The sequence below is a fragment of the Telopea speciosissima genome, chromosome 9 (assembly GCF_018873765.1).
Source record: "Telopea speciosissima isolate NSW1024214 ecotype Mountain lineage chromosome 9, Tspe_v1, whole genome shotgun sequence".
NCBI lineage: Eukaryota > Viridiplantae > Streptophyta > Magnoliopsida > Proteales > Proteaceae > Telopea > Telopea speciosissima.
This window is the reverse complement of record NC_057924.1, coordinates 469,841-709,094: the sequence shown is the minus strand read 5'-3', so window position 1 is coordinate 709,094 and position 239,254 is coordinate 469,841. Positions and strand designations below refer to the sequence as shown.

General features: G+C 39.6%; 13 protein-coding genes, 4 long non-coding RNA genes and 1 other non-coding gene across 25 annotated transcripts; 7 read left to right on the top strand and 11 right to left on the bottom strand.

Moving 5' to 3' along the window:
- Positions 1–14,042: 14,042 nt before the first annotated feature.
- Positions 14,043–29,968, top strand: LOC122639858 (KH domain-containing protein At5g56140-like). Its single transcript, XM_043832864.1, has 7 exons — positions 14,043–14,314; positions 15,367–15,452; positions 26,792–26,943; positions 27,860–27,979; positions 28,098–28,214; positions 29,185–29,328; positions 29,454–29,968. Exons 1-7 carry the CDS (start codon positions 14,199–14,201, stop codon positions 29,601–29,603), a joined length of 885 nt encoding a protein of 294 aa, XP_043688799.1. The 5' UTR covers positions 14,043–14,198; the 3' UTR covers positions 29,604–29,968.
- On the bottom strand, positions 28,284–40,189 carry LOC122639861. The gene is made up of 3 exons (XR_006329585.1): positions 40,178–40,189; positions 35,264–35,271; positions 28,284–28,509 (listed from the first exon to the last, which is right to left on the bottom strand). It is a non-coding gene; the product is annotated as an uncharacterized LOC122639861 (long non-coding RNA).
- LOC122639857 (myb family transcription factor PHL7-like) lies at positions 34,477–50,199 on the top strand. 2 transcript variants are annotated; one of them, XM_043832862.1, is made up of 7 exons: positions 34,478–34,544; positions 36,595–36,828; positions 37,632–37,708; positions 37,812–37,854; positions 38,017–38,074; positions 40,921–40,990; positions 49,373–50,199. In XM_043832862.1, the coding sequence occupies exons 2-7, from the start codon at positions 36,606–36,608 to the stop codon at positions 49,892–49,894; spliced, it is 993 nt and encodes a 330-aa protein (XP_043688797.1). In that variant the 5' UTR covers positions 34,478–34,544; positions 36,595–36,605; the 3' UTR covers positions 49,895–50,199. The 2 variants fall into 2 exon arrangements, with proteins under 2 accessions (XP_043688798.1, XP_043688797.1); XM_043832863.1 differs by lacking the exons at positions 37,632–37,708; positions 37,812–37,854 and having other exon boundaries at positions 34,477–34,544.
- Positions 50,200–52,801: 2,602 nt separating this feature from the next.
- On the top strand, positions 52,802–62,865 carry LOC122639856 (myb family transcription factor PHL7-like). 2 transcript variants are annotated; one of them, XM_043832859.1, is made up of 7 exons: positions 52,802–52,952; positions 54,370–54,577; positions 58,477–58,553; positions 58,660–58,702; positions 58,930–58,981; positions 59,351–59,417; positions 61,957–62,865. In XM_043832859.1, the coding sequence occupies exons 2-7, from the start codon at positions 54,388–54,390 to the stop codon at positions 62,533–62,535; spliced, it is 1,008 nt and encodes a 335-aa protein (XP_043688794.1). In that variant the 5' UTR covers positions 52,802–52,952; positions 54,370–54,387; the 3' UTR covers positions 62,536–62,865. The 2 variants fall into 2 exon arrangements, with proteins under 2 accessions (XP_043688794.1, XP_043688795.1); XM_043832860.1 differs by having other exon boundaries at positions 52,838–52,952; positions 54,377–54,577.
- Positions 62,866–64,579: 1,714 nt separating this feature from the next.
- On the bottom strand, positions 64,580–73,219 carry LOC122639859 (probable calcium-binding protein CML21). The gene is made up of 5 exons (XM_043832865.1): positions 73,195–73,219; positions 69,127–69,377; positions 66,481–66,683; positions 65,669–65,843; positions 64,580–65,010 (listed from the first exon to the last, which is right to left on the bottom strand). The coding sequence occupies exons 2-5, from the start codon at positions 69,326–69,328 to the stop codon at positions 64,898–64,900; spliced, it is 693 nt and encodes a 230-aa protein (XP_043688800.1). The 5' UTR covers positions 69,329–69,377; positions 73,195–73,219; the 3' UTR covers positions 64,580–64,897.
- Positions 73,220–74,702: 1,483 nt separating this feature from the next.
- LOC122639860 lies at positions 74,703–75,833 on the bottom strand. The gene is made up of 2 exons (XR_006329584.1): positions 75,454–75,833; positions 74,703–74,985 (listed from the first exon to the last, which is right to left on the bottom strand). It is a non-coding gene; the product is annotated as an uncharacterized LOC122639860 (long non-coding RNA).
- Positions 75,834–81,292: 5,459 nt separating this feature from the next.
- Positions 81,293–83,628, bottom strand: LOC122639855 (pentatricopeptide repeat-containing protein At2g41080). Of its 2 annotated transcripts, none has more exons than XM_043832858.1 (2): positions 81,440–83,628; positions 81,293–81,386 (listed from the first exon to the last, which is right to left on the bottom strand). In XM_043832858.1, the coding sequence occupies exon 1, from the start codon at positions 83,507–83,509 to the stop codon at positions 81,488–81,490; it is 2,022 nt and encodes a 673-aa protein (XP_043688793.1). In that variant the 5' UTR covers positions 83,510–83,628; the 3' UTR covers positions 81,293–81,386; positions 81,440–81,487. The 2 variants fall into 2 exon arrangements, with proteins under 2 accessions (XP_043688793.1, XP_043688792.1); XM_043832857.1 differs by having other exon boundaries at positions 81,293–81,391; positions 81,445–83,628.
- A 12,216-nt stretch (positions 83,629–95,844) lies between these two features.
- Positions 95,845–109,375, top strand: LOC122640583 (ubiquitin-conjugating enzyme E2 28-like). Its single transcript, XM_043833802.1, has 5 exons — positions 95,845–95,966; positions 97,103–97,212; positions 104,927–105,054; positions 108,325–108,429; positions 109,006–109,375. The coding sequence occupies exons 2-5, from the start codon at positions 97,143–97,145 to the stop codon at positions 109,147–109,149; spliced, it is 447 nt and encodes a 148-aa protein (XP_043689737.1). The 5' UTR covers positions 95,845–95,966; positions 97,103–97,142; the 3' UTR covers positions 109,150–109,375.
- Positions 109,376–112,299: 2,924 nt separating this feature from the next.
- Positions 112,300–113,163, bottom strand: LOC122640189 (transcription factor bHLH148-like; the record flags this gene model as incomplete). The annotated part of the gene is made up of 1 exon (XM_043833343.1): positions 112,300–113,163. A coding segment is annotated over one exon (864 nt), but the record flags the coding sequence as incomplete, so codon positions are not given.
- Positions 113,164–114,514: 1,351 nt separating this feature from the next.
- LOC122639833 (uncharacterized protein At3g52155, chloroplastic) lies at positions 114,515–120,076 on the bottom strand. 2 transcript variants are annotated; one of them, XM_043832830.1, is made up of 5 exons: positions 119,759–120,076; positions 118,945–119,044; positions 118,619–118,798; positions 116,092–116,209; positions 114,515–114,591 (listed from the first exon to the last, which is right to left on the bottom strand). In XM_043832830.1, the coding sequence occupies exons 1-5, from the start codon at positions 119,991–119,993 to the stop codon at positions 114,526–114,528; spliced, it is 699 nt and encodes a 232-aa protein (XP_043688765.1). In that variant the 5' UTR covers positions 119,994–120,076; the 3' UTR covers positions 114,515–114,525. The 2 variants fall into 2 exon arrangements, with proteins under 2 accessions (XP_043688765.1, XP_043688766.1); XM_043832831.1 differs by lacking the exon at positions 114,515–114,591 and having other exon boundaries at positions 116,086–116,220.
- Positions 120,077–126,771: 6,695 nt separating this feature from the next.
- LOC122639832 (phosphatidylinositol/phosphatidylcholine transfer protein SFH13) lies at positions 126,772–142,585 on the top strand. 2 transcript variants are annotated; one of them, XM_043832829.1, is made up of 14 exons: positions 126,772–126,984; positions 127,244–127,547; positions 127,864–127,963; positions 128,451–128,549; positions 132,119–132,196; positions 132,276–132,377; positions 132,465–132,514; positions 132,593–132,692; positions 132,822–132,917; positions 132,994–133,113; positions 135,321–135,483; positions 136,179–136,564; positions 136,652–136,726; positions 142,253–142,585. In XM_043832829.1, exons 1-14 carry the CDS (start codon positions 126,978–126,980, stop codon positions 142,271–142,273), a joined length of 1,701 nt encoding a protein of 566 aa, XP_043688764.1. In that variant the 5' UTR covers positions 126,772–126,977; the 3' UTR covers positions 142,274–142,585. The 2 variants fall into 2 exon arrangements, with proteins under 2 accessions (XP_043688764.1, XP_043688763.1); XM_043832828.1 differs by having other exon boundaries at positions 126,773–126,984; positions 128,283–128,549.
- Positions 142,586–145,858: 3,273 nt separating this feature from the next.
- Positions 145,859–177,372, bottom strand: LOC122640744 (actin-related protein 8). Its single transcript, XM_043833986.1, has 12 exons — positions 177,029–177,372; positions 176,398–176,483; positions 156,624–156,694; positions 156,423–156,490; positions 155,701–155,762; positions 154,410–154,507; positions 152,195–152,276; positions 151,503–151,645; positions 149,991–150,139; positions 148,881–149,014; positions 148,567–148,685; positions 145,859–146,296 (listed from the first exon to the last, which is right to left on the bottom strand). The coding sequence occupies exons 1-12, from the start codon at positions 177,340–177,342 to the stop codon at positions 146,210–146,212; spliced, it is 1,413 nt and encodes a 470-aa protein (XP_043689921.1). The 5' UTR covers positions 177,343–177,372; the 3' UTR covers positions 145,859–146,209.
- Positions 177,373–185,699: 8,327 nt separating this feature from the next.
- Positions 185,700–204,286, top strand: LOC122640492. The gene is made up of 3 exons (XR_006329667.1): positions 185,700–185,777; positions 187,129–187,133; positions 204,276–204,286. It is a non-coding gene; the product is annotated as an uncharacterized LOC122640492 (long non-coding RNA).
- LOC122640491 (uncharacterized WD repeat-containing protein C2A9.03) lies at positions 187,546–200,145 on the top strand. Of its 2 annotated transcripts, none has more exons than XM_043833708.1 (10): positions 187,546–187,724; positions 188,677–188,839; positions 188,974–189,141; positions 189,258–189,344; positions 189,796–189,930; positions 190,074–190,184; positions 197,814–197,905; positions 197,986–198,091; positions 199,438–199,524; positions 199,665–200,145. In XM_043833708.1, the coding sequence occupies exons 2-10, from the start codon at positions 188,699–188,701 to the stop codon at positions 200,076–200,078; spliced, it is 1,341 nt and encodes a 446-aa protein (XP_043689643.1). In that variant the 5' UTR covers positions 187,546–187,724; positions 188,677–188,698; the 3' UTR covers positions 200,079–200,145. The 2 variants fall into 2 exon arrangements, with proteins under 2 accessions (XP_043689643.1, XP_043689642.1); XM_043833707.1 differs by having other exon boundaries at positions 187,546–187,772.
- Positions 190,606–197,856, bottom strand: LOC122640493. Its single transcript, XR_006329668.1, has 3 exons — positions 197,727–197,856; positions 195,281–195,290; positions 190,606–190,616 (listed from the first exon to the last, which is right to left on the bottom strand). It is a non-coding gene; the product is annotated as an uncharacterized LOC122640493 (long non-coding RNA).
- On the bottom strand, positions 202,428–202,499 carry TRNAW-CCA. The gene has a single exon. It is a non-coding gene; the product is annotated as a tRNA-Trp (tRNA).
- Positions 204,287–214,177: 9,891 nt separating the features above from the next.
- LOC122640078 (ubiquitin-conjugating enzyme E2 5A-like) lies at positions 214,178–223,614 on the bottom strand. 2 transcript variants are annotated; one of them, XM_043833199.1, is made up of 4 exons: positions 220,434–220,570; positions 220,275–220,277; positions 219,273–219,496; positions 214,178–214,635 (listed from the first exon to the last, which is right to left on the bottom strand). In XM_043833199.1, exons 3-4 carry the CDS (start codon positions 219,486–219,488, stop codon positions 214,405–214,407), a joined length of 447 nt encoding a protein of 148 aa, XP_043689134.1. In that variant the 5' UTR covers positions 219,489–219,496; positions 220,275–220,277; positions 220,434–220,570; the 3' UTR covers positions 214,178–214,404. The 2 variants fall into 2 exon arrangements, with proteins under 2 accessions (XP_043689134.1, XP_043689135.1); XM_043833200.1 differs by lacking the exons at positions 220,275–220,277; positions 220,434–220,570 and adding an exon at positions 223,602–223,614.
- Positions 223,612–235,198, bottom strand: LOC122640188 (high mobility group B protein 10-like). Its single transcript, XM_043833342.1, has 7 exons — positions 234,969–235,198; positions 233,239–233,317; positions 230,672–230,834; positions 230,306–230,407; positions 227,698–228,059; positions 227,103–227,184; positions 223,612–223,730 (listed from the first exon to the last, which is right to left on the bottom strand). The coding sequence occupies exons 1-7, from the start codon at positions 235,196–235,198 to the stop codon at positions 223,684–223,686; spliced, it is 1,065 nt and encodes a 354-aa protein (XP_043689277.1). The 3' UTR covers positions 223,612–223,683.
- Positions 235,199–239,254: the final 4,056 nt, after the last annotated feature.

Here is a 239,254-nt window from a genome sequence, read left to right as displayed (position 1 = left end):
TGGTCTTTGCAGGCTCATCCGTGGGCGAATCAAGCATCGGAGATTTCCACACGCAACAGATTTGGCACCGTCTGTGGGAACGACATCAACAGGTCATCGTCGTTTCCACCAATTTCAAGAGCAACAATAATGGTGCACACGAGATCAGGACAGCATGGCTCGACTTCCCGTGTTGACGAGCCCCAGCCCGTTGGGCAGATGAGGCAATCACCGCCCCCTGAAGCCTCGCGGCAGGGGGCGAACAGAAGACCCCCTTGGGCAGGGGGTGCGCAGGCCATCACGGACACCACGATCAATCCCATTCCCCCACCAGAGGGTGGGAATGGGGGATGTGTGCTAGCCACAGCCGAGGTTGACCGGGTACAGGCCGAACCAAACTTGGACGGGCTGGGCCTACCAGCATCGCCACCCTTATCGGAGAGTTTGGACCCCGAAGCCCCGGTAAATAATCAGCAAGTTATGGACTTGCAGCTGCAGATGCTCCACATCAACAAGATGCTGCGTACCTTCATGAACCAGATGGCCCAGGGCGGGCTGATGGGCCAACCACTGGTCGCGCCCCCTCTAGCCCCGGTCCGCATAGAGAGAAATTTGCAGCAAAATGGTGGCCGGCGTAGGGCCGAGCCTAGCTGAGCCGCGTCCTCACACCCGTCTCGTTAGAAGACTCCTCCTTTGCGCCTTAGCAGAGGCGCTCGACGGGATGAGCAAGAGCATCACTGAAGCCCGGGAACAGGGCAGGAAATCGAACCAGCAGGCTCGGTACCGAGGAGGTCGGTATTTTTTGGAGAATAGGGGAACGACCCGAATGGGAGACGTGTTATGAGACAAGGAGAAGGATCTCATCATAACCCCCGGCGTCAAAGCTCGCCTCCCCAAGAAGAACAACAGGGGAGCCCCCGTGGGTCCAACTTCCAGGTGGAAAGAAGAACAAGGAGGGATGGTGCTGACCGAGCTTACCAGAACGGTCAACCATAATGGGACGACCTAGCCTACCGACCTCGGGCTGAGGAGCCAAATGGTCGACCTAGGCCAAGCGAGAAAAATAATTTGTATCGGGTGGATGAGCCGAGCGACCGAGCACCTGAAATCGAGCTGGAGAGGTAGCTACGAGACTTGGCAGAGCAAGTGGAGGGATTGAAAAAATAGGCGACCCCGGACACCTATTCGCTGGTCGGGCGTCACCCTTATCCTCCTGAGATCATGACCACGCCGCTACTGACAGGGTTCAAAACTCCCCCCTTCGACCATTATGACGGGACGACCGACCCGACGGATCACATCAACTATTTTAATGCGATGATGATCATGTACGGGGGAACCGAGATTGTTTTTTATCGAGCTTTCCCTGCGTCCCTCAAGGGCGCGGCGACCTCATGGTTCTCCTGGTTGCCGTCGAACTCCATAATAAGCTTCGCTCAACTCTGTCGAGCCTTCGTCACGTGCTTCCAGAGTAGTATGAAACACAAGAAGACAACGATCAACCTCCTCAGCGTGAAGCAAAGGTCCGACAAGTCGATCCGAGCATTCGTCTCCCACTTCAACAAGGAATCCTTAGACATCAAGGATTTGGATGAGGCCACGGCCCATACGGCTATGAGCAACGGGCTCGCCGACATGGACCTCATCAAGGACTTGGCCAGGAAGCCGACCTATGCAAGCGGGGTCATCTCGGAATCCCAACAAATATTGTCAATTCCACAAGGACACCGGTCATGACATCGAGGATTGTTATCAGCTAAAAAGAGAAATTGAAGGGCTGATAAAAGCGGGCCACTTGAAGCGATATGTCAAGGGAGGCCGTGAAGAGCGCAGGGGTCGGCGACCTGAAGAGCGCGATCAAAGAAGAACAGAGCCAACGCCCGAAAATAGGCGAATCGAGCGAGATGAAGATAAAGCCAGAGCTTAGAAGAGAGAGGACGGGTCCGGGCCAAGCATCGACAAGGGAGCTCCCATATACACCATCCTCGGAGGGCCCAGACAAGAGACTACTTGAAAGGCCAAGGCAAACGCGCTGTTTGTCAGAGTCGTCGAGATGCCCCCCAAGAAGCTCAACCCAACGGCTACGATTTCCTTCACCGAAGCCGACCTTGAAGGTATAAGTTTGCCTCACGACGATGCTTTAGTGCTGCAGGTAGAAAATGCGAAGAGACCCGTCCATCGAGTATTGGTCGATACCGGCGCATCTGTAGACCTTATGTCGCTAGACGCGTATCGACAATTTGGCTTCTACGATGAAGCGCTCAAGCCGGAGGGCACCTCACTTCATAGGTTCTCGGGAGCTGCCGCGACCATTAAGGGTTCAATCGACCTGCTGGTCACGATCGGACAAGCTCCATTCCAGGCAACGATCCAGGTCAAATTCATGGTAGTACGGTCGGTAGTAGCTTTCAACGCCATACTAGGCTGCCCTTCATTGACCGCTCTCCAAGCCATCATCTCCTCAACACACTTGAAGATGAAGTTCTCCACCGAGAACAGTATCGGCGAAGTCCGAGGTGACCAGAAGAAGGCACGGGAGTGCTATGCTACTTTTGTCAAGCAAAACAAAGGCAATATCCAAGGAATGGCAATGTGCGTCGAACACCTCCCCGAGGATCAGCGGGATGAGCTCATCGAGAGGAGAGGATGACCCGTGGAAGACCTGACCCCATTCCCCCTCAGCGATGAGGACCCAGCAAAGGTGGTCCAGCTCGGATCATTGCTAAATGAGGATCAAAGGAACCAGCTAGGAATTTTCTTAAGGGTGAACGCCGATGTCTTTGCCTGGTCGACTGCCGACATGTCGGGCATACCCAGGCATATAGCTGAACACCGACTCCACATAGATCCAAGCCGAAAACCAATCCGACAGAAGAGAAGGAACTACGCCCTTGATCGACAAACCGCGATCAAAGAAGAGGTGGAGAAGCTCCGCTGATCCGGGTTCATCCGAGAAAAAAAATTCCCGACCTGGCTGGCTAACGTGGTCATGGTCCCCAAGCCAAACGGGAAGTGCAGAATGTGTGTCGACTATACCGACCTCAATAAGGCTTGTCCAAAAGATGAGTACCCGCTACCTCGGATCAACCTCTTGATCGACGCCATGGCCGATCACGAGATGCTAAGTTTCATGGATGCATATTCCGGCTACAACCAAATCATGATGCATGAGGAGGACGAGCCATACACGGCATTCCGAACTGACCAAGAAAATTTTTGCTACAAGGTCATGCCATTCGGATTAAAAAAGGCCGAAGCGACATACTAGCGGCTCGTGAACTATATATTCTGCGAGCAGATCGGAAGAAACATGAAAGTCTACGTAGACGACATGTTGGTGAAGAGCTTGAAGGCCGAACACCACTTGGCCGACCTGGAAGAAGACTTTGGCGTATTGAGAAAGAACCAAATGAAGCTGAACCCCGCCAAGTATGCATTTGGCATGACCTCGGGAAAGTTCCTCGGCTTCATGGTCTCTGTCAGAGGCATCGAAGCCAATTCGGCAAAAATCAGGGCCATCCAAGAGATGAGCCCTCCAAGGACAATCCGAGAAGTACAAAGGCTGAACAGGCGAGTGGCGGCATTGGCACGATTCATGTCAAGGTCGGGCGACAAGTGTCTGCCATTCTTTAAGGCCCTTAAGAACATCCGAAACCCGAAAGACTTTATATGGTCGGACGAATGCCAGCAAGCTTTTGAAGAGCTGAAGAAATACTTGGAGAACCCGCCTCTTCTAAGCTGACCCGAGCCAAAAGAGGAGCATCAAGTTTACTTAGCCGCTACCCCGGTAGCGGTCAGCGCGGTGTTGGTTAGGGAAGAAAGTCAAACTCAAAAACCCATATACTACATCAGCCACGTTCTTGTCGATGCCGAGACAAGATACTCCGGGTTCGAGAAAGTAGCATTCGCCCTTGTTACAGTCGCAAGGAAGCTAAGGCCGTACTTCCAAGCTCATCCGATCGCAGTACTGACCGACCAGCCACTCAAGAAGATATTACATAAACCCGATGTTTTGGGACGGGTGATCACCTAGGCGATTGAGCTGAGTGAGTACGATATAAGCTATCATCCAAGGATGGCGATAAAAGGACAAGCCCTTGTCGATTTCATTACCAAAGGCACAAGGCCCGACCTCGAAGTCAGGGAAGAAAAAATAGCAGAAGAGGCTGGGGCTACGGTGGACCCGACCTGGACCATGAATGTCGATGGCTCAAACAACTCCAGAGGAAACGGGGCCGGCCTGATCCTGGTGAGCCCCGAGGAATTTTTGATCCAATATGCCCTTAGGTTCAAGTTCCCCGCCTCGAACAATGAGGCCGAGTACGAAGCCCTCCTAGCCGGACTTCGAGTCAGCAAGGCAATGTGCGTAAAGCGGTTGAAGGTGCGAGGAGACTCCCAACTCGTGGTCAACCAGGTCAATGGAGACTATAAGGCAAAAGATGAAAGGATGATAGCTTACCTGAGTCGAGCACGAGATCTAATTTCCGAACTCAAGCACTTTGACATGACTTGAATACCGAGAAAAGAGAATGCCGCGGCTGACTCCTTATCAAAGTTGGCCGAAGCCGACCTCCAATATCTGAGCCGATCAGTGTACATAGAGATCTTAGAGAAGCCATCCTTACAAGAAGAAAGCGTAAAGCACATTGAAGAGGACGAGCCGACCTGGTTGGACCCCATTGTCAACTACTTGGAGAATGACCTATTCCCGGAGAACCCGAGATGAAGCAAGAAAGGTCAAGATCCGAGTTGCCAAGTACACCATGATCGACGGAGTGCTCTACAAAAGAGCAATCTCGGCCCCTCTTCTCCGATGCCTTGGACCGAAGGGAGCCGAGTACGCCTTGGGCGAGGTGTATGAGGGAATATGCGGGAGTCACATGGGTGGCCGAGCTCTCGCATACAAGATACTTCGGCAAGGATTCTATTGGCCAAAAATGCAAGAAGAAGCCATAAGGTATGTGAAGACATGCGAGAAGTGCCAGCTGTTTGCACCAATCCTGAGCCGACCAGCAACAAAGCTGACCTCAATGCTAAGCCCAATCCCTTTCGCTATGTGGGGAATGGATATTCTCAAAGATTTCACCCCGGCATCGGGAAACAGGAAGTACGTGGTAGTGGCGATCGATTACTTCACTAAATGGGTCGAGGCCGAGCCCCTTGTAACCATCACCGAGAAGAACATGGAAAAATTCTTCTGAGATAAGGTCATCTACCGGTTTGGACTACCGAAAGTGCTCATCACAGATAATGGCACGTAATTCAATAACCCGGCCTTCCGAGAGTTCTGCGAACACTTCTACATTGACTTTCGGCCCGTCTCAGTAGCTCATCCACAAGCAAATGGACAAGTAGAAGTGTCCAACCTAACATTACTCGTCGGCATTAAGAGAAGGTTAGATGAGGCCAAGGGAAGATGGGTAGAAGAGCTCCCAAGTGTCCTATGGGCATATAGGACGACGGTAAGAATACCAACCGGGGAGAGCCCTTTTCGCCTCGCTTATGGGACCGAAGCCCTTGCCCCAGTCAAAATTATGGCATCATCGTACCGAGTGCTCAACTTCGATGAGAAGACCTATGAAGATGGGTTGAGAGCCAACCTTGACTTCCTCGACGAAGTTTGAGAAAATGCACTACTTCAGAACACGGTATACCAACAGAGGACGGCAAAGTACCATGACTCAAGAGTAAAAGAGCGAAACTTCCTTCAAGGGGACCTTGTCCTTAGAAAGCTTAGCGCATCCTAGCCAAGGCAGCAAGAAAAGTTAGCACCAAATTGGGAAGGCCCGTACATAGTCTCCAAGCAAATTCGCCCTGGGATATATCGCTTGCAGACTCTGAGGGCCAAGAAGGTACCGAGACCTTGGAACTCAGAAAATTTGAAGAAATTTTTTCAGTAACTTACGTAAGTATTCTGCTCGGCAAGGTTTTTAACGAGCATGCTTGTATTCGGCTTCAACCCCGACGTTTGATTTCATTAAATAAAGTCCTTCTCCACCACTTAATGTATTTGTAAGCTCCTAAATCAAAGTCGTAAGACCGGTCCTCAAAGACCTGGCCGACCTCAAAGACCGGCCCTCATAGGTCGACAACTAAGTCGTAAGACTTGTCCTCATAGACCTGGCCAACCTCGAAGATCGACCCTCATAGGTCGGCAACCAAGTCGTAAGACCGGTCCTCATAGACCTGGTGGACCTCAAAGATCGGCCCTCATAGGTCAACAACCAAGTCGTAAGACCGATCCTCATAGACCTAGCTGACTTCGAAGACCGACCCTCATAGGTCGGCAACCAAGTCATAAAATTGGACCTCATAGACCTGGCCGACCTCAAAGACCGGCCCTCATAGGTTGACAACTAAGTCGTAAGACCGGTCCTCATAGACCTAGCTGACGACCTCAGGGACCGACCCTCATAGGTCGGCAATCAAGTCACAAGACCAGCCCACAAAGGCTGGCCGACGTCTAAACTAACAAGAGCAAACTCTCCCCTTGGCTGAGCTGAACAAAGTTTGAAGCTAAGCTAAGGCATTACGCTCGGCCAAGAAGGCTGCTCAGCCACGCATCCACTTATATGATAGCCGATCTGATCTGACCGATGGGAACGGTGAATTAACTACCCAAGGCAAAAATCACCCTGACCTCGGGCATGGCATGGCCGAACCGAGGACCACGTGAAGCATGGGTAAAAAATAGACAAGTCCCTAAGCTCGGCTAGCGGAACGGGTCGTCAGTTCAACCACAACCTCAAATGGAACAACATACACAAGGAAAAAAAGGCTAAGAATGCCGAGCTAAAACACTTGGACAAATTCTAGCAAAAATATATTTTTTATTCAGTACAGGCCGACGACTCGGCATGGTTACAATGAGGGCAGTTCGGCCAAAAAAAAATACATCTCAATCTCCTCGGCGGTAGACTTGGAGGCAACCTCGGCAACATCCACGACGGTAGGCTCGGTAAGGGGGTCTTGGGGCTTAGTGTAAAGGGCGGAGGTTCCTCGATGGGCAGAGCCTGGGTGACCTCGGCTCCCTCCTCATCTCCCAACTCTCCGGTAAAAGTAGTCGCGTCGTTGTCAAAACATGAGAGATTGAGATCGGGATAGACCGCCTTGATCTCGGCCAAGAGATCAACCCGGCCTGCCTTAAAACCTTCGGCGTAGGGAGGCTTCCTGATCTCATGGCACACATCAGCGTACTCCTTCGATTGGAGGTAGTTGCTGATCGCCTCGTCCCGAGCCAGGGCCAGGTCCTCCTCGGCCTTCTCCTTTGCCTCGGGGAGCTGAGCCTGCAGAGCCCGGACCTTCTCCTTCTGCCTGATCACCTTGGCCTTAGAGCTCTCCACTTCGGCCTCGACGGTAGTAAGCTTCTCTTGGGTCTCCCGACGCCTCTGAACGGCATCCTGATAGGCTTTCTTATTCTGGATGCCCAAGGAGTGGTTCTCGGTCAAGAGCCGCTCAAAACGAAGCATGGTCTCCACTGCCTTGACAAAGCCCTGCAAAAAAAAACATTAGAACAAAAGTCAGGACAGGTTACATAGGTTGGACCCAATCACAAGAGCCGACCAGGAAACTTACCATGTTGAAATCCTAAAACAGGGTGGAGAGGAGCTCGGGGTCAGACAACGCCTCAGGGTGAAGCCGGCCTGCGTCCAGCCATTCCTTGGCATGTGCGGTCGACGTCAATGTCGAGTCCCATGGGAAGAGGCGCCAGGTCGGCCTCACAGGAACGTTGCTGGCCGAGGCCCTCCCCAAGACATATCGGGAGATGTTGGGGGGTGAAGCCACGGGCGGAAGGCCACCACTAGTCAGATTGACCGAGAGCTTCTGACGCTTGGTATCTTTTGGCGGGCTCCTCTTACCTTTTCGGCCCTTCCCTTTCCTCGGAGACCCCGCTGGGCCCGTACTCTTCTCGGCCTCAAGGCCGACCACAGCGTTTGGCGGGCTCGGCATCACGGCCTTGCCCTTGGGGGCCTTAGAGGACTCTCCTCGGGACTTCTTCTCAGCGTTTTTCTTCTTTCGGTCCGCAAGGGTCTCGGCCCTTAGCCGAGCGGTATCCATAGGGGGAATATGGCCGACCACTACAAGAGAAACCAAATGTCAAAAACAAAATTGAAAAAGAAAAGAAGACTAAGTAAAGGGGTCAGCTCGGGCGACAGAAACGGGCACGGCTCGGGCTCCTACCAGGGGTCATATGCCACCTTTGAAGAAACCCCTCGTCCTGAAGTTGAAGGACATCGAAGGGTGGATGCAGGGGGATCAAGTCAAGCGAGGTCAGGTCGTTCTCGGTCAGGGGCAATACCCTATTAACATAATTCTAGTTGATCTCCTTCCACTCGGTTCGGAGAGGGCTGTCTGGAATGGAAGCAAAGAAGAAACGGGGCTTCCAATACTTATTGAAGCTCGGCGTACCGACCAAAAACTTATGGCCACCCAGAGCCGTACTCTTCCCAGATCGGCGACTGAAATAGTACCACCCTTTCTCAGGAGACTTCTTCAAGAAAAAAAGCCGAGAGAAGAGCGCCACGCTCGTACCTCGGCCCATCTCGCAGAACAGGGCAAAGAAGCCATACACAGCCAGCCAAGAGTTCGGCACCAGCTGACCTGGGGACAGGTGGAAGTGGTCCAAGATCTGGTCCACCAGGCAGAGGACGGGGAGCCAAAACACGTACTTAAAAGGCAGCTCGTACAAAGCCACCTCGTCGGGCCTAATGAAGTAGGCCATCTCCTCGGGGTTGGGAGCTCGGAGCTGGATGTTCTCGGGGATGGCATAAGTCTTCCTAAAATAGTCAAGATCGGCATCCGTGATCATGCTCGGGATGGTGCCGACACTCCCTTCTTCGAGCTCAGGGGCGTCAGCAGACGAGCTGACCAAATTGACCCCCACTTCGGAAGAATCTCCCTCACTTGACTCCTCATCGAATGAGGATGACCCAGAGTTCTCGGCTCGGTCCACGGTAATTGGTTGGACCGCGTGGCCGAACTCTAGGAGCAACAGAGGCTAGGCCACCTCGGCCTGATGAGGCTCTACTACATCGGGCTCATCCGAAGTCGAGCCCAACAAGTCTATGGTGGGAGAACGAGCGGGGAGCTCTCAGCTCGGACTCGCTCCCTCTGCCGCCCCGACGAGCAGCTCGCCCATAGGACTACTACCAACTGACATACGGGGTAGAGAAGACCTACTGGTTGAAGAAGAGCTGAGGATGAGCTGAACGCGAACGAAGCAAAGGCCGAGCTGATCACGAACCAGAAAGCACCGAGCGCTACAGAGCTGAGAAATCCAAGCTTGTTGAGAAGTCAATAACTTGGAGCAGTGAAGAATGAATGGTTAGGAGTTGCCTATTTATAACTCTTGGGTTGAATTGATCCAACGGTCGAGGAGAGCCCAGTATAATTCAACCGTCCAGATCAAAGGACGTTTCGAATTCTCGAGCCTGCCATAATGACTCTACTGACGTGGCACTGACGCCCAACCATCAGACCGTGCAACGTCAAATCCATGGCAAAAAATAAGCTCGGCTCAATCGTAAAAATCTTTCGGACAAGTAGACCTGGAAACTTCACTCATCAGTGCCGAGCCGACCCCTGATGAGTGGGGGCCTATGATGAGGCATAAAACACCCCACCAATCAGAGGCTACCGTGTGGCAGACCCGAGGTCAGTCCAAGAACCGAACTGAGCTGAGCAGGAAACCAGGTCGACCCGGTCTCCGATAGGTCACCTGACAGAGCCGAGCTCACACAAGTTAGCCAGGGGCTGAGGCCGAGCTCTGAGCCGAGCTCACACAAATCAGCCATAAACTCTTGGCCGAGCTGACTGCTGAGACTAGCCTCTCGGGCCGACCTCTCAGGCCGAGCTGACTGTCAAGGCCGACCTGCCAGGCCGACCTCCTAAGCCGACCTCCGAGGCCGAGCCCTCCTCCACAGAAGCTACCATAGCACCCCACCGGGGATCGCGGGGCCACGTCAGCTCATCCTGAGAATCACAGGATAAGGATCGAGCCACGATCCCAGCGCAACACGAAATCACACTCTACATGGACTCTTACCTTAATAAGAGCCTGACCCCGAAAATAGCTCTCCACTCCGCTCTACACGAGGGAGCCTTCCAAAAGAAGGACTCCTACCATACTAGGACTCTCCCAACCGCCTCATCTCATCCTCACTCTATAAATACCCAGGTATGGAGCACCATTCCTCATCTTGCTTTTCACTATGCAGTTACGCTGTTGCACTGGTGATCTAACTTTAGCATCGGAGAGTCCTAGGCCGGAGCCACACCGGCTCTCTTGTGCTCATCACTTGGTCTTTGCAGGCTCATCCGTGGGCGAACCAAGCATCAGAGATTTCCACATGCACCACCAATCATCGAGAGTAACACCCATTTTGGTAAAACAAAAAGTCCCTCACTTTAATGATGGATTATAAGCCAAAGACAAAGTTACGTCGAGCCATGGTGAAGGAGGAATTCTTTCACTGATGGCCATTATTGGCCTTGGATGGGTGTCAGGGAATAGTGGAGGTCATTTTGGACCTCCAACAAATTAAGGAGCAGGAGTAATAATATCTGTAGTTGGGGTGGGTGTTTCTTTCACCTTTAGTGATGGAAAAACTTTACCCTGAGTCATATAGCAAAAAATTAAAAAAATCTCACTACAAATAAGAAGACGAGCTTAATCCAAAATCGACATGCACAAGGCATGGACCGACGTAAGAAAACAAAGGGACTGATTCTCCTTTTATTCTCCTTCTCCTCCACATGTAATGAGTCTGGATCAACTTTCCATATGTGTAGTGTAATGACTATTCACAACACATGTCCCTTTTCTTCCACAAATGCCCTCTAAACACTCTAAATAATAGCATGGATGGGCATTATGAAAGCAAGAGGACATGAGTCATCACGAAACTAATTTGGGCTCCATAATATCACCCTCAACAAATCTTACTCTCCCCCACTCTCAATATCTAAGAACGTAAGGAAAACCAAAACATTATAACTAAAGAGGGGGTGTTTTTCTCTCAAGCCAAGACCTGCCAACATGGAAAAAACTTAGGCACGGTATTTGTGAACATTGTTGTCGGGATTTTGTTGTAACATGTAACACCAAAATAGAGAATATAAGAATTATCTCTGTTGTTGTAGCAAAGTCCACTAATTGTAGGAGATAGTGCACACCAACATTAGTAGACCGATTTTGTAACGATGCTGCAGTGGAAGAATATTGGGTTGAATCGTACTAGAAGGTCAACCTCTCCTTAAGGTTGTAGATGCCCCCTAATATTGATGCAACCAGATCACTTGTCAATCAATCTCCAAGATGAAACAACCCCAACTTTTGAGGCAAACTAGTAATGTTGCACTCATTACTAGGCCACCCAGGGACTCTAAAGGTTGTGCTCAACTCTCAACAAATCATATATAAATTCCTTGACCCACATCACACTGATCGACCCTGCCCAACTTGATGCTCACATGTGTGAAAAGAACTCCCGAATCAACAATCTTGGACAAAAGAGATGATACATGCATCTCTTCAAGGAATATATATGAGCAATGTTCTCTGCGAGGGAGCGCAGGCTGGGCCCAGACATATGGGGTGAGACGGGTGTGTAATTTCAGTCATTCAGGGGGCGGGGCGGTCATTTCAGCCGCCCCCATTTGACTTGCCGCATCCTGCGCTCACAATGCAGAGAATATTTTCCCATATATATTTATGTTACAACAAGTTATAACTTTACTTTTTTGCCCCTTATTTTATTCTTCAAAATTATTTTAGTCATGGGTAAAAAAGGGGTTTTCAAAAATAAGTTGTAAGTGACTTATCACTGTGTTGTTTTCAAAAGTTGCCATTGTCCATGTGAAATGACAAGATTACCTCTGCATTAATTAATTTATGGGAATAAGACAAGGGGCAAAAAAGTGAAGTCAAAGGTTCTAAGTAGGTGATCTAGGAAGCTCTAACCTCACTTTTTCGCCCATTGTTTTATTCACAAAAATTATTTAATACATGAGTAATATTTTCATTTCACATAGACAATGATAACTTTTGAAAATGACATAATGATAAGTCGCTTTGCTTAAATTGAAATCCTTTTTTTACCCATGGTTAAAATAACTTTGGAGAATAAGCCAGAGGGCAAAGAGTAAGGCCACAATATTGGTTACAACAACATTCTCTCTATATATAAATAAGTTCACAACCTCCTCTATGAATAATGTGGGACTAAGTTGTAGTTCTAACTTTTGTTTTCTTGAAAGCTTGAAAACAAGATTTGAATCGGCCAAGTATGATCCCAATTCCTACTATTCCAAATTGGGCCATCTTTATTGGAGCTATAGGGGTCAAGTTGATTCTTAACCAATTCTAATTGATTTGTACTAAATTGGAATCGAATCATAATAGCCACCCATTGTCTATTCCACTTACTTGAACCTTAGATTCACTTCAAAATAAGGGGACCTAACTATTGGAGGAGAGGAAGGTGGTTGTGGCGACTCTCTCGATCCAATGGGCCTGGTCACAAATAAAAAATGGCTTCTCAAAATTCGGAATTGATCTTAGAATTTATTTGAAAGCTTACCATTTATAGGGTTTCTTGGCATGAATCTACTTTGTCAAATTAACTAAATCGAGAACAGTCATGGTCGATTTCAATACAGATTAGCCAATTCATTGGTATTTTTTAGATTATACAAGAGAGATTATAAGATTCCGGATGACCAGAGAGATGGTAGAGTGGGGCTCCTATATATCCCAACAATTGAAAATATCGAGTAGAACAAAACATAGGAAGTTGCAGTCGGTATACCCTACACGGCTACACGCGTACATCCCAAGCTTTGTCTCACTTGTATTTTCATTGTGACTGTACTAGAGAAGATTTGTGGCCGTACTCTGTAGAAGTATTAAGCGTTTTCTTCCCCATCACTACGCCCACTGGAGTATAACGCTAAACTATTTGCCTAGTGGCAGTATATGGGTTGATCCATGTGATAGATGATCAGACAAACATCCCATAGGTACAATTTTAGCTTAAAATGGCCAGAATAGGTAGTTAAAATTACAAAAGATACCATTTTGTATTTTTTCTCCATTTGGTGGTATTTTTGTAGTTTTACTAAAACTTTGAAGGGAAAAGACTGGGTATGCTAGTGGTATACCGTAAGCTAGCACCCTATGTGTTTATCTCTCTCTTCCTCCCTATGAGGGATATGGAAGTCATTTCAAGGGGGGGGAGAGGAAGAGGGAAGCGATAGATATATAAAGTGCTAGCCTACGGTATACCGTTAGCATACCCATCCCTCTCTCAACTTTGAAATATAGTTTGACCAACTTTCCTTGTTTACTTTGGACTAAAATTTAGCCATTGAGATGTATGTAGGGTTCATATCACATGGACTAACAGATGTACTGTCAAATGGTAAATAGTGAAGCATCATTATACATTATATTTCACTAAGCATAGTGACACCTAGAAGGAGCCAAGTGTTAATTACGATGTTGCGCTAGTGCGTCCCAATGGGAACCCGTGTGAAGGCATCAACAATGTGGGATTTCTGCCTTTCATAAGGCCAAAATGATCATTTTGCACATCTTGTGTTTGGGAGTAGGGCTACACTCTCAAGAGTCCGGATCCTCTACTTCCACTTGCCCCTACTTTCGTGTGCACCCTACACAGCGGGACGCATAAAGACCGCCGTACCCCTACCTAAGCGCCTTGCCCTAGTGGGAGTAAGGTGGTCTTTGTGCACCTCATTGTGTGTAGGGCGCACACGGAACTAAGGGCAGGCGAAAGTAGAGGATGTCGATTCCACTCCCAGACAGTCAACAACAATAATCTAGCCGTATCCCAACTAACTGGGGTCAACTACACGATCATTTCCCTCTAATTAGTTCTAATCGAACGTCATTTTTGAAACAAGACCTAAACGATGGACGTCTTGCCTCACTTCTCCTAATTTTCTTCCACTGCTCTCTTATAGTTTTGTTTTTTATTCTGCGTCTCGAACTAAAACGCTGAGCTCTATCATTACCTTCCTTTCCTTTTGAGGTGTAAACCAAGTCCTTTATGTCAATGTATCCATGCATTTATAAGTAGGAGCTCACGCTCCCATATCTCCACCCACCGACTCCAAGAGAGCGAGGTTCTCGCCCGGATCCCTTGCCATTTCGCCGGGATCTGGCCGAGATCTGACGCTAATCTCGTCAGTTTGGAAAAATGTCATCTGGTGGCAGGTATATGGCTTACTCACCTTCACCTTCAACCGCCCCTCACTCTCCTCACATCTCTGGCATTCGCTCGGCTACCAACGCTCTCGTTGAGCAACAAGAGAAGTAAGCTCTCAATTCCCAAAATCACCTCATTCCCCACCCCAATATCTTCGATTCAATTGAACTGGATAAAATGAACGAATCGCAACGCGAAAAAAGAAGAACTCACCTTTTTTTCGCTTTAAATCAAAGAATCAAGTGAAATTTCACGTTCCAAGGTCGTCAGATGTTCCGTTTCTGATAAGAATTTTTGTTATAGTCTGTTGATGGCGAGTTGTTCTTTGTGTTCTCTCTCTCTTAAGGCCAGTGAAAGGTGGGAATTTGGCTTGATCCGTTTGTGCTTCAGATGGCAGCAAAAGATCCTGTTAGATCCTTCAACTTAAGCTGATAGCTATGAAATCAGGGTCCTGGTTGCATTCGCCTCACTCATTTCTGAGTATATCACTTTCATATTGGTTGTGTATGTTTAGTGTCAGAGACTTATTCACTGTTTTAGGGTCCATTGTGTAGAACATATTTTCAACTAGATTCCAGCTTATTGTAAATTCCTGAAGATGATGGTAAGATCCGTGTGAAAGTTTTTGGGGAAGTGACCCATGATTGGACTCTCGGTCCTAAGATCTTATTTTCATTCGTTTGCCAATGAAATAATGAAATGTTTTCTTGTTGCTCCTCTCTTTTCTTACCTACCCATGCTTTGGTTTTGGATGGTTCCTGCATGGGTGATGAATTTTTATTTTGTACAATATACTATTCTGTTGAAGGGGCAAGCTTATGTACCTGAACTTTCCAGGGACCCTTTTATCCTTGGCAATTGTGTGTAATGTTTGAGATGAAGGGACTCTGAAGCAGTCCGTTTTTTCTTAGAATTATGATCTAGTTCTAACTAACTTAGTTCTAAGCATATTTATTGTTCTAAAAAATGCTTGTTTATGAAAAATCATTCCATTTTGGAAATACTCAGGCCTGTAGCATGTTATCCAACTTACTTTGATACGCTTTAAATGGAAGCCATTTCATTAATTTTATTATAAGTGCTTTCCAATGGCATTAGCTTTAGTTTTTGTCAACCTTAAGGTTTGGTGACCTAAGCCAATGTTACTGTTTGTTGGTAGGTATCTCTCTGAGTTACTGGCAGAGCGTCACAAGATCAGTCCCTTTATGCCAGTGCTCCCTTACTGCTACCGGTTGTTGAATCAGGGTGAGTTTTTGCATTCACTCAAATTCACTACAGATATAATATAAGGCCGCATTTTCTGCACTTCTATTTGTAGAAAATTTACATTATTGAAATTTGTTATTTTTGCTAATTAGAGATACGTAGGAATATTTATGTTTGAGATTCTTTCCTCATTTTGTACTTCATTACTGGCGTCAAGCAAATTTATTATTGGGTATCTTAGGACTAGTATCGAGAAGTTATGCATTGACGTGCATTTTAATGCTAAATCCTGGGAGAGCGATGTTTAGAACTCTTCGAAGGTTGGGATTGACTTTGGAGTGCTTGTACAGGAAAGGTTCCATTAGTGCTTAACTAAATTTATTTTGATGTATAGCGGGACTTAAGCCGTAATCTGTATGGAGGGCATGTTTGTAAATTACAATTAAAATTATTTATAGATGATTTTTTTTTCGTTACTCTTTAGTTTACATGCTGTAAGTAACAAATAAGTTAGTTATTTAATCGTGTTTCATGTCTGTGAGAATTTAGGATGAGAGAGGATTGGTCTATTAGGATCTCGTTTGGATAAGAGAGAGAGACAGCGATAGCAAGAGCATGTGGTGAGGTTTTTGGTTACAATTATATAAGGAAGGACATGATTGGTTGATGCCTTGAAAAATTTGATAAGTAGAGATATGGAAAGGAAGTTTTTAAAGTAGGGGGCAGTAACCCAAAAAGCCAAAACCATGAACCTTGTTCCATAATACAATGGAGCATGATTGTTCAGAGAATTTGTTCATGGGATGCACGACTAAGTCTCTGATATGTGATTCATATTATAAAATGCCGTCCATTGAGAATGATTTTAGTTAACTTCAGTGCTATGGAATGCTTGCTTTTGAACAGGATCAAGATGAGATGTTTCATTCATTAGGGTTGCCTGAAGAAAATTATTTATACTTCAAATGGCAGCGTAACTTCATATTGTACTATTGTTGCTTATAGCATCTTAGAAAACAGTTAACACATGCACTGTACCTTGGAGAAGTTACGCTTCCTGGTGCACGGTTGTTGTCTTGAATATTTATGTGCTTTAGGTGTCTGTTATGGAGTGAATTCCTTTCCAGTCAAGGGAAAACTGTCATGGCTGACTCTGTATCCCTGAATGTGAAATCCTTTGTGGGAAAACTTCGTATGTGCTTTATTTGATCTTATCTCATTCCCTAGAGCCTAAGGGGCTGAAAAGATCTATAGGTGTCTCTCCTAATAGAGACAACTTAAGAGAAATGGTGATCAAGAAGGATGATGAGCTTTATGGTCTACCACATAAGCATGGATAATGTTTTCCTAGTCCTTGTAGACTATTCAGGGCAGGTGATCATAGAATTTATAGAATATTGGGCTGGAATCGCACTAAGAATGTATCAAGGATGATGCACATGCAATAGATCATGTCTTTTGGGGATTTATTATTTTTATCAATGAAAGAGGGAGGAGTTGTAATTTTTATAGAAATAAGACAGGCTAGTTGTTTTCAGTCCTTCATCAGTCAAAGTGCACTTTTTTTGTTAAGCTGATTGAATCAATCCTAGTTAGAAAAAGAGTATGTCAAATTTTTAGTGGTAGTTTTTCTTTTATGGGAAAAGACTCCCATACCGTCAGTGTGGGGATGTTTCCCACTCCCTCTAACATCCCTGACATACATTGATGCAGATCATAGTGAGGAAAAAAATGGTTTGTGATTCTGGTACAAAACCTGGTGATCTGTTTTTAAGATTGCCTAGAAGATTTGATTTGAAGACCATCTAGAAGAATACATGAAAATTGCGTGAATATCTTTTAGAGGGTTACAAGAAGATTCTGTAATATTCTGCTGGATATTCCAGCAGCCTTTTTGGCAACCATGGGCTCTTATTTAGGCTTTCTTTGGTATAATTTTTATTTAAAAATTTCATTGATTTCTTGATTTAAGTAAAAAAATAGGTATTTGGTCAAGAAATTAAAATTGTTTGGTTGCATCAATTGAAAAAATTTAACAAATAAGAAAATTCTTTGGTATTTTAATTTTTTGAGAAGAGATTCCAACTGTGTTCATTGTGAGGATTCTCTTGAAATTTCTGGTCTATTCTTTCCTCACTTTGTTCTAGGGTTATGAAAATTGGAATCAGGGATTCAATCGGCCAGATTGATCATGACCGATTTTGATCTGAATTGGCCTATGCGACCTATCCGATTCCTATTATTGTAACAGTGGTTTGGTCTAATGGTTGCTCGCATTCTTTAATTTATAATCAAAGCTTCCACTACCTTCGTCATGCGTGGACATAGCCCGTCCCAAAATAATAAATTCTCAAAAGCTTTGAATTCCCTTTCTGTCACTCTCTGGAACCATCAAGAGCGCTTGAAACAGATAACCAAAGCCTCTATCCACCCCATGAAGCACAGAATCAAAATAGTTGATCTCTATGGCGTTTATTCATTGAGAAAATTAATCGCTCTCTTTTCTTTCATTATCTCATCATCAATTTCATCTTTAAAAAGCCAAGATGTCGCTGATTCCAAGCATCTTCGATGGCCGACGAATGATCATCTTTGACCCATTCTCTCTAGACATATGGGATCCATTCTTCGACTTCCCTTCCTCCACTTCAATCACCACATCTTGCCCGCAATTCGCAAGTGATACAGCGGCGTTTGTCAACACCTGAATCAATTGTTTTTTTTTTGGGTAAGAAACACCTGAATCAATTGGAAAGAGACCCTTGAAGCCCATATCTTCAAGGCTGACCTTCCTGGTCTCAAGAAGGTAGAAGTAAAGGGTGAAGTTGAGGAAGCTAGGGTGTTGCAGATCAGTGGAGAGAGGAGCAAAGAGAAGGAAGAGTAGATTGACAAGTGGCACCGGGTGGAGTGCAGCAGTGGCAAGTTTCTACGGCGGTTTAGGTTTCCAGAGAATGCCAAAGTTTCTGCCAATGACTCCACTTGCAGCGGCACATGGTTCTCATCCTCCGAACATCTCTCTCGCTCTCGGTAAAGAGGAAATGGCTTGGTTTGCTTTCATTCTTATTACAAATATCAAATGACATTTGTACCCTTGAGTTTAATCGTTATAAACACGTGTCATCAAACAATTCAGCGCGAAATAGGTAGAAAGGATTTTGGCAACATAGGTGAAATAGCTCCTCAGTTATTTTACTATTTCTTTTGAAATTGATTTCAATTTCTCAGAAATAAGGTGCAAAAATCGTACCAAACAGTTTCCGAAATTGAATCATCCTCTGAAATTATTATCGAAATCATAACAAAGGGGGCCTTAGTAGTTTCTTTAATTGTAAATCCTAGCTACTAGGTAGCTTAGCAATTAAGAACTTAAGTTACTAGTTAATTTCTATTTTGGTGACTCTTTCGTAGCTATAGAGAGTTATTATTATTGTAAGGGAGCCTCCCACCATAATAGAAGTTTCCCAGTTTGGTTTTCATTGAGATTTTAAATAAAAAGAAAGGGGATGTACTCTAGCGAACAATTTTTTATGAAAGAAAAATGATGGCTTTATTCTGTTTTTCTTTGTGAGTGTCATATATAGTTGGAAAACTGGGTTTTGACTGGGGCGAGTCGCCCAAGTCTAGTCAAAATTTTGGAAAGCCTGGTCAAGAGTCGTGTAGACTAGGTCAAGGTAAAAAATGGCGAGACTGGGTCATAAATCGTCCGAGTCAAATATGACTCGATATTTTTACCCGATTCATGACAAACTTGACGAATATAGTCGTTTTTTAAAAAACCATAAAACTGATTCACTTAGAAACTGAGTTGAGTAAAATAGTAAATCCATATTATAAAACAATAAGAAATCCTCAACTACTCGACTCCCTTCTCCTGTTCAATGATATGAACTCAAAATGCACTGATCTGTGATTCGTTGATTTTTTTTTCTCCTGGTTTTCCCATATATTTCTGATTTTGTACTAATGTATACATATTTATTGCGTTAAAATTTTTAAAAACATGACTCGTTTTGACTGGTTTTGACAAGGCTGAGTCACCAGGTTTTTCTGAAAGGCGAGTTGAGTCAGAAACCTGGTTTTCCAACTATAATGTGAGATGCAAAATGTGCTGTAAGATATTGGTGTCATGCTGATCGAGGCTTAGGTGGGATGCCCAAAGGGATGGGCATCCCTTTTTATTTTTTGAGAGAGAGCCGACAGTTGCAAAACTCGATGATGAGTTTTTTCAAGCCGGGGAGAATTAATGCAGATCGTACTGAAGAGAAAGAAGGTTTGCGATCCTGCTACAAAACCGGCAGATCTGGTTTTAAGATATCCTAGAAGAATTTGATTTAAAGATCTTCTAGAAAATTACAAGAAGATTGTGTGAAAATCTTCTAGAAGATTACAAGAAGATTCCGTGGAGAATATTTTTCTGGATATTCCAGCAGCCTTTTGGCAACCATGGGCTCTGATTTAGTAGTTTCTTTTATTGCAAATTCTAGCTACTAGGTAGCTTAGTAATCAAGTACTTCAGTTACTATTTTTACAGTTACTAGTTAGTACCAAGGATTCAAGTATCGGTTTCGGGTATCGTATTGGAAGGGTGACTTAAGAGACGTATCGTATTGTATGGAGAGACGCAAGATACGCTAGATACACATGGAAATGGTCAAAAAATGCAAAGAAACGTAAAGGATACATGTAAAATACAGTTTTAAATCATAAAACACTATAAATAAGCAGTATGTAAAATATATCATGAATAAAACGGAGAACAAATTTTGATGACACCATATCAGGTTGCATCGACCGAGGCAGTGCAATACATTTTTTTAATTAATAAGTATCATATTGGTACCTTCACGGTATAATACGTATCGGTAAGCATCGAAGGATACTTAAAACCTTGCTAGTTACTTTCTATTTTGGTGACTCTTCCTTAGCTATGCAGAGTTACTATTATTGTTAGGGACCCTCCTACCATTATAGAGGTTTCCTATTTTGTTTTTCGTTGAGATTATAAATAAACAGAGAGCGTTTGTACTTTGTACTCTAGTGAACGATTTTAGATAAAAGAAAGGGAAAATTACATCCCCTCCCCTGTCCTTTGCCCTAATTAAACTTTCCTCTCCTTGACTTTCCCTATTTACACCCAGACCCCCTCTGGCTGACGGTGTTAGCCTGGTGTTAGTTTTAGTTTGGAAAAGACTATTTTACCCTTGTACTAAAACATCAGAAATAAAATTACATTGCCACTCTTTTCTTCATCTTCAACCTAAAACACCCATAACTATTTTTCCTCTTCCACCGCTTCTGTTCTGAGTGTTTACAGTGTTGTTCAAACGGCAGAGCTGTAAGCACAGTGAAATCAATCTTAAAGTAACAAATCATGTAACTGTACCACCAAATAGGAATTCTGGGAATCAAATTGACCCTATCTCCCACTACTTCCTCCAACTCATTCTCGGCGACGAAGTGTAACCACCGAGTGACCTGCAAAACTCAAGAAAAAAAAAAAAAAGCCTTAACATAATCGATCGTTGTTTAATCAATTTTTCCATCTTCTTCCTTAATCGATTTTTCTGTGAGTGTTTGTTTACTGCTGATCTGAACCACCATCTATTGGGAGGATCTGACGATTTGTTGCTGGTTTATGACCTTGATTGGAATTAGGTGGATGTCTCGGGGCCTTGTAACAATCTCTTTTACATCATAACAGTGTAAATGCTACACCAATCTCTCACCTTTCTCACCTCTCCCTCTTCTTTGAGCAACGGATATCATCGAGCTTCGGTTAGTTACAACCGCTTGTGCGACAATAAACAAGCAGTTCAAGAAATTCCTCCATCATTCACCGTCCTCTGTTGCCCAAGATTCACAGACTTGAAAAAAAACTTGCGCCCCGCCTCCGTAAGCCAGAAATCGCTGAAGAAAGGTGCCATGTTTGGGAAAACGCAGAACTTGCAAAAGAAAATTCAAGAAAGAAGAAAGAAAAAACGATCATTCAATTATAAATTGAGTCGACAAACCATAACCAGATCTGATTGGCTCTCTCCACAAATCGACTTCGATCTGACACTCTGCAGCACCAACTACAAGAGAGGAGATGAAAATCTTCGAAGCTATATCTGCTAGATCGACTACTAATCTAAGAAAAACACTAATCCAACGAAAATCAATGTTGACAGAGGAGAAAGTGAACACAACAAACCACAACGAATAAGAAGAGATCAGAGAGACATTACAGAGAGAACAAATAAGAAGAGATCAGAGGAGAAAGAAGGGGATCGATTGGTATTAGATCACTGAAGGTTGCTGCTGGAAGGACTGATAAAGATCCACTCATTCGGATTTCTGCGATCTGGTTCTTGAAGAGATTTTTCTGCTACCTTAAGAAGACCGATCTCCCTAATTTGTGATCTGTTGGAGTTCAAAGATTGAGGTTACATGCTGTACCTAAAGAAGGGGATCAATTGAAGTTTCAAGGGAATCTGATATCTGGTTCACTTATAATGGAAATCTCTATAACTGTAATCTAAAATAAAAAAAAGTCATCTACTTTTTATTGGCTGGTCAGAATCAATTGAAACTTTCAAGGTTTGTTCTTCTATTCCAGATCTTTGTTTGTAAGCTTGGGTCTGTTTGAGTGTTCTAACTGGAATGCTTGATTTTTCTTGATCTGGAGCTCTCAGCAAACCTAATCGATAGATCTGGTTATAATACTGATTTGCTTACGGTTATTAAATATCTGAATCTGAGTTGAGTATAACTGTGGGGATTAAAAAGTGTGGGGATCGCGAGATGTAGCAGCCTTCGATTTACAGCTCAGGTCACCTGAATTGGAGTTGCAGGCGATCGGAAAGGGCTGCTACTCTTCGGTTCCTTCGATTCCAAGTGCTTTGCTTCTGCCTGTCAAAGTTGAGAGAATGGGTTTGCAACCCTTTTTGTTACTTCTGTTTCTCCTTTTATCAATCATCTCAGCACAAAAATAGGGATCGTTAAGGTCGTTGAATCTCAGAGTGGGGATCTTCCCAAAGCGGTCCATCATTCAAAGAAATAAATCGTGAAACAAAGACTAGGGGCCAGCGAAATTAAGTAATTGAATCTGTAGAAGTAGTAGAGGTGGAGGTGGTGGTCAGAGGTTGCAGTGGTGGAACAGAAAGAAATGAAGAAGAAAAAGAAGGGTAAAAGGGTCATGTTACATTGACCCAGGGTTAGTTTGGGGATTAAAAAAAATACTACTTTGCCACGTCACGACATAGCAGATGGGCACTAACGGCTTGGGTGTAATTGTAATTGATTATAAACTGTAAGGGAAGGGGCGTAAATAGGGAAAATCGAGGGGAGGAAAGCTTAATTAGGCCAAAGTACAGGGGAAGGGGATGTAATTTCCGTAAAAGAAAAGATGATGGTTTTATACTGTTTTTCCTTCTGAGATGCAGGTGCAAGGTGAGAGGCTTTGCATGGTCGGTTTGATGCTGATCGAGGCTTAGGTGGAATGCCCAAGTCAAATCCTTTTTATTTTTGCTTTCATATGTAACAAACAAGAAAAGAAAAAAAGAATTATGTTATTGATTTTATTCGTCTTTATATCACCGATCTTGTTGTAATTGATCTCCCACTAGTTCTTTCCCAAGTTTGAGATCAATTATGCATTACACACTCTCCTCTCTGACCATGTGGGCCCCCTATTGATGAGACCATTTTTTGAGCCCTGACTGGTGTGGCATGGGAGATTCCCCCACACTAGTGGCATAAAAAACCCTCTTCCTTTTTTTATTTCTGGAACAAAAGAGATACCCTCATTTGTCTGAGTGCTGCTGTTCTTCTTATTTTCTAATAAAAAGAGGCGTATCCAGTGCACGAGGCTCCCGCCACTGCGGGGTCTGGGGAGAGTCATAATGTACGCAGCCTCACCCCCCGCTTCTAATCAGAGATTATATTAAGATGGGGCAGAAGCCCCCAATCAGAAGGCAATATGAAGGCCTTTCTACACTTCCAGGTGAAAATAATAACTATTCAAAGGAGTTGTTTCAACTACTAAAATCTGTTATAGTCATACCCTCAAATTATTTACACTGAAGCCCAAAAAAGGGTAAACCCCTTTGCCTTCATTGCCATTGTATATGCAGGAAGGTTGCAGCTTTTAAAAGTTCTCTGTTTTGTTTCAACCATGAAGGCCAAAAGGACAGAAGGAAGTAAGTTTTCCTACCTTTCACATCAAGTGTCTGTATGCTTTAATTAGAACTGAACTCCTGTATCCACAGGTTTCCAAAAATAAATCTTATCTCTCCAAGAACAGTTTACCAGACACTACTTGCTGCTAGTCATTGAGTCTCGGAATTTCTGGCTTGCTAATACTCTTTGAGTTTCCTAGGTTATCTCTTAAATTGCTGGGTGGTTCTGGATCTTTTTCATTAAATTTTGGTGATCTCCATTGATTCTCTGAATTTCTGGCTTGCTATTACTCTTTGGGTTTCCCAGGTTAATTCTTAAATTTCTAAATGGTTCTGGATATTTTTCATTAAATTTTGGTGATCTGCACTCCTTATTTTTAGCTCAACTCAAGTTTTCCCTAGTTCTAAGTTCTGGTTTTCTTTCTGTTACCATATATTTCTATATATATTTTTTTATCTGTCAATGTTATTGAAATTTACTTCTGGACTGCAATTATCACTTCTACTATAGATTTTGAATCCTGTGCAATTTAATCTGTCAGATTTGTTGCTGTTGCATAATAATCACTCAAATTTTAATCATCTACTTGCATCTGATCACTCTTTTTTACTTCTTGATTGAGTTCTTGTTTCAAGCACCAGATCTATTATATTGATCCTCAATCACACTTATTTTAAGTGAAATCAATCCCTTCTTAACTGGTACCTTTTAAATGCCCTTCCAAAGCTTGCTTTCAAGTTTCATTAATTTCTGAGATCTTTTGACTGGATTTTGAGTTTTCTCCCTGTCAACCTTACATCTCATTACATTTCTTCGAAGTCTCTGTATGTGTTTCCCTCCAAAACATATTGTTTTGTATAGTTTTCCCACCCTTCTTCTCCTCTAATAATCGGATTGGCCCATTGAATTGTCTAAACTGGAGCTGGCAAAAGTGTTGCAGTTAAACAGGTTAACTAGTGTGAACGTTTTCTAGTTTTCCGTCGGTTCTTTTTAAATAATTAAATTTATGGCACTTTAGAAACTCTGCATCTGTATAGGTTATTCTGTTCAGCCCTGTAATCCCATGGGTGTAAAGGTTGTTAAACCTGCTGTGCAAAATTGTTATCTTACACTTTCTGAAATTCAAAAATCTGTCTCTTAATGTTTCGTTAAATGAAATTCTATTGTGGTAAAATGCTCGCAGGAGGTTTATGTATGCTAGCATTGGAAAACTTTGGAATGGTAGTAAGACCAGGTGATCGGCTATGTGGACTTCCCTTTTTTTGGGTTAAATTACAAGGGAAGATTGAAAAGGAGTAGAATTAACCAAGAACATCCAAGATGAGGTACCATGGTGTATGCTCTACGCCGATGATATCGTTTTGGTGGATGAGACAAAAGCAGGGATTAAAGCTAAGTTAGAGTTGTGGAGATCGACTTTGGAAACAATAGGCTTTAAGATTAGTAGATCAAAGACGGAATATATGATGTGCAACTTTAGTCACACTATGTTGGATGATGACTTGATGAAAATTGAGAGAGAGATACCGCCAAGTGACTATTTCAGATATCTGGGGTCTATCATACACAAAGAAGGTGACATAGATGATGATGTTTCACAAAGAATTATAGTGGGATGGATGAAGTGGAGAGGTGTGACCGGAGTACTGTGTGAGCGACCCATTTCTGTAAAGTTGAAAGGAAAGTTCTACAAGATTGTTGTCCGACCAGCTATGGTGTACGAGGCGGAATGTTGGGCAGTTAAGAAGTGCCATATAGCGAAGCTATGTGTTGCAGAGATGAGGATGTTAAGATGGATTTGTGGCAAAATTAGGAAGGATAAATAAAGTGAGGAACGAATGTATTAGAGCTGATGTGGGAGTTGTCCTGATCAGCGACAAGCTCCGAGAATGTCGTCCGAGGTGGTTTGGACATGTACAACGGAGGCTTGGGGACCCCCCCCGGTAAGGAGTGATCTGATTCCGATTGAAGAAGCTAAAAGAGCTAGGGGCAGGCCTAAAATGACCATAGGTGAGGTTGTGAAGAATGACATGCATAGTCTGGGTCTTGTGCCAAGTATAACCATAGATAGAGTTTATTAGAATGCAAGAATCCATGTTGTCAATACCGTGTAGCTGAGATTTTCCTGATTTCCTGGGCTATCCTCTTTCCTCTTACTTTCTTCTTTCATTTTTCATCTCTCACTTTTCTTCTCCATTGCTCTTTACTTTGTTTTGAAAGGATCCATGTAGCCGACCCCATTTAGTTGGGATAAAGCTGAGTTGTTGTACTGAAGAGGAGTAGAATGTTATGTTCAGTGGAAAGCATGCTGATACTATATCTGATTGAGTGCTTTATGTGGGGAATACTGGCAGCTTGGTTTCTCTGTATACCCACAGGTGGTATCTTAAAGAGAATATGGATTTTATCAAATGGTCAAGTTTATCTGAGAAATTGTCGAACATTATCCTATCTGTTTCTTATCTGAATCAGCTAAATGTCGCTGTAGAACATCCCAAGAAAATGAAACATTTTCGAGTGGTTTTGAGCCATTGCACTTGTAAATCAGCTAATTAGCTTCTAAATTGATTTGCTTGTGTTTTTTTATTTCTAAATGCTATGTCTAGAGAAATAGCTGTTCTTTCTGTTTCACTAAGAATTTGTGGCATCATCAAAGACTTGATTAGAAGCAGCATGGATCTGCATTACTGGGCTTTGCCTGCTCTTGTAATTCATTCTGTTTCTTTAGCCGTTGTCTTAGAAGCAGTAGCTTCATTTACTAATAAAATTTGTAATATCTTGGAAATTCCTATTCCTGCAATAATGAAAATTTCATATGATCAGGTGGAAGTATGAGGTTGATGTTATGTTCAGTTTTATTTTCATTTCACGCCCTTCTTTTCTTCTGACGTTATGTATGCTTGTTATTTTTCTTTTTGTGAATACTTAAATAATGTAATATATTTTGGGTACATGGACTTTCTCTAGTCGCAAGTGGCTAAGAAGTATATATATTTAGGGCAGGTAATTTCTTGTTGAAATTATGTAGAACTAAACTAAAAATTTCCCCCTTCTAGGTTACACTCCTATGATTATTTTATTACGTGGGGAGTGCTGATTTCTAATTAATCCATCTAATCGACCACTGTTGTCTGTCCGTTTTGTGGTGACTGCTGACTAATTTATTAACAAATGCTAACTGGTACATCTTATTCTTGAAATTTGACATTTTGGAGCAGAAATATTGCGTGTAACCACTCTGTTGGGGAATGCATCACTTTTAGATCAAAATGGGCTTGAACATGCTAGCCCACTGACATCATCTGGAGGAATATTTTCAAATGGAGGAGGAGCTGATATGAATGGATGGGCCTCAGCAATTAAATCAGAAGTACGGATGCTAACCATTAACATAACTTACTTTTCCATCTAATTTTACTGCTCTTCAGAAGCATTTCTGACATAATTTGTACATCTAGTACTAACCTGAATTACTTCTATTAAAATGCCTGTATTTTGAAATTCTACTGTGCACCATGAAAGGTAGTCTAATACTAACATCTTGCCAATTAATGTTAAAAAGATTTGGTTTAGTAATCTAACTCCATTTATAATTAGAAAGATATAGTTTAGTTATCTACCTCCATTTATAATGAGAAATGGTCATTTCTTCTCTCCATCTGTTTTGGGGAAAAATAGGTTATCTGCTATCTTCATGCAACATTTCTTCTGCCCGTCACTGTCTTCTTGGATGGAAGCTCCAGATTCACAATTCTTGAGTAAGGACTATCTCTATTACTCCTGTATTTGGTGGTGCTGGAACATTAGAGCACCCTCCCCCCACCTAAAAAAAAAATAGAGATAAAAAGGGGGCAGTTTATTAACTTTTGGGTTTTGTAATCACCGAGTCCTTTCCTATGGATCTGGGCTTTAGGTCTCAATCATTATTAATCTGCTATGTCCTTGAACAACTGGTTGGAATTTATACTTAGATACAGAACCTCTTAAAAACGATGAATTGAGTTGTAGAAATTACAGAACTGGTGTGTAGATTTAGAACCTCTAGATTTTTTTTGGATTTTTCTCTCCATGACAGAATCCTGTTTCGACTTTTGAATGTGTTATTCTATCTGCCAGATGCATACTCTATGTGCACTTTATCATATATTAAGCTACATTTCCCAATTTTTTTATTTTTTATTTAAACCTTAAGGATGTTATTTTATTTCTCATGCTGCCAACTAATTCTTCAGTCTCCTTTTTCAACATGTTATGTTTAACAGCATGTGGAATCTCATATGCAGCAGAGGTTAGGCTTCTTACAGTCCTCATCAGCACAGAGTTGGCTTGGATCACAGGGTAGCTCTTCAGGTCTTATTGTCAAGAAAACGATCCGAGTGGACATTCCTGTAGACAAATACCCTACTGTATGTGAGAAATATCTTGCTTTAGTATTATAATTCCTCTTTTTATCTGGATTTTGTGGTGTTTGACATTGAACCTTTGTGCCCTTCTCTTTTCTTTTTCCCCTACTTTCTTTTGCAGTACAACTTTGTTGGCCGCCTCCTTGGTCCTAGAGGAAACTCTCTTAAACGTGTGGAGGCAAGTACTGATTGTCGTGTCCTGATCAGAGGGTGTGGCAGCATCAAGGATCCAACCCGGGTAATAATAATACCACTTTATCATCTGTTGCTGATTGTACATGAACATGAACAGGCGGTTGGGCACACACACATTTTGTAGGGTGTGAAATGAATGCCAATGGCAATTGTTTGCAGTTTTGAGATAACTAGTTACTCAGAAATTATCGGTAATGCATATGGGAAAGTCTAGATAGATTAGAACCTTGAAGCATTTAGCAAATTTTCTTTAAAGGGTCTGCCCATGCTTTAGGCTGGCATGATGAGACCTGATAATTTGTTTCCAAGGTACATAAATCTACAAGCAAATGCCCATCCTGTCCTGCAGCTTCCTATATCATAGGATTTGTGACTCCCGGAGTCACCAGACCAATGGGACCAGCAATTGGCATTACATATGCAACATGTAATAAGCATGAACTTGTGGCTAAGTTTTGAGTGCTTCCCATTTTATTCTGCTGGAGTGAGCAGCCTCTCTCTCTGAATACAGTGTTTGCTGTATTCCATGTTCAACTCAACCAAGCCTTATCCCAACTTAATGGGCTTGGTTGGCTATTTCAACTTCAACTATATTTGGAGCCACAGTTGTTGTTAATCCTAAGCCATTCATGTCTTTTCTCACCACTTATCCCAAAAAGTACTTTTAAGACTGTTCCTTATCTTTTATATCCTCCTATCTCAGTCATACCATTCGGTGTGCATTTAGAGATGTACATTGCCCATGTCTATGGCACCTCAAATAAATTTCTTTCAACTCATCTTGAGTTGACCCTACTCCTAAATTGTTTCAAATGTGTTCATTTCTTATTTTGTCTTTTCTGGTTTTCGGATTGGTTAATCTCCATTTCGGCTACACTATCTCTGTTTACATGTATTCCATGCTTCATATACAAATAATATGTTGCTGCATGCCTGGCCCTGGTTAAAAAATTGTTTTGTATATTTCAATATCACCCTAATTTGTAAGCAATGTCTGTTACTTCCGTTGATAGGAAGAAATGATGAGAGGAAAACCAGGATATGAGCATTTGTGTGAACCTCTCCATATACTTGTGGAGGCGGAGTTGCCTGTGGAAATTATTGATGCCCGCCTAATGCAAGCTTGTGAGATACTTGAAGATTTGCTCAAGCCTGTGGTAATTTCCCTTCCTTTCTCCTGTTATTTTCTACTTAATTCATATTTAGGAATGATTTCATTTGTAGTTCCATGCATCACTGCATGTCCTTCTGACGATTTTACTCTTCCCTCTCTGATATCCAGGATGAATCTCAGGATTTCTTTAAAAAACAGCAGCTCCGAGAACTAGCGATTCTTAATGGTACACTCCGTGAGGAAGGATCACATTTGTCTGGTTCAGTTTCCCCCTTTCACAACAGCCTTGGAATGAAGAGGGCCAAGACAAGGGGATAACTTGAAACTATCTCCTTTAGGCTGGTACAGCTTATTCATACACAATAGGTGTCAATGTGTTGGCATCCACCCTCAATCTTATCCAGGGCACTGGTACCGATGCTTGTCGGTTTTAACTTGTTTCCATATGATGTGTGTTTTATCTCCTATCTGGGTTGGGGTTTTGATGATGGTACTGAGTAGGTAGGGGGCATTTTTGGTTGAGATTTAGCTCTATATGTTGATTTTTGTAGGTTTGGTTAGAATCTCGCTGGGTGTTTACTCCATATTGTTGCTATTTATTACAAGCTTGCAGTGATGACAGTTTTGCTTCAGTGGTGGGGTTTGGTTATAAAGAAAGAAAAACGTTTGGTTTGTATACAAAATGCGAGACAAAATAGCATCCTATGATGCTGGTTAGTTGGGTAGCTTGGTTCTGTATTTACAAAAATTGTAGATTGTTTAAGTTGGCGATGGCCTTTTTTTTTTTTTTGGGGGGGGGGTTGTTTACATGGATCATATAGTTTATGAAAATTTTGCTTTCTTGGATATTTCTTAGGGCCGAAAATTCTGCATTTGTTTTTAGGTGATGAAGCCTGTACCCAATTGTTTGCTGATTAACAGTTTATTCTCTTGTATGGCATGGTAGTCTTATGGCAAGTGTTGGAATGTTGGATCCTCTTAACTATGATCAAAGTGGTTTTGGGTGTTTTACCCCAAAAGAGCCTCATTCCGGGAGTTTGATTTGCTTCTTATCCAAGGTTATAGGTCACTGCCAATACTGATACGATATGGATTGGGCTGTACTGGGACTGGATCGGCTGTAAATTTAAAAATGATGCACTATGTCCACCTTTTACCCAATACTCCCGATCTGTGTAGGTATTGGATACTGGCGATATCGGCCAGTATGAGACTGATACCTTTGTCCAAGATCTTAATCACATTGGTCCATTATAAAGTGATCCTTCAAGTTTATATTGGTAGGGCATTAAGTAAGCATAATTTCGATACATTGGGAAGGGAAATCAGAACTATCGAATTCTTTGAATTTAATAAGAAAATAAAAATTTTCATTTGAAAATGTGCGATTACCTGAATTAATATGAGCTCAAGGTAGTTACACAGTGCATAACAGAAGTTTTCAAATTTTTTTTTTAAAATTTATTTCACTTCCCTTCCCTTTACTTGCTGCAACCAGAGGGAGCCTGAATCTGTTTAAATCGATGGAATTACTAATAGTTATGGATTGAATGCCCCATGAGCCCCTTACTTGCTGCAACCAGAGGGAGCCTGAATCTGTTTAAATTGATGAAATTATTAACAGATATGGATTGAATGCCCCATGAGCTTATACAATGTGCATGGTGGTGTTAATTTTTCTGCTAAAAAATGGATTTTGAGAGTTATGAGAACGTGCTCACTAAAGTGTTTGCAAAAAATGATCAAAAGTTGTTTTTGACCATAACAGATAAATGGGTCTTGACCCTATGATGGTTTTTCTATTCTTCTTATTTATTCTAAATAGAAATATGGTCCATAAATGATATCAAACACCTGCAAAACGTAAATCTCAGTTCTTAAAAAATAATTTAATATTATATTTGTTTATGGCTCATACATCAAATATTAATATTTAACTAATGAAGCATGAGTTGGTCTCATAAATTTATGTGTATATTATCATTTTTGGGAAAATTGCTTAGATCTACAAGATAAGAAAATTAATTATAAAACAAGTAGGTTAACTTTGTTTAATACATTATACCAAACAAAGTTTTTTTTACTATTCCCATTTTAACTACCTATGATAAATACGGGGATGTGCCTCATAAAAGGGTGAAGACCTGTAGGCTAAGCTGATGTCAAGAGTATTTTATTAGCTCCATTTTTTGCCCGCTCTATTTCCCCAAGTTTCTCTAATAGAAGGGTGATGGATTCCACCCAGGCAGTGTGTTCAGATAGGGGTAGGGTGATCATTTTTGCCCCCTCTGTTAGAGGAAATTGGAGAAATAGACCTACCTAGGAAATGGAGCAGATAAAAGTCCCATGTCAAGTCTCGTGAAATGTCCCAAGGGCTCCATGCTGGGCACTGGGCTGTCGCATCCTAAAAAGTTGAACTTTCTACAATAAGCTCTTTTTTTCCTGATGAGATGAAAATGCATTACGACAAAAGGAAGCTACAACAGTCTGAATAGGAACCACAATAAGTATTTACAACCTTAGATAAGGGAGTTCTATTAGCTAAAGTATGAGTTGGCTTGACCAACTCCCTATTTACTTTATGAATTACAATACTTCCAAAAAACAGAGAAAAGAGAAACAACATAAAAAAGGAGATGACAGAGTCCCTAAGGCCAGCAATGTGATTGGTCCCGTTGTATCCAAGTTGAGTCAGGTGCTTGATGCCTTTTTCTTTTGCTGATCTGATACTTTGTGCAATTGCTTATCCTTCTGCCTCATCTGCACTTTCTATAATCCCATAATCATATGCAAGTAAAATGATATCATCAGTGACATAAAGAATAGATGCCCATCCTCCATCCTTAGAATCCAGCAAGAAGTTTCCATCAGTCAACAGAATGTGACTTTCGGGTTGAACATTCAAGTTATATAATGGGATAAATAAAGGAAGGTTGGATAAATCATGGTCATGATGAAGAAGAGGAGTATGATCTAGAGGTCTGGGGTTACAATAGGAAAATTGAAGGATTGTAGAAGCCCAAGTTTTGATGTTAGCAAGTGTCCTACACTAAGCTCATTTTCTTAAAATCTCTCTCTATCCATAAATCTCTTCAGCCACCACTATGATCTTTATTATTATTCCTCCCTACCAAATGAAAAGTCTGAATTGTCCATTCCACTGTTTTAAGAGTCCCATATCGGATTCTTTTCTTATGATCAAGAATAAAAGTATCTCAACAACCATTGTTCCTACACCCTCTTTTGAGGGGTACAATCAGAAACCATTATTTGCATGTCAACATTTTATAGATTGTTGATTTAGTTTAGTTTGAAGCTATTTTCCCTTGAGCATCACCTCCGCAACTCCCCCCCCCCCCATAAGAAAAAACACATTCTCATAGTTTCACTTGACTCAATTTGTTTTAGTAAGTTAGCATCCTCTCTCCTCATCAATCTCCTCCTCACATGAAATGGCCTCTCTATTTCCTATTTATGAAACCATTTTGTCTCCCCCATCGGTGCCCTCACCTATGTTATTCAAGCTGCCCATTGGCACAAGTAGAACCTCAGAATGACCAACATGATTGGGTTCTCGACACCAGAGATATGGATTCTCTATAACGGTTTGTCATGGGCCTAGCCCAACCGGTGCTCCTAAAAGATGTATCTACTTTAGGGGGGAGGAACCATCCCACTATATTTATGCCCAGGACCTTCCCCATAGACAGGTCATGTGGGATTATTTGGGAAGGGAGTTTGAGGCTTTAACAATCTCCTCACTTAATCCGTAGCATCATCTCAGGGGATCCAAATCCCTACGTGGGCCCTGCAACACAATATCTCCACACTCACATACCCATATCCTTGGATTTGGCTTTGATACCATGTGTCACAGGCTTGGCCCCACCACCCCAAAAGAGGCATGTATTAGGAGGAGAAACCATTCCACTATATATGCCTAAGACTTTCCCCATAAATGGGCATGGAATTATTGGGGAAGCCATGACAGGTTGCTCACTGGTTTGATGATAATGACTATACAACCTCAATTTGGTATGTTGATTCAGATTTTTTGGATTTTTCTCATACTTTGTCCATGTTTAAGTCTGTATATAGTTTATCTACCGAATAAAAAACAGTCTATATATTTTAAAGTTATGCCTAGTGCCATGATGTATGTTGCTATTGTATTAGCTCACTATGCGTTCTTAAAGCAGTACATTGGTCATATACTCATACATGTGTACATGATTTATTTTTTCCGCAATCCATATTTTTTGTTTGGGAAAGAGAATGTTACTTGGGCGTGTGTGAAATGATCATCGAGCCCCTAGGAAATTCTGTTGGGAGTGCGGTGATCATTTCGCATGCCACGGTGTCTGTGTCAGGTAGCGTTCTTTCTCCCTTTTCATTTTCATAAAAATATAAAGAACCACCAGCATGATGGAATCTACGAAGAATATTCTATTGATTTTCTTATACCAAATGATCTACTTTTTTTTATTTAGGAAATAATCTCTTTGAGCAAGTAGCATAACCTATGCCTGACACACGTTTTTTTTTTAAATTAATTGTTTTGACACGAAAGAAAAAATGAACAAAATATTTTTTGTGAGGGTATCGTTATCCCCTCCAATTCCTCACTATTAGAGGAATTAGAGAGGTGCCCGCAAATTGGAGGTGATAATAATTCGTGTGCGCTACCCTGCTCAGAGGATCCTCTCTTTTAATTTTTTGGGAGCCATTCTCTACAAAGGAGCACAGGGGTAAGTGCATGTGGCAGCCAATGAGAACAAACACATTGACACATTGGAGGGTGGAAATTCCGCCATTCGTAGGCGCGGGGCGGTCATTTCCGCCCCCAATGTGTGAGGGCGTGGCCCCTGCGAACTTTTCTCCATATAATAATCTAACCACCCCAAATAAAAACTAAAAGAAAAAATGTCGCCAGCCCTGATCCCCCAATCAGATGCCATGAGTCATGGCAAAGTAAGATGATTGGAGAACAAAAATCAAAGACTTTATAGAGTTTCGTAGTCGAAGACCAAAAAACGCTTTGATTGGCGGAATGTTAGAAATCTGAGACGCGCTCAATGATATTATTAACTTTCGTCAACAACACATAAATACGTTTCTCTCATTTACTTTTCACAGTGAAATAGTTCGCAGCAGCAGCAGCAGAAGAAGAAGACTCAGAAATTCACGTCATTTGTTCGCGAGGAAGGAAGCTACGAGAGTTCGCCTGTATTATCATCAGTCTTTATTTTTAATCAAAGGGTAAAGCTTTCTCGTTGTTCTTATTTGCTCCCTCTTTTTTCTTTCCTGTTTAATTAGTTTTCTGTTCATTAATTTTGACATAAAAAGTGTTATATTGCGTTCTAGCTATGGATAGCGACTTTAACTTTAATCAGTTAGTTAAGATTTTGAATCTCTTGAAATTGATTTTTGTTTTCTGGAAAAAAGAGAAGGAAACATCAATTACATCTATTTATCAGTTTAGGATATGACATGTGCCTTTGTTTTTAATTTTTGGAAATATGCTGGGAAATCAAATTTGGGAGCTGTGTGTTTCGGTGCTCTATAAATGTGGAATGTGGAAATCTTAGGATTCTTTCCATGCACTTGTATCTACCATGCAATTTATAACATCCTCCCAGAACCCTAGATTATTAAAACTATAGCAAACTGACAGTGCTGGACTTTTGTTGGCAACAACTAATGTAACCTAGATCTAGCTGAAACTGGATTTGAGGTTTCCTTGCATCTTTACCATGGTTCAAGTAAGTGGGATCGGCAACAAGATCAGCCTTAGCAGACCAGAAACGAATCGGTCAGGAATCGCCCTAAACCCTAGAAACCCTTCCTGGATCGGCAGGAATCGAGATCGGGCTCGGCCAGTTTGACTGATTCGATTCCGATATTTTAAACCCCTGATCCTTACTTTCCTATATCAAAGAAGCTTATTTTTCTTCTTAATCAAACTGTCTCGGTAGAACATGTATTTCTATTACTATGAAATTAATAAATGAAGTAGTTAATGGTCAATTGGCTTTCCTTCATGCCTTTTGGGTTAGGTGTGTTTTTGCTATTGCATTTGGTCTCTTTTGCTCTGTGTGCTTTATTGCCCCCACTCAACGCCATGATCAACGTACCTTAAACGTCGCGAATTGTGCCCTTATCGTCTCATCCGATTGCATTTAAAAAGAAGAGATTATTTGATCGTGGATATATCCATTTGGGGAGTCCTCGTCGTTGTCCATAGAGGGATGATTCTACTACAGAAAAAACTGAGACCCCATAGGTTGTATATCGAAATAGTTCCTCTAAACTTAGGTTTCTTTTGCATTTGGTAAACCCTATTACTTTTTATGGATAACCTATGGATAGTGTTAATAATCAACTAAATAGACAGTTTTGGATAAGCGATAGGATGTGCCCAGCTGTCACTAACAACTTACAGATGTTTTTTTTTGGGCATTGAAATAAATGGAATATCTTAATTAGAAAAAGATTAGGTTTCTGTTGAAACAAGCCAGTTAGGTGCTAATGAGCTTATTGAAGACTACTGAAATTTCTCAAAGTATGCAAGGTAAATGATAGAACTACAATTTGGATTCTACTCATTATATTCCAATACATTTGCATGGTCTGGCAGGAATGATGTACAGAACTCTGTTTTAAATGCCAAAAGTTCTGAACTCGATGGATTTATACGAAAATAAACAGGTTTGAAAATAAAGCTCTTAGAATCAGAAAACTCAGGATACTTGCTAGAAAGTTTGAATTATCTTGAATCAACATGTTCAACAAATTATAATTTAGTAAAGTTAGGCAGGCATAACTTTGAAGAGAAATGTGGGCCCTAATCCAAGGAATCCTTAGAAACAAGAGATACCATCAATGGATTGTGTGTGACTGGAAACAGTCCTGGTTGTGAGGCTTCTAAGACAGCCTTTAGTGATGCAGAACAGCCCGAAAGAGAAGGAAGGACTTTAACCTCATAGGATCTCTAACACCCAAGTTTGGACAAGCTTCTCTTTGGGTTGTTTTAGATAAATTTATTTGCAGAATGTCAGGGTTAAGTATGGTTCTTAGGAGAATGCTATGATTTTTCTAGAGCTTAGAGTCTAGATTACCTTTTTCATTGACATAAGAGGATGCTATGCTTTTTCTTTCTTAATGAGCACACGATCTCTTGCTGTTTCTCTTTTTCGCTGAAGTTTAGTTTTTAATGTTCGCTGTCTCTCTCTCTCATGCATGCAGATTCTAAAATCTTCATTATACTTTTTCTTGCTGAACTAGATGAATTTCTGTCTCCTGTTCATAGGTAAATGACAAATGTATCAGCCAAAGACTCTACCTAGTTCAAATTTAGTTTGCAGCAACTCATTAGTTCAAGGCCAGCACCAAGACGGCAGTGCCACTTCAATGGCTCCTAGAAGTGGAGGCAACAATCTCAGCGGCAATAACTCTAGTCTGGCCTCCAGGCAACGGTTACGTTGGACACATGAGCTGCATGAACGTTTTGTGGATGCTGTGGCGCAACTTGGTGGCCCAGATAGTGAGTTCTATGAATTTTTGTTCAGAGTTTATTACGTACTTGATGATTGTAGAACATGCATTCCATATTACATGATATTTGTGGGATGAAACTATGAATTTGAGCAAAGTATAGTTCAACTGCCGAACAACAGAAAGTTTGTAATAGATGCTAGAACCCCAGTTGTAGATAGAGACTATTTCTAGATAATTTTCCAGGAGTCCCTTTGTATTTCGAATTCTGTTGCCGAATTTTATCACTTTATTCCGTTGTGTCGCAAAAAGTTTTTGATATTTTGATCTTGCATAACAAGGGGAAAGAGGGGGGAAGGGGGTGAAAGGTTTTGGGTCATTTCTGGTGTTGCACTATTCCGACAGAAAACAAGAATTTTCTACTACTCAGTTCGGTGCTGAAGAAATTGTCCATTTACACCTGATTCAATCAGTACTTGGGTGTTCATAAAGGAGATAACTTGGTCTTTCTAGAATCCCCCCCCCCCCCAAAAAAAAAATAAAATAAAATAAAAATAAAAATAAAAATAATTCCAGAAAACTCTGTTGGATGACTGGGCTTGCCGCATACACTTTGTTCAGTCCATATTAGGGTGTTAGGTTGAGTGGTGTTGCATTGTTATTTGAGAACTCAGAATTGGGATTTGCAGAAACCCTTGATGACATGTTTGTGAAACTTGACCAAGAACAGTGAAAACTTGATTCAGTACAAGAAAGTGCAAATATTCAGTTGAGCAGTCCTCTGAGTTTCTATTCTTGAAAACCTATATATTAGGTCGGCATGACATTTGTGTTTCTTGTCCACTGTTACAGGGGCTACTCCTAAAGGTGTGCTCAGAGTCATGGGTGTACAAGGTTTGACTATTTACCATGTTAAAAGCCACTTGCAGGCAAGTATTTATGGTAACAAGAACCTTCCTTACATCCTTTTCTTCCCTGTACTCTTTTTTCTTTTCTGGCGTTTTTGTTAATCGGTTACTGTGGTGCATTCAGAAATATCGGCTTGCAAACTATGTCCCAGAGTCTTCATCTGATGGTGTGTACATCTGTCTTGCATTGCAGAGACTTATGGCAATATTCTTTTTTTACTTGTTTGGAGAAGTGACATTAGTTTTTCTATCATTTGCAGTAGTAGTTTGAAAACAAGGTACAATAGATAATTTCGGGATATAAATTTTATGACATTGTGCAAATGCAGGTAAGAAAGTTGACAAGAAAGAATCAGGGGACTTGTCTACTGGCTTGGACGGTTCTTCGTGAGTAATAAAATCCTTTTTGTTTTGTACGATCTGAATTTTTGCTGGCAAATAAATCATGATGGATTTATACATCCACATTGTAGCTATGAAAATGGCCAGGGTGTGAATTATCCCTTACCCCCAGCCTATACTTGCAAACCCCTTTGGCATACCTCACCTGATTAACAATATGTTCAGGTTCTGGTTTGGCATTTTTCTCACTTGAATCAAGGGACTGAAGCTAACAACCTAACTAATGATCAACTATCCCCCATCTTGAATTTTGGTTTTGTATACTTTAACCTGATCATGATCGGGTCTGGCATTTGTGCAACTGATAAAGGGCCAATTGACCCGGACCATTCCTATCCATGAAAAAGGCATGTATGTAACTGGTGGCTCCATTTAGGATATCTATACAACAACTAGAGTGGATGGTATTAATCATCCAATCTCTTGCATCTTCTTTTGGATGGTCATAAAACTTAAGCTGTTGCCGAAAAAAGAAAGGGAAAAAACTAGGTAGATTGTTTATGGACAAAGTTTTCCTCTACCACCTGGTGAACATTCAGCTACCATCCTAGGGTTCACAAGCCCCTATTAGGTTTTAGTATGTTCCCCAAAATGCCTTCCCCGATACCCCCCACACGCATCTGAGCCATAGTTGTCAAGGTGGCAAGGCGGCCCAAGGTGGTGGAGGGGTGCCTAAGCGCTTAGGCGACAAGGCGCCCGCCCAACCTCTTTTCTAACATTATTGATGCTGGAGAATCTTGGACCGACCCGGCCCAACTGGTGCACTACCTTGGACCGACCCAAACTCAATTGAACCGAGTCCAATTTGAATTTTTGGATATAGTAGGATTTTAGGAATTTATCTTATTTGGGGAAATAATGTGTTTTAGTTTATTTTATTCTCTCTTTATTTTAGAAGTTAGTTACGTAGGATATTTGGTTTCCAATTGTTTTTGTTTCCCTCTTTGGATAAGTTTTAGTTAGAGGGTGAGTTTTATTTTATTTTAGGAGTCTTATCTTTTCTTTATATATGATGTAATCCCCCATCATTGAGATTAGGAAAGAATGAATTGAAGTTTGTGTGCGTGTGCACTCTCCTCCTCCTCCCCCCCCCCTTTCTTCTTCTCCACGGTTTCTTCTTTTTCCCCTGCAACTCTGATTTCTGATACCAGATAATGGGGGGCCGGAAAGGAGAAAAAAGAATCTTGGAAGAAATCAGAGTTGCAAGGGAAAAAGAAGAAACCGTGGAGAAGAAGAAGAAGAAAGGGGGGGGGGGGAGGAGGAGAGTGCACACCGACACAAACTCAAACTTCAATTCATTCTTTCTTAATCTCAATGATGGGGGATTACATCATATATAAAGAAAAAATAAAAGACTCCTAAAAAAAAATTAAACTCACCCTTTAACTAAAACTTATCCAAAGAGCGAAACTAAAACAATTGGAAACCAAATATCCTACGTAACTAACTTCTAAAATAAAGAGAATAAAATAAACTAAAACACATTATTTCCCCAAATAAGATAAATTCCTAAAATCCTACTAGATCAAAAATTCAAATTGGACCCGGTTCAAATGAGTTTGGGTTGGTCCAAGGTAGTGCACCGTTGGGCTGGGTCGGTCCAAGATTCTCTTGCATCAATTATTTAGTATGTAACAATATATACTTTATATCATAAAAAATCAATATTAAGCCACATCAAGTCATCAACATTAAGCCACACAAAGTCATCAAGAATCAACATTAAGCGACATCAAGTTATGAAAAATCAACATTAAGTCCCATCAAGTCATTAAAAATCAACATAAGCCACATGAAGTCATCAAACATCAACATTAAGTCGCACCAAGTCATTAAAAATCAACATTATGTCACATCAAAATCAATATAGAACTAGAAGACAGCAAAACTGAAGAAGCAAGCTATTGGAAGTTTGAAACAATCAAAACATACAGTTGGTTTATACTGTTCCTGGAATTGGTCATTGTCATGGTATACCTAGTCTTACATTTGGTTTATACTATTCTTAGGAAATCTTACCTTATCTATAAGTAATTAAACAACGCTTGATTTAGAGAAATGATTTTTATTTTCTCTAAAAAGTTTGACTGGTTAAATGATTTTATTTTACATGAGACTTTTTGTATTAGGTAGAGTACAAAACCAGCTTTCCAACAAATCTAAGATTGCTTAAATCTAATTTATATTGAACGGGTTATGTTTCGGTCATATCTTATTTGGTGTGTGTGAATGCTAGCAAAACCTCTTTGAATCAAAATATTTTTTTAGATATCAAAACAAATGAATATTTTACCGTTCTTTTTGTTTTTTATCAATGTTTTACCATATTAAGATTTATGGAATTTTTAGATTTGAAAAAAATCCCAAAGCATTAGAAAGTTGAAAATTTCACCTACCGCTGAAAATCCAGTTATTGTTCTTGAACTGGGGGGTTGACTTTTTATCCTTTTGGAATTTGATTTTTTAACTATTTTTATTGGATTCAAATAGGGTATATTTGCTTTTTTATGAATAATATCTTAAGTAAATGAAAATCATTTACTTAAATGATATTTGGCATAAATAAGGGCCACGACGTTCAATACCACTAAGTCGACAACCGCCTCATAAATAAGGGTCAAGGTGTTCAATACCACTAAGGCGACAACTGCCTAAACCCCAAAATATCCGCCTGGACGCTAAGGCGTCGCCTTGACAACTATGATCTGAACCCACCTTGGTGACTGGACTCCCATTCACCGTGGCTGAAGGAAAACTCAGTCCATTGTTTATTGTGAAACATATATTTGTGGGCTACTTGATCTTATAATGTGGAATCTTTGTGTCTGTAGTGGTATACAAATAACAGAAGCACTCAAGCTACAGATGGAAGTGCAAAAGCGGCTGCATGAGCAATTAGAGGCAAGTCTTTCAACTTATAATTTGTAGAAGCACCTTTTCAAAATAGATATATTGTTATGATTTGTATTCTGTAATTCTTACTTGGTGAACCCGTACAAATTCCTGAAGTTTGAGGGCAGAAATATGCTTAAGTGGAGTATAACATAGTCAGCCAAAAAGGCTAAAATGCTCTTAGGTTACAAATTTGTAACTTGACACAAAAATTCTTCCTTAAGCTGGATTCTAAGTATCAGACAAAGTGACTGAAAATTTTGTTATGCACTTTGACTAGTGTGATATTTTATTTTATATAAGTATTCATACAGAAAAGCATAGATCAGTATACAGCTGCCTGAAAAGCAACATATTCAAAACAATTGAGGTAGTATACATTTAATAGTTAGTTGTTGTTATGGGCTGTCAGTTTGTCGCTTCCAAACACCCCCCCTTTTTGGGTACCAATTTGTCACTTCTTGGAGGACCATGTTTTTGTCCAAGTTCCATGATTTCTTTAAAAGTGGAAATTAGTCACTTATTTTTTAAACTGACTTGGTAAGGACTAAGGAGTAAGAGGAGAGGTAAATGTGTGCTGCTTGCTAAGATTTTTTTAAAAAAAATATAGTGATTCCCCGTCTATTTGAGATTTTTACAAAAGCTTCATAATTCCCAATACATAAGCTTGTGTATGGCAAATGATGGGACCATGAGGCTAAATTGGTTGGCCTGAAAATGCAATAAAATGAAAGAGAGAATAATATTTAGAATTTCTTTTAGTTTTGGTTTCTCTGGAAATAATTCGGGTTTTTCTCTTTTTTATTGGAGACAACTGTAGACTCTCATTATTTCTTTGGGGTGGGGGGGGTGGGGGTGGGCTGCATATACAAGTATGTAGCCACTATACAAAATATAATTAAGAGCAGAAGAAAAGAGGGGGGGGGGTTGCCAACCCAAACCAAACAAGCTGAAATAATTAAACAAGACCTCAGCCACTACCAGCTCACATGATTGACTTGTGATGTATAATTTCTGCAGCCTTGTTAAAATGCTTGAGAGTAAGGAGCTTCTTGAAGGATCAAAATCCATGCAGACACAGCCACTAAGTGTGGCCTTGTCTTCTATGTACATGCCATATGCTGATCTCTGATATGTAATCACATACAAAGTTAAAAATAGGGAAAATTACGCTGCCACCCCCTGAGGTTTGTACTAAATACAGAGCGACCCCCTATGTTTCTAAATTATACAGCTGTACCCCCTGAGTTCCCACTCCGTTAGTTAGGTGTTACGGTGTTGGTTAAGTTTGCCCTCAAATGACTAATATACCCATTTCAGGGTGTGAGCTTACCATTTTGCCCATAGGGAATCCCTAACTTCACACCGCCCTACTCGAATCAGAAAGAGGGTTTAGGGTTTGAAGGAAGAGAATCGTTGCAGGTTGCGGGGACCGTTTCACTGCCAATATCCTATAATCTGTGTCAGATTGATGACTCCGGTGGAAGCGACAACATATTTGAACCCTCAGACAGCAGTAATGTAAACTCTGGTTCTCCGTCAAAACCAAATGTCAATGCACCAGAGAAGTAGATAACTCTATTTGCTCTTCAACTTGCACTTCTTGAGAAATTGGCCACTGCTTTAGGAGCTATGGGATTCATCTGGGCAACCGTTGTTCTTCTTGGTGGTTACGCCATTAAACCATCCAGAACTGATTTCTGGTTCATCACCGTCATACTCTTAATTCAACCTCTACAATAAATCAGAGGCGGAAAACCCAAACATGATGGGAGTTGGATCTTCCTCCACAGCACTCTGATGGGGCCCAGATTTTGGGAGAATGTCACTATACTTCAGTCCTATGAAACCCAAGTAACAATCTGGTGAAACAGTACTCGATGCATCAGATTAACACACCTGAAGTTGCTTCTGGCGGTACAGGTGAAACTAGACCTGGAACTGGTTTACTTGCTCGCAACAGAGGAGGGCTTGGGGAAAGAAACTCCAGGGTTCCAATGGCGTATGAAAGCCCTACCTTCGATCAAGATATTGGACCAGACATAGTTCTGCTGAAGGAGTTCCGACAAACCCTCTGTTAATCACTCTTCTGTTAGAACAGAACCTGAAAGATTCCTTTGTTTAAACTCTGGGCGAGTATTCTTTTTGTTCTTTGATGGCATATTTGAAATAAAGATGAAATGTCAGAGTCAAAAGGATGGTTCTTCGGATTCTGTTGAGAATTTAGTTCTGGGAGTATGATGCCGGAATCATTGTACTTTAAACCCCGTTCTCTTATGATTTTGAGCACCGTAAATGGAAAAAAAAAAAAGAAAGAACCAATTCAGTGTTCTTTATGATTAAATGAGGAATGAGATGATTTAGTTCAAAGTGTTAGGATCAGTAAGTTCCAAAAACCCGAGGTGCAGGCATCTTCCCAAGCAAAAAAAAAGGGTTTCAGACCAAGAGTACTGAACCGGTGGAAGCGACAACATATTTGAACCCTCAGACAGCAGTAATGTAGACCCTGGTTCTCCGTCAAAACCAAATGTCAATGCACCAGAGAAGTAGATAACTCTATTCGCTCTTCAACTTGCACTTCTTGAGAAATTGGCCACTGCTTTAGGAGCTATGGGATTCATCTGGGCAACCGTTGTTCTTCTTGGTGGTTACGCCATTAAACTATCCAGAACTGATTTCTGGTTCATCACCGTCATACTCTTAATTCAACCTCTACAATAAATCAGAGGCGGAAAACCCAAACATGATGGGAGTTGGATCTTCCTCCACAGCACTCTGATGGGGCCCAGATTTTGGGAGAATGTCACTATACTTCAGTCCTATGAAACCCAAGTAACAATCTGGTGAAACAGTACTCGATGCATCAGATTAACACACCTGAAGTTGCTTCTGGCGGTACAGGTGAAACTAGACCTGGAACTGGTTTACTTGCTCGCAACAGAGGAGGGCTTGGGAAAGAAACTCCAGGGTTCCAATGGCGTATGAAAGCCCTACCTTCGATCAAGATATTGGACCAGACATAGTTCTGCTGAAGGAGTTCCGACAAACCCTCTGTTAATCACTCTTCTGTTAGAACAGAACCTGAAAGATTCCTTTGTTTAAACTCTGGGCGAGTATTCTTTTTGTTCTTTGATGGCATATTTGAAATAAAGATGAAATGTCAGAGTCAAAAGGATGGTTCTTGATTCTGTTGAGAATTTAGTTCTGGGAGTATGATGCCGGAATCATTGTACTTTAAACCCCGTTCTCTTATGATTTTGAGCACCGTAAATGGAAAAAAAAGAAAGAAAGAACCAATTCAGTGTTCTTTATGATTAAATGAGGAATGAGATGATTTAGTTCAAAGTGTTAGGATCAGTAAGTTCCAAAAACCCGAGGTGCAGGCATCTTCCCAAGCAAAAAAAAAGGGTTTCAGACCAAGAGTACTGAACCGGTGGAAGCGACAACATATTTGAACCCTCAGACAGCAGTAATGTAGACCCTGGTTCTCCGTCAAAACCAAATGTCAATGCACCAGAGAAGTAGATAACTCTATTCGCTCTTCAACTTGCACTTCTTGAGAAATTGGCCACTGCTTTAGGAGCTATGGGATTCATCTGGGCAACCGTTGTTCTTCTTGGTGGTTACGCCATTAAACTATCCAGAACTGATTTCTGGTTCATCACCGTCATACTCTTAATTCAACCTCTACAATAAATCAGAGGCGGAAAACCCAAACATGATGGGAGTTGGATCTTCCTCCACAGCACTCTGATGGGGCCCAGATTTTGGGAGAATGTCACTATACTTCAGTCCTATGAAACCCAAGTAACAATCTGGTGAAACAGTATTCGATGCATCAGATTAACACACCTGAAGTTGCTTCTGGCGGTACAGGTGAAACTAGACCTGGAACTGGTTTACTTGCTCGCAACAGAGGAGGGCTTGGGGAAAGAAACTCCAGGGTTCCAATGGCGTATGAAAGCCCTACCTTCGATCAAGATATTGGACCAGACATAGTTCTGCTGAAGGAGTTCCGACAAACCCTCTGTTAATCACTCTTCTGTTAGAACAGAACCTGAAAGATTCCTTTGTTTAAACTCTGGGCGAGTATTCTTTTTGTTCTTTGATGGCATAGTTGAAATAAAGATGAAATGTCAGAGTCAAAAGGATGGTTCTTCGGATTCTGTTGAGAATTTAGTTCTGGGAGTATGATGCCGGAATCATTGTACTTTAAACCCCGTTCTCTTATGATTTTGAGCACCGTAAATGGAAAAAAAAAAAAGAAAGAACCAATTCAGTGTTCTTTATGATTAAATGAGGAATGAGATGATTTAGTTCAAAGTGTTAGGATCAGTAAGTTCCAAAAACCCGAGGTGCAGGCATCTTCCCAAGCAAAAAAAAAGGGTTTCAGACCAAGAGTACTGAACAGAACTATCAAAACCGGATATGATTCATAGTTGGTTCTCACAGCCACTTCAGCTCCAACAGAGAAAGTTCTCCCCAAACTCCTGGGCTGATCGGAGTTGAATTGATGAGAGTTCCAAGACCATCTTCTCCAACGGAGAAAGTTCTCCGCCAAATGGTTAATGGGTCACCATCTCTTGAGGGTTCAAATATGTTGTCGCTCCACCGGAGTCATCAATCTGACACAGACTATAGGATATTGGCAGTGACATGATCCCTGCAACAAACCTCTTTCTGATTCGAGTAACAGGGGAAGGGTGGGGTGTGAAGTTAGGGATGCCCTATGGGCAAAATGGTAAGCTCACACCCTGAAAGGGGTATATTAGTCATTTGATGGCAAACTTAACTAACACCGTAACATCTAACTAACGGAGTGGGAACTCAGGGGGTGCGGCTGTATAATTTAGAAAAACAGGGGGTCGCTCTGTATTTAGTGCAAACCTCAGGGGGTGGCAGTGTAATTTTCCCTTAAAAATATGATCTGACTGAATTCTACCCTTTTAGCACTGTTCTCCATCTTATTGAATCTTCCACCAACAAAACAACATAAATATTTAGTGGCTTCTAGGTTGGCGTATTGTTTAATTCAGTCCAAGAGATTTATTTTACTTTCCATACACAGTTCTCCCAACAATAGAATCATTGTGAGCGCACAATCATCTAGTCCATCATAACCCCTTTCTATCTAGAGGTCATCATGCGTAACTTCTGATCCCCAGTCCATTTATTCTCCCAATCTCAGATCTGAGAATGATTACCTCTCAGCAGTCATTGGCACACACTCCTCATGGAACATAATTTTATTCTTCCAAATGCCTACCTCATGAGTCCCAGGCACCTTATTAGAATCCCCAGCCCCATTAAAAGTTACTGTTGAAGTATATCAAGCATATAGGGCTGAGGGGAATCTCGATTAGGATATTCCAATGTCCTAATCGAGATTACCCTATATGGCTCCTTTCTTATTGTGGTTATAACTAGGATTAGTTCAGTTTCTGTTTTCCTATTGTGTCTATGTTTGTGGATCCTTATATGATTAGGAGTCCTTTGTATTGTAATCTGAGATATAAATAAAGGTAGGGAGCGAGGGACTTTAAGTTCGATCATTAGGCTCTAAACAGTCCCTGTCCCTCTTCTTCGTCCCTCTTCTTCATCTCTCCTCTTCTCCACCCTCTCGGCTCTGGTTATCTAGTGTTCTGATCTGGTACAGTTCTATACTTGCATATATCTTTACAAGGAAATGTGGCCTTGTTACTGTTTCTTCACAACCTCTTTTTTTTTTTTGGGGAAGGGGCCTTTTTCATATGAATGCACCCCAAACCACCTATCCTTCTCTTATTCTTCGCTTACACATGAAGTTCGATTTAACAGGTTCAAAACTTTAAAAATACCCCTTTTTTCTCCACTCTCCACACCATCCTGGAGAAACTTCCAGATTACTTTGTCCGTTACTGAAGCTGAGGTAAGAAAGATGGACATAGATAGACTGGTATACTACTAAAATTTTTGTAATCTTCAACCAATTCACTCTCAAACCAGGCACCACCTTGAACATTCTTAGAAGTTAGGATTGCTCTAAAATTCAACACCCGTTCCAATGGGATGCTATTGGCTGTGCATTTGTGCCACTAATGATATTTACTTCCTACAAAAAAATACTTCTTCCAAGTTCCAAACTGCTAAGCTCCTTTCATTTCTTTTCATTTAGGATTTCCATATAATGTATGGTTTTCTCCAATAGGGACATCACCTTACCGCCTGAGCCAGAAGGCCTCACTTCTACCCGTCCAATATCAACATTATCCACCCAATTATCATTTTCCTCAAGCAATTCACCCTCAACCTGATACCTTGAATATCTTTAGAATGGCTCAAAAATTCAATTCCTGCGCCAAATCTCCCCATTCAACCCCCCCCCCAAAAAGAAAAAGAAAAAGAAAAAGAAAAAGAAATGAAGATATCATCACCTATCAAAAAACCCAAAAGTTTTTGGCATTGAAGTACCATCTGTATGTTGACGATATGAAGTGATAGGAGGTCATAAGTAGTACTGTTTCCCATTTCTCCCTTTTCTCCCCATGTTTTTTAAAATGTTGTCGAATAGTTGGAACGCTAAATTTGAGAGAATTATTTGGAAAATCAGCAAAGCCTGATACCTTATGCACTTCCTACCATGCCTGTTATGTACCCCAAACACAGGGAAAATAAGGTCTTTGCAGTTTACTTCAAATCCTCTGAATGTGTTTTATCAACTTAAATCTTTCTAATGATAATGAGGTATAAAATAGTGAGGAGGCATTTGGTGGTTCCTTACTACCATACTAAGTATATTTTTAAAAACTGGAGTCGATCAATCTGCTGAACCTGGCTAGACCAAAACCACCCACCAAAAATTGTTCCTGTGACCTGGTCAGACACTCAGACCCCCTTTTTGGGCCAAGACCAATGGTTAAACGGGGAAGAACCACAACTGGACATCTAAATTGATTGATGGCTGGTTCAGTTTTTAAAACCATGGGTTCTTGTTAGTCTGAATTGCATGAATGAATAATTTGGTCTCTTTAGAATGGACTATTTACAAAATGGTAGAAACCCAAGGGAAAATTAGAGAAAGGACCCATTATTTTGGGCCTGTACTTTTGAAATGTTAACGTGTAATACCCCCAATTAATTCGTTCCTGACTTTTTTGCACACTTTTTTTTTGGGAGGGGGGGGGGTGGGGAACTAAAATTGATCCTTTTATAGACTGGAAAATCGTTTTCAACCGAATTTTTCTCATTCCAATTTATTCTTGAATCCAAATTTATTATGTGTGAGATATGTATCTGTCCCAAGATTGAAGGAAATATGCCCAGAACAAGGCCCAAGATAGTATTCTGTCCCAAGATTGGTTAGCCATTGTGTTCACAGATTAGATATTCATTGAGGATGCCAAGGAATAATTCTCTAGGAGATGAGAAAACCTTCCTGGTTCTTTGTTATCTGTAGTAAATCATCCACATATACAATTGAGTCTCCTATTGCTGACCTCTGGCATTGAAAGAGCTGTGGGGTACACTTGGTTGGGTGTTAGGATGTATCAGTTAGGTTGATTATAAAATTGGCCTGTAAAATAGCTGACTCTTCCTTCTTTTGCCTTTACTGTTGGATGTTTGACAAATTTAGGGTCAATCCCATGTCTTCCAAAGAGTGATAGTTTTGTAAATGTTCTCTTACTATCTAAAGGTATATTTTTGTCAATGTTCGCGTACATTCTAAATGATATATATATATATATGTTCCCCCTCCCCAAATTTTCTATTACAATCTAAATGAACTCTCCATAGGTTTCATTAAAGAACTCTATTATTTACAGTAAGTTCGAATGATAAGTGCTTTTTGGACCTTAAGGACCATCTGAGTCCACATAAATGCAAGTGGTGCTTGTGTGGGAAGGTGGACTTACCATTCTATGACATACTATCTCTTATGTTGAAAATCAATGGACTGCATTGCCATTATCATCTGAGCCAACAGCCTGTCTCGACTGGTGATAGAAAAAGTGGTGAATTTTATGGGTACTGCTGGCTGGAGTTGATTGTTGTGGTCATCTCTGTTAAATAAACCATTTCCAATGTGGTGAAGCAAGGTAACACAGCTTGAAGAAAGAATGATCCTCCCCTTTTGGTTTATATAAACAATAAAAGAGAGAGAGAGGTTTTTTGAACCAGAGGGATTATATTGGGGGTGGGGGGGAATATGAAGCCATGTTCGTCCTCCGTAACATTCATCCTTGGGTAGGAGGTATATGGTAGATTGGCTACCCTTTTGAAAAATTCAAAGATATGGCAATATATTTCTTTATGTTTAGGTGGTGTTCAAGTGTCATATGGCATGTACATGTCTAATTAGGACTTGGGTTGGCAGTGTTAACTCTTGATCTTTCTTGAATCAATTCATGACAGGTCCAGAGGCAGCTACAGTTACGAATAGAAGCCCAAGGCAAGTACCTGAAGAAGATAATGGAAGAACAAGAACGGCTAGGTGGTTTTCTTGGGGAAGCGCCTGGTTCTGTGCTTCCTACCCTACCCTCTGGCCACAGCTGTCCACAATCCGACAACAAGACTGACCCATCAACTCCTGCTTCAACTTCCGAGTCTCCCCTCCAAGACAAGGCTTCCAAGGAATGTGCACCAGCAAAGAGTCTCTCCTATGATGAGTCTTTCTCATCCCACCATGAACCATTGACACCGGATTCTGGCTGCCATGTCAGTTCACCAGCTATGAGCCCGAAAGGCAAGAGGTCAGCTAAACAACACCCCTTGAGCATGGGTTCTGCAGGTGCAAAACCAGAGATTATACTCACACACCAGATACTAGAATCAAGCTTGAGTTCTGGTTTCCGGCAACCATGTTCAGTTTCATCGATTGGAGATCATTTAGATCCCTCGTCTGGGAAACTCTTTGGTGATGAAGATCGGACTTGAAATGTTCAGGGAAGTGATGTATGATCAGTGTTCCACCGTTTTATACAATACAGGGCTCCTCTTCACCTTCCTGCTTTTGAAAAATTAGAAAAGATGTAATTTTAGAAGATATCATTCATTAGGGGTAAAAAAACTGGGTGTATCTTTTCCATGTTTTTAGTTATTAGGATGGAGGATACTTTTTGGGCTTCCAGACTTTCCTTCTTTCCTTGCCTCCCTGTGTTGTAATTTGTTGTAAGGCAAGATTGTCTCACATGAACAGAATTCCAAAGACAATGAAAATATAGATGCCATCTGTGGATTTGTTCAACGTCTCATGACAGACCATAGCCAATAAATGTCAGTGGGAGTAGCATTGCACATGCAATCAAATATATAAACTTGTAGTCCCAGCTTCTTGATACCTGCACTAACCTATTTAACTCCAATCCTCTGAAACTATTGAAGCTTGAGATGTAACATAGCATCTAAATGAAAATACTGTGTCAACAATTATATTTTAGAATTCGATGACTTGGTGGCAGTAGCATGTGTGTTTTACCTGATCATAACCATGACTTAACAACTGCATGCATGATCAAGATGGTTAAGTTTAATGGAGAATGGTAGATATGGTTTCGGATGCCTTGAATAGCATATTTAGGTGTATTTTCAATCAAAATGGATTCATTCTATCACATAGGATATCCAAAATGATTTTCAATTGCCTAGTTACTATTGACAACCCTCTTTACCAGGAAATGCTTTAAAAAGAAAAGGGGGGGAAAAAAAAAAACAAAGACACCTCCTTATCATGAAAGGAAGAAGACATGTCGAGTGTTCAGTATGTCAGGGCAGGCTCTAAGGGTGTCAATCGGGCCGGTTCTGGCGCTTCTGGTTCCTGGTTCCGGGCATTGACGCCTTGTACATGACACACGCACACACACACTCTCTGTTGTCTCAAGCTGGTTGGTCCACCTTAATTAAGTTTATGTTAAATTTCTGTTCTCTCAAAATGTTTGTAAAACTCTTGATTCTATTAACTCAGCCTTTTGGAAAGGGTGTGATCAAGGGGAACATAAATGTTCCATCCTCTCCTGATCGACTCAGTCAAACTCTTTGGGTGGATTAGGTTTTCGTGGTACTTATTACCATAATAAAGCTGTGTTACTTAAATTGGTTTGGAGGCTTCTTACAAATCCGCCCACTTTGCGGGGCTTCTATTTTGAAGGAGTTCACATGCCGCAACAAAGCTTTCTTCACCTATTTGGAATTGGGTTGAGGATGGAGGGAGTATCTCTATTTGGAATGATCCTTGAGTACAACCCATGGAGAATTTTATTACAATTCCCGACAGAGTGTGTCCCATTCATTTGGTTTTTTAAGGTTAGTGATCTAAAATCTGACGGTAGCTGGAATCAAAATCTGATTAATTCTATCTTTCTTGCTCAAGATGCTAGTGCTATCCTCCTACTCCCTTTGAGCATCCCCTGTGACTTGTGAGTGCAGGTTGGGCCTCGGCTGTATTTTATAACTCCCACTTTCTTGTTGCATGTTTGTGTCATGGTGTTTTAGGATGCACACAGGAGTTAGAAATCAGGGGTCTTTAGTAAGGATTCCAAGGTGTTCAAAAGCATGGATGAGAAGAAGTAGAAGTTTGGATTGATTGTCAATGTATAGTGCATTAATTGAAGGATGGATTGATTCTTCTTTAAATATTTTTTGGAGAAAAGTTCTCTGTGGGATAGAGTCGTCCATGGCATCGATGTGGGGGGGGGGGGGTCGTTGGCAAAATCACCATCAGCCCCCCATGAAAGGAAGAAATCCCGCCCCTACCCCCCATAATGCAAATGTGTGTACTCTCATTGGCCCTCGTGCACACATAAGGGCCACGCTCCCACACAAAAACTGTCAATCCATTTTTTTTATTTTACAAATAATTTGATATCATAATTTTAAATTAGTCCACAGGCTTTTAAAAATCCTGCCCCAGGTCTTGTACGAATTTTATAGAAATGAATGTATGCCGGATCAAGGTGGATCTCCAATTCTCCATAGCCCACAAGAGACATCCCCGTATATGATTCAAATCTGATATAGAAATTGGAGGAGGAGAAGAAAAAGAGAAAATTAAGAAACTCTTTACTTAAGGATAGAGTGTTCTCTAAGTAAGCGGCACATGGGGGGGAGTGCATTAATTTGGTGTAATAAAATGGTATCATATATAAGAGGGCAGCAAGGTTATTTCACATGAAGAAGAGAGACACAGACGTAGGGCTGTGTTTTTTTTCCTTTTTTTTTTTTTTTGAGAAAAGGATAGAATTGATTAATAAAAGGGGGATTTAAATCCTTTGGTATAAGTGGCCAACGGCATCTTTGTAAATTAGATGCCGGAGATAGTTGGGGGGGGGGGATTCTATACAAAGGTCAATCTTTGAGTGAGACTGTACAAGGTTAGCGAGCCAATCTGCTATAGTGATTTGCTTCCGTGTAGCATACCCTGAACTTTCTCCTTTAAATCTTACCCAAAAAAAAAAAAACCTTTCTTTTTTACAAAGAAAAGGGATAATAAAGAAAAATGTTTCTTGGGGGAAGGGGGAGTGTACTACTCACCCTCAGACATAGAAGGGGCAAAATGATCATCCCACCCCCCTGAAGGTGAAAATGACCACCTACCTGATGCTTCCACATACTCTTCTATTGGTTCCCTAAGCACGCACAGGGACCACGTTCCCCCATAAGAAACACTTCCCCAAAAAGTAAACCCTCGCTCCCCCACATGAAACACTTCCCCGAAAAATACTTTCAATTGGCATCCAATCGGGATGAAACACTTTGCGAATCTCGAGATCAAATATCCCAATCTAACGGAAAATGCCGTGTATTTTGGTCATTCTGTAGACCAAGCTTTATTCTCACGCCCTCTAAAATAAATTTCGCATCTTTCTTCCTGCACGGCCCCTTTGTACCTCGCATCGAATCTGGGCTACCTTCTCAGCAAAGCCCCCTAACATTAATAAACTTTCTCTTCTTCTTCGTGCAGTTCTTAGAGAAACCGAGGAATTCTGCATTTTTCCAAGTGGGTAGTCTTTATTCTTTTCTCCTTCTTCTACGTAATTATGGTTTCTAATGTTCATAATCTGCTTATTATTTCCTTTACTTGAATTGGTCGATCTTTGGATTCTTTGCATTTTAGAAATGAACTATTGAGATTGAATTTTCTGAGTTTTATTTGCATCTTAATAAGTGATTATTGAGCTTTGGTTGAAAATTTTTGTAATCATGTCTGGTAATGTAGTCTGTGAAATTTTTTTTCTTCCCACCGGAACCCTAAGCATATAAATTTATCATCTTTTATGTACAATTTGTGACATGAATTTTGGGGATTTATAAAAAATTTAGGGAGAGCAGCTCTAGGTTTTGGTCAACGATGTTTTAGAATGATCTATACTCCTTTGGAAAGCTTAAATTTCTATTTATTCTCTCAAGTTCTTTCATCGCTGTTCCTGAAAGTGGGGTGGGAATGATGGCTAGGCGAAAACGGGAAAACAGAGAACCAGGATGAAGGAATAGAGAAACTAGAGCCACAAACTGACCTTCTGTTTATAGTTTCTATTAAATAACAAGACTCTAGACAGTTCTGTATTAAAGTCCCACCCCCCTCCTTTTCTTGTTTGCAGTTAATTGATGAAAGTTAGCTGAACAAGAATATTCCTTCTCTAATCTTCTTACTGCATTTCCTCAGAAATGAATTTGAGAACTATATCTTTATGAATTGCATCATCTAATTTTTTTGTTTTCTACTTGTTTTTTCAACCTGGTCTAGAGGTTCAAGCTGTTTAATGTCTTTTATTTTTTGGGCACACGTATCTTCTCTTACTGCGCTCTTAGATAACTTAATTTGTATCCCCCAGAATTTTGGTTTCTACATCTGCATGAAGCCCTAATGACTGCCATTTTTAATTTGTGGTGCTTTTGCTCTAGTGTCTCACTTAAGGGAGCCATCTCTTGTACCCCAGATTTGATCTATTGTTGTAAAAATGACTTGTTGTTAGTATACACTGCTACCTGAGTACTCTCTCTAGTTTTCTACTGGTACAACATAGAATGTTTCACAGGGCACTGTTCTCAAGTTTGTGAATTAACGTCCCAAGTTGTCCATTTCTGTGGAGAAGAGGTCATTAATTGAAGGTGTGGAAGAGAAGGGTGTGTTTTGACAGAGACTTGAGTCTTGAAGTCCTTTAATTTCTCTGTAATTAAGAACTTGTGGTTTGGGGGTATGGAACATGATTATCTCCCTAATCCATCCTTAGGGCTAGAAGACTCCTTTTTTCTTGCTAACTCGTTAATGGCTTGTGATTATTTCCCCTATGCCTCCTGATTTATGTTTTGAGATTTAATTTTACCTTGCATTCCAAATTTATGTGATAGCTGTAGGATTTTCACTTTTTATTATCCCTTCTCGATTTTTTGAATTTGGTAAATTATTTGTCTAGCTTGTAGATAAATGAAAGATGAATCAACCTAAGACTGTCCCAAATTCAAGCTCAGTTCGCCCATTACTTCCTCGGTGGGATTTAGTCAGTACTTCTGATAGCAGAGGGAGCACCAAAACTATTCTCAGCTCAAGGCAACGGTTGCGTTGGACACATGAGCTCCATGAACGTTTTGTGGATGCTGTGGAGAAACTGGGTGGGCCAGATAGTGAGTTTACTCAACATTTATTTTCCCTTCTTGAAAGCCACATAATATATAGTTAGATATGTTATGCTTTCTTAAATGTGGTGAAGTGATAAGTTCACGCGAAACAGCATTTACCTATTGGCTGCCACAAAACATTTAATACACTTCAAAAACTAAATTTTTTGGCAGGGGATTCTGTTGTCTTTAGTCATTCCTCAAGTGTTATGGGATCACTCTTTCTTATTTGGCTTTTTTTTTTATATTTCCAATTCTGTTTTTTATTGTAGAATTGATGCTAATATTTTATGAATCAATTACTTAGAGTAATGCTAGTTCAACCCTGTGCAAGGAAAGAAATGATAATTTGTTCTTTAGTTCAACCATCATTGACATCATTCAGGGCATGCTGAATCCATTTTAAAACTGTATAATTAAGGGGTTAATTGAGTACTGGTTGGTTTGGCCCGTCTTCTCCCACGAAGGACCTTCTGGCCATCAAGCTTAAGCAGACCACAACATTGTCACTCTGTATTCTTACATATGAAAGAAGAAGTAAAAAGGATCTGGCTTTGGAATCACCCCCAAAGCCTGTGGGAATGGAATCACCACCAATCCCAACCTGTTGATTCACCAAAACAGGGTTGTCTCTGCATCAGCACAATGACAAGTTCTAAATCACCACGGGACACTCAAAGGAATAAGCCAATAACTCACTAATTCCATTCCATTCTCCCCTTTAGCATTACAATGCTTAAATAAAAGAACAAAACAAAGAAATAGAAACTTACTCACTTGGCTATTACAAGAAATAGGAACTTAATCAAATATAGTCAAATCAAATCATCTAATTCAATCTTCTAATAAAGTCTTCAGCGAAAGGAATTCCAGCAACCAAATATTCGAGATATTCTTCTCTCCATGCAAATCACATGGGTCCCACACTTTTCATTCAATATTTAGATGCGTAGGCCATATTATCGAAACAAACGAAATTAGATACTTTGCTTTTATTGTAAAGGCAAAGTAATATTTCGCCTGAAATTATGGCAAAATGAAATATATGACCGAAATTTCTTCCGAAACTTGGACTTTCTTAGGTATTGCATATTATTTTGTTTTTGACACTTGTCGAAACCGAAAGATTTCGCGAAATCTCAAACTATGCCAAGGTTCTAGGTTTTGGAAACCAGGCTCAAAACCAAAATATTTCGACCGAAACTGAAATTTTGGTTGATACCTACCTATACACTTCTTTTTGCAAGTTTCGATGATGGGTTTTGATTACCAAATTGCCAAATTAGGTTTTGAAACTTCTAGAAAACTTTATTTTAGGCCCTCTAAACATAGTGGAACCCTTTGATTTCCAAAAAACACACCCAAAAAGGTAGTTGACTTTGGACCCTAGGTTGGTAGTGTACACTGTATACATTCTCAAATATGGCCTATTGCACATAATGTTTAGTACTAAAACACATATAATTTAGGTAAAACAACTTAAATCTACATAAGGAAGGAATAGACATAAAATTATAAACTATTTCATAAGTCATAAATCATACATAGTTCATAAATCAGAGGCATACAAGATGAGGTCCCTTGGTGTATGATCTTTGCAGATGATATTGTTTTGGTGGATGAGACACAAGTAGGGATTAACACCAATGTGGAACTATGGAGAACTACGTTGGAATCAAAAGGTCTAAAGATAAGTAGAAGTAAGACTGAATATATGGTGTGTAACTTTAGCAAATCTGAGACGGATAATGAGACGGTAACTATTGGTGAGAAGGAGATCCAGCAAAGTGACTACTTTAGCTATCTGGGATCAATCATAAATAAGGAGGGCAACATTGAAGACAATGTTGCCCAGAGGATTAAAGTAAGGTGGATGAAGTGGAGAAGTGCGTCCGGAGTTCTGTGTGATCGGCGTATCCTTTTAAAGCTTAAAGGAAAATTTTATAGGACTCTCATTAGACCAGCTATGATGTACGGTGCGGAATGATGGGTTGTGAAGAAGTGTCATATAAATAAACTTGGCGTTGGATGTGTGGGAAAACTAGGAAGGATAAAGTAAGGAATGACCATATTAGAGCTGGGCTGGGAGTAGCTTTGATTCATGATAAAATTAGAGAGAGTCGTTTGAGGTGGCATGGCCATTCAAGCCCAGTTTGAAGGAGCGACCTGATTCAGATTGAGGGAACCAAAAGAGCTAGAGGCAGGCGTAAGATAAACATAGGAGAAGTGGTGAAGAAAGACATGCTTAGCTTAGGCCTCACTCCCTCTATGACTTCAAATAGAGCTGATTGGAGAGCGAAAATCCACGTGGCTGACCCCTTTTAGTTGGACTATGTTGTTGGGACGCTGTTGTTGTAATACATGCCTTTCTCAAGGTCAAGAGCGGAATGTTGAGCAGTTAAGATGCGGTTTGTAGCTAAGTTGGGTCGATGCCCTAGCGTTTGTGTCATTGTTGTGTTCTCCTCCTTTTAGCTTTTACTATTAATTTTCTGCTTCTACTGGGATCCATGTAGCCAACCCCATTTATGTTGGGATAAGGCTGAGTTGTTGTCGTTGTATACATTGTTCATAAATCATACATCATACAATAAGTATTAACCCTTTTTTTTTCAAAATTTTGTTGCAAGAAAATAATTTTTTTCATAAAATTTTAAAATATTTTGAAAACAGAAAATAAATTCCAGCTCCGTGAAGTCATAGATCGGGCAACGGTGTGTAATATAAAAAATTGAATAGCAACCACCAAGTATTTATCTTAATTCTTTTGCAAAGTTTTTGGGAAAAGTGATATACCTCTAACTTTGAATCTTGCACAAATCTTCCAACACCACAGAAAATCGTCGCTTCTATTGTGTTCCTCTACCGCCCAAGTACATGTTCCAACCTTATACTGCAGTGATTTGGCCAAGAAAGCACAAAAAAAGGGTTTTCCAAGCTTCACTTGCGAAACCTATCGAAATGGGAGAAATGGGTCGAAATTTCTGCAAAACAAAAATTTAGACCAAAACCTCGAAATTTCGGTTGAAATATGTACATCTTTAAGTATTGCATGTGGTTTCGTTTCGAGCCTTTGTGAAACCGAAATATTTCATGAAGTTTCGTGAAACTTCGGTGAAACATGGAACCCTGGTTATTGGGGGGGGGGGGGGAAGAGAAGCCTTCACATGGCATGCACTTTCTAGTAAAATTTCTTTAACACACTAATCCATAGTGAGATTGTTACATAATTATAAGAAAAACAGAAGAAATCAAGAAAGTTTCTTAATTCTAGAACTCTTACGTAGTTAGACTACCTTAACTAACATGAACTCTAAAATACTTAACTAAATAGAATAGTTGAATCCTAAATCTTCTAGATAACTTCTAGATGACTTGACTACTTAAGCCCCACACAACTAACCAAAAGAGGATTCTTTAATGACTAAACCAAGGAAGGCTAAATCTTCTGTGCCCCACAAAACTAACTAAAAGAGGACTCTTTAATGACTAAACCAAGGCCTACTACACTACCTCAACCCTACTACTAATTAAATATGAATTTCATACATCCCTTTAGACCTCGACTTTTGGGATTTATATTTTTAACCCCATTATAATAAAACTCAAATAATTAAAAGCTCATACCCAATAGATATCAAAATAGGGCCAATTTTTTACCGGGCCTTCATTACATATTCTGAACACTATTGATTTTGGTGGATGGAGTCAACTGTGAAAAAAAAAAAAAAAACTCACCAAATCTAGTAAAAATTTATGACCAGTTCCCTACTTCTCTCGTCAGATGAAACTTCTTGAAACCCATGTAGAAGTCAGAGAATTTCGACTAAGCTTTCTGGTATGATTTCATTATTTGATGACATGGTAATACTCAATAACCATGGTTATATTTCTTTACATTCTTACAGGGGCTACTCCTAAAGGTGTCCTTAGAGCCATGGGGGTACTCGGTTTGACAACATTCCATGTCAAAAGCCACTTACAGGTATTATGCCAAGTCCATCCTTTCAGTTGTACTTTCTTCATACTTCTTCCCACAGGAAATGGCCCCCGGAGGGTTAGTTAAAACTCTATTATTCTGGTGTGTCCAGAAATATCGGCTTGCAGCGCACTCGCCAGAGCCTTCAGCTGATGGTATGTGTATCTAACTTGCATTGAAGGAACTTTCTTGGCGATAAACCAAATAGTTATCTTCATATTTTTGTTTCTTAAAGAGGTTGAAGTACATAAATAGGAACTATTTCCTTCATTTGAGTAGTTTCTGAAGATATTCCTCCGAAAAAGGGCAGTATCTGACAATGTATGTTGGAGGTCTTATTGAAGAATCAGTGAAGTAATTTTGTTATTCTTTGTAAATGTAGGTAAAATCAAGAAACTAGAAGGCAATGTGACTTCCAGCTCAGATGGTTCCTCGTGAGTGAAAACTTTCTTTTCATGCTCTATGGATGTCAAATATTTGATGCTAAATTAAACTCCACACTGCTTATGGGCTTTTAAAATACTGAAACAAGGAAAAGAGAGATGTCATACCCATGAAAATGATGGATGTGAATATCTTGATGGTTTGACCATCAGTGATTCACATGTAGGAGTTCTCATCTACAAACACATTCGATAATCTGAACCATTTAGTTTCTCATGTCCTTTTAGAAGCTGTTACGAAACGGGAATGATCAAGATAAATTTATTTGATAGTTGTAATCTTGTTGAAATACGTTACCATTGCAATGTCTAATATTGAATCTATTTTGATCGGAGGAAATGTGGAATATTTGTTTGCAGCAAGGTACAAAATACTTTAGCACTTAAGTGGACAGAGGAGCAAAAGAAGCTGCATGAGCCACCTGAGGCAAGTCATTCTCTGTACAATTGTTTGGTGTGCTTATGGTGGATAAATTATTGTTAAGATTCTTCTTCGGTTACTTTCCTACTTTTGTTTGTCATTCTTTTCTTTCTTCTTTTCCCTTTTGTCTTGTTCTGCTAGTAAGACATGACACCAATGTGAAAGATTTATCCAAATCTGGAAGTGCAAGTGCAGAAGAATGAGCTTTAGATAAAGGAAGAGTCAAAGTTACACTTATAAAAAATAGAATGCATAACTGAATCTCCAACTGCCATCGTGTTCTTTGACTTGGTCAAATTAGGGGGGGGATTGGACGGAAAATTTATAGGTTGGGCTGCGAATACTAGGCATGGTGACAATGCAGAGCAAAGATTTAAAACTCAGTATCCAGGATTGGATCGGTCTCAGCCAACCACCAATCCGATCCAAAGTTGACATGGCTGATTGTTGACAGTAAATGGGGTTTAAACAGACATGGGCAGCTGATTTGTTGGGGGATCTGATGTTGTACCAGTGGATCAGAACTCTGCTGATTCTGAGTTGTATCAGCCGAGTATTCTAATCCAATCCTGATACTTGAAACCATTATGTAGAGCTTGAGTTATATCATATATAGTGCCATAATTTTTTTTAATAAGACAAGCGGAATCGAGACTTGTAGAGATTGGTCAATCCATCCAGATATCGGCTGTCTCCTCAGGTATCGACCAGATCAGGGACCAGCTATACCAGTACCCGCGATTCAATCTCGCTTTTTGAAACTTGGAGCCTTGGAGTATATTTTTCTGTTGACATTTTTAAGCTTTGGAGATGTTCACTTGATCTTATTCAGTGAGGGAGAAGTAATGAAACCTGGTGACACGAAATATTTTCCTTGTCATGTGGTCATTTAAACTTCTCAGTAATGGTATTGGTGCCATGGAATGATGAAACTGATGAAAGCTCGAAGAGCCCAATAGTTTTAGTTCATCAAGTTTAATGGGAGCTTGTAGCAATAACAGGCTCAATCTGTGTTGTTGATTGGTTTAAAGTTTTTAACTGTAGCAGTGCAAGAAAAAGAACCATAAAGTCTCAATGCGGCTCATGTAGATGGGCTGTTGGGCCAACACAGCAACAGTATCTACAGTGACAGAAACAGTAGCATAAACATGACTCCATTTCAGCCTTCTCAGGCCCAATTGGCACAGCTAAGCTCATGGCTCTCATTTAAGGGCTGGTATTAGCTTTTGTCCTTGGATGGAGAAATATTATTGTGGAAGGAGATTCTTCAGTAATTGTTCATTGGCTTCAGACGTATGTTTGGGGACCATGGCTACCTGTATCTCTTTGGGAAGGATAGGGTCTTACCGTTCAGGCAACTTTTTCGTGGAGGATGAGTCTGCAAATTCAATTGCGGATGAGTTGGGTACCGGGGTGTGGTTAGACACTTAGACTGTCATTGTACATAGGTCCCTATATGTTGGAGTTGTCCCTTATGTTTGACCTTTAGCCATCTGCTGTTGTTGCATCTTATATCCTGTTACCTGTATTATAGCTACTCTTATAATAATGTTTCTAGATTAACTCTAAATATTATTATTATTATTATTAGGGACAGATTTTTGTACACGGCCGTGTATGGTACATGGTCATACTTTCAACCATTAGATGAGCATGACCGTGTACAATACATGGCTTCTCATCCCCATCCAATGGTTGATAGTACGATCGTGCACCATACATGACCGTGTATTGTACACGGTCATGCTCATCTAATGGTTGAAAGTATGACCGTGTACCATACACGGCCGTGTACAAAAATCTGTCCCTAATCTGTACGAAACCTTTTGCCTTATTATTATTAATGATTATTAAAAATCTGGCTGTTTCTACCACATGGAGGGTGGTTTTGCCCTTCTGTTTATTAGATGGATCAGACACCCCTGGATTTGCTAGATGTCAAATCTTATGGCCCATCTTGATGTATTACCCAATATTTGGACATGACGAATGAAAATTGATTGCCAACTACCACATGGTGGATATACCCACTGAGCCAGAGAAATGATTGTTAATGATTGTAAATGCCTTTAACATAAAACTCTTCCGTGTATTCGCCATACCTTGGTTGCCCATTGAACTGATTGTAAATGCATCATTAAGCACATAGACAGGAGATACCAAAAAAAAGGCTGAAAATTGATATAATTAGATATTGAGCTTAAACTTCAAAGGGCATAGCAATGGTATTGCAAAAATTTTACTGTGAGAAATCGACATATTGTGAAAATGTAATAATATCAAACAATATGTTTTTTTTTTAGTAGTTTATATCGTTCAATACTGCAGAAGGGTTGGGTGCTTGTAAATTTCAGAATTTTTGCTGAAATTCTTGGGGACTGGTCGTGGGTTGATTGGCTTCTTTCCCTCCTCCCTCCCCCCCCCCCCCCCCAAACCAAACACCCTAAAGGAAAAAAATAAGAAAGTCTCTTTGTAGTTATGCTCTCTTTTGCATCTGGAGAATATGGCTGACCTTCAGAATATTTTGTAATCCGAAGTACAACAGGTCCGGAAGCAGTTGCTGATTGGGGAAGCAGACCAAGGCAAACTGCAGAAGGTCACTGAAGAGCATCAGCAGCCTAGTGCAGATTTAACTGAGGTGACTGTTTCAGAGACCCCTGTCCCCGTCACTGTTGGCAACCTCCCGGAATCTGTCAAGACTGAACCATCTGTTCCAACTTCAACGTCTGGGTCCTCCTCCCAAGATAAGGCTGCCAATGAATGCTCCCCTGCTCCCGTCTCAGATGACAACTCCCACAAATCTGTCCAGACTAAACAATCAGCCCCATCTTCAGTCAAGTCTCCCCTCCAAGATGAGGTTGCCAAGGAATGTGCACCTGACCCTGTCTCAGCTGACCCAAAATCAGTCAGGACTGAACCATCAACTACTGTTCCAGCTTCTGGGTCTCCCATCAAGGACAAGGCTACCATGACACACCCTGATTCTGCGGTTGAATCTTTCTCATCTTCCCGTGAAACATCTGTTTTGGATAGTACTGATCGCCTTGTTGGATCCCCAGCTGAGACTCCAGATGGTGAGAAGTTAGCAAAGAAACAGCGAGTGGACGAGGGACCAGCATGTTAATAACCAAAGATAAGAGTTGCATACTACAACCAGAGTTGGAGGTTGGCCTAGGCTTGGTTAGCTGTAGCTCCCCGTGCAAAGTAGCTTGATCCTTAAAGTGACATCCTGGGCAATGAAGAGTGGTTTGCATGTTTCAGGCAATGATATATGATACTTGTGTATGAATGTTGTATGCACTTCAAAGCTTTATCTATTTCTCTTTTTTGTATTGTAGTTTTTCTAGTTTCCGAGAAGTATTAACTGTCTGGTTGAAGAACTAGGAGCTGTATCTGGGATTTGTACTGTCATTTCATATTTTTTCTGAGGCTTGTTCTTTTGCTCATTCTTTTACTCCACGTTGTCATTTTATTCCTGGTTTCTGGTAGGCTTTCTTGTTCTCATACATGTTTTTTGTATGCATTATTATGTGGCAAGTTATCTCTCCAAACCGTCAAATAGTGAGAATGAATTTCAAATTTTATCTGTGGTGCGCCGTGAGTGTGGGCTTTGGTGCAATAGTAAGGTTGTTTTATTGTTATCAAATGGTCGTGGGTTCGAGTTTGGAAATAGCCTCTCTACAGAAGCAAGGGTAAGGCTGCGTATATTATGATCCTTTGCAGACCCCGCAATGGCGGGAGCCTCGTGCACTGGGTACGCCCTTTTATATGTGGTGTGCCGTCTATTTGATTGTGCCTCAAGAAATCTTGGGAAGATCAGCCGTTGTGTATGAACACTTTTGGGTCTCTTTCTTTATCTTTTTTTTTTTGGGGGGGGGGTGTGGGGAATCGTTATCCTCTCCTGTTACAGCACAGTGCTGTAACGCATAGTGCGACACTGCATAGGCCATGTGGCACAGCAGGCCCCACATGTTGCACATGGCCTCTGCAGCTGCAGCACGATGCGTTACAGCACCGTGATGTAACAGGAGAGGATAAAAATTCAGGTGTGGGGGGGAAAGGTTGGGGTGGGTATTGGGATGGCATGCTTCTTGGGCAGTCCTTGTAGGATGGCTTTCCTGGTTAGACAAGTTAGCTCCAATGTCTTTTACGTAACGGTTGAAATGATGATATCATCTTTCCAAATGGTTAGGGGTATCGAACCTGTCGGGATGGCTTCACTGGGAAAACCTTAGGGGATCCTACGAATTTGGCCCAAGAGGCTAGACAGAGCGATAAGCTAATTGGTCTCTTAGGACATAAGACCAAAATTGATAACTTTTCGGTTTTGGTCTACAGGACCTTAGACCGAATAATTGTGTAAGTGGACTGCGTTGGCTCCTTATTTATAGGCAACACATTCTGGATAGCCTCTCACAAGTTTCCAATGTAAGATTCAAGAGACGAGAAAGGACTAGGAGAGTGCAATTATTCAGTCCCACATGAAAGATGAGAATTATAAATAAGAGGGAGAGATGTTGGAGAGTTTCAAAGTTTGTTATTATTGGGATCTCATTAATTTTGATCCTCTTTAATCATAATTGGTCGGATATGTTCAAGTTTATCAGTCTTAATTGGCCTAGATCAAGGCAACCGAAAATCAAAATTTTAACTTGTGCCCAAAACCATAACCAGATCCTATATAAATTATGGGGAAAAGAACTCTGTCTGGGCCAAGTTTTGATTTGGGGTCAAAATGGGCGGTTTTGGTTTGGGCAATTGGTCCGGCTCAAATTTTGATACGTTAGATGTATGATTGGTGGGTCACGTGCGGAGAGTACTCCTTTGGCGCCCACTTGAAGGTCATTAGCCCTCTTTTTCTTTTAGAGGGGGAGGGAGGGGAATTGGTGGTTTGGTTTAGAGTATGCAACTTTACCTGTGTGGAGTGAGAGATGATAATCGAGGAACTCAAAATTGCCAGCCCAGATGAGGACCCAAATATGAGTGAAATGTTATGCATTAGTTGAGGCTTGATGATGTATGTCGGGTTCAGTCCCTGTTGCCAGGAATGAACATTTCTAGCTGATATCACCTGAGCAGATATCTCAAAAGTCACTTAACTTTATGATACATGTAATTTTGATGGAATTTGAGTGTAAAGGAAAGATCTCCACAATTGTAAATTTGGCTTATGATCAACAAAAGTTTGGATAATTTTAAGGGTCATGTAGCAGATAGAGAATAAAAAATTTCGGAAAGCAGAAGTTACATCCACAACAGTGGGCAGATTCAAAAGTATATACTCTTCAGAATATTTACAACAAAATTCTCAAACCAGATAGGAGCATAGGTGGCACTGAATCAAGATGTCCTGTTCATCCATTATTGGATGTGCAAACCATAACCTAACATCAAAGCTTGACCACTCTTTTAGAGTAATGGACTAGCTCGTAGTACCACAAGGTGTAAAAAGTCTCCTGATATTTGTGTGAATCGCTGAGTCGAACTTAAACTTTCTCCTCTCCATCTTCGTCCATGTCATCAATCCCAATCCAACGGGTGAAAGCAAAAAGAAACTCCTTGAAAGTCACCGTTCCATTTTTATCCCAGTCCATCTCTTCTGCAGAAAGGGGAGAGGGGAAAGAGTTATAACGACCAGCACCACAGAAAATGTTGAGATTGGTTGGAATAAATAGTACACTCAGCCTAGGTTTTCTGGTAGCCCGGACTGTTGTCAGGGAAGGTCCACATCCATTTGCATCAGAGAAACAACGACAAACTCCATGGTCAATTAGTCAATAGCACTAACTCAAGTTAAAGAAAATGTCAAAAAAATTCTCAATGATAAAAAATGAATATAAAGCAACAAAAATTGAAATAACCAGACTTGTCATTGACATGACCAACTAAAAAAATTGAAGATCCAATTTCGGTCCTGGAGCCACAGTATCCTGAGGTTGGGCTGGAATATGCCAGCCCAGGCCTGGCCCCATCCAGGCTCAGGCCCCCCATTTTTGGCATCTTCCATGTTGCAGTTTAGACTGTATTTAACTTTTCACCACACACACACTGGATTGGCCTGAATTCCAACCCAGCTCACGAGCTGAAAAACCCAGCCCAAGCCCGGGATTTTTCAGGGCCAACCTTGCACCCACATCTTTAAGTGCTAGTGTTATGTCAACCAGGTCACATATTTAGGTTCATTTGTCAGATACATGTCACTGTTCAATCAATCATATATGTGTATGCAGAGAGAGAGAGAGAGAGAGATCACTGACCAAATCTCTTCAGGGCTATTTGACCAGAACAGCATTCTCCTGAATTAGTTTCATTTATTGCCTGCACCATCTCCTGTTTGCTGACATAGCCATCCTTATTCTTGTCCAAGAAAACAAATGTATCAACCAATGTTTCAAATGTTGCCTCCAGATTTGGCAATCCCATCCGTGATTTCTAGCAATTTGGTCAAGGAAACCTGAGGACTTTGAAGTTTTTCACTTGCATTAAAAATAGCAAGAAAAACATGTGTTCAGAATGGAAATATAGCATTCTCCCTAACTGTGCCATGCACATGGTTCACATGCGAGGGGGTCAAAATATCATTTAGTTCTGGTCACACCTGGAGTCTTTCAAGTTCTATACTCCTGCTACACTCTAATCATGCAAATAGTTAAACAATTACAATATTAGAAATTATTCATCAAGCAGGTTCCCAGGACGAGGCCCCATTAGATATTCTCATGATCTCATGAATGCCAAACATAAGAAACAGATGCCCCTTCCAGCATGTAAGAGACTAATACAACATTACAACTTAAGCAAGGGAAAAATGAAACAAGGCCAAAGGGAAAGGGGAAGCAAAGAAATAAAGGGAGGAGAAAAGAACAACAAAAAAAAAGAAGAGAAGAGATCAACTTGGGAAAAGTGGTAGAAAACAAGGAGATGTCAAATAAAGAAAGAGTTGTGCTTAATATCCCCAAAAATAAACACATAAAACATATACAATAACCAAGTGTAAGAAAAGTATCAGAGCAGAAACTTATCTTAAAAAAAAAATAGAGCAGAAAAGAAACTGTCATATTCTGGATACAGCATGAAGAGCTGCTGGATCCTCCTTGAGAAGATAGACGAGGCAGAGGAGAACAATGAACTCATTGAACTTCATACCCATGTTCTCATTGATATCACATGCCTCAAAGAGATCACTGATCTCCTCTTCGGTGAAAGATATCTCCAATTTGTGAAAACAATGCCTAAGCTCTTCTGGATCTATTGTGCCATTTGAATCCTCATCTATGAAAAGAAAAATGGGGAACTTAGCTCATATAAAAATCCACAGAATAAGAAGCATTTATTACACCAAAAGTGATAAGAAGTAAAAAACATTCAAACTCTGCAACCATATTTAATTAACACCCATTGGTCTTGAGCACTTGCTTCAGAACGTGGGTTAAGCTTAACCATTATCAAGGAAGGAAAACAGTAATATTGGTAGTCAATACAAACTTCAACTAAGCGTCATCCAAACACTTGAATCAGTAATATCAATCTTCATTTTCTTTTCTTTTTTTGGAGGGGGTTTGTGGGGGGGGGGGGGAAGCGGGGACGGTGATGGTGGGACTTGATCCCAGTTCTTGACTACAAGAAGCCCATGACTTTACCAAAGAGCTAGCTGTTCAGCCTTGCCACCCAACCATCAGAACATCCTAATCTCAGATACACATTTTATTTATGGGTAATTTATTTATCCCAAAGTTCAGCTATATAAGGCCTTTGTGTGGGCCCCAATGAAGACAGCTTGTGTGGACTGAAGATCTTATGGTTGGAACCATCTTTTAGTAGTTGCTATTACTTAGTTTCTATTTTGGATGATTATGTGGGCCCATGTCGCTGTCACATGTGGAGTTACTACAATCTTTCCTAGTTACTATATATATATATATATTCTTTTTTTCTGTTTCTATTCTTGTAATAGGCTCTTAGTCATTAAAATTACTAGCAACTAAGAGTCTTTTTTTATTTTAGTAAGTTTATAATTTTTTAAATAGCAAGGGATCTTCTTTCTAGAAGTTCCTAAATATCTTGGCAGCCAAGTAACCCACACAATAGAAGGGTTACTAATTTTGTATTGTGGTCATTTATTATAAATAAAGAGGAAGGGGCAGCTAGGCCACAGATTTGATGTTTGAGAAAACTATGCTAGTATGCTCTATGTGAGTGTGTGCATTGTGGTGAATTAGTCACAGCCCTTGTGGTGAAGCCTTGGAGCAAGGGTGGTGATGCCCAACTGCAGGCCATGGGAAGCGATACCAATTGGTCAAATCCTTTTCGTCTTTTATCCTTTCTCTGTTAAGTTTTCTGTTGTGTCATACATTTTTCAGCAACCTACTTCCTACCGTGGGCATCCCTTGGTGACTTCTAACATTCTGCTTTGTTATTACTTAATTTCTAACACTGTTAAGTTCTTTCATATTCTGTTAGTAGATTTCCAGCACTGTTTTGATGTCTGTTATCTACTGTTGGATAGCAACCTAGTTTAAACTTCAGCCGATAGATTCTAAGAATCTAACCATCAGTTTGGGATGAAATTAAACTATGTTACTCTCCTCCATCTCTATTCCATCCGACATAAATTTTATGTTCAGGTTAGTGAGTTATCCCAGTTTTCTCAACTTACCATTGTTCTGTTTTTGTGCCTTGCTAATTATCTGTCCATGTCAGTTTCTTACCACAACATTAGTTGGAATAAGGTTATGGCTGTTGTTGTCAGTTTCTTACCATCCAACCCGTTAGATTCCTTTGATATATTTACCACTAAAGCACCCTCATAGGTTCTCTAGGATATCTTAATTTCACCTTCATCAGGTTCATCATTTTAGAGTTCTATTTACTCAAAGTGTCTGCTATTTTGGATTACTGCGATTCTGTTTCTGTAGGTTTGTTAGCGCTGATTAGTTTCAGCCTAGCATACCTCGTCATTTCCAAGGGAAAATAGTAGTTTAAAATTAGCAATATCCATTTTAGAGGAAGTCCTTAAGTATAAATGAATAAGATTGGGTTATACTCATAATAAAAAGTTAAATTAAGCAAAATATTTTGTAAACCTAATATAAATTAAATTTTTCCCAGATAATTTTAATAAAACAATCTTTTAATTTGTCATTGAACTAGTAGCACCATAGCTGCAAACCAGGCAGCAGGAAGCCAGGATGAGCTCTTTTCAATCTGAATTCTGAACTTGGAATCCCCAACCATATTTTTCCAATTTGCCAAGTTATAGAATCCTGGTCAGGAATAAAGTTCCAACTACCATGTCTGAGTCCATGTAAAACTATTCTAGGATATGTGTGATATGTTTCACTAGAGAGTGTTGCTATTTGTATAGAAAGTACATAAAGTTCAGGTAAATATAAAAAAGGTAAGAGAGAGTATTCTCATCTGCTTCAAAAATGAGCCTGTATGCACAAAACAGGCAGTTATGTTGAGATTGTTTTCCTGAAATATGAGTCTGACATTTTAGTTGGTAAAGCTAATTCAGTTGTATGCATCTCTCAAAGTTTCTTGCAAAGTCCTTGTGAAGTCTGTTCCCTCTATTTCTTCTATATATCTGCTTAATAGATGCTCATATTAAATTTATGGGATTTTTTGATCTCTCTCTGTGCTAAGAGGATATTACTTCTACATAAGTTGAATAACAACTGATGAAAAATACAAACCAAGAAAAAGAAGAACCTACCAAATTGCTCAAAAATGGTTTTGCATTTTCTTAAGCTTTCGTCAATTTTTGGGAATTTCAGGATAATGCTGTTAAACGATTTCATTCCAGATCCTTCAGATTCCCTTCTCTGCATTGCTTTCACCATTTTGGCCTCGAGCTTTGTTTCTGGAATCAATCCCTTTCTAGGAGACTCCCCCTCCTTTCCCACTACTCCTCCCATTGTAGATCAATAAGACGAACAAAATGCAGGATATAGACCAATTATGTACCTGTCCAAAGATGGAAATGAAGGTGGTAGCAAATGCCATATTTAATTTTACAAAATCAGTATAATGGAGAAGATATTGAAGCCTGGCAAGTAGAATATTTTTGAATAAACTGAAACTACGCCAATGTTCCGTTGGTGCAGAAATGGATATCCGTTTACCCATTGACCTGCTTTTACTCTCCCTAGAATGGGAGGTAAGGGTAAGGATTTTATGCCTTAAAAGAAAACGAGGAGGGTATGGATAAGAGAGCCTTACCTAAGGCTCAGCCCATATACCCATTACCCATCCCATATAATTTATCCAAAATCTCTACTCTTAAGCCCACAGCCTATAGCCCATTGGAATTCCCCAAATGGTTAAAAGAGCTTGTTGAGTGTTTACCTTACCCATTTACCTGCCAGATTAAGGGATTTATACAGTAAAGGTAAGGGTAAGCTACCCAAACCCCCCCCCCCCCCCAAAAAAAAAAAAAACCAAAACAAAAACAAGGATAATGGTAAGGCCATTACCCAACCCTACCCTCCCCACTGCCATCCCTTAAGTTCACTCAGTCATCATGCAGATCATACTGTGGCATTATCAATGGCTATTCCATATTAATGAAGACTGAGATCAACAAATGAGCTAACAAAGCATGGAGTATCTATGCCTCTGAGGTCTTTGGGAATGCAGATCCATTGTAAGAACAAGGCTAGGAATGAAAACAGCGTATGTCCCACCAATGCCATACCTTAACCTCAGAAAAATGCTCAAGCTGCTCTGCCCTGTGAAACTTGCATGGGGATCACCTATTTAAAAGATGACAGGGTTCCAGTGTCCACAGGGTGAGGTAGATTGGGGCCACTAGCTAGGGGTTCAAAATACCATACCTGACCTTAACCTGTCACGCCATACCCATTCCCATACCCAAGCATATCATGTCACTAAGGCTTCAGCCTCGTGTGTGAGTTCATGAAAGAGTTAATCTTGGTCTAGAGGGCAAGTTGCATCTAGTTTCCCCTTGGGTTTTCTTTGTAGTATACATTGTTTGCTCTTATCAATAAAAATAAGAATCAGCGATCCATCAAAATAATTACAGTAGACCAAGTTATAACAAAGGACAAAAAAATCTTCAATTTTTAAAAAAAAATTAAGACAAAGAAAATGATTAATTCATGTCGGACAGCTGCGTAGTTTTTAATACCATGCAGCATAACTCAGTAAAATAATTAATAAAATTAGAAACAAATTAACGAGCAATGGACCACTGATATCAGCAATATAGCTCACAGGACCTTAAGGTCAAACATCAGCAAGAAACAACAGTACAGTGAGAAGAAATTTGAATAAAAGAATCAAAGTTCAGTTGATAAAATCAAGGGTTAAACTCAATTAACCATACCAGCAAAGATTAGGTTAGGAGAGATCTCCCCATTCAGAGAGCCACTTGGTATAAAATCATTTGAATACCACGATAAATAAGATAAACTCAATGACCGAAAACACTAAAATAGCTCCACATGAAAGCATTACAACTATTAAAACCAGTGTAAAACCTAGCAGAAAATACGCACTAATAATCACTCTCCATTCATAAACCAAATCAGCTTGATGGGTGGCCATGCTTTGAAATAGTATTAATTGGTGCATATCCAATCCATTACTATAGCTCAAATATCAGAAATCAATCTTGTATAGTTATTCAAATGAAGCCTTGCGTAAATAGCAGCAAGCCTCCTTCAGCAGATAATTAACACAAGTCCAGGTAGTAAAAATAATGCACCTTGAATAAATATGGTTATGATGGGTTTCAAATCCAAGTCTATCCCTCAATATACCAACTTAACCGGCGCGTCTACAAAACCAAAAACCCAGAAATCCTTCAAGGGAGAATTTCACTTTCTCCTCTTAAAGTTTCAAGTTCGCCTATGATATTAAATACTTCCTTGTTCTAATTTTCTTTACTTGTACCCAAAGAGGTGAAAGTTGCATATCCAAAAGTTCCACAGCATCTCAAACGATAACTTTTAACCTTGTGAGACTTCTTTCTAATTTACTCCCAACCAAGTCGGAACCCGAGATAATTCACCTCTTTTTCCCCCTCCTAAGACCTCTCCACCAATTCCAACCAATGTTACTGGTCACCACCAACAACATGGGAGACCACAATAAAACAAAAAAAGCAAAATTCAGAGACAACTTGAGTTCGAGCAATGTTGCAATAGGATTTTCCAAAATCAGAAATGAAGTTGCTTTCTCTAACAACGAAATGGTACTTTTACTCTTTGCGACCACTATTGGTATCGCATCCATTTCCACAAACCTCTGTTACTTTCTCATGAAACAACAAAATTTTCACTAATGAAACAAAAAGAAATGGGTTCTGGACCTGCTGCCTCACAACCTCTCGAACCTTTGCAGCACACCTCACTCAATGGAGAGAGAAGCTCAACATTCTGATCTCGTAGAATGACGTCAGTTAGAACGTTTGAACCTAAAATAAGTAAATGCAAAATTCTCTTCAAAAAGTCATATAAAAAGTAAAGAAAAATGGCTGGGATAGTCTGTTCTGTAAATATTTCTCACCAATTCCACAAAAATTTCCAAGCAGAAGCATGACAATCTAAAGTTCTCAAAATGCGCCTACATTTATTATAGGAAGTAATTGAGAATATGTTAGGTGCTAAAAGTGATCAGCTGTATTGACGATGAACAAGCACCCAAAATGGCCTACAATAAGAATGTTTAAGGAAACCTTAATATGGCATAAGGCATTCGGTGCATACAAATTGGCCTGACAAGCAGAGGGCATAAAATCCCACCTCTACAGCTCCGAGAGAGAAAGAGAGTTTGCTGTTTCTGTTGATGGTCTCCAACATCGTTCGGTTGTGACCAGCATTGCTGACCTTCTCTTGGGAAACGAATGGAAAGGGAAAAGTGAGGAAAGGGTTGCCATTCTGAGAAGTGTAGATTTTATATACAACTTTTGTCAAATTTTCAGTTGCATATGAAAGAAAGTTGTTACATGGGAGAATCTAACATTATGGGCAAATGTCAGAGAAGAAAATGAAATTCTCCCATCTTTCAATGCTTATACTCAAATGGTGCCTGACAGAATATTGTTGTTTCCTGTTAATTACGAAGTAGTGAGATTCCAAAATTCCCACGCAATCATAAAGATTGGAAAATGTCTCTAAGGAAACATCCCATTTGTCCAGCTAGTTTTCCTTGATTTTATGTATCATTTAGTTGCCTGATTTAAAGAATATCAAGATAAAATAGTAATGAGAAAGGTAGGGATTCAGACGAAGCTGACAAGTGCAATAAATATAGTTTCATGGCACCGTAATGTGAAGTACCCGAGTAACCTAACTCCTAAATCTGCAGAAGCTACATCAGAATACACCAGATTTCATAATGGATACTTAAATATTAATCTGAAACCTGTTGAGAATGATCAGAAGGGGAATGGAATCATTAAGAAATACACGAAATAACTAAAATTATACAAATGTTTGACAGAGCTGGATTAAAGTCTTTGATACTCATTTATCAGATTCACTATCATTTATGGCCTGTGAAAAATTTATTGGGTCATCCTTGATTCCAATATCTGATTCTTGGTTACACACCCTGACGCATCCAGTATTTATCAGTATCAGAACAAGCTGGCCTAAAACCGTTTGGCCTCTAATTAATTATACCACTCATCCTTGGTACGAAAATCATGTCCTAATTAATTTCACCAATACCAAGAGATTTAACACAGTGTGTGTGTGTGAGAGAGAGAGAGAGACCACTAGACCTGAAATAATGAAACAAAAATAATGGTGAATACCTGGGTTTTTCCAGCCTTTTCTCCCGTAATCTTCACTGGTACGACAAAAAAAACAAAAAAAAAACATAGAAGACAAACAATAATAATTAAAACAAGTGAGAAGAGAGAATCATCGAATGATTGATTGCATGATCCGAATTATAGCATAAGCGTAGCGATACAAGGAGGGAGGGAGGGAGGGAAGGAATCCCGTAAAGTAAGCAGATGAAAAGGGTGACAGTTTTCTACCAGGGCATATAAGTTGAGCGAAGACCCAAATTTGTTCCAGCTTCCTCGAACTAAATCTCCATATAATGAACAAGTGGGTTTCTTCTTTTCCTGTAAAGCTTTGAGTTCCTCCTGGGGATTGCGCTTTTGATTGAAAAGGTGAGATTTGTGGTCTCACATAATGAGGTGACAGAGGAGTAAGAATGGGGTTGAAAGGATTCCTTCCAAAACTGGTGGCAAGAAAACATGGGTTTGTTGTGTACCCTCAGCCTTCATTGGTTTCTCCATCAAAAGTTCCGCCGCACCCACCACGTAATCCCAATAAATTCCTAAACTTAGATGAAAAAATGGTGGACGGAAGGAATGTCTATCCTCTCTATTTATAACCAATGCACTTTTGAAGACTTATTAGTGCTTCTACAGAATTGGATCACCATTTGCGCATCAGGTTTTAATCCTATCCTCTTTATGTTACCAACGGAAAACCTAGCTTTGATCAATGAGGGCAAGCAAGATGGAGTGTACCCCTAGTAGTACTAACAAATTCATCTGCAGCTTGGACCTCAAAACTTGGATCAGGATCATATCACTCGGCATTAGAAGCGGAAACTCGTGAAATGCTGGAGGCATTGAAATTTGCTTGCTTGGAATAGCCATGGATAGCCTTAAAGTTTTAAGGCATTCCAGCATTAGATTATGTATGATGTTTGTAATCTCTATTACAAGGGCGATTAAGATTGGAATCCCTGAAAGAAAACTTGGTCACAGATTTTTTTATTTTTTTTTTTTATCATGTCTCTTAATAAATCTTGTAAACTTTTTGCATGAACAAAAATATCACTATATAGCTTTTCCAAAAAAAAAAAAAAAAACCACATGGTTATAAACCATAACCCCTATTTAATGGATCACGTCCACTCTGATTATTGGTGTTCTTCTATTACATCTGATCCATCGGTCAAAACTCAAATGAGGAGATGGTAAATGGTACAGAAGAAGTCCATGGATGGGAAGCAAGTGATTACCAAAAATATGTTATGAACAAATAAGATACAAAGACTAAAATGCCAGTGGACTGACTGATCCCACTCCAATCCAATGAACATATTCTTGTAGTTTGAAGTTGGATGAACATATCTTCTTTTTCTTTTTCATTTTTTTTTTTTTTTTGGGTATAATGTAAACGAAACCCAACCAACAGAACCACATCCCCACCCCTCCACCAACCTTCAAATTCCTCATAAAATATCAACCAAATTGTTTCCTCCGAGAAAATAGAAAAGGGAGGGGGATTAACATGGAGACCTACAGCAGAGAAAATACGAAACAAAAACAGAAGAAAAATGAGAAAGAATTACAGTTAGGAACACATTATACTGTACAGAGTTGGTCACGAAGAATGATGTCTTCAATGGTTCACCTGTTTCAGAATATGTGCAGACGTAGACGCTGACTTAAGGCCACTAATTTATCCAACTTGTCATGCTTTGACTTCTTTGGACCAACCAGAGCTTTCTTCTTCTCCGCTAGCAAATCTGATGACTTGCACTTCTCAAAGGGCATTGCAAGTGCCTTCAAAGTCATCTGCAAATAAAGGAAATAAATAAAAGCTAGGGGTCCTTGAGAAACATCAAACTAAAAGAATGTCTATTTAGCTCTTCAGATGATAGGTGAACAGTTTAAACATGAGATGTTCAAAGCCCTCATGCCATCCTAGAAAACCATGATTGATTCTAAACCATTTTCACCAACTCAATGTCCTATTGCAACTATTTTGGTGTTGGCTAAATGATCCTGGTTCTGCAATTTCACACCACCAAGTCTCCCAAAGACATTAATCATTCTAACAGCTTAAAATGGTGGTTTCAGGAAATTTCAAACTAAATGTTTCGATTCTCTAATTAATGATTAACACAGTTTTCCTATATGGGACACCTCGAATGGTTCCCCAGATCCAACACATATAGTGCAGGACAAAAAACTATCTTCATTCTGTTCTCTGTCCAGACCCAGGGAATTCATCGAAATTGACACATCAAATGGTTTACATACCCATATCCACCTTGAATATGCAAGTCAAAGCTAGGGGATGGCAACTGCATTCCATTTCCCATCCTGACCAATGATACCTCTTAACATAACGAGTCAGATTCATGCAGCTCAAACAATCAACAGAATGGGAAAGGGATGAAACCTGATGTCTGCTGTTAGCACTTGTACAATCTGCAGAAGAACGTTCTTCACTGCCTCCTAGAGAAGAGCATCTTCCCCAACTCTCTCAATTTGAGCTCGAATATGAACAGCATTACTCATTCTGTTTGTCTTATCCCGAGAAATCCGCAATGGCAGAAACTTTAGCACAGACATCTTGGGCAAGCAGCCAAACCTACACAACATTGATAAGCCTTGAATTATAATATAAACCTAATATTATCTGACTGTTAAACTTTCCTTTTTCCACATATAGTTAGGCGTCAAAATAATCAAGAGCATAGTTGTCCAGGCGCCCTTGGGTTCAACGCAACAACACGCCATGTTTGATCTAAGAAAGGCGACCGACCACCTTGGATGCCTAGGCATCGTGTAGCCTTGTGACAGCGCGCCCTTATATTATATCAGTTTTTTGATACTTCACGAGTTTACGTTGATCTATGTTTATTGCTTTGTATTTTTCATGAATATGCTTATTTTATAACCTATGTTTTGTTTATTATATGTTGGTTTTCTCATATTAGGTCATTACTAGCATAAATATATCATATTGCATTGCTATGGCTTCTATGTTGCATACAAGCATAATTATATAAAATTTCATTGCTCCATTATGTATACTGCATGCCTAGGGTGCCCAGGCATCTGACGCTTTGGGTTGCCTAGTCCCCTTGACAACTATGATCAGGAGGATAACTAGAGGTGATGGCCCATTCCAGGAGGTTGGTTGGACTTCAACTAAAACGGGACATGGAAGTAAAATCCATAATGCAATCCTTCAATAAAAGCGTAACTTCACTTCAACGACACTATAATACATGGACTAGAAGGAAGGGGCAGAAAGAATTTGCAAATGAGAAACTTATTTTGACAAACCACAAAAGAATTTAAGCATTGCATATCTATTAGAATTAGACATCAATCTTAAAGTAGGGAGAACATTAGAGAGAGAGTGAGTGAGTGAATGTGTAAATCTTGAAGAGAAGCCAAATAATCACCTGCAAATATAGCTTCTCATTGTCTTTGGTATTATCCAAATCATTAGTATTATTATCTCCACCAAGACAGGAATCCTGTCTTCAATATTAGAAGGGGAAATTCAAAAGAGAAGAAATAAGTTCCTGAAGACAGCTAATATAAGTCAAAGCATACTATACTTACCAAGACATCTGGAACCGGTGGAGGGACTTCAGATAGAAATTCGCCAATTGATTTTACAGTTGAAAAACAAGGTGAAGCAGAAGACGAGTTTGCAGCAACTGAACCCATGGTACAAAGACCAGTTATTGTCTCACATAATAGACTCTGAAAACAACAGAGATGAGACCTTACTAGAAATGGTTGATAAAATGTCTTGAAACCCAGCCAGGACTGGAAGGTCAAACAGTTGACCCATTGTCCACCACTCCACCCACAAAATCCCAGTGAACCAATTTTTTCTCAAGTTTTTTGACATGGCCAACAGGCCATTGACCCAACCTGTTGAACCAGCGATATAGATGACTGGAACAATAAGTAACATGGAATATCCATTACATTATGTTTTACTTGCTGAATGCTTGCTCACAGGTTCAAGTCCTGGAAACAGGGGTAAAGCCGTAAGGCTGCGTACATTTGACCCTCCTCAGACCCTGCTAAACATGGGAGCCTTGTGCACTGGGTACGGCCTTTTTTGTACAACAAGTAAAATATTAAAATACGATATTAGGAGAACCAGACACTTATAACTTAAACCTTCACATTATCAACTAAACACATGCCTAACCACTGAGTCACCACCTTAACTTTGTCTGTTTTCATAAAGGGTGTACCCAGTGCACGAGGCTCTCGCCTCTGCGAGGTCTGGGGAGGATCATAATGTACGCAGCCTTACCCCTGCTTCGCAAAGAGGCTGTTTCCAGAGACTCGAACCCGTGACCACTTGGTCACAATGGAACAATTTTGTCTGTTTTCATCTATAATATAAATACTCCCACTTTTCCTAAAAAATGGTCCACTTTGAAAAAACACACATTTTAGGGATGACAATTAATACTCCAAGTTCCAACCACTTTTCGTAATTTATTTTCTTAGTTTACCATTAATCTACAACATAATTCCAAGTTTACCATTATTTTACGACATAGGAAGTAAACCTACTTGTAGTAGTGTGTCAAAGGGTAAAAAAGAACAGCAACCAAAATTATTGCATTAAATGCCTAAAGTGTTTTAGAACAGTTAAAAAACCCAGAATGGACATTTTTAAGGAAGAGAGGGAATATAAGTCTTCAAGGTTTAGAGCCAAATTCTTTTCAGCTGTTTTTTTTATTTTTTTTGGGGGGGGTGGGTGGGGGGTGTTAATAAAACTTTCCAGCTTTTCCAAAACCTTGATGCTCTGAGATGATGTAATGGATATCAAGCAGAAAATGACAAAGAGAATTGCAAAGTAAGCTATAGAACAGTTGAAAAGAACTGTTTTTAACATTCCTCTGAGAAAGAGAGAGAGGAAGCAAACATGAATACACCCCATAAGGAAGACCCATTAATCCTAAAGTGAGCCATAATTAGATTTAGGAAGACTCATTAAACTTATATTTTTAAGGACAACAATTATTTTCTAACTCAATATTAAACCCATTTAAACCTAAATTGATCCAAAATTAGCTTTAAGGACAAATAATTATTTTCTACTTCAACCTTTAAAGCCTAAGTCCCATGCAAAAATATATTATCCACCTTATTCAACATTGAAGCAAGATCCATATTCTTCCCAGTGGAGTAACATGACCAAGTCGGTGAGAAAGTATTTGCATCTCAACTAAGAGGCTAAAAAGTCCACTGTATGATTTGAGTTACAAGTTCAAAGAACCACAATAGAAATTTCTTTCATACATATTAAGAGTTTTCATCACTTCAGAAAGAAAAGGCTTCTTGAGGCTTAATTTATTGCAGCAATCCAGCTGCTACATGCAGATGCCATTTTTCCATCATGCCAAACCATCCATAAATCAGTGCAGGACAGGGACACTCCACAATGAATTTGCCAAAAAAGTACTGGGACTTCTTATTAGAGGGTCTCCCTATTCCCCAGTAATCAAAAATAAATGGCTAGGGTTGTAATTAACGATGAAAAGGGACCTACAATTCTCCTTTGTACTTTAGGATGTGTTTCCATTCTAACAATAGCTGCAACAAAAGGACCCCATCTCTCTTAGAAGAGAGTATATAGAAATTGAGAAATCCAACACAAGCAGAGAAAACTAAGAGAATTAGTTAACATTAATAAATAAGAAAAGCAGAGCATCACACCTGTGAAAGCTCAGACAGTGAAGCTTAGAAGGCTTCCAATACCAAGATGCAAGGAAAATTTGCTGTGCTTTCATCCTGTTACTTTCTACAATGAAAACATGCAAACAAGATGTTGAGACTTCATTGCAGAAACATACTTGCAGAAGGGAAGAAGAGCTCGAATATACCTTTTTTAATATGGCAAGCTCAAATATGCCATATCAATTGCCAGAGCTCTCTTATTAACAGAAACAACCGAATTTGGATAACTTGTCAGCTTCTAGAGCTTGGGTTGGAGACCTTATACTTGATTGTGCTGCTTTTGAAACAGCTGCATTGTCAGGATGGTTATGGGAATGCTAAACTTATGCAGTCAATGGTTATTTAATTTGAAGTTCAAGCATAAGTTGCAAGCCCTGTTCAGATATGCAGAAGTATATATATATATATATATATATATATGGAATACAAAGTGTTAGCAGGCCAAACCCAATATGTTTACTCAGAACCCTAAACAGACTTGGCCCAACTCCTACTCAAATTATATTCTCAACATGTAAAGTTCAAGTACTTGAACTCGCAGCTAAAACTTGGACTAACTCCAACCCAGATATTATCAATCATATTGGCTCACCTTATGAATCAAAGACTGGTCTTCTAGACCTCAAAAATTATTGCAAAGACTGAAGTGCTCAAAAGACATGAAACTAATGACTTAAGAGACCAGAACCCAATAATTGCTGTAATACTCCTACAACACCTATATTGAGTAATGTTTCTCAAATTGTCAGGAAGACTACATAAAAAGAAACCATACCTACGTATTTCCTTTACAGCAACTCCAATAATAAACTAGAGAGAAAAACTGTTTGTTATGGCCACACACGCCAATCAATCACACATATTAGGTTGTAGCTATTTTTACTTCTTGGTTGAGACCCTAGAGTCCTTTGTGGAGGATAAAAATCTGGAATCATTGGCTTCTCCTACCCAAAATGGATTCACTGCTCTAATACCTGATAGGACTCAGCCTGATTGGGTGATGGAGTTTGAAATAGAGCTGAAATCAGTTGAAAGAAATTAAAAACCCAGAAAGTAATAGACGGTCACAGAATTACAAACATTAGGGCACCACAACTAATTCCCTTGACGAAGAGTAACACTAACAGTAATTTAAGAGAGAGAGAGAGAGAGAGAGACCAGCTTAAACAAACAACAATATCAAAAAGTATGATACAAAAGAACAAGAAAAATCAACCCTCCCAATCAAGGGGGGTGGGGGAGGGTTTAAGATACAGCCATTATCACTAATTAGCAAAAGCTTAGAACATCAAAAGTTCAAAACTAAGGCCAAAAAAACTGTGAACACGTTAAACCTCAACTACAAACAGAAGCCAGATTAACAAGAAACCATATTTCCTAAATGAATCACCAGGCAATGCTAACCAGTTAAGTAGAAACTAAATCAAGCGTGAAACAAAATTACCAACTGGCAGAGTGGTTTCAGACTTTCAGTTGATACCTCTTCTGAGAAATGAACCCCAAAGCACACAAGTCTTCACCAATTTCAGATATAAGCATCCCCCATTGTTGCTGATGATGGTCAGTGAAGAAAATCTTTATGAGATACTTTTGGAAGTTAAGTTAAGAGAGAGAGAGAGAAACTGCAGGTTACTTCCCTCTGAAGAAAATCAAATAAAACTGTAGGTTTTCTTCTATCTGAAGTGAATAGACTCGAGGAGAAATCATAGGGATGACTCCGGTGAAGATGGGAAGACAAAGCAATAACTAACGAAGAACTCCAGCACACACAAGTATAGCTGATAAGAAGTGGTGAATCTGAAGATGAAGTTATGGAAGTTGCCAAAGAAGCACTGTTTGTCATTGCCATTGACGGAATGAGAAGACGATTATACGTGGCTTTCAATAGGGCCGTAACGAGTCGTCGATGTTCTCAGAGAACCGCCATTGTTCACCATAATGAGATTGGAGCCTCTACAGATTAAAATGATGAGGATATCATTGATTACGGAAAAAACAGAGAACCAGTGATATATATCTGAATATTCAAAGAGGAATCTCAATCCACTCTAATCTCCAACGACGGAAATCTTGATCCCTGACCTTCGATGGAATAGTTTCTTAGGGGTTTGGGTTTGGTCTATTCAAAGAGCAAGGTTCGTGCTCTCAAGTTTCTCAAGGTTTTGGCCCACTAGGGCAAATGATTGAGGGAAATAGACTATATTTTTTATGAAGGAATGCCCAGCAAAAGAATAATTGGCGTTGGAAGTACTTTACAAGTATAGCCAGCAGAAGGGCATTTTCATCGGGAATAAAAACCCAAAATAATGACAACATAGGTGGATTTCATAATTCACAAGGCGTTATGAGCTATTAGCCATTAGATTTCCAGTTCATCAGCAAAATCGTTTTTCATGTAGTGTAACTTGTAAGAGAAAAATGAATGAGAAGGAACATTCACATGGACTCAAGTGTAGATAAATAAAATCAATATGAATGAGAAGGAACATTCACATGGAACTGAAGTATACATGAATAAATCAACACCACCCACACCTAGAAAAGGTGTCAGCAATTCAGCCCCTGCTCACCAATAATCTCTACAAGAACATTTCCCATCTTTGAAGTGGTGAAATCGACTAGCATCTCGAATAATAATTTCCCGGGCAGTGATCACACATATGAACTTGATCGCCATATGGCAATCATTACAGACACGCAAGTTCTTCATGACTCTGATTGGAGCACCTGCAGGAGTACTCAAGAGAGCAAAAGCAATTGCCAGTTTCTCACTGTGGTGAGCCAAGCTGTACTCCTTTTCTTCAACCTCCATGTCATGCAAAACAGAGCCGGTATCTGGCACATAACCTCGTTCCTTCATCTCTGAAATCAGTTCTTTTAGATAGCCATCAATCTCCATCCATTTTGGATGGGATCGATCACCCGTACAGAATTGATGCACTTGGTTCTTCACTTCCAACCAACTTACTCCGGGCTCCTTCTTCACTTGCCTCTCTCTCATGGCTTTCCTCACATTTGAGACATCCCCCCAACTCCTAGCAGAAGCATGGATGTTTGATAGCAAGACATAGGGAGCAGAATCCTGTGGCTCAAGCTTAAGCACGTCTTTGGCAATCCTTCTTGCCATGTCTGTGTTTTTGTGGATTTTACAGGCAGACAACAAAGTATTCCAGATGATTCCATCTGGTATTATAGGCATTGATCGGATCAAAGCCTCTGCTTCCACCAAACATCCAGAGCGCCCAAGGAGATCAACCATACAAGTATAGTGCTCCAACCTAGGCTTCATTTTATACTTATTCACCATCAACTCAAAGAATTTAGTTCCGTTTTCCTTCAATCCACTGTGACTACAAGCATAGAGTAAGCTCAAAAAGGTAACATCATTCGGCTCCAATCCTACATTCTCCATCTGCTCGAATAACTGGATCGCTTCTTGGCCCTGGCCATGGAACCCAAAAGCTGCAATCATTGAGCTCCATAAAACAACATCTGACTCATCACATTCCAAGAAAGCCCTTAAAGAGTCTTCCATACACCCGCACCTTGAGTACATGCTAACCAGTGAACTTAACACAGACACTGCAGAATCAGCCCCAGATTTGATAGCTAAAGCATGTATCTGCTGGCCTTGCCCAAGAGTGGCCAATTCTGAACATGAACTGAAAACACTAACAAAGGTAACCTTGTCTGGTCTGAATCCTGCCATCCTCATCAGACTAAAGTGATTTAGAGCTCCCTCAGAGCACCCATTTTGAGCCCTTCCTGCAATAAGGGTATTGCAAGCAACAACATTATGAACAGGCATCCCCTTGAACACTCTTTCCCCGTCCTGCATACTTCCACATTTCATGTACATATGAGCCAAAGAGCTCCCAACAACCAAATTACACTCGTACGCAGACTTTGTAGCATAGCCATGGATCTGCTGCCCAGTATTCAGCACTCTCAAACCTGCACAACCTCTAAGAACACTTCCGAGAGTGAATTCATCGGGGAAGAGTCCCATTCTGTGCATCTGAGAGAACAAATCCAACCCCTCTTCATTGAATTCAAATTGGGTAAATCCAGTAATCATAGCATTCCAAGTTGCGAGGTTTCTTTCGGACATTTCTTCAAACACCTTGCAGGCATTTTCTAAATCACCATTTTGAATAAACCCACCAATCAAGATGTTTGAGGACATGACGTTCTTCCTCGGCATCACATTGAATAATGCCATTGCAGCCTGTAACTTTCCGCATTTGGAGTACAGGTTGAGGAGATGATTGGATATGAACCTGTCGGCAGAACAACCCGAGGTAATGACCAAAGAATGGAGCTGCTTGCCTAGGGAAAGAGACTGCAAGAGAATGCATCCTTGTAAGAGGTGAGAAAACAGAGGTGGGTCTGACCAGATCACCGTCCGAAATCTTTGGAATGCCTCTTTCAAGTTTCCATCGGAACAGAGGTTGATAAATTCGTCACTAGATTTAGTGCCACTTATATTAGCGACAGTTGTGCAGTAAAGTAGGGAATTGGTGTTGTAGATACTTCCACTAATAATACGTGGTGAACAACACAAGTATCTTAAGAGAGGCCTACCCATCCATTTGATTTGCCTCGCCTCCCTCCCTCCAAAGGGCAAAAAGTAGTGGCTGAATGAGTGGAGGACTGCCAGTGATTGGAGTGAAAGCGCTTTATGGGTGAAAGTCTTGGAGGGGCCAGAGGACAAAATAACTATAATAATTATTTGCAGTCAAAACCACTAGCTTTATTGTCATATGTAAATATATCTTTCCCCATTCACAGAGCAAGTTTCGTGTTCTAAAAGTTTCTCAAGGTCTACTAAGGCAAATGATCGGGGAAATAGACTTTATTTTCTATTAAGGAATGCCCAGCAAAAGAATAAAGGGAATGAAACTACAACATTACATGTTTTGGGTTTTAGTTTGCAAAACTACCCAAAGCCCTCTGAAGTTTCCAAAATAGTGAAACATTCATCACTACAGTCATGCACTTGAAAGATCTTACAGGCCATGGAAGACGATCAATAGCTCGACTTTGATGCTACTCAAACCGCCCCCGCTCTTCTCTCTCTTGCTTCGTTCTCGCCTTTCTTCACGCCCTCTTCTCGTTTTCTGTCGAGCCATTTCACTACTTCAGGCCTCTTGGCCGCCCAGTTCTCGCAGCTCAGCAACTGGCTTGAATCTTTCTCCAAGGCCGTCTCGTCGGTGCGGAAGAAGCCAGCTCTGTAAAAACCATTGGAGGTTCCCTAAGCCCAGTAGAAGCTCTGGCTTGGGAGCTCTTTTGTCCTACCATCCATCGAATCCAAATCGCCGCCGCAGTGTGATTGTCAGACCCGTGGTTTGGGGAAGCGGTATTTTTTTTTTTTGGTAAATGGGAAAGTGGTTTTGGATCCGCCGGATCCGCGGATTCGTGGATTCGTATCTATATTGGTGGCGACTATACCGATTCTTGGCCGATCTCATTATGGGGGGTGGATTGGTATAAACAAAGATAAAAATAATCACCACAATCCACCAATTGCGCCAAGCAGCTGTTGTTTCTTCAAGCATTTAACCGGCGTGGATCCCTATGCTTTTGGTACCCCTAACTCCCCAAGTAGTAATTGTAGTTCACGATGACAATTGATGGAGCATAAAAGTGGTAACCTTGTACATACGATAGAGTCACGTCAGCATAGGAAAAGTATGGTTCACACCTCCAACCCCAGATTGATCTGTCAATACATCCTCTTGGGCCGACCAACCCCATTGATCATCATCAAGAAAGCCAAGCAGAGGGACCTCATGAACACAAAGGTTTTCCACCAATGCAGAGAATCAGACGGCAAAGTGTATGAAAGATCTACTCCAGTGGTAATTTCCTCAATCAAGGGCAAAAAATATTGGCCACCTCATCAACAACTTCGGGATAATCAACAATCATTGGGCAATTGCTTTGCTTAACCTCAAAAAGATAGAGAGAGACATCAGTACATCAGTTTGTGCTTTGTTGCTATCTACTTTTATTCTTGATAGCTCTTGGTTTTTTTTTGTTTTTTGTTTTTTTTTTTTGTTTTTTTTTTTTTTTGGTAAACTTCTTGATAGTTCTCAATAATTTGTAGTCCGAAAAGCTTAAAAGGGAGGCATCGTCATCTACTTTGAGGTCATGGCAGCAAGTTCCAGGTTTGATATGGAAGAGGATATGGGACTGTCCCACTTTACCTAAGATACAAAAATTTCCTATGGTGGACATGCACTTCAGGGCTGGCCACGACATCAAATCTACGTCGTCAATAGGTTCATGTTGACCCTTATTGTGCTCGATGTGGGGATAAAATTGAATCAGCCTCACATATTCTCTTAACATGCCCCTTTGCACGAGCTGTGTGGATGGGTTGCAGTTTTTCATACAAGATTTATGTAGATGTTGAAGTCACTATTCATGATTGGATTAATGGGTGGTCGATTTTCGGTACCAATGGGAAATCAGTCAGTCGTGATCTTATGTCATTATGTTCATTTATTTGTTGGCAACTCTGGCTGTCAACCCCAAGGGGTTTTGGTCCATTGGTGATTTCGTAGTGGGTAGAGCATCTTACCTAGGTTCAAATCCCCTTGGTACCAACCTTGGGGCCACTCACCCTCTTTGGAGCATAAACGGCATGTGGGGGCCCAAAAGGATTATACCCACTCCAAAAGGATGTGTGGGGACACCCTCCGTTATCAAAAAAAAACTATGGTTGTCACGAAACGATTTCCTATTTGGTCGAAAGGTTTGGTCTCCTATGGAAGTCATCCAAATGGCGGAATCTAATTTTCATGAGTTCTCTTTTACTTTCCTACAATCAAATGCTCTAAGCGGGGATCGGGATATCCATTTTTCGCCACCTACATGAGAACCGCCTCCACCAAATGTCTACAAAGTTAATTGTGACACTGGCCTTCCCAATGAATCAGTCCATGGAGGGATCGGTATTATTTGTCAGGATCATCATGGTTAGACACGTTTTGCTATCTCTTAGCCAGCATCTTTCTATTTACCAGTGATAGGAGAAGCGATGGTGATTCGTTCGGTGATGTTGGAAGCTATATCAGAAGACTTTGTTCGACTCGAGGTAGAAGGAGATAATAAGGAGGTGATAAATTATTTGGATCATGGGGTTTCAACAGCACTTCTTATCCTCAAACCCATCCTTAAGGATATTTTATATTTAAAGTTTTTTTTTTTAACAGCCTAGTTGACTCTCTGGCAAGGAGGACTATGCCAGTGAAGTATAGGACGGTTTTGCCCATTTTCGATCCATGGATTTAGGATCACTGTAATCCTTTATCCATGAGAGTTTCATGTATTTCTGAATAAATTCGTTTTTAACAAAAAAAATATATATTATTTGCATCCATTAAAAAAAATACATAATTTGAAAGGAGAAAATTAGGGGTGTAAAAAACAAACGAATCGGTCCAATTGGTCGAACCCAATCAAACAAACTCAAATCGAATCGATTCCTTATCAAGATGTCTTTTGTTTAGGGTATTATCAATTTGATTGAAAACCAAACTGCAATGGATTGAGCGCGATATGAAACCGATAAAAGCTTGAGAAAAAAAAAAATGATTTTCCCATACAATAGAAACATGGTAAATCAACCCAAATGTACTGAGCCCGATAAAACAAGAAATGAAATAAATAGAAACATTTCAGACCAAATTTAAGCCTTTCCTTCTTGGGCCATTTTAGATTTGGTCTAGTACAATTCGAAGATCGCCTTAGCCCCAACCAAAATCAGACCAAACCGACCATTTGACACCCTTGTAGAGAAAGTTTGTCTTATCCTAAGGAGAAGGATTCACCCACGAATCTATGGCCATTGTTGTCTCCTTTATTAATCGAAGTTCCGAAATAACCCTCAAGACATTTTGACACCACCATCCCATTAATGCCATGAATTCCTTCAAGATGAATTCATACTTGAAATTAGATATTGACTTAGTTTTTTCACTGAGTTAATCCGAAATACCCTACACGGCGAAATGGAGAGACTCTTTACTTGCTCACAAATTAGTCCAATAGTGCAAGATAGGGCTGCAATAGGGTTAGGTTGGACTGGGTTTTTTAAAACCTTAGCCCAACCCTGAATCACCCACATTACTTGAGCCCAAGTCCGACCTGACCCTGACTCAGGGCCTGAAAAATTCAACCCTGACCGGCCCTCAGGGTCGGGCCGAGCTAATCCTAATTGAACGGAGGGAGAAGGGGGATTCATAGTCTGGGTTGGGTTGGGCCGGGAAGAAAATTATCAATTTTATATAAAAAAACACTATAATAAAATATATTATCACTTATTATATTTTTATATATATGTATATACAAAACATGTGTGATGTTTAAAGTTTATCACTTATATTAGAAGAGAGAGGAACTTAAAACTAAGGGTAGCCTAAATAGAAGTTTGGCTCTGATACCAGTAGGAATCTCAGGATACCAAATAAAATATGCAGTAATGAAAGTAAATATGCAAGTGAAAACTTGAATAGGTCAGCGAAAAATAAAAACTTGTGTGTGCTTAGCAGGTGCTGCAGTCCATACTAGACCGGTCGCGGCACTCGGAGGGGTAACCTCGACCGTCTACCGTTTTGCAGGTAGCCTTCTGCGTGCAAGGCGGCTGAGCCGGCCAAATTTTTAAAGATAAAAGAGAAATAAAATCTTGAGTTTTATATTACTTGGAGAATTTGAATTACACTCTTGATATACAGGACTCTTGAAGAAAGCTTGAAGAAAACTATTCACTTACGGGTTTACTTGAAGGAAACTTGAAGCCTGAGATAAAGGCTTAAACTTGCAGTTACAGACTTGACGAACACTTGATGAAACTTAGTTGCAGCTTGAAGAACACTTGATGAAATACACTTGAAGTTACACTTGAAGAAAATAAAATTAAAACTATTTGAGTAACACTCGATGTACGAATCTTTGAAGAGCTGAGCTACAGCAGTGCTGCTTGCTTCTGATTTCCTCCCCAGAGATTCTCCTCTTTCTTTTGGAGAAGACGAAGGGTCTTATAGAGCTTTGGAGGCTTTACTTTTCCACCGAAAGCAAACCTTATCTTGAAGGAATCTTTGGCAGAGCGTAGAAGCATGTGGGCGTGGGCCCAGAGTCTTGACTTTGGAGGTAGAGGCGCCGAAAGTAGTATTGGTCCGTAGTGCTACAGTAAAAGGTTAATTTTACTATTCACCACTTTGTCGGTAGAACTTGGAATCTTTGAGAAGATGCTTCAAAAACCACACCGAGGCATTCCACGTGTCGAAACACTGTTTTCCTCATTGGTTTGGTTTAGATGGTTCACTGTATTAGAATGGACCCAGTGGTGGCTTGACTATCTAGGACCAAAGATAGTGACTGGGACACTACTTTTGATACAGCCACGTGTCAGTTGCTGAGCCATTCTTATGATGTCGTCATGGCTGACGATTCTCCAAAATCAGGGTTTGGAGACTAACCCATGGGCTTAACGGCCCACTTTTCTGGAAGTTTGGCTCATGGACCTTCTGGTGGACCTTGTTGAAGAGAGTTGTTGACTGGTAAGGTCCAGCCCATCATCTGGGTCTTGAGCATATTGGCCTTCATGAAGGTGGGGGTCAATGGACCCAACACTTGAGCTGGTTTCTTCTTTTTCTTCTTCAGTATCGAGGGCAGCCAGCTAGGCCTCGATCTCTGCTTGTTTGGCTTTTAGCTTGAGGCATCTACTGTTACTGGACTTGTCCGATCCTTCAGTGAGGGCCACTTGAGGTTTAGCTTTTGTGAGGGATTGGATAAGGGCCTCAGGGGTGCACCTTTTTAGATCACACTTGTCCCACCATTTGACTCTGAAGTTTCTTACTAGAAAAGGGATAGAGCAACCGGGGCCTTCAGATTGTCCAATTGTATATTCCCAATATATGATCCACGCCAGATGGCAATGGATGAAGAATATTAGGAGATCTGGCTGTTCAGGGACTTGTTCGGTGTGCTAGCAAAAAATGCTTAGAGCATCGAACACTTGATCCGGCAGGATGTCATTAATTGGCCCATAGGCGGCCCACCAACGAGGGAACCAATTTGGAATTGGGCTTGAGAACTTGAAGTCGAAACAAAAGAACCAGGAATGTTGGTTCTTACTATTTTGGAACAGGAAAGCATGGTGCCAAGCATCCATGTAGTCAAAATAGTGATATTCCTGGGGCTGGTAGTTTTGAGATAATCTTTTTGTAGAGAGGGGATGTGTACCCCAATCCTTGGAACTGATAATTTGTAAAATGGTTACTGAAGTATGGGTAACCAAGTTTGGTTCATTTTTGTCGAAATTTTGTTTGATACGGATGGAATCTGTATCAACGAGGATGAACTCATAGAACTCTTGACCTTTTGAACTGTTTGGGGAATAGAAATCCCAACCTTTGAAAAAAGCCCTTCGAGCTATTTCCACAGGAGTGTTGCAACCTTTGGTGAACTGATCATCAAGGGCAAAAATGTCTTGATAAGCTTGTTTGAGGACATACTGACTTTTGGGTAAGTTTTGGGAAGAAACTGGTTTGGACACTATTGTGGAGGAACTTGGCCTAGAGGGCTATTGGGATGACCTTGTGTTAGGAACTATTTGAGTGGACTGACTAGCCACGACTTGGGTGAAGGGAACACTTTCAACTATTGTTTTGGAAGGGGACACTTTGACTAGTTGACTTGAAGAAGCTGGTTTGGCATAGGAACCTTTTGATTTTATGCTTGGTTTGGGGGGCTCCTTAGGAGCCATGATAACATAAATTGTTTTAGGACCCTGCAAGAATTCACGGGTCAAGAAATCAGGAATTGAATTCATTTCTCCTTTTATGTAAGTTATGTCAAAATCAAAACTCGATAAAAGGGCTTGCCATCTTGCAAAAATCTGTTTTGAAGCAATATTTTGAACATCATTTTTTAAGACTTGTTTTGCGGCACTGCAATCAACTCTTACTAAAAAATTTTTGTTTAAAAGATCACTTTGAAATTTTTGGATGCAAAGAACTACTGAAAGGATTTCTTTTTTAATGGTACTATAATTTTGCTGGGCTGGGTTCCAAACTCCTGAAGCAAACTGGACTAATTGTTCTTTATCATTTTGGACTTGTTTAAGGATGCCTCCGTATCCAAGTTCAGAGGCATCAGTTTCTACAATTTTGAAGAGTGCCGGATCTGCAAGTTTTAAACATGGGATTTCTTTGACTAATTTTTGAATATCTTGGACTGCTTTGGTATGGTTTGAAGTCCATGGACTTGGTTTTTTCTTGAGCCTAGAGTAAAGATCTTTACATAATTGGCTAATTTGAGGAATGAAATCTCTGACATAATTTAGGCTTCCTAGGAACCTCTGTAATTGTTTTTTGTCTAGGATTTGGTCAGGGAATTTATCAGCAAAAGCTATAGATCTTTCTATTGGGATGACCTGGTTCTGGTAAATGTAATGACCTAAAAATCTAACCTTGATCTGGAATAACTCCATCTTTTTCTGGGAAAGAACTAATCCACTAGTTTTCATGGTGTGGAAGAAGCTCCTAAGGTGCTTGAAGTGTTGTTCAATAGACTTGGAAAAAACTAGAACATCATCAATATAAACTATTATGAACTGTCCAAATGGGTTTAGGATGTCGTTCATAATATTTTGAAATTCACTAGGGGCATTTTTTAAACCAAAAGGCATTACGTTCCATTCGTAATGACCAAATGGTGTGGTGAAGGCCGTTTTGTAACGGTCTTCCTTATGAATTTGGATTTGCCAATATCCAGACTTGAGGTCAAACTTTGAAAAGATTGTAGCTTGATAAAGCCTTTGAAGTAATTCTTTTTTATTTGGTATAGGATATCTGATCCATTGTAAAGCTTCATTTAAAGGCTTGTAGTTTATGACAAGTCTGGGTGTTCCTCTTTCTATTTCAGCGTTCTTATTAACGTAGAAAGCAGCACAGCTCCAAGGTGACTTGCTCTTACTGATTAATTTTTTTATTAAGAAGATCTTGAATTTATTTTTTACATATTTCTTGTAGTTCTTGAGTCATTTGAATGGGTCTGGCTTTTGTAGGGATGTCTTTATCTGTAAAACTTGGTTCATAGGGGAGATGGACAATATGTCTACGTTTGTGCCAGAAGGCATCAGGAAACTCTGAACAGAGTTCATTTTCAATTTGGGCCTTGGTGTTAGAAATTTGTTTTTGAACTATTTTTCTTGGAGTTTCTGTTCAATAGTCCTATGGTTAACCTCTTGTTTTAGATATTGCAGATGTTTTTGTTTATTTTGAATTTGACTTATAGTTGATTGTTCTGAAATGGCTACTGTTTTGAGCAGGTCTATTTCTTTTGTTTTGGCTTGCTCAAAAAACTGGAAATGGACTTGTTTACCTAGGATAGTTGTTGTAATTCCTTGATCTGAAACAGTGAAGGGTTTTATGAGTTCTAGGAAAGGTTGTCCTAGAATAACTTCAGTGTTAAGGTCTTTTACTAATATGAATACTTGTTTTAAACAAACTCCTTGGTTGCAGATGTGAACATCTGATAATTTATAATTTACGTTTAGTCTTGAGCCATTTGCCCCTGTTAATTTTTGAGTTGTCTTTTCAAAATACTGGGTTGGGACTAACCCTTCTTGTATGCAATTCATTTGAGCTCCTGAGTCAACCAGGGCTATGGTGCTGATCTTATGGGCTGAGGATATGACAATAGTAATATTGACATACCACTGTTGGCATTTGACTTTGTTAATAATATCAAAAAAATCTTCATTATTGTTTGGTAAAGTTTGTATACTGTTGTCTTATTCTTCTTCTACCTCTAATTCGATCTTTTGCTGGAACTTCTTTAAACTTGCTATGTTTGCTTTTATATTTTTGATTTCAGTCTTTAAATCATTTGTAGTAGCTTCTAGGCTGGCAATTTTAACTTGATCCGGATTTTGTGAAGAAGTAGGAGTTTTGTCAAACTTCTTATAAATATTTTTTATGGTTGCCTTAGTTTGGGGTTTTGTTGATGAGACCTGTTGTAAGAGTTCTTGGGCATGTTGAAGGTATAAAGTCTTGGTATGTTTATCTTTGATTTGATCAACAAAGTTGAGAAATTCTTCTGGTTTGTTAAAGGTTTTAAGTCCTGAACTAGATTGTATCATGTTTATAGATTTTGATGATTCTGAATCATCACAATTTTTACAGAAAACTCCTTGGCTACAATTACAAGGAGAAACATGTTCATCACTATCACTGTTTGACTCAATTTGGTTCAACTCATTTTCTTGGGTTTCTGTTTCACTCTCGGAACTGTTTTGACCCAAATAGGCTAAAAGTTGGATTTTGGTATCATCAGGCATTATGAGTGTGTTAATCTTTTTTGCAAGTCTACAGTATTTGACTATGTGGCCTGGTTTACCACTGTTGTAACAACCAGTCTTAGTGTTTTGGGTTGATCTTGATTTTTGGAAGGTTCTTTTGTAAGGTCTCTGTTTCTTTGGGCTAGATCTACTGTCTAAATTTTTATCCGGTTCTTTTCTGGTTTTGTACTTATTTGAGTATCTATTTTTCCTGTTATGCCTATGGCTTTTATGTTTCTTTTGAGAAATGTTTTTCGAATCGAAACCAAACTGTTCACAGAATCCCCCTAATTCTTGCTTGTAGGATTTTGATTCTTTTCTAATTTGTTTTCTAAGTTTGATATCCGTACACAGGGCTAACCCTTCTTTGTGTACAAGACTTATGAGGTCATCATAGGTGAGGGTTTGATAGGGTATTTTCCCGTTGTTTTCTTCTCTTAATTTTTGTTTGAGTTTCTCAGAAAATAAACTAGGTAACCCAGTAAGGAATTTTTCTTTCTAACAGGGGAGATTTGCATCTTCCCTAGTTAGAACCTTGGTCATGAATATGTCTTTATACCACTTGAAATCGTGTAATTTTTTACACTTGAGGTTTGATAATTGTTCAAAAGACCTATCCTTGAGTCTTGTGGGATCTCCTAAAAAATACTTGGTTATACTAAAAATTAAAGTGTTTACTGCGTCTTCAACTGGTTGATCCTCAATTATAATTGGTAAACCTTGTCCATTAGTTTGAACGACATTCAGAATTGATTCTTTTTCAGTTGGACTGAGAACATTATCCCACCAACCTTTTAATTGACCTGTAAACCCATAAATAATAATTTCTGGTATGGCTTGATCAGGTATGTTCTTAATCTGACGAGCATTGCTCACCATGGTCATTTGTTGAAGTTTGTTAGCTAAGTTATAATCTGACATACCATCTATGTTCCATTCATAGATGGTACCACTTTGGTAATTTGCTTGAAAAAATTCCCTTATTTGTTCAATTTGGAGATCTGGGTAAGTAGGTCTTGGATAGTAATTATTGTTCATGTACGGACTGGTTATTGCATTTACTTGGTCTTGCTTCTCATCATCACTGGATGATTCAGAGGAAGCCATTTGTTGGATGTTTGCTACATTTGAAGCAGAGCTTCCTTGTGTTTCCTTTTGAAGTGTGTCTGGGACAACCATGTTTTGTAATCTTGTAGAAATTTGACTTATTAAGTCTTTGTTTTCTTGATTGTTTAAGTTTTTTAAACTTTTGTTGGAAATTGTGAAAGGTTTGAACATGGTTGTTGTTGAGGAAGTACTAGCTTGACTTAGAGATGTTTGTTCTATTTGAGTGTCTCTTTGGACTAAGTTCTCTATTCTAATCAATTGACTTCCTATGGTTTGTAAGTACTGATTTGTATAATTTGTCTGTTCAATAATTTTCTTGGATCCATCAGAAACACCTTCAATAGATCTAAAAGGTGTTGCCAAGATTTTCGTGTTGTTAATTTTTAATTTAACATTTGAACCAGGAGGGTGTATCGTTTCTATGGTCTTGTAATCTGCCAATTTCCAGGTGTAGTATACCTTCTTACTGGCGTTGATGTTTGAGAAGGGATAAGGAATATTGTTATTACTTGTATAAATGTCTAAATATGTGAAGAACATAACATCTACTTTGATGATTCTCATTTTGTCGTACCAGAGGTTCTTGATTTCTTGTTATTTTTCTTTTGAGAAGTAGCTAAAAAACCATTCTCTTTTTTCAGCGTTTCTGGGTGAACTGAAATCTACTATGAGTTTGGGTTTGTCTATCTCATAGTCTTCTACTGTTATGACAGCAACTCTTGCTTCGTGTTGCATGTCAGTTTGAGTTGGTGAAGCTGGTTCCTTTGTTGGAGAAGACTCGTTAGATTGTTCTTCACAAATTCCTTGGGTGACATTACTGTTAATTGGAGTATGCAATCCTAAAATATGTAAGGATCTTAATTGTTCATGTAACCTTTGGTTTTCTAAGTGGAGATTTGTTAGAGAACTAGAGGTTGAAGCTCTACTTGGGACTTGACTGAGTCTTTCAAACTCTTCAGGATTTGGTTTTATTTGTTTATCTTTCCTCTAGAATGTTATAGTAACCATTCCGTCTTGATCTTGGTTTATAGATTCAACGCCACTGTTTGGTTCAACAAGTGACTTCGGGCAAGGTGCCTGGAGACACCATTTTGTCGGAAACTTAATGTCTTTCCAGCTCACCGTTTTAGGGTGAACTGTTCTTGAATGGACAAAGTCCGTTTCTATGAACGTGGTTTGTCCTTTGATGGTTCTTCTTAGAGCCTTGGGTCTTAAAGTTCTCATGGCTTTGTACTGGATTCTATGGATTATGGCAATTGATATAGAACCTTGTTTCATCTTGTAACCACTTGTAAGGATGTTAACTTTTAAGGTATCCAGAAGATTTGCATCATTCAGGGATAAATTTATGTCTGGGTAACAATTGAAATAAACTGGGCCTTTGTGGAGACTTGTTTCTATCATCCCTAGAAGGGAATCATCAAATTGCAGGAACCTTTGATCCCTGAGTGCAAGCAGGAGGGCTACGTTGAGTCCTTCCCTGTGCAGGGGTTTGATGGCAACTTGTATAAGTCCTATATGGAGATAATTAAAATCCTTTTTTAATTTGTTAAGATTTGAAGGATCTAAGAGCTGGATCTCTTCCATATCTGGAGAGTAATTTATAGTTTGTTCTACAGTCTTGATAGTTTCAGTGAAACTATACCATTCTTGTTTGTAAACTTCTTTGGTTGGGACCTTGGGTAAGGTCCAGTTTTGAAGGGACTGATCAAGGTCACTTGTTAGAACTTCATTACTAATTACTTGACTTGGCGAACTGAAGTCGCCGACTAGTCTCGAAGACATGGTTCTACTAAGTCTACTCATAGTTTATCGGAACATATCCCCCTAACTAAGGTATACTTCCATCCACCAAAGGGTGAAGGAGATCTTAGTTGCAAATTAACCGCAAACTGGGTCTTACCTTTTGCCCAACGGCCCTAAAAGGCAACTAATACTCGCAACGCAACTCCCAGAGGACGTATATATATTGATATAATATATATTATAGACTATGTATAAGACTTATTTGTTGTTGTTGTTGTATATTTTATAGTATAACTTGAAATAGGGCTGGGATAGGACGGGTCGGGCTTAGCCCGAGGCCCCGAGCCCTCAAATTTGATCCGACCCAATGCGACCTAAACTCAGCAGAAATTTCTAGTCTTGACCCACCCTCAGGGACAAGGTATCTCAGTCCCGGTCCTAATTGGGCTCAGTGGGTTCAGCCAACATGGCCAAACTTACACCCCTAATGCGAGAGTATGGGGAAAAGGGATACAATCGTAAATTCAACAGGCAAGGGGCGTTTTTTTTTTTTTTTTTTTTTTTAATTTCCAAAGTTGGGAAGGGGGAGGGGCTTTTGGGGGAAAAAGCGAGGGAGAATAAAGAGTAACATCCAGGATATTTTTTTGGTAACACCGCGGATTGGTCCGTCATCCATTTCTGTCTCTATTTTGTGTGTGAGTGTGAACGGGACTACGAGTCTACGACGCAACAAAGAAGTAGACGCGCACCCTACAAGGAAGCCTCTGTTCCTTCTCTCTACTACCTAAACAGAAAGAAGAGTTGCCCTAAGCGCCTGGAGTCGACAAACCTCGCAGTTCAGGTAAACCTCTTAACTCTATGCTTCCCATATTGTGGAAGATTTTTCCTATTTCTGCTGCTTCTTTTTGTTGATTCGAAGGCACTCCTTGTTCTGCTTCAAGTCCCCATGTTTAGTTTCTCATTTTTTTAGGGTTTCGGGTTTTTCTTTTGATTTTGTTCTTGTGTCGATCTATTATCGGGTTTAATTTTGGGATTGCTGGATCTCGATGGCTGTCGCGGATAAAGCCTTGGATTTTGTTATTTGTTTTGCTGCATTGTTTGGTTGATCACGGTTGTGTGTTGATTTCCATGTTTCTCTAGTCACAGAGTCATGAGTCATGAATCATGAATCGACATTCTTCCAAGGCAAGTAAAACACGGAATATTTATTTTAATATTTTCTGTATTCCGTTCAATTTTCAGCGGAATTTTAGCTATAGTTTCCATTTTGTACTTCTACTTTGAATTCGTTGTCTAGGTATTGTTCTGGATTTGTGGTCGTTTAGTGTTCCTTGTCAAAGCAAATCCGGGCATGTTCCTTTATATATAGGTATATATATATTTTTTACAGGGTTACTTTATGACTATTCCCTGCTTTTTGTTTGTTTTAGTGAGACAAAGGCTCGTCAAATTTCTTCAGAAGGATTTTTGTTTTTCTGAAACTTGGATTATAATTTTTGAACCTGATTTTCTTACATGCACGTCAAGGAAAAAATCTCCTTAACAGCATGTAGATCTGCCATATGGCAGGTCAGATAGGGCTGAAATTTTGTGGACATGTAGACTCAAAGTCCCCTCCTCATAGCCAGTTTCAGCCCAAATGGAGTTTGCCAACTGGAAAAGAAAAGCATTGGAAAATAGGAGAAATCCCCCAATATTTGTCGGATTACCAGTAGGCATGCATGGACATACACGGGGATTCATTAGCATGCAGGGGGTATTTGATTGAGTTTGGGTCTGTAATTTTACACATAACAAATCCAGATAATCCTCTACATATTTAACAGCCAGAGTTGCCACATTACTCTTCCACATGGCAAAAATAGGTGTGTCTGCTAAGGTGATTCTTTCATACACGGTTGTGTGGGAGAACTTTTTTTGCTCATGTTTTAAGCCTGGTCAGGTCATTGCAATTGACAGATTGCATTGGTTGTGCAGTGATTGCTGGCTCTTCTTTTTGGACTTCGTATAATAGTTGATGGCTTCAAAACGGATTCAGAAGGAGTTAAAGGACCTGCAAAAGGACCCTCCTACTTCTTGCAGTGCTGGTTCGTTTCAACTTTCAATGCTCTCTTAGTTCCTCTTAATCAACTGGTCACTTGACTCCTTTTAAAATGACATTGTTTGGTACCATCTTTGCCCGACACTGTTGCTTTGGAAGTTTTATTATATGTTTCTCTGCTTTGTAACAGCATGGCATGTCTATGATTTGAAAGGGAAAGTGGAAACTGATATATACCATTTTATGCTTGGAAGGTGTTCACACTGCCTTCTTCCTTTGTATGGTAGACTTAGGATAATGATTATGATATCCACTCTTATAGCATGGAAGTGGGTTCTTCTTACTTGCTATTGGTTACCACTTACCACTATTACTATGAGAGTGATTAATGCAAACCCGGGTTCGAATAACGCTTATTGGGTTGCTGGTGGACCCACCCAAGCAAGGAAATACTCAAATATAAGATTCAATGGCAATCTGGTAATTTTTTGGGGAATCAAACTCACATGAAAAGAAACAAAAGGGAACAAGTCACGTATGAAATGAGGGGTAATTTTGGAAAGGTTTGTATAATAGGGATTTAAGGGGATAAAGGGAGAAGAAGGGGTAATATGAGAAAGTGGGGTAATAGGACTAAGAAATAAGGAATCGTGAAAGAAAGGTTATCTTCTTCAACCTTCGAACTCCAACAGGGGTTGTGGAACCAGTCTAGGATTTAGGTGATTGAACTCACGAAAACAGCCTCAGTTTCACTTAAAATTTCAGGGAGAAGTCGAAACCCTACTGCTCAATTGAATCCAGCCTACAATACCATAAAGCAGCAGCTGGAGATTTGTTGTAGAATTCTGAAACAGGTTCTAGCGGAATAATGGATTCCAGATCTGGTTTCAGATCAGTGAACCATTATATAGGGAACTTTGGGGAGAGATATCTAAGGGACTGAATCCCCCTAAGGAAGTGAGTTAACTCCCAGAATCTCAGGCCAAAGGGGTTGATATCCGCAGGTTATAGCAGGTCGTTCATAACCAGATTTCGTTAGCAGGAAATGTAATAAGAGAAGGAAGAAATATCAGGAGAGAGGGAGAGAGGAGAAGAGGTCGCACAACCTGATGTGTACCAATCTAGTAACAAAACTCTTAACTTTTATTCATTCAAATATGCCTTCTACTATTTGCACGGTTACATGTATTTAAATAAAAAAAGAAAACCAACGTTAAAAAGAAACCTACTCTAAATTGGAAACTCGAATTAATTCGGAAACTAAATCCTAGTGCCTATCTCCTACTTAAATTATTAAAATAAAAGATTACATGTTAATCCCAAAATAAATAACAATCCTAAAATCCTACAAGGACCCAAATTGGACTCTGTTCATCTTCGTCTGGATACCCAACTGGTTTTGGGTCGGTCCAGGGTAGTGCACCTGCATCAACTCTCCCACGAGAAAACTAGACCACGAGTTTTATAAAATGAGAGGTTCAACACCACTCGATCAACATCCACAAACATCGGTTGTGATAGGGCGATGGTCGGGTGCATCTCATTATCAACCGTCACGATCTCTTGATGGCCATGAGCAAACGATATCTCTTTGATGGGAATCTGAACGTGGAGTTTCACAACTAAAATCGGATTGTCGATCAAATCTTCAACTAAACTTTAATCGAACCGTGCACTTCCGCCTTATTGCCACTCTCGTTGACCACCTTTTCTATCACCATTGATTCATCTTCTAAGGCTTCCAACACGCTCCACATTTGATCACAGAAGCGTTTGATATTTTTTGTAAGCTCTCGAAAATTAGATTTGATATCGGACAATCCATCCCAATATTCCTTTGCGAAACGCTCCAAAAGAGTAATAAATTCAGGGACGAATGCCATTGTAAATAGGGAATTTCGGCTCTGATACCAAATAATGCAAACCCGGGTTCGAATAATCCTTATTAGGTTGCTTGTGGACCCAACCAAGCAAGGAAATACTCAAATATAAGATTCAATGGCAATCTGGTAATTTTTTTTGGGAATCAAACTCACAAGAAAAGAAACAAAAGGGAATAAGTCATGTACTCATGTATGAAGTGAGAGGGATAATTTTTGAAGGGTTTGTATAATAGGAATTTAAGAGATAAAGGGAGAAAAAAGGGTAATATGGGAAAGTGGGGTGATAGGACTAAGAAATAAGGAATCGTGAAAGAAAGGTTATCTTCTTCAACCTTTGAACTCCAACAGGGGTGATAGAACTCACCTAAACAGCCTCAGATTCTGATGCAGGTACGCACTGCCTTGGACTGACCCAAACCATTTGGGTATCCATCATAGTTGTCACGGCGTCACGGCGATCCAAGTCGGTGGAAGGGTGTCACGTCGATATATCGACATGTCGCCCGCCATGGCGTTGCCATGGCGAGCATGTCGACCATGTTTAATTTTTTATTTTCCGTATTTTTAATGTCATTTAGTATGCTATAATATATGTCCTATAACATCAAAAATCAACATGAAAGTGTACTACACTACTACTAGTATACTATGCCACTATGGTTTAATTCATGAAAGTGTAACTAATATCCATTAGTGTATATGAAAGTATGAAAAATTGAAAATATAGATTAACTCTGTCAAAATATCGACCGATATGCCAACATATCGTGGTATGGCGTCCATGGCGAAGCCATGGCGTCGCCATGGAAGCCATATCGAACGATATATTTACATCCACCATGGCGTAGCTCGATATGCCACCTCTCCCAGCGCCAGGACGCCATGGCGGCGCCATGGCGACGCCATGACAACTATGGTATCCATGTGAATATGAACAGGGTCCAATTGGGTGTTTGGGTTCAATAGGATATTTAATTTATTTATTTATTAGGTTTTTAATTAGTTGGGATTTTATCTTGTAATCTTTTATTTTAATTGGGCTACTTAGTGGTAGAGTCCTTTCCATACTTCATTTTTAATAGGCTAATTAGTAGTAGAGTTGATTTAGGACTTTTAATTTTCTTTAAATACCAGTTTGTAACCACACAAGTGGCTGATTTGATGAATTAGAATTTTGAGTTTTGTTTATTGCTACCGGTGAGGTACAATGGCTTAGCAATGGTTGTGTGACCATCCTCTTCTTTTCCCCCTTCTTCTTATGCGATTTCTTCTCTCTCCCCCTGCAACTCTGTTTTTTTCCCATATTCCCTTCTCCCTACTGGCCCTCCACCAAATTGGTATCAGAGCCAAAGGATCCATCATCCTTCTGATGTAGTCCTAGGTAGGAGTAATCCCACTAGGAGCCAGGGTAACGGGGTCATACACAAAGGCTGGCCGATTGGGACAGCTTAGGCTAATTAGGGCAGAATTAGAGTTAGGGTTAGGGTTTCGAGCTAGGGTTTTATTTGGTAATGATGTGCAGGTTTTTAGGAGTCTATTGGTGTAGGTTTGGATTGATTTGGATGAAGTTGGAAATCTAGGGTTTCGGGTTAGAGGCCTTGTAAAAATGGAGTGTTTTCAGGATCTAGGGTTTAGGGGTGGATTTTGGGAAAGGGGTTTATAGGGTATTAATGGGCAGGTCTAGGGGGTTATTTTGGTATAAAGAAGTTAGGGTTTGGATGAGTTACGAAATTCTGCAATTTAGGCATAATTGGATTTAGGGTTTTGATGGACAGATTGGGCTGCAACTGAGATCGAGTGGAGGGATAAGGTTGGACAGAATTTAGAGTGAGGCTAGGGTTATGGGAATCGATTAGGGTTAAGTGGAGGATTAAGAAGAGGAATGAAATTGCAGAATTATAAAACTACTTACTTGAATTAACACTGATCTCCAACAGTAGCAGATTGAAGAACTAGAAGAAGGACCTCCCAATCTACAAGATGCAAGGAGACGATCGGAGTCCACCAATCCCTCACCTTGATATTACTCACAAGGCAACCTTGATATTACTCACAATGCAATACTCAACAGCGTAGAGCAGCAGCTATGGCAGCAAACAAAAGCTTTTTTATTAATCAAATTCGTATGTAATGCTGGCCTCCCTTACAAACTTATATAGAAGACTCAAAAATAGACTTAGATACTAAAAATGAATGGCCTAACCTTATCCTTAACCTATTAGGTAACTTAAACTGACTAGGAAACTAGAATACTAAAGGAAATAGACTCAAAACATGGCTGGACTTATAGAGTCCTAATCCAGCCCAACTTACATCACATGACCAATTAAGTTGTCACATGACCACTTAACCAAGTCACATGATCACTTAAATTGAACCAATTGGATGCAACCAATTTGAACCGGTTCAATTAAAAATCATAAAAATAAATTAAGTATTGGGTTAATCCCGTATGCAACCTATATACCCCTAGTTTAGGCTCATTAAAGTGGCCTATTACATAGAAAACCCTTGGAATCAAAGGCCCAACATATGTATATCCCAACCCTAGACTTATTTTTAAAGAAATAAGCCCTATTTGGTGATGAATCTGCATCACCTTCCCCCATTAATCTCTTTTCGTCCTTCTTATTAATTCTATTTCTACTCTACCGAGAGTTGAAACCCATCCCCTGCCTCTATACAATCCCTTTCCTTCCCTTATAACCTCTCCCCATCGAATCCCATTGCAACAACACCCCATCCTTTTTTGTTTTCCCTGCTGTTACAGTTAAACACATAAAAATAGAAAGGAAACCTCGCACCACAGAAACCATCTCCAATCTCTTGCTGAAACCCAGCCCTATTCCTCCTGATTCCCCTTAATAGAATCCCCACTGCCTTCCCTTTCCCCCTGTGAACCGATCAAACATTCCCGCCTTTAGGTTCCACCGATTAAAAAAAAAAAGTGCAGAGAAGAGATAGCGAGAGGCAGAGAACTAGAAAAAAATAAAAAATAAAAAATAAAAATAAAGAAGAGGGAACGAGAGATAGCGAAAAAACAAGAAACACACCTAGTCTCAAGTTCTCGCTGCGAGTCATTCTCCTTCCGTTGAAGTCGCAGAATCATTGTTGAAGTCGAAGTTCACGCCTCCTTGCGAAGTCGCAAGCTTTTGTTTCCCTCTCTGTAGTAACAGAATCCAAATAGGAGAGTAACACCAGATTTTCTTTTTAACCTCATTTTTCCCATGTTATCCCCCACACTTTAGTTTGTAGTCTAGTTAGGTCTATCTTACTCTTATTTCCAATCTTAACCCCCTTCCCTTCTAACGTCCTACTTAATTTTATATCTTAAATTTTTCCAGAATTGCTCTTCTAATAGACTTTTTTTTCTAGTCCTGCCTAATTTTTAACTTGTTCTTCCAAGTATGCCCCTCCCTCTCACGGTTCCATTATGTTCTTTATTTTGTTTTTTCAATTTCCCATAATACCCCTGTCATTGTCTCTTATCACCTCATCCCCTTTAATTTTATTTGTTCCAAGTAGATCCCTATTTATGATGGCATTCAAACCTGAATTTATTACTCTTTTGGAACGTTTTGCAAAGGAATATCAAGATGGATTGTCCGATATCAAGTCCGAAATCAAATCGGATTTCCGAGATCTTCGGTTGAGTTTTTGCGAGCTTACAGATAGTACCAACCGCTTCTGTGATAAAGTTTGCAACGTGCTAGAAGCCTTAGAGGACGAGTCGGTGGGGATAGACAAAATGGACAATGCAAATGCCGATCAAGCGGAAGTGAATGGTTTGATCAAGATTGCAATTGAAGAATTGATCGACAGTCCGATTTCAGTTGTGAAACCCCACGATCAGATTCCCATCGAAAAGATGCCGTCTGCTATTGGCCATCAAAAGATCGTAACGGTTGATTGTGAGAGGCACTGGATCATCACTCCATCAAAGTCGATGTTTGTGGATGCCGATCGGGTGGTGCTGATACTCTCATTTTCTAAAACTCGTATTTGAGTTTTTCTCAACACCTGGAGAGTTGATGCAGGTGCACTGCCTTGAACCAACCCAAACCCAGTTGGGTATCCATGTGAAGATGAACAGGGTCCAATTGGGTTTTTGGGTTCAATAGGATATTTAATTTATTTATTTATTAAGTTTTTAATCGGTTGGGACTTTATCTTGTAAACTTTATTTTAAGGCTACTTTGTTGTAGAGTCCTTTCCATACTTTAGTTTCAACTCTACTTTAGTTTTTAATCGGTTGGGACTTTATCTTGTAAACTTTTATTTTAAGCGGGCTACTTTGTTGTAGAGTCCTTTCCATACTTTAGTTTTAATAGGCTAATTAATAGTAGAGTTGATTTAGGAGTTATAATTTTCTTTAAATACCAGTTTGTAACCACACAAGTGGCAGATTTGATGAATAAAATTCTGAGTTTTGTTTATTGCTACCGGTGAGGTACAATGGCTTAGCAATGGTTGTATGACCATCTTCTTCTCTCTTCCCCTGCAACTCTGTTTTTTTCCCAGATTCCCTTCTCCCTTACTGGCCCCCCCACCAGATTCACCCGAAACTTCAGGGAGAAGTCGATAACGTAATGCTCGATTGCATCCAGCCTACAGTACCACGAAGCAGCAGCTGGAGATTTGTTGTAGAATTCTGAAACAGGTTCTAGCAAAACAATGGATTCCAGATCTGGTTTCAGATCAGTAAACCATTATATAGGGAACTTTGGGGTGAGATATCCAAGGGACTGAATTCCCTTGAGGAAATGAGTTAACTCCCAGAATCTGTGGCCAAAGGGGTTGATACCTGCAGGGTTATAGCAGGTCGTTCATAACGAAAAAGAAACCTACTCTAAATTGGAAACTCAAACTAATTAGGAAACTAAATCCTAGTGCCTATCTCCTACTTAAATTATTAAAATAAAAGATTGCATGTTAATCCCAAAATAAATAAAAATCCTAAAATCCTACTAGGACCAAAATTGGACCTGTTTCAGCTCCGTCCTGATGCCCATATGGGTCCAACATGAAAAAGAAATCTACTCTAAATTGGAAACTCAAATTAATTAGGAAACTAAATCCTAGTGCCCATCTCCTACTTAAATGATTAAAATAAAAGAGTGCATGTTAATCCCAAAATAAATTAAAATCCTAAAATCCTACTAGGACCCAAATTGGACCCTGTTCATCTCCGTCCTGATACCCAAACAGGTTTGGGTCGGTCTAGGGTAGTGCACCTGCATCAGTGATGGGTTCCATAGGGCTGGTGGGAGAAGAAGGGCTCACACAAGCAGTCAAACCACAAGAGGTTTCAACCAAGTGAATTAATTCATTCTTCAAAATCTGACAAACGAATTGGGTTACAAGCATATATATATATATATATATATATATATATATATATATCTAAAGAGAGTAAGTTTCCTAATTGAAGTCTAAAACAGAAATAGAAATAAAATATACTTCCTAATTACTTCCTAAAATCTAGACCAACTAAAATAGAAACTCAATATAACCTGGAAACTTCCCTACATGTCTAATAGCTAACCCAAAATAAAAGATTACATATATTTCCCAAATAAAATAAATCCTAATTAGCCTACTGAACCCTGAAACCCACTTGGACCCAGTTCGTCTTCATATGGGTCCCCCAACGGGTTTAGCCTGGTCCAAGAAATTGTTCATGCGTCAGATAGTACTTTAGATATGTGATTTCTAGTTTCCTAACTTTTATTACTTTTCTTTTTGGGGTATGTCTCTTAATGGTTTGATCCAGGCTTTAAGTTCTTGTGTATCATCATACTTGCATTTATATCAATTGTCCATCAAAATAGAGTTTGTAGTTGCAGTTGTATGACTTCAGATATTTACTTTTTCTAGGGCCTGTAGCTGAGGACATGTTCCACTGGCAAGCAACAATTATGGGCCCAGCAGACAGCCCATTTGCTGGGGGTGTCTTTCTCGTAACCATTCACTTCCCCCCAGATTACCCTTTCAAGCCCCCCAAGGTAGTTACAGCTATTTTTATTTATATGGTAGATATTAATATTGATATGCATGCCTTTATTTAATAGTAAATCAAAATCTCATCTAAATGCTTCTATTAAAGAACAATTGAGAAAATTCTCTCTTCTGAATTTTGAAATTGTAGAGAACAGTTTAGATCTTTCTGAATTTTCTTGGGGTTTGCTTATGCCATGTTAATACATATATGATAATCTTTGTGTCTTGTGAAGTTTCCCCATTATTATTCACATTAATGGTTACTGCAGCTGTTATATTTCCTTGAAATGACAAGTGAAATTGTGATCCTTGGGAGGGGTGGTATCCTCCTATTTTTGTCTGGCTAGTGTAATCCAACAAGTTCAATAAGTTTTTGACATATTTTTAATTGAAGGGGGGGGGGGGGGTGTCTTTACAACAATCTGGTGACCTTATGAGTTATGACCAAGTGCCATGAAACTGTGGAGCCAAATGAAGAAAGAGTAAAGTTTGAGGTCAAGCAGATTCAGTGTCTTATGCCTTACAATAAGGTGCAATGTTTGTGTTCAGATGCTAATGTATACTGTTGCACATTATTATTTCGTGGCTAATGGTTAAAAACTACTGGAGTCACACTTTTTCTTAGTAAATAGAAAAAAAAATAAAATATCTGCACAGTATTTTAATCTTTTCAAAAGGCTCCTTGAGACAAAAGTTTTGTTCAGACAATTTGGTTCTTTCAATTTCTTGGGTTTAAGAGATGGAGGAAAAATTGAAAGAAAAAAAATTTGTAATTGGAGAATTGTAAAAACATTAGCTTATTGAAGTTGACAAGTTGAGTGCATAGAACTAAAATTTGGAGCTCGACCCCTTGGAAAACCGAATTCTTGAGATATCTCGAGATCTCGGTCGAGCTGTTGCATTTCCAACTCGAAACCTGGTTTCGTTGGGTTTTAGACCTAGTTTGGGTCTGAAACTTGGTACTCAGCCTATTTTAGACCATTTAAACACAATGACACTATCAGATTTTGCAAAAACAAAGTCCAAATATGAGTTTCACTTCGGACCCTAGGTTGGTAAGCGACGACGTAATAAAAAACCCTACTCTATACATTATTTAGTAATAAAAAGCAATCAAAACATTCAATTAATGTAAAACAACTTAAATAAGCATTAGAAATGTTAAAGTGTACAATACATCAATTTGTGTTTAACAATTTTACATTACATAAAATGTGATTGATTAATGAATTCTGGCCCAAAACTATCCACATAGAATTCCCATGTCATAGTGTTGCTGTAGTGTTGCACATAGTTTGGCACAACATTCATATAAGTGTTGTCATCAACATATGACAATTCCCCTATCCTAGGGTGTACATGGGAGGCGGTTGCCTTGAGGCGTGAGATCCACTGCTACTGTCATATTGAGGCATGTATGGGTGTGGCTGGTTTGGGACTGGGAATATGGGCCCAAAATCTGACTCCTGTGAAGGCTGTGAGCTCATTTTACCTTTGAAAATTGCTTCAATTTTGTACCTGAATCCTTCAATTGTGTAGCTGAATCAACTCTTTGGCAGGTTGTACGTTGAAATCCGGAGGTAAAATGAGCTCACAGCCTTCATAGGGGAAGAAAAGAGGTTCTGAACAGAACTCGATCGAGATATCTTGAGTTCTGTCGAGTTACAATACTTTTAAAGGATAAGATGGGTTGAGATCTGGGTCATACCTGAGATCTCGACCGAGATATTGCACTTTTAGAACTTGTATTGAGTCTCATCTCGACCCCTTGGAAAACAGAGATCTCGCGAGTTTTAGTTCTATGATGTGCATATGTTAATAGAGTCAAGTGGCAATGAATATGCTAAAGAATAATAATATATCAGAATTTATTTAGAACATGTTAAAACAATAATTATTTATTGGTACAAGAGGATATTGTCTGTAGTGGAACGGAGTTTGTGACTTTGTTAGTTTTAAATTTACTTACTACTATTATCAAATCCTTTCTTAACTGAATAAATGTTGTTAGAGGTCCTGATCCTTAAGACACTTATCCTTTCCTTGAGCAATACCATCATCTTTTTCACTTGGTTTGAATTTAGAATTGCCATGTTGATGAGAAACATAATGTGAAAACTATCAAACATGTTCACTGATACTGTAGGAGCTCAAACAAGGGAGAGAAAATGATTGGCCTGTAGGTTTTAAGTTCTGTTTTCCTTTTAATTTCTTTACGTTCAATATGGATTAGAAATTGGTTTGGGATGAAATTAGTTGGCTTTGTTTGAGTCTTTATTTTATAGATGATCTCCCAAATTAGTTTATTCAGTAGTTTTTTTTTTTTTGGGTTATGAAACAGCAGTTAATCGTATTGGTAGTTTAGCCAATGTACAGTTTCTGTTGTCTGGAGGATCCTCTTAGTGTGGGTCATTGTTATTTGGGTGGATGCTAGGATTCCAAGATTTGGTGTTTTATTTTAGGTGTATTTATAAGCTTGTACTTTTTGTCACTACTGGATTATACAGAAAGCTCTTGCTATGTGTTGGATTCATGGTGTGAATGTGGATTCTTCCATTTCCAGGTGGATTCAGGCATTATCCGTGGGTGTAGAATATCTTTTTTTTTCCTAATCAGTTTCTTCTCTTACAATTTTCTGCAACTTATTATACTCTAAAACTTGTCAGGCCAATAATTTATCACTATATGCTCTCAAATTAACTGTTTTAGCCTAGAACCAAAAACTCAACCATTCCAAACGTTTACCATGTTTGCCCAGCCAGTCAGTGGGGTCTCTGACCAATTACCAACGTTCATCCAGAAACCCAGAGTCTCTCTCTTACCTACTGGCTATCCTAAATTCTTCCAGTAAACATTCCTTCTTAACCCTCAACTTAAAAAAAGCACGTACCCAGTGCAAAAGGCTCCACTCTGTGGGGTCTGGGGAGGGTCATAATGTACGCAGCCTTACCCCTGCTTCGCAGAGAAGCTGTTTCCCGACTCGAACCTGCAACCAGTAGATTGCAATGGAGCAACCTTACTGTTGCGCCGAGGTTCACCCTCTTAACCCTCAATCAACTTGATTCCGGCTTTTCTTTGGATCCGACTCTTAAGCTTTTTCAATTGAGATGACCATCCCTCTCCATTCCAATTCCTTTTATGAATACCTTGTTTTCAAGTGTTTAGAGATGACTCATCAGATGGTTTGATATTGTCTATTTAATGTGTATCACTTTTATTATTATTATTATTTTGCTTTGGATTATTTGGAGAATCTCAAATGAGAATCTTGTTAGGTTGCTTTCCGCACCAAAGTTTTCCATCCTAACATCAACAGCAATGGGAGTATCTGCCTCGACATTCTCAAAGAGCAGTGGAGCCCAGCCCTTACAATATCCAAGGTGACTTGCTTCTATAATCCATGCAACTGTTTTTTTATATATGGTTAATCTCCAACAGCTGATATCAACAGATGTTAAATCATCAGACTGATTCTTCTAGTTAAACTTGGATTTGGATGGACAGTCTCGCATCCCAAGAGTCAGTTCCCAACTTGCTAGTTTTTCAAGTCTTTACAACTCTTTAGATTGACATCCCGTAGGGCTCCCGGGCTTCCTCAGATCATGGTACCTGGGATTTGTTAGATTTGTGAACTAAGTTCACTTTGGGTCCCCAATAATTATTGTACTCTCTGAGATAGATAATGAACGATGCTGCCATGGCATTACCAACCAGTCATGGATCCAATACCCATACTTGAATAGTATAGGTACCACATGGATCTTCTGAGGGAATTGCTAATAACCATTGAGATGGAAGATTTTAGTGTGGTTTGCCCTTGGTCATTGATGTTGATTGTTGCTTTCCCCAGGAAGATTAAGGTGCCATTTGATGGGGATTCATGTTCCCGAGTGGTGGCTGTAATGATGTAATCTGTGGTTGGCTTTCACTTTTTTAATTAGATCTGAGTATTGCAGGTGCTGCTCTCAATCTGTTCTCTGCTTACCGATCCAAACCCTGATGATCCCTTGGTGCCAGAGATTGCTCACATGTACAAGACTGATAGGGCCAAGTACGAGTCAACTGCCCGTGGTTGGACCCAGAAATATGCCATGGGATAGAATCCTTACTATGCCTCTTTATAGGATTGTATTGGCTTATATTCTAAGTAAATAAGAGGAAAATGCTAGGATGTCTAAAGAGTTTGAATTTAGCTAGGCACTTTGTGATTCTATGCTTTTCGATGGTTCTGGTTGAGTTTATGTGAATTTATTGTGGACTAGGATATGCGCTCATATATGACATTAAGCTTATGATTCTGGGTCCCTAATGACTGTGTTCCCTCCATTTTCTGGTTTCTTGAAATGGTTACGTTGTCTTGTAAATTTGTCGTATATGGATCGTTTACTGATGAGGTCCAAGGTTTTGAATATGTTAGTGCCGTTTTCTATCCGTATCTGAATCGGCGATTCCAATTCGATTGATCTGATTTCAAAATTAGAAACCATGATGAGTTCCCATTGCTATACGAAATGCATGAATCGATCTGATACCAATTTTTGAAACCATGATGAGTTTCTATTGCAATACGAAATGCATGAAGACTATTTACTGGAGACTGGAAACCCAACACACGCATCGTAAGGGGTAGGAGCATAGCATTAAAAAAAAATTGGGTGAGATGGTTTTTGTTTTTCATAGATGGAAAACTAGGTCTTGATTTGGACAAGTCACTTGAGAGTACAAAAAGAATGAAACCTGATCAGGAGTCCTGAAGATTTGCTTAGGTTTAAAAAATTACGAGACTAGGTTGGAGGTAGTCCAAGTTTTAACTTAACGAAAACACTCAAGTTATTAGGTCATATATTATTCATAGACCATAATTTAGTTACAACTAAACAAATTCCTAAAATTTTTGTTTGTTGTCCTAACCAGGATTGCCTCCCCAAATCATCAGATTTTCAAAAGGACGAGTCGAAAATCTGGTTTTCCAACTAAAACTATGATTATCATATGAAGACACAATTGTAAATTTCAGTCCGCTCTATCAAAATTTTTGTTTATAACATAAGTCAAAAAGGTTTTTTGCACCGTGCATGATGGAGTCACACACAACCGTTGGATGGGGATGAAGGAGTACGGTACACCCCTCACCCCATCTAACGGTTGTTTGAACGACCGTGCATAAAACCTCTCTTCCCTAACATATATTAATAGTTTCAATCAATTTGGTCATTTCAGTGTGTATAATTGTTTCGGAGCCTTCAAGTGAAATGAATGATAATTTATTTAGTTCAGTAATTTTTGGTTTCATTTTGGTTAAAGGTTTTCTGGTTTGCACAGACCAAGTAACTTGCATGGTCTGCACATCTAATCATGCTATGTTCAAGGGTGATATTGCAATTTCTCAACGCTGGATATTTAATTTATGATGTGGATGTGCCTATGTGCTAGTCTCAAGATCATCAGTCATTTACTCTTCTATGTTGGTAACCAATGATGAATGAACCTTTATGGTATTTTAGAAATTTTTAGTATTCTATTTTGAGTTGAAACTTGAGTAGGGGTATGTCCGTATGTAGTCTACGTCGACCAGGAAATTCTTGCCCATTTTGTTTTTTGTAGTATGAAAAAGGGCAAGAGCTGGCTGTCTGGGTCAGCCCTTGCAGCGTGGGGCCCAATAAGAACGTGCGTAGGGACATTTGTTTGGATGACATTTTTTATTGGAAAAATTACACTGTCATCCTCTGAGATTTATACTAAATACAAAACGATTCTTTATGTTTCTAAATTATACAGTCACACCCCTGAATGGATCCTTGAGTGGATGACGTTAAATATCAAATTTAAATGACAATTTTACTTCAATTAATCATATTCTAAATTTTTAAAAAAATTTTCTAACATAATGGGACCCACCACTATTTCTTCCTCTTCTTCTTCTTCTTCTTCTTCTTCTTCTTCTTCAACCACCGCCCCACCTCCGCTGCAACCTCCGTCTACCATCCTCTACCCTCTTCCAGTAACCCCATAAAAAGTGAAATTCGTGGCCATTTCTCCCTGGAGAAAGCCACCCTCTTGCATGTTTAACCTCTTTATTTTTGCTTCAGTTCTGTTTTACCAGGAAAAAAAAGAAAACCCAAATAGTCTTGAATCAGAAGGGTGAGTAGATGAAGAAGGAGAAACGTTGTGACTTGGAGACAAAAATTTCAGTTGGATTGAACGATGGAGGATACAAAAACTATTAAATCAAGTTAAAACCCCTATATAAATTTTCTATATAATGATCGATAGCCCTCCATAAGAAAGATAAGAGCATGAAATCACACGGATGATGGAACTCTTATTTTCATGTTTCACCCAGATTCAGCAAATATGGAATTTTAGAAAAGGGGAATGAGGAAGGAAAGATGATAACGAAAACCAAGTTAAAATTCTGGACCGATTGTAGAAGGGATAACAAGGAATGAAACCAAAGAAAACGAAAGTGGGAAAGAAGTTCTTGCTAACCAGGAGAATATTAAAAAGAAAAATTATACTGTCACCCCCTAAGGTTTGTATTAAATACAAATTGATCCCCTATATTTTTAAATTATACAACCACATTCCCTGAGGTTTGGTTAATTGTTACAGTCAGCCCCACTCTGTTATCTCATTTCCGTTAAGTGGTACTGTGTTGGTAATTCATGATTTAAAATGATTAATATACCCCTAATTCTTTATTTTTTCCTTTTTAATAATTTTACTCTTGAAACAAACTTAATGGAACCCACCATCCCTCCTCCTCCTCCTCCTTCTTCTTCTTCTCCTCTGCAACCCCACTGGCCCCACCACCTGCGACAACTCAATCCCACCTGCCCTACCCCCCTGCAACCTAACAACACCACACCCCACCCTCCCTGCTGATCAATTCAACTAACTACTACTATTGGTAGCAGAAGACTCAAAGTCTCTGCGAGATCTGCAGGTTCAGATTAAAGGTGAGTTTCTGTTCCTCATCTTCTCCACCATCACGCATGGTCGAGAGCGGCGAGTTTCCGTTCCTAATCATCTTCTCTACCATCTCCGGCGGCATTTCCCTGATCGGCCTACACTCGTAGGTGTCATAATCCACTTCCCAGAGCCCCAGTCCGTGCAAGTCCTCAGGTTCCCCCATTAGCCCCACCAGAACCAGCCGGTCGTACAAAACGGTGACCGTTACTCCCTCCAGGAGTCCATAGACCCCCAATACGTGGAAACTGGAAAGCATTTAAACAATGTTGGAGAAAAAGCTAAAAAACAAGAGAGCCATTATACAAATAAAATACAAGAATATAAAATTCAAGGCGAAGGAATGATGAGAGTGAATAATGGGCAAATGAAAAAAATAAAAAAAAAAGGGTCGCGACAAGCGAGCAAGAACAACCAGAGGTAGGAGACCTGGCCTTTTTTTTTTTTTTTTTTCTGGTGTTCACCTCTGCGTGGAACCGAGGCGGTCCAGCCTCGAAAGGATCAGCGGTGGGTGCAGCGCCACCAGCGACGGAAAGCAGTTGAGTGAGGTTGGTCATGGCTCTGACCTGCATCTCCAAGGCTGCTATGTAATCTGTGGCTTCCTCGAGAAGATCAGGGAAGGGGAGTTTCCGGCATCCTGGAACTAAGCTTCCGAGGACACGCACCTTCCGTTGAACCGTCGGCAACCTCTTGTCTTTCTTCAAGGCAAGGATGCTAATCCCCCCTCGTCTCTTGGATCTACAGTTGTCGGGGATAGCTACTCTCTGCTTCCTCTTCTTCTTGAACTTCAATTTGAGTCTGTTTGTCAGCAGCGCTCGACTCCATCTCGTTCGTCCCTTGGCTGCTACGGCTAAGACCCTGTCTGCTGCTTCTCTCACGGCACGGCCCCCGCGCGGGATAGATTCCGCTAGACAAGGAGAATCAGAAGTGGAAGAAGAAAATGCCGGTGCTAGTGAAGGTGAAGGATTACGGCGAACTTGACGCAGAGCTTCGATGAGCTTGGAGGAATAACTCTGTTGTTCGGCAGGGGATTTCCATCTCGTCTGGTTCTGATTCTGGCTCGGATTCGAAGGTTTCTTCTTCCTCTTCTTTTTGGACTCTCGGGATCTCTCGGTGTTGGTTTCGGGATTCAAGATCAGGGGCGTGCCAATTCAAGTGGAAGGGATCGAAGGAGAACAGAGAATCTGGTGGAGTGGGACGAAGGTTGCAGCGGTGGTGGGGTGGTGGTTGAAGAAGAAGAAGAAATAGTGGTGGGTCCCACTTTTTATGTTAGAAAAATAAAAAATTAGAATAGAATTATTTTAATTGAAGGGTAAAGTTGGTATTTAAAATATATTATTTATTCACTCACCGTCCACTTAGGGGTCTGGTTATATATTTTAAAAACATAAGGGATCGTTCTGATAAACCTTAGGAGGTGGCACTGTAATTTACCCAAAAATAAAACTGGACCAAGTGAGTGTACGAAACTCTGAAGCTTAGCAAGCACCTTCACTTTGTGAATTGTGAGACGATGATCCTTACAAATAAACAGACTAAGTGGATCCCCAGACAATTTTCTTTGTACAACTATTCGTCACATGAGGCCTTTAGACTAAAGATTAATCCAAACATCTGTGTAACCCATACAGGTTTGTCAGCATGTTCATTACCATTAAACAGACACGAAGTTTCAACTCTGGTGGCCCTTATGTCGAGGGACTCCTAACTCGTAAGACTCCCCCCCCCCCCCCCTCAATTGTATTGTGGGCGCACAGTTGTATAGAGGTAGAGGACAACCATCGAAGATGAATCAAAACTGAACAAATCTGGACCTGAATGAGCACTCGTTCCCCTCAACCTCCTCCTTACCAACAAATTTTCTTTTTCTCCTCGTCAATGAAGATATGCTGGTGGAAGTTTAGTGAGGATTATTTTATTGGTACTTTGTGCTGGGATTCAAACAGTACCGATCTCCTTAAGGTTGCAAAAACATCGATAGTTAAGGTGTCCAAAACATTCTACAGTGACTGGATCCTCAAGATCTCCCCTTTGGCTCCCCACATTACTTACTAGCTGAATACATGGTTCCACATTGCATATCCACCTGATTGCTCAACCAGCTCATCCAGATTTTCATAGTTGTCACAGCAATTAGGTGACCCTAGGCATTGGAGGGGCACTTAGGCGACTAAAGAAGATTTAGGTAGTAACCTCACTCCTGATTCCTGAACCACAACAGCTAATCTCCAGGGTTTCAAAAGCAAATGCTATGCATGTTACAGGGGAGTATCTCCAATGATCAAACCTTCAATTTTATACAGTGTATTCTATGTGCTTTCCACTATTTTATAAGGCCTGATTTTGCATAATACAGAGACAAAAGAAGACAGCGGATTAACATGTAATTATGCAGTAACAGGCATCCAAAGTTTGAAAGAGGGGGGGGGGGGGATTAAAAAAAAGGATATGAGAAAAGGAAAGATTAAGAGGTGACTTTTACGACTAAAAAATTTACTCAAATCGTATTAACTTGCATTGGGTTTCACTATGCCATGAAGCTTCCACCCACCAAGACCTGCGAGAGAAAATGCCTGCAAATGAAGCACAGAAGGTCAAGTTGAGGAAATGTTTGTGAAATACAAGTTTTGAGTTTCTCATGCTCCAGGCCAACTAAAATGAAAACATCAGGAACTTCAATGACCAGCTGGTACCATTGTATACAACCTGACTAAAGCCTTTACCTAGATTGAATGTATTGTTGTTTTAAAAAAATAAATATCATCCAAGAATGCAACAACCTGATCATGGCCATATGTTGAAATAAGGGAATTTGCTGTCTCACTACTGTCAGAAAAAGAGAATTTATGTCTGTATTGCATATGGACGGTATGAATGCAACCCCCTCCCCCCACCCCCCCACCCCCCCCAAAAAAATAAAAATAAAAAATAAATAAATAAAAGAAAAGAAAAGAAAAAGAAGCAGCAGTTAAAAAGCTAAGCAGTAAAGCCTCAACTGAAGATCTTAACATATGCTATTAGTCGATAAATTACACATACTAGACAACATTAAGTCAGCAAGGTTATTAACCAGGTAAGGTCATCATTCTTTATGCTTTAAATGTATGAATATCTCCTATTTGAAATAAAAAGAAAGACTATCGGATTGGCTTTTTATTCAGCTGGGATTGTTCAGGCAAGACTTTTTTATGGGCAAGTGCTCAGGCAAGACTTGATTAAGTCCCCCCTTCCCCCCCCCCCCCCCCCCCCCACCCCAAAAAAAAAGGAAGAAAGGAAAAGGGAAAAGTTTTGCAATTCTTACCATTGGATATCTAGGGATGGTTTCAATTGGCAACATATCAAATTTCAAACTGAAATGCAATCACATACTCTCCAATGTATAAGCATTTTTCCTTGTATTTTCGACCACCCATTTCTTTCAATCATTTTCAGAAATTTCAATTTTCCACTGGATTTCAAAGCTTTCTGTTGCCACCCGACCAACTCTGTTTGAACTGAAACTTTACATATGAACTGACTTGTCCACAAAATTTTGTCCCCATCCAAACTAGCCATGTGCTTAAAAGATATAGTCGAAAAGTAAAAACATTGGGCACATTTTTGAGCTACATAAAATATTTTAAGGCTCTTTGCGAAAGCAGGGGTAAGGCTGTGTAAATTATGACCCTCCCCAGATCCTGCAGTGGCGGGAGCCTCGTCCTGGGTACGCCCAAAAAATTAAATTTTGAAAATTGCATTTGACTTGCCTAAATTTTCCTCTTTTTTTTGGGGGGGAGGGGGGGTTGAGAGAAGAGCTTTGCATTTTCTTTACTATATTATTCTTTTTTCCCAAGTAAATCCAAGAGAGGGCCAGTGTAATTGCTAGAGGCACATTAACTGTTTAAAAATGGATATAAGGTATAATGTGTAAGAAAATATTAATCTATGCTCTTGGAACCAATAAGATATTTGGGGGAATATTAACCAAAAGACTTCCCAGTCTATTACTTTAGCTGGGGCTGGAACTTTTGATTAATTAAAACAAGTTACTAATTCGCACAAGTTCAGCAATGGCATATTAACAGATGCCTAACCTCATTCCAAGACTTGCCAGTAGCTTCAAGCAAAGCAGCATTGGATGTCTTCAATTCTACCAAAGCACCGGAGAACATTGAGGCAGCCTCTTCCCATCCCCTGTTATGTCCCATGCACCTGTACAATCACTGAGTATTAGGTAATGCCATCTATATTTACAACAATATATGCAGATAAATCATATAAATGGGTTATTTTATTGAAAATAAGCTTTGGGTTGGATTATGTATGTGTTGGGCCTTTGATCCCCATGTGTTTTCAATGTAATGGGCCACTTTAATTGGGCCTATAATATGGGTAGAGGTTAAGCATACAGGATTAATTAAGTATTTGTTTTTATTTTCTTTATTTTAATTGATATTATTATTATTATTATTTTGGGTGGTAGATACCTACTCTATCCTATTGGGGGGGGGGGGGAAGGGAAGATGAGAACCAGGAGGTTTGAACCCAAGACCTCCTGGTAGGGTAGGCTTTTATGCTCCACACTCTACAAACTGTGCTAGGCAGTTGTTTTCCAAAGATTAAATTATTTAAGTGTTTTAGTTAGGCTGGATTAGGATTCTATAAGTCCAGTCCTGTTTTGAGTCAGTCTCCTTTATTATTTCAGTTTCCTAGTCAATTTATGTTACCCAATTGGTTAAGAATTGGGTTAGGCCTTTCTTTTTTAGTGTTTGAGTCTGTTTTTGAGTATTCTATATAAGTTTATAAAGGGATCCAGCAATGTACACGAATTTTGATTAATGAAAAGTTTTGTCTTCGTTGCCTATCATAGTATGATCTTCCCTTGTATGATCATGGTTGGGTTAGTGTGTCATCCAGCCAACACCTAGAGGTGGGAAGCCTGGGTGCATTGCTCTCTATTCTCTCCTCTTTAAGGTACTGATCTGCTGCTATATTTTCTGCAATTCTGCCATTAAACTACCTGTGATTTTTAATCCTCTTACTATCGGGATTGCTGAATTCAAGGGTGAGTCTTTATTCTGATCTTTTTTCTGATTTCTCTTCTTGACATTATTGTCTCTCATAATCTATTTTCAGAACCTGAATCTGTTGGTTAATTACTACAGTCCAATTCTTACTAGGATTGTTTGATTTTGATTCTGATTTCAGAAATATTCTGTCGACATTATTTGCAATCATATCCCGTCTTCAATTTCAGATTCTGCTAAGTATTTGATACAATCCTATTCTAAGTAGGATTGCATCTAGGGTCCCTAAACCTGAGAATCAATTTAACCTATCTGCTGGTTTGATTGATCTGAAATTAACACTGCATATTGATATTCTATTGGGTTAATTAACTCTGCAATCTGTTCTTGAATCAGACTTCTAGATTGACAGATTTGCCTCTATCCTAGTGTCACTAGGAATACTCCATAAATTCAGATCCGACCGTTGGATCAATCTGAAATTTTCAGTAAAAGTTCCCATCCCTAAGAAGAGAACTCGACCTGACTTCAGGTCCATCTGAGTATTTGATTCTGTTATATGAGTTTTCTACCTAATCTGGATTTTTGTTCCTCTTTTTTATTCCATTTTGGTACTGTTTTAATTCTTAAAATCAGTATTACATTACTCTTAACTCCTACCAAAAATATATTTCTTACTCTTTAATCTTTTGGCTCTTTGCATGCCAGGAAATAAGTTATTTTAGGATCACGATTCAGGAAAACCAAAGGTCAACAAGTCGCATTTTCTTGGTACAGAAAGAAAAAGCATGTATGATTTAAGGTATAGTGGCAAATAGATAAAAGCACCAAAGCGTATTGTAATTTTACTGAATGGTGGCATTTTGATGCAACAACATCATACCAAAGCATATTGTAATTTGGTTAGAATATTATTCTTGGATTTTATGATTTCGGAGGTCTTACCATGTTATGACCTTTTGTCCCTCATGCAAATTGATTCCCAGACGAAGTTATTGGAGTAAAAGGTTTGTATTCAGATTATCGGTTCAGGAAATGATATGCTTTTGGGGATCTAATAAATAATGAGGCTATTGACAAAAGCCAGTGTAATACATGGCAGCAAATATACATGGAGGAACCCCAGCATTTCACTTGGCATACCTGGAGATCTAGTATGAAAACGCATGAACTGATTAGACATTCCTACCAATCATTGCATTGGATTCGTTTTCACTAGACAAGCATAATATATTTCTTTGATCTATCCAATATAATCAGATATTTTAATCACATACATTTATATGAGATCACCAGGTGGAAAAGTTGATCTTTGTGTCCCAACTCCTAGTTTGGCACTGCCAAACAACTATGTTTCTTTTAAGGTCCTCGTTTACATGAGTGATTCTCAATTGTTCTAGAAAACCTAACCCCAAACAAGTCAATGGAACACAAAAGGCTTTAAAATTCGAGCAAATAATTAGTTTAAGTTCGGAGTAACCTAGGCCATAACTGCCACGAGGACCTATTGGAACTCACCATCAGACGGAAGCAGGTTTATTGTCCATAAACAATGTAAGAGAACAAGGAAAGTAATTGAGTTTAAGAGACTTACATCACTGTTAGTATTTCATCCCTTGAATATTCACAGACAGCTTTTTGAATGTGCTCAGCAGTCTGCCCATCCATTGCTGCAATGGAATAGAAGCTCGAAAATAAATGCACCTCGGCTTCTAAAAAGCCTCGTACTTGTTCTTGCATAATTTTAAGTGTCTCCCTTGTTCGAGCAGCATCACTGAACCAATTAATCAATGAGATAAGTTCAAGGCTAAACTTGCACCACTTATGCATGGATAAACCAGTAAATTGGGATAATACAACAATCCATAATACTTGGTTTATATATAGATTGACTGAAATTTTTTCTTTAAAAAGTCTAACCTAGATAAGATAAGTTCAGGAATCCAACCCAACTGTTGGAGCTTGTGAGAAACACTGATAGCATCGACCCGTCCAGCTTTACTTAATGGGCGTTCATGATCTGAGTAAGTGAAAACAAGAACTACAATCAAGAAACTTTTTTGGCGGAATACAATCACGAAACTTTGAAATGTTTATTAAGGATGGAATGACCTTTCCTTCATCAGTTCATTGTCGTTTTCACATAAGCCCAAATCAAGCAAGTGTCAATTACTCAACAAACAGAGTGCTGAATACGAAAAGATAAATGAAATCCCGACTCCACATTATCTTGTTGCCTTGTAAATAAATGTACCTAATTCGATAAGTTCATGAATACATTATTGATTGATATGAGTATGAGTAGGGGCTTTCGATTGGTGAAATGGAAAAAAGCTCGGCTGCAGCGTGGGAACGCAGGTCCGGTTTGGCTCCGAGGTACAAAAGCTCAAGGTTCATGAATGAATGAAGCATTCAACCCTAAGCTCCGAAACCAATCTACTGAATACTAAATTTCCCGCATTTTAAGAACAATCAAACAGTAGATTTGGAGAGAGAGAGAGAGCAGAGTTGAGGGGTGCCTGTTCATGAATGGATAGCTGCCATACCTCGTAGTCAAATCAAAAATACAATTATTGAATGAAGGAAAAGACACCACCCCAAGTTCCAGAAACCTCTGAAGCTTATCGCAAACGATATATCCCGTATTTAGCAACAACGACGCAGTAATGCAGTGAGAGCCAGAATAAAGAAGAGTGAAAAGGGCCCCAACACATCAAATGGAGTGCTTCCGTACCTCGTAATGTGCGATCTTCCCAGGAGCTCTCCGCGTGGCGAAGCAGAATGAGGCGACGGCAAACAGAGTTGGAAGTCGTTTCTTGTGTAGTTTCACCTTCGAGGGTCTCGGTAAGAAGAGATCGAGAGGAGAAAGGGTTGGGCTTGATGATAAGGGGGGATAAGCGTGAGGGAAACGTTGTGGAGAGCGGAGTTGGAGAGATGATAATAGAGTTACATAGCAGAGCTGCTTTCATGGCGCCTCTTAGAAATAGTCAGTCTGCTGCTGCTGTATTTGGTGTCTCCTTTACTTTCATTCTCTCCCTTTGCTTCTTTCTTCTATTACCTTACCTCCTCCGTTTTCATATGTTCATCATGTTTGGGTCCCCAACCAAAAAAAAAAAAATATCATGTTTGGGTTGGAAGGCCACGACATATCCATTTATAGATAGATAGATAATAAATGCCCCCGGAGGTCTTGGAAAAAGAGTAAAAGAGGAGACTGATAAAATGTTCGAATTTGTTGATTCAATGCGTTAAATCAAGTCTTTTAACCTATTTTATTCTTATATAAATTTTTTTTTTATCTCATACAAGTCTGGTTCAATCTGGTTCAATCTAGTACCTATACACTAGAGTGGATTCTATTAAACACATAACATGCACATGTACTCCTGGGTGCTGGTCATTTTGGGTAGAATAGCTCCTTTTGGGAATTCAACAAGTACTTATAAACACTTGATTTTTAGACATTGATTCTATCTCATTTTTCGTGACGTTACGCCATGAGTTAGAATCATTACTATTCATGGCTTGTTAAATGACATTGGATTTTTTTCTATTCCAATATCATTATTGTGTCTGAGCCCAGGTACTCGCCTTGCTGCTTGGTCCGATAAATTCTCTTTCTTTTTTTTTGAATTTTTTATTTTTTAATAACGACATGGGAGGTTGCTAGGCGTCCGAGACATCATATCTCTTTTAAAAATGTGGTTCTAATCAACCTCAAATCCTTTGGAAACATCCAATTCCATTGTAGGATTAAAGATTTTGTATTTCTATACACAAAATTAATATTAATAAAAAAAAAATATTTCTTATTCTTTTGCTTTGTCAAAGGAAGATCTTGGGTTTAACACTTGTGGGGGATGACAAAAATAAGAATTTTAAAATTTCTTTTATTTTAATCATTTAAAACTAATAATAGTAAAGAAGAATAGGAGTTAGTTGGTACAACATGAAGAAGGTGGGCATTAGATTTAGATCCAAACCCATTGTAAATGAGTCTGTATGCCCTCTACTTTCTTTGGGACATACTTGAATTTGATCGTTGGTATATTTCTGATGCATAACTCTACATTCGACCCAAAAAAAAAAAAAAAAAAAACAAAAAGTTCTATGTTGTTGAAGGGGGAGAGCAGAGAGGTGTGGTGTGCTGCAAATGTTGTAGCAATTTTTGGAAGACAAAGAGTGTGTTGAAGAAGATATTAGCTAGAAAGCGTCATCAAATTCACATGGTTTCAAATAATAAGAAGCAAAAAGATTGTAATAATCCTCTCAAGTCTTCTCTCTTCTTTTTGTGTGATTGGTTTAGTAATAATAACACATGCATGTTGATCCAACTCCTCTATTTCCGTCTGCCCGGTACTGTTGTGCGCCCCCACACATAAGCATGGTGAAAAGTACCACCCTACCCCCGCTCGGATAGGGGTAAGGCGGTACATTTTGCCTTGCTTGTGTGTGAGGCACACACAACTATAGGGGCAGGCGTAAGTAGAGGAGTCAAATTGGCCTATGCTGCTAACAGCCTATTAATGAACTACCCAGGCTGCTAGCAGAAGCCATTGTTGACCATTGAGAAAGGTCATAAGGGTACGTACGTCCAAGAAATAACTTTCGATCCCTGCAAGAACAATTAATGGAACTAATAATAATAAATGGTCAGAGTCATAGTCAAGGTTCTAAAACTCGGGTTTCGACTAGGTTTCGACCAGCCAGAAAACGAGTTCTTCTCGATTTCGACCATATCTCGGTCGAAACTTGACTCTCTCCAAGCTAACTCGAACCTTGATTTCGAGGCCCAGAAGTTGTTTTTTTGCCCTGATTCTTGTTGTGTTGCCTATTTTTGACATTTTATACTCAATCCATGCATTAATTTCACATAGAGAACACTAAAAATATTACTCGTGGTTTTGAACCAAGTTTGATACTGTATATTGTTCTTGGACATGGTATCAAATAAGATTTGACTGGAACATAAATCCTTCAATATAAATGAGATTTAAGCAATCTTGGATTTGTTATAAAGCTTTGTTTTGGTAGCTTTCCAATAAGTCCAAGATTGCTTAAATTTGATTTATATTGAAGAAGTTATGTACCGATCAAACTTAATTTGGTGTGTATGCTGAATAAAAATATATTTTTGGACATCAAAACAAATGAATATTTTGTCGCACTTTTGGTTTTTAGCAATGTTTTGCCATATTAAGATCTATGGAATTTTTAGATTTGAGAAAAACCCCAGAATTAGAAAGTTGAAAATTACACCTATTGTAAAAAATCCAGTTTTTATTCTTGGCCTGGGGGGTTGACTTTTTTTCCTTTTGGAATTTTAACTATTTTTATTGGATTCAAATAGGCGGTATTTGCTTATTAATGAATAATATCTTAAGTAAATACAAATACAAAAGCATTTACTTAAATGATATTAGACATAACTAATTGTTTGTCCTGATTTTTGGCAGTTTCTGGCATAAATACATGTCTGTCCTAGTTTCGAGTCAAGTTTCCCCTAGTTTCGATGGACATATGTGTCGAAACCATCGAAATATGGTCGAAACTAGTTGAAACCATCGAAACCCGGTCGAATCCAGGGATTTTATAAAATCCCCCTTCAACTCGTCTTGGAAACCTGGGAAACCGAGTTAACTCTATGGTTTCGATAGGTTTCGGTCGAGTTTTTGTTCCATGGTCACAGTATCCTAGTCACAGAGGCAATCGAAGGATCGAGCAAAGCAAAGGAGCAAATCATTTGCAGAAAAAAAAGTAAGTAGATGTGGTTTAAACGTTATTAATTAATACATGCCCAGAATAAGAATTAATTAATTAATTAATTCTTGAGCTAGCTGAGAGGGGCTTATTATGGTTTATGATTGATGCTACTATGCTAGTAGTAGTCTAGTAGGGATTAAAATCCTCACCAATTCCTTCATCTCCGACTGTGGAGTAGTTCAGGGTTGAGAGGTCGACACTGTTTCATTGAGTCAGTTTTTTATTTTTGTTTCTTCTCAAGCTCGGCACTATTGCATGCCATCCCTATCATGTGTTGAGTTTCCAGTCCCGAGCTACACCGCACTGCATTTTTAGAGAATTGGAGAGGATTTTTTTTTCCGTCTCATAGACGTGTTTCCACGAATTTGATACTTATCAGTTCTTAGCTGCAACAAGGGTGCATGCGTGTTTAGTTAAATTTTAAGTCCTAAAACTATTTGTAACATGCAAATGATCATAGAACGTGCTAAATGGTTAATAAAAGAAGGGAAAAGCTTGGGCACATCTCATGGGTACTCTGCATGTGTCATCCTCTCTCCTCTCCTTTTGGAAACCATTGTCTTCTTGTGTCAAATCTTATGATTTGTGTGCGCTAATTTACTGAAAGCTGGCGGCATGTCCAAATGAATGGGAAAAAGAACGCTAACTGGACCAATAGCCCATGCGCCTAGATTAATGGGGGTGCGAAATGACCGCCCCCATCCCCATGATGCCTCTATGCACCTCTCATTGTGCATGCCCTAGAGACCCAGTTAGCATTCTTTATCGCTAAATGAATTTTAAATGAGAAGTTTTAAAATACCTCTTTTTGTATTTCACTTGTTTTTGTCACCCACAGGTGTTTAACTCAATATCTTTTCGATATTGCTTTTAGGCTTTTAACATAACACATGGAAAGAAGAACTTAAGTACCACATTGGTAGTGGAAGAGGATAAATTGAGGTTTATATATTGAAATAGAAACTACAAGGTTAGGATTCAATGAAAGAAATGGTCACTATGCTCTCTTGTCTCCATGGATTTGAGGTATGGTTTTTCCTTTTTGGCTGGTAGTTTATATCTTTTGAATGACCATTTTTTTTTTATTTTTTGTGTATTATCTTAATCAACACATTTTTTGGCCATTTTGGAAAGATGTTTCCAAGGTACTTCTCTCTTCTATAAATAGAGAATGTCCCTGACACTTTAGAATATGATTCTTAAGTATTATTCTCCTTTTAACTGTCTCTCATCTTGTGTATATGTGTGTACATGCAAAGAACATACTTTTGTTTTTCTATTTTACCGATTCTTAAGTGTTGAAAAATCTTGGAAACTGATTCACACTTGTCCCAGTTACACCATTGGAGACATCTATGGTTTTTAGGACAACGTCAAGTGATGTGACTTAGGTCATATCTACCATTAATAAAATAACTATTGTCGCAAAATCAAATTCATAATTACAATACTCCTACCATGGCTTTGGAGTGATTATATGACCAGCATTTCATATTAGTTTTGATCCTCTTTTAAGTTTTAGGTCATTATCATTATCATATACAAAAAACAGTTATCCCTATGCACTCCTCAATACCACTTGCTCATAGCACCCTCTCACATTTTATTATAATGATCCAACTTAATGGTCTATTTTTTCGTACCAGGAAAAGAAAGAGCATGTGAAAAAGCCGCAAATCTGTAACAGCGGCCAGACCGGACAGATTTGTTTGTTTTTTTGTTTTTATGTTTCTTGAAACATCTTCCAGCAACTATTTAAGATATATTGTTGTTTTCTCACTCAAAAATATCCTCTCTAATGTCTAAATCAATGACTTTCAATCTAAACTTCTAAAATTTTTAAGCCATGACTCTTCATGGGATCTGGCTCCTCTGTAGTGCGGCATCAGAGCTCGCACACGTGGACGAGTTCCCATTTAGAAGGTGTAGATCGAGTTGGAAATTCTGAGCGTGGTGCACATACGATGGACAGGAGAATTTCTTATTTTTGAAATTTGGATTTTCAGCTCGATTTGTGCTGTTCAAATGGTTGCTCATCCACGTAGTGAGCTCTGGTGACTCGTTACAAGATCTATAGTGCACCCCCGCACTACAAAGGAGTTCGATTCCTCTTCATGTATATCGAGTGTTGACGATTCAATTCCTTGTCGATTGTAGCCATACTTGTAGATATCGGGATCAGATTGACCGATATCAGTGGTATCGAATCAGGGAAGGCAAAATAGTCAAAGAAAAATTTTATCAATATTTTCACGGCAAAAGTGTCCAATCCAATCCTGATACAATATATTCATATTGTCCAATCCAAGGTTTTAATGCAGTGTGGATGTTGATTGATACCAGTATTGTTGGTGATTGATACCCATCCTACACTGCATTAAAACCTTTTTAATCTTTTAACATAAAGTAATCTATTATTTTGTGTGAGAATAAAAAAGAACATTATCTGGTCACGTGCAGTGTGCGTTGTTCCCTGAGCATGGGCACAAGGCCACGTGAAATGATCGCCATACTCATGGGAGATTTTTGTCTTTTCATAAGAGCACTATGGTCATTTTACACGATCCTGTGTTCTCTTTCCCTAATTTTTTGTTTAGGCAGTAGGGCCTGTAAAATTAATGGCCATCTGAAATGACCAAAGACCCCACGCCACCCTGTAAGACAGGTTCGAAAATAGGGGAATCTCCTGTGCACGAGTTGTCCCCAACTTTTCAGTTGTCCTTCTCTCGGGGGATGGGGGGGGGGGTGGGGTGTGTTAGGACTTGGGACCATGGGTTTAGGAATTGTGATCGGGATTTGCCGTATCGGTATTGGCGGATACCGATCTCGATACGTACCGATCCCATGTACAATTATACATGCTTGGGACTTGGACGTTAGAAAACAAGTATAACAATCCGGATCCGTAAACCGAAAAGAGAGGACGGAGGTGATGTAAAGAGAATAATAACGAAGAGCCCGAGAGAATAAAACTTTACCGGCGCGTATCAATAACAGTAAAATCGCAAGGACAGGAGAGGACTAGAGGAGAGGAGACAGATACGTGGCAAAGAAAAGAAAAGAAAAGCGAAGGGGAAAAAGAAAAGGAAGCGGTCGAACTTTCAAAACCAGAGAGAGATCTTGATCAATTTCTAACCGAGGCCATCAATGATGATGAGACGCTTTTATAACTCCTTGAGAAACTGAGAGAGTTTGCTCTGTGTCTTCATTTGTCTTTCCGTTTTCCTTGGATTTCTTCTTCTTTTTCGTTTTTTTTTTTTTTATCTTTTACCTTCTCCTCTCCTCTGTGCACAAAGTAGTACCCGGTTCAGCTAGCAGCATTGCTCCTCTTATTTTCATCGAATTCCTCTCGAATGAATGAGGGCTTTTCTTTTCCTAGGGTACGTCTAAAATCAATAGCACTGGTTTTTTCTCCTCTTTTTTATTTTTATTTTTATGGGATATATATAATGGGCCTGTGAATTTATATGCTTCTTAAGCATGTATGCTTTTTTTTTTTCTAGTTTAATTGTGAGATTGGAGTTCGTGGTGATTATTGACATTTGTGGAGATTTTCTCTTCTATGAATGCCTCCTCTCTCTTTCTCACATGTGGTTTGGAAGCTTGGACGGGGTTGGGGTTGTTCGAATAAGCTCAACCTGGTGCCTTTTAGCTTTTGGATCTGTGCAGTGTTTCTTGTTTCGTGTTGGTTCCGTTGGACATGATAATTAAATGAAAAGGAAAAAAAAAAAAACCGAAAAGAAGGGGAAGCCATTTGAAAGAATGAACTGTAATTAGCTCATTACCCTCTTCTCAACAAGGAAGGAATTATCAGCTTTCACAAACTTTACTTTTGACATTCTGACAGTGTTGAGTTCACGATAATTTGCATTTCTCTGGTTATGATATGAATGGCTTTACTATATTCACTTTTGAAGCTTGCACTGCATATGCAGTTATGGGACATCCAGAAGACCTAGACTAATCAAATGAGACCAGGCACTTGATTGTCTTTTTTGATTAAACAGTTAATTCTACCTTTATTTATATATGTCATTTGAATTGGATTTTAAACGTCCAGGAGTTCATTGCCGTCTCCTCTGTTGATTTTGTTTCTGTAGATCATGAATTTCCTCCGGTTCTTTGAGGATTGTTGTTCGTTCTCTAGAGCTTGAATTGAGGCCCAAATTCGTCCTTCTGTATTGCTCGAAATGTCAGGTAAGTCTTTGTAGCTTGTTAGAATGCTTAGGTTTTACTTTCTACTGGATCTGAAGATTGTGAAGATGCGGAGGATAACATCAGAACAATAAAAACCCTCCCTCCAACCAATTCCTCCTAGTTCCTTTGAAAAAAAAATGAGGAAAAATTCTGATGATTTCTTGAGTTAATTTGTAATTTTGAGCTAATGTTATTGCTTGTCAGTCTTGCTATGAAAAGATGTTTAAACAGCTCCCAATTTTAATTTGTTGCACTGAAGGCCCAGAAGGATTTGGCATACACGATGAAATAAAAGAAAGGAGGTCCGATGTTGAGAATTCCGAAGATGAGAGACGCCGGACCAAAATTGGAGCGCTTAAGAAGAAGGCAATCAATGCTTCCAACAGGTTCACTCATTCTCTTAAGAAGCGTGGAAAGAGGAAAATTGATTACAGGGTTTCTTCAGTTTCCATAGAGGACATAAGAGATGCCAGAGAGGAGAGTGCAGTACATGAATTGCGTCAGAAACTTCTTGCCAAGGATTTATTACCTTCTAGGCATGATGATTATCATACTCTGTTGAGGTCAGTCCACTTTTTTGAAATATGCTCCGATTCCATTCGAGTTTAATGACCTAGTTAGACTCCTTTGGTTGACTGCTTTCATTAAGTCGTAGCCAATTCAAATGCCATAGATAAATTGTAGTTTAAGTTTAGAACATTCCATATCTGTAAGAGCAGTCCCACCATGTAGTAGTATGGTGGGGCATGGCGTTTGTAGGTTTGTGGACTATGAAGTGATGGTAGTGGTGGGTACTAGAATTATCCCTTTATTTTCGTTGCACTTTCTTTCACTGCTTTGTGGCCTTCAATCCCTGACTATTCCTTTTAAATGTTGCAGGTTTTTGAAAGCAAGGGACTTCAACATTTATAAAACAGTTCAAATGTGGGAAGAAATGCTCCAATGGAGAAAGGAGTATGGAGCAGATACCATATTGGAGGTTAGTGCATTATTTTATCTCACTTCACTTTCTGTGTTGACTAAACTAGGAGATTTTGGTTGACAACCTAGACATTCGCAAGCATGTTTTGTCACTAGTGGTACATTGAAAAATGGTTTAGGACCAAGTAGTTTTGATCCTAACATACTAGTAGATTACTTCTAATACCCTATTCACACAGAAAAAAAGATGCTAATATATTTTGTTAGCATGTGAGTTGAACTAGTTTCATTGGGAATTAGGGTACCCATTGAATATTTAAATTGTCCCCAATTTAATATCACCTTCAACATGACATCAAATTGAACTGTATCTTCAGGACTTCGAATTTGAAGAACTGGAAGAAGTTTTGGAATATTATCCTCAAGGCTACCATGGGATTGATAAAGATGGAAGGCCTATATATATCGAGAGGCTTGGGAAAGCTCACCCAAATAGGCTTACACGCATTACCACAGTTGATCGCTACTTAAAGTACCATGTACGGGAGTTTGAGAAGGCACTACATGAGAAATTTCCTGCATGTTCAATTGCAGCAAAGAGGCACATTGGATCGACTACAACAATATTGGATGTTCAGGGCTTGGTATGTTTTGATCTCCATTTCTTGTGCTTTCGTGGACGTTGAAGTTTGTTGCAGGATCTTCCTAGCTCCTTAGTAAATATCGAACTTTTGAAATTACATAATATCTGGTGCTTGTAATCTTTTACTTGCATCATGTAGCTGCCAAATAAATTGGTTTCACCATAAAAATGGAATTGACTATCTGGTTCAGATTGAATATCACTTTAGCTGTTCTTTGTTTTCAAGTTTTTAAACAAAGTATAGTTTTCAGTGATATGAGTAGATGCTATTCGAACCGTTCCTTTTCTTTCCATGTCAGCATTTTTGATAGAAGTTATTATATCGGCTATAGTGTCCCTACCCATGATGAACTATAAATTTGAATTTCTTTATTTGTGCCTCCTAGTTTTGAAATAATCAACATGTTCCGTTTGTTTTTATAATTTTTTTTTATTAAAGGTATATGCGTGAGACACAATCTACTAGTTGTAATTGATCTATTTCAGATACTAGACCATTATACCATGGTCTCATCGACTAGCATTTATAATACCTCGGGAGCTAATGAGACTATTTTAGTGAAATTCAACTGTCTCAATTCCCGCTACTGAGTTCTCTCGGGAGACATGGTTTAAGCCCCCCAAAAGTCCCTTTCTCTTTAAGGATGACGGCCTGTAGGAGCACGGTTGAATCTTTCTCTTCATGGATGCTCCGCGTGTGGTCCTTGATGCAAAAAGCTTCCCAGGCCTTCTTCGCGCTCCTCTGTTCCACCTTCGGAGCCTTAAGTAAGGTCAGGAATCCTAAACAGAAGGAGCGGGTACCGGTCCCTCCGTATCAGAATAGGCATCCAATAATCTGGTAGTAAACTAAACAACAAGGGAATGTATTTTCCACTTCCTAGGTAAGATGGGTAGGGCAAGAGCCTGTACTTACAGCATGAATTCTTGCGCGAGATACCTAGTTGGGCTATTTGATAATGTATGACACATGGAAATGCTCCTAATCCCAGCTCGGCTTTGTGCTTCGGGGCGAGACCTCTTTGGAGTGAAATTCCTGACTTTGAAATGCTTTTTCAGGGGCTGCTGGACTTGGGCCCTGCCTTTGCCCGTATCTTCTGTGATATGGTCAGAGTTCTAGCAGTGAACTAGAAGCAGGTAACCACACTTGACCGGGATCACTTATAATTTGATAATAACAGAACAGGAACAGAATAGAGGAATAATAGGAAAAATTAAATAACTCAGAGTCCAACGGTCAGATCTGCCTAGGATTCTGGTCAGTAACACTAGTTTAGCAGATCTATTAATGTAGTCCTAGATAGGTAGGAGACCTACTAGGAGCCAAACAACAGGATCAAATAACAAAAGGGGCTGCTGGTTCGAATGGACAGCACTAGGATTTAGGTCAATTCCTAGGGTTTGGGTTGGATATTGGGAAAGGGGTTTATAGGGTATTAATGGGCAGGTCTAGGGGGTCAATATGGTATAAAAAGGTTAGGATTTGGATGAGTTTTGAAATTCTGTAATTTTGGGCAGAATTGAATTTTAGGGTTTTGGGTTTGGGTTTTAATGGAGCAAGGAGATGAAGGGGTTAGAGTGGGAGTTTGGGGCTGAAACTTGGATCGAGTGTCAACAATGATGTAAGGGATGTATGCTGAAAGTTTGGTTTGAAACTGATGGACAGATTTGGAGTTATGGAGGTTTCCTAGTAGAAGTAGGAGAGACGGGTAAAACTGTAATTTCAGACAATCAGCTGGGTGGATGGTGCTGAAATTTGAATCGAGTCTCTCTTAGGGTTTGAGGAAGACTTGATCAAATTTTTAGCAGATTCTAATGGTTAGATTTGGCTGGGCAGAATTCTCACGAAAATCACCTTGTATGTGACCTTCTAGAAGGAAGAAGAATAGTTGCAGAATTTCTTACTTGTTACAGGTCTTCAATGGCAACAACTTTGAAGATGAACAATGGGGTCTCCCGATCTTCACAATGCAAGGAGCTAAGTAGCAGCCCTCCCGATCTTCACAATGCAAGGAGTCGATTGGAGATCCACCAATCCCTTCAACCTTGATATTACTCACAAGGCACACTCACGATGGAGCAAAGGCAGCAACAAAGGCAGCAAGCATAAAGCTAATTTTTATTAATCAAATTCGTATTCAATGCTGGCCTCCCTTACAAACTTATATAGAAGACTCAAAAATAGACTTAGACACTAAAAAGGAATGGCCTAACCTTATCCCTAACCTATTAGGCAACTTAAACTGACTAGGAAACTCAAATAGACTCAAAATAGAGTCCTAATGACTTAAAAACAACTTAAACTACTTAAAATAAAGAAGATTCCCTAGTAGCCAATAGGATCACTTCACTTAAATTAGACCAATTGAACCAATTGGATGCAACCAATTTAAACCGGTTCAATTAAAAACACACAATAAAAACTAAGTATTGGGCTAATCCCATATGCAACTTATGTACCCCTATTTTAGGCCCAGAAAAGTGGCCTATTACATTAGAAACTCATGGGATCAAAGGCCCAACATGTATGTAACCCAACCCTAGACTTATTTCTAATGAAACAAGCCCTATTTGGTGATGAATCTGCATCATCCATCCATCGGTATAATAATCTTGAAAATCATAGAAATACATATGGAATTATGGATGATTTCGAGCCTGCTTAAGCTAAAGTCTACAACTAAGAAATCTCAGCAGAATCAGATAATCAGAGTTGAGAACTGTTCAATGATAATATTAGATCACTGATAAACTGATTTGAAAGCTGGAATTCAGTTTCAGCAAAGATATAGCCAGAACTAGAAATCAGTGTAAGAGAATTAGAAGAAATCAGAGAATTAGAGGAACTAGAAGAAAAGATCTGAATTAGAGGAAGAATGGAGAAGAAGAGAGAGGATTGACCACATCTAATAATTAATTGATCATCAGAAGGAGATCAGATCTGGACTATGTCCACTTATGCACAGCTCAACAACACAAAAGTTCTTGAAAACTTAAATCTTATTACTCAAAATCATGTCTACTCGATTGGAGGGGGGGGGTTATTACCTATATAAAGACCTTTTGAAATTCATATAGATCATAAAAGGACTCCTCATTACTTTCTCATTCTATCTAAGTAAAACAAAATCAAAACAGAACTCTGTGTTAGCTAATAAGTATCGTACCAAACTCGAACTCTTAACTCAGAAAGCTAAAAACACTATTCCTGTATTCAAACTTTATCCCCCAAATATGGGCTTATAGATTAGGCCCATTACACTGAAACCCACAAAGAAAAGAGCCCAACATTTTTTAATACTACCCAAAACTTGATTTCAGCCCACTGGACTGCTGCCAGCACCTTGTGGGTCTCCCAAGCTTGTGCCAAGGCTTCCATAGTGAATCATAGCGATCCATCCATTCCAATGCAACTGCATCATTCTGCCGTTCACAAGGAGGGCATTAACATGTTGGAATTTTGGTTACAGTTATGTTTATAAGAGGAATTTTATTAGATTCTTTTTGGGTTATTTCCATGGTACGAGCCTCACATTTGTGAAACTTTAACTCAAGCTTATGTCTGAGGTACAGGGTATAAAAAATTTCACCAAGATTGCTGGAGATCTCCTTACTGGTATTACCAAAATTGATAACAATTGCTACCCTGAGGTACTTTATTCTTTGCAACAGATTTACATCCAAAAGAAATTGTTTGGTATATAGCTGTTATACAGCTGCCTTTTTGCAGACGCTACATCGTATGTTCATTGTTAATGCTGGTCCTGGCTTCAAGATGCTTTGGCTAGCTGTGAAGAAATTTCTCGACCCAAAGACCATTGAAAAGATACAAGTAAGAGAATTTAACATAAGAAAGTTATATCATTTTGTGCTTTTCTGCAGCCTTAAGTGACCTATGAAATTAACCTCCAAATCTTAGGTTCTGGAACCCAGATGCTTGAGTAAATTGCTGGACTTCATTGACTCAAGGTCTGTATGTTTATCAGAGTTCATTACTTAATTTTCATCCACAATGCCCTTGAATTCATTTCTTCTAATATTTTTCAGCGAACTGCCTGACTTCTTGGGTGGAACGTGTACATGCTCTGCTGAAGGAGGGTGCATTGGGTCTAATAAGGGACCATGGAATGATCCTGAAATAATGAAAGTAAGGTTCTCTCCTCTTTATCTAGCAGACATAAGTTATTGTTATAATTTTAATCAAAGATGAATTGAGATCTGGACCATCTGGTTACCAATAATGAATGTTGTGCTAAGTTGGTTCTATCATTTGTAGCTTGTAAATAATGCAGAAGCAACATTTGTGAGGCAAGTCACAAGAATATCTGACAAGGAGCAGAAAATCAATTCTTACATTAAGATATGGCAAAAGGTAATCTTGAATCTTATATTATGTAGCAGTTTATATGGCAGAAGGTTCAAATAAGCTTATTAATTTTTCTACTCAGGGAAGAAGTAGTGATACATCGACAGCTGAATCTGGATCAGATGTAGATGTTGATGATCCTTGTTCTCCTACTGGGCTACGGAGTTCAAGGTTTTCACGATTGGCTCCAGTTCATGAGGAAGTGAGTTATGGCTTGTGAAATTCCATTCCATCTACGCAATAAGTTCTTGAGGTTTTTATTTTTATTTTTTTATCTAAAGCCTACATTTCATAAATGAATATTTGTAAAAGGTTTCCTAGACCGACAGGTGTAGAAGGTATCTCTAGACTGGGTCACAAGTTCTATGTGGAAGGTGAAGTGGCAGTATCGAAGATTTGGATATCTAGGTAATGGTTTGGATTGGCCCCATGTCAAGTTTCAGACTCAGATTAAGTCACATACCCTTTTATGTACGTCCATGCATCCTCTTGCTCTGCATTGTCTTGATAGTTTTGAAATTTTCAATGCTTTAGTTTGCCACTTGGCAAGCTACATTGTCCTGAAACTTGACGTGTGAGTAGGGGACTTTGGAGGTCTTCCACCGTCCACAAAGTTTCAGCCCTATGCTATCTGCCATGTGAGAACTTGGATGCTATTCTAGAGATACCCCCTAGACCTGCCAGACTGGAATTATTTCCCCCTTTTTTTTTGGGGGGGGGGGGTGGGTAGGGGTGGGGTTGGCTTTTAAAAGGATGGGATACAAGGTATTGTCTACAGGTTTTACATTTATTTTATCTTTTTTTTTTATTGTTCCCCATTCCCCTCCCCCCCCCCCCCCCCACCCAAATTTTTCTTACCATAAGGAACAAAGAAAATTCAACAAATTAACTCAACTAAACCTAAGCCCAGATACTTGGGTTCCCTGCATGAATGCTTTGTATTTTGGGTGCATTGCTCAAAACTGACCTAATGCAATGAATCCTGGTCTAATCCAAGCTTGGAGTTTCATTGCTTGAAACCTAGTGGTGATCAAATTCGAATCACTAATCAAGTTGGTTTTGGCCTGGGCAGGTTTAAGCTACAACTTTCCTGATATTAAATACTCTTTAATTTCTATTCAAAATAAGATGCTAGATTATGCTTGGAGAAACTCCAGATGGAATAACTCGAGTAAAATGACAACCACCATTTAGTAGTTCATTCATATACTTGCTAACTAGTAACTACCATCATTGCTTAGTCCAAAAAAAAGTGCTATTAAAGCGCATGCCTCAAGCATGTTACTTCGCTGCAGGAGAGAGAGAACATGGTTGCACCAGACACTACATCACTGAGGCATGGTCCTCTGTGACTCTGGTTGGATTCCTCCTATGAAGTGGACGAGAAGGAGAAAAGAAGAAACAAAGGAAGAGGAGAAGATGGAGGATTGACACAGGGAGTGGTGAAGAGAATGAAAAGGAAGACAGATGAGGAAGAAAAATTGACAGAGGGGGGAAGAGAATGAGAAGGAAGAAGATGATGAAGAGGTGGTAGATGGATTAATGGGGAGAATAGAAAAGGGAAATGAAGAAGATCAAGAAGATGTTTAAGAAGTATTGACACAGGGAGGGGGAAGAGAATGAAAAAGAAGAAGATGAAGAGGAGGAAGAAGAAAGAATCAAAAGAAGCAGAGATGGCAGGGGAGAGTTTAGGAAGAAGAAAGTAGGGCTTACCTGATTCACTTGGTGCTTAAACTCCTCTCTCTCTAACCCCTCTTCATGGAGAAAAAAGGCCTCGTTAAAGACCCTATAATTTACTTCTCTGTCCCTAATGTACAAAAAGCCGTAATATTTTGTTTCTGAATGATTCAAATTCCTTTTCTGTCCCTAATCTGATTTGCATTTTTTTTCTCCAACCTGGAGCTCAGAAAGGGTAAGTCAGGTTCAGGCTGTGCATGGACCAGCCTACTTAAACAACCACTTGGATTTTTTTTTTTGGGGTGGGTGGGGGTGGGGGGATTGCCAACCACTTGGCTTCTTGGTACATTGAGTTGGTTTATTCCTTTCTGAATGGAGATTAATTGGAAATTTTCAAAATGCCAAACCTGATCCTCTTCAATGACTCTAGAGTCTAGATATGTGACCTGGACACATCAAATTATGAGTCATACCCATGTTTGGCCTGTCGTGTCCTCTACTCAATCAGCACTCAGCAAATGATACTTATATTTTTACTTTATCGTTGTGATATAATTTTTTCTGCCAGTTTTGCCTTTGCATCCTTACATCTCCATGAAAATAATTTGTTTTCATACTGTCAAATCGAATACTGATGTTCCCTGTATCTTTCATTAACAAATGTGAAGCCTGATGTTACTTTTCTCTTTGACCCTGTTTATCTTTAAATTTATATTTTCAAACTTCACACAGGTCAGGGTGTCAGATCCAACTGCTTACTACAGTTGTGATGACCATTTTACTGTTGTTGATAAAGCTATAGACTATGGTCCAGGTGCGTCTAGTTCTGAGAACCATTCGGGGGGATTTGAGTATCTGGGAGGCCCTTATACAGAGGCAATTTCAAAGCCTGAAGGTATCTTCTTCTCTCACTCCATAATGCTAATTAAATTCATTTTTATGACAGAAAATCATTTTTCTACAGATTCTTTTTGTAGATTATGTGGTGAAATAACTTTAAGAAGTTGAAAATTTGTTAGGGTTGACAACTCGGTGGTCTGGGAAATATAACTAATATCAATTCCAATTAAGTAAGAATAGGATAGTTTGACACTTGGATGAGTAGGTTTTGGGGTGTGTGTAGGGAGTTAGTTTTCTGTCCGGGAGTGTGGCCTACGCCAGCACTCCCATGTGTCTATCTCTCTCCTCAAAACAATTGGGCAGAGCTGTCTTTTCAAATGAGGAGGAGAGAGAAAGACTCATGGGAGTGCTGGCATACAGGCATAGGCCACACTCCTGCACAGAGAACTTTCTCCCTTACGAATTCGGGCAGGTTTGGTTGGGCTTGAAGTGGGTTCAACAACACCTTGGGAGCAGACCCCATGCGAGAACCCAACACATTTATTGACTGGGCCAGATTTGGGTGGGTTAGGTGGGGGAGTGCTGAGAATTGCTGCCCCTAGAAATACTAATTGTAACTGAAGCTAATACTCCCAAAGAAAAGAAAAGCTACTTGGAAATTTTGTAGCTAATTAAAGTTCTTCAGCACATTTAGACCTAGTACTTTTTCGTGCATTATTTTGTATCCAACTTTTGTGCGTCTTTTGTCAGGTATTCCATTTCTTGATAGGATCAGAACCATTAAAGACAAATTGGGGGAGAGAGATTTCCAGAGTGTAGCAAGAGTTCTGCTAGCTTTTGTGATCAAATTGCTTGCCTACTTTCGTTTTCTGCACTGTAGACTTGGGAGAAGGCAGGGTAACATTCACCCCTCTAATTCTTTGGAGCCCAATCAAGAAATTCATCCACCTGCTGAAGAAGCTGTGAATGAAGAAAACCGTGCCCTTCCATATTTGGAGCGTCTTCAGAGGCTTGAAACGTTGTTCGAGGAAATTAGCACCAAGCCTGCAGGGATTCCTTTGGATAAGGAGCAGTTGCTACAGGACTCTTTGGATCGTATCAAATCTGTTGAGCTTGACCTTGAGAAAACAAAGAGAGTAAGCTACTTACCTCATTAAGAAGTTTGGATCTTAACCCCCATTGTTTCTTTCCATTACAGTTCCCATGCTCTCCATTTGTTTCAGGTGATGCATGCTACGGTCATGAAGCAACTGGAAATTGCTGAATTACTGGAGAATCTGAGTGAGTCTAAATTTCGGGTAAGTTTATCAAAAAAATGCCATTTCTTCTTAATACATTGTGGATCTGCGAAAAAGCCTCTTCCATTATTCGCTGATCCCAAGAATACTCTGTTGGGAGTGCATGGACTTTAAATTAGGAAAATTCTTATTCATATTCCCAATCTGAGAATGTTAAAAAACCACCAACACGTTTTAAAGCAATCTACTTAACTCAACTCAATTCAATTAAGCTTATGCCAACTACTCGGGGTTGGGTAGATGAATCTTGTTCTACTATTTTTCTTCATAACATTAATGTATCCCTGCTTGCTCAAGTTGATGTGCTAATTCTGATTCGGATACAAGCTGAAAGGATCATGTATAACAACAACAACAACTCAGCCTTATCCCAACTAAATGGGTTCGGCTACATGGATCCTTGCCCTCCAATCAAACCTATTCGAGGTCATACTTGATACAAGGCCTAAGCTATGCATGTCTTTCCTCACTACTTCTACGGTCATTTTAGGTCTGCCCTTGGCTCTTTAGTTCCTTCAATCTGAATCAAATCACTCCTCCGAACTGGAGCATCCAAAGGCCTCCGTTGAACATGGCCATGCCACCTTAAACGACTTTCTCGTAGTTTATCATGTATTAGTGCTACTCCCAAACCAGCTCTAATATGATCATTCCTATCTTTATCCTTCCTAGTTTTGTCATTCATCCATCCCAACATCCTCATCTCCGCTACACTGAGTTTATCTATATGATGCTTCTTAACTGCCCATACACCATAGCCAGCCGTATAACTGTCCTATAAAATCGAATAACAAAGTAGTCTTGGTCATGTTTCCAATAATCTTCATGAATTTGAGATTTTTATGGATTTGTTTCAATGAGATGTGCTAGCATGACCGACTAATGTAGGGCTAAGCCAACGAAGTCCTAATCTACCGTAGGATCATAGTAATATTGACAGTAAACTTCAAACAACAGATTTCAACAACAGTGGATCACAGAAACACCTAGCCAGCAAGGTGTTTCAACACTTCAGGACTCCAACAGCTTATAACAGGACCTTGAGATGAAGTCTGACCACAAGGAAACAACCAGTAGCAAATTCTGGTCTATCGCAGGGTAGAAAATATGCAAAATAACCAGAAACTGACAAGAGTACCAGAATTAGTAACTAACACCTTGGATGGGGATGATACTCCCATCGAGGGTGAGTAATTACAGCCAAAACTGATGGGTGGATGTTGACTTATAGGGTCTCAAAATTAGGAACTAGGGAATCAGAATTAGAAGTTGTTACCTCAGGAACGTACAGCCATTGGATGGTTATAAAGTTACAGTTGAAGGAAACCATTGAAGAGAGGGTTAACATACTACAAGGACTGGATTTGATGGCTGGATGTGGAGTTATACACCCTTGAATGTCGCCGGCAGAAGGACACAGATTCATGGTGCTGCAGGGGTATTCTGCCTCCCAATTCTTCTTCAACACACCATAGGGAACTGATGGAACATGCAACAGAAAATAAAACTCTCCAGCAGGTCTCAGTATCTCTCTTTAATTCTCAGTTGCAGTGGTAATAAAATAGAAACTAAAGAGAAGATGGAAGAGAGGAAGAGGGAATAAGAAGGATATGTAAGTATTTCATCTGCTGTAGAGCTTCGGTACTGGTTTTGCCCAGCCAGAAAACCGAGATCTCGGCGAGTTGGTGCATTTTTTTAAAAACTCGGTAGCTGGTTTCGGTGGGTTTTTGACCAAGTTTGGTCATGAAACTTTGTATACAGCCTATTTTGGGCCATTTAAACACAATGACACTATGGGAATGTCCAAAATCAAAGTCTAAATAGGAGTTTGACTTCGGACCCTAGTTTGGTTGGCTACGATGTACTAATAGGCCCTATTTTACACATAATTTAGTAATAGAAACCAATCAAAGCATACAATTAATATAAAACAACTTAACTAAGCATTAGAAATGTAAAAGTATAAAATACATCAATTTTAACATATATATCTATCATCCCAAGCCATATTGCCAAATCAAGTATTCCTCTGAATGTGCCACTTAGGATTTCCATGTCATAGTGCTGCTGAAGAACCACACATAATCTTCCACACAATTCACACAAGTGTTGTCATCAACTAACTAAAGGTGCCCTATCCTAGGGTATGGAAGAGGAGGATGCGATCAGATCAATCCACTGTTACTGCCATTAGGCTATTGAACTACCATCGACATGTATGGCTAGGTTGGGACTGTGAACATGTCGTCCACAAAACCTGACCTAGTGCTTCGACTATCGAACTCATGTGTAGAGTTATACTAACTACGGCTGCCCAAACTGACCATAGCCACTATAGTCGGACCCGGTGCTCTCATGGCCATACTCATAGTCATATTGAGGCCAGATGTATGCCACGACGCTCACTAGTTGTATCTATACTCATGCTTCCGAAACTTTCAAGCATGGTCTTCATACTCATGTCCTCATCTTAAGCTTCTGACTGTCTGCGACGCGGGCGTCTCTTGTACGTAGTGGGGGCACCATGGTCCTGATCCTGTGTGACATGAGTAAATTGACTCTCACCTGTGTAACACACAGGCTCCGCCTCTGTCCTTAGCCCTTACTGGTACTACTCGCACATCTCCTCATGACGATCATCATAATAACCACCATTCGCCATGCCACCACCACCACCACCACCACGGCACCACACCATCCCATCCCATCACCACTGCCCCCATCTCCATCAGATGGTGACCCATTTGACTCGTGTTCCTCCTCACCAACCTGGCCAGCCAGATTCTCAAAAGGTTGAGGCAACTCTGAATGCATACGCCCCTCTTCCTCCATATACATCCACATCAGTACCCATCGAATTAGCTATGGTGGGGTCGGGCCTACCCCAGCATGATCCATTTCTGATTTACCTTGATCCCTCACCCACTGGTATAGGGGATCCTCTTCCTCATCTGAGTCCTCTTGGAAAATGTCTGCTAGCTCGGCTGGTTCTTTAGAATTGTCTTCCATTTCGTATGTGTTTTGTCCTTAGTCTCATATTATAGTGCACATACACTAGCTGCTCCAGTCGTTTGTACGTCAATCAATTCCACCTCTTGGTGTGTATCAGTGAAAATGTACTCCAGTTGCGCTCATATCCGATGGATGAACAAGTCTGTGAGAGCACTCTGATTGCTATCTTTCCAACATACATAAAAATCACGTCCAAACAATCACTATTGATCCTAATTTTTTCAAATTTTATTGCAAGAAATTCATTTTTTTCCAGAAAATTTAAAAAATAAACATTAACAGAAATAATTAGGACTCCATCAAGTCATAGATTGGCCAAAGTTGTGTAACATATATTAAATTGACACCCAACCACCAAGATTGAACATATTTTTTGGAAAAAAAGAGATTTGGGGAAAAATGGTTCACCTTGGACTTGGAATGTTCAAATCTTCTTCAAATCACAAGATTCTTGATGTAGATCAACGTTTCCACGCATTTGTTGAAGTTATGCGGTGATTTTCCATAAAAAATTGCAAAGAAAGATGAAGTTTTGAGTCCAATTTGGAACACCAGAGGCAGTAGGCACTGAGACAATCGAGACAGTTGAGAACTCGACTGTCTCAGTGGAGTTCTGTACACTTTTATATGGGGGTTAGGTGAGATCTCAGTCGAAACGAGATCTCGATCCCGACCTCGGTCGAAACGAGATCTTGATCTCGGCCGAGATTTTTGTAATCCTTCCATTTCGCCTGCCATCTCATCTTGCTTATTCAAAATACCGAGATATTATCGAGATCTCGGCGAGATCTTGTTCCATTCTGTAGAGAAGGTATCCCACCTATCTCTACAAGGGCACGTCACCCAGGCTGTCTCTCACAGCAGTGAATCACACAACAAACCAGCATAAGCTAAGTTCTTTCATTCTTCACATTGTGGGGAGCTGTAACAGCCATAGTTCGAAACTCGTTTCGGTAGGCCGAAATGAACGAAATACCGAAATTTCGGGGAAATTTAGCCGAAACTGTGTAATTTTTTTCTGTTGCAGAGTAATTACAAAATAAAAACTAATTACAATTCAAAGTAGAAAATGAAATCTGATCAAGCTCTAGTAACTGAAATCTAATTAATATATTGTAATAACTAGAAGCAAGTAGCAACTAAAGAAAAATAGTAACTAAATAAAATCTTATCAAGGCAGTCTTGAAAGCTCAAAACTTCTAGAAAATACTTTATGCAATCAGCATCCTGATCTCTTAGAATATCTCCATGCAAAGACCAATTAAGTGATTATAATGGGCCTCAATCTGGTTCACTTTCCTGTTGGGCTGGTTCGATGGGCTGGCTGAGTGATTGCTGGTCCTTTTCTTCTTCATGCTTTGAGCTACGTCACCGACAACTGAGGAGGCTGTGTTGAAAAGCAACAGATGGCAGACAAGATATGAAAGAGCTGACAACTGTGCAACTTTTGGTCTAACCTGTTACTTTCAAAGTACAGTTGTCAACATGTCATAAATTTGATTTGAGAATGGGGATTTCATCCTTCCTGAGGTCTTTTTTTCTTTGTTTGTGATGTTTCAATGTATCAAGGGGGGGGGGGGGGTTGATAATTGGTCATAGAGGCTTATTGTCTCGAAAGGATGGGTTACTTTACCCCTAGAGGGTAGCGCAGTTGGCAAAGATTTAGAGGTCATGGGTTCAACTCTCCTTGGGGCCTACCTACCAAAAAGAAAAAAGGATGGGTTACTGTTGTTCTCCACAGCCATGTTGAAGTGTTAAAGACTTTTGGTCTTTGTTGGGTAGATATCCATACACATTTGTCATGTCAACACGTGCTCATTGTAGGCTTAGTTTAACCTTGCCTGACCATGATGGTTGAACCAGAGACCATCACAGGGACCCAAAAGTGGGTTGATGGAGAGGTTGGATCTCGGAACATTGGTTTCAATGAAGCAGTTTACATTTTTTTTTTGCAGTTGACACATTATCAAGTATATGACAAATTATAGGTTTAATTTTAACTTTCTTGACCAAGATGGTTGAACCAGAGACCCAGAACAGACCCCAAAAGTGGTTTGATGGAGAGGTTGGATTTTGGAACAATGCTTTCAATAGGAGCTGCACTGCCTCATTTAGAGAGGCTTTTTGCAGACCTCACCTGACCTAAAGCCCAAGGGGAGCTTGGAAACTCTGATATTGGAATTTCGCTGACAAGAAACTGACTTCCTGGAGTTTGTTTACCTTCTGTGGTTTGCTTTTTAAATTTGAATTTTCTAGTTTTCGAGCTTCTTCATACTTTGGAGAACTCCATCTTAGTGAAATGAGTTGTCCCAAAAATTAAGACAAACTAGATAACTTCACAAGTACGCAAGAACAAATTTTCTTGATTTCTGATGAGATTTATAAGCCTGCAGTTGTTACAAGTAGCCATACCAGATCAAGTTTCCTAAACATAGATTGACATGGTAGCTATGATGGTTGTATGCTAGATTTCCCATTCAAATTATAGTAATGTTGATGAGGTTCTTGTTGCAGCGAAGAAGGTTCTTCTGTTGAAGGTTGTGATGGTGTTGGGACAAGCTAATGTGGACAGAATGAGAGGAAGAAAAGATTTCGCTGGCCTTTGTGTGGGACATTGATGAGGATGCTTGTTGCAGCAAAGGAAGTTATTCTGTCAAAAAGATTTTAGATGGCGACAACAAACTAAAGTTGGAAGCATAAAAAGGAAGAAGAGATAGGGCTTGGCTTTTATACAGTATGTAATATTAAAAAAAAAAAAAAGGGAAATCTGCCATGGCCATGGATCCTTGACATTGGCTTCCAGCCTTTCAGGTACTTGTTTGTTCATGGAAAGGGTTCACTCTCCTATCTACATCTTGTGCCTTAAGGCACCCCCCCCCCCTCCACAATACACACACAGCGTTTCCCTCTACCCTAAAAGTGTAGTTGAAGTCCCATGAGGTAGTGTTAGATAGGTAGACTGAATATATATATATATATATATATACACACCAATATGTGTATCTGATAGCCTTTCAGGTACTTGTTTGTTCATGGAAAGGGTGTAATTCTCCTATCTACATCTTGTGCCTTGAGGCATCGTCCCCTCCTCCCAACCCCCCCCCCCCACAACACGTCTTTCCTCCTTTAAAAGTGTAGTTGAAGTCCTATATATATATGGGAGAAAGAACGTTGCCTAGGTGTGTGCGGTACGTTGGCCCTGTGCCCAGACTCACAGTTGTGCAAAATAACTGTTGTGCAGGGAGCCAGGGACAGCACACCGCACGTGCCCAGGTAGCGTTCTCTTATTGGGGAATAGAATGTTACTTGGTTGTGAGCTAGGTGTGGTGACAACACGTAGACACATAACCACCTTGGGGTGCTTGGAATTTCTGCCTTTACATGGGGGCAAGGTGGTCATTTTCAGACACCCCAAGGCAACTAGGTTATTTGTCTAGGCATGGTTGCCATGCCTAGTGCATGATCGGGTAGCATTCTCTCTCCCATATATATATATATATACACAAATATGTGTATTTCTCTCCCTTCACCTTAACCAGTGTGTGTTGAGTTGAGTGCGAAACTCAGAGTTAACACTGGAGGTGATACTGACATAAGTGAGGTCCGGTTTAAACTGGAAAAGAGTAGGTTGAAAAAAATAATTGCAATGTTTTTGTCTTAATAGATTTCAAGAGTGTTGAATTGTCCACGGTTCTCATGGCTGGCGTGGAGGGTGTTATCTACTTCTGCTTGGACCACCTATACCTTGTCTTGCATTCATGCCTTCCCCGAATATGATGAATTCGACATACATAGATAGAGGTAACAGTAACAGCCCACTTTGATATCACACACAAGAAATTAATTAATGAATCAGCTAGCTTCGTTAACCCAAACATCTCCAATCGGTTGTTGCACTCTAGGACGGGGAGCAATGGTGGTTTCACTTTCACACTTCACAGGGTATAATAATAATAATAATAGTAATACATTCTGTGTCTACAAGGAAATGCAAATGCCATATGCCTCGTCAGATTTACTTACTTATGTTAATTAAGTAAATTTAATTTTTAATTGTAAATTTTGTTTACAGTTTAGGGAGAAGGTTTTCTGAGCAAGCAGCATAGGAAACACATAAATGAAGAGTGATGAAATGGTTTTGTACATAAGGGGCGTAGATGGGTCATATTTCATGTGAAACTGTGAAGGGAAGAGAGAGAGAAAGAGAAAGGCAGTTGGTTACTCTGAAGAATTTATAATAGATTTGAGTGTTGTAGATATCATGAGTCAGTGTTTTTATCTGTTTTATACTGGATCAATTGAAGGAATTCATACTGTGTGTCGGGTTGGGCGTCTACGTGTGTCGGGTTGGGTTTCCTATTAGCATTGTAATTACATCAACCCTTGGGTAGCATAACAGTACAGCACTTATTGACGGTTTACTTTAATTGCTGTTCAGTTATCTCTTTCTTTCTTATCAGTCAATTTAAAAACAAACCATCAATTTTCTGCCATTATTTCTTGATTCCTTTGGTGTATGTGGTTATATGTTTATTAGGCCAACCGATCGTCTCTTATACTGGCCTCCTGTGTTAGTTGTTTTTGACTTGGCATATTATTTTGATCCTCATCCTTATGTTTCTGACTTTGTAATCTTAACTAGCAACTTCAGCCTCTTACATCAATCTCTTCTATGAATCAGATTTGTGAATGATCTTTTATCGGGCTATTCATTAGGTGTTGAACATGGTACATTAAATATTCACTGGAAAATGCAGCTTTTGTTGGGGAGCTTCTTTTATTGGAAATGAAATTTATTTAATGGGAAAGTCTAATGTGATGCAAGAGGGATCTACTACACGCTGTGAGCTTATATTGGTATCTTACATGCCAAGACAATGGCGAGTAGCAAAAAAAAAAAAAATGAGGAAAGAGAAATTGTGAGAGGACATCGTGTACTTCATTTATAGAAGATACGGAGGATGACATCGTTTTCTTGTTATGAATTTGTCTACCCAGGAATGTGAGATCACAGGATCTTAGCCAGTTAAGTGTAGGTGGTCTTTCTTGTGCATGGCCAGCTCAAGTGCTCATGTGGTCACTTTGGGTTGACATCAATGGCCTATGGAAGGAATTTGTGGAAAGAGAGATTACATATTGGATGTTCAGAACTGTTTAGGGGTCCACATAGGGGCAGCAACTATAATTTGTATAATAATGCTGAAGTATCTGTTAGTGTATGTCAGATTATTTGGTAAACTGTAAAATGAAGAAATTTGTCTAAATTACTTTAGAAATTAGAATCACTATTTATCCAAAAAGAAAACCATGAAATCTATTAAATATTCTGTGAATAGTCCAATATTGAAAATGCTAGCTAACCTCATGGTCACCATTAGGAAAATGACATGAACAGCAATGAATTGCCAAAAAAATCTTATTTCTTATTTTTCCCACTCCCCATTTACAGGTTCCTTGTATGGGCCTTCCCAAATGAATGTTCAGGGAGGGTCTGATAATGACCATTAGGCTAAACTAAAACCTGGCAAATATTAAGTAAGAAGCAAACTTAGGAGGGCACTGCGGATGAAAAATCTCCCGATGAAATGCTTCAATACCAATGTAAGAAAACCTGTATTTCATTTTCTTACCTTGTATGACACATGTATCTGTACTACTGCAGCCTTCATATCTTTTCTTAAGAAGGATGGGGTAAAAAAAACAAAAAGAATAAGATAAGAGAGACGGGGCTCTTTGCGAGTCAGTCCATTCAGAGTGGAAGTCATCACTTTCCCCTATCCCCTCTTCCCACATTGAAACCTGATACAAAACAATCCAAAAGACTAATAGACCCAATCACATAATACCTTACAACTACTAAATCCAGCATGTCCCCTTCATAATCCATTTGTAAGATTATGAAGTTGAATATAAAAAGCATTCATATAGGAGCATTGGTTTGGTGATTCACATCTATATTTCCTAAACCAAAGCTGAATCCAAGCAAGTCCAAGGGGGGTTCTGGTTTGGCCAACTCGAGTTGTAGCCCCACGCGCACACACAAAAAGGGTAGGGAAACAAAAAAGACAAGATATGGGTATAGATAGTTTTTGTTCGCTACTGCTAGGGTCTCAGGAAAAATAGTAAAATGTCACCACAAATATGTGTAAAGTCCAAAACTTGGCAAGCAAAGTCTCAACATTATAATGTGAATAATATGTATTCAGCAGCATGAGATGGATAGAATACAGACTGAAAGAAGTACAACAGGGAATTTTATTCAAAAATCATGACTACTCATGCAATGGTATCAAGGAACACATAGAACTTGGGAGACTCTGCAAAAGAATACAGGGTGCATGAGATAAAAATGTAGTCACTGTCTCCAGCCAGATAGCAAACTGTACACACTGCTTATCAGAAGAATTGGTCACTCCTTTCCGAAAGACGACTATGGAATTAAAGGCTCCAGCAGGACAGAAAATGTATGGTTCACAAATAGTCTATCAAGAGGCTGTGTCCATACTTCTGGCGGAACTGCTTCTTCTTCATGCACCATATCTCATGGAAGGTGCTCATCTGCATCAACACAAACATTTCCACACCCTATTAAGAGATGTAGAGTGGTTTTGAAAACATCAACATGTACTGGCATACATGTATAGTAAATTCTTTAATTCATATGCCAGTGTAATGGACACAGGATGCATTGGTGTCAAGTGCACACATGACTGCATGATCATGCTGATAACATGAACAACTGGTTGAGAATCTAAAATTTGCTGACAGATCTGAGCTAGTATAAAAAATGGATGTCATTCATCACTCTTGCATGTTGGATTGCAAGGTTGTGTTGATAAAATGTACAATTATCTCAGAATCTAAATTCACTTGAAGCTCTGAGAATATATTAACCTAGATGCCATTCATTACAACCTTAACTACTGCAACAAGGGGAATGCTATGTGCATTGGCATAAGCTTGATTTGACAAAGAGAGCATATAATGGAGTACATAAAGATTTAAAGTCAATTATAGACAAAGGACAAATTTAAGATGTTTCTCATAGAATTAGAGTGTGGTGGGTGAAGTGGAGAGGTGCTTCTATAGTTATATATAATAGACGTATGCCACTAGAAAATTCTGTAGGACAGCTATAAGCCTATAACACCAACGACTTTGTATGGAGCTGAATGTTAGGTGACAAAAAAACAACAGAGGAAAATGATACACATAGCTTAGATGAGAATGTTAGATGAGTGAAAAAATAAATTAGATTAGGAGAGGTTCCTTGGTGCATACTTTCTGCTGATGACATTGTTTTGGTGGATGAGACAGCCAAACTGGAGTTATGGATATCAACCTTGGAATCAAAAGGTTATGTAACTTTAGCAACTCCGGGACGGATAATGAGGGGGTGAAACTTGATGAGGTGGAGATTCCGCAAAGTGACTGTTTTAGGTATCTAGGATCAATCAACAGTAAGGAAGGTGATATAGAAGATGATGTCTCACAAAGGATTAAAGCAGGATGGATGAAGTGGAGAGGTGCATCCAGAGTGTAATGTGATTGACGGATCCCTTTAAAGCTTAAAGAAAAATCTTACAAGGCAACCATAAGACCGGCTATGATATATGGCGCGGAGTGTTGGGCAGTTAAGAAGCGTCATATAGATAAGCTAAGCGTAGCGGAGATGAGGATGTTGAAATGGATGAGTGGCAAAACCAGGAAGGATAAAATAAGGAATGCTCATATTAGAGCTGGTTTGAGAGTAGCCCCAATTCAAGATAAGCTACGAGAAAGTCGTCTGAGGTGGCATGGCCATGTTCAAAGGAGGCCTTTGGATGCTCCATTTCTGAGGAGTGACTTGATTCAGATTGAAGGCTCTAAAAGAGCTAGAGGCAGGCCTAAAATGACCCTAAGTGAAGTGGTGAGGAAAGACATGCATAGTTTAGGTCTTGTTTCAAGTATGACGTCGAATAGAGCTGAGCTGATTGGAGGGCAAGAATCTGTGTAGCTGACCCCAATTAGTTTGTATAAGACTGATTGTAGTTGACGTTGTTGTGTTCATATTCTTTACTTTTAATTTTAATATTTCGCCTTCACAAGAATTCATGTAGCCGACCCCATTCAGTTGGGACAAGGCTGAGTTGTTGTTGTCGTAGTAACCCCATAGGAGGTAAGTTGAAAAAGAGGCATTTAAAGTGGTACAGGCATTTGCAACAGAGGCCATTAAGTGCTCCTGTAAGGAGTGACATGATGCAAATTAGAGCAAAAGGATGGAACAGGATCCATGTAGCCAAACCCATGTATTTGGAAAAGGCTTAGTTGAGTTGAGTTTAAGCACAATGAATAATTCGAACATGCATGTCATAGTTTTTTTCTCAGCCTGTTCATGAAGATTTAGAACCCCAAGCCATATTAGCAGGGTCCCTTGCTTAATTCAATTCAAAAGAAGATGAAGTGCTGAGTAAATCTTTTCATATGCTCGGCGGGGTGGGGGGGAGTTATCACCCTACTAACTGTATGTAGAGTTCCCAGTACTTTTCTCTTTAGAAAGATAATGACACTCTTGTTCTGAGGGGGTCTGATTATTTCTTGCAAACCAACAAACATTCTACAATGTTCTTCCAAATTAATAAACGAGACAAAACTGCCTGCCACTAAGTATGGGTTCGATCAGCAGGAAGGAGTTCTCTTCTGATGGGCAGTCACTAATGACTTGCTAGGTGAACCCAGGTGGCCAGGTCTCTACTACAACCTCCACAGGCTTCACCAATTTAGTAAGATGGTATATTCAATATATTATTCTCTGCACATTAGATTGTTCAGGAAGTGCAGTAGCTTACATTGCTGATAAGCTTTGCCCCGAACCATGCAGAATCGGTGCCATAAGGAGGTGGAATTACTCTGATTCCATTGGACATGCTTGCAGGAAGAGTTTCATACAGCTCCTTTTCCAACCTCTCTGCAACAAACAGTTGAAAAATGTAGTTAAGGGCTTTGTGGAACTTCAAAACATTCCCCGGACTCATTTGCACTATTGAGCTGTTATGCTTTTAAATTTTCAACCCCTCCCTCATTGATCCAACTCATTCATCTGTGTTGACAACAAGCATAGATAATTTACAAAAATAATAAAGTATAAATTCTCAATGCAGACCTGGCAGTCCTGGTAAACATGCAGTCCCACCAGCCAAGACTACAGTCTTAAACCATCCATCATCACCCATTACTTCTGTGGCTTGACAGTGGTCCATGCAGAGAGCTACTGCTTGATGCAAGCCCATTGTACGTCTGCACCTCATGGCACAAGATACATTATAAATCAGAACTCTCAAAGCACAATAACTTCAAGAAAAGCAAATATAAGGAATAAGGTCAATGCATACACAAGATGCACATGCAGAGTTTAATCTATTATCAGCAAGCTCAGACATCTAGAACTTTGTAGCAAAAAGAAAGCAACAAACCACCCCATCTTCCCCCCCCCCCAAAAAAAATAAAAACAAAAAACACTAAAAGAAGAAAACAAAGCAATGTACGAAGGAGAGATTAAGTGGTTCAGCAAGGGATTAACTTCATTCTTCAGTACGAAGGAAGCTATATTCTCATTTGTAACCAAAGTGGTGAAGTGAGAAGTTGTAACCTTCTTTTGATTGCCCTTATCTTATTCCTCAAAGGTCTAAGTCAAGGATAAAAGGATTTTCAAAATAATTTGAAGGTGACTTACCATTATGTCATTGTCAAGAGCTGTCATTGTCTTGCATGCTTTTCAAGTACACATGAATTACAGGATTATACCCTCATTGAATGAAGAAGTGTGTTATACTAAAACAGTAAAAGAGTATAATCTTCAAACCAGAAATTTGGAACTTGAGAACAACATATTGTTTGTTTAATAATTACAGGATTCAAATGCATTTCGGTGCAAGGAGTTAGTCATTTTCAGTAAAAAAAAGTAACTGGGATGGGTTTGAGTCAGTCCTCGATATATTCCCCACCATGTTCAGTTTTTTATTTCATGTTCATGAGTGATCTGGTGTGTCTTATTGTACTTTGCCCTAGGTAAAATTTGGCAGGCAGGTGAGAGGGACAAACCCGGGCTGAGCCCATTCCAAACAGTAACGAACACGTAATAAGAAATTTATAGAAGCAACATGAATGGAAGCAGTTGAGTGGCTCTGAACTCAAAATGAAAAACAAGTTGGACAGTAATCTTAAAATGAAGTGACCAGAATGAGTGGGGGAGAGAGAGAGAGAGATGCCATACACTCCCCCCATACGTGGTTGGAATAATATCTCTCCTGTTTGAAAGCGCTCCTTCGAGAGGGTAAACCAACCTTCCCCAGAAACTTCAAATGAGGCCTCCGTATTTTTAGATAGCTCTGCTTCATAATCAGCAGCAACATAGCACAGTTTCTGCAAGCCCATGCAACTACTATCAGGTGATATACATAGAAGAAGTATTGTACAAACTCATGGAAAGCAAGAAAAACACGCACATAGAGAAGAGAGGAAAGGCAAAGTAACCATTTTAGTAGGAAGAAAGGAATACTGGAGGAAAAACCAGAAACCAGACCAAATTTCAATGTACTTAAACATTTCTTTTGGAGTTTAAAGGTTGTCTGCAACAATCATTGTTTTGCATCCTCAGGAACATAGTATGTTTCACATATATTTGAAATTTTGGGTGCTCTTCATGTAAATTCATTATGATCTATTCTGAAACAAGAGGATACCTGCAGCGTGCAAACCCAAATGAGTAGTTGCACACATTTTCACCCCTTTTTACTTATACAAAAGTGTGAATATATTACTAGAAAATTTACACTTGTTGGTATCGACATCCCTTGGCATCCTCATCAACCACACAATGCAGGTCAGTGGGGATCAGTATGGGTAATATTAACACTTATTATACAATATCAACAAATATAACCGAAAAAGTCCGCTGAACCATTTGTTTCTTTCAGCACGTAGATGAACTGAACTTCTGGGAATCACTTAACACTCAAAAAATGGATCCCTCAACCAGTAAGGACTCCATGACCATGGAGATAAACTATTAATGCAGTTAAAGCATTTTTTAATCCGCTGCCACCTGGAGCTTCAAGAAAACCATGTGCAACTGCTACTCCAGCACCCCTCACAACACCTTGCAACTTATAAACTAAGATAGATTCATCCAAGCTCCTAAATATGCATCCAGACCCAGCAGTTGTTTCAGTATGTGATCCATCAAATTAACATTTACAAACCAGATCTGGACTTTGCCACAAAACCAATTTTGGAGTTCTCCATACAAATCGAAACTACATCCCCCAATCGCTCAAAAGAATGCCTCTTTGCAACAGTGTCCTCCACTGCTCCTACATGGGTCAAATCTGGCAAGAGGAGCACATATGTTTTTTAATTTGTGAAACCATGGACTTCCCCTTGAAGTCTGCTGCCCGCTTAATCTCTTGCTCCCAAATTGGAAAAAAACAAATAGCTGCACACCCTGACTAATAAGAAAAGGACCCTGCAAGCTGTCAGAGGTTAAATGATCTAACATATCAAATCCTTTAACTTTTTTGGGGCATTTAAATTCTCTTGCAGTACAGAAGCATGTAGTAGATATATTGGCTAGGATCCCATATCTTCTAGGTTGAACTGAACAAAAGTTTGAGTCGTACTTACAAGTGTCACTGGAATATTCATAGGAGAAGTGACATCTTAAGCATTCTTCAACAATATATGTAAAAGAGCCTTAAGCCTCTGATACAATGAGATGCAGAAATACCTCTTTCAACGTGCGGACAGTGTATAATGACTCAAATCGCATGTTCTTCTGTTGCATGAGATCCTTGAGGAACCCTGTAAGTTTTAATGCTCCCTGTCCCATAACTTCTACTCCCACTTCACGCATCACTTTACCTCGCAAAACTGTTAGACACTGAAATAAATTTATGCAACTGAATCCTCATAAAATTTCAAAAGATTGTGTGAGCGAGCATGCGTGTGTGGTTGTGTGTGTGTGAGGGGGGAGAGAGAGAGAGAGAGAGATTATGCCAGGATAGACAGCAAATCCCCAAGAGGGTGGAACTTGGTGCAACGGTTAGGTTGCTCCATTGTGACCAAGTGGTCACAGGTTCGAGTCTCTGGAAACAGCCTCTCTGCAAAGCAGGGATAAGGCTGCGTACATTATGACCCTCCCCAGACCCCGCAGTGGCGGGAGCCTTGTGCACTGGGTACGCCCTTTGTTAGACAGGGAATCCCTAAAGGCTAGAAACAGCAAAGAGAAAATTACAGAACAGCCAGTTAAAAGATCCTCTTGAAGCCTTTTGGGGGTTGTAAACTTGTAATTAAGAGAGCCAAGTGTACTTAATTAATTTGATGAATCTTGAGGCCCCACTGCCTAGACATGCTGCAACAAAATCTATCTAATAACAACATCAGGAAATAAAAAGAAGGGAAATTATCAAAATAACTTACTTGGAACAACAGACGTGGCATTGAAACCAATATTGACAACAATGCCTGACGTTCGTCTTGCAGCATACAGAGCTAAAACTGCCTACATGTTCACAACACATGGTAAATTGGATATAACACGTTGCATTAGGTGATTTTGATCTGAGGAGAATGAACCAAATCAATACAGTACTCTTAACATCTCACAATATGGATAGGAAGTCAAACTCAAAAAACATGTCAGTTGGTATACATAAATACATTTTACAGAGTTCAAGCAGATGTAGTACTTTAGGACAGATTGAGCTTTTACGAAAGATATCTTGTACAAATAAATGTGGATCCATAAATACCAACTTCTGGACCATTGGCCTTATGATGTAAAGGCATGGCATGGGTAGAATAATATCTTCATCATTGGCACTGTTATGGTCATCACATGCACAGAAAAAGTCCTATTATATTTGTTTTCCATAGGTAAAAATTTGGTGCATACACTATCAATAATTTTGTGCATAAAAATATATAATATATATTAATGATACATGTATAATATGCAAAGATAACGGTCCAATACATACGTTATATGGCTAAAGTAATACAGAAACTGAAATCCTAACACTAAATTTAAATTAGGGATTTGTTTCTACAGCTAATTGGACAGATTACAAAATCAAACAACCAGTGTAGGATGACAGGCTAGGGATCTCAGATAGGATTACTCCCAGAAAAACTACAACATAATGGCTGTGTTTGTTTGAAAATAAATGGATAGAAAAGAAAAGATAGGAAAATATAAAATTTTTTCTAGGTGTTTGGCCGGCATAGAAAAGAAAAGGGGAAAAAAAAAACTTCTTGGTAATTGATTGACATGAGAAAACAAAAAAGAAAACTTACTTGGTATTTGGTTGTCTTATTCAGAGCATCTTCAATTAATCAATCGGTTCTTAGTTGTATTTTCCTCTTCTGGTTAGGAATTCTCCCAATACCCAAAAAGAATGAAGGTGATAAAAGGAAATTTGCCAAATGTCTGTGGTTTGGGGATAATGATATGGCTCATTCAAGGTATTGGATTGAGACACCTGTCCAAGAATGTTTGAAACCTGACTTCTAATCACAAGGCCTAGGTACCTGAAAAGGAGAGACAATAAGGTGTGTCCAAGTGCTTTCATCTTGCTCTACATACTTAAGAGAAATCCTGAAAACCCAAGACCAATTAATTTGTTCGGTTAGGATTATAATTGGCAGTGGTCCAGCACCTCTCTTTGGAAGGATCCCTAGTTTATATCAGCAAAGAGTAGCAGAGACGAGGTGGTGGAAGATTCGAGAGACTCTCAGAGGGATAAAGAGAAAAGTAGGGAATGTGTGGGTGAAGTTAAAGCAGAAGGGTCCGTAGGTGAGTCTGCTGAATGAAATGAAACAATGAAAAAAGAATTTGAGGGCAGATATTAATTTGAGGGTGTTCTGATGTGCCAATTTCAATTCTGATTTCATAAACCTTTTGTCGGTATTGCACTCTTTCATAATCTGTTTTCAGTTTTCAGTTTTCAATTTTCAATTGTGCTGGTTATTTCACACAGTCCTACTCCAAGTAGGATTGATCCTTGTGACCTTAAAGGCTGAAATCGACATAGGCTATTTACCATTCTGTTAGTTCTGAAATTAATAACCCAAATTGATATTCTTCTAGCCTATAATAATCTACAATCTGATCTTTAGTTCTGAATTTAATAACCCAAATTGATATTCTTCTAGCCTATAATAATCTACAATCTGATCTTTAATCTAACTTTTAGTTTGACAGTTTTATCCTTATCCTAGTGTCACTAGGAATCCCCCATAATTTCTGATCCACACATGTGATCAAGCAGATAATTTCAGCAAGGTTTACACCTCTTAAAAGAAGAACTCGACCAGGCTTTCAACCTGATCTAACTTGTTGATCTCGTTCTACACATTTTCTCCTATTGCTGGACTGTTCTCTCTCTGTTTCGATTCTGTTTCAGCATTGGTTTAACCCTTAAGTCAGTACTACATTAAGTAGAGGCAACAGGAAATAGTTCTTATTGTAGTTAGACCAGGTGTCATTTAGTACAGCTCTACTCAGATAGTCTAAAGTGCCGTGACTGCCGTCGATCCAGATATACATCGCAATAAATAAATTTTCATTGATATATCAAAGGAAAAAAAGGAAAGAGTGTACTACAACTATTTAGGAATAAAAAGTATAACCTACTTGATTGATGGCACAAACAGCAGGAACATTCATTTCAAATAGGACCGAGTAGATAGCTGCTTTCAGTTGCTTTCTTGCTGCTTTAGCAGATTCAGTGTCTGGAAGAAGAGTAACAGAAAGGAAACCACTTTAATATGAATTATACTATGTTAAACGAAGCATATCAGATTAATAAAATGAAATAAAATACAAATTTTCTGTCAGAATAATAGTTGTCAAGATGTTAGGCACCCCTTGCAGGACGACGCCTTGGGTTGCCTAGGCGATACTTAGGCACCTTTCTGGTGTCACCTAAGCATCCAGACCCTCTCCAACACCTTGGCTCTTCTAGTTGCCTTGACAACTATGGTCAGAATGGTTTAAAGAATATAATACACTGTTTAAATCTGTACAAAATGTACATTTAAAGGTAAAAACAGCTGGACACAAGCTGGCAAAACATATACAAAATCTGACTCTTCATATAATGGAATCCATATTCGTGATTCGACACTGTTATTAAGGCCCAACAGCAAAGCGAGAATATAAGCAAGTGGAAACAAATAAATAATGTGCCATCCCATCACTTATGATTAAATAAAATATTCTAACTCAATAGGTATAATCTCCTATATCATCATGTCAAATAAACTTGACTAAATACACCAAAGCTAGTCTTCCAAAACATGCTTGCCAATAAGAGCTGGATCTAGAGTGTCCTCCAGCACCGTATGACAAAGGCTAAGTTGATCTATACTTCATCCAAAGCTGCAAATACTCATTAAGTATCAAGCACGCAATTTCCATCACAATTACTTTACAGTTAAAACTACTGATTCTGGAGAAGAAAAAGGCTAAGTTGATCTATAGTTAATCAAAAGCTGCGATAATCATTATTTATCAGGCAAGCATTTTCCTTCGCACTGACTTCACAGTTAAAACTACAGATTCTGGAGAAGAAAAAATAAAGTTTCAAACAGATGGATCCCTCCAAGCACAATGGAAGAAAACACATGGTACAAGTACATGCCACTGAGCATAACAAAGATCATCATCAAATTAAAAAAAAAACAACAGTAAAAATAGTTTATGAAGGAACCCATATCATTCGGAAAAGGTGAATAACAACATTCTCAGGAACAGATGCAATTCTAACCACATGTTACTTATCATGGCCATTGTGCTACATCATTAGTTTCAGAATGCTTGTTACATGGAAACCATCATAATGGACACACCAGAAGTGAATACAACTGCTAAAAAATGAGGGTAAAAATCCATTGTTGGGATGAATTATGACACATTGGCTCACCATCATAATGGCAGATTGGGATGGAAATAACAATTGGCTGCGTTGAGGGCTTCACCTGCATTCTGTAAGGAGATTTAAATGTTTAATCAACATCTCATCTAAAAGAATATTGGAAATGAAAAGAATGCTGCATTCAAAACTCGGTACGAATTTACTAAATAGAGACATTGAAAGAAGTTCTTTCTACTTTCTATAATGCCAATATATCATTGGGAAAAACCGATATATATTTTATTTATAACCTTGTACTTTTGTAGATGCACAATTATTAATTGCAGGTCTGCCATAAATCGCACCTAAACCAAAGGATTTACTATCAACTGTACAATCCAATTTAATAGGCATATTACTGCATGTATAACAGAAAGAATTTTGAGCTATAGTACAGGGATATCATTATCACATACTTTTGCCAAGTAACAATCAAAAAAGCATTTAACCCTAGTTAAATAGACCCACATGAACTTGGCTAGAGTAGGAAAATGAGGTACTCTCTCCCACCCCAAAGAAAAGGGACCTGCTATAGATTTCTCCATTTTTTTTTTTTTTTGAGGGGTGGGGTGGGGGGGGGGGGAGAGGTCAAAACCTATACCCAGATGGCCACATGAGTTAGGATATTGCACGATATTAGCATTAACAAGATCTAGATTGGATAATCCATGACCCTGAACTGAGGAAGGCATTGAAATTCATGGGGAGTTAACCAGCGCAATATCATGGACCTGTTATATATTGTCATGAAAAAATGACGAAGCCTCGAGTGCATAGGAGACTCGATGTTACCAAATTCCTGCACATAAAGTGGTCGACGCCATAAGCCCGTAACAGATAAAAATGTCCATCCTTACAGGTGAAATGAAGCATTGGAAATTTATAGAAATTACTTATGACAAAAAAATGCAACTAAAAATAGATGAATTCACCAAAAATGTTGATGATCGCCCAGATGGACAAGCATATTGGCTCCAACCAAACTTGCAATAGCCTGAGCCACCTACACAACAAAATAAAAAGATAAAAGGAACTAAAATAAATAAATAGATACAGAGAAGGTTAAGATACAAAGATTTCTTATAAATGCAGACTGCGATGATTATCACTATTCCTCCTAGTCAGTTCTATTAAATAGGAATGTACCTGTTCAAACTAGAAAGTTTAGCAAGCCCACTCAAGTCCTTCAACCAAACAAGTATGTTTTAGGTGTGCACGGGCATGGTAAGGGGAATAATACGTGTACCATGGGAAGTTCCATTAGTAATTTACATGAACAAGGGTGCACATGGGTATAGGGTGGTAGTGAGTAGTTGTTAAGTTATTTAGTTCAGTTATTTAATGTCTATCTCATTTGCATTTAAGTTCGAGTAGCCACTTGGCAAGATAGATTTGAAGTTAATGAAACCATGCACCAGTCTCTCTCTCTCTCTTAACCACCATAGGAAAAAAGGAGGAAAGGTTTGACCGGGGTCCTCTTGACCTCTCTTTGTCTCTCGCTCTCTCTCTCTCTCTCTCCCATCTGCCCGTGCCCCTCTCCCTTCCTCGGTGGAAGCTCCGTCTACCAGCAAGGTCCCTGTGGCCCCTAAGCTTGCACTGCACTCTCCCAACAAAAGTCGGAAGAGATCTCATTGGCATGCCATGGGCTGTCGTCCCACTCCTCCCTCTGGCTCCCCTCGAGGCCACCGTCCCTAATCCCACTTCCCACCACTTATCGCTGGTCTGTGACCCCTACCTTCCAACGACCACTACTCACAACCGCTACTCTTCCCTTCTCTATCTCAGGGACTTTGCGGACCCCCTTCCCAAGACTCTTGCTCCCTATGTCTCCTTTTGGCATGTCAACCACCGCAACCTCCTCTTAACACAAAGAACCTTCCCCTACCCTCCTTCCTTCTCTCAGTAGTCCTTCTCCCAACATCCACCTACAGACCTCCCTCCTCTTCGCTTAACCCCCTGTCTAACCCTCCCCTCCTATTATCCCATCTCTTGCCCCCTTTGCTTTTTAGGGTGGCCCTCCCCCACTGACAAATCCCAACCCTCACCAATTATCGGTTCAACTTTCCCATCCTGATCCAATAACTGTTGTGATGCAGATCCTAGCCTCCTCGAATTGAAGAAGCCACCCTAAACCTAGGGTTTAGTAGGAGCCTTAGTTTAGTTTTTTTCTATACTTAGTTTTTATTTTGTGTTTTTAATTGAACCGGTTTAAATTGGTTGCATCCAATTGGTTCAATTGGTCTAATTTAAGTGAAGTGATCCTATTGGTTAAGAGGTTCTTATATCCTATTGGCTAGTAGGGAATCTTCTTTTATTTTAAGTAGTTAAGTTGTTTTTAAGTCATTAGGGGTAGATAAGTCTTTTTCTTTTAAGTTTTTAAGTTGTTTTTAAATTGGTCCACCTCTCCAGGATTTAAGTGAGATGTTTGATTTGTAATAGATTTAGGAATAGGCCTTTGGCCTCTTATTTAAATACAAACCGTGGGAGAGGCTCCCCCACCAAGTTATGTTTAAAAAATCGTGCTTTTGCTGCTGCTGCTTCTCTTCTCAGAGAATTGCCTTGTGAGTAATATCAAGGTGGCCTTGTGAGTAATATCAAGGTTAGGGCTGGTGGACTCCGGCGACTCCTTGCATCTTGTAGATCGGGAGGTCCTTCTTCTTCTTCAATCAAGTTTCTCCAAGCTACTATTGAAGAACCTGCATATTCCAGTAAGTATTTTACAGTTTATTCATCCCCTTCTTCTCCTAATCCTCTACAGCCTACCCTAACATCCCCCCTTCTATTTTATTTGAATTTTCTGAACCCTAGTTCACTTACAGCCTTAACCATCCATTAAAATCCATCCAATTTTTAATCACAGCATCCTTGCATCCATCCCTACACTTGATCTCAGTTGCAGCCTCAACTGTCCATTAAAAAAACCCTAATTCCCTCCATCACCATTAAGACCTAAAACCCTAAAGCTTACCTAGACCTAACCAGCCTACAGAATCTAACCCTATTACACTTGAACCTTCCCCATACTGCCCTTATCACTCGGCCAGAACCCCTGTCCAGAATTCCCCCTCCCAACCCTAAATTGATCTCTTTTCCTAAAACCTAAAACCCGAAACCCTAACCCTAGAATTTCAGAATTTTAATTTTCTGTTTAAACCTAGTTAAAACCTATATCATTAGCTTCCTTTTGACCTGCACATCATTACTAAATAAAACCCTAGCTCCAACTCCTAGTCCTAACCCTAATTCTGCCCTAATTAGCCTAAGCTGTCCCAATCAGCCAGCCTTTGTGTGTGACCCCGTTACCCTGGCTCCTAGTGGGATTACTCCTACCTAGGACTACATCATGTTGGGATCGATCACTCTCCAACCTTAACTTAACCCCAAGTCACATTCTTAACTGACCCCATGATACCCCTTCAATCCGGCCACCTGGCCTGACTTTTCATGCCCACCACTTTCACACCCATCTTCTTCACCTGACTTTCTCGATCCCTTGCCTCCTCTGCAAGCCCTTGTGGTTTCATCCCCTCCCATTCCCCCCCTCCACCCTCCACCCTCCCACTCCCCCTCCCCTCTCCAGGCCCCCTCACCCCCTCCTCCCTTTAGACTTGCCTTCTCCCTTGCCCTTCATCTTCTACCACCTACTCCCCTAATCCGGGAGTATCAAAAGCATCATCCCAGCAAGTAAGCAAGACCTCATCAGGCCTCATTTAGTCCCAGCCTTGAGAAGCTTTTGAAGCATCTTCCTTATACTTCTAGATGAATTAGGGCATCATCTGGAACACCCAAGGTTTAAATTCCTCGACAAAGCAGGCCGAAGTTCGCAGCAGCCTCAAGAATCTCCATACAGTGTTTTGTTTCCTTATTGAGACAAGGGTGAAGGAGGCTAACACCTTCAGAATTGCCCCCCTCAATTTCCCCGGGTTGATTATTCTCCATCAACAATGCTCACCACTCCAACAACCGCCTCTGGTAATTGTGGGACCCCTCCAAAATTCAGGTTTTGATGTTGTCTTCCTCTTCCCAGCTCCTCCATGTCAAAATGTATAACCCCCGAGGGATCTCCACCTTTCACCGCAGTTTATGCCTCCAACTCTAAAATGGAGAGATCATCTCTTTGGGCAAACCTTCCTCTCATTGCTCTACAGGTGGGATCCCTTCCCTGGGTCTCGACTGGTGACTCTAATGTTGTTCCCTTTGGTCACAAAAAAATTGGGAGGAGAACACCTTGACGATGCCTTAGTGGATGCCTTTAATGATTGCCTCAAGGACATTGGTATGAATGATTTGAGATTGACTGGGCTGATACACACATAGACTAACAGAAGAAGTGGTGACTCCAGGATTGCTTGCAAGCTAGATAGGGTGGTGATGAATGAAGCCCAGTTATCCTCCTTCCCCTCCTCTTATGCAATCTTTGATGTGACTGGCATCTCAGACTACTGCCAAATTTCCATATTTAACCTTACATCTCCTTTGGGCCAAAGCCTTTCAAGTTCTTTGATATGTGGTCCTCTCACACAAACTACCTCAGCATCGTTCAAGAGGGCATGGACCAAGCTGGTTCAAGCTTACTCTTCCCCCTTATCTCCTTTGCCCAAAAGCTCAAGAATGTGAAGAGTGCTTTTAAATCTTAAAATTTCTCAACCTTTGGAAAATCATAATGTAGTCCTAAGTTTGAAAAGTCAAACTAGGAGCCAAATAACCAGGATCTGCTATGAACAGTAATTCGGGTAGGCCAAAATTAGGTGTTTTGGTCAAATTAGGGTTAGGGTTTTATGGTAGGGTTAAGTTAAGTTGATGAAGGGGAGTCTTCCAGTGAAGGTTACGTTAAGTTTTAATGGAGGAAAGTGCGGAAAGTGCGCTAGAATGAATCGGTAGCAAGGTGCAAGTTAGGGTTTCAGGTTTTTGAAAAGAGGAAAAGATGAATTTAGGTTTATGATGGTCAGATGAGGGATCCACTTGGATCGATCAAAGTTTGGTGTGATTTGGCTGGCTGGTTTGGTCTGGGCAGAATTTGGATCTTGGAAAATTTGAAAACAAAAGGGAGAATCTTAGGGTTAGGGCTGTGAGCAGATTAGAAGAAGAATGTTGGGGATAGGGATGATTCAAACTCACTGTTGTAGCAGAAATTCCTTGGCAACAACTTGTTTGATGGTGAAAACTTGAATATAAATCAGAACTTGAAAGTAGTGAAAGTAGAGCTTCAAAGGAACCACCCGGGCTTCACCGCAAGGTGTCAATTGGATCAAACACCAATCCCACCAGCCTTGATCAGACACAAGACAATCTTCAGCAGCAGTGAAGAGAAATTGCAGAGCTGCTTGAGAGTTTTCAAAATTCAAAGGTGAGTTCCCCCTCCCACGAATTTTATTACTTTTATAATGGGCCAAAGGCCTACTCCTAACCAGCCTAGGAGAAGGAATAATTCCCCCCCTAGCCGAGCTCTATTACATCACCAATAAAAGTCATGTGACTAACTTAAGTTGGTCACATGATAATTAAAAAAACAATTAAACAAAATAATACTTAAATTGAACCATTGGTTCAACCAGTTTGGCCCGGTTCAACTTATTACATCAAAATAAAACTATGGAAAACTACTACTAAACAACTAACAAATAATACTAATACTACTTGGACAGCTTCTTGTTCTTCTTCTTGCGGATGTAGGACTTCAGTTCTGCATCACATCACTACCTTTGTCCTAGATTGCATGGCAAAGTTTCCAAATATCCAATTGAGACTCCAGTCAGATGTCCATAACTCCTCCTTGGCAGAAGAAGAGAAACTTGTCTCCAAAGATCTTGAATCCTTAGTCTTTTAAGATAAAAGCTTGTTAAAGCACAAGTCCATAGTCAAATGGCTTAAGCAAGGAGACTTCAACTCTGGGTAATTTCATAGGACTATGAAAGCTAGGACCAATGCCAACTTTCTCCCATGCTTTTGGCTAGAGATGGCTCCCCCCTCTCTAAGGTGGAAGATATCAAGGGTGAGGCAATTGACTACTTTATGAAGACATTCAAGCCTTCTTCCCCCTCCTCTCCTAAAGCTATTCTTGATGACTTGCTCAACAAGTTCCTCCCCAACTCTCTTTATGGTTCCCTCCAGGCTCCCGAAAAGGAAGAGATTCTCTCCGCTGGCCACTATCAAAAGGCTAATAAAGCTCCTAGCCCGGATGGTTTTATCATGGGTTTCTTCTCTGATGTCTGGGATATCATCAAGGTGGACCTTATCAAGGCTCTGCAGAGTTTTTTCTTCAAACCCTAGAAAGATTTAAGAGGTCAATCACACTTTCCTCGGTCTTGTTCCCCAAAAAGGAGGTGCTTCCTCCATGGCAAACCAATCTCCCTTTGCCAAATAGACTCAAACTGGTGGTTGACTCCCTTGTCAATGACAAGCAATCTGCTTTCACCCCTGGTAGAAGCATCTCAAATAACATCCTCCTCTGCAATGAAATAGTCATAGGCTTGGTGATGTCGAAGCATGAAGAAGAAAAGAGTAGGGAATTATTGTTCACGTGAACAGTGTCACAGCCCATATTTTCCTTGTGTGGAGATATGTTTTAGAAGATTTAGTGGGCCCATCAAGTGTAGGAAGATTCTATCCTAATGCTGCCATAATTTAGTTTCTATTTTCAATTTATATTAGGTAGTTTCTAATTTGGTTATCTTTGCATGTTTAGAAGGCTGAGTTATAAAGCCTTCAGTTGTTTCTAATTTCATTCAGTTTCTATTTCCATTAGTTTCTATTTTCCAAACAGTTGCTAAGTTTTACTTTCTATTTCTGTAGCCCAGCCTCAGTCTATATAAAGGCAGCTATTGTAATTGATTGATCCAGGATTGGAGAATAGAATTTGTGGCCAAGCTTGCCATTGATTATGGGAGAAATTCCATGTTTCAAGAGCTGGGATAGCTGTGGGTGAGAAACCCAGGCTGAGAGAGCCCATCCCCCTACCCCCTTCTTCTTCTATCTTTTTCTCCTACCTCTACTCAATCTCCATTGCTGCTGCTACTTGTGACTCCAACAAATCTCTGTGAAAACTCACCCTGAAGATCAGAATCCATTCTCAATCAACTCCGAAGGCTGCTGTTGCTGCAAACCATCGATTGAAGGCTGCTGCTGCTCCCTGTGATCTGATTTTGCTGTTGTAGCTTGTGAAGGATATATCTCAGCAAGCCCCAATCAGAATTTGCTGAGATTTTGAGGGCTTGTCACTGCTACCAGGGCCTATACTCGATCCCTGTTTGGAGCCCAGATTGCTGTTGGTTTGTGAGATACTGTACAACCTTCTATTTTGAGGGCTAAGTTTCTATTTTCTAGTCCACTTCTATATAAAGACAGCTATTGTAATTGATTGATACAGAATTGGAGAATAGAATTTGTGGCCAAGCTTGCCATCGATTATGAGAGAAATTCCATGTTTCAACAGTAGCTGTGGGTGAGAGACCCAGGCTGAGAGAGCCATTCCCCTACCCCCTTTATCTTCTTCTTCTTCTTCTTCTTTCATTTATAAACAGAAAAAAAATTAAAAATAAAAATTTAAATTTAAAGTTTCAGTTATTCAATTTATTCATCCTTATTGTGTTGATCCTGGCTGCAATTGATCTCTCGCTGGTTTTCTCTGGTCCAAGGTCAACTTTTGCATTTTTTGGTGTCAGAGACAGGCAATGGCCAGCATAGACGATAGTGTTCGGGAGCTGAAGAAGTTAATAGACAACATGATTGATGTTAAGCAAGAGTTCTAAGAGTTTAAAGCTGATTCTTGTCCTGCCTACCGTCCACCTCCTACGAATGCTAATATGACATTGGAAGAAATTTTGCAGATGTTAGGTCAACGTCTCAATGGTCCTACCAAGGAGGTCTATGTCGAAGTCGTCAAGGTACCCAAGACACTAAATTCAGTCATTGTGGGTATGGAAGCTAACCCCGATGTACAGATTTGCGAGCCTCAGTTTGATGATTATTGGTCAATCAATCCAGCCCTTGATGGTGACAATGATGATGACCTCTTGGATTATAATACTGAAGAGGCAGCTGAGGTGATTATGGTCCCCCAACAAGAAGAACCTGTTGAGATCACCAGTGCACAGGAGTTTGAAAAGGAGGAGTTCAAGCCCGCAACGGAAGATAATTCTGCTGTTATGATTAATCAAGGATTACTCTGGTTATAAATCAGATCACATAGAGTTCATCCTTCCACCTGAATTCTTCAAAGAACGAGAGCCACATCTACAAGATATCATTCGAGACATCAAGGAGCTGCCAGAGTTCTACTACGGTTTGAAGATGGATGTGCACCACACAACACTCCTTCCTATCCTCTTCAAAATTCGACGTCGAATTTTTTCTAAGAGGGGGAGAGTTGATGTAGATCGAAGCATGAAAAAGAAAAGAGTCAAGAATTACTGTTCACGTGAGCAGTGTCACAGCCCATATTTTCCTTGTGTGGAGATATTTTTTAGAAGATTTTGTGGGCCCATCAAGTGGCGGAAGATTCTATCCTAATGCTGCCATAGTTTTGTTTCTATTTTCAGTTTATATTAGGTAGTTTCTAATTTAGTTATCTTTGCATGTTTAGAAGGCTGAATTATAAAGCCTTTAGTAGTTTCTAATGCATTCAGTTTCTATTTTCCAAACAGTCGCTAAGTTTTACTTTCTATTTCTACAGCCCAGCCTCACTCTATATAAAGACAGCTATTGTAATTGATTGATACAGAATTGGAGAATAGAATTTGTGGCCAAGCTTGCCATCGATTCTGGGAGAAATTCCATGTTTCAACAGTTGGGATGGCTGTGGGTGAGAGACCCAGGCTGCGAGAGCCATTCCCCTACCCCCCTCCCCTTCTTCTTCTTATCTTTTTTGGTTCTTCTTCTTTCATATGTAAACAGAAAAAAAGAAGAAAAAAAAAGCAATATATGTTTCAGTTATTCAATTTGTTCATCCTTATTGTGTTGATCCTGGCTGCAATCGATCTCTTGCTGGTTTTCCCTGGTTCGAGGTCGACTTTTGCATTACTTGGACATAAAGAACAACCCCTTGCTGCCCTTATGAAGATTGACATCCACAAAGCTTTTGATTCTTTGAGATGAAACTTTATTGCGAATGTTATGCTCAAGATGTCCTCCCCCCACCCCCACCACCTTTGCCAATTGGATCTACCACTGCCTCTCTTCAACCTAGTTCTTAGTTCTCAGTTCTCATTAATAGGAGTCTTGCTGGTTACTTTGCCTTTTTTGTAGGCATTCTTCAGGGTTGTCCCTTACCCCCCTACAAGGCTAGATCTTCACTTTAGCCCTTGAAGTCTTCTCCAAAAGTCTTTAATCAAAGATGGACCAGTAGCTTATCTAACCCCTTCCGAAATGCAAGCCCCTCAAGATACCCATTTGGCCTTCGTAGATGACCTCATAATCTTCTCTAAAGCCAACTCACCTCGATAGGAGCTGTCATGACTTTCTTGCGTCGTTTTGAATGCATGTCTGATCTTCGTGTCAACCGTCAGAAATCCCTCTTGTTCATGGTATGTATCGCTAAGGTTGATAAGCAAAGTCTACATGACTCAACAGGGTTCTCCTTAGCCAGCTCTCGGTTAAGTAACTGGGCCTGCCCTTGATTCCCTCCAAGCTGTCTTCTCATCACTGCTCCCAAATCCTGGTCTTATGCGTAAGAGGCTCCAATTATGGAAGGGCAAGCTCTTTTCCAACACTGGTCGGCTTGAGTTGATTAGATCCATGCTGCAGTCCTCCTACATTTATTGGTTGGGTATTTTCGGGCTTCCCCAATCCATCATCAAGAAGCTTGAGTCCCTAATATGTGTCTTCCTCTGGAAAGGCTCTGACACTTTCAACTTTCTTCATCCTATCAGTTGGGCTTCTATTTGCCGTCCCAAAGTTGAAGGAGGCCTTGGTTTGAGAAGAATAAAATATGTCAACATATCAGGTATTCTTAAACTAATCTGGTAACTGGCTACCAAGAAGAAAATCTTTTTCGGTTGATTGGGTCTATTATAGACTTCTCTGAAATGACTCCATTTGGTTGCCTCCTCTCCTTCAGATGCTTCCCGGGTTCGGAGAAAGATCCTGAAATTCAGATTCCTTGCCTCTAAGGTCATTAAATCCTTTACTGATGTGGAGTAGATACTCTCGGCTCTGGTTGGACCATTGGCACCCCCTTGGGATTCTCATCCACTCAGTTGGTGATAGATCCAAATATAGTTCTAGCTACAACAGGCTGGCCATGGTTTCAGACATCCTTCGATTCGACGGTTGGGCCCCTTTGCCTTCTCCCTCCCCTCTTTGTTGGCCGTATGGGATGGTTTGATGTCCATTAATAGAAGGCCCAGAGGGAGTGGTGATCTTGTTGTTTGGATTGTTTACTCCTTAGGGCAGTTTTGCTCCAAGTTCACTTGGAAACTCATTTGTGCTCGAGCCCTGTGATTCCTTGGTGCAAAACTGTTTGGTTCAAGGGGCACATTCCAGACACAGTTTCACTTTCTGGCCGGCTAATGTAGGTATGGTAGGTTGGAAAACAATACTACCACACTTGTAGAATATCAGGATTGAAGTGAACAAAAACTCAGAATCTCTGGGCTGAATGAGACAATAGCAATAGCTCCTGCTCTAGCCATTGGATGAGACTGTTATTACAGTCGAAGCATGCCTTATGAGGCTGGACTTATGATAAAAAGTTTAGGCTCATCCGATGAAGGAATTGGTAGAAACAGACAGAATAAAAAAGTAGAAAGTCAGAAAATTCAGAAATAGAAGGTAACAAAATATTACGCAGCTTTCTACACACCACTCATATGAAATCCAGATTTGGATTGAAGGGGGTGAACAGCATATCAGAGTATCAATGTAAACTAATGGTCAAATCTTCTGAAATCGAGGACTGAACATCGATATATGATGCTGATAAACAACCCTGTTGCAGGCTCTAACATTGTAATAAATTGTCAAAACTGAAAGAGATTGAAATACTGCAGGGAATTAAATAAAACAAAGAAGAAAAGAAATAGAAAAAAGGATATGTTCAAGTCTCCCAATTGAACTGCAGAGCAGGCATCCAACCTAGTCTTTCACTAGGGTTTCTGCATCTCAAAGATCTGCCTCTCACAGTTACAGCACAAAGCCATTTTTTTCTTAAACTCAATTGTTTCCTTTGTCTAGCCCTTCTCTTTATTAAATAACAAAACAACCATTACATGATTGGCAACTTTGAAAATAGAAACTACTCCTATTCTAAGATCTGTCTTCTAGAAACATTACGAATTAGAAAGAAACTAAAACTTCAATATTGCTGTTACATAAAATGGAAAGTCTACTTTCTAAAACTGAAAATAGAAACTCAAAACATAGAAACCTAATATTCTTAATGACTAAGAAACAAAAAACAACTACTTAATCCCATATAGGACCCTAGTATTTGGGCTTATAGAATTGGTCCATTACAAAAGTAAATCCAAAAATATAAAGCCCATGGCCCATACAACCCATTGGACACTCAAATTAAGCTTATCAACTCATCCTTGGTCCAGTTTGATGGCTTGGTTTGCTGCTGGCCTTCTTGCTCTTTTGAACTACATCACGGGCCCTTACCCGCCCTCTCAAAGCAGTCTTTCCTCATTCAAAGACAGATTTCAATCTCTCCCACTTGCTGCCTCTGCTGGAATTCCCCAGACGATATGGACCACCTCTTTTAGCCTGCCCCTTCTCCACCTGTGTTTGGAAAGGGCTTCTCGCATACGTTGACCTCTCACCTCAGAGGAGAGAATCATGTCCTTTAATAGAAAACGAAATTGAGTGGATATAACCTTTGCCGGTAGTTCCAGTTGTGACGCAGCGGATAAGCTAACCTTGGCACCACCATTTACCACATTTGGATGGAGCATAACCTCAGGAGATGGACTTCTAACTCCAGAACAATCCAGCAGAGTTGGGACACCATCTCCTTCAACATTAAAAGAAAGTTATCAGGGGTCTCCTCCCGGGGCATTGACTCCCCAAGGAATAAGACTTTTGTAGATTGTTAGGGCCTACCTTTTTCTTTGTACTTACCCCAAGCCCCCACCCCCCCCCCCCCCCCAGCTGAGGGCTAGGCTTTGTTTTGTATTGTTTCCCTAAGGAATAAGACTTTTGTAGATTGTTAGGGCCTACCTTTTTCTTTGTACTTAACCCAAGCCCCCACCCCCCCAGCTGAGGGCTAGGCTTTGCTTTGTATTGTTTCTTTCCTCCTTCCTTGCCTTTTATGGGGTTCTTGTATTCTTTTGTTATATTTTCTGATTCACCCAAAAGAAAAACACCAAGTATGATAGCTTAATTAGTTGCAATGACTACTAGGATTCTTTCTATTGCTTATCAAAAAAATCTTAATTTCTCTCTCTTTCATACCGAAATTGGATGCAACTTCTCTCACCATTTCCAAGCAAACTACAGGGTATGTTGTCTAGTGTCTACTAAGGCAACATTCCTCAGTTTTTGTGTGATCATCTCTTCATTGTCAACTTTTGCTCATTAACTAATTTTCTGCTCTGTGTTTCCCAGTAATTACATACCAATTGTCATCATTATTTTTCCTTTACATGCATCCCTTGTTCTTTTTCGGCATTTGATTTCATAATTTCATAATTGTTCTTCTCTTCAATTTTTATGTTATTTCCCAAACTCCCCTGGTCCCCCCCCCCCCCTTCTCTGCCTCATTGCAATGAATACCATCACTATCTTCAACTAGTGCTGCTCATTCATGTAAATAACTAATGAAACTGCCCAAAGTCTCAGGTTTTTGCAACAATCATGACAAACAGGGCTGAATTGCTTTTGGTTGATAAACTTCATCACTTCTTGGCCACCATTCAGTCAAGATCACAGTTTGAATCAGATGCCCTCCCTTCTCTGCCATTACCTTACAAAGACCTTGATGCAATAACAAAAGTCCAGCCCCACCCCAACCCCAAGTACATCAAATCCCTACGAAACCTGGGCTTGGCAGCCTTGGCTGAATCATCAACCACAAAGCTAACTGATCTTGGTATCAACCAATTAAGATTGAGATTGAGATTGAGAGTGTAAGTAGAAGAAGGAGAGGAAGAAGTTGAAGGAGGAAGTAGAGGAAGAAGAAGAAGAGGAGAAGAACAAGGAGGAGAAAGAGTCTCGGTTGTAAGTTGTGTATTGGGATTTCTCCCTCCACACCTATATTACTCAAATATGATATCTTGACATATTACATTCAACCTCCTTAGGGAGGTAAAGGGTAAAAAGAAAGAAAAAGAAGAAATTACATGATAAGGAGACTAGTTAATATCTAGTCCCAGAAATACCCCTAGTACATGAGAACTAATAACTCTAACCTCCCCCTCAAGATGGAGAATAAATATCATGCATTCCCAGCTTGCATAGAAGAGAGCCAAACTGAGGAGAGGCAAGAGCCTTGGTGAAAATGTCAGCTAGTTGATCACCAATCTTAACAAAAGGAGTGCAAATACAGCTAGAGTCAATCTTCTCCTTGATGAAGTGTCGGTCCACTTCAATGTACTTGGTTCTGTCATGTTGTACAGGATTGTGGGCAATACTGATGGCAGCCTTGTTATCACAGTAGAGCCTCATAGGACCTGCAGTGCCAAAACCCAATTCCGAACAAGTCTTTTCAACCATATAAGTTCACACACTCCATGAGCCATAGCTCTAAATTGCCTTCGACCTTTGGATCTAGCTACAACCGGCTGTTTTTGCTTATCCATGTAACCAACTTACCTCCCACAAAGGTACAATAGCCGGAGGTAGACCTCCTGTCTGTGATAGAGCCAGCCCAATCAGCATCAGTAAAACCTTCCACTCTCAGGTGGTTGTGCCTGGAATACAACAAACCTTTCCCTGGGCATGATTTCAAATATCTAAGAATACGATACACAGCATCTAAGTGACCACTCTTGGGGGCATGCATAAATTGGCTCACTACTCCCACTGCATAGGAGATATCTGGGCGTGTCATAGAAAGGTAAATAAGCTTCCCAACCAACCTCTGGTATTTTCCTGCATCAACAAGAGGAGAACCACAATCTTCTCCTAGTTTGTGATTCTGCTCAATAGGAGAACTTGCTGGTTTACATCCTAACATCCCTATCTCTGTCAACAAATCAAGCACAAACTTTCGTTGACATATGTTGATTCCTTTCTTAATCCTTGATACCTCAATGCCTAAGAAATACTTCAAGGGGCCCAAATCTTTGATTTCAAACTGTTTAGCCAAGTAGCTTTTCAGTTTATCTATCTCAGTCATGTCACCTCCAGTGACTACAATATCATCAACATAAACAATGAGAGTTGTGATGGTGCCATTGCCCCGCTTGGTAAAGAGAGTGTGATCTGCTTGACTCTGGGAATACCCATTCTAAAGAATAGCTTGTCGAAAGCGTTCAAACCATGCCTTTGGAGATTGTTTGAGCCCATATAGTGCCTTCTTGAGGAGGCACACCTTCCCTTCAGCTGAGGGTACTCTGAAGCCCGGTGGGGGTTGCATGTATACTTCCTCTTCCAAGTCACCATGAAGAAAGACATTCTTCACATCTAGCTGATATAGAGGCCAACCTTTATTGGCAGCCAGAGATAAAAGAACTCTGATGGAGTTATGCTTAGCTACTGGAGCAAATGTCTCCTGATAATCAATCCCATAGACCTGACTCTACCCTTTGGCTACTAACCTTGCTTTGTATCTTTCAACAGTACCATCGGATTTATATTTGATTGTATAGACCCATCTGCATCCAACTAGGACACGTCCCTTGGGAAGATCAACCAACTGCCAAGTGCCATTCTTCTCAAGAGCGATCATCTCCTCAAACATAGCTTGTCTCCACTTTGGGTCAGACATAGCATCAGTACCATTCCTTGGAATAGAAGCTGTAGAGAGAGCAGTAATAAAGGCAACACTTGTAGAAGAAAGAGCATTATAAGAGACAAATTGGGTTATAGGATTAGTACAAGCTCTTTTCCCTTTTCTAACAGCAATAGGAAGCTCTAAATCAGATGGAGGAGAATGAGAGTCACCTGATTGAGAGGGATGCGGATCTGGATCCAAAGAGGACTCTTGGTAGATCTGCTTTTCTCTATTATGCAAGCCTTCACCCTTTTTGTAGGTAATGTGGTAATCCTTCTCCTTACCATAATCATTCTCAACCACCAATTCTGTATTCACACCTAATTGTGATTGATCACCCATATTACCTACATCCACAGTCTCCACAGTCTTGTGTGTTCCAATGTCAAACATAAAAGGGGAAATAGGGAGAGGAGAGTGAAGGTAGTCAGCAGCCTGTTCACTCCCACAATGCTCCCCCTGAAGAGGATGCTGAGAAGGAGCAAAGAAAGGAATAGATTCAAGGAAGGTGACATCCTTGGAGATAATGCACCGACGAGAAGAAGGGTGATAGCACTTGTAACCCTTAGTAGTTGAAGAATACCCAAGGAATAGACACTTGAGGGCTTTAGGATCAAGTTCAGTGTGAGCAGGTTTGTTAACATGCACATAACAGACATAACCAAAGACTCTAGGAGGAAGAGAGAAAGCAGAAACCTTGGGAGATAAAATGTCCAAGGGAGATTTGAAATCAAGAAGTTTGGTTGGCATGCGGTTAATGAGAAAAGAAGCTGTGAGAAGGGCAGCAGACCAGAAGGTCTTTGGGACATTCATGCCCAACAAGAGACTACGGATGACCTCCAATAAATGGCGATTTTTCCTCTCAGCAACCCCATTTTGTTGGGGTGTGTCAACACACGCTAGCTGATGGATAATGCCATTATTAGAAAAGAAGGTTTGGAGGCCACCAAACATGTATTCACCCCCTTTAACGGACCGAACAATTTTAATCCGAGTGTCAAACTGAGTAAGGATCATCTGATAAAAGGTTTGAAATGCATTACAAACATCACTCTTATGCTTCATGAGAACAGTCCAAGTAGCACGAGAAAAATCATCAATAAATGACACAAAGTAACGATAGCCAAATAAGGAAGTAGTAGGAGAAGGTCCCCAAACATCCGTATGCACAATATGAAAGGGAACAGCAGTTCTATTACCATGATATGGATAAGAGGAACGACAATGTTTGGCAAACATACATGGTTCACATTGAAAAATATGAGAAGAAGCAACAGAAGAAAATAAGTGAGGCAATTGTTTCCTCATTACAACAAAAGATGGATGGGCAAAACGGCGGTGCCATAACATAACAGACTCCACAGAACTACTATCATCACGTCCACATACATAGGACTGAGCTGTGGGCAAAAAAGGATAAAAAAGATACAAGCCTTGTTCCTCACGTCCACTACCAATAATCCTCTTCGTCACCAAATCCTGAAAAAGACAATGAGAAGGATAAAATGTGACACAACAATTCAGAGATTTAGTCAAGTGACTCACAGATAAAAGAAAAGAGTAAGGTTAGGAACATGAAGGACAGAAGTAAGAGAAACAGACGGTGTAACAGGGATACTGCCCTTACCAGAGATGGAGGAAAGGGAACCATCGGCTACCCTAACCTTGTCCTTACTAGAACAAATGGTATAGGAATCATAGTAATGGGACGTACCAGTCATGTGGTCGGTGGCACCAGAATCAATGACCCAAGACTGGGCTGCAGTAGAAGCTGAGGTGGAGACCTGTAAAGCTGAGGATGATGAAGAACTGGCTACTGTGGATACAGGAGATGTGCTCAGCTGTGACATAACTCTGCGAAACACCGCATCTACCAAAGTGGAGTCATCCTGTGGAGCATCTGTCTCAGTCATCACAGAATGTGCTCTAGCTCCCCCTCTACGGCCACCACGACCACGAGTGCCAGGAGGGCGACCATGAAGAGACCAACACCTATCCTTGGTGTGTCTTGTCCTCCCACAATGATCACATTTGAACCTGTCGCGACCAACTCCACTAGCACCAATTGGCTCCACTGCCCTATCTTCAGTACGGTTAGGCCCTTGGCCTCTACCACCCCCACTGGTGTCTCGGAAGGAACTCATATTGAGGGTTAACCGCTCAAGAGATGGAACAGATGTTGGTGCCATAGTAGTACATCGAGTCTCCTCACTCTGTAAGTAGCTACAAACCTCACTAAGAGATGGAAAGGGAACCCGGCCTAAGATCTGAAGCCTAATTGGTTCATAGTTAGGATTCAAACCACCAAGTAAGGAGAAGACACGCTCCTTTTCAAAGGTCCGATGTACTTTGGCTTCATCCTCTGGGTTAGTCAACTGGAGGTCCCTGTAGTGGTCATACTCCTCCAAAAGACCAAGAAAAACATTGTAGTACTCAGAAATGGTCTTGTCACCTTGTCTCATTGAGTTAATTCTCTGGTGAAGCTGATAAACCTTGGCAGAGTCACCCACTCTGTCAAAGGTCAGGGTGACACTATCCCAGATTGCCTTGGCGGTTTCTTTCTTATAAATCTTCTCCCAATCTCAGGTTTCATGGAGAAGATTAACCAGGTCATCACTGTAGAGTTTTCTGTCTCCCATGTTCCATAGGCAGGTGAACTGGGGTCTGGGGCCTTAATGGCACTTGTAATATACCCAAGCTTCCCTTTGCTTCGAAGAGAAAGCCTCACAAAGTGTGACCAGTCCAAGTAATTAGTGCCGTCAAGCTGCACAAAGGAGATTTGTAGATGGGTGTTCTCATAAACCAACCGAGGAGCTGTTGGAGTGGGCTGTGAATCAGCCGAACCAAGACCAGATGTTGATGAATCAACCATAGTATAAGGAAAGGAACACTTGACCATACACAAGGGTTCCAACAAGAAGTGGGGAGTACACACTCAACCCAAGTAATGATTCCAGCAACAGAAAAAAAAAAATTCCAGCAGGAAGAAAAATAGCATAGGCTGGAGCAGTCTTTACCCACACACTTTCCAAGCAACAAAAACACTTAATACTGTTGCAAGACTTTAGACAAGATGTCCATAAATATTTCTCAACTAAGAGAGAGGCCTACTGTACTCCAAGTACAAGAAAAAGAACCAAATATCAGTCTCAGCTTTACCTGGGCAGAAACAGAGGTCACACGAGAATGAGTTATGCTCCAAATAGCTTCATATCCATCAAGTGCAAGCATAAGGAGCATAGATAGGGCTAAAAAACGATCCTAAAGAGCTACTCCATGATCCAAACACAGCCCGAGAAAAGGGGATACAAGATCTGCAGCAGGAACCTGGCGGAAAACCTAGAAACTGCTGGGTGAGTTCCAAAACTTCATCTGGGCTTCAAAGTAGCTCAAGAGGCAGCAGCGCTAACTTGAATAGGTTGAAAATAACCTATTTCAGACTCCTTCAACAAGCAGTTTACATCAGAGCCTCTTCCTTGGAATCCCTTATGTTCTTGGATTCCAAAGAGAGGTAAAAATAGGGAGAGGGAGATTGGATACGACTCTCAAAACCTGCGCTCTGATACCAAGTTAAGATTGAGATTGAGAGTGTAAGTAGAAGAAGGAGAGGAAGAAGTTGAAGGAGGAAGTAGAGGAAGAAGAAGAAGAAGAGGAGAAGAACAAGGAGGAGAAAGAGTCTCAGTTGTAAGTTGTGTATTGGGATTTCTCCCTCCACACCTATATTACTCAAATATGATATCTTGACATATTACATTCAACCTCCCTGGGGAGGTAAAGGGTAAAAAGAAAGAAAAAGAAGAAATTACATAATAAGGAGACTAGTTAATATCTAGTCCCAGAAATACCCCTAGTACATGAGAACTAATAACTCTAACACAACCAGAATAAGATATTCATTGTGGAAGTCAAGAGCAAACAAATTTAAGAAGATTACCAATTCTCCATGCTGAACCCCTTCAAATGAGATTCAGCCAATCACAATCTTTGAGTCCATCTAACCAACAAAAGACTGAGAACGTCACAGGTTTTCTAGAGGACAGAAAGAAGTCTCAACTGCACTGAGGTTGATTCACTCTCCTCGATAGGACCTGAATATGCCATCACACAGTACTAGAACTGTCTCCAGAAAGACCTCTACTTTAGAATGGACCCAAATTTCCACAGCACCTGAAGTTCAACCTGTGGGAGTAAACATGAGAGAAGATCCCAAGTCCATAATGATCTAGGGAGAATCTACAGAGGGCCTCAAAACCTCTGTTCAATCCCCGTTAACTAAGTCAACTGAAGGCCACAAAAGATATGCACCATCCAACCCCCGTGAGTTTTCCTCATCATGATCATTTCATTAACCATACAACTGCACTCCTGTGACAAATCTTTGCCAATCCGCTCTTTCCAAATCCTCCAAAGCCCTCCCACCAGAACATACCTCCAGAAAAACTTGCTTAACAAAAGGGAGTCTAGAACCAGCCACACAAGAACACAATGATCTCACTAGAGAACACCAAGTTCAGACCAAAGAGTCAAAAATGTATTGCCAAACTCCAGTGACAAACTGGGAAAAAATGAGAAGATGGTTGATGAATTCCCCATTTGCCATGCACACTGGACACACATGGGGAAGCAGAAATCCTCTTTTCCTTCTTTGAGGCATGTCACCAGTATTTAGACATATTGAAGGGTGAGTGATTTCCTAAAGCTTATGAGGGCAAGTGTCTTTAGGCTTCAGTACATCATAAAGCTGAGAATAACAAATTGGAGAAAAGAAATATTTGGTTTGAGTGACCAAATCACTTGAATATCCCGGTTGTGTAAAAGAGAGAAATTTTTCCCAAAGAATGACGAATATAGATTCGAAAGCTTCCTCATTCAGGCCCCTGCTTAAATTTAAGTTCCATCCTAAACTGGGATTGAAAGTATTGACTTCCCTCTGCCACAAGAGACGTAAAATATAAGTGATATATAGTGCATTAAGAGTTCTTCCTCTAACACCACCTCCCCCATCACCCCCCCCCCCACAAAAAAAAAAAAAATATATATATATATATATATTATCCCAGGACCTCCTAATCCTTTTCACCTTCACATCTCATACACCTTAAAAAGGGTGTACCCAGTGCACGAGGTCTGGTGAGGGTCATAATGTACGCAGCCTTACCCCCGCTTCGCGGAGAGGCTGATTCCAACTCGAACCCACAACCAATTGGTCGCAATGGAGCAACCTTACCGTTGCGCCGAGGTGGTCTGCCCTCTCTTCACACCTCATAACTTATAAATTTTATGGAGAATCCGCTTATACTTTTCCAGGACAGGAAATGCCATGGACCTTTCAATGACTCCCAAAACTGCAAAACAATCAAATTAACTTACACTTTTCCTGAAATAGTGCATTGCTCCGGGATATTTTTGTGCCTGTGGTATCCACTTCGTACTCCAAATAAAATGGTGTCCAATTCCTACTCCAGATAAAAAGAAGACATCTTTACCAAATGACAGTGGGTACTAAATTTGAGACAAACTGATAGTTTGTTACCCACCCAATCATTAGGGAGAATTAAATTAAAATAATTAGTTTTAACAAATCCTCAAATGTGATCCCTTTTGAACCCAGCGATAGCGATCTTCATGCATGATGCTTTGTGAATCACCTTAATAGTTACTTGAACTTTATGCTTCAAATTCTTTCTGCTATCCCCATTTCAAAACCCTACCAGAGCTTTGTTTCCTTATTGGAAAAAACAACAGATAAGTAACAAAGATCTGAGAAAAGGAGAACTGTATCATTCCTCATAGATCATGATCAATTGTACAGGAGTAAAGTAGCGGAAACTCACCATCAATGATAACAGAACCAGTTATTTGTGCTCGCTGACCATAAATATTCATAAAAGATAACTGAGTTGATTGATCACAAAACGTCCTGCAATAATAATGATTTTTTCTTTTTATGAAGTGGAAAACAAAAATATCAAGCACAGATAAGAGGTTGAAGGGTGTGGAGACGAACAATACCACAGATACTCTAAACAGGAACTATTACAAAAGCAATAATAATAATTTAAAAAAAAAAAGGAACAAACGATATAACAAAATGAGATTATATTTATTACCAGATAATCTAACATTCTAATAACGCATAACCAATTCAATTTGATAACCATTTGATAAGAACATGAAGAAAATGGTAATGATAACAACAACAATAATGGTGATGATGAGTATGGTAGTTGTTGTTTTGCGTAGGCCCATTGGTAAACTCAGATTCTACTGTTTATCTATCTAATTTATACTCAGCGGGTAGGACGAGCCTGCCTTCAAACTTACTACTGTAGAATGTTATAGATTGCCACAGGAAAGAAGCAAACTTCTTTCAAGTTAAAAGTTGATACCGATGAGTCCTAATTAATAAAAGAAGAAATGAGGGGAAGGGAACTGAAAAATGGAAAATGGAGGAGATTGATTTACTTAAGTGGGTAGCCGGATCTCAAATGGGTTTCAGCAAATAAAATCGTATCCCATGATTCCTGTTGATTCCGAATGAAAAAAATCCAAAGACGATTATCGGAAACGATCAATTTCCATGACTTGCAAACAAGGCTTAGTCGGGCAACTTCTTTGGGCTGGAGGAATTTGAGAATTAGATAGAAGATATCAGAAGGTATCTGATCGAAGGCGCCGGTAGAAGATGATTCATCGACGATTGGCCTTCTAGATGGGTTCCGATTCGAGTTGGAACGATTAGACATTGATTCCAAGACCTTCTTCAGTAAAGTCGCCATTACAGAACAGGACAGTTGTGAGTTCCGACACCTTCCTTATAAGAAAAGTGATCAGATATCAGATTTTATATAAGTCTTGGAATTTTCTCGGAATAAACTAATTTTAGAACAGCGGGAGATTTTGGACCACATAGCACAGATATATACTTTTTTTGGGGGAGCATTACATGAATGATGTCATGAACAAAACACAGAAGAACTCCCTAAACTAAACTAATTTTAATTTTTCTGGACGTTCACTTCAGAACAGAATAGATATACGAAGAAGAAGAAGAAACAAGATGAAAGTCGATTCCATTCCCATATGGCTATCATATCCTCGTCTACTTCCTTCCTCTTTTTTTTTTTTTTTTTTTGTTGGAACTTCTCTTCTATCATCCAAACCTGTTATTTGGAATCTTTAATACAAAGATTCCACCATCTCTTCTATCCTGAATTGTCTTGTGTTGCTGCCATCAGGTGTCAATCATGCTCCCATGCTATCAATGAAAATATCATCAAACAAATGGGAGAAGGAGATTTCCTAAATTGCACTCTCCACTTTCTTGTAGAATCTCTATATTACCCATGCCTATCAAAGTAACCCCACGCCACCCACCAAATCTTGAGTTACTTGGGTCAAGAGGCATTATGGTCTGCATGTGGATACGTCTGTAACGTCTCCCATTTATTTTAGCACAGTCGAAATCCATGCCCACCCGTGACCCGACAGGAGAAATCATGCCGAATCCACATGAAAAAGTTACAAAAAAAAAAAAAAGGGAAAGTTTTCGTACACAAAAAGAAAACTTGGTCGTGTGGCCATCGCCAACCCTGTGAAATCAACCTTATTTTTACCCCCCAAAAAAAATATCAAAAACCTTGCTCATGTTGGTACCCTTGTCACTCTCATCAACGATCTTCTGTCCATAAAAAAAAAATGTACAGAAGGTCTTTGTGGGGGGCACAGGCACGCCTAGACATAGTGGGAGGAAAAATGATCGTTTCGCCCCCCATGAAAGGCAAGAATTTCGCTGCAGAGTTGCCAACGTATACTTTTCTGGCTACCGCGTACCCGTGGCCCTTGTGCTCCCCCACAAACAACGCTCACCCTAAAAAAGGGCAAGAGATCGCTACTTCGTCAAGCAGCCCCTGCACTAGATGCGGGGGTCAACGATGGTGTACATAGGGGCATCAACATGGATGGGATTTTTATTTCATGGGAGCAAGCATTGATGGTGTACATAGGGGCATCAACATGGATGGGATTTTTATTTCATGGGAGCAAGCATTAATTTTGCATTCCCCTATGTTTGGGCACAAGTTCAACGCGATCAAACGACATTCTTTTTCTAAAAAAAGATGCATTTTTTTTGTTTCGCAAAAAATAAAAAGAAAAAAGATGAATTAAACCAAAGTATGATGACTAAGGATGAAAGTCTTATTTTACCAACAAAAAAAAAAAGGATGAAAGTCTTATGTGTCGAAGACTCAAAAGTGTCTCTGTTTTTTCAATTATAAAAAACTAGAATGCATTTTGTTGTAATAATGAATAATTTGCACACCATGAAAAACATAAGACCTATCTCACCAAAAACTAGAATCTGACTTTATGCTTTGAACCTGAGTTGATGCTTGTATCCAATAACTAATAGCAAAGGCGAGTCTCTCGATGATGTTTAAACAAAATCTAGTTGCCGTAAGTATAGGTTGAGTTGTACTAATGGATATTCTACTTAAGGTTTGAAACACCCCTTATTTTATTACATCTGGATTCTAGATGTTTTGACGTTTTACTTTCAAAATAAAACAACTTGAGTTTGTACCGGATGATAAAGTTACCTCACAACTCTTGCTTTGTATTCTCACTGTATAAAAACAATATTTTCATATTGTTCTGTGTTTGTTTTTAATTATTGGACATAACTTTCATACTCTCCAGTAATCAAAGGCTACACACAACAACACTTTGATTTTAGAAGTAATTTTAAAAAATCAATTGTTAGAGAATGAGCAAGACCTCCTCTCGTTATATAGGAGAGACACCATTAAGGGATGTCTCAAAAGATATGCTCCAAATCATGTCTTTCGTATTGTTCTGTGTTTGTTTTTAATTATTGGACATAACTTTCATACTCTCCAGTAATCAAAGGCTACATACAACAACACTTTGATTTTAGAAGATGTTTTCAAAAACCAATTGTTAGAGAATGAGCAAGACCTCCTCTCGTTATATAGGAGATACACCATTAAGGGATGTCTCAAAAGATATGCCCCAAATCATGTCTTTTCCCATAAACTTGTTTTTTAGCCACTCAAACAAGTCTTCCAATAGACACTCATGGCTATTTAGGTGTCTATTAAGAAAAGACTCAACCCTTTAACATACCCAACAAAAGTGTATCTTTAATTTAAAAAACAATTAAAAATCCAACATGTGAAGGTGCATCTATACCATACAAATAGCATGTATACTCTTTTGATTTAAGGGGTATTATTTAGTTTACATGTAGTATATAAAGTAAAAAACAACTCAGTGGTTATTACTAATATGGCAAAGGAGACCATCACTAGACAAGAGATTACTCCTAGAACTACGGGACGAAGTGGAGCACGTGGAAAAAGGTTTGATGGAAGTTAATAACCGCAAACTTGACAAGGAACAAACCAACTTGGTTCCCTTTGATGTGGCTAGTTGCTTTGGTTCAAAGGCATCAAACCAACTCGATTCCACTACGACTGGAAATCAACCTAACCGTTGCAACTCTGTGCAAGCTTTGGCTCCATCACAAGAGCTCAGGTCTGCTGGCGGTAACAGATTCACAGCCTTACAAGGCATGGAAACTATTGGAAGTATCGGAATAGGCGAGGACACTTCAATGGCTCCTCGTGAGCGTGATTGTAGTTCGGGACGGAGCAACCCATTGCAACGCTCCACCTCTCCAAAATCTAAATGAATTTTGGAGCTTGGAATACCAGGGGTATCAACGACCCTGGTAAGCGTAGGGCGGTATTGGATTGGGCATCTTTCAATCACCTTGCGTTCTTTGGTTTGATTGAAACTCATGTGAAGGAGAGCAACTTCTTTTCTTGGCCTGGTTTATGCAGTCTGTTCAAGAATTTTATTTTTGTATGGATAATCTTCTAGAGGCCCTTTTTGTGCTACTACGGAATGATGCCAATGGAATGAAATATTTCAGGTTGTAACTTCACAATTTAACTTCTATTAATACAAGCTCCCTTTTAACACCCCCCCCTCCCCCCAAAAAAATAATTTGTTACTCATAAATAAAAGATCTACCATTAGGGGCTTTTGTTCTCTGTCTCCCTCCTCTTTCTCCCCCCCTCCCTTAAATTTATTTGCAAGTTTTCATTAGAAACCAATATTTTATGTGAACATGATCTATTTTTTATGAATAATTAATGAATTATTTCTCATTGGCAAAAAAGCTACGAATCATTATTCGTACAAATCAAATGCAAATAATTTGCAAAATACTCGTGAATGTGTCAACCATGATTCTATGAACGAAGCTTAGCCACCCTTGCCTTATTATGAGGATACCACTTGCTATGAAGGGTAAATATATATGGTCATTTCAGCATTGCCGCCTGTATGGCTTGAAGCTTTGAAAATTGAAATTGAGGAGATGAAGGGTAGGAATGTAATTCCATTCCACATTCAAGATTTTTTTCCCGTTGAGAATGTTACTTGAAGACCTCCCTCTTAAATCAAAGCTTGCTATTTGTAGAAAAAGTGATGATCTTTGTGTCTTTTGCTATAAATGTACATAAAGTCTTTGGCATATATATCTTTTTGTTGTGAATTTACTAGAAGACTTTGGTCTTTGGGCTGCAAGAATCCTTGGATTGAGGACTGAACTCTTGGTGGGTGAGTCAATTTTGGGCTTGGGCTTTGTTCTAATAAGCTTATGGACTGCTCGTTGGATGTTTCTAATTTGTATTGTTTTTTAGTATGTTTGCTATAAACCTCTATTTTATTTGGATTCGTCATAATCAAGTTTTATACAAAGGCTTAAACCTAGTATTTATGTTATTCTCTCAAATGTCTCGATGTGGATCAAGAATCTAGACCTGTCTCCAAATCTTTTATCCATTTTGATTGTGTTAATGTTCCTTGTTGTTTCATTAACCTCACTAATGCCCTTGTTACAACTGTCTCAAACTTGTCTATCAAAAAGCTATCTTAGTAACTGACAAAGGAGGTTTTATGTGTTTCATTCATTTTTTTTTTCCAAAGTAATTTTATCTTTGCAGCTTTTGGGTACTGATTAGGAAGTTGTAAAATCAAGGCAAAAGCTAGGGGTCTCTTTCAATGATGGAAAAGCATGTAGGATGTTGCGAAACAAATCAATAGAAGTCTGAATAAGGTCCAAGAGGTTGACATTAATTTCTAGCTCCAAAGGAGAATTGTGTGGTATGGCTATGGGAGACCTTTGAAATACTTTTTAAAATTCAGATAGATTGTACTAACATTAATTCTTTTAAAATTATGTGTTATAATTATGAATTGTTGGGGGTTGCTCGCTTTCTAGCATAGAAATCAAGGATTGAGAAGTGGGACTCGAGTATTACCAGAAAAAAAAAAAAGAAGAAGTGGTATTGGAGTGGATAAGGACGTTTTTTTATTTTGTAATCTTTATTTTATGTTAATTTATTCTTCTATGTTTTCATCCGAGAAAAAAACCTAGGAAAAGGAAGAAACTTGGGAGGAAGGTGTAAAATGTTTGATTGTTGAACATGTGTTGCTATCAGAAGTGAGACAGATGAAAATTTTCATCCTCCAACCAAATACGCTAGCACAATTCATGAAAGAAAGTAGGTACATGAGGTTGTTCAAGTGGTTTCCATGAATAGTGAGGGGCTTAATTGTAAACTTTATTCAATAATGTATTTTTTTGGTTGTTGTTATTATTGTCAAAAACTATCTTGATCGGGTAGAATATATATAAATACTTAGTCTAGCTCATGTATTTGCGTCACTTGGACGTCAATTGAATTGTAGTGCTACCATTCTGCCTGTTGGATGAAGAGGACATAGTTTGATTTCGGATTCTAATTTAATCAAATACTTCCTCATGTAATGGCATGCATGCCCATGTTTCATATTGACTAGTACTTCAACTACCCCTAGATCTCTCCTAATTTTTCAATTATTTGTTTTGTCACTTGGCAAACTCTATTCGAGCTTAAACTTGACTTTAGATTTATCTATTTACAAAATTTCAGCACTATTCAATCTAATCTCGTGACAAATACAAACATACAAGTCTAGCCACCCTAGGCCAGGCCCTTTTGCCTCCGCCTGGTTGCAAGTCAAGAGAAGTGGAATAAGTTAAAATTATTTTTTTTTTGTAAAAATGATTCTATAATAACCTTAAACTCTTATTAAATATGATAATCATACTTTTCAAAAGAAATTTTATTTTATTTCTTAAGACTAAATAATTTGGTTGCCTAAAACTAATGACGAGATTTGGAATATTTTGATGTCAGTTGCACATTCATGTTAAGTAATGATTAAAAAAAAAAAGATTTTTGTTTGATTTGATTTCACTTCCCTTTTCCAATCTATTTTGAGATCAAATTATACCAAAGTTGAAATTCTTGTTTTCACAAAATTGTGTAATTAACTCCAAAATATTCCAAAGTTGATTATGAAATTGTATTTTAATTTGCAATCAAATCCCTTTGATTTGAGAAGTAAAACAAATATTATATCTAAAAATATAATTATCCAATATTTTTCAACATCAAGTTGGTAAAAAGAGCAAAACTCTTGTTTATTAGTGCAATTCTATATGTATCTTCCAAAAATCTTATAAGAGGTTTAGTTAAGTTACATAATAATGATTGCAAAACTCTGTCGAGGAAATTTCTATCCCCCTATACTTGACCTATATTTGTCTAACTCTCCTAGCCTAACGTCCTTTCTGATTTCCCTAAAACTGTAAACTTGCACTTCTCTTTCAATCTCCATTGGTAATTTAAAGTCCTTAAATTACCCCCTCACCTCGTCTGGCACCCCCTTTGGTAGCATCGTCTCTCTTACGAACCTCTAATAGCCCTCCCGCGCCGTCTTGCAACCCCCTCTCCGAATTTTTATTCTCTCAATTACACTGCCCGTACTTGACCTCAAGTACATCTAATAGAGGGAGGTGGACCCCACGTGGACCCCACCTCGGGCAGTGTGTTCAGGCAGGGGATAGGATAGTCATTTCTGCCTCCTATGTTAGATGTACTTGAGGTCAAGTACGGGCAGTGTAATTGAGAGGATAAAGATCCCCCCTCTCCTTGTAGTGTGTCTTCAATCAAGATCTCGACTAGTCCACTTATAGTTCTATTGGAACCAACAACCAATGCACGTAATGAAACTTAGGAATTAGATCGCTAGTCCACATCCCTTTGAATTTCAACCACAAAGAAACACAACAAAAGTCCAAAAATTAAAATATTAGACAAGAGTCCAATGATTACCATAACAGTCCATGCAAGCACCTCTAGTTGTATACTCAAAACTTGGAAATTTCTCATACTTAAAGATCCATGATTGATTTGGATTTAGTTGTAAATCAAGAATATTAAAAGATAGAACTTATCTGTTATGGTTGTATATCAGGGTCACGATAGGAATATTGGGTTTTTGGGCTTTATTAATATAAGTTATCTTTATTGGGCCCATATGGTAAATAATAATTTCACTCCAGGTTAAATCAGGGGTATTACTGACCTAACACATTATGGGAGTGTGATTAGGGTCAGGGAGAATATTATATATTCAACCCTAAGATCCCCACAGCCGTCACTTGTTATTTTGAATTCCAACTCATAGGAGAGCAAAAGTGAAAAACTGTGGAAGGCTAAAGGGAAGGAAAAGTTTGGGGATCAACTTTAATTATCAACCAAAAAGGTATGTCTTGTTCTTCCTTAATTATTGATGCATTCCAAATCTATATGGGCATGTGAATGATTGATTGAGATTCTCAAATCCCTACAAGGAAACTTCATCATAATGAGAATCACAAGAGATTCTCAAAATTCAAGATGCTAGAGGACTGATATACCAAGAATAATATAGGCTACAGATGATGGACATGTGGTAGGGATAAGGTAAAACATGATATTTATAACCCTTCTCCCATTATCTCCGAGACAATTTCATCGTTACGAGCCTATTACCCTAAGCATTTCAAGCCTCTGCCTATGAGAATAGCATAAACATGACCAACATGCACATTATATGGTGAATGGCTTGGAATCCAAGCCACACCGCTCATGTCCCATACTCGTCCCCTCTCTTGAAAGCAGGGCCGAATTATATGACTTAGTATAATGACGTAGGGCGCAGATTCAAATATGGCCGATTCCATAACTGTCGAAAGTTGTAATTAAGTGCCTGATTGTCGGGCCATATCAGGCATTTATTGCAGACATCCCTTTGGCCGAATTAGTTCAAACATTCATTACTGATTCGACAAGCTGTCCATCCCTATGCTGAGATATTCCAACACCATTACTGCCATGCCAAGCCATATCTTTACTCCAATCCTACTATAAATATAAGACAAGTATCTCAGGTAAAGGATTGAATACCATTCCATTCGAACAACTATCCTTTCTCACTTACCTTTGGTTTCTCACCTTCGACTAGTTGCTACGAGAACTGACTTTGGCATTAGAGGATCCCTCCGGAGTTTTCTCCGGTCCCCTATTAAGTCTTTCTTGGTGTGTGCAGGTTTTTTCATTTGACGACCAAGATCTTGACAGTTTAAAGACCCTCTAGAGAGCTAATCAGGCCTATAGCCCGATTAAGGCCCGATTCTAGTAGATCGATTATAGCCCGAGATCGACCAAGTCCAATCTAACCTGTCCAAACTCAGCCCGATTAGCTAAAAAAGGCGGTCACAATACAGGGCTTGAAATTGGTTTATGCCCGATTAGGCCTGGTTCAGACTGATGGAACCCAAAATATAAGTTTTTTTTTTTGGTAATACAAAATAGAGCAAATTACTCAGACCTCCCCTGATCTTTCTAACAATTCAATGAATCTCCCCTGCCCTTGTGACAACTACTCAGACCTCCCCTGTTTTTCAAACTGTGCTTCATTTAGCCCTAGTCCGTTAGTTTTTTAACGATAGGTAACGGATAAATTAGAAAAAACTAAAAAACCTGTAAATTATAACTTTTTTACCTATTGGAAGTTACCCTATTGCCCCTTACACTCTTTCCCATTTTTCTTCTTCTTCCTCTTCTTCTTCTTCTTCTTCCTGCAAACCCACTTGCTCCCACCCCTCTGCAACCCCTTCCACGCAGGTCGCAATCCCCACTCTCCTCCTGCAAACTTATTCTTCTTCTTTACCTCCTTCAATTTCAGCTCCTTCATCGCCTTCTCATCCTTCGTCCCCAACCCCAGCGAGTTGAAAACGGACCCCTGGGTACACCGGTTCACCAGACCCGCTTAGATACTTCTCAAACCCAAGGAAGTATTGCTTCCCCATCGACCCTGGCTTCGTCCAGTCCTAGAATCTCCTGTGCTTTGCGAAACCCATCAGCGCCTTCTCCATCACGAACAACGTGTACGGATCTGCCCAGTAACTGTATGTCCTTGCAGGTGGTATTACCCCTGTCTGGAACCAAGGCAGTGCCGTCTCCGCCTGCAAACCCACCTGCTCCCACCCCTCTGCAACCCCGATCGAGTCACCTTATCGCTGCAAAATTTGCAACAAGACATTCCAGACGGGTCAGGCCCTTGGAGGCCACCAGAGAATGGGAATCGAATTGGATGAATCACCCCATACCGTTCTGAAAGATTTCTGCAACCCTTTTTTGAATCACCATGGTTTAACTTTTCGTCTTTATTTTTTACATTGTTTCCTTCTTTGAATCGCTACAATTGAAGAAAATCAATGAAATTTCTCTCTGTTAACAAAATCCCCAACTTTTTGCTTCTTCCTGATTTGAATTTCTAGGATTTCAACAAATTCCCATTGCAAATCCCCAATTTTATTAAATCAAAATTTCCAACTTTTCCTTCTTCCTTATTCGAATTTCTATGATTTCAACAGATTCCCATAGTTGCAGGGGTTAGAACTAAGGTCTGAGCATGGAAGATTATAGAACTCCAATACTGAGAACTTGATTACTAGAAAAGAGAAATTGATAATTTGAGAACTTCTGCTGAATCTGGAAGGAGTGAAAAATTTAACGGACTAGCAATGCAACTTCTTAGGTTTGGGAATGCAGATTAGGTTTTCAATGGCGAATTAATGAGATAATTTGAGAACCACTTTGCTGAGCCTTGAGGAACTATTTCCTACGCCATTAATTGAAGATATTGAAATCTCACCTGGACGAACATCTGGATCGAATCATAAAGAAACGAAATTGCCTACTCCATCGACGGGGAAGCCAAGGTTAGCGATTGTTGTAGGTGCGAAGGTTTTGATGGCTATGAGGACTGGTTCTGGTTCGGCCACTAGGGTTTTGGAGAGAAGAGTGTTGTTGCATCTGAAGCTGTGGAAGCGAAACGATAAGGAAGAGGAGGTGGGTTTTGGAGAGAAGAGTGTTGCATCTTATCTGGGTTCAAGGTTTGCAGGAGGAGGAAGAAGAAGAAAGGGAAAAGGTTCGTTGTGTTGTTCATTTTAAGTAAGGGCATTTTGATCACATCAGGTTAATTAGTAACACCGTTAATGGAGTGGTGTCAAGTGAAGCTCAGTTTGAAGTAAGGGAGGTTTGAGTAATTGTGAGAAGAACAGAGTAGGTTCCCTGAATTGTCAGAAAGGTCAGGGGAGGTCTGGGTAATTTACTCTACAAAATATAAGCTATAAGGGAGTGTGAAAGGTTTAATCAAATTTTCCTGAAAAGTTTAATCAAATTTTCCTTTTTCCGAGTCCCTTCTGCTTGAAACCAACCAGACGGGAGCCATGAGTTTTTTGACGTGATCCAAACACCTTATCATTTTCGTTCTCATTTCTTCTTTTGGTCTGGGACGACGAATCAACCGAAGAGTTAAAGGAGAAAGGGGGTTGGGGGGAAAGAAAAGGGTATAACCATTAACCAGTGGAGTGCCTCAAACAAAACAGGACAGACGACGCGCCCTATTATTCTTATGTATTTATTTTTTTTTCTATTTTGAGTTTTGATTTGCTTTTCTTTTTACAATTTTACAATCTTCTTACTCTCGCGGTTTGGTCCCCGAACTGTCGTCGGATTTCTCTCTCTATAATTTTATTTCCTGAACGAACGAATTACGGTACGCAGGTTAGGTCCGGAATCCTGATCGATATCCGAATTTAGCAAGACCTGCTGGATAAGCTCGAACGGAGTTTCGATCCCACAGGGGCCAATAATATGGGGAAATAAGCAGAGAAGGAATCTCGAAGGTCAGAAACCCTCGAAGAGATCTCTCTATCCGCATCGATGACCTAAATGTAATTCCAATTTTATCCTCCTTTTTTTTTTTCTGGTATTTGTAATTCATGGGTTCACTTGTCTGATCTCATGGTACTGCCCAATTCCCAGGGACTGTGTCTGATTTAATGTTTCTTAAGAAGCTTTCTATTTCCCTTCTTTGTTTTCTTTTCTTTTTCCTTGTTGGAGTAAACACTCAAGAGTCAAAACCTGTTTTTTTTTTTGTACGTTCTTCTGCCTCATCAGTTGTTTTCAGTTTCCTTAGATTATGCATTCGGTATATCTATACCTATCCATCAGCACTCTCACTCCACGGGGGGTGGGGTTGGTGCGTTGAGGTCTGTACATAGTACATGTATAGTTCATCGTTCTCGAGAACAAATTCACAGCGTTGTGAACATTTCTGTTACTTCCTCTCTCCTCCCACAATTTGTGCTTGTGCTTGCATATTTTAGGGGGTCGCCGGAGGTCTCTTTCCTGACTTTTTTTTTTTGTCTTTTCCTCGCCACTTCAATATTTTCTATTTATGCTTTAAATTTCTGTATGTTTTATTTCCTGTTTTTGTTTCTAATTTCCTCCACGGATCCAACTATTAAAAATCTTATCTTTTGCAAAAGTTATGTGGAATTCCCACTTAACCCAACCTTCTTGCTTCATCTTAGGGTTTCACGAATCACTTCGCCCCTTCTCCTTCCATTCCATCAAGCTTAAAACTTGCAGCCGTTGTCAAGTTTTATTCGAGGAGCTAATTTGAAATGAAAGGGAACTCTCCCTATTTATTTTTTGCATCCTACAGATTTCTATAGGATTAAGTCAGGGTTGCTTTGTTTGACTTTTTTCATTTGTCCTTCAACATTTAGTGTTATGTTTTGCTTCAATCTTTTAATTTGTTGAGGGCAATGTGCTTTGTTGATACTGGTGTAGGCATACATTTCCTGAGTAGAACATGTCCCAATACCAAGGGGACGATAGCGACAACATGGCAGAAGATTACGAAATGGCAGATGTTGACGATGACATGGATCAAGAGTTTCGTGGTAGAGGAGTGGGTGACTCAGACTCAGACGATGATGAATATGAGCACTTGGTTTGTTTTATTCTCTAGTGTATCTTTAATTTTTTTCTTACTTTGTTTAATATCTTCCTCTTCATAGCATTGCAATGAATAAAATAGATATCCATGTAAGACCATCTGTTTTCACACCCCCCCTCCCCCTGCAGAACAACAAGATAACTGATACTTCATCTGCACAAGCTAGGAGAGGAAAAGATATCCAAGGAATCCCTTGGGAGAGGTTAAATATTACCAGGGAGAAGTACAGACAGACCAGATTAGAGCAGTACAAGAACTATGAAAACATTCCTCAATCTGGAGAGGGTTCACTCAAGGTAAGCATTGCTTTCCCCACCTCACCGCCAAAAATACAAATTTGTTATGTAAGCCCTTGATAATTTTCACTTTCACTCTGTCAGTCCCTTTGTTTTCCTCCTGTTTTGCACACTAGGAATGCAAACACACAAAGAAAGGGGGCATGTATTATGAGTTCCGTTGCAATACAAGATCTGTGAAGTCAACAATCCTTCATTTCCAGGTAAGTTGATATCAAGTTCATACTGACCTTCCATCATAAGAGGCTTTAGATTTTATGCATGATTTATTTGTAGTGGGAAATATATTGTTTATTTGCAGTGAGAATCACTCTTCTTCCTTATCCAACAACACGGCCAAAATTCATTTACTATTGTAGTTTATAATAACAAATTTAGAAAGTTTTCCTGAACTTTCTAAGGCTAAAATCACCTTTTAAATCATTATTTGCTTGAAATTTAGGTCATCTATGTGGATATTTATAATTTACATGCATAAACTGTTGTGTATGAGGACATTTCATCATTTCTTTACAGGCTATTTGAAAGATCATTATCCTTGCAGGTTATATATCAATTTCTATTGATGTTATACGCAATTCTTGCAGCGTTTTCAAGTTATAGTGTATGTATAACATTTAATAACCCACATGTTTTTTTTGTTTGTCTCTGCAGCTCAGGAATTTGGTTTGGGCAACGTCAAAGCATGACGTCTACCTCATGTCACACTACTCTGTCATTCATTGGTCTTCACTAACTTGCAACAAAACTGAAATTCTCAACCTTTCTGGACATGTTGCACCATGTGAGGTGCATGTTTCTCATGATATTTTTGTTTGACAAAATTTCATTATACTATTAGAGTCAGTTACGTGAAATAGTAGAATTTATGTTGTCTTTGAATCATGGCTGTTTACCGAAGCTGAACCTGAGTTTCTATTTCTTTTGTATAGAAACATCCTGGGAGTCTGCTAGAAGGATTTACTCAGACCCAAGTTAGTACATTGGCTGTAAAGGATAAATTGGTAGTTGCTGGAGGGTTTCAGGGAGAACTTATTTGCAAGGTAACTTTGTTCATTTCTTTGCACAAGTTTCTGCTCTGGAATGCACAAACACATAATATAACGTAAAAGACATGCATGCGCTGAAAATGATTGGTGTTCATTGACTCAGCTGCATATCCATAATACTAAACTAAGCACACAAATTAAAGCAATTTAGACCATAGTTAGTTAAAACGGGAACGGCAAAAAAACTTTGTTCAGGACCGCATGTTTAAAATGGCTTAGAAATTAAACGGTACGGTAAAAAAAAGTCAAATATTTTGAGAACTGCAAAAAAGCGAAAACAGACGGTACACGTTTTTAACGTTTAGATAGATTTTTCAAGTACAGGACCAAAGAAATGGCACATCAATTGAGGAATTATTGAGGGTGGGCCTTGGTGCAACGGTAAGTTTGCTCCATTGTGACCAAGTGGTCACGGGTTCAAGTAGTCTGGAAACAACCTCTCTGTGAAAGCAGGGGTAAGGCTGCGCACATTATGACCCTCCCCAGACCCCAGTGGCAGGAGCCTCGTGCATTGGGTACGCCCTTTTTAAATTGAGGAATTATTACCTAATTAATGCCTGAATTCAAAGTTCAAAACAATCATAAAATCCAATCATTCAAAATCTTTATTTATTATTTTTTCACTTATCAATCAATCAATTAATCAAATGCTTATATTTTATATTAAATCCTATTAGTCTATATTGCTATAAAACATGGAAATTTATTAATCAAGAAGTCAAGGTGCCCAGCCCACATGATTGCTTGAGCCTTGATGCCTATCTCACTGTTGACAACCCGATTAAGAAGTACCATATTACCATAAGAATAAAGGAAATAAATGATAAATAAAATATATGAGGGAGTACCATATTACCATATTGTCAACCCATTTGAAATTGGGACTTTAATTAAAACCGATCAAAATAGGTTAAAAGACTTGACAATGGAATGGACAACTTTAATGTTGTAGAGATCTTTGGATTGGATCTTCTGCTTTAGATGTCTCACACAGTTGACAATAACGGTGTCTTAACTTTTATCAATCAGATTCCAGAAAGTATCATTACAATTTTATGTGTTCCATTCCGCGTATGGCAGGTGGGCATAATAGCAACCATTGGGACTTGGGAGTTGTTTGGGACATTTCCACAAGATACAAATCCGTAGAGGATTTGCAGCAAGGCGGTTAAGTGACCATTTTTAGTCCCACATCGTTAGTGGGAGGAGTTGAATTAAAATTGCAAGGCTATAAAAGAGAGTCCAACTCTCCCTTCAAAGGAGCCTTCAGCGCTTTGTTGGTTTTCGGTGATACTCACACTGAATATGCTGATGGTGCGGACCAGACGTGTTTAAAACGCGTTTAATATGCTGAGGTTAAACAAACCCGTTTTTGGGTGTTAGTTTGACATCAGTTTGGGACAACACGTTTTATACTGGAAAGTTTGGGAACATGTTCTAATATGCGTTTAAAATGCGTTTTGACTAACTGGGATCTAGACCAAGTGGCCTAAATATCAACGTACATGCGTATAATGCAGATTGATCAACTGGATCTGCAAGTGATGGGCTCACTTTTGGATTGGAGGAAGAAGATTCTAATCTGATGGTAAGATGTTTTCAGATCTGATCTTGTTCCAATGGTCGTCTTTGTTAAAGACATAAACAGCTGATCGATAGTGTAGAAAGAGAGGAGAAATAGAAAGAACCAATTGGAGAAAGAGAGATAAAATCAGATATGAAAGCAGAATCGATGGCAAAAAAGAAAACTTAGGAGAGAAAGAAGGAAAGAGAATATCGCAAGGGAAGAGAGCAAACAATAGGTTGCAAGGTGAGTAGATAGGAGCGAGAGAAGACAAGATATATGATGCAGAGCATCCATCTGATCCAGCAGCCGGCCCCTCAAAAAGGCCTGATCAATTGATGAGGACGTCACTCAAGGATTTATGTAGCCACATGTCACTTCATTTTGGCTAGATGACCAGCATTATGTGCAGTTTATTTATTTATTTTTTTTGTATTTTTATTTGGGGCCAAAATTGTTATGTACTAATGTTGTAAGTGTATTAGGGAGTTATTGCTGGAGAAGTAGTTATTTCCTTCTTTTTTTTTTCATTTTGGGTTTAAAAAGACTGTATTTGGAGATAGAAGCAAGAAAGGGAACGAACATAGTTAGAGAACTCGCGAGATCTTGCCGAGTTTCTCGGTTTTTCGAGATCCCAAGACGAGATGGGGGTCGAGTCATAAAAGTACAATATCTCTCCGAGATCTCGGCGGATCTCTTCGAGATCTCGGGGGTTTGACATAGGAAAATGCCCATCTAGGTCCTTTATATGAGTGCCAGATCTCAAGATCTTGCTGGAAAATCTTGGTATACAGACACTTATCTATGCCAGGAACCAAGACAGACAAGACAGACACTTATTTATGCCTAATATCAGTTAAGTAAAGGTTTTTGTATTTGTATTTCATTTACTTAAGATATTATTCATAAATAAGCAAATACCCCCTATTTGAATCCAATAAAAATAGTTAAAAAATCAAATTCCAAAAGGAAAAAAAGTCAACCCCCCAATTCAAGAACAAAAACTGGATTTTCAACGGTAGGTGCAATTTTCAACTTTCTAATGCTGGGGTTTTTCTCAAATCTAAAAATTTCATAAATCTTATTATGGTAAAACATTGCTAAAAACCAAAAGTGCGGTAAAATATTCATTTGTTTTGATGTCCAAAAAACTATTTTCATTCAGAGCGATTTTGACAGCATTCGTGCACACTGAATTAAGTTTGACCGGTACATAACTCTTTCAATATAAATCAGATTTTAGCAATCTTGGACTTGTTGGAAAGCTTTGTGTTGAAATACAAATACAAAAAACATTTACTTAAATGATATTAGGCATAAATAAGTGTGTTTGTCCTGTGTCTGTCCTGGTTTCTAGCATAAGTAAGTGTTTGTCCTGCTTTCCCACTAAGTGAAACTCCTATTTGGACTTTGTTTTTGCAAAATCTGATAGTGCCATTGTGTTTAAATGGCCTAAAATAGGTTGAATACCAAGTTTCACACCCAAACTAGGTCTAAAACCCACCGAGATGAGGCTTCGAGTCGAGAAAAAAAAAAGTGTGCACCAACTCGGCGAGATTAGATCTCGCCGAGATCTTGACTCGACTCGGTTTTTCAAGGGTCCGAGTTGGCACCGAGACCCGAGTTTTCGAACCTTGGGAAGGAATGAAAGCATGGTGTGAAGCCATGATGATCTTCTTCTTCATCTTCTATCCACTCCTCTCTTTCGAACTCTATACCTACTGCAAACTCTCCCTATTTGATTATCATATTTCTCCCAACCCCCATTTTCATTTCGTAAGTGCCTTCCATTTGTTCTTTCAAATACAGCAGCCCATAAACCCCAATAAACCATACTTGTGGCTAGAATAAGACTATGTTGTGGTTTCCCAAACCTGTCCTACATCAAATTTGGTATCAGAGACAAGTTAGTACAGCTTGTATGTGGATTATAGAGGACGAGGAAACCTGATTTATTAGAGAGACACCAGAGCCTATTTTCACCGGAGGTGAATTCTTCTCACCTGGGGATAATTGATGAGGACATCACTCACGGATTTATGCATCCACATGTCACCTCATTATGGCTAGATGATCAGCATTATGTGTAGTTCTTTTTTTTTTTTAGGTATTTTTATTTGGTTTCAGAATTGTTGTGTACTAATGTTGTAAGAGAGTTATTGCTGGAGAAGTAGTTATTAGGGAGTTATTTCCTTCTTCTTCTTCTTCTTTTTTTTTTTTTTTTTTTTTTTTTTTCCATTTTGGGTTTAAAAAGACTGTATTTGGAGATAGAATCAAGGAAGGAAACAAGAAAGGAAAGAATGAAAGCATGAGTGATTCTATGTAATTCATGGTGAGAAGCCAAGATGGTGTTAGGCCAAGATGATTTTCTTCTTCCACTCCTCTCTTTCAAACTCTATACCTACACAAAACTATCCCTATTTGATTATCATATTTCTCCCAATCCCCATTTTCATTTATCAAGTGCCTTCCATTTGTTCTTTCAAATACAACAGCCCATAAACCCCAATAAATCATACTTGTGGCTAGAATATGACTGGTTTGAGGTTTGATCTGGTTTCCCAAACCTGTCCTACGCCATCAATACTTCTCCAAGAAGTATTCTAGAAACGGTGGCCAGCCCAAGTCCAAGACTAGACCCACTGGCTAACCTGGCCTGGTTCAGATCCAGCCCTTCCCAGACAAATTGCGAACTCCTGGAGCAGTCAAAATTCTGGCCAACAGATTCTTTTTGTGTCTTTTCATATTCAAAGGCAGCATTAAGTGCATTCCCATCATCAGTTTTCAATGTCTTGAAATTGTTATCTATGTATGGGAAATTCCAAAGGGGTTTTGGAATTCTAAGAATTTCTTTAATGTTATTTTGCAGTACTCAAGACTTCCACCTCTATATAATGCAAATCCTGGCTGCTCTCAAAGGCGCCCATCGAATTTTACAGCATCTGGAACTTTGTGAAAATCCTCTCTTTGGGAACTTACTTGTGAGAATCAAGTGTGCCTAGGTGGGACTCATATGGCTGGGCAAGTAGTGGGACTCTAGGCTGTTACCTATCTATCTTTATCTTCAACTACCGTCATCCTCATCATCTCCATCATTCATTTTTAGGTGGGAGTCCTATGGCTAGGCAACTAGTGGGACTCTAGGCTGTTACCTATCTATCTTTATCTTCAACTACCATCATCCTCATCATCTCCATCATTCATTTTCATCACCATTGCTGGTATTTCATTTTAGATCTGGATAATATTCTCTACTAGAATTGGTCCTGGTGTGATAGCCTCCTAGGCTACACCAATATAAGAAAGAGAGAAAAAATCTCTTACCAGAGAGAGTCCTCTTTGGTAACAAATCAAAAGAATCAATTTTTTCATTCAACTAACCCCAAAATCATAGGTAGGGATGGTTACATAACATTCCTAAATTGACTCTCGTAGGTAGGGGTGGGTACATAACATTCCTAAATTGACTCTCATAAGGACTCCTTATTACTCTCTTACTCTGAATAAACAACCAAATTAATAAAACTCTTATTAGCCTAATATAACTAACAATAAGACTCTTGGATAGCTAAGATAATTTTCTAAACCGACTTGGATCACTTATGGGCGGGCCCACCCGAATAATACACGACTCAAATACTCAAAGTGGATGGAAAAATTGTAAATAATGGAACTCAAGCTAACAAGGAAAACTAGCTAAAGTGGAATAGTGTGTATGATGCTAAAAGGGTAAACTTGGAAGCAAAATAAAAATATGGGACCTGAGGGAATAAAAGGTAAAACAAGGGGTATATTTGGTAATAAAACAATTAGTATCAAATAAGTTAAAGGGAGAAGGAATCGTGAGGAAGGAAGAGTCGTCTTCTTCCTTTCGACTTCTCCTCCAGCTGTAAACCAGAATCAGTTCAAGTGAGATATCTTCTTCAATAGGACTCCAAACCAAATGAGATTTTAGGGAGAGATTCCCAAGCCTTAGGTCTATTGAATTGATTCAGCAAGCAGCCAAGATATCAAGCAGGAAAATAATATTTAATATCTGAAACTGAACCTGGCAGTAGATACAGGTTTAGTATACTCTGAGTAGGGGGATGATTTGGGAAGTGAATATCTTGGGCTTGGGTCACCTATGGAAGGGCAATCTTTGCCCAGAATATTTGGCCAAACCAAACAGTAATAGAGGAGATCGAGTAACTCTTTGTAGCTTGGTAGAAAACAGGAAAGTGCAAACTGTGACAGAAATACAAGGAACATTAAAGAAAGAAAGAGAGTAGAGTAATACTGAAGGAGAAGTAGAGACAGGGATGAGAGAGATTCAGAGAGAAGATCCGAAACGAGAGTGAGAGAGGAGAGAGAGCACACACTCACAATGGTAACCCGCAGGTAAACCCATTCTTCAAATTCAATTCAGTCCAAATCTAAATCTGGCATAGGTTACGCTCTTGTATTTATAGAGGAAATAAAGAACTCCTAATAGTAATTTAAAATTGAAATTAAATCCTAAATCGACTTATATGTTTTTTTTTTTGGGGGGGGGGGGTTAGTATATTAAAACATTGAAAGGCCTCTACTACTAATAAGTAGCCTGTTCAAAGTAAAAGATTACAAGAGAAAATCCCAATAATACATCTTAATAAATATTTAACTAAATATCCTACTAAACCTAAAAACCTAATTGGATCCGGTTCGTCTTCATATGGGTCCCCCAATGGGTTTAGGCCGGTCCAAAGGATTACATCAATAAACCCAAAAATAAGAAGCTCAAGGTCCATAGATCCCAACCATGGGCCAAAAGAGCCAGGGGTACGCCTAAATGACCCTAGGGGAAGTGGTAAGGAAAGAAATGTATAGCTTAAAACTAGTAACAAGTATGTCTTTGAATAGAGTTGATTGGAGAAAGCAGATCTATGTAGCCGACACCATTTAGTTGGTATAAGGCTTAGTTGCGTTGTTTGTTTAAATATTATTTATTTTATTTTTTGGAGATAAGGAGAGAATTTACTGGGGGAGAAGAAGATATGGAAAGAGTGAAACACCGTATAACAATAAACTGGCACTTGACAAACTGCATAGAGGCAACCAAACTAACTAAAGTTTCAACCCAGCAACTGTTTCCAGACATCTTATGAGATATTGAGAGCTTATAATTCCCACTCTTTAACAGTTGGTTTCCAGTGCCGGTCTCTTAGCGATTCTCAGTTCTCATCTTTCATTTGTTCTTTCCGTCAAATGTGAAAGCATTGTGATCTCTTAATGAAGTTCAGAAAAACAACTTCTGGCACATTTGCCAGACACAGGCATCTCTTTTTTAATTAGGTTAGTTCTTTGTAAATATTTCTCCATGCAGGATTTTTATTTCACTTATTGGTTCCATTTATAGGTTTTTGTGACTTTTGGGTTTTTTGGCATGCAATCTTGTACAGGATTGTTAGGGCCTTTGAAATCCTGAAATTAATATCCTAGTCCCTGCAACACCTTTTCTTGTTGATAATTGTTGTGTCATTAATTTTAAACTGAATCCTGGTACTACGCCTGTTACTTTTCTTTGCATTAGGTCAAATCTTAATTGTTTGTTATTTTTTTGGTCTAATTTGAGAATTAACTAATTTAGCCTTGCCGTGGGCCAATATCTTGTGAATCCAAGGAGATATCGTAAACTTACGATCAAAATGCTGGTTGGATATCAGCAAGTTACTAGATTTTTCTATTTTGGTGGTCTGAGTTATATTGGAATTATGACAATTCTAGCCTCTTACAAGATTGAAGAAGTTTAATCTAAATTCAGGTCAGAGGCCTAGGTAATAAGCCCTATGTTAGTATCTTAATTGTTATTTGCTATTTTAACTTGAATTGACATTGAATATTATGAAAAATGTATGGTTTTTTGAGAATTTAGAGTCAACCTAGTAATTGATGATTAACCTAGGTTATTGGCCAGGCCATTTACTGCTCTTGCCTAGTTGTTAGGATACCACTGCATGAAGACATGTTATTCCTGGATAGAAATGTGATACCTTAATATGTTAAGGTTGACTACTCTTTTTGCACTTGTTGGACTGCAGTATTTAGATCGACCTGGAGTTAGCTTCTGTTCAAGAACAACATATGATGATAATGCAATCACAAATGCTGTTGAGATATACGAGAGTTCGAGGTGTGTTATTTTGTGGCTTGCATGGTGTGATATCCCTTTCCTATCAATGTGGAGGCTAATGCGGGTCAAATTTCTTGCAGTGGTGCCATTCACTTCATGGCTTCAAATAATGATTGTGGAATTAGGGACTTTGATTTGGAGAAATTTCAGCTTTCTAAGCACTTCCGCTTCCCTTGGCCAGTTAATGTAAGTACCTCTTCTTGCAATAGTTGTTCTCTGGTCATGATGGGATTTGAAGCAATCTGAGAAGTAATGCCAGTTCAGTGTGCGATACTCCTGTCTTTAAGGGTTTTGAATTTTTAAGCCAGTGTATTCAATTGGAGCATAGTTGTTAAAATATATGAATATTTTAGGGGAATTGGATGCAGGTCCGCTAGGCCTGCACCTTGATGTAACTCCACCTGCCCTATCTGTAAAATTGCAGATCAGTTGAGCTAGAAGTTTAGTAATGGGTAGGCCCCATCCTCCCTCCACTTTGTGCGAAGTTTGAACCAAACCTGACTTCTCCAGGTGTTTAAAATAAAAGCAATGAAATATGGTGAAAGTCTTCAAACAATTTCGGATTGGTGAAAATACAAGGGAAACTGTGCAATACAATTCTGGCCATACAATTGAATTAGGAACTGAAATTAGACACCTGAACTGAAATATCCATGATGATCTCTTCTCATTCTACAGTTTGGACTTGTGCAACTGTCATGTCACGCCGACTTAGCATCCCGTAAACCTTCACCATCCCAACCTTATTATCCCCATCCTGCGGCTCCTGCCAAATCAACCACTACCCCTCCTGCATTCCAGCCATACATTCCACCATCTACCCAGACAACCCATCCACCAAAACCGCCAGGAATCTCTATCATTGAAAATTCTAATACATTGACCTCTATCTCCGTACCGTCCATCCATGACCCTCCACTAGCAACTTTGCAAGAGACTTCTGCCTCGGATTCGAACGAAAACTCTTTCGATGACTGCTGGACCTGCAACCTTGTTGACTCAATTTTATAGCAATGTTCATTCACTAGCAATTAGCAAAGCGGGGTTAAGGCTGCGTACATTTACCCCTCCCAGAACCTGCAGTAGCGGGAGCCTCGTGCACTGGGACGCTCCTTTTTGTTTGTTCATTCAGCAGCAAAGCACTAAAGGTTTGTTTTTTTTCTTTTTGGGTTTGGGGTGGGGGTTGTTTAGGACTTCAGACTGTTTGGTTTTGATTCCCAGCATCTCAATAGAAATCAGACTCACAACTTCAGGTGGAAGTTTCAATTCCTATTGGTTTGTAGGAATTTCAGCAAGAAGGTTGAGGTTGCAATTCTCATTATGCACAGGTTTCTTTGCATTATCCAAAGTAAATGAGTGCGATTACGGCTGTTTGAACTCTTGCCATCCAAACTGGACCTTGATTGATTTTGGATATGTATTTGTACCTTCCAAGTATTCCGAGTGCCAGGACCCCATAATTGACTGGAGCTGCGTTTCACTTTAGATGTTCATCGGTGCTAAATGTTTCTTATGAATTCTTTCGTCTACAGCATACATCTCTGAGTCCTGATGGTAAGCTTTTTGTCATTGTTGGCGACAACCCTGATGGAATGCTAGTGGATTCCCAAACTGGAAAGGTAATCCTTAGTCCTTGCTGCTCCTATTTGAACGAAATTTCTTTATGATAAATCATCACACTTCTTAGTTAGAGTGTTATAAATCCATTTGGTGAAGTAATTGGGTGACACTTGCTAATGTGAAGCTTCTGTCCTTGCAGACAGTCATGCCTCTGTGTGGGCACTTGGATTTCTCATTTGCTACAGCTTGGCACCCTGATGGCCGTACGTTTGCCACTGGAAACCAGGACAAGACTTGCCGGATCTGGGATGCCCGCAACCTCTCCAAGTCAGTGGCTGTCCTCAAGGGCAACCTTGGAGCAATTCGGTCGATCCGCTTCACTGCTGATGGTCAATTCATGGCAATGGCTGAGCCTGCAGACTTTGTACACGTATTTGATGTGAAGAATGGGTATGAGAAGGAGCAGGAGATTGATTTCTTTGGTGAGATCTCTGGTGTATCATTCAGTCCTGATACAGAGTCCCTCTTCATTGGTGTGTGGGACCGCACGTATGGTAGCCTTCTTCAGTATGGCCGGCGGAGGAAATATTCGTACCTCGACTCCCTTATCTGAGTTATGGGTATGGCTTTGGCTTGATGTGTCTCAGATATCACAAGTGACCAGGAGAAAATGGTCAAGTCAAAGGATATTGCAGAATTCTGGTTTCATTCACAATAATGGGTAGTATTATTCTCCTATTCCCTTTTTTTTTTGAAGGGGGGGGGGGGGTGGTGTTGTGGAATGTTTGTATAAAGGGGCGGCTGTGTACAGGGACACGATACATTGGTGAGCTGAAGTGGAAAATGAAAGAAAACTGGGCTTCGCTCGGTGCAGAACTGCATATAAAGATCTCGGACAATCTAATCGGATTAATTTGATTGTAGAGTGTATCTGTAAATTTGGTCCATGCTTTAGTCCTCTTGTGCTACCCCATCTTTTTTTTTTGGGTTGAAGTCTCTTGCAACCGTTACGAACTTATCAAGTGGAATAGGATTAAGGATTACACCATGACATAAAATGAATGTTTTTAGGTTACATAGGATACTACTTTTTGGTGAAGAGTGTTTTTTTAAGGAAAACTACATGATTACAACAAATCAGGGTTTCCTTTACAAAACTACTCACTGTTTCATTTACCAAAAATAACACAATACTGGGTTTAGGTTTACAAAACTACCCCAAATATTGATTCTCCTCAACCAACTATGTTTCTTGAACATTTTACGCGACTAACACCACCCCCGATTCTTCTTTATCAACTTGCCTGTCTTTTTCTTCTCTTTTCCCAGCAATCTTAACCCTTCCAACCCATGGATTGAATTCCTCTCTAATTCCCTACCTCTTCAATTCCCTAAAAGTGCAGTTCGGGGCTGAGAGCTTGACAGATGCTAAATCCAATGGTGCTGAGTTCGATTGACCCAGATTTTTTTGTTGGATTTCTTTTCGAGTTTGGCACATCTTCTACGTGTTGAGTTTTCAGTCCCAAACTGCATCACACTGAACTTTTTTCTCCAACCCACCACCTTCTTCTACTCTTCCTGTCGCCCCATGAATTTGGATCAGCTACCCACATGGGGAAGGGTGGGTAGCAGTTCTAAACTCTCGGCCCATTGCCTCACTGCTGCAGCCTCTGCCGATGTGGCAACCTCCAATTCATTCTTCAACCGTCTAAGCTCAATGACGATGAGAGAGAGAAGTCCTGAATTCGAGTACCCACTACCTACCACCCAAACAGAGAGAAGACCTGAAATTCGAGTAACTAGCATCCATACAGTGGCCAACACTAGCATCCAAAGGTACCTTTTAATCATTGGTATTTCAATTTTCAGTTATTTGATCACGCCAACCGCAGTAATTTAGCAAAGGAGCCATGAACAGAACACATTGGAGCCGTTTTCAGAAAAAGTCAGGGATGAAATAGTCAAGAAACATACATGATTGAGGGAGAATAAGTAGTTTTGTAAATCCAAACTCAATATTGTGTATTTTTGTTAATTTTGCAAGGAAACCTGATTTTATGTAATCATGTAATTTGCCCGTTTTTTTGAATGATGTGAGCAGCTTGATCTTTTGCCATGTGAAAGGGTGATATTGCATTCTTGGATAAATAGATAGGATATATATATATTTTTTTAAGGAAAGGGAGCATGTTCTCTGTGCTGCAGCGTAGGCTGAGCCTAGGCACATGGTCTTGCCACTCAGGGGAGCAAGGTGGTCATTGCGCCCACCCCCATGTGCCTGGGGGCAGCCTGCGCTGCGGCACAGAGAACAACACCCCTAAAAATTATAATGCAAAGAAAAAAAGAGAGAATATACAAGCCCTAGGGCCCAAGAAAGAAAAGAAAAGATAAAAGGGGGAGGGGGGGCGTAATCAAGCTAAGGAGGAGGAGACGATTGCAATAAAGAGAGAACACCAGAAGGGTGCCACTTACCATGCCAGAGGGAGATAGAAAGACCATCATCAATCCTAGAGGAGATGGCTTCAATAGCCTAGTGTCTAATCTGTAGGATCCTACGACAAACCCAAGAAGCATCGGAGGAAATAGTAACAACCAAATACTATCTCTGCAAAGGGGATATGGTTTAGGTTGACTATATGTTAAAATTCAGTTATATTATGCCCTTCCTGCTTGTCTTTTTATTTTACTTCTTTAATTTTAATTTATTGTGGCTGTTTTTTTAATTTTAAATTTGAAATAGGATTTAAAAAAAAAAGTTATCTTGTACCATGTCATTGGTAATGTGATTTGACTTTAGGTTTTTTCCCTAATCCAATCAGAAATCAAATGAGATGGACATAGAGATTCTCTTTTTACCATATGTGAAAAGAAACTGGATCCAATTGGGGAATATGCGTCATATAAGATAACATAGGAACAAGAGGGTTCCCTGGAATGCAGAATATTTAAAAAAATTGAGGATTGAACCCGACGTGAATCGAACACGCAACCTTCTGATCTGGAGTCAGACGCGCTACCATTGCGCCACGGATCCTCTACAGTATTAATGGTTATAATTTTTATAATAACAAAATCACAAAATCCACGTCATTTAAGAGCTACAGTGAATAGGGGTATATCCGTATATACGGGGTGGACCACTGGAGCCTGGAGGGGAGCCAATTAAATTAAGGGTATGTATGGCAACCATTCTGTTTCAAAAAATTGATTCTCAATCAGAATCGATTTTTTTTTTGTATCTGGATTTTTTGAGTAATTCTGTATCAACTAAGGTTGTTTGGTAAAAAATTAATTCTACCTCTGTACTCGCCCACTCCATCACAGAAGAACTGCAACCAGACGAAGCTGAAGACATTGTCAGTTGACGACGAGCTCCCCGTCTTCAACAGACTCTTCTTCATCTTCTTCCACTCGAACCCGTTCATCCCAAACCCACACAGCTGCATATTTCAGCATGTCGCGTTGAGTCATGGATTTCAGCGGCGTATTTCCCCATGGCTAGCGTCTTACGCCTCTGGATTTGCATAAAGATGGCTTCCTCATTCCATAATAAGCACTCAGGCACCATCTCTGAGACCAGCATACATGCTATCTATATACACAAACTTCTGCCCTTGGTTTTACATTACTTTATATACCTGCAACAATTCTTATAGGCTAAATGGGAAAAATGGTTTTCTTTTGTTTAGGATCCGTCAGTTTCTAGATAGGATGCATTTGAAAGGAAAATTATTAAGCAAAATCTTTTTCTTTTCCCTCAAATTCTACCTGAAAAATTTTGCTTTTTAAAGTAAATTTTACCTGGAAATAAACAGAACCTCACATCACACTTTCGTTGTAAATTTTACCTGGAAATAAATAGAACCTTACTGTGCTATGTATTTGCTATTTCTTTTCATGGGTTCCTCATGAAATAGTGCAACTATAAGTGAAAAAGGTTTACCAAGTGAATGCAGTTTGTCACTAGGCGGAGATTAGTGCTGCCGGAGGTAGGCAGCGCCGCATGTGACTCCTCTGCTAATGGGTCCAAGATCCATGGGTAGAGGGGTGGAGCGGAAGCAAGAAGTAAAGGAAGACGAGGAGGAAAGGTCAGCCAGAGAAGATTTAGGTAAAGAAAGAAGAAGAAGAAACAAAGGTTTAGGGTTTTTTTACAGAGAAGATTTGGGTAAAGGAAGAAGAAGAAGCAGCAAAGGTGAGACGTTCGTCTCCACAACAAGTCTTGTTATGTTTTGATGGTAAATTCCATCAATGCCCCTGATTCACTTAAAGTCCACATGGTCTCTCTGATTGTTGGTAGAATCAATTCTCAAAAGCTTGCCAGAATCTATTTTATCACCCGGTCCGTTTAAAAAAATCACAGAAATGAACTGGACAATCCATACGTATTCTGTTTCAATTCTACCCCCAGAATCAGAAAAAACACCAGAATCCATTTTTTAGAAGGTTACCATACATACCCTTAAAGCGGCTGAGGATGAGTAGAAGAAAGAGGAATTTTTATCACCTCCAATTCGCTCTCCGCTCCAATTCCCTCCAATTCCTCACATAGGAGCAGAAATGACCACCTTACCCCACTTTGGGCAATGTGTTTGGGCAGGGGGTAAGGTGGTCATTTCCGCTCCTATGTGAGGAATTGGAGGGAATTGGAGCTGGCAGGAATTGGAGGTGATAACGATTCAAGAAAGAGAAGTCCGAATTCTTGGCTGGGAAAAAGGAAAACTAAAGCCTCTGCACAAACTAAACTTTTCGGAGTGAGAGAGAGACAGAGAGAATGGCCCGACCCTAATTGATCCTGATTTGGTTGGGCTAGGCCGGTTGGCCTTGATTGATCCTTTTTTTTGGGATGGTAGAAGATCTTAATTCTATGCATGAAGGGAAAAAAAAAAAAAAAAAGACACCCATGTTTGGCATCACATCTCGAACCCATACAACTTTACGTCACAATTTTATAGAGAATGAAAACTTCTAGTGAGATATTATCTTACAGTTTAACCTAAAAACTAAAAATGTTAAATACTTTTGTTAAACTTTCGTTCAATAGACAATTACATTCTAAACAAAATTATAAAAGTTAAAGCATAACCCAACACAAGGCCGGACTCAACCCAAGACCTCAACCCTAGCCTGACCCTGACCCAGGCCCTGTTCAGGCTCCGGACGAGTTTGGTCCAACAAGGCCAAACTTACATCCTTACCGTCTCCTATTTCATATATTCTCTCCAAGTTTCAAGTCACATAATGCAAGTTTGAAGGGAAAAATGTCTCTGAGCTGGCAGCGTAAGCTATGCCATCAGCCTTTCTCTTTGTTTCTACACTCTAAAGTAGTCTACGCCTCTCCATTGGTTGTCTCCCCACCCCACAGTCTAGCTGAGAGAACATAATCCATAAAAATTGATCAGTTTTCTTATAAATGGTAAACCTGCATTATATATTGGGAAAAAGATCTTTACTTGGTGGTGTTTCCTACGTCTTCTCACAGAGCACCGTGAGATGACGGCTCTGTCCCCTGGATAGATACCTAGGCATGCTCACCCATTGGCCCAGACGCTTGTGTAGAGACCATGTGACCAAGTAGAGATCTCTTACCCATATATATTATTGGGTAGAAGATTATTGTGAGTAGGCTGCATGGCCATGCACAAGGGCGGAGCCAATAAGAGTGCATACAGGGACATCAAATACCAATTAATGAATGCGAAGAAGTGTCGGGCGAGTCCATTGAGAACTCGAATAGCCATCACATCAAAAAATTCCCAGAGCTTCAATCGACTCCAAAATTCAGAATTTCAGCAATAAACTTTCCTCCTTTTTTGGTTATGGAAAAATTTCCTTCTTAATGCATTTGCAAGGATAACAAAACACAACAGCTTATCGTCGAATATATTGTAGATAGAAATACAAGAAGAGCCGGTTAGGGTTGTCGCAGAGGGAGTTAGCTCTTTAATCTCCTATATATCTCCTTTGCAAGAAAAGAGGTTATGCGTAAAAGTGTGTTATGAAACATTTATAGAACAACACAAAGGACCCGGCCTGTTATTGAACAAGAGAGAAAGAGAGAAAAGACTTCACCAATTCGCCTCTCTCTCTCTCTCTCTCTCTCTCTCTCTCTCTTCTCTCTCTCTTGTGTGGTGTGGTGGGGTTCATGATGATGATGATGATATTATGTTTTTCATCATTTTTTAAATATTTAAAAGGGAAAAAGAAGGCTGCTAGACTGTGTGGTCCTTGCACCATGACACAAGAAGGGCGAAATGATCACACCACTCTTGTGAAATGAAAAATTCCATCCTTGTTGGGTGTCCCAATGTGCGCTTTCATTGACCCCGCACGGGTGACTCGTGAGTTGGGGCCAGCAGCAGCCTTGGTTCTCAGTAGCAGCTGGTACGTTTGACCTGATGGTTTCAGTTGGATTTTGTTTTAATTTGGCCAATGGAAATATATAGTAGGTAGCAGAGGGTGGGTTACAACGATAAGCGTTACAACAAACCAGCACACTCACATTGATTGTGTTTTAAAAATGAGAAACGGATCGAGGAGCAAAAGGTGAGAGTTCCTCAAGAGCCAAGAGGAGGGTGAAGAAGAGAGTTTGCTAAAAAGAGAGCAGCGGGGAGTTACAAACCACACTCATATCAACTGGGATTTTTTTCTTTTTCTTTTCTTCCACATCATCTCAAAATTCAAAATTCCATAGACCATAGGCCTAAAGCTTATAAATAAAAGGAGAGGATTCTCTGTATGGGAGCATGGCATCTGTGTTGTTGGTAAAGTCTGATTTGATCCAGAAAGTGCGTGCGGTTGAGACCTTTAGAGGGTCATTTTGGCCTCGAAACGACTTCGGAATGTCGAAAAATGGCAGGATTGAACACCAAAGGTGTGGGGTTGTGTTGGGTTTGTCGAGATCTTCGAAATGAGTACTTCTGAGCCATATGTTATTTTTAGTCCAGTCCTGTTTTTTTGGCAATTTTGGGCCAGCTGGGGCACTTTTGTACTTTCTGGGATTAGAGATTCCCTATATATAATGTTCTTATCTCTTTGAGATAGGGTTATGAGGGTTTGTAACATTTCTAGAGAAAAATAGTGAAACCTATTCTACTACTCGGCCGTGGATGTAGTTTCCATCTTGGGGGTGAACCACGTAAATTTCTGTGTTAAGCGTTGTGTGCTCTCTCTATTTTCGTTTTTCTTTTGCAAATCGCCATTCTGGGCATTTTCTTAACACTATGCCATTGCTGGGGTAATCACAGCACACGGAAGCATCATGTGAGACAAGATTTTTGCATTTCATGCTGTGTCTAGGCGTGGAAGCCATGCTATCAGGCAGTGTTCTTTTCCCACAAGAAATGTCGAATAAGCCTGTCAAAATACTGGAGAGATTCTCCATTAAGTCCCTAAAATATTCATAATTCGATATGTGTAATAACCCACGGTTACAAATTCTCTTGTAGAATATATAAATGTGTAGGACTGAGATAATTAAGAACAACATTTGATCTATAATTCAATGTCAATTCATATAGACTCCATACACAAAACTCATTATAATTTGCGATCCAAGGGGAACTCCCAAACTCTACTCTTGAATTTAAATCCCAAAATAAATAAACTATTTTCTTAAACATCGGTCAAACATAAAAAAGAACCAGGTCTCTCTCCTAGAAAAGGGTAACCCATATATATTATGGGGAATAGAAGGTTATCCGCCATGTCCAAACACAGAACTGCCTTGGAATGCCCTGGAAAATTCATCTTTAATGGGACAAGGCAGTCATTTCTAGGCCGGCACCCCTAAACAGTTCTGTGTCTAGGCATGGTCGCCACACTAAACACAGAACTGGGTAGCGTTCTTTCTCTCATATATTATATATCCATTTATATAATGTCATATGTTATTGGTTGGGGTCATTTTCTTTGGCCATCATTTTTTTTCCATTAAGTTTGACCCTATTTTGGACCTCCACTTCTACTTGTGTTTCTCGTGGTAGATTAAGTTTTTATTTTTTATTTTTTTTAATAGAACTAGAATATAGACAAAATTATGGTAGACTAAGTTATAAGTACCTATTTCCCTGACACAACAAAATTATATATATATATATATATATATATATATTTAGTAGACATAATGTATTTTGTATGATGCACACCTTTTGTACTGTTTGATAGACTAAAAGTTATAAGTTACATCTCTCACATTATAACATATTTATTTAGGATCAAGTTTTCCTTCAATCAAGAATCCATTCACTGTTGGGTTTTAGATGTGCACAGAAAAACAATGAGAGGATATTTTGAGGAACATACTAAAACCTTTTAGGGGTTTGTGAACTCTAGGATGATGGAGTGAAAGAAATATTCCTATTTATTTAGTGGGATTAAAAAAAAAGGGTTTTTTTTATAAATGCCCCCCTGAAAATGCCTATTTGTCCAAATGCTCCCTTACAACTTTTCGAATTGCAAACTCCCCTTACTTTCAAAACAGTGTAGTACGGTTAGTCCAGTCCGTTAATTTAAGACGTTAGACTTTAGTTTCAGAGAATCTAATGACCAAAATAACCCTTATGATAAAAATCTATCAAAATTAAAAAACAAAATAACCAAATTGCCCTCATCTTCCCCAAATAGTTTAGGGTTTGAAACTAAAAAATAAAATAACCATTGCGAGCCTCATGCACTATGTAAGTCCATTTACTGAACTAATAATCTGCTATCAATTTGGGAGAGAGATGATATAAAATAATCATTGATATTAATTTTTTTTTGTTTTATAGCACTGCGGAGGTGCCCTATGAGGTAGCTATTTCTTACAGATAGAGTTGAGAATAGGCATTCACAATCAGATGCAATCATTAGTTTCATAAGATTCAGGTTAATTTCTTAATCGAAAGAGAGAAATTTTTGTTGAGGAATGTTCCTGCTATCCCTGCTGTCCCCTTTTGGTTTCATAAATACCCTCCTAGGCTTTAGTATATTCTAAGGTACATCTCATTTCCTTGGCTGCGAACAGGGTAGCAGGAACATTCCTTCTACCAAGGCAGCAGCAAAGTTTCAAACCATATATTGAACCAACAATTGCTGCACATGAATGAATGAATGAATAGGACAATTAATCCCTCTTTCAAAAACCTCCCATCCCAGGTTAATTTGATACTTTAATTATCAGAATGCATAGAAACTGCAGAAACGAGGTTTCTGGGTTGCTCGATCCACTAAAGTTAATCCATTGCGTAGAAACTGCAGTAGGCTGAAAAGCTAGCTATCTACGAGTAGTGGATTGCCTGCCCTACAATACGTACAGATATATTCTCAGTGAAACAAACAAACAGAGTCGAGAGTTTCATCAACAATATCATCATCGGCTTCCACGGTTGGCACAGCTGGCAGCTCATTCAGGTCGAAATCTAAGGTCCTCCCACACCCAGTTTCCGAGCTGGACGGAGCAGCTTCAGCTGGGCTTGTCCAGTGAAACATCTGATGCCCCCCCCCCCCCCCAAGGGCCTGACCCGTTGAGAACGCCTTGTTGCAAATCTTACAGCAGCGATGTGGTGGGGAGGGTGACTCTGATTTTTCTTCTCCTCTTCCTCCTCTCCAGGTCCGGTCTTCGTCGTAGCCTGAAGAATCTTCCATGCCTGTGGTGGTGGTGGTGGTGGTGGTTGTGATGGTTGTGATGGGGTGACTGACACTGTTCTTGCCTATCGTATTATGCCTTGATCTGTGTCCACCCAAGGCTTGGTGCGAGGAAAAGCTTTTATTGCAAGTCCTGCACTTGAATCTATCCCACAAGAATGCTGAAGCAGCAGCTGACGCTGTAGTTGGCTTATGCTGCTACTTGTCGTCAGTCGGACCTATCTCATCATCAACAACAACAACTAACCTTTTCAAATCTCTGAGCTTCATCTTCTTCTTCCTCTTCCTCTGCTGCTTCTTGATCAACTTCTGATTGAGAATCATCTGAGACATACAATTGAGCTGCTCTGACTGATCTCGTTGGACTCGATGAAAGCTATAATCAGTGATCTTGTTATCCGATTCCGATTCCTCGTCACTCCTGCAGCCATCTGATTGTGATTGTGATTGTGATTCATCGTCGTCGCTTCTTCGACAAGTCCCCCAACAAGTTTTGAGGAGGAGGATTCCCAATATTTCTTTTTCTTTTTCTGGGTCTGAAAGAAGGCAGAGGAACCTGCGGTTGCTGCTTTGAGTTTGTGTTGGAATAGGAACCAGATGAGAAATCCAAACTCAGAGGATTCCCGTGAGAAAGCATCAGGAGTTGATAGGCGGCGTCAGCGTCCGATATTATTGGATCTTCTTCCTCCGACAAAGAAGCGGAAGCGCGTGGGGAACGAACAGCAGCGGTGAGGATGGCTTTGCGGCCCCTCTTCGCTGTGAGGGACCAGCTTGAGAGGGACTCCGCAAGATTGGGAGCCGAGGGGACAGTGGTGGAAAGGGAAGACGATTCCAGCTGATGATCGTCCGTCTCTTTCTCTGTCTGTATCTTTCCACGGTGTTGTTGGTGGTTGTGGTCGTGGCCATCACAGGAATCTTTAACGGAGAGAGCGGAGGTTGAGGAATTGCTAGTGTTATTAGTCGTAGCTGTTGCAGGTGCTAATGGCGGTGGTGGAGGTGGAGGTGGAGGTGGAGGTGGAGGGGGCTGAATTCCTCTCCACTCCCTATCGGGATGGCATCTCATGTGACCGAACAACGACTTCATCGATGGGAACTTCTTACCACATATAGAACAGGTAGGGTTGCTGCTGCTGTTAATAGTATTTGTCTTCGTCGTCGTCGGTGGTATCGACGGATGAACATTGGGTCTCAAGTTATTCAAGGCCTCACCAGCAGCATTGCCAATTCCAGCTCTCTTGTAGTTTACATGATGATGGTGATGGTGATGCTTGGAAAATAGCAGGTTGAGCTTTGGATTAATCGGAGTGGTGTTGGGGATTGGGTGGATATCATCATCATCATCATCATCATCTCCTCCTCCCTCTTGGAGTTGGAGTTGGAGTTGGAATTGGAGTTTGGAATATTGAGGCTTCTTCCCCTGCGCCTGTGGGTGTGCGTGAATTCTCATGTGACCTCCTAAAGCTCTTCCGGTGTTGAAGCCCTTTTTGCATACCTTGCAGATTCGGTTTTCCTTTCCTGGGAATTGGTTGTAAGATCTGAGGCCGTCGTTGTCTTCTTGAGTACTGTTCAAGTCTTGGGCACCCTTGTGATTGTATATCCTCCTGATGAGCTTCATCTGTAGTAGTAGTCCGGGGTTCTTGCTGGGAGACACCGATCGCTTCTTCTTCGACGAACCAAACCCAGGAAGAGTAGTAGTATTGAGCAGCTCTTGCCCTCGACGACAGACTTCTTGTTCATGCTCCTCGATCATCATCTGGCCTCTCACGACTATCCATATATGGAAGATGGAAGATGAAAATGAGTGCAGCTGAGAGACTTGTTGGACGTACACGACTGATAAAGTATTGGAATTTGGAGGAGAATCTGTGGAACTGCAATTAATTAAACGGAAAAGATATATAATTAAATGGAGAAAGATTATGATGAGCTAGCTTCAGTACTGAGATCGAAGGAAAGCAGATCCAAGGTAGGCGATCATTTATAGTTAGTAATGAACATGAACATATATGGGAAGACAATGAACGCGTGCAGGTAATATAAAAGAAAGTAGCTAGCTAGCTAGCTTGGAAGAAGAAGAAGAAGTACTAATTAAGACTCGTTGATCAAGAGAGGTGAATAGAGAAGAACTGAAGGAGAATAAGCCAATTGCAGCTGTAAGTAAAGGTAGAAACCAAAAGCAAAGCAAAGCAAAACTAATTAGTAATTTCTCTCCCTCCCTCACTAATCCCATGTAACTGCTCTCCCTCTGAGAGACTAATAAGATTGACAGTCACGTTCTTCCTCCTCCTCTTAGGCTCTTACCCTCTTATTATTCCTGTGATTTTTTTTTATTATTATTATGAATCAAACTAGAAAAGAGAGGCGGATTTTTCAGATTTTCCCGAGGACGATTTGGAATGTTAAATGAATATAAATGCTCTTTAATTATTAATTAGTAATAAATAATAAATAATATTATAATTATTACTCCCCCAATGGAACATGGAAGTCATGGAACGGTTAGAAACTTGGAACTGACTTGGAATTTGGATGGGGATTTGGGTTTTTCTCTCTTTTTTTTTTTTTTTTGGGAAATTACCCAAAATAACGATTACAAACACGGATCTCCAGTCCTCCCAGTCTCCCCCTCCCTCACGGTTTCCCTCACAGATTTAAAAAAAAAAAAAAATCGAGAGAGAGAGAGAATGGGATCAGGGGATTCCCCGTGTGATCGATCCCAGAATGATTCTTATGCCAAGGTTCCTAGAATTCGATCCCCTATTCCGTGTTTTAGTTGGAGAGAGAGAGAGAGCATGTGATATAACCATTACTGTGTACTCTTCTCCATTCATTGAAAAATTGGAATTGAAATTAGAATCAGAATCAGATCGAATCAGGTGATTCACATTTGGAATAGATCCGTCCCTGACCAATCCCTCCTATGCTAGAAAATTGGGAGCGGGTCACTGGGTTTTCAGATTTAAGAGGCAGAATCTTCTTCTAGGGTTTTTACAAGCGATGGCTGATTTAAGACCAAAAATCCCATGGTACTCTATCTCCAAAGTCCAAACTATGAGATGATTTTAGATATATATATAGTAAGAGCCATGAAAGTATACGGTTCGACCTGTATGGTGATTTTCTCTAAATACATTACTGATAATTGGTAAGAGTAATAATTAATTACTCTATTTTTTCTTTTTTTGGCGAGGGGTTGTTAAGTTAAGTTATGTATAGAAACTTTCCTATTTGTATAGGAAACTTTTTATTTCTCTAGGATTCTTTCCGATATTTACTCTGCTTCACAAAACAATAAAAAATGGCGCTCTCTCTCTCTCTCCCCCCACCCAAAAAAAACCACAAGACCCTACCCTACCCTCCCCTCCCCTCCCCTGCTGGATCAAAAAGGATTGATTGATGAATGTAGGGAAGGAAGAAAGCCATACAATTTTTAGCAAATTAAGACGAAGCAATTCTTCATTTCCCGGTACAGAATAATAATTAATATTGCAAGAGTCTTTAGAAAGAAAAAAAAAAAAGAGGATAATCCATAAAAGGAAGAATCACTTATTACTAATTGTGTATGTTTTGTATTGCAACTTCTTCATTTGTCTACCACATTCCACATCACGCTTTGGTTGGTTCTTTACCCGCTCCCTCTCTCTCTCTCACATTCATGATTCATAGTTATTAGGAATATGGTATTTAAGGTAATAAAATTATTAAGTAAGTAAATGAATAAATAAATGAGGAGGAGCCGAGGAGGAGGTGACGTGAGAATGGAAACGTACGTATCTGTTAGGAACCTAATTAGGATTCTAATAAATTTAAAAAAAAAGGGGGTTTAATTGTGGAGTGGGTTGGGATTATTGTTGTTGATAAAACAGGATTTCCCATTCCCTAGCTCTCTCTCTCTCATTCCTTCCTTGGCGCTTAGTAGTAATGGTGCAGGTGGTTTCCAATTCACATTTTGAATGCTGGGAAGTCAAGCTAGTGGTACGTTCACTCTCAAATTAGTCAAGATTGATTTTTCTTCGCTTTGACTTAGATACCACGAGTTGCTTATTTGAGAGGCTTGCTCGCTCGCAACTTAAAACACAGAGGAAGGGATCGAGTTCAGTTACCAGATCGGAGAAGCAAACAAGGGTCTGGTCTGGTCTGGTGGTACCTTGAAAGGAGTCCAACACCGACCAGTAGCTTGTCTTTGCCGCTCGTTAAAGAGAATGACAGCAGCAGAACTGCAAGAAAGAACATGGAAGGGCCTGTGTTATAACTGTAACAAACAGAGTTCATTGTTCCCTGACACCACCACCACCCGCCGAGATCTCTCTCTCTCTACATGTAAATGTAAATGTAATATGCGAAACTCGGGTACCACAGACGATGCAAGTGCTAGGTAGAGGAGCTATAAGAGGAGTTCCAGCACCAGCAACGGTATTGGATGCCTCGGGGAACACCTATAATTTCATAATCTAATAATCACTCGCTAATAAGGTGGGGTCTCCAGTCGGACCAAGTTTAATCAATTTGAAGTCATGGTTGCAATCCGAGAGCCACTTTCAAATTTTATCCTCTCCAGATTCCAGACTCCGGACTCCAAATGGTTTTTTTCTTCTCCTATTTCCAGTGAGTATATGACGCACCACCCGGCCCCGTGCCAGCCTTACAATAGACCACTAGGCCCCACCACTACAACACGTCTACAGAAGAAAAAGGGGAGAGATGGGGGGGCGGGTGTTGTGAAAAAGATCCTGTCAATCCGGGCAGCAGGGCTGCATTTGCAACGCCAGAGGTGAGGCGGTGCGCATTGACCACCTTACCCCTACTCGGACAAGGCACTCATACAAGGATAAAGTGGTAAATATGTGCCACCTCACCTTTGGTGCTGCACATGCAGCCCAGCTGCCCAGATTGACAGTAGCCGACAGCTAAAACGTACCCGTGAATCGGTTGGTTTCCTGAACAAGATTCTACCATTTTTGCCGTTACTCTAGTTGGTGTTCCCTTTGATAATACCAATTATAAATAGCTCAAGAGTCCATTTCCTATGATTTATTTTTGGGGTAAAAAGTCTATTTCCTATGATTATAATAACAAAACATATTACTGACAGAACAAAGGAACCATTTATCCCATAATTATAATAATAATATACAAAACCAAACATGTCCTTCACTTTCGATGGAACAGTTCTATTCATCTGGGAGCATGTTTACCACACACCAGCTTGTTTCAGTTTTGCTCTTCATCCCCCGCCCAACAAAAAAACAAAAAACCAAAAATTCAACTGCTGTTGAGGTCCACCCAGCATTGGTTGAACCCCCAGAGGGCCAATGTCAGTTCATGGCATATTTCTGGGTCCATGCCCTTGCTGTTTCCTCATATCGACTTCTTTGGTTCTTGTAGATGTGGGCAATTTCAGGTACAAGGGGATCATCAGGGTTGGGGTCAGTAAGAAGTGAGCAGATGGAGAGGAGAACCTTTGATATGGTCAAGGCCGGGCTCCACTGCTCCTTAAGGATGTCCAGACAAATGCTGCCATTGGAGTTGATGTTTGGGTGGTACACCTGTCAAACGATATATTAGATGAATATCCCATCATATCTTTAATCAAACGTTTAAATAGTCAACTCATTATAGAATATGAGATACATGCCCCTTAATCTAGCACACACTAGCTCTTAAGATATATAGATAGAGATACATTTAAAGCAAAAGTACCATTGACCCAAGCAGCAACTAGAGAAAACGGTGATAGATGCTCCAAACAGTCAATTTGTTGTGCCCTTGCTACGGTTAATGATCCTCTTTGGATAATTTGTCCAACCCAAGGACAGCTATAATGTCTTGAAGCTCTTTGTAACGTTGTAAAGTTTGCTCAACTCTTTGTGCAGTTTCATAATGTTCCTCACCAACGATCCGAGGTTGGAGCATAGTCGCCATTGAATCTAAAGGATCTACAGCTTTGAGTACTCAAGTACTAACATTTCCTTCTGATGACTTGCACCCCACTAGCCTTTGGAGCCAAATGGAACAATTTTGAGTCGTTTCTGCAGATGTTGGTCTAGCAACCAAAGAAATGGCTATACTTTGATCCCTTCAGCCCATTGACTCAAAAGAAGAGGGAGAAAAGGAAAAGATATGAAGAGAGAGAGAGAGACGTAACTGAGAATGATTGGAGGCCAACTGACTCATTAGCACTCATATTATTCCCAAAAACATTTTACTACCCAAAGCAGTAGTTATTTTTTTATTTCAACAAAAAATAGTCCTTTTTATTTGACTTAACAAAAAAAAAGTGATTTTTATTATTTCCAGCGCAGCTTTTACCATTTTCGAAAGAAGAATTCATGGTCTAAACTGGCTGGTTATGATTATAGTTTTGAACTTGCTGCTTCAGCGACAACAGTAGGTATAGAAGGCACTTAACATAGGAGTTCAACTAAGAACCACTCTACATTAGGATCGATAATAGTTGCAGCAGAAATGGCTCCAAAGTAGGTATAGAAATTAAATCAGAATTAGTAACTTAGTGAATAAGGTCCAAACCAGCAGCAGGAATGGCTCCAAAGTAGGATCGAGTGAAGGCCTAGGCAAGGGTGGTTTGTGCTCCAAATATCAGCCAATTCTAATGGTTGGTTGGGAAGTTATTCAAGTCTGAAGTTTGCAGCAGATTCTGGGCAGAACTGATCCCAATTGCAGCAGCAGCAGTACTTGGTGATGACTCTGGATTGATTCAAGTCTTCAAAGAGTTCTCCAGCAGCAGTTTATTGCAGTCTTGTCAAGATGGCAGCAACAGTAGGGGTGGATTGGAAGAACAAAAAAGAAAATAGATGGATACATAGAAAGGGGTATAGGGATTGGAGGGGGGGTGGGGTAGGCTATCTCAGCCTTGGGCCTCTCACCCACAGCTATCTCAGCTGTTGAAAGGCAAATTCTTTCTCAGAATTGGAGGCAAGCATTACTTGTAAATTCATTAATCAATTGGTAACTTTCTTATAGGGGGTGGGGGGGTGAGTAGGCTATCTCAGCCTTGGGCCTCTCACCCACAGCAATCTCAGTTGTTGAAAGGCAAATTCTTTCTCAGAATTGGAGGCAAGCATTGCTTGTAAATTCATTAATCAATTGGTAACTTTCTTTGGGGGGGGGGGGGGGTTGGGGGGTGAGTAGGCTATCTCAGCCTTGGGCCTCTCACCCACAGCTATCTCAGCTGTTGAAAGGCAAATTCTTTCTCAGAATTGGAGGCAAGCATTACTTGTAAATTCATTAATCAATTGGTAACTTTCTTACCCCGGGGGGGGGGGGGGGGGTAGGCAGCATTGGGCCTCTCACCCACAGCTATCTCAGCTGTTGAAAGGAAAATTCTTTCTCAGAATTGGAGGCAAGCATTGCTTGTAAATTCATTAATCAATTGGTGACTCTTTCTTACAATGGGTGCCAATTTTATAGCTTAGGGACGCTTACAAAATAGAAAGTAAGAAAATAGGGGGTGCCAATTTTATAGCTTAGGCAAGCTTACAAAATAGAAGGTAAGAAAACAGAAACTTCCTAAAATAAAATAAAAAGTAGGAATATAGAAACTACTAAGGCTTTATAGTTTGAGCTTGATCTGAAACTTCAGAAAATAGTTTCGACTCCTATTCTTCATCAGATCTGATCTGAGTTAAATTAAATCTGTCCCTACATTATACACCAGATTCTATCCTCAGTTTCCCTTAGTTTTTCCCTTCACTTCAACAGCCTGGAGCCTAGTTAGCTTGATTGCCTTCTGTTGAATACACTTATGCTGTCACTTCCCTAATAGTTCGAGCTTTTACGTGAAACAGTAGCGAACATGGTATCAGAGCAGGGAAGATGTGTGTTCAACTCCTAGGAAGTGCATCAGAAGAGTTCTCCCGACATTTCTTCTCCTTCGGTGCAGCGTGAAGAAAATGCCGCATGAACTCCACATGCAAGGACCATGAGATCTTGACCTGCACATGATGCTGCCCTTTAGCAAATTTGTCTGTTCTCTAGAATAATGATATTTGCTTATTAGGCCTGAACTTCATTTCTATAATCAACTTTGTCTGTTGACTATTTCTTGTTTCAATATATTTCCTAGAAGGGACTGATTCAATTGGTGCCCAACCTTTCACTTTGATAAGCTGGATCCTAGTCAGATTGACAGCCCTAGACCCTAGTATGCCTCTAACAGTCAATTTTCCTAAACGCTAAACTGAGTTTCTATACTACTTTGGTTTCGGCTTAAGAGAAAAATTTCTGCACAAGTGTAGGTATTTATAATTATGTTTCTATAAGTATTGCCATTTATCCAATTCAACTCTTGTACATATGGCCTTTCAATATCATGTTACTGAACTTTTATCTTGTTCGTCTCACAAATCCATGCATTAGTTTTTCACCCCCCAAAAAATAAAATCCATAGTATTAGTTACAAAGAGCTCAGCAGAAAACAACTAAACCAAATAAAAAATAGAACATCCCTCCAAGGACAGGCAAAAACAAATATATGGCATTGGATGAAAATCCACATTTTCTCAACGTTGACTCAAACAATCGTATAATTGCTGACTGGATCTAAAGAATCAGCTGAAACCAGAATCAAATAATTGAACTCTTAATTGCAGCTGCAAATCCACTCTTTAGAAAATGTAACAGCTAATGTTCCCCACTTACTTTGTACATACTAAATCAAGGACAGGTTCTACAATAAGTTTCTCTCTTCCCCCCCCCCCTCTCTTATTTCTTGAAAAATATGTATGTGATATATGATTGTCCTCTAGTCCCAAGAGCTAGACTCCTTAATTTCCCTGTGTGTGTGTATTTAATTTCCTCCCATAGGATAATACCATATGAGTATAAATCTAGATTGAGGTAGACCTGAAATTTTCCATACTCATGGCAGACAAGATGGATTCTGCTAATACATGCATGTTCTGATTCTTAAAGCTTTTTGTTAGCATTGTTATGGAGTTCTTTTTTCTTTAGTCCAAGTTGGATCTTCTTTCTTTAATTATTTGTATAATCCAGCTTGAGGGGGAGTGTTGGAATATGTACTCCAGAATACCGTGGGGGTATTCTGGTCTTTTTGGGGTAGTTTTTATGTTATTAAGTGTAAGTCGGCTGTGTGGGTTTTAGTCCCACATCGCCTATTTTAGTCTCTTGTAACTTTCCCCTCTATTATAAATAGAGGGGCTTACCTATCAATTAATACAAGCAATTATTCTCTCATTCTCTCTTTTCTCTCTTTTCTCTCTTCTCTTCTCTCTCTAAGGTTACTGGTTATAGGTCCTAGGTTCTCTACACTTTTACTGAGTTCAGACTCTATAGTTGCTTACTCACGTCCTATTCAGGTATCAACCCAACACAAACCCAATCTCATCTGATCCAATTGCTAGCTAACCATATATAAAAATGTACATAAATACTTTGTGTAAGTCCATACCTAGGGAAAGGCAATACAAAGCATCATCATGACTGCATTAGCTATTAATCTATTATTAACAAACTATAATTTTCATCCATATTGATCTTCTACCTTTATTTATTTCCATTCCCATCAAACTGTTCACAATGTAATCTTTACATCATGCAGTCCTTTCACCCTTTTATGTGGGTTCCTTTTTCTTATCAAATCCTTATTCGCTTACCGAAAGGAAACACCCTTGCTTCATTCACTATTTTATTTCCACGACTGACCATCAAGGAGGATTAGTTTCCAGCCTATCTTAAGAACAATTAGATAGAGAAAGTAAAAAATTAGCCCGAGGAAATAGCCATTTCTGCTCCTTGTTTTGCAAGTTCTGGAACAAGATTCCGATTAAAAAAAAATTGCATGCAATAGAATGGCACCCTTTGTGCCTTGACCAGGCAAAATCCAGACCGGAGATAATCATTTCCTTTGCCTAAACTCAAAAACCATTGAAGGAGTCAAGGCCATTAACTATATAAATCAAGGAACACATGGCCACTGGTACATTCAATAATTTAAAAATGGTTGGCATTGATAAATTAGGACGGTTTGCACTTGTTAGTTCAGTTCAGCAGATATATGAGTAGAGAAAGGACCCTCCACAAAAAGACCAAGGTCGAGCTATCTTCTTCAAGCCAACAATAATAGCAGTGAATGTGTTGGAACAAAAATTGGAGTAAATACATAAAACAAATAAACATCCAAGCAAAAGAAAGAAGTCCAGATTACCTTAGTCTGGAAGTTGACTTTGGGAGGCTTGAAGGGATAGTCAGGTGGAAAATGGATCATGACAAAGAACACGCCACCAGCATAGCGGCTATCTGCGGGTCCCATGATCGTCGCCTGCCAGTGGAAGAGGTCCTCTCCCACAGGCCCAGCGCTGCAGGAAGTCGGAGGATCTCTCTGCAAATCCTGAAGCTCCTTCTGGATTCTTTTGCTGGCCATGAACTCCCCTGATCTCAAAATAGAAATAGAAATATATAAATGTGTCAAACAAAAACAAAATGGGGCGGACTGAAGTCTCCGTAATGCAAAATCAATGTACTTTCTCAAAGGTAATAAAAGAAAGTGAAGTTTCAGTGAATCCAATTATGGATCCAAAATTCCATATAACCTACCATGAATTTTTTTTAAAAAAAAAAAATAATACCCTAATAGGGTGGGGGGGGGGTGTTTAAAAAATGGATATGGAAAGGATGTAAATTTTGTAAAATGCTAAAGACGCACAACTCTAGATCTGTCCGGACGAAGAACAGAGGAAAGTATAAGAGATGATCTCCAACAAAAAAAAAATTTTAATTTTTTGAGAAGGGGGAAAATGAAACCGTAATAACAGATGAGGAGATGTAAATAAAAGATGATGTCGAAGAAGAAAAAATAAAACCTGGTAAGTCTACCCGCAGATCAAAACGCCAACACAAAACCACAAACAATAAAAACGTAAAATATCCAAAGAAAAATGACCTGTAAAAATTCAAGGAAGAAACGTATCCAAAAACACAAGTGGCCACAAACAGAAGAAGAAGAAGAAGAATAAATACAAAGTGGAGGAAGAGGATGGAATCTTCTTAATCTTATCCAAAGGGAATGGAGGAGAGAGGATGGAATGAATGGATCGTGCGTTAATTTTCCTCTCCTTTTCAAACTGCATAAATCAAGTACACGCAACCTAAAAAAAAACAAAAACAAAAAACAAAAAGAGGTGAAAGAGCATGACAGGGACAACTTAACTTTCTCCTCTGAAGAGAAGAGAAGAGAAAAAGGGTTTTGCTTATCCATTCCCATCCTTGTAATAAATAAATCATTCCAAGTAATATAATGAACAGTAGGAAAATTAACATAATAAGGTTGTTGGATTTCACTTCGGTAAGTATGTCTCTCTGGACGTACCTCTCTCTCTCTCTGCAACTCTGCTATCTGAGCCAAAACGATGGATAGTCGTCGGAGGTCAGACGAGCGGACAACAAGAACGAGAGACCCAGAAAAGAAGCGAAGGAGCCCAAAGGGAGGAGAAGAGATTTAGTCCTTCTTCGAGGAGAAAGGCAATCGCGCAGGAGAAACTATCAACATAACTACTGCGCCCCAATTCCAATTCCAATTCATTTTCAAATTAGGGCCCGTTTGCTTCGTTCTAAAATTTTCTTACAACGTCTAATATTTTTGGGAAATTTTTGGGAACTTTTTGGGAAGTAGTTTTCTACCGGGAGTGTGCTTACACTAGGGATATCAACGGATATTTCAAAATTCGTATCCATTAGAAGAATCCAAATCCGTTCGAAAACTAATCAGATACGAATATGATAATCTTCCCATCTAATCGATTATTATTCGATTCGTTTAGCAATCCAACAGTAATAAAATGTATGAAATATATCTTTGTTTTTCTCAATCTGATTTAGTGTTTTTATTTTTATAATTTTATAAGTTAAGATAATGTGATTCTTTTTTTAAATTTTCTATTAGTTTAAAAATATATATTGTTTTATGCATTGTGATACATGGAATCATTCTACCAAAAAAAAAAAAGTGATACATGGAATCGCATATCTATTAAAATAAATACAAGCAAAAATCAAAAGTAGAGAACATAAGAAAATCATAGACTAAAAAGAGTAGAAGAAAGGGTAATTGTTGAACTCTCAAGTCTCAACCCTAACCCTTATCAACAAAACGGTAAAGATGTCAACGGATATGATATCATCTGAATCTGTCCGAAAACTAGTAGGATATTATCCATCTGAATATAATCGAATACGAATATGATAATGCCATTATCTGACCAAATTCGATCCGTTTACATCCTTAGCTTACACCAACACTTCCATGTGTCTATCTCTTTCCTCCACAAAAACAAGGGGCATGAGTGTCTTTTCATTTGGAGAGGAGAAAGATAAAGCCGCACTCCAGGATAGAGTTCTTTACTTTTCTATCTTGTAATTTTTTTTTAAATATTTTACATGAATTTAATGTACACTTTATATGTATTTTTATTAATATTTAAATTTTTTAGTAAGATAATAATAATTTTTAATATCCTAACATCATTGATTTTATATAGATTATAGCATTAATTACATTTCTATAATTTATAGTAAACATTACAAGACTATTGCAGAAACAGGTTTTATCAAACACTTTTACATTACAAAAGTGTTCTGGATACGTTTCTATAACAGGTTTATCAAACACCATTTTGCAATCCAGAAACGTTATTTTGCAAACAAAAATACCAATATATGTTTTCGGGCAGAAACGACACAAAAACACGCGTAAAGTTATCAAACGGTGCCTATAGATTCATCCAACCACTAAGAATATTCCCTTTACAATGCCAAAATAAAAGATAAAAAATAAAAAGAAATAGACATTGGTGACAAAATTATGAAATATTATGGCAAGAGGTTTGGTGCAGAGTCAAGCACCAATCGTGGAATGAGACATAAGAAGGCCGAAATGACTAAAACCCCATTATTTGATGCATCTAACCTTCCTCTATATATGCAGCCGTGCATGAAAACCCTCCCCAAATGTTTTTTTTATAACCATTCATCTTTTGGATAAATCATTTAATAATATACGTATTGTGATATATATGCATGGCGCATCCATCTTCAAAATTAAGGCAAGACAGCATTATGCACTTACCCTTTATGCATATAACTCTCCTAATAGATAGATGTTATTTCTGTAGTACATTGTTTAAAGGGAGAGAGTTCCCTCTGATGCTTGTGTGCAATTTAGGACGTTGGAGGGGTATTATAGAAACCTGACAATATGAGAATTTTAAAGGGGGTGCTACGGTAAAACGTGTGGGGATAGTGATTCAGATATTGGCGTCATGAAGATCTTTTCACCTTACTTAAAATAAAGGAAAAAGAACTCTATCCAAAAGCGTTACTTACCCAGTGCGCCTATGAATTTCTCTCTCACCTCCTCTTGTGAAAAGATAGACATCCATGCAACCAGGCCCATAGTTTGAAGGATGAGAGAGTTAAACACAAGGAGCATCAGGGTAGGCCAATGCTCCCAGTCCCCTTCCCCTAAAATTAAGACCTCCTCACCCATCAGATTTTCTTGCAAACAGCAAGTGACCGATGGTTCCTGGAATGCACTAATAATAATAAGGGAAGTAGTTTTCTGTCTGGGAGTGGGGGCTACGCCAGCACTCCCATGTGTTTATCTCTCTCCTTCTCAAAACAAGGGGGCAAAGGTATCTTTTCATATGGGGAGGAGAGAGATAGACTCATGAGAGTGCTAGGATAGGCCACACTCCCGGACAGAGATCTTTTTCCCTAATAATAATCCTAATAACGATCATAACAATCCTCCGTCCCAGATCAAGGATTTAGATATCAACAGCAGATATCAGATTGGCCACTGCCACTTCCACTATGGTCCAACTTCACACGGCCAATACTTGTCTAAGTAGGTCTGAATGGAGTCCACACACAGGCCACAACGCCACTGCGCCACACGAGACCCATGCCCGCATCTTACATTCTACCAGCCAAGGCTTAAGGGCCTTCCATTCTGACCAGGAAAGGAATGGGCCTAGAGAACCGTAGACTGGAAGGCATCATCAGATCTGCACTACCACTTCCAAGTTCCAAATCATACACACTAACAGTAACGGTTTTATTTTCCCTTTTCTCTTTTCTGGTTGACAAAACCAACGGAAACAGTGAGAAGTAGACATGAGATTGCAGCATCAACTCCATGAAATAACAATCATCCCTAATTGAAAACAGCAACCAACAATCATCAAAACAAAAGTTGCAAATGACAACCCTTTGGAATCAGCTAAATCAGACCCATCCATCTAGCATTGCACTTGCAGTTTCAGTAGCTAACATTGAAGCCGAAAGGGACAAAATGACAAATATGTACAGGCATGGATCACCCATCAAGTACAAGCAGGATCAAATCCCTAAAATTAATTTCAGTTTCCTGTACATTAGAAACCAAAGTGAAAGGAAAATAAAAAAAAATAAAAAAATAGAATAAAATTGAACGAGTCATTGGAATCAGGGAGAACATCCAATTCATGGTCTCTTCCCCTCTCTCTCTCTCTCTCTGATCATCAATTTCCATAACCTATTGAAGGGTTGAAGCTCTGGATAATTTTCTGTACTCGAACATTTCACTCTGGTATCTCTCCTTGTCCTTCAGTCCTTTCTCCTGATAAACCTGCAGAACCGATTTTCATCATATTCACAAATCAACACAAGAAATATAACATACAAGACAAAGGAGCCTGTTTTCAGCTTCGACAATGATAATATCCAAAGTATATTCAATGCACGAAAACTATGTAAAATTTTACTAGATATTCCATTCTTAACATTATTAAACACTAAATATAATATATGGTGTGCACATCTTAACAACTTAGATGCAGCCGAGCAGCTCTTTCCAAACATGTAGTCCACTCACATATTATTGTTTGACCTTCACCATTCAGGTCAGTGGACCAATTGTTTAACAAACACTTGATGAATGCCAATTTAAGGCAACTCTATCAACTTCAGCCTTAGTGAATATAACGCAAAAGATCAATCGCCCAAGTTTCAAGTCCCAATACATAATTCAACTATTTGATCCAACACATCACATCTTCTGATACTCTAAAAAAGAAAACTCACAAATTTAAACATTTAAAAGAATGGATGGGTTTTGCTACATCACCCATAACCTGCCCAGCATAACCTAACCATCAAAACACTACCAAACCTTGACCGAGTATCCTTCCAGCGCTTTGGAAGACTCGATTCGACCCTGGCCCTAATATGACCACTCTAAACCTAGAAATCCTCACTCATCTCTCTTTCAAAACCATAACCCTAACTTGACCAACCTTGCTGCCGATTCTGTTCAGCAGCCTTAAACTTGTTATTTGTTAACGAGACCTTCACTGGAAGACTTCCCTGCATCAACTTACCCTAACCCTAACCTCAAACCCTAGACCCCACTAAACCCTAACCCTAAATTTGACCTTTCCATTAATTTAACCCTAACCGAATCTCCCTTTGAAGAACAGATCCTGGTTTTGGCTTCTAGGTTGATTATTTTCAATCTAGGACTACATTATTCCCCCCCCCCCTCCCCAAAAAAAAAAAGAATTTGCACTGTCCCTTTTCTTTGTGTGTGGGGGGGGGGGGGGGGGGATACCAAATTAAAGCATGCTAAAAGCCTAAAATTGGTACTTCTTTTCCTTTTTTGGAGAAATTTTTTATTTATTTATTCTAGCCAACCCCATTTAGTCGGGATAAGGATATGTTGTTGTTGTTGTGTTTGATTTATTTATTCAAGAAAATATTGATAAGAGTTTCTATTTTGGTCTAAAAACCTTGTCTACTTTGCATTATTTGCTGATTGCCAAGTATTTTATCCTACAAAATGTGAATATACACTGATATTACATGATTTTTTTGGGAGATCAAAAAGTTATACTTAACAATACTGTTATTTCAATATTGTACAATATGAGATGCCGATATAATAATATGATAAACACTTAAACAGTGGTCAAACCCTATCTCAGAAAACATGGACAGGAATATGTCGAAATCAGCAAGCTAAGAAAAAATAATGGGGGCCCTCTAACTGACATAGACTAAAGCTCTGGTGTGTTCTGGCAAGGATCTAATTGCCAAGATCTCTTCTAACACGTCCAACTCTGTCATAAACTACAACGCCAGACATAAAAGGAAAACCAACACAAACCCTGAATAGGTGTCAAGATTCTATCCTCAGCTTCAGTTTTAGTGCTTCACAACATGGACTACTGGAATTTTGTCTCTCCTCTGAGAAAAATGGCCGCAATACCATGATCATCCATGCACATAGATCATAAATAAGTGAATCAGCCAAGGCCAAAGTTATTGATGTAGATCAAAACATGAAGAAGAGACAAAAGCACTGTTCACGTGAACAGTGTCACAGCCCCTTAATTTGGCTTGGTGAGAATATTACTAGAAGAACCGTGGGGGCAGAATAGTCTTTTAATTATTAGTTACTTCAAGTCTTAAAGTGAAGGGTATAACTGTCCTTTTGTTCCAAGTTCTTAAAGCCTACTTGCACTAATCGACGGGCCATATTTGAAGGTGGGGACAACCAAGGAAAAGAATCGGCAGCAACACTTAATACTCAAGAGGTGGGGTCCATAAGGAGCAAGCATCGGCTGAAATATTTAGAAGACTCCTAGAAGACTTGAAGATTATATCTAGTTTCTATTTTAAAACAATCCTAGTTACTATTTTCTTAGTTTCAATTTCCAAGCTTAGTTTCTAATTTTCAGTTTAGTAGTTTCTATTTTCTTTTAACTTGAGGTGCAAGCATAGCCCTCTATATAATGTAAAGGCTGTAGAAGCCACCCCACGATTTTACAGTTGAATGAAATTGCTTTGCTGCAAATCATGATTCCATTCTCAAGTTTTGTGTGTGACTTGAAGGACTGAAGGAGCCTGGCTGTGAGAGCCTAATCCATCTATCCCCAACCTTCTATTTTCTGTCCTCTCCATCTTCTCTTCATTCCCATCGATCCCTGTGTACTGCTGTGCTGTTGAGACTGCTTCAACTCTTGAGAAGATCAATTGAAGCTTGCTGCTGCAGGTTGCTGCCATCGGTTGAGACTTGCTGCTGCCCCTGCAATCCCAGATTTGATGCTGTGACTTGTGGAAATCATATCTCAGCAAATACCCATCTGACTTGGCTGATTTTTGGAGCACACAACCTCCCCACCACCTCCTCCACTCGATCCCAGTTTGAAAGGATTCTGCCGGCTGGTTTGGCCTGTAGGCCTTAACCTTCTAAATTGGGAACTCACTCAAAACTCACAATTTAGCCATTACTATTGGCTGAGAATTTCAGCAGAGGTTCTTCTCTACTCCTACTCCACTCGATCTTCACTGGAGCTCTAGTCCAGCACTGTTTGGAGGTTTTTCCATAACCTTCTATTTTGGTGTTTCACGCATAACTCAAGATCCAACCATCAGAATTGGATGAAATTTGGAGCAAAGATTCCCCTTACCTACACTCGATCCAAGTTTGTTGACCATCGCTTGGCTGGTTTGGCTTGGAACCCTAACTTTCTAATTCTGAGTTTGTTCTAATTTTGAATTTTTGTGGGTTTTTGGGACTGGCAACCTAGTCTTACATTAGTAATAATGACACTGTATTCTTCAATGAACTGACTGAAGAGATATTTTGGATGTTTACAAATAAATCAGAGTACTGGTAGAGGCATATAATAACTGAAAATTAGCATTACCTTGATAAGAGTGAATTTACATAGGATGTAGGCATATTATCCACAAGAAGATTATATTCATAATTTAAAAGTTCTGTTAACATTTCATTTCTTAGAACCATAATGGCATGCACAAACCAGAAAAATCACATTTCTAATCCATAGAAAAACAATATATCAAATACAAATCTAGCAAAATAAGAAAACAATTTATTACAAATATTTGTTTAATAGTTTAGCTTAAGGACTTGAGTTCAGCTGCTACCATATAACCATGATAAAAAGTGAATCAGAAGTTTGAAAAATTTTACATTGAAGAATATTTCCTGCGCTAGTCATGGAAGGCACCTCAGCACGCCCTTCTTGTGTGAAACTCCACATCACATTAACACTCTAAAACATAATAATATATAACAACTTAAGTAATGTAATAATATAATAGGATTCATAATCAAATAATCAGAACATTGAGTATGCAATAAAACTTGACTGTGTAAACAATTGATTTTTATCTAGCAAACACTATGTATACCTTCTTAATTGTCAGGTATCCTGAGTGACCACAGGAACCTCGGAACTCATATTGCCTGTTTGACCAAGGTCCCCTTAACCTAGGTCTTAGTTGACACTTTTGTGCTCTCCTAGTTGACCAAGAGAGTGCCTTTGACACATTTTGCATGAATTTTGAAAACTGCCCAACATGAGGTGGCTCTTCAATGGATTCTGAATTATTGCTGAGCCACTTGGATGGTAGGGCTCATAGGCTGCTTCAAGAATGATGCAACCTATGCCTCATTATAGTATGTTTATTTAAATCATTACGTAATCATGCATATGGATAGGATCAAATTTAGAGGGATTGAATCAGAAACCAAAGGATGGAGAGATAAATATCCTTGATCACACCTGTTTTTCATCCTCAGTGAGTTTGCTCCATAGGTGCCCAATTTTCTTACTGATGACTTTCTCTTCCCCCAGATGTGATGGTTTCAGTCTGGCATAATGCTCAGCAAAAAAGAAATTGTAACCACTCCTGTTTGTCTTAGGGCGAGAAGGATCCTTCAATGCCATCTGGGATCTTTTCCGGTTCTGACGACCATTCACAGTAGAAGTAATAGAACTCCCTGGCACCTGTAACTCATCAGGGACGTGATAGAGAACTCCTCTCAACTTATCAGAACCAAAACTAACAGTCACTAGATATCCATTATCAAATTTTCCATCAATTATTCCAGAAACTGGACAGCCAACGTGAAGTTGAGGACTTCCTGCATATAACAGAAACCACAAGGTTTAAGAATTACAGAGATCATTATGGCAAACGGGAAGAAAAGAACCTAAGAGGAACCATTTTATTATCTTGGTTCAATAATACATAAGGAGGCAGTAATGCAATTTGAAAATCCAGATTATGGATCTTAGATGCAAGTAGGCCCAATAATCAAATCTGCAATCAGATCTGAAATAAAGGAAGCAATTGTGTTGTTAAGGGAAGAAATTACATCGATGGAAGGGGAAGGAAAAGAGATGAGATCGATCTCCTTGGGAGGAAGAAGAGAACAGAAGAGAAGAAATCAGGTATGGGATACAAATCCCGTATGCACTGCTCAATAGCACCAAAACTCTAAAAAAACTCATTCTTTATTCAAAACATCTCTAATGATGAGGGGTATATTACATAAATAAAAACCTTCTAAGTTTCTTAAATTGACTCATAAAAAGACTCCTAATCTAACTCACACACTCAATAAAGTAAATAAACTCAAAACAGAACTCTATCTAGCTATTAAGTATTCTAATCTAACTCAAACACTTCACTTAACTATTAATCCCATTTACTAACTTTATACCCACTTTATGGGTTTATAAATTAATCCCATTACAATGAAGCCAAAACAAAAAAACAAAGGAGGCCCTAACTATAATATAGCTACCCCAAGGTTAATTTTAGTTCATTGGAATGCCAACACCTTACAGGTCTCCTAAGCTAGTGCACAGGGTTCAAGGTTTTGGTTTCGAGCCTGGTTTTGACATGGATCGAATATTCCGCGAAATCGCGATCAGTTGCTGGTTCTGATTGATGGTTTCGAGGTCCAAATTGCCAAATTAGTTCCCAAAACTTCTAGGAAACCCTATTTTAAGCCCTTTAAACATAGTGAAACCCTTATATTGTAAAAAAAACATACAAAAAGGTAGTTTGGCTTTGAAACAAAGGTTGGTAGTATACGTCATACATTGTTGGATGTTGTATACACACAATTTAGTACTAGAACACATAATTCAATTAAAACAACTGAAATATGCTTTAGGAATAAATAAACATAACATCAAATTAGAAAAACCATTTCATAATTATCAATGTTATTCATGGTTAATTACAAAGATAGGGGAGCGATTTGGCCAAAAATCACAAAAAATTGAGGTTTTGTAGGAAGTTTCCCTCTTTGGAGTCGAAACTAGCGAAACGATACCGAAACTCGAAACATGGTCGAAATTTCAATCGAAACCATGCATTTCATACAAACGGTTTGACCGAAACAATACTGAAATGTGAAATCCGAAATATGGTCGAAATATTGGCAAAATTGCAAAATCTCAGTCACAACATTGCAATTCTTTAGTATCACATGATGTTTTGTTTAGACAGCCAGTGAAACCGAAATATTTCGCTTGATTTCGCAAAATTTCGTCAGAACCTTGTACCATGCTTGCCCATAAGCCTCCATACGGGATTAATGTCTAATGCAACTGCATCAGGCAGAGACAAAAAGGTAAGATGCAAATACAATCAGAGCAGTGAGGAAAATGTATGAAGTAAAATGTTGAGCAGACACGCAACAACACATACATAGAATGAGTATAGCTGAAATGAGGTGCGGAAAATGATGAATAACAGGACTAGAGAGGATAGAATAAAAAATTGAAGCATCTGCAGGAACTTGGGCAGCACCAGTAGGAAATATGATGATAGAGTTAATTGAAATGGTTTGTCATGTGCAGCAAAGACAAATGACTGCACAACTAAAAAGGATCAGTATAAAATGACGAGGAATAGGCCCATAAACCTTTTTATGGTTTTTTTTTATGGGGGTGGGGCGAGTGAGACATTGTGGGAAAGGACAAAAGGAATAGGTTTGAAGATGTGAGAAAAGGCATGAGAATTATGAGTTTTAAGATAGACCACCCAAGTTAGACCCAAGTTAGAGAGAAAAATTGATATTACAAGATCCAAAAGGCATCATATTAAAATGGTATTACAAGTCACAGGTATTAAAATGATATCATGAGTCGCCGTATAAAATAATAGGTGGTTCCTACATTGCAGTTTTGGGAACCACAAGGCATAAAGTCCTACTACCACTACCACCACCCCCAAAAAAAGGGGCTCTCTCCACAACGAATATTGGCCAAATAAGAAATATGATGTTGCTATTTCTTCATTGCCAACCATTTTCCACATCAAAAACATGCTCCAGAAGCAAAATCAGAAAAAAGAAAGTTCAGAATATCTGACCTGCTGATTGATTTACAGTGATTCCATTTTCATGAGAAGGTGGGACATTAGCTTGAACCTCTAAGGTTGCTGGCAAACAGGCAGGGCTCTTAGCCACAGAAACTATGTAACAAAATAAAAAAGGGAAAAATTAAGAAATAAAAAAAGTTATTAACGGCATAATTAAATGACTAGAGATCATAGTTGTCATGGCGTCTAGGCGACCCAAGGCGTTGGAGGAGGGAAAAAATCAGGGTGACACCAACAAGGCGCCCTTCCAGCAAAGGGCGCCTGGACGCCTAGGTGATGGCGACTAGGCAACACCTTGACAACTATGCTTGAGATAGTGTGGAACGGCATTAGAAGTAGATCTAAGCTAAAAGATACCAGCCATTGAGGTCGATGGACCATGTCGATGGAAGTAATACACTTGCTCGTAGTGATGAAGCAAGGAAATATAGTACTTCCGCAAGACAAATGAAGCATTGGTAATTGTTGCTGGGAAACTGAATACAGCAATCACATCCCTCCATTTCCGATCCCTAATAACCTACAATCAATCCAAGAGAGATGTGAACCTATCATTGTGATTGCAAGCGGGCATATCAGGAAAATGCCAATGACCTCACAGGATAGACTAAAAGACTTCTGTATTTCCAAAAAAAAAAACCATTCATGTTTGGTAAATTCAAAAACAAAAACCATTCAAGTTAGACAATAATAGAAGTGCTTCTAAATTTGTCATCAAAGTAGAAAAGAAAACTAAGAGGAAAGAAATAAATAGTAGTAAGATTGTCATTGTCATATCACCAATTATAGGTTATGCAAATAGAAAATCTACCACCCAATCATTGTGTTTGGGAGCAAGAAAGAAGATAATAAAGTCGAAAACCACAAAATGGAATTACAATCACTGGGAAAAGCTAGTAGTTGATCGATAAATAGCTTTGTTTTCAGCAATCAGATTGTGGTAATATTACACATCTAAAGAATCAAGTATCCCAACTAATGTATCAAGTATTGGTCACCCACTGGAACAAGATGATTATTGATGAAGCCAAAGACTTCCCTTCCCTAAGATATGAGCAAGCCTCCATGGACTTCCACTAAACATTATTTATTTACCCAGGTACAACGAATATTCTTTTTATTATTTTTGCCATTTCGTGGAACCGGAACCACCATTTTGATACTTATTTTGTTTTTAAGTGATTAGATCTATAAGAAAGAAGAACACCATGAAATCACTTAGTTCAATCTTCTTAGATGTATCTGGGAAGTGCACTGGTGGAGGGCCGGTTAGGGAAGAAAGGGAAATCTGAGATGAAACTCAGTTGCAGGGAAGAGAGGAAGAAATAGCATAAGGGAGGGGGAAGAAGAAGCTCGCACACCCACACCAAGCCACGCAGGCTCTTCACGAACACAAACTCAATTCAAATTTTCAATCTACCTCCAACGATGGGATTACACCACATATAAAGAGAAATAAAATAGTCCTAAAAATAAAGACTAACTCTCTAACTAGGAAACTGAGAAGAATTTGGAAACAAATATCCTATGTAGCTAATAGAATAAAATAAAGTAAAAAGACATTATTTTCCCCAAATAACATAGATTCCTCAAATCCTACTAGATCCAAAAACTCAAACTGGACCCGGTTCTCGATCCGGGTCCCAAACGGTTTGGATCAGTCCAAGGTAGTGCACTTGCATCACGAACATGACGAAATCATATGTCAGCTTATTTGGTGGCTTCCCCATGCCTTTGCTGTAAAGAAGTGCAGCCAACACGAACCTAAGATTAAACCAGAGTGACAGCAGGAACGAAACCAAATCCTAATTTACGTCCCAGCCAGGGAGCTAACATACTAGAGTTTAAAAGTAGAACATTCACAGGGCATCTGAGCTTTTAATTTGGACAATCATAAACTGATTGTGCTTAGCTAGTATGTAAATGTTGAGATATTGCAAGGCAACCCTAAGACTAGAAAGGATAGACCAATCTACATGCATAAATTTTGGAGATGCAACGTTAGGTGACAACAAAAGAATGGAGATAGTTCAGTACATGTACGGTGAAGCTGATTATAGAAGGAGCCAAACAAGAGAAATAGAGGGACAAAAATGAAATCAATTGAAGTAATGAGGAAAGACACGAATGCTTCAAAAAAAATACATAAAAAATATATTAGCTATGAACTGACGGAGGAAACGGTCCAGAAGGAACAGAATGTTGGAACAGGATTACAGGATTTGTGTAGCCACACTAGTTAGACAATGCTTAGTTGAATTGAGTTGTATAATCTTAAGCCATCTGCTTCATACCATGTAGAAAAATCCAGATTGCATAATCGTGCGATGCATTGTATGAATCTCTCCTATGCCATGGACAATCCAGAATACTTGAGATTTTAATAGCATATCATGGATTCAGAGGTCCTTGAGACCAATGGTTTAAAAAATAGAAACGTAAACAATAATCACTCGTCCTGCCAGATATCGGCCAATATTTGAGGAAGACTGGCCAAAGATCGACGTATCAGCTGTTATCAGCTGGATTGGTGGCCAGTGATCCCGATCAAATCCACTTATGAGCTGGATTGCATAACCGTGCGATGCATTGTATGAATTTCTCCTATGCCATGAAGGATCCAGAATACTTGAGCTTTTAATTTCATATCATGGATTCAGAGGTCCTTGAGACCAAGGATTTAAAAATAGAAACGGAAACAAAAACCACCCATCCTGCCAGATACTAGCCAATATTTGAGGAAGACTGGCCAAAGATCGGCATATCAGCCGGTATCAGCTGGATTGGTGGCCAGCGATCCCGATCAAATCCACTTATGAGCTGGCTTGAACTATCCATCCACTTATGAGCTGGATTGAACTACCCATCCACTTATGGCATGAGAAGTATCCTAACCACATTTAAAGAAATACAGTTATCCATACCTTTTCAAGACCACCACGAGATGTTACCTCAACAAAAAGGCGGTGTAGATCCAGAGCCTTTCCTCCCATAGTAGGCACCCTGTCAAATAAGAGTGTGAAATGAAGACTAAATAAAGAGCTTTCTCTGCTCCCATATAGGAAACAGATGGTTACTACAAGACTGAGAAGCTACCAACTATTACTTTTAATGACACACATGGCACTACCAATTTGGCAAGGTAACATCTCCAAATTGCTACGTTAAATAAGAAATTCATTGGTCTAAATAAATAAGTGATGCCCATTGAATTTGAGTTTTCATTTTCAACCCATCGAGAACATGGATTTTTCCACACAACTTCACATCTATCCAGTATCACTGAATTACCTAACAAATTCCCCATGCACAAATTCAAGTGAAAAAAATCAAGTACTATATTATGTTGCTACGAACCCAATGGATACATAATTAAGGGTTGTTATTCTCCTTCCACAAGAAATACAGTGGTGGTATCATACTACAAGAATATTTTTTTAAAAAGCACAAAAAAAGGCTAGAGGAGACAAAATGAATCTACTTCATTAATGAATATAACAACTGAAGAAGGTTGAGATTAACGGAAAACACTCTCCAAGAAGGCATTTCCATAAAATCACTAAATGTAGAAATGCATAGAGTCAATGGCAGTAAGATCCAATAATCGGATAAAACCACACATCAAAGGGTACACAAACCTCATATTCAAGAGAAACCACTAAGGATATGAACAAAGCAAACCATATAGAAGCAAAAACTCCATTAGAAGTGGGAGACTGCAACGAAGTGGCTATTAAAAGTTTTTTGCTTTCTTGATTCTTCACCGAAGAAACAAAATTGTAAAAAAGCACATTTTTTTACAGAAATTTGGAATACAAAACACAGGCACACTAACCTGCATCTCATTTAGTAACCGTTGTGAACAAGCAAAAAGCAAATTGTAATGAACCAGGAAATAAAATAGAGAACCATTAATCAAATAACACAAATTATCCCACATCGCACCTAACAAGGAGGTTTACCAGCCCCAACCCCCATAAAAACCAAAAAAAAAAAAGTAGCCAACAAAAGGAATGTGGTGGCCATTCCATCAAACTGAAGAAAACAAGTATCACATGCATAGATTTGAAGAACGAAAATACTAACCAAAGAAACACTTAAAAGCAAAATGCAAAACTTACAACAAAAAATAAAATAGAAAGAGAGGGGGAAAAAAAAAAGCATCTTTGTCACAATATAATAATATAGCTCAATCAGAGTATCGGGAAAATCAATGAGGGGAAAAAGTTAAAAGCCCATAGTCGAAAAGCCCCAACTTCTTCTTTATGAAATTTGATCAAATACTAGAGAGTAAATACAGACAAGTGAAAGAACCCACATTCCAACGTAGCAAAGTGGAACGTTAAGAACAGAAGTATAAACATCAAACATGGAAACCATGATGGGAAAAAACACACTAAAATAGACACCTATTTACGAAACACAGTGAAATTCAAAATCATACATACTAGAGCCTTACTAAATTCCATCTTTAGAAGTTAGAACAGAACCATAGAAAATAAAATGTAAACACCAATGTATACAAACAAGTAATCACATATTAAATTCGAGAAAACCCTGCCAAATTGAAACGATAATAACAAATTAAGGATACAAATAAACGGCACAAAATTTCCAGTAGGGTGTAAATAAGTAAATTAAAAAAAAAACTCACATAAATTTGGTGCCCATAAATCTATGAAGATCCTGTAGTGTTTGCATGAACATCTCTGCATTGTGAACGACTTCTTCATATTCAGCGGCCGGTGAAGGATAGGGTTTAGTTGAGTCTGAATCCCCTGGCTTGGTAGCGTTGGATGATGATGATGATGATGATGATGATGATGGTATTGGCAATGGAAGCACCCTACTAATAGTAGTAGTAGTAGTCGTCGTAGTCGGCATCGTAGTAGGTTTGGTAGTAGTGGCTGTTGTTCTACTCCTACTGCCCCCCCGTACTTGTTGCTGTTGCCGTTAATATTGGCTCGCTGGAGAGAGATCAGACACAGATTTGGGTAGTACTACTTACCCCAAACAAAAGAAAGAAACAAAAAAACACATCCCGAAGGTAAAGTCAATCCGCAAAGGAAGAAGGAAGACCTAAAGCCTAAAAAGGAAAAGGAAACGGAAAAGTGACCCAGCAGAATTATTAGACCAGAAACCCAAAAACTTGAAACACAAGGGTGATTTTTCCTCACCTCATTTTCATTTTTAGTCTGATTCCCACTATATATAATAATAATAATGATAATAATAACAGTATGCAATGTAACTGATACCAATCTGATCTAATATTCTAATATGCTAATGCGAAAGATAAAGAGAGGCAATAAGGTCCAACACAAGAAGCACAGCAAGAGAGACAAAAAAATAAAATACCTTGTATTCATAGTTCATATATATATATATATATATTTCTAGATTAGAAGACGCTCAATACATTATGGTAAAATATAATGGTGTCTATATGAGTGAGTGAATGGTTCCTAAAAAGAGGGGAAAAAAAAACACTCATTTGAAGGATTCGGCCTTGATAAGGCCGCCCATCTCTTTTGTATAGTGAAAATGTAGTCTCTGCCATGTGACAGATAGTCCATCACCCTTAGCTTCCCTGGATTAAAATTTTATATGTGGGCAAGGAAATTTCGTGGTTTAGATGTCCACAAATATTGAACCCATCGGATTGAAGTCCGGCCCGACCCATTTCGATAAAAAAAAATTCCCGATGGACCATCGTGTTTTTTTTTTTTTTCCCCCTTCTGATAGAACCGATAGACAAATTGTTACGGTGTCTCAAAATCTCTAAAGGTGTTGAGTTTTAATATCATTCTAATGATTATTGTGGTTCCAAAGAATCCAATTATAGGATAACCGACGGAGAGTGAAGAATGTTGATTTTAAAAATGAGTGATTGCCCTTCTCTAACCCTTACAGTCCAACCTAAGAGCAAACAGCTAATGCGTTTCACTTATAGAACAGGGTTCTATGATCAGTCTGTGACCCTTAACATCCTTGGATGATCTCGTATTTCTTATGGGATGGAGACAATGGGGTCAGTCCATGGATTTTCTTTCCTTTTTCAGTATTTCGCTCAAAGGGTTGAAGAAAGATAGTGCATTAAGCTATTCGCAAAGGCCAAGTTGATCATCTTCCTTAGGGATCCCAAATGAGGGAACCCTAAGAGAGCCGCCGACTCCAACTACTGTCCATTATACGATCCATACTAGATCTGACCAATTGCCCATCCTAAAATGAGAATAGGCACAATAAGGCTAGGCCCAAACCTTGAGCTAGCATATTGCAGCCCTACTACATTGAACTTGGGCTAAGGATTGAGAACCGCGGGTTAGGCTTGGGTTTTCAAAAACATGGCCTAGCCCACCCCAATTGCACTCCTACACGTAATCCATTACAAGATGATCAAGAGAAAAGTTTGGAAAATAATATAAAATTAATGTCCATAGATTAAATTGGAATGCATGTCTGACACTAGGTAGAAAATAAAAGACTATAAGAGTATGCAATGGTTACACACCTTCTATTCGCCGATGATTGCTTACTATTCTCAGAGATGAAGTTAGAGGAAATTTCTCATTTGAAAGACTGTCTTGATTTATATTGTAGAGCAAGTGGTCAGGCAATAAATCTGAAGAAATCTTCACTTTCCTTTAGCCCCAATACCCCCCATCAAATTCCAACAATGGTTCTCTGGGGTCTTAAAGGTGCCATATGGTAAGGGTCCTAGCAAATACCTAGGTCTGCCTACAATGTTTGAGGTGTCGAAACGAGAGTTGTTCTAGGATTTGTTTGATAAGGCACAGACTTAGTGTTTAGAAGACATGTTTGCTATCCCATGCAGGAAAAGAAGTCATGCTAAAATCAGTAGCTTTTTCTCTCACTAACTATGCAGGGTCACACTTTAAACAACCAAAATTCCTACATAATCAACTTCGGAAAGATGCAGCAAATTTTTTCTAGGGTGATGGCTCTGATAAGCGCAAGTTACACTGGATTTCTTGGTTTCGTTTATGTCAATCAAAAGAGCAAGGTGGTCTTGGTTTTAGGGACCCTACTCTACACAATAAGGCCCTATTAGCTAAGGTTGCTTGGCATTTATGGAGCGAACCTGACTCTATGTGGGCAAGACTTCTGAAATCCATCTACTTTCCAAACCATGATTTCTTCGATGCGAAATTAGGGGCAAAACCCTCATGGGCATGGAGGAGCCTATTAGAGGGCCGTGAGATGCTCAACACTAGTCTTTTGTGGCGGGTAGGCACTGGGGAAAACATCAACATTTGGCCCAGCAATTGGTTACCATCGTCACCAACCTTCAAATTACAATACCATGTTCGAGTTCCATGCCCGTTTACAGTGGTGGCGGATCTGATTGATCATCAGAATAGAACTTGGCATAGAGATCTCATCGATCAGTATTTTCACCTTGTTGATGCTGATGCCATATATCAAATCTAGCTTGGTCTGTTTGCAACTTCGGATCTAAGGGTATGGGGTGCAGCGAAAAATGGGCTCTTCTCAGTAAAGAGTGCATACCATTGCTTGAGTAATGACTGGAGAACAAAGGAGCTGGCGAAATCCTCCCATTCAGGGAGAAATGGATGGTTGCAGGTCCTCTCTTCGGTTCGGAAAGCAGAGAGAGAGAGAGGCCTTAACTTGGACCCCGAAGGCCAAATGTGCCCAAGCCTCGGCTTGAGCTGGGCTTAGGCTTTGCTTTGTCCCAACCCAACTTGTGTTCGGGATGGTTCAATGTAATAGATATACATGTATTTACTATAGTGCATGTGATTTATCTTATTCATACATATTAACAACAAAAATGTCACCGATCGATCGGTACAACTCCTTTAGGAAAGTGTTTGTGGACTTGGTCACAATCAAATATTGTTGATGGCATCATTGATTATAGAACTATTATTTGTCCAACTATTATATTATGTTCTCCCTATGGTCATCTTTGGGTATAACGAATCCCGACATCAATAGGAACGTAGAGGCCAGAAATAAAAATTATTTTTTTCAAAGTTGAGAGAGAGAACGAAAGAGCTACATAACAACTTAGCTACATAAAATGAGAACCAGATCCTCTCTAGCGTGCATCTGATGTCTTCCTAGTGCATTGGATCCAATTGTGCGATGTCCATGGCACATTGGAGAGGATCTCAATCCTATAAAATGATAAGAAGTGAAACTAACCAATTTGTTGACCTAATAAGTCTGGCTGGTGTGCCCTTGAAATTGAAAGCAATCTCTTCTGATTTATGATAACTATTTTAACTCTTCCCAACTCCTTCTCCGGCTCATACTCCATAGTCCCTCTTTCCCTCCCGACGATGGGATTGTTCCACAACAAAAAGATGGTGACCATAAATCCGAGCAGTCCTCAGGGTCAAGGAGGCTGGGGAGGGAGGAAAGGGGGAGGGGGGGGTGCCTTTTCTATTCGAAGGTGGTTAGAATAAAATATTGGATTAAATAATAAATAAATAAAAGAGGCGAGAGATGATGAGAACCAGTTAGTAGAGGGGTAATTTGGGTATTTTAAAATATGTGGGTAGAAGAAGAGGTAGAAGTTTGATTTTTTGGGGGGAATCAGATGTCGAAGTTTGAGTAAATGTAGCGTAAGTATAGGGGAATAATAGAAATTTTCCCATTAGTTTTCAATAAATCATGATTTCATGCAAGGAAGTGGAAAACGACGAAAATGTTGTTGAAGGTCTCTCAATGGGTTGGGTTGGGATGATGCACCGTTGCAAAGCCAGACAGTGGAAGGGTTGGAAAAAATGGTTTCCAATGCTTCCATATCGCAAGACTAGGTTCGGTTGGTTGCAAATAGCTGATTGACCGCTGAGATGGAAGGTAACCAGCCGATCCAAGGTTGTCCCATCACTCAATTTGGTTCTGATTGGTAGCTTAGGTTGAAACGGGAAACCATCATTGTAATCT

Coding starts and splice junctions, on each gene's coding strand:
- LOC122639858 (XM_043832864.1), top strand. CDS start 14,199: ATGTCATCTGGTGGCAGGTATATGGCTTACTCACCTTCACCTTCAACC. Junction 26,944..27,859: donor CCTCAGCAATTAAATCAGAA/GTACGGATGCTA, acceptor CATATGCAGCAG/AGGTTAGGCTTCTTACAGTC. Junction 27,980..28,097: donor CTGTAGACAAATACCCTACT/GTATGTGAGAAA, acceptor TTTCTTTTGCAG/TACAACTTTGTTGGCCGCCT.
- LOC122639857 (XM_043832862.1), top strand. CDS start 36,606: ATGTATCAGCCAAAGACTCTACCTAGTTCAAATTTAGTTTGCAGCAAC. Junction 36,829..37,631: donor GCAACTTGGTGGCCCAGATA/GTGAGTTCTATG, acceptor CCACTGTTACAG/GGGCTACTCCTAAAGGTGTG. Junction 40,991..49,372: donor GGCTGCATGAGCAATTAGAG/GCAAGTCTTTCA, acceptor AATTCATGACAG/GTCCAGAGGCAGCTACAGTT.
- LOC122639856 (XM_043832859.1), top strand. CDS start 54,388: ATGAATCAACCTAAGACTGTCCCAAATTCAAGCTCAGTTCGCCCATTA. Junction 58,554..58,659: donor ATGTCAAAAGCCACTTACAG/GTATTATGCCAA, acceptor TGGTGTGTCCAG/AAATATCGGCTTGCAGCGCA. Junction 59,418..61,956: donor AGCTGCATGAGCCACCTGAG/GCAAGTCATTCT, acceptor GAAGTACAACAG/GTCCGGAAGCAGTTGCTGAT.
- LOC122639859 (XM_043832865.1), bottom strand. CDS start 69,328: ATGGGAGGAGTAGTGGGAAAGGAGGGGGAGTCTCCTAGAAAGGGATTG. Junction 66,684..69,126: donor AACCATTTTTGAGCAATTTG/GTAGGTTCTTCT, acceptor TTCTTTTCATAG/ATGAGGATTCAAATGGCACA. Junction 65,011..65,668: donor AATAGCCCTGAAGAGATTTG/GTCAGTGATCTC, acceptor CCCTTTCTGCAG/AAGAGATGGACTGGGATAAA.
- LOC122639855 (XM_043832858.1), bottom strand. CDS start 83,509: ATGGGTAGGCCTCTCTTAAGATACTTGTGTTGTTCACCACGTATTATT.
- LOC122640583 (XM_043833802.1), top strand. CDS start 97,143: ATGGCTTCAAAACGGATTCAGAAGGAGTTAAAGGACCTGCAAAAGGAC. Junction 97,213..104,926: donor TCCTACTTCTTGCAGTGCTG/GTTCGTTTCAAC, acceptor TACTTTTTCTAG/GGCCTGTAGCTGAGGACATG. Junction 108,430..109,005: donor CAGCCCTTACAATATCCAAG/GTGACTTGCTTC, acceptor TGAGTATTGCAG/GTGCTGCTCTCAATCTGTTC.
- LOC122639833 (XM_043832830.1), bottom strand. CDS start 119,993: ATGAAAGCAGCTCTGCTATGTAACTCTATTATCATCTCTCCAACTCCG. Junction 119,045..119,758: donor GGAAGATCGCACATTACGAG/GTACGGAAGCAC, acceptor TCACTTACTCAG/ATCATGAACGCCCATTAAGT. Junction 114,592..116,091: donor CTGGCAAGTCTTGGAATGAG/GTTAGGCATCTG, acceptor CTTCATTTGCAG/GCATTTTCTCTCGCAGGTCT.
- LOC122639832 (XM_043832828.1), top strand. Junction 132,693..132,821: donor ATGATCCTGAAATAATGAAA/GTAAGGTTCTCT, acceptor TATCATTTGTAG/CTTGTAAATAATGCAGAAGC. Junction 136,565..136,651: donor ACCTTGAGAAAACAAAGAGA/GTAAGCTACTTA, acceptor CATTTGTTTCAG/GTGATGCATGCTACGGTCAT.
- LOC122640744 (XM_043833986.1), bottom strand. CDS start 177,342: ATGGCGACTTTACTGAAGAAGGTCTTGGAATCAATGTCTAATCGTTCC. Junction 176,484..177,028: donor AGATCCGGCTACCCACTTAA/GTAAATCAATCT, acceptor TTATTATTGCAG/GACGTTTTGTGATCAATCAA. Junction 156,695..176,397: donor TGGTTCTGTTATCATTGATG/GTGAGTTTCCGC, acceptor TTTGTTGTGTAG/GTGGCTCAGGCTATTGCAAG.
- LOC122640491 (XM_043833708.1), top strand. CDS start 188,699: ATGTCCCAATACCAAGGGGACGATAGCGACAACATGGCAGAAGATTAC. Junction 188,840..188,973: donor ATGATGAATATGAGCACTTG/GTTTGTTTTATT, acceptor CTCCCCCTGCAG/AACAACAAGATAACTGATAC. Junction 189,931..190,073: donor GACATGTTGCACCATGTGAG/GTGCATGTTTCT, acceptor TCTTTTGTATAG/AAACATCCTGGGAGTCTGCT.
- LOC122640078 (XM_043833200.1), bottom strand. CDS start 219,488: ATGGCCAGCAAAAGAATCCAGAAGGAGCTTCAGGATTTGCAGAGAGAT. Junction 214,636..219,272: donor AAGTCAACTTCCAGACTAAG/GTAATCTGGACT, acceptor ATCGTTTGACAG/GTGTACCACCCAAACATCAA.
- LOC122640188 (XM_043833342.1), bottom strand. CDS start 235,198: ATGCCGACTACGACGACTACTACTACTACTATTAGTAGGGTGCTTCCA. Junction 230,408..230,671: donor TCCATCGACCTCAATGGCTG/GTATCTTTTAGC, acceptor TTTGTTACATAG/TTTCTGTGGCTAAGAGCCCT. Junction 228,060..230,305: donor CACTGTAAATCAATCAGCAG/GTCAGATATTCT, acceptor TGTTATATGCAG/GAAGTCCTCAACTTCACGTT.